This window comes from Pomacea canaliculata, linkage group LG4 (genome assembly GCF_003073045.1).
Source record: "Pomacea canaliculata isolate SZHN2017 linkage group LG4, ASM307304v1, whole genome shotgun sequence".
Classification (NCBI taxonomy): domain Eukaryota; kingdom Metazoa; phylum Mollusca; class Gastropoda; order Architaenioglossa; family Ampullariidae; genus Pomacea; species Pomacea canaliculata.
This window is the reverse complement of record NC_037593.1, coordinates 27405905-27650581: the sequence shown is the minus strand read 5'-3', so window position 1 is coordinate 27650581 and position 244677 is coordinate 27405905. Positions and strand designations below refer to the sequence as shown.

At 40.2% G+C, this 244677-nt stretch overlaps 11 protein-coding genes and 2 non-coding genes across 21 annotated transcripts; 7 read left to right on the top strand and 6 right to left on the bottom strand.

The window, feature by feature from the left end:
• Positions 1–11198: 11198 nt before the first annotated feature.
• On the bottom strand, positions 11199–64387 carry LOC112561151 (T-box transcription factor TBX2-like). Of its 2 annotated transcripts, none has more exons than XM_025233448.1 (6): positions 61578–64387; positions 27830–28112; positions 16322–16468; positions 15883–15959; positions 15211–15371; positions 11199–13573 (listed from the first exon to the last, which is right to left on the bottom strand). In XM_025233448.1, exons 1-6 carry the CDS (start codon positions 61910–61912, stop codon positions 12294–12296), a joined length of 2283 nt encoding a protein of 760 aa, XP_025089233.1. In that variant the 5' UTR covers positions 61913–64387; the 3' UTR covers positions 11199–12293. The 2 variants fall into 2 exon arrangements, with proteins under 2 accessions (XP_025089233.1, XP_025089234.1); XM_025233449.1 differs by having other exon boundaries at positions 27845–28112.
• Positions 64388–101391: 37004 nt separating this feature from the next.
• Positions 101392–120047, bottom strand: LOC112561149 (breast carcinoma-amplified sequence 3-like). 2 transcript variants are annotated; one of them, XM_025233442.1, is made up of 21 exons: positions 119797–120047; positions 119460–119514; positions 118650–118725; positions 117919–118019; positions 116441–116577; positions 115805–115915; positions 115345–115421; positions 114801–114877; positions 114231–114314; positions 113880–114047; positions 113294–113524; positions 112694–112787; positions 112187–112330; positions 111414–111701; positions 110512–110680; positions 109760–109860; positions 109131–109228; positions 108666–108859; positions 108071–108201; positions 107611–107787; positions 101392–103965 (listed from the first exon to the last, which is right to left on the bottom strand). In XM_025233442.1, the coding sequence occupies exons 1-21, from the start codon at positions 119868–119870 to the stop codon at positions 103826–103828; spliced, it is 2727 nt and encodes a 908-aa protein (XP_025089227.1). In that variant the 5' UTR covers positions 119871–120047; the 3' UTR covers positions 101392–103825. The 2 variants fall into 2 exon arrangements, with proteins under 2 accessions (XP_025089227.1, XP_025089228.1); XM_025233443.1 differs by having other exon boundaries at positions 119803–120047.
• Positions 120048–120251: 204 nt separating this feature from the next.
• On the top strand, positions 120252–120325 carry Trnat-agu. Its single transcript has one exon. It is a non-coding gene; the product is annotated as a tRNA-Thr (tRNA).
• A 69-nt stretch (positions 120326–120394) lies between these two features.
• On the top strand, positions 120395–122945 carry LOC112561177 (vitamin K epoxide reductase complex subunit 1-like). 2 transcript variants are annotated; one of them, XR_003098657.1, is made up of 4 exons: positions 120395–121224; positions 121402–121511; positions 121676–122436; positions 122697–122945. XR_003098657.1 is itself a non-coding variant. In XM_025233489.1 (3 exons), exons 1-3 carry the CDS (start codon positions 121019–121021, stop codon positions 121888–121890), a joined length of 531 nt encoding a protein of 176 aa, XP_025089274.1. In that variant the 5' UTR covers positions 120395–121018; the 3' UTR covers positions 121891–122945. The 2 variants fall into 2 exon arrangements, 1 of the variants encoding a protein (XP_025089274.1); XM_025233489.1 differs by having other exon boundaries at positions 121676–122945.
• A 189-nt stretch (positions 122946–123134) lies between these two features.
• Positions 123135–129822, bottom strand: LOC112561169 (general transcription factor IIH subunit 3-like). 3 transcript variants are annotated; one of them, XM_025233479.1, is made up of 12 exons: positions 129755–129822; positions 129032–129117; positions 128577–128683; positions 128217–128371; positions 127489–127551; positions 127161–127219; positions 126829–126903; positions 126081–126134; positions 124832–124900; positions 124195–124330; positions 123764–123800; positions 123135–123458 (listed from the first exon to the last, which is right to left on the bottom strand). In XM_025233479.1, exons 1-12 carry the CDS (start codon positions 129759–129761, stop codon positions 123395–123397), a joined length of 912 nt encoding a protein of 303 aa, XP_025089264.1. In that variant the 5' UTR covers positions 129762–129822; the 3' UTR covers positions 123135–123394. The 3 variants fall into 3 exon arrangements, with proteins under 3 accessions (XP_025089264.1, XP_025089262.1, XP_025089261.1); XM_025233477.1 differs by lacking the exons at positions 123135–123458; positions 123764–123800 and having other exon boundaries at positions 123808–124330; positions 129786–129807; XM_025233476.1 differs by lacking the exons at positions 123135–123458; positions 123764–123800 and having other exon boundaries at positions 123809–124330.
• A 410-nt stretch (positions 129823–130232) lies between these two features.
• Trnat-agu lies at positions 130233–130306 on the top strand. The gene has a single exon. It is a non-coding gene; the product is annotated as a tRNA-Thr (tRNA).
• Positions 130307–136861: 6555 nt separating this feature from the next.
• Positions 136862–138860, top strand: LOC112561182 (cytochrome c oxidase subunit 6A, mitochondrial-like). Its single transcript, XM_025233495.1, has 3 exons — positions 136862–137000; positions 138136–138281; positions 138464–138860. Exons 1-3 carry the CDS (start codon positions 136922–136924, stop codon positions 138542–138544), a joined length of 306 nt encoding a protein of 101 aa, XP_025089280.1. The 5' UTR covers positions 136862–136921; the 3' UTR covers positions 138545–138860.
• A 618-nt stretch (positions 138861–139478) lies between these two features.
• LOC112561172 (epididymal secretory glutathione peroxidase-like) lies at positions 139479–145870 on the bottom strand. Its single transcript, XM_025233485.1, has 3 exons — positions 145560–145870; positions 140887–141128; positions 139479–140137 (listed from the first exon to the last, which is right to left on the bottom strand). The coding sequence occupies exons 1-3, from the start codon at positions 145783–145785 to the stop codon at positions 139850–139852; spliced, it is 756 nt and encodes a 251-aa protein (XP_025089270.1). The 5' UTR covers positions 145786–145870; the 3' UTR covers positions 139479–139849.
• A 468-nt stretch (positions 145871–146338) lies between these two features.
• Positions 146339–150165, top strand: LOC112561181 (cytochrome c oxidase subunit 6A2, mitochondrial-like). Its single transcript, XM_025233494.1, has 3 exons — positions 146339–146491; positions 149451–149596; positions 149943–150165. Exons 1-3 carry the CDS (start codon positions 146413–146415, stop codon positions 150051–150053), a joined length of 336 nt encoding a protein of 111 aa, XP_025089279.1. The 5' UTR covers positions 146339–146412; the 3' UTR covers positions 150054–150165.
• Positions 150166–150520: 355 nt separating this feature from the next.
• On the bottom strand, positions 150521–214543 carry LOC112561147 (helicase domino-like). 4 transcript variants are annotated; one of them, XM_025233436.1, is made up of 53 exons: positions 214354–214543; positions 213332–213506; positions 211247–211450; positions 209392–210191; positions 208394–208493; positions 200866–201049; positions 200497–200638; positions 199992–200177; positions 198204–198344; positions 197598–197775; positions 196571–196650; positions 195848–196027; positions 195528–195669; positions 189114–189227; positions 188619–188752; positions 188291–188383; positions 187712–187889; positions 186015–186151; positions 185781–185891; positions 185323–185574; positions 182527–182663; positions 182122–182308; positions 181677–181880; positions 181338–181434; positions 180184–180323; positions 176947–177136; positions 176690–176803; positions 175632–175772; positions 173789–174037; positions 173320–173402; positions 172453–172769; positions 170444–170646; positions 170034–170203; positions 169488–169684; positions 169247–169361; positions 168703–168894; positions 167756–167938; positions 167319–167402; positions 167047–167175; positions 162018–162053; positions 161079–161235; positions 159967–160202; positions 157928–158155; positions 157360–157638; positions 156684–156860; positions 156116–156205; positions 155689–155908; positions 155240–155370; positions 154204–154299; positions 153921–154077; positions 153442–153534; positions 152598–152908; positions 150521–152250 (listed from the first exon to the last, which is right to left on the bottom strand). In XM_025233436.1, the coding sequence occupies exons 2-53, from the start codon at positions 213492–213494 to the stop codon at positions 151705–151707; spliced, it is 9408 nt and encodes a 3135-aa protein (XP_025089221.1). In that variant the 5' UTR covers positions 213495–213506; positions 214354–214543; the 3' UTR covers positions 150521–151704. The 4 variants fall into 4 exon arrangements, with proteins under 4 accessions (XP_025089221.1, XP_025089223.1, XP_025089222.1 ...); XM_025233438.1 differs by having other exon boundaries at positions 152598–152893; XM_025233437.1 differs by having other exon boundaries at positions 156116–156202.
• A 477-nt stretch (positions 214544–215020) lies between these two features.
• LOC112561158 (nucleolar complex protein 4 homolog B-like) lies at positions 215021–226764 on the top strand. Its single transcript, XM_025233456.1, has 13 exons — positions 215021–215182; positions 215799–215907; positions 218921–219024; positions 219354–219458; positions 220376–220516; positions 221373–221478; positions 221750–221835; positions 222296–222407; positions 223634–223694; positions 224009–224119; positions 224343–224586; positions 225169–225279; positions 226549–226764. Exons 1-13 carry the CDS (start codon positions 215054–215056, stop codon positions 226660–226662), a joined length of 1533 nt encoding a protein of 510 aa, XP_025089241.1. The 5' UTR covers positions 215021–215053; the 3' UTR covers positions 226663–226764.
• Positions 226765–229492: 2728 nt separating this feature from the next.
• LOC112561175 (17-beta-hydroxysteroid dehydrogenase 14-like) lies at positions 229493–234269 on the top strand. Its single transcript, XM_025233487.1, has 7 exons — positions 229493–229746; positions 229892–229971; positions 231262–231351; positions 231542–231643; positions 232268–232382; positions 232514–232692; positions 233723–234269. Exons 1-7 carry the CDS (start codon positions 229734–229736, stop codon positions 233861–233863), a joined length of 720 nt encoding a protein of 239 aa, XP_025089272.1. The 5' UTR covers positions 229493–229733; the 3' UTR covers positions 233864–234269.
• LOC112561157 (F-box/LRR-repeat protein 2-like) lies at positions 232720–244409 on the bottom strand. Its single transcript, XM_025233455.1, has 21 exons — positions 244018–244409; positions 243763–243857; positions 243436–243519; positions 242747–242831; positions 242426–242555; positions 241991–242077; positions 241617–241727; positions 241180–241277; positions 240464–240504; positions 239957–240032; positions 239405–239461; positions 239012–239122; positions 238533–238581; positions 238372–238415; positions 237561–237640; positions 237295–237400; positions 236536–236623; positions 236001–236132; positions 235210–235353; positions 234659–234769; positions 232720–233826 (listed from the first exon to the last, which is right to left on the bottom strand). Exons 1-20 carry the CDS (start codon positions 244222–244224, stop codon positions 234684–234686), a joined length of 1911 nt encoding a protein of 636 aa, XP_025089240.1. The 5' UTR covers positions 244225–244409; the 3' UTR covers positions 232720–233826; positions 234659–234683.
• Positions 244410–244677: the final 268 nt, after the last annotated feature.

The following is a 244677-nucleotide window of genomic DNA, read 5'->3' as shown; positions in this document are numbered from 1 at the left end:
AGACTACAGTCTTACCCTCCAGTCTCTTTCTCTCTCTCACTCACTGTACTGTTTCCCGCAGGATCCTCTTCACAAGTCTTTATGATCGCGAGGCACGGCAATCGTTCAATACTAAAAAAACAAATATTATTTCACCGCAATGGTACACAGACGGATGAGTATTCACAGGAACATTTTACAGCCACAAAAACGAAGCTTAGCCGAGTGAGAAGAAAAAGAAAAGAAATAAAGAAAAGGGGAATGAATGGAGAGAGTGAGTTTGTTTGTTTGTTTGTTTGTTTGTTTGTTTGTTTGTTTGTTTGTTTGTTTGTTTGTTTGTTTGTTTGTTTGTTTGTTTGTTTGTTTTAGGTCTTGAAAAACAGAGTTTGGGGTGGGTGGGATGGGAGTTCACAGAGAACTCTAGCATTTTCGTGTCTAGCTGCTCTTGCCATCACCTGATGATGTTTCTCTACCAATTATCTCTTAAACAGCCGCTATGGGTCTTTAATCTAAACACAGCGTGGAGACTGTGTTTGCCACGAGCTTTGTCTGCTAACACCGGCACGTGACACCCGCCCCTCGTGGCTCCCCCCACAGAACCTCGTGTAGCCTTATCTGCTCGTCCTTTCTTCGCGTCATCACGCGAACGCACTCTGTCTAAGGATCGACTCACGCGCTGCCATGTCTTCAAGCACTGGCAGTCCAACATCGTTATTGTAATGTATGATTGCACAACATTTCTCATGTTAAACAGCAATGACCACTCGGAGACGGGCCTGCATGGTGACAGTGACGTCACGAGAACATCCGTGCAGAGGATTATGGGTGTAGAGCAATATGGGAGACAACTTTGGGGAGAAGATGCGCGTGGCAGCAGCCTCAATTTCTGCAGTCATTTTAGCAGAAGAGAATGTTTGGGTGAGGCAATGGACAGCATGAAGAAGTCGTTTAGGCGAGCATTTGAGGCTTTTCTCAAGAAAATCCGGAAACTCCGGAAAAAGAAGGCGCTCTCTGCGTTGGTGAACTTTTGAAAGTGATCGACTGTCATGAGACCTGTAGCACCACTTCCCTTCCACGAGCAGTTTCAATAATTGCTACCTTTATCCTCATCTCTGCTCATGTAATCAATATGGTCCTCATGACGAAAGAAAAATTGCAGAAGTTTTCCCGCATCGATATGAGTTTTAAAAAAAACTTTTCTTTGACCACGACGCCATTTTGGTGTTGTATATTGCAGGTAGAAAAAACCTAACATATTCTAGTAGTCTAGTCTAGTTCATGCAAGGCAAGCCCTTTCGAAATAATGTCTTGCACAAGGCAATTGATTTGCTCACTTCACTTGAAAATTCAGAATTATATTCTTAGTTCGGTTTTTTTTTTTAAACGTAGTGGTGATTCCGCTTCACTGTGGAACCGAAGGTAGTCGGTTCAGGTTCTGCTCGGTGCTGTTGCAGAAAACATATTCCCTTCCCACCTGTACCTGCGTAGCAAAAATGGGTATCCGATTTATCAGGGGCAGAGCAGGCGGGGAAAGGGAGCGGGATGAGCTCCCTATTTTACACGTTCCGTCGTAGTCACGGTGAGCCACTTACCTTCACTGCGTCTGCGGCGTACAGGTTTTGAGGACGCTATCTTTGTTACTAAAGTCATCTAAAGACTAAACACCCATGATAGTTTACCGTGGATGGAGGAGAGGAAAAAAACGTATGTCTTTATAACATTTTAATTAGCATTAATGACTAATTTTAGTTAAACAGGGGGCGAGAACTCGCCAGCTTATAATGTTAAACTTTCTAACGCAATGTTAAGGTGCCGGCACGAAAAGAGAGGATGAAGGAAGCATAATCATCTGTAGTTTAATACTGCTCGAACGCCCATCTGAAGAAGACTTATAATGAGGCTAAGATATATAGAACCTTAACAGAATCGTGCGAGTGTAGCAACACCTGTTACTAAGGAGATTTGTTAGGTTTTTTTTTCAAGTTTTCTGTCAATACTTTTGTAATGAATTATTGGGGCCATGCCGCGTGTCCTATGCGGGCTGAAAATATGAGAAGACACAGAAAAGTCTATATGCGTGGATAAATAAGGAACCGCCTGCCTGGTTCGCTACAGCTTTTTACAAGAAAACAGGACAAGAAGAATTGATGTTTCCTGTATACGTCCTGGTATCTGTTGATTTGTTGCTTTCTCTTCACTTGTCATGCGGTTTGATGGCGCTGGAGAAAAGATGGATCAGATGAAGGCCACAGGAGGCACAGGTGAGATGCAGGTGAACTTTGACAGAAGCAAAAACAAAGACGACAGGACCGAAGATCATGAAGGTGCATGCACGCTGTAGTCTGACAGAAGACGAAAATATGTTCGGTCCCCGACAGCAGGGCGTCTGCAAGGTGCCATTGTTCGACCGTTTCTATTTCTGACCAAGTTCACTGTTGATGTGTGCCCTGCAACACCATGCGGGTGGCATCATACGGGTGGCATTAGCGCTTTCTGTAGGTGGCAGCAGAGTGCAAGTGCAGGTAGAAAGGAGAAGAAGTCTGTATGAAGAAAGGCCAAATACCGGAAAGATATAAACGACACAAAGCTTCTAAAATAACACTAGAGAGGATGGAGAAGTCTTTAAGGTAGGTTACAAAACCACAGCACAGCATCAAGCCCGTGGCTAAATTTACAAGGAAATTCAAAACAATTTTATAGAAAAAAAGGAAGGTCTGTTGACCAATGGACAGATGAAAATAGAATCGTGCCCTCGGGACACGCAAGACTCGTATTACAAAGGTAAAAGTTGAGATCCGTTTGACGATAAAAACATGGCGTTTCCTTGGCGCCATCCTGTTTGTGACGTCACTGCAAGGAGCGGGTGTCTCCTTTACACCCTACCCGTTTAATTCCCACCTTTTGTTGTCCTCCCTAATTTCATCAGAGTATTTCTGCAAACTACTCGATCCATTTTTACCAGATGAAGCGTTGCAAAATCATCGTGACACCTGACCTCTTGTGTCATTCTTGCCTTTTATTTTTTTTTTCGTTTGTTCGAGGCCTTGTTTGTTTGTTTGTTTTTATGTTTCATTGACGCAGTCCCTTTTATTTATTTTTAATTGATTCATTTTTTTAATAGTTTTTATTTATTTATATTTATTTATTTATTTGGTGTTATTATCTGTGACGAGAAACCTGATGCAAGTGTACTCTCTGGGACGCGAGAGATGTTTACTGAAGCTAGGTATACTTTTAATATCTTGCTTTTATATTCTTAACAAGCCATAACAAAGAACATGACACGAATTCATGTTGTAAGAAACAGAACTTCAAAGCCAAAGGATTAGATTGACGCCTGACGTGGAAACTTCAGGAAAGAAAAGGAAGAAGAGTTGAAATGGAAAAAAGTATAATTTTCTGGGGCAAAGCGGGGATTCAATAGACCCCTATTCAGGCTCACTGTAGGGTTCGACGCAGAAACCTCATTAAAAATAAGTCAAGCTGGTTTGGAAAATGTTTTTTGTGTCGTTTATTTATTTTATTAATTTTTTATTTTATATTTATTTTTTATTTTTATTTATTTATTTATTTGCTCTAAGGTTTTCTCTGCTGCTTTCAATGCAACTACTTTATTAACATTTTCTCGCCACATATTTTTTTATTTACTATAGATAAATCTGACAATTAGACACATTAAAAGTGTGCACACCCTGACAACACCAGTGACAGTAGTGATGGTGTCGACTTACCCTCGCTGAGCAGTGTTCAGTGCAAAGGGTGGATGGACACAGCAATGTGCCTACCCGGTGTTTTCCGCCAAGTCTGGCATCCAAGCCCAGCATTTCATGTGGCACGCAGGGTCCAATTTAAACATCCAGGTGCCAGGTGAAATCTCTTCATCTGATAAGGTGCAAGCGAGGGAAATGGGAATTTCGTTTAAATGATTGATCTGAGGAAGTTAAGCGCGTCCAACAAAACACAACTTACCTTCCATGGGAAATGAGATTTTTTTGACTTTCCTTTTAAAATTCGCAAAGGCAATGTTAAAACTGATTATCTTGATCCCTCTGGCTTCCGGTCAGGGGAGAGAAACGAAGGAGCTGTGTGGTTTGTTTCAGTGATAAAGCTGTCTTTTTGCAATTGTCATGTCTGCGATAACTCACCTCTACAAAGAACTCGTCGCAGAGCGGCGAACCTCTAATGGAACTTTTTCACCTGTCGGGCTTCAGCGAAGCAGTCAGAGAGGCGACAGACATATTTCTTCTCTTGACTTCATGGTATCTTTTTTTTTTTTCATTCGATTTCTCTAAACTTAAAATAGTCTGGCAGTCCCGGTGGTTAGTGGGAAGATAGCAACTGAACTCCGTACACAGTGTGTTTGTTGGTGTGTTTGTTCATAGATAACTAGCCTTGTAATACAAGGGGACCAGTCCAAAAAATAAACAAACAAATCATAAGCATAGATTGTAGCCAGACAGATACATTTATACTCATCAGAAGCAGCCTGGGGTCGGTGTACAGTCGCTTTAGTTACATGCTAAAGTTAATAATATTTTTAAATATTTTAGCTGTCTGCTTGATACTAGCTTTCATCTAGAATAACACTTATAAAACTGACAGACACTGTTGTCTGTGACGTGTACCAAGTGGCTGGGTGACATCACGTGTAAATCGGAAAGTAACGCTGATCTTCGATTAACAGATACATACTATCGGATTAACTGAGCGACAACCACTCCCCTAGTTTTCACTTATCTCCCATTAACCTGTAATACGCTGACCTCCAATTAAAATGAGCGAGGAGCACGAGCTAGGGACGATGCGCGCGCAGCCTGTCTGTACTTTCCTAACAAGTTTCACGGCGCATGCGTGCACCGTTGTCTGCTTGAACGTTGAAATCAGCCTCAAGCCCAACTCCTATCCATCTGACCCTCACTACCCCAAACCTCAACACTATCCGCTGTAAATGTTCGCCTCAACCTAACGAGCTAGAAATCACGATAAACTCAAAATACATCCATGTTAGGAACGTTAGCGATTGTGAAACAATCAAATGTAAACTTTAAAATAATGAATGTATAAAACTGAGATAAGAAGCAATCTCATCACCAAAGGAATTTCTCTTATCAATACTCAACATTATCTGCCTAACTTTAAAGCAACAATTAAACTATATAATTTCCTGATCTGAAACGAATGGATGGGTCAGCTTGAAGCCAGCTATCCATCATAGTTGAACTTGTCACGTGATACTGTCTCAATATTTTGCGAGGGCCTGCCACTGTATTTTCGCATTTTTCAGATACTTGTCAACGTTGAACTTCTTTGATTTCAAAAGCAGGCGTCAATCTGTTGATGTTCACTACTGGTTGATATGACACCATGAGAGGTATGATGGATGGAATGTGTTGCAGCTCGTGGGACGTCTGTCCAGTGATGTTATATCAGTCGTGGAGTCCATCTTGATGGGGGAAAAAGGAAAGTGGCCCGGCAGGTGTTACCGCCTGCTCGCACTCGAACACGAACACCACGCATCCAGTCGTTGCTCAGAACCCAGCCATGCAAGTCCAGCTCGGCAATCTGTCTGACACGAGGCACCCTCCAAAACAAGCAAAACGAGCCAAGAACAATCTTCGTGGTGCAACGAGCCTTGCAAAGAGAAATATCCTGCGCAGAGATTGAAAGGTTTCCGCTCGTGGAGGTCTCGTCGGGGGGAGAGGTGATGGAGGTGGGGGGACAAGGGGTAAGAAGAATGCAAGGATTGCATGATGCCTGGGTAATGTCAGCTCGGCTTGATCCCAGGGTTTATCGATAATGAATGCACAGCACGTCTTGAACCGAGCTGTCGCTGGCGAACGTGTTGGCGACCTGCGTGCACACGGATGACCTGTCGGCGAACGTCTGGACGACCTGCTTGAGAATGTTTGGGCGATCTGCTACGATGGTTCGGGAGAACTGTTTGTGAGAGTCGAGGCCACCTGCGCAGTTTAATCCGTTAAAACTTAAACAGAAGTTTGATGTCACGTGTGCGGGGTGATTCGAAACCCGGTGATTCGAAACCCGGGCGGCGGCTGTGGGAATTCACCACTCCACAATACTTTTATGTCCCCATCCTGACAGAAATGGTAGCTAATGTCTCAGGGAGTAACAATCTTAGTTGATCGCCACCTTCGACCTACTTAGGTTCTGGTAGTCAGAATCGTTGGATTAAAATGTATAATAGTGATACAGTAGTCGACTGACTTGCAACAGTGGTAAGCTCGCAATCCATGGAGACCAGCGCAGTCAACAGAGGACCTGCTATCCAGGTTTTTGGTGACTACATGTAATTTGACCTTCAAGATTTATTTTAAACACAAAAAAAAATATCAGATATGCCAGTGCACTCGGACTTCGAGAACATTCACAAGCAACAGAACGTTCATTCGAGGACACGAGCATCGTTAAGAGTTCAGGTCCAGGACAACCAATTCCAGAATCCTCAGTCAGGCTTCCCGACCTTTAACCTTGCAGTCTCTCCCCTTGAACCGGTTTATTTGCAAGAAAGCGCCAGGAGTAGTCACGCTTCCCTGGGAATCCCGTTAGCAATGTACAGACAACTCATCTTGAAAATGCCTACGAAAAACAAAAAATAGATGAAAAAAAGAAGAAACAGCTTTTCTCCGTGAGTTGTTGCCGTGCTTCTTTTTTTTTTTTCTCTCTCTCCACCAGCAGCAAAGTCAGTTCTGCGAACGCGGCCGCAGACTCGCGTTTGTCTCGCAATTTCACGTGACAAGATGGCGGCGGCAGCCCTGCGAGAGGTGACACGGAAGGTCAAGCCGCATTACGGCACAGCGTTTTAATCCCTCGCTGATCCCTCCATATAATCCTGTGATGTAGCTTGATGTCGCGGTTAATGCCCCGACACTAAGGTGCCTTTGTTTGCCCCAACGTCTACCGACATTCTGTGGCCAGGTGAGCGGCGGTGGGGCCGTGACTCACGCCTTAGAGGCGACTCACACGCTGCAATAAACCGCACTTTGCGGGATTTGCGTCCCTTGCGCAAGGTTTTACCAGATTTGTGCAAAGAGGCTTCGGCGCAGTGTTTGCAAGGATAGGATGCTATTTTAATCCGCGCAAAGTTGGCCTGGCATAACCGAGATTTCACGAGCTTGTAGCTGGTCAGAATGCGGGAATATAGACCCCTTTTGCCTCCAAATTACAACATCAAAATGGTCACGTGATCGGGAGATGGGGGAGGTAGAATTGGTATTTTACTCCCAGCCATCAACTAGGTCATGGCACAGCAGTAAGCTTTCTAAACTCTGACCTGATCAGAGAAATGATGCCTTCAACTGATATCAAAGTAAAATTATCCAAAAATTTTCAAAAATGCTCAACTTCTTCGTCATCAATAGCCGCAAACTGTTATTATGATTATGTTTTTCTTAAGTTTTCTGCCATATTTCTTACACCCATAATTCTCAATACGGGTAATCTTATATACCCTTGTAAGCCAGCTCGGAGTTGTCTTTCTTAAGTCAGAGATGAAAAGCTCTGAGATGTTGCACGAGCGATCCTTGAAAACATCTGCACGTGTGAATCACCCTTTAGTTCGCGCATGCGCCTGGCGGCTTCTCTTTAAAAAGGAAGACAGAAAAAGGGGGCGGCTGTGGGCTCAGAAAAGCTCGAAAAGTACAAACAGACCTCAAGAAAAAGCCGTTCATCATCGTTGTCGTCGTCAGCATCGCTGAGGTGCGTACGTGCTGAAAATATCGTCCGAGAATGTTAGTGATGTTTCTTTTTTCTTTCCTTCACTGTCCTTTTTTTAGTTCTTTTGTGCTTTACTTTTCTTTCCCTTTAATCGTGAAGGTATATACAATATCCCGCTTGCTTTGAGAAAGTGAAAGAAAGGTGAAAATGATAAGTGTGTAATTAGCAAAACCAATGAAGCGAGTGTTTTATCATACTACGAACTGCAAACGATCTCTTGCTGATGCAAGAGAGAGAGAGAGGGAAGGAAGAGAGAGAGAAGGGGTTAACTTTCTATTCCTCAGTTTGTTTGCACTACTTCATCATCCTGTAATAGACCTGACAAAGTTTAAGTCTTAAATTTCCTAGGGTTGACCCTGATGTTTAAAGACTTAGTGACAAGAAAAGTATGACGATCACAAACTAATGTATGTACAGACCTGCGAACACACATGCTCGCATAAAAACACACGATGCACGTACACACGCACGCATGCACACACTCACGCAGGAAGTAAAGAAACCACAAAAGTCTCATTTGGAATAAAATATTCAGCTCACAATGTACAAAAACCAGAATTACAGTTGGTGCGTCAGAGGAATCCATTTTTGTAAATAACAAAAACTACACTCTGCAAAAAAACAAAAACAAAAAAAAATAAAAAAAAAAAGGATGAGAAATGTGTGAAGATAACCAGACGACATACAACATGGACTTGTGGGAAGGTTTGGCAAGCAACGTGTTAGTAGACAAACATCAAGAAGCTTCAGTTTACACAGTCTTCCACACGGTGCGGGTCATCATCTGTAAAAACTATTTACAGTTTACATCCGGGTATTCTCAAGAGGGTACATACACAATTCACAAGATCAAACCACTTGACATCAAGGAAACGCGAACATTTACATGATCTTTCGCAAATATTGTTTATATTTATCAGTAATGAAACTAAAGACTAAGGAACTCTCATAAGCACTGCAGCTGTTTGTCATTTCTTGTGAATTAGGATGCTGTCCAAGATATCACATTTTTAATAGGAAAAAAAAACTTTGAGTATATCCTTACCTTAGTTAGAACACATCTTTGAAAAACACTTCCAGAATAGTTTTAGTCTCATTTTTTAATATATGTACCAAAAGATAAAAAGAGGAAAGAAAGGGCATAACACAGAGACAGGGGGACATTGGCTGTGGGGAAGAAGTGTATAAATTATCAAGCAAAAAGAGGATTGGAGTTGTTTTTCCCATAAAGCCCACGCCCATCATCTACCCTTTCACCTCGGGAGGGAGGAAAAGAAAATCTGTGACAGTCGTCCTTTCCAACAAAAAGAGCGAAGTCGCAAACTTTATTTTGTGACAAATAATTCAGATACTTTTCTTGACTTCCCATCCACACCGTCAAAGACATGGAGGCCCTTGGTCACCTCTCCACCCAAGACCTGTTGGCGGGTATGGGTACCTGACTGATGATGAGGGATGGGAAGGTAAGGAAGGCAGCGAAGGAGAGGAGATGGACACCGCCCTCATATAAAACTGACCAGGAGAAAAACGAGGTCTTCATCTCACTCCCTAAGGATCTGATAAAGGTCATGGGACGACCTTTTCATTTTTACAGTTTCTCAGTATTTATCAGTTAAGACTTTTTCCACTATGTCTGCTCATGTCATAGTTGGTGTATTATGCAGTGAATTTCTGGGTCAAGTCGATTGAAAAACAAACAAGCACACACACACACAAACAAAAGATAAAAGATGAAAAGAAAAACCCACCAGTGATAAGTTTTAAATGTCATAACTCCTCCCCCGTAAAAAAATCCAAACAAACAAACAAACCAGACAAGCACTTGGATATTTTTATGACTAGATATACGAGGACATGTTTATGATAATGAGAGGCTTACTTAATCAGTCCATCCTCTTCCCTCTTCTTCACGACTCTCTCCTTCTTTCTCTCCCCGTCTTTTGCTCACTCATTTCTCTGTTGTCACCTCTCTCTTAACAGGTCACAAGATAGAAGATGATGCAATAAACATGTTGATAAGTATTAGTATACTCTTTTTGTTTCATATAAACACCAAAGCCTAAACAAATTCGATTAGAACATACAAAAATAACAGTAATCGGCGAAAATAAGAAACAATGACAATTTCTGACACTTCTTACAGAAGGTTCCCGAACAAAGATGACAAAGAAAACTGACCTGAACCTGTAAACTCGTGTTAGTCAGACATTTTTCAAGTTTGTAGCAGCTGGCACTTCATTTTAACAATATTTTACACCATAAATATCAATGGCCTTGTTTACTTATAAATTTTATCCGTTCTCGTACTGAGGGTGATTCTGTTCCACTAATCAAACAGCAAAAATGTGTTTCGATGACTGTCTCTCGACCTCTTCCAGTAAAATAAAAACCATTTTGGCATGTTTTTTTAATAATAATTTTCACATATAGACCAAAGACACATGAAATCACATAAACACAATAAATGTTTGGTCCATAAAATAATTTCCAACGTGTGCTGCAAGAAGGGTTGTGGTGGTAGTTGGGGTGAGAGAAGGGAACAACAAGCAAATAATGCGACATAAAAATACTGTTAGAAAACTGGACGAACTCATTATTGTGTTTCACAAAAAAATAATAATAATAATAAATAATGAGCTGGGCGTCACGACAAGAGAAAACAAACTCGGTCACAGGAAAACGTTTTCAAATGAAAAGTCTGAAGTCTTTTAGTCGATTTCCAACTGTGAGACACAAGACACCACGACACCAGGTGTATGTTAATTAAACTTTTGTGAGGGAAAAAACGAGGAAGATAATGTATAAAGAAAGATGCAACACAATCAAATAAAGCAATGATATAGAAGGTATTTGAGAACAGTACAGTTAACATGTCAATGATACATCTTTATGTACAAACAGGAAGAGATAAACTGAACACGTGACATTCGAAGTTGTATTTTTTTAGAGATTGTGGGTCACAGACATCATTTCTGCGCCTCAGTGAAGGACCAACGCCACCTACGTTGGAATTCTTTGCAGACCAACACAGACATGTCCAGCATGCAGCCTGGAAGTGACCTAACCCAGAAGAAAACGACAGATGGAAGAAAAAAAGAATATCTGTTTGAAGGGGGAAAAAAGCCCGAATGGACTATGTGTTGGAATGTAAGAAAAATATGATGATGGAAAAAAAGTTGGAAATAGAAAACGAAGGAAGGAAACTAAAAAAAGGAAAGAAAAAATAAAACAAAGAAATAAAAAAATGAAGAATGAAAAAAGAAAGAAAGGAATAAAGAAAGGAGGAGAAAACAAAGTATAAACAAAAATGAAAAGAAAAAATAAAACAGTAAGAGAAAGGTAAATAAAAAAATGAAATAAAGAAAAAAACATTGAAAAAAAAATAACAACAAAAGAACGAAAAAGAAAGGACAATAACAAAATAAGGAATGAAGAACAAAAGACAGAAAAATGACAAAAAAAAACAAAAAACAAAAAACAAAACAAAAAAACCTAAAAACAACTTCCGAAATAAAATTTTGAAAACAATGATAAAAGTGGAAAGAGGAACAAGCAAACAAACGAATAAAATATAAAATAACAAAGTGAACCAACATGAGAGCTTGAGCAGGGAAGAAGATACAAAAATATTTATACAGATATTCCCTCCACTCAAAATTTCGAGCGTGCATGAAAATTCAGCAACTCCGCTCGTGATGATGTCGTTGCCAGATGATCACTTCATCTGAACGAGGCAAATAAAAAAAATAATTACAACAACAAAATCTTAACTGTTTACTTTTTTCTTAATAATAATAATGACAATAATAATAATATACCATGCAATCTTCCTCTGCAACATCCTTACAAACACCTTCATGAATACTGGCTCGATCTGTTAAAATGTGATACAATATAGGCAGGTGTCTCATAAAGTCAGCAAACATAATATATATATATAATATCATATGTATATCAGATCCTGAGATGTATCCATAAATTATACCTGAAGTTTTTGTCGTCTGTATGAAGACGGTTAAAAACGGTGCATATGACCGCATTCCCCCCGCCAGAAGAGAGGGGGAGAAAAAAAAATAATCCCTGAATTTGTTTTTGAAGCAGGTTTTCAGTTATCACCTTTTCACCAGCAACAGAGAGAATCCGTATGTTTGAAAGTCAGCTGAAAGTCAGGTTTTATTTCAGGTCTTGCACGTGCCAGACCGAGCGAAGTCACAAACAAAAAGGGTCAAAGGTCAAAGTGTTGTTCGCGATGATTCCATTGGGGTAATTTGTTGTTTGGACATCAGGACATCACTGATATGAAACTTTATTGAGTTTACATATTTACATTTCAGTTTTTGTTTCTGTTTTATTTGAGTCCTGAATAAGACTTGTTCATTAAAAATGCGCATTCAGCATAATTATTTTATTATTTTACTCTGGGAGGAGAGCACAAACCGGGAAAAAAAGGATTTTTTTTAATAAAACAAACTGACCTCAGCACACAACAAGGTCTAACGACATGGTTCCTCACAATTTTTTTTTTCAGGAAAGATGGGATCGATCCTCAAAGAGCCTGGAAGCTGATTGGGTGAGGAGAATCACGTGGGGTTGTTCCTTCCGAAGTGTTCCGCATCGGCGCCCGCCCTGTGCGATCTCTGCATGCCACTCAGCATCCGCTCCATGCGCCGCAGTTCCCCGCTGCTAGGGGCGTGCGTGGTCTTGAATCCTCCCGAAGCCAGGCTGGGTGCAGGTTGTGACGACATGGGGTCAGGGCGGTCAGCCAGGCGGGGGTGGAGGCCTAGATGGAGAGGCGAGTGGGGGGACTCGGAGGTCCGGGAGGACGAACAAGGGACAGCTGAAGAGGAAGAAGAAGAGGAGGGAGACGACTGCACGATCGTTGGGCTGCAGAGTTTGGGGGAACCGCGGGCGGAGGGCGAGCAGGACGTGGTGGTGGCGTTGGTGCCGGACGATGACGAGGGGTGAGCGCCGCTCAGACACATGGCGTAGGGGCTGAAGCGACTGGACGCGCTCCTCGGGAAGAAGAGGGGTCCGAAGGGCGAACCGCGACTAGCGGCAGCCGCTGCTGCAGCAGCCGACGCCGCAGCAGCAGCCGCTGCCGCCAGACCCTCCCTGGTGAACCCGAAGGGAGCCAGGCCGTGCTGGAAGAAATGGGGACCCAGCAGGGACAGCTGGCTGCCGAAGATCGACGATGCTGCAGCTGCTTGCCCCAGCTGCGACTGTAGGTGCGCCGTGGCCAGCTGCGTCAGGTCCAGGGGCGACGTGGCGGCCGAGAGGTACTGCAGCGGCAAACCTGAGGTCGTGTGCGCATGCGCGTGAGGACCTGAAAAGGCGCTGAGGTTGCGCGCCACCCCTGCTGTGGCGGGTGACGTGTGTGACAACATGGCGCTGACGGGGAAGGACAGCGGCGGAGCGCTCTTGGGATGCGAGGCGGCGGTGGAAGAGTCTGGAGAGACGCTTCGACAGGTGGGGGACACCCCGCCGCCGTGATCCCCGACAACCTCCTCCTCCTCTTCCTCCAAGATCCCAACCCCTCTGCTACTCGTTCTTTCGTGGGTGCGCGGAGACGAACGCGGAGCCCTCAGAAGCCGCTCCACCGCCTGGTTAACGGGTCTGGTGACGTCATCGCCCTTCTTGCTTTCTGTTGGTCGGCCGTCGCTGTCCCGAGGCCCGTCCGCCTGTCGACTTCCGCCGTGGGACGACCCCTGGCTGTGAGTTTTTTCCTCTTTTATTTGCGGTCCCGCGCTCTGCCCGCACGCGTCATCGGAACCTCCCTTGGCTGCGAGTCTGGCGCTGGTCATGGACAGGTCGTCTGCTTCCGTCTGTTCCACATCGCCTCTGTCGTCAAAGTCATAGGCATCTGAAAAAAAAATAATTGTACTATGAGAGAACTGTAGCATGTTGGCCATGTCTGTATGTGGCAGGTGGGCTTTATCTTTTGAGCCAGACTTTGGCAAACCAGGTGTATAGATGAACTGCTGTCTGTCTGCCGAGACCAACTCTTAGCCTCTTGCGAAGTTCTCCGCTGCTAGTCTCGGCTAGCCTAAACAATGAATGTGACTAAACCGGAAGCTTTGTACACTCCTGCCTCGTTTTAGTAGTTAACTGGAAAAAATCGTCTTCCAGCAGTCCAGTCATACAAGTTAGTAGTCTCACGGTATGAACACGCAAATACCATTCTTTTGTCGAGAAATTTCGAGTAATGCGTGATTTATTTCAAAGGTTGATTAGTTAATATGTACAATCATTACGACCAATGTTTGCCTTAGTTTAAAAGACGGCTCTGTTTTATTATTATTATTTATCAAAATATCTATCTGAGCAATTCCAATTAAGAATGGAATTTTTTACTCTACCTTTTAGAAAATCAGGATTTACCGAGAAAAGGATTGTGAAAAATGTCGCTATCCACTGTATTAAGTCTGGATATAAGAATTTACTTCCAGTGACATCAACTTGAAATTGATTTGCAATCAGTGGAATTAAATGCAGTTAACTGTAATGATGATTGAAATGGCAACAAGCCGTGCAAGCGCGAGACAGGACGTGTACCCGAGACTCCGGAATGCAGTCGGGTGGGAATGAGGGAGGAGGAATAAGTTGTGTCGAGCAAAGAACTTACAAACTTCAGGACAGCAACAGAAAAAGAAAGCAAATACTGTCTACAGATAATCAAAGTGCAGGGAACAGACAAACAATCCCTGGCCTGCTTGTTCAACACACATGTTCGCTAAATAATTGCTTGTACCGATGATAATGACCAAATAAAAGTCAGTTTGGAGGGAAAGAGGAACAAACACGCATGCAGACAAGTAAATGATGGGTATTTATGTCTACATCTGAACATGCACATGTTACACATATGATGAATATAGATAAACAAGCACACCAAGAAACACCTATAATGTGTGTATATATTATATACATTGCGCATATATACTTGTACATACAAATAATACATTATGTATATGTACGGGTGCATATATATATATACAGAGATACGTGCATGTGATGAATATTTACGAGGGGGTGGCTTAGGGTGGGTCAGGGTGGAGTCGGGATAGGAATCAGTGTTTGACCCCAGACCAGTGGCTTAGGCTAGCCCTGTAAACAAATGTCACGTGACGAGGAATATCTACCAGTACACGATGTCATATTGATATTTTAATATACACATGTACATACACTATACACATATACAGTACACGTAGATACATACACAAAATACACATATGCTTGTACACAATCGAGATATAAATGCTCACAGATACATATGCTTATACATGCAAACGGTATTGAATATACAGTGTATGTACTAATAACAGATACAAACTACTTACTAAGAAAAAAAGCCCCCACAGGGCCCCCACAAAGCCCCCACCAAGCCCCCACCAATGTGTTTGTCTCAGAAAGCATCCATTGAGAGGAGAGCAAGATAATCAGTTTTCCCTCCAATGTTGACACACTGCGGGCTGTTGCCAGGGGAACGCAACTCACCATGTTTAGTGTTTTTCCAGTTCTCTCCCTCTTCTTGGTCTACTACGCAGATCTCCATGCTGTCGCAGTCCTCGCCTTCCTCCTCACCGGAAGTTGGTTCTCGAGCATGCGCAGAGACGATTTCTTGATTGTTGGAACTGTTGGTTTGCGACAGCAGCCGTCTGGTGAAGAAATATCAAAATCAGGGTGTATATACTCATCAAAATTGCTGTCTGTCTGTCTGTCTGTCTGTCTGTCTGTCTGTCTGTCTGTCTGTCTGTCTGTCTGTCTGTCTGTCTGTCTGTCTGTCTGTCTGTCTGTCTGTCTGTCTGCTTACATGTCTCAGCTACCCCTCTGCTCTCCTTTTATCCGTGTCATCTTTTTTTCTAAAGTGCAGTGCAGCAAAAAAAAAGAAAATTAAAGTTTCGTGTTACTTTTAAATTGCAGGTCCAGCGGCAAGTTTTAATTGCCTAGTTAAAGCAATTATTTATGATCAATCATTCATAAAAGCCGCATTCATTAGTGACTCGCTCGTAGCTTTTGTTATTAATAATTTTGGGCACGTACACATACGCGGGCGCACGCGCGCGCGCGCGCACACACACACACGTGTTCAATTACAAAATTTTACAGGCTATACACCGCCAGTATTTTCTAACGGACAAAAAACATTCTCAAAGAAAAGCTACTTACTTTTTCTCTCGCTTGCCTCCCCCTGTGTCGCGGAAGCCTTTAGCGAAGGGGTTGTGGTCGATCTTGAGCTGAGTGATCTGAAAGACATCCAGGTCACGTGACAATGATCATCTCTAGTCAGATATCATCACGTGCTGACCAACAGAAAGTCATCTGGCGATGGTCACGACAAGAGGTCAGTTGAAGCTATATTCCCGTCACCAGACAACAAATGTCACGTCCCCATGTCAGACAGTCGCCATCAAAGACCACACTACGTCCAACAGTCAAACAGTCAACTCCATGTTCTACAGTCACCATGACAGTCAGCTTCATGTCCAAAGCCATCAGCTAATCAGAACTGCCAAAACAGTGACAATCATGGGTAATTATGCAGGTAGAGAAAATTATTTTAGTTTATTTTAAATAACTTAATTTCAATAAACAGTTCAAAGTTTACCTTCTCATTCTGGTAAGCTGTGACGGCGATGAACTCTGTCTCCTTGAAGACGAAGGTCCGGAAGGCGCTGTAGGGCAGCTTGAGGATGTCATCGGTTCTCACCAAGTGAAAACGAGGCTGGTACTTGTGCATCGAGTTCAGGATTGTCTGCAGAAGTAGTCATGAAGCAGTTTACAAACACGAAACCACAATTGTGCTGGACCACTGTCTTGAATCACGTGACTAAATTAAACGAGTCTCGCGAGAGACCAAGCGCTTCCGTTTTCCTTTGCGGACAGGCAACGACAGATCTGGAAGAACGTCTACAGACCTCTACCTCTAAATACAAACATTTTCTCTCAACAAATTATTTTCTAATAATTTCTGATGAAAAGAAAGACTGTTTTAACTTTAAAATTCTCTTTAGTCGATTTGCGACTGTGACTCCATGCACAGCTCCATCTTGATTGCAATCCCTCAGTCTCAGAAGCTTTCTGGAAGCCACTGATGACGATACAGCGGCCATGTTTTGCTTGAAGATAACGGCAAGCAACGGCACGATGAGGATCCTACGACGATGTTTCGTGACCCCCCTACCTACCCGTGTTTAATATTATATATTATTGAACGTTATTTCAACAACGACAATAATTATTATTAATATAAAACATTGCTGTGAAAATGTGCTAGCAGTCTTTTTTTTTAAATAACTCATTTAAACATTTGCCAAACATCTCTAACAATATGTGTCGAGTTAACAAGGTCCTTAAGACAAGAGTATTTGTGTGAGATGTCCAACTGACTACAGTTTTCCTGGTTTCCCCGGTAACCACTGCATTCATCTTCGTCAGCGTGCAATTATTCAATGTATTATTACGAAAATAGCACAATCTGCCCAAAACTTCATATTTTTATTTCAACAAGAAAAATAATGCTTTTATCAGATCGTCACATTTAATAAAAATAAAAATTGCGCGACACACGGGGGGCGATTTTCTCCCAATCTTCTTCCAACTACCCTAAAATCCCTCGAGGGGAAAATGAGATTGTTCCAGAAACGCCGCCAATTGACTGGATTTTCAACGACAATTTGCTTCCATTAAGCAAAGAAGAGGGCCGTGTGGGGCGTGGCGGGGCCTCCCCCCCAGCACGAAACTGGTCGTGCACGCGCTAAGCATGTGAAATGGTCGTGCATGGGCGGACAAAAAGAATGAGCTGCAATCAGCCGCGGCTGGCCCGCTAACAAGTGCCAGATTGCCGAAACTGGACCGGTACAGAGAAGGAGAGAGAGAAAGAGAGGAGAAAAGGAGTAAAGAAGCAAGGGAGGAAAAGCTTACGGAACCGTGACCTGGCAGGGGAACTATTTTCGCCTTGGCCAACCGTTTCTGGGGGATGGATCAAAAGTTTGCGGTCTGCTTGGGGTCTGCTTCGACCCCCAGCTGTGGCCTCCGTCACGCTCGGCGTTCAAGCGTGGACGTGGTCACGCCTGGACACACACCCTGTTGTGAAAGTGTGGGCGTGGCATGGGTAAGTGGGCGACCAGACACGGAGATAAACCGTCCTCAAAACTTACCCCGAGATGGCAAGGGTTGGGGTTAAGCTGGCTTTCTCTGTCTGCCTCGTCAATAATTGTATCATCGTTGTCTTCTTTTTTTTTTAAAAAAAAAAAAAACCTTTTAGAATCGTAATTCTCCATCGTGCCCAAGGTTTCGGTTTAAAATGTCTACGGAAAGGGGATGCCACTCTTGTCAAACTAGTAAACTTCAATTGAAGATAGTATTTCCCCAAAATCTGAGTGAACACCCGCTCCACCCTCCACACACACACATTGAGATATACACCACCAAATATCACTATACACATAAAGATAAATAGGACTATACATGGATACGTTAACGTTGTCATGGCTACAACCAATGAGAGATGCAGGATATTAATTAGGTTCCTGCGGACAAATGGAACGTCACGATTTTGACCTCGTGCGCACAGTGACGTTTATCGTACCTACTAAATAAGCTAATTAGCTGCTAAATAATCTTTTAATTTTCTTTTTTTTTTTCTTCTTTCCTGCTCTGTTTTCGATTTTGTTCTTTCTTTCACAATCTCTCTAGTCTCTCTTTTTCTCTTCTCACTCTCTCCTTCGTCTTGTCTTTTGATTTCAAATTTTCAGTCCTTTTGCAAAAGTCAGTCCATTCATCTTTTGTGACTGCCTCAACCTACCCACCATTGCAAAACAGATATTAATCCGAATCACTTCTTGATCAGAACTTTTTTTTAACAAACACAGACCGTATCCTCAACTCCGGAGGTGGAGGGTGAAGGAGTGGGGGCAATGCACATCTTTTCGATCCGGAGGACCGTCCATCCGTCCACCCGTTGTGCAGAAAAATCGACGGGCGGTCGACAGACGAACAATTTCACATCTTCGTTTCGATACGCGGGAACACAAGGCACGCGACAATTTGGAGGCTTGTCGTGGTGACAGTCTCTTGATGATCCCCATCCTGGTCCCCCACTCTTCCGTTACAACAACGGCGCCAGGACAGGATTTAAAAAAATTGCGACCCCCCTTGAAGTTGGTTCTAGTTCCTGCGGCGATAATTGAAGACTACAGCTTTATCAGCGACGAAAGTTCAGAGGCTGAGAGAAAAAGAGAAAAACATGGCAGAGTTGTCCTCTCTCTAAGTGGTGGGTGGTGGCTCGTGCCCGGAAGACGGCGCCGCGTTCGGCGTCCGCGCGGACGCACCTGTTCTGTTCCCGGTGTTCGGCCATGCATGGGCGGCCAAATTCCAGTCGGGCGAGTCGGCTTGTCGCGACATCTAGCGGCGATTGCCGTGCCTCTGGCCCAGCGTTCACGCAAGGGGAGTTAATTAACAAAGCTACTTATGGCGCCGCGGTGCGCTCCCCTCCCCGCTTTCCCTCCCCTTCCTCTCTCTCTCCTCCCCCAGCCTCGTAACCTCCCCTGACATGGCGGCTGGCAGCAAAGCAGGTCTGATGTGTGGCGGAGGCAGGGTGCACGGTTAATCGTGAGATTTGGCCTGGCGCGTGTGATCGATGGCTTTAATAGAGCCGTCATTATGATGAAGAAGTGACGAGAGTGACAAGATGAGGGTCCATTTTAATACCTTGCTCTTTGCCAACCTCTATCATTTCTCCTTCATGGCACGTTCGTACCCTCCCCTTACTGTCTGTCTGTCTGTCTGTCTGTCTGTCTGTCTGTCTGTCTGTCTGTCTGTCTGTCTGTCTGTCTGTCTGTCTGTCTGTCTGGATGGCTGGCTGGCTGGCTGGTTTTACCCCACGTCTCTGTTATAATTTTCTGAGGTATACTATTGTTTTGGGTCTTATTACTATTCCCACGCTTTCAAAACAACTCAAAGGCAGTTTGATAACTTTGCCTCAGACAAGGAATCTGCTCCTGAACTACTCCCCCTCCTCTCAGCTTTTTCTCTCTTGTCAACATTAGACTTATTAATGAAATCTGTAGTAATGATAGATAGCAGAACTAAGCGATAATTTTCATCACCACTTTCAGCTTCTTTGATAGAGAGACCGGAAATCATGACATATACAGCGAGTTTTAATTTTCACTTTTAGATAATCCTGTCTTTTTGTTTTGTTTTTGTTTTTTATTTTGTTTTTGTTTTATTTTGTTTTCGTTTTTTTTTTTTTTTTGTTTTGTTTGTTTTTTTTGCTTTTTTGTTGTTTTTTGTTTGTTTGCTTGCTTGTTTTGGATCGCTGGGTTTGCATAGAGTATCCCTCGAGCATTTGTCATTTGTCAGAGATAAAAAACATATCAAAGAGCGAAATGCCACAATTACTTGTCATAATGAGACTCTTTCACTTAAAGGTTCCTCAAGACTATTGTTTTCCTCTTCAACGTACCACGATCTTGTAACAGCTGCATTAACTCATCCAACTACTTTTCATCCCCTCCCCATCAGCACCAGAAAAAAATGCAATAGAAGCGAAATTTTCACTGATGTTCCTACACATAGTATCCAACTTCCTTCTTTGTTCACTTCTTTCTTATTCTTTCTTTCGCATTGTAAAATAAACTCGTTTCACCTCGAGGTCTACAGCTCGTATTCATCACGAACTACAGGTCACTGCTCTCTCCTGTCTCACATTCCCGGATGCCAAGCAGGTAGAGAGATTATTCATCTCACTGACACTGGTCACTTAGCAAGCCGACCTACATGGTGGTGTACATTCTCTCCCAGTATTTAACAACAATAGATATTTTTTAACAGCTTGGGTTTAAGGACAGCAGTTTGGGTTTGATTACATGTGACCACTCGGAAAACATAAATTAGGGGACACGAACCTGCAGCACCCAGACTTCAGTTCGTCCTTTATTCCTTTTTTTTTTCCAGTTAATTTTACTACTAGACTTTATTTTATTTACTCCGCTTCTACTTTTATTTATTTGGGTCACTAGTATAAACTTTCAGATCATCAAACGACGCAGTTTTTCCCAAGTCTCAGAAGGGTTTCCTTGGGAGGAATGCCAGTCGGCCATGGGGCATCATCCAAAAGAGGCTGGGGATTTCTGGAGGACGAGTTCAGGTGTCTGGTCTTCTAGATTGGATTTTTTTTTTTTTCTGTTCGTGTGTGTGTTTGCGTGGACACGGATGCCTTGTTGTGAGATGGACGAACAAGTTGATGTATGTACAGGTATGCGTCTTCCGTCTTCTCGGCGCCCTTGACACGATACTAATGAGAAAGCACGTGCCACGTCCAAGGGTCATCTCGTGGACCACATTTATTTGGACCGTGGAAAATGGATTTTGCACCTGCTTGTCTAGCAGCTCGTTCCACACGACCTGGACACTCGCGAAGTAGATATTCATAACCAGGTACGACCGACCACCCTGTCTTCCTGTCTCTCTTCCTCCTCCTGACTCCCCATCTTTTCACCATTCCACCTCTCATTTCATCCCTACCCCATAAAATACCGATATTTTCTGTGATTGGCTTCGTAGAGATCAACAAGAACGGACAGGTACTTTGCCATGTCGGTTACCTGTTCAATGAGTTTCATCCACTGACCGATATTGTGTCAACAGGTAGTGACCATACCAGGGATGCAAGACTGCTGTCATCAATGGTCAGAGCCAGTCTGGAACTTCCTTTAAGTTTTATCTAGAGATTTAGAAATTCCTGGAAAAACAATTTTTAGAGATTTATCAATTGCTATCAGTTCTTAGAGTTTGTAACACGGATTTAAGAAAGAAGTTTAATTTTATAAATAGTCATTTGAATATTTTTTTTATAAAGGTGACATTTTAATATAAAAAAACTTGCATTGCTTGTTTACTCTCGTCAAGGGATCAAACAAGTCCCATCCTTGATGAAGGGTTCCAAAGAACTCTGTTTGACCTGGGCACAATTTGTTCAAGTTTTAGACAAACAAAAGAAATCTCTTCTGACGCACCAGACCCTTTCTCCTAAACAGATCCGTGGCATGAACTTTGAACCGCGATGCTATTCTGAACTTCTGAGAGAGCACCATCGAAACTGTGTACCTTGAAGGGAATTCCAGGTTTGACGCTGGTAGAGAACCAGGGGGGACAACAGGAGAGGGGATATTCCTGCCGTGACGACGATTCATGGCAAACCCGTGAACAAGGGGAGAGGATGGCACGTGACAAGTGACAGCCCACAGGTATGAACAGAGTTCTGCCTGAAAACTGAACAGAAGAAAAATGTTTCCCGTTGACCACACACACTCACAATCACGAAACAGGATCTGACCATGGACATGTACAGGTGACCGAGACCAACGCTTAGCCTCTCGCGAAGTTCTCCGCTCGGCGAGCCTAAACAAAGAATGTGACTAAACCGGAAGCTTTGTACACACCTGCCTCGTTTTAGTAGTTAATCTAAAATATAACTAAACCGGAAGATTTGTAGTCTCATGCCTCGTTTTAGTAGCTAACTGGAAAAAAAAATCGTCAGAGGACAATCGTCAAAAAAGTTTCTATGGCTTTCAGTCTACAGGTAACAAGACACGCTCTTCTCTCCTCTCTTCTATTATTATTTCTCAAGCACCTCATCGCCTACTTCTCCATGCGCGAGGTTTTTTAACCCTGGAAAAAAAAAGAAACCACAGTAGTTGCTCCCTTTTCAGCCTCAATTGACTCGGGATGGCGCCTCGGTTTGAAAGAGCTTTTGATTCCACCATCGGCTTTCCACAGTTCAGCTGCATCTGTGTGTGTGTGTGAGTGTTAAGGGTGGGAGCTGTACGTGTGTGTGTGTATTAGGGGTGGGAGCGGTACTTGTGTCTCGTTCAGCCGCCTGTCAGCGGAAATCTCTACTTACTCAGGTAACAGCCTGAGTACTTCCTGACCCCGTCATGGCCGTCGGCCTCCAACAGACCAGAAACAGCCAGTCCCACCACCACCACCACCACCCTACGAGCCCCATCCGCCAACCTGGACCCCTCCGGCGCTTTCGTCACGGGGACAGCCATGACAGTTGAAAGGCGCAGGCTGTCTTGTCTCGTGTCAGGCGAGGTTTCCACGAGAAGTGTCGCACGTCGTCACACACAGAGCTTTTTTTTAACTGCCGCCCTTTAATTCGCCTCCCCCTGCAGTCGACTGTCCTTTTTTTTCAATGTCTGACGAAAAGTCGAGTGGGTTTGCCAATAAAATCTCTTCAAAATCACACGAGTTTGACAAAGTAAGCGATGGAGATGTACTCGTTCCACTCACCCACGGGTGGATGGGTGGCGTGCGTTTAGGGTGGAATAATTATTTCACGGATGCCACTGTTTGTAGAAGAAGAAGAAGAAGCTGCAGAGAACGAAAAAAGACGAAAATGAATATTATGATTTTATTTATTCCTTCAAAGCTTTTTAGCAGCTTCGGATGCTGGCGCAGTGTCTGTACAGTTTCCGGGTCTGGTGGAGAAGCAGCTCAGGCCAGAGTACCCGGGAAAGTCAGGATAGGGGATGGGCTGTGGGGTGACAGGGATAATCTACCCTCGTTAGCCGAACCCCACGAAGCTAGCGCGGTGGGTCCGTCTCGTCGATGGCGCTGTTCGCCGGATGCGGGTCAGAAAAGTGGAGAAAATGTCGAGACCACCTGTCGGCTGCTGACTGTCGTAGCGGTCGCGAATGTTGCGCAACATCTTCTCTTGCTGGTAGTGGAAGAATTATTCCCTGTTGATTCGTTCGTTCGTTCGTTTGACGGAAAAGTGTTTCCACCTGGAGGGGATTTCGAACGATGAGGGGAATAGGAGATGGGAAGGAAACCAAAGTACCCGGGAAAAAAAACCTCGACGACCAGCTCTGTGAATAATTCCTGAGGCTTTTATGTCCCCCATCTCTACACCCGAACACTTCCCTCTCATTCAACCGTTGATGTTCTCAAGCGTGGAGGAGATACGGGGGGTTAAAATATAGTGGATTGAAGGTTATTGGACTGCTGGCAGACGATTTTTTCCAGTTAACTACTAAAACGAGGCATGGACTACAAAGCTTCCGGTTTAGTCACATTCTGTTTAGGCTCGCCAAGACTAACAGCAGATCACTTCGAAAGAGGCTGAGCGTTGGTCTTGGCAGACAGCAGTCCACCTGTACACATCCCTGATCCTCCTGCTTGTATGGTTTTGATGTGTGGAGGGCACACTGTGGCTTGTATGTCGACTCCATTTTTCTTCAGCGTGGAGGACACCATCCCTCGACTGTACAAGTAAATTTGTCCTGTCGTCACCCGATGACAAGAAGACGGAGGACGAAGAAAGCCAGCAAGAAAAAGATTTATTGTTTGATCTGTCAAAAGTTTCTTTTTTTAAACATCATCTATTCTTGTTGACTTTTTTATCTACCGTCCAAGGACCAATCCACAGGCAACTCTCGAATCGTGACGTGGCACGCACTGCACATGCGCACTCCACGACCTCCGCCCCTCTCCATCACACCCCCGTCACGTGACCGTGACGTTTACCTCCCAACCTCTCTCGCAGCAGGCAGCCGCTCTCGTCACTCTCTTCTCTCTCTCTCTCACCTTTCTCGCCCTACAACTTTCCCTTCCACCTGGTTACAGTTCTGCTCATCACCGCGGAGCCTGTCGAGGACCGAGGAGAAACAAGTTCACCGGTAGGGGGCGCTCCGTCTTGGTAGGATTAAGCTAATCCCGCGTGCGACGTTTTCATGGTGAAGGTGGCTTTGAAGCCGAGGGTTCTTGCGAGAGCAAGTCCATTAAAGTGGAACGTCAGGCTTACAGACGTGAAAGTCCACGTTTGGCGGTTCGCACCGGACCGGACGTCTCCAGGTACAAAGATGTAAAGCGAAGGTGCAAGAGGATGTCACCCGGGTACATGAGGTGCTAGAAGGGTGTTGTCTCACACGGATGAGCCCGCGAGTCGTCGCTCTGCAAAATCAGCGGCGCGTGAAGGCGAAAACAAGGAAACTGAAACCACTTGTCAAGGATGAAAGAATTCGTACAAAAGGGCCGTGTGCACCCTTCCAGGCAAAGGGGAGGGGGAGAGGACAGGTGAAGGATGGAGGCTGATGAGCGACAGTCAGTGTCGCGTACCTTCTTCACAAAAGAAGTCGCTTGAAAAAGGGGGAGGGTACGTTTGTGGGAGGGTGGGCTTAAAACACACCTGAGTTTAAGAATTAATTAATGACCCTTAAACCTGAGTCTTATACATTTGGACGCGCTGTCTCACCTGTCATCGCAGATGCCTGCGACTAATGAACATCTCCCCTCGCGACTGCTGCTCGGACAACTTGCAGGTGACAAATTACTGAGAAGGTTCGCACAGTGCACAGAACATATTCACGATGCACGCAGGGCCCAAGGATGAGCTACAGGAGACACAGAAGACAAATGCAGCTGACTGCAGGAGACTCACCCAGCTGCACCAGACAGATGTTATCATTATCAATAGATATTTTGTCAGGAACTGATGCAGAAAGATATTAAATATTTGTAAAACCTTCAGAAGGCCAGATCAGATCCACTGGATAGCTGACCTCGGTAGGGTTCGCCACGCCATGACAGGAACCACAAGTGAAAATTGAAAGAAAAAATTGTCCTGAGAAGTCTGTGAAGCTTCCAATCATTTCCCAGGCCTGGCTGGGAGGGAATGGGGAAAAGTCGGGCAAAAAATGTGCAAAACATGTGCAAAACCCTCGGCTTTCCCCTCGAGAAGTTTTCAAGAAGAAAATACCCTCAAGCCTCATACCCGTCTTTTCTTGTGAAACCCTCCGCCCCACAGGATGTACTTTACATTTATTTTTTTAGTCACTCTACCCAAAGTTCGATTTATGTATTACTATTTATTTTTATAACTTTATCCTCAGGTAAAAATTGGAATATTGTGACAGGTGTGAAGAGTTATGTCACACTGCACCGTGACATTCTGTCCTTCACTCGCAGCCAGCCGTGGAGATGTCTACATCACCCGACATGTCTACACGTCCCCCCGACAGCTGTGAAAGTTGACGATCACAGGATAAGACAAGCTCCGACAAGTGTTCGAGCAGACGACAACAACAGTAACAACAAGGTAGTAGAGATGGGCGTTGTTGGTGTTGAAGCTTTGATGTGCCCTCGACACTGCGCTGGATGTTGGGGTCGAGTTGGCTGAGTGTTCAGTCAGGCGTGGAGCGGTGGCCGAGGTGGCGCAAGGGTAGCGTGATTGTCACAGTAACTGAGCCTAGACCTCGACAGTGGTACATGTCTACGAGGGTTGGAAGTGGAACCTATGTCCGTAAGGATGTGAGCTCTTTCGATTGAGGGTGGGGTAGGACATGGCACCTGGGGTTAGATAATATTTTGCCTTTCCACCATTTCCTGACTTATAGCTTTACAAACCAGTCACTGGAACTATTTCTGTGAGTCAATTCATGAAGCAGTCTCAGGAGCAATGATTTTGTACACGCACACACACACACATACACCCCCCCCCTAACTCTCCCTTTCCCCAGTTCTCTTAGATTAAACGTGGACAATCTTGTCATCTGGAATCAGCTTCATTCTCTTTTTATGGATTTCCCACAACGAGTTTTAATTTATTTTAATCAGCAACCGCCATTTCTTTGTGTGTGCGCCGCGTTGTTCAACAGAATCAAAATCGTGTTCCTAAAAATGCGAAAGGATGCCGTACTCAGAAACAACTTCATCTATTTTATTTTTTTCTTTCCATTTTAAATACTGGTCCGACAAGAGAAACAGGAAGGGGAGGGAACTGAATAAGGCATGCAATAATCACTGAGCCATCACATCGACAGATTAATGCGCGTACGCACGCACGCACACGCACACACACACACACAGAGAGGGAAGAAAGAGGTCAGGTCTGGATGCAAGAAACAGATGGCAACACACAGAGTGATTATAATCAAAATGAAGGACCAGTCCCCGATCAAAGACCGATTAAAGTTTCACAGTTTGAATCATGTGACTTTCTATGGAAGTCGGCGAAAATTTAAGAGATGCTGGAGGCGAAAAACAGCAATGAGAGAATGAATGACAGAAAACTAAATACAATTAACCCTACACTTGGCCACAGCAACAATTCCTATAACCTGCCTGTGTCTCACACGTAGTGAAGTGTCGGCCATAGTGTTCAACTCCTCCAGTTCTCCCTTCTCTTTATCCTCCAGTTATCCTCAGTGTTTATCCTCCAGTTATCCTTGGTGTTTATCCTCAAGATAGTTTTATGCCTGATTGAAAGGCTTTCAACTCGAATAAGTTAACTTCTTGTTGCTTTGTTGTTGTTGTTGTTGTTGTTGTTGTTGTTGTTGTTGTTGTTGTTGTTGTTGTTGTTGTTGTTGTTGTATTCCTTTAAACTTGACGGGGTTAGCCTATCCAGTTTCAACGGTAATATTTCCAGGAATGTTTCTCAAAAACTCACATTTTAAGAAACAGTATTTTGCACTGACCACGGCGGAGTAATTTGATTGAAAAATAAATCGCAACTGGTCAACTTTAAACTATTTTGCTTCTGTGTATAAATATATAAACTCGTTGTCAGCCTGCCGCCACACTTTTGGGGCCAAATGTGTCTGTGTGTGTATGTGTGTGTGTGTATGTTTATTCTAATAAATAGCTAACAAAGATCTCATGACTGATGGGCAATATATTTCTTCTAGCCACTGACATTGACAAATACGTTTATAAATATATCTGTATTTAGAAAACAACATCAGTATTATACTGTGGATCTCGGTTAAGCCTCGGTAACATAGTTTTAAATGAATAATACACTGGCACAAATGCACAGAGAAAGACACACAGAACACACAGTGATAGATAGATAGATAGATAGATAGATAGATAGATAGATAGATAGATAGATAGATAGATAGATAGATAGATAGATAGATAGATAGATAGATAGATAGATAGATAGATAGATAGATAGATAGATAGATAGATAGATAGATAAAAAGCAGAGCTGTCAGCATTCAAATACATTCAAACACAAACAAATAAAAAAGATGAAATTGAGGTTATGGACAAACAGTTTTAAACACTGCAGATGTATAAACTGGGAAAAGCGTTGGTGACTTACAGTAGCCGTACTTACAAATCCGTGCTTGTCCGAGATGTTATTGGTCAGCTTCAGCTTGTGGAATGACACCACCTTCTGCATCCACTGCTCACCCGTGCTGGGCGAGTCCGGGTGGATGTACATGCGCTTGGGCATCTCGGGGTCGGCCTTGCCGGCCACCATCCACTTGCCGTTGTGGAACTTGTAGCGACAGTCGTCGACAGCAACGATGTCCATCAGCAGGATGTACTTGGACTTCTTGTCCAGCCCCGACACCTTCACCTTGAACGGCGGGAACATTCGTCTGGAAATAAACAACGACAAAATAACGGTGAATATTTCATCATTTTGGGTATCAATGCGTGCATTCGGGTTTACGTGTACGTGCATGTCTGTTTTTTTGTGCTGGTCTGCTTCTTCCTTCTTTTCTCAGTCTGATTGTAATAATCTTTCTTTCTTTTTTCCTTCCTTCATTTCTTTCTTTCTTCCCCTCTCTCGCTCCATGCTTCCTTTTGGATGCCAAAAATTCTCTCTTCCTATTCCATGTATTTGAAAGTCTTTGCGTGAGTGATGGAGACAGTTTATGGCGATGTTGTACGCTGTGTACAGACGCTGTACGAGTAGGTAGCACGCCTCACCACGGCGCTAAAACTCTCCGCAACAGCAAATAGTGCCTGGTGGCCAGCGCGCGCTCGACGTGTTGATTAGCACGTGCATAATTGATGGAGCGCGACGCCTTGTTAGCTGGCGGACACGAAAACTTGATCTTCGGCCGGCATTTCCAGAGCAAAAGCTCTCAGATGAAACGATTTCCGGATTTATATTTTATTAACTTCTCTCTCAGAAAAGGGGAGGAAACCTAAATAGGCGAAAGAAGAAAAGAAATAACGCGCTTTTAATCTGAATATTTAAGTGGTTCTTTTTTTGTTTTTTGGTTGGCTTTTTTTTGTTTTTGTTTTGTTTTTTGTTTTTTTGTTTTTTGGGGTTTTTTTTGGTTTTGTTTTGTTTTGTTTTTAGGTTTGATGGGTGGGGTGATAGCTACCCACCTCCGTCCACTTTTTCGTTTTTTTATAATTTTTTTAACGCTAAGGTTTATTCTTTTTTGTAACTAAAATAAACAGCGGTCAGTGTGTTTGCTGTTGCTCTAACTAACGCTTATGGTGGTAATTAATAAAGATAATTTTCAAGATGATGACAGCACAGGAGGTTAGTGCTACTAACAGGATACACAGGATATTAATTACTGATTGGTTATGGAGACATTTTTATTTACAACTGGAGCATACATTCGTAGAGTGACACTAAAATCACCAACAATAATCTTTGATTAGTGGAGTGATGTTATTTTTTTCCAGAAAAAGTATTTGGTACTTTGCATATATGTAATAAATCTCACTACGTCCTAACTACGGGATGTGCGGACAGGAACCCCACACACCACGCTCCGATCTGTCTACGTCAGCAAGACGGCGGTTGTTACCCGGGAAATCCCACTCACATAATCGCTCCATCTCTTACCTGCCTCTCCCCATCAGTTTTATTCTATTTTTTAAAAAAGATATATGTTGTTAAGAAATCCAAATCTGGCCTCCCGTCTTCAAATTAACGGTCCGACGAGAAAGCGGGACAGCAAAGTAAGTTCTCGCACTCTCGCGATAAAGTGGGGACGTCACGTGACAGGGAGGAGGCGCTCCATCAGGTGCCAGAAGCTCGCGCAGGTAAGTGCTTGTGGCGGCGACTAATGTGTGGCGCCTGCATCATTTCTCTTCAGGAGGCAGAAAGAGAAATTTGCATGTGCTGCCCTCCCAGGATACGAGTGGTCTTCGTCTTCCTTTTTTTTTTTCTTTCTTCCACTCTCCAGCATGCACACCTTACACCCCTTCAGAGACTCGCCCATGCGAGAATACAACTCAAATTGCAAGTAATATTATTAGTATTAATATTAATTGTTTTGTCAGGTGTTTTGAGATTTTTCGTGATTTTATGATTGCTCGCAAGCTGCGAGATAAATGCACGCAGAACTAAAAGACAGAGAGAGAGAGAGGAGACAGATAAAGAATAAGAGATAAAGAAAGAAAAATCATTCTCTTCATTAAGATGAATAATATATTTCTGTATCTATGAGATACATTTGCGGACCTATGCTCCTCAAAGATGAAACAAGGAATAAACTACTATGAGATACATTACCAATAGTAAATAAAAGTAAATAAGTGCCAGGCAATCGCAAAATACGTAAATTATATTTCAGGTCGTCCTTTCTATAATTTTTCTTTTTTCGTGGGAAGAGTCTACACGTTGGTGACTTGGCTGCTAATCAATTTTTTTATTTATCAATTACAACATCTGCAACTGTCAATTCTTTAACCGCTTTTGTGTGGAAGGTGATGGAGGTCAACATCTCTCTCATGATTAGATGTTAAAGTGATTTCCTTTTCAGGGCCAATTAAACAGCAATACAAATGTATTTCTGTTCAGAAGAAGGAACCTATTATCGTCGCAGAAAACAATTATCAAGAAACTAAATGTGAGGGAAAACGAACAAAAGGAGAAGAAACCAATAAAATCAAGAAAAACAAATAAAAGGTATGTCAAAGGGAGAAAAAGTAAGTTCTAAAAGGAAAATCAAAGAGGCGGTAAAAAGAAAAAAAATGGATAAAATAGCGAAAGAAATAAACAACAATCCTTATAAACAAGCAATTATTTCAAGACTCAAAGAAGGAAACAAAGAAATGGACAAATAAAGTTATCAATAAAGCTATCCTTCTCCACATTCTCTGTTATTCTCTTTTTCATCCGCCCACGATCTCCACCCACACTTCCCTCATCCTCCTACTCCTCACCACCACCACCACCACCACCACCACCACCACCATCAACACCACCACCGCCACCACCACCTTGTTTTCTTGTTATAATTTCAGCAGACGTAGGATGTCGGCGCGTGCTCAGTGTGATGAAACATCCTGGAGGCAGGTACGATTACAAGTCGACTCCCGTGTGTACTCACAAGGATGAAAATCCATGAAACATCATCTGAGGACAGGATGGTACAAAACGAAGAAAGGTCGATTCGTTGACAGAAAACCGCCGGAAATATGAATCTACAAAGGCTGCTAAAAATCACAAAAATTGACGGTGCCAGTCTGCCAACAGACGGGTGGCAGGCTAGAAAAGTAGCTTCGTTTGTCTCCGGGTGATATCCCATTTGAAATCGGAGAGATTTGATCTTCTCTCTCTCTCCTGCCTTCTTCTTCTTTCCCACTCATACTCTCTGCTCTTCCCCCGACCCGACCGCCCCTCCCTTCCCATGCAATCGAAATTCTTAATTAAGTCATCTTTTTGACGGTTCGATAGGTAAGTCCTTTGTGTTCATACAAATCCAGAGTTTCACGGGTTTCGCTGTTATTGAAAAAATATATTAAAAAAAAAAAGTTCATCTGTTGGTCGTTGGAGGAAAGTAAGGTCTGGAAGTTAAAATATTTCGAAGGGAAAAGTAAATGTCTGTGACACAAGACGGACAATAATGACAAGATATCGTTAGGCTAGTTTGTGTTGTGAGGTTATTGCTAGACATGACCTCTGACCTGGCGGCCCGGTGGCGCAATGGTTAGCACCTTTCGCCAGTACAGTGAGGGTTGGCTATGCTGGGTTCAGTTCTCGTCTCAGGTACCCTGTTTTTTTCTCTGCATGTGGAATACACACATCTGTGACCTACAAGAATTGTATTGTATTATTATTTGTTTTGTATGATAACCAAGATAAAACAAAGATTTCGTGACATAGAGCCGAAGGGTGCACGTGCCTATTATGAGCACGTGCAAGAGCAGGACGCCATTTTTCCGTCGAAGAGTGAAATGAAAGAGGCATGGTGTTGAAACAGAGGCAGTGATTTATTTTCAAACATTTTCCCAAAAATAACTTCGTGTGTTTCAGCACCATTCCTCTTTCATAGGGCGGGTCGAGGTGAGGAAAGTGGAAAGGGTTCTTGCCGGGGGAGAGATAGAGGGTGGAGAAAAGAAACGAGGTAACAAAGCCGTTTACACGTGCATCCGTTAAAAAAAAAAAAAAAAAAAAAAAAAAAACAACAACAACAACAAAGCTCCAAAACACATTAACAAGTTGACTTTCACTTCCTTCCTCCGCTAAATAAAACTCCACCCTCCTCCCTCCTAGGGCGTGTATCTCATCTACCCTGACCGTCTTCAAAAAAAACAAAAATAAAAAAAACAAACAAAAAATGAAAGAAGGGAGGTACTGGGGAACGTGCAAGAACCATTAACGGCTCCGCGCTGGGACTATTTTCTGAGCGTCGCAGCACGCCGCCGCCAAGCGCGGAGGGACGCGGCAGAAGACAATGAAGCACGCGGGACCCAGAAAATGCGTCTTTGGTGTCGCCACCTCCTTGTTAAAACCCTCTCTGTTCTGTCACCTTCACTTCAAAATGTTTTTGTTGTCTTCCTCCGCAACGCCCCCCATCTTGCCGGCGCGGCGAGCGGTAACAATGTTGTAATGTTTCGCTCGACTTTCAACCTTTTCCACTCTCCTCCCATTAGCAGCGGAACCCAACAACACGACGATGAATGGTGTATCTTCGTCTTTCAAGCTTTTTCTATCTCTCACTCCATGCACCACGTTAGTTTTCTAATAAAACCAGGCAAATGATGGCAACAACAAAAATCATATTTTTTTTGAAAGAAAACTTGTAAAAATAAGGATTTAATGAATTCTGTAACTCTGTGTGTAAAAATTGGTATGTTATGTATGTTTATGTATTATGGATGTTTATTTAATGTTACATATGTACTATGTATGTGTATATTTTATTTTGTATTATGCATGTATGTGTTTATGGATAAATTGTGTTTTGTATGCATGTGTATTATGTAAGTTTTATTTGAGCGTCTGTGCGGTTATGTATGTATTCTGTTTATGTTCTGTTCATTATATATGTATTGTGTCATGTTTATGTAGTATTGTGTATGTGTCATGTTTATGAGTATCATGTTTGTTATAAATAAAAGTATGATGTATTGTTTGTTAGGGTTGAATGCATGATTTATTATGTATTATGTATTTTATGTAACTGTTTGTTATAATGGATTAATGTATGTATAAAGTATGTATGTGTACTATGCAGAATATATTGTTTATTATGCGGTATATATTCTGGATTAAATGTATGTATGCATGTATTGTATTATTATTTGTTGTGTATGAATTATTCATCAGCCTTCTTTACTTTATCATGCTGATAACTGCTTGACATTGTCCTTCTCTCACTCTTTCCTTTATTCACCCTTCTCCCATCCCGACATCCCACCCCACCCTGCATGCAGTTTTCATGGTATTCACGAAGGTCGCGTCAGCTGACCAGCCGTGACAACGCTGACGTCACGAAAGGCACGCGCCTCAGGCGGCTTTGAACCCGCGTCTCCGACGAAGGACTGACACGAGTTTTCTCGGCGACTTTTTTACTCCGTTGGCCGCGCGGCAGGAAAAGGGCAAACGGGGATGCCCCCATCCCCCCTTCCCCCAGCCCTCCCCCGGTCTCGCTAGGCTTGTCACAGGGGAGATTAATTAGGACGGTGAAAAAAAGGTGGTCTTTGCGGAAATCAATGTTGCGCACGACAAAGGCAAAGGCTGGGCGACAGTACAGCAGGATGGGCTGTTGTCCTGTCTGCTGCTGAAACTGTCTTCATCCTTTCCTTTGTTCCTCCTTCTCCCCTCAATCTCTCTTTCTCTAATACCACTCTCGCTCCCCTTTCTCGAAAGGATGGATAGTAACAAATCCCTGTTTATTCTCGATATCCTATATACCTGTATATATAATTTAAAGTATATTATGCAAACCTTCAAAAGTGTTTACTCAATATTTCCAAACCCCACAATTTTTCAGCAGATAAACATTTTGACCATCTCTTGACCTTTTCGTTAAACGCCTTCGTCAGCTGACGTCAGAAGGCGGCCACCACTGCGGGGACAAGGGATCGATCAGGACCCCAAACTTTGTGAAAACAGCTTTGGAAAAAAAACAACAACAACAAATTCTCTCCTCGAAATCTTCGAAAATAGTTTCTTTAAATGTAGGAGTGATCAATGTTTCGTGAGGCAACGCAGGGGATGCTGGGAAGACAACATCCACAGCACTGTGTTACAGCGAAGACATGAGGACATGAAGACGACTTGCAACACGTCCACTTGATCAGGGTCCTCGGCCTCGGACATAAATAAATAAATAGTCTTGTTTTTTGTTGCTTCTAACCCTGAATAAGATTGTCTTTGATAAATTCCTTGCTCTACTAACCAGCTCCCTACCCCACATCCCTTGTTCTACCTTAACACCTTCATGAGAGTGTATTTCTACAAAACTTAACCGTTTTCAATAAGGAGCTGAGTAGAAATTTTAAGGTTTTGAGTCTTGACCATCGGAATAACTCACAGCTCAGAATTAATTAAAAAATTTTTTTTAAATATTTCTAAAGTGGAAAAACAATATTAGTGTACTGCGTGCCATCAACACTAAACATCGGGTACTAAATCCTCTGGACACCAGCTACCCTGAAATAAATGTCATCGTCACACACCATGTACCATCAGCACTGCCGTCGACAACATTTCATCAGTACTTCCATTTATTAATCGCCAACAGTCAACATCATCAACATTTACTGTACTAAAGGCTATGGACACTGGTGTGTAACCAAGGCAACAACACTGTGATAATGTCACCAACACTAAAGTCGCGAACTACATGTTATCTACACTAAAGCCGTACACTAAGTGACAGCAACACACCCAGTCACAGTCTGGCTCTCACGTGGCTGCCATGGTAACGGTGTCAGGATTACCTGGGGCTCGCACACAAAAATGAAGAACTGAACTTATCACTCGTGCAGGAGACTGCAGAGAACGTGCTCCCCATAAATCCCACATGTACCCGCTTCTTCCTTTGGCCGATGATTATTCACGACAGGTCGTGCGACATTTATTATCAACCGAGAGTAATTATTTTTCCAACGCAAGAAGGTTTGAATTTTTTTTTTTTTTTTGTGGATTGGGTGGAACTACATCGCATAAATGTTTATCTTCGAGAAAGTTTATATGTTTGTTTGTTATTTTGTTGTTTCTTTGTTTGGGTTTGTTTGGGTTGTTGTTTGGTTGGTTGGTTTGTTATGTTGGTTTATTTTTTGTTTTGCTTTTGTTTTGTTTTGTTTTTTCGGGGTGGGTGGGTGGGAACAACATATCAGGTGAATAGGTTGCCACTTCATCCACTTTCCGAATCCTGAGATAAAAGAATATGTAGTTATTCTGGGAAGCTAAGAATTATTCTCTTTCTCTCTCTCTCTCTCTCTCTCTCTCTCTCTCTCTCTCACACACACACACACTCACACACAACAACAACAGCAACAACAATTATTTGATGGCAAGCAACGTGTCGTCGACTCCATCACGTTTCCTTTTACTGACCGCATCATCATTGTCTTTTTCTTCTTCAACTCATGACTGCCATCTCTTTTATTTTTCACAGATATTATCCTATTTTTTCTTTTCTTTTCGCTGTTTTCGCGTAATCTTCCAAGTTTTGATTTCTTTCCTTTCCCAACCCTTCTATTAACCTACCCACTACACTGTGTTCAGTATTTTTATTTATTTATTGGAGCACGTGATCTGCACACCTACGGACCTTCATCTGGCAGCGCCCTCTGCATAATTGACTAGAGTTAACACTAACGCCACGTCATGTGGTGTGAAGTCGCTCTTCACTGCAACAGTCCTCTTTTTTCTTCTCACGTACATGTCGTCAGGGTGGTCGTCAGATCGGTTGCCCTCTGACACCTTGGGACAAAGAGCGGCGGACACATTTCCAACGCCTTTCGAGGACGACACACTTCACTTCAATTTCCTAAAGAATAATTTGCCTCGCATATCCCGGATGGTTGGTTGCATTCCACAATGACCAACTAAAGCGATTATCATGGATTAGCGACATTGGTTACCACCACCCTGCTAAAGCAGCTTACCCCTACACGTGGCAAATTTCTCACAGTCCATGATCTTCAAATTTATCATCATCATCACCTGGACACATTTTCGTCTACAGAAGCATCCTTCCCAGCACCATTTGAGCTAAAAAAGAAGAAGCCAGGATGACGTAGAGTGTTGGGTGGGGTGGATGTGTGTGAACTCCCCTGTCGCTAATCAAGCGTGACCATGGCCGTGCGCCGCAATCGATCTCGTGTCGCGCCCCACAGGGGACGTGGGGGATAAAATCCCCCCAGCGAGAACCAAAGAGAGGCTATTGATTGGCGTGAACGACGGCCAGCCGGGCCAAGCCCAGTTCGACAAGTCGTGACAGTAGTTCACCCTGCGTGTCTGTCACGGGTGGGCGGTGGTTGAGATTTGTCGTCGCCACGTTTTTGTTCCGCACACGCACGTGCGTGCGAGCGTGCGTATAGAAGTGTGCGAGGTAAGAGAGATTATTACAGGTGTATATGTATGTGTGTGTATGTATGTATGCTTGTGCGTACGCACATAGACAATAGCATACATGATGGAAGTAGGTAGGGAGGATGGTAGATACTAGATACTAGGTGACATCCCCCATCCTTCTATCTGATTCTCTCTTCTCTCTTTCTCTCCTTTTTCTCGCATTCATGTTTACCTTCAGCAGCCCCAAAACACGGAGACTGGCCCACACAAAAGCTGCAGTGACGATACCCGGACAATACACTCCAATCTGAGCAAATTCCTTGCACCCGCTGTGTGCAAATATCAGGCAGCCTTTCATACTTACGTTTTGCGCCTGCTTCCACAAATCGAACGTGCCAAGGGGGAGGGCACTTACAAAAAGTCTACTCTAGGTTGTCTTTGCTTTCCCTCCCTTACGCATTTCTTCTCGCCGAGCGGACTGAATCACAGGGGTCTGAATAAATATCAAATTTTACACACCGTTGGAGACAATAAATGGAAGCCAAGCCGTCGCTTTTTTTTCGTAGAGGTGGTGTTTCTTCTTGGAGGTGTCCCGTATCACGCAATTACGGGTAGTGTACATAATTTTTCCTTAGAATCGATGAGCCACTCACTTTGGTAAATTATGTTGGGACGCCTGCTAGCGGAGTGCCACGAGCGACACAAAGACTGCAACTGCAGCGACGCCGCAAGTCGGAGGCGGAGAATGGGGTGGGGAGGGGAGTGGAGGGAGAGGAGGTCAGGACGTTTCGCAAGTTTCGGGTGGAGGATGTTGTGTTGCGGGAGGAAGCGGGATTTGTTCGTAGGCGAGCGGGTAGTTGTTTGGTCTTCTACTCAGCATCTGCCCGCACCGCACCGGTCGATCCCCCTCATCTCGCAAATTAGATTCCCATTCTGTTCATTGAAACGCTTCGGCATAGTCATCGACGACGACGATGACAAAAATGACGACGACGACGACGACGATGATGATGATGATGATGATGATAAATGATTCTTTATAGTTCGCGCACTCACTGACGCATCAACACCCACTACAATCGTGCTAAGTGCCCCAAACAAAAACAAGTCCACATCTGGGTATCGACCGCTGGCCTGTTGAAGGAGGCTTTGCTGTGTTGACAGTGAAATGTGCGTTCGGCAGTTTGGCGTCGCTGCTGACGGCACTTGGGATGATCAGAGAGCGAGAGGCGTCAGACGTAAGCGGACACGAGTTTTTAATTTACCTGCCGTGTGGGCTTCAGCCCCGCACAGGTGAGACAGCGTACGTGTAGTGGACATTCTCTTCCGCGCTTCTTCTTCTCTCTCATCACTACCATCCCCTAGCCCCTGTGTGTATATGTGTGTGTGCGCGCGCACGCGCCTTTGCAACTCTCCATTCTCCCCCGAGCGACCTCCGCTCTTTTGGTATCTCTTCTTTGACCTCCGTGCATCACTTAGCAACGGAGAGACGCTTAATGACGTCCATTTCGAGTGACATCAAATGTGTGGTTCGTCATTTACCGAAATCACGTCATCGGCACACGCGTTAACTCAGTAAATGACGTCATGCGGCACACGCGTAAACCTTCCATGCACCCATCGTCGGTTGTCGTTCTTTCTCCGCTTTTACTACCTCCCTTCTCCTGTCGCTTTCCTTTGCCTACTCCCTGCATCCTCCTCCTTCACTCACGTAGCCGAAGGAGGAAGACCATTCATCTTCTCCAACTGCGAGTTTCCTGGAGGAAACCACCCTACCTCTCTATATCCATAGTAACGAGTCCTTACCCCTAGGTTATCTTTGTCTTTTAATTTCGATGTGTCATATCAACGAGTTCTTCTCCTTAATCCTTTCGACCTCGACACCTCGTTTAATTTTCTTTGTCATCTTCCACCCTACCCACCACTCTCTGTCTCTACTCTCCCACCTCTCTCTTTTTTTCCTCCCTCTCTCTCTCGGTCACGCCAAGTTTTAAAAAAAAAGTCGGCAAAAAAGCAGACTTCCTGCTCCATTGAATCGCTGATTGATTTTAGAGCTGAGAGTAATCATCTTTGTCATCTGCACTCTGATGATGACAGCTGCTGGAAGGCAGGGAGCCTTAAGTAACTTACTCACAAGGAACACCCCGTAAGGCGATTAGCCGCCCGGCTGTGCATCAGAATTCATCTCCTTTGCGCGCACTCACCCGCTCCTGGCCCCCGCACGCGCGCGTCGTCTGCGGTCAGGGAACTTTCCACCCACCCGACGGCTGCTGCTGCTGCTGCTGTCGCCATCAGCGCTGACAACGACGGAGTCCGCGCGCTGTCCCTCCCCAAGCGCTGAGGGAGATGGTTGAAAATTTATGTGATTTCGCTAATTACGGAGACTTCTGGGTAATTTCTTTTCCCGGCTAGCGGAGCGCTTTGAAATCATTCTCCTTGGAGGGAGACAGAGAAAGCAAAAGAGATGGAGAGAGAGAGAGGAAGGGATGAATGCACTGTATGAACTAGATGCATCTGGGATTTAGCGGACTGTGATGCTGCGCTGTTCTCGATCTTCGTCTTGACAATTGCTCACTTAATGGCCGGTAATGGCTGGGAACAGGTGACTAGCCGGACAACCGTTGGTCTTTTTTGTCGTAAGCTTTCTGGTGAGACGAGGCACAAAGGGGCGGATCACCCAAAGTGGGGCTTGATGAGGGCTGTTAGTGGCGTATTGTGTCGTACAAGAACGAGCTACATTCAGTAGTTTACAAGCCAGTTGGGTCCCACGGGGTATGCAATACATTAACAAGCTGTCTGAGGTCACACCGAGACGGTACGAGGTCAACTGAGGCCAAACAAGGTCAGCCGGTGCATTACTACTTCTTGCCCTATCAGGTATGGTACACACACATATATATACACACACCTGAGATATTAGCATTGTGGAATAACACAAAAACCTCCTTTTACAGGTGTGATAATTCGGGATTTTATTTTAAATAGTATGTGTCAATCATTCAGGGTAGAAATTACAAACGGTCATGAATTAGTCTTGTCAAGGGTAGCCTTAGGGTGGATCATGTGTTTATAGAGGACTAGTGGAGTTTGAACATTATTATGCACAGAAAGAGGTCAACAACACAGACTTTTGTATTGTACAAGGATAAATGCCTCAAGTACTGAGAAAGTTGTGTATGTCAATGTTGTGTATCTGTATACAAACTTGACCTCATGATCTTGGCGTACAATAGTGATGTTTGTAAGGATGTATCTCGAGAAAAAAGGTATTCACGCACTTTTGGGGAAATAGTATCTTAACTCAATCATTCAATTAGAGTTTGGCAACTTATTAGTCATTTAAAGAAATACATCGACATTTTCTACCAGATGTAGGTTAGTAAGTCCCCGTTATTCGGCTGTCTTCCAAGACTTGAACCTTGACTTGTGAAACCCTGATTTATACAAGTTCAAACCCAACCCCTACGCACAATTTCAAATCCAGATTCCCTCAATTTAAAAACAAAAGCTTGCTTATTTATTCTCGTCTGAAGATGGCGTTCCAATTAAGCAATTTTAAAACGAAACCCCACTCACGCAATTTAAAAATGTTCACCCACTTATTCAAATTCAAAGGAAATCACTACTTAAGCGATTTCAAATTCAAATTCCAATTTCACAATTTCAAATCGACACTCAATTACACAGGTTTGAAATCTGTTAACCCTTTTGCACAATTTCAAACTGAAATCGCGTTTATTCGACTTTAAATGAAATCAATGCTTCAGTGTTTACAAACTGAAATATTTTTTTCTACACCAACAAAAATACCCGCAACAGTCTCTAGAAGAAAATATATTTTTGTCTCCTGTGAGAAAACGCAGTCAAGAGAATCTCGTGTGTGTCCCGGTTTTCTTTGCTCCGAGAAATATTATTTAATTCAAATTTACTGTGTCTGTCAATTTTTGTTGTTGAGCAATGTGTCGTGTTTATTGTTTTATGAATTATCCTGGTAAATTATAACATGGTTGTGTGTGAGCCTGGAATAACATTCGCAAATTTCGCGATTTTAACGTTCGCATCCACCGCGATTATCTGCCTTTTGGAGGCGAAAAGCCATTACCAAGGGAGGCAGCCACGTAATTAAAGGGGTGCAAGTCTGCTTGCTAGCCCCTGACGACAGCTAAATGAAGGAGACTCTGGAACTTTCTCGTGCTTCTCTCCACTGTCTCCGTTTCTTGTCACCTGTCACCAGAAGAAATGACCAATCAAGCTGCACTCCTAAGAAAACAGCAAACAAATCCGCTCAGCCTAATTGAGCTGTGAAAGCCCGCCCGCCATATTGTGCCACTCATTTAGCGTCATCCGGCGCGCGCTCACGACTCCTCCCGGAAACGCCCGAAGCAGGCTGAGCGCTGGGAGACTCGGCGATTGTCGAGCTATTCCCGTTTGACACCCACGGACAATGATCCAATTATGGTGGGGCGGAGAAAGGGACAATTATGGGGGAAGAGTTATTGCCCTCCACCAGCTTGAGATGCCAAGCGCCTCCGTGAAGGAGAAGACAAGGCCCGCTACTGTCGCCCGCCGAGGGGAGTGGCCACGTGAGGGCGCTGGCCCTGATGAGAGTTTATGATGGCGGAGTGTCATGTGTAGGCAAGGACGTGGTGTTGGTAACATTTCAACGTGACCTTTTGGTTCAGGTGAACACACCTGGTGAAAAGAGTGGTTAGTGTTGATCTTGATGATTTTTCATTCATTAGCGAGTACAGTTGGAAGGAAGGAAAGACAAATGGAAGAATGCGAGAGAAATATAAAAGAAAAACATTGATGCGAACATTGGTTCGCATTTCCTGTGGTCCACAAGCAGTTTTATAGGGTTCTTTAAATATTTATGTCAGGTACTTGTATGTATACTTCATAACATTTTATTGAAACCTTAGAAGCAAGCGTCGGGATTCATTCACACAAGATCACTCTTGGATAACCCATACTGAGATAATAACTGCTACAACAGTCTATTCTTCCTTCTGTGTATCTTTATTGCATCAGTCTTTCCTTTTTGGTATTTATCTCTATTGCTTGTATGATTGTTTATTTACTTTGTTACTCCCTATTTGTTTATCTCTTTAATTTATTAATCTTCTCACCTACTTAAATTTTCACTTTTTCATTCACTCACAGCCACTGACTTTAAAAAAAATGTGAACTCATCTTCTCGCGATTCATTGTTGATCTGACTTACTCAACAACTTACATAAATGCTTACTTAATTATATAAATACTCGTTTAACCACTTACTGAAATGCTACTTTGAGTTTAAGCACTAATTCACAAAGTTTGACTAAGTAAATAAAGTGAGGAGATTAAGAAAGAGGTTTACTTAGGTCAGCGAGTAAATAAGTAAGCATTTAATGACTTACCCGGATTAAACATATTTAGTAATCTCTGTCTGGAATTAAAATTTTCCAAAAAAAATCACACAAGGGCTATCAGTGTGACATCGGATTAGGTGGAGACTTAAAAGGTTCTTGGAACTAAAACAAACCAAACTTGAGAGACGAGGGAAGACACTGGCAGATGGATCAACCCTTCCCTTCCTCCTCCTCCCAAAAAATCACAACCAAATAAACTTTATTTTCGAGACCAAAACAACAAAACTTTAAAAAAATAAATAAATAAAAACTTGTCTTTCTCTAGAACCGATTCCCATTCATTGGCAGCCAACATGTTTCCGCCAAAGTGTTCCTTGTGGAAATAAATAATATGTACCTTCATTCGATCGAGGTTGTCGGGAAATTGAGTAGGGAGTAGTGGAGTAGTGGTAGTATAGGGAGTTGATGGCGCGGGGAGGGATGAGCATGTTTGAAAGTCGAAAACCCCACACCGCTTGAGGGCGCTATTGTCTTGTGGCAAATCCACACGCAATCCGCTCCATCGACTTCTGCGCGCGCAAATCATCGCCACCTCCCCTTGCCTGCGCTGGCGCGGCGATGTAATGCGCAGTTTGTGGCCCAAATTGCTAGCCTGCGCCATCGACCGCCCGCTTTTCCCCCACGCGCGACCCATGTTTGGTAAATAAGACAGCCGCTCGATAAACAATAAACAAACGCCTCCTGATTCTCTGCGTCCACTCCTTCGGTGAGAGTTGTCGGTCCTGTTCCCGAGTTTCATCACTTTGGTGTCAGTGGTGGTGCTGGTGGTGGAGGTGGTGGTGCTGGTGGTATTGCTGGTGACTTGCGGTAGTTGAAGACGTCGGTGGCAGGAGTTGCGGTGGTCTTTGGTGAATTATCTTTTAAACAATGTAATAAATATTTCTTGTTTGTAAATAAAGAATAACGAGATCAGATGAGCCGGGTATACCTCCCAACAACATTCGTTTCAGACTTGCATCTCCTGCTGCCCGCATGGGTACCACCCGTCGTAGAACCGGGTAGTGCAAGACAAACATCAAAACAAACAAAAATTATTTCGTTGAACTCCACTATATCACTATTATCAACTATCACCGCAATCAACCTTTATTTATTTATTTTTTTTGGTGGGTGGGTTGGAAGAAGGAGGGGCACAGTAAGAAATGTCCCCTATCTGTGTACCCTCTTCCTTCAGACGATCTCCACCCTCTTTCAATTCCTCCCCTAAATCCTAGTCCCTAATTTCTTTCTCCTTGTCTGCCAGTGTTTTCTTGTGAAAAATCTTTTCGTCCTGACGCCAAACCTGTTGTGTATATTTGTCCTGATTGTTGTTTCATGCAAGAGTTGTCTGTCATGCTCACACATTGTTCCCTCCCTCCACATCCTCTGTCCCCACCGCCTCCTCCAACCTTCTCGAACCCGCGTTTATGGAGTTTTCACCTGATTTCCTCCGCATCGACGAGAAGAAAGGAGATGGGAGGGTAGATGCGCATGCTGCTGATGTCAATAATGTGTGTTTGCCGGGAGGGCGGTGACAGAGGCCCGCATGTCTACAAACACCTTGCCGCCAGGTGAGCCAGGTAAGCTGCAGCGGCACCGCAAGCGGACAGACAGACAAAGCAGGTAGACAAGAACAGACCAGAAGACAAACAGCATGAATGAGAGAGCTAGGTACTATGGGAAGGACAGGTGGATGGGTACGCAGGCCGGCCAGGCAGTCCGGACAGACCAACTTTTAGGAAATAAACTCAAGAACAGACTGTTGAAGGACCTTAAAGGGCAGACAGGTAGGCAGGGGAGGGAGGTCTTTGTTTTCTAAGGAAAGGAACTTGGGAGGAGCGGATACGGGTCGGCCGAGTCAGGGAGGAGTTATCGGATGTGCAGGCTCACAGAAGGGATTAGCAGGTGTCATGGTGGGACTGGATAAACACCTCCGAACCGTTACTCAGGTGATCTGCGGGTGATGTCAATCATGGCGCACGTGACTGTGTGTGTGTGTAACAGACAGACAGACAGACAGAGTTATGTAGGAGAAAAAGAATAAGACTTGGCAGGAAACAGTCTTATTCGCGAAAAAGCGTCGCCAGGTAGATCAGATAAAAATTTATTAACACCTTTTTATTTTTACCACGTGCTACTCCGCAATCAAAACACGGAAACTGAAATTAAAGGAGCCGTATGTATTATAATACTTGGCTTTCCCAGTTTCTCTAGTACGCGAGATGATCATAATTCATTTAGTAGATTACAGAATTGATAATAAACTAATGTTATATTCGAAATAATTTCCTAACATCTATAGAAAGCGGATAACATATCGGTTAGAGTACCTGAGAAAGGGCACCCGACTGCCCCGAGAAAAATGATTGCCCTAGCAACCTACTCCTACATCCTAGCGACAGTGAGGTCACATGAGTACATTTAGCTACACTACTAACTTATAATTTTGAAAAAAAAAGTTCCATCTTGGCGTTTAACGCTCAGCCGGTGGCAAACAAAAAAAAATTCTGAAGAAGATTTTGGTGTCAGATCGGTTTCGCAAACATAGAAACTTCAAACAAACAAAACCTTTAAAAAAATTGTGTCCAGACAATCAGCGACCCCCTTAACTGCCTAATCAGCGATTGCAACTTTATCCGACATAAGCTGGTTCATGGTTCAAGGCCACGATGACTCCATAATGAAGGAGGGGAGCGATGGAGCCTGAGAATCTCCGGCCAACATCCATGGCACGACCCGCCTCCAAAGTTCGCTCCCCTGTGAACCCTGTAATTTGAAATTTTACCTGCGGATGGTATGAAAGACCTGCCATCCACTTTTCCCAGAAGGAACCTTAACCGGCGTCTAAACGGGGTTTCCCAGATTGGATACAGAGCCCCCGCTATCAGTTTGTGTCATCAAGCTTTCAAGAGCTTTCTAAAGCGGGTACCCATTGTACTTATTGTTACCAAACATATTACATATAACACAGTTCAAATCGTGTTTTTAAAAAAAAAGCTCTAACCAATACTCTTGTCTTCTACTCCATCAACCTGAAGTGAAATAAAGTTCTATTCGCCATCTCAAAGAAAAAATTTATTCATTTAACCTAGCAAACCTTGGAGTAGACAAGTTCAAACATATATATGCATGTCGACCCTGGATATACTTAAGGTAAGACCTGAACAGGGGGAGGTCAGTCACTTCCAGCGCGAGTTATGGGGACTGGTCGATTCGAGCACGAGACTGATTAATTGATTAATTGATTTAATTAGGAGTGGCTAAAGTGTCGCTTGGACATGTAGCACCAGACGACACGCGCCCATCCAACAAGAGGCAGGAAGTCGACATTGACAACTGCGATTTATTTATTTTGTTTGATTATTTGCTTGTTTATTTACCTTATTATGTCTTGGACAGTCATGAGTCTTTTACTCTAAGGTTTCATATCTCGTTTTTCTCGTAGGTAGGTGGGAAGCTGTTTGTCCTGTAGGATAATTCCCTCTGAGTGGTTTTGAAGATGTCTTTAAACGGTGTTTCAAGTAGCTGAAGATTTGCAAAATTGAATACTGAACATGGGATAATTCTTTATATGGATTTTATTTTTTATTTGACCTGACATGCTGCAAGTTCCCGAGATCAGTAAGAATATGCATCTACTAGGTCTTAAAGTTCTACCATGACCATCTTCTGCTTTCTCGCATTTCAGAATGTCACACATCAAAGTTCGAGGCAGGAGAGTGAGGCGATATTTTTGAACAAAGGTATGAAGAAACGGTTTTATGCGAACCTTGAGATCATGAAATCCCTTCTGTAAAACTAGGTTCTAAAGAAACTTCACGTGCTTCCCTAGTTTCTCTTCGTATGCCCAACAAAAGAGTAGCAACAATCGGTTTGACAAATTAGTCAACCAAACAATCCGCGGCTTTTATCATCAGGCAACGCAATGTTTATACATCGTCTTCTGTCGCTTTTTTTTTTCTTTTCTCTTTTTTTTTTTTTTTTTTTTTTTTGTCACTTGTCCAGATTCCCTGGCACTAGTTTCTCCTTACACCCTAATTTAACTACCTCACTACCATTACCACCTCTCACTTTGTGTGCGCATGTCCTTACTTTGTGTCGTCTGCTCGACCGCGCGTCCTCGATGGCTCTCGTCCTCCCGCTCCCTCTTCTGTTTGTAAGCGCAATTGTGCGGTCATCGACAGCACTTAGATGAACTTCACCTTTAAAAAAAGGGAAAAAAAGACAGGGGAAGGGGAATTGGGATAGCCGGACATGGCGGCCGAAGCAATGTTCAACATCTCGGTGCACCCGATGGCCTCGTCTCAAATCACTGCTTGTCGGAAAAGCGACATCGAACTCGAGCGGCGTTGAGAATCGATAGGCGATGTCACCTTTGTTTCCAACAACTCTACACCTGAGAAATCCTAGCCTAGTTATCAGGAGGTGGTTTGGCGGTGAAGAGCTGTAATTGCTCTAACGCTCGGTGTGACTAATGACAGGGTTGCCGGTCCTCGAGGGCAGCGAGAAATCAAGGAGGACTTTGTGTGGACATCTGATAAACTCGAGAGGCCTCGACAAGTAGATATGACGACAAGCGGATAGAGAGACGAAGTAGGACCCTCTTCTTCTCTTCCTTTCCGCCTATCAACAACCCCTCAAAACCTCGCTAATAAGAAAAACTCCAGACAGGAAGGCGTTGATGTTCTGGGTGAGAAGCTCAGACAAAGAGGTAAGGATGGCATATAATCCACAGACTGACAGCAACGCGCTCACACACACAGAGAGACTAGAAAAAACATACATAACAGCAAAAACAACAAACACACATATACCATACATACAAACTCACATATACTCATTAGAAACCACACATACAAACAGTCTCCCTCTCACGCGTGCAGGCACGCACATATACAAAAGAACTCACGTGTACATGTAGATACAGAGTCTGGATTAGGTGCAGATAGAACTGTAAACAATAGATAAACAAGGAACAAAAAACATTGTCTATATATTTTTCGTTTAACCATGGAGCAACGAGAACGGGAAGTGATGAAAACTAAAATATTCCCTACAATAAATCGTAATTTTTGAGACAAAAGTTCATGAACCCTGGCTGACGGAAAAAATGACCGTTAACCCCGCTGTAGGTAAAATGTTGTAGGATGTGGGTGGATGTGCACAGGACTCTCAGATGCATCAGTTTAAATTGCTCTGGATGCTCTCATGACCCTCAGACCTACTAGCAGGGCGTCAGTCTGACGTGATCTGTAAAAGTTGCCCCTCGTCTGTTTTGTTGGTGCTGTTCACAACCTCCGACATCCAAGGAAATCCCATTCTGTCCCTCCCTTTCTTCTATAAATCTTCAATCCTCTTCTCAGTACATCAGTCCCTTTCTATGTCTCAGTCTCTCCCTCCCCCTCTCCCCCATCTCCACTTCTCCACCCCTGCCCTTATCTCTCGTCATCGGACGCAAACAGATATTGGCATCGGCAGTCTGAGGACAGCGAGGTAAGTGCCAATTTTGTGTCGATTTTCACATTACACTTCGGCAAGTGTTTTCGCTCTCGCCCAGGCCATGGCTGCCCCTATTGGCTTTCGATTATCGACTCCTGCCCGGCAAACCTTCATGCGAAAACACACACACACTCTCGGCACACGCGCTCGTTCTTCTGTAAACGTCAATGGTAAACTTGTGGGTTGGGGAGCGGGTGTGGGGAAAGGGTAAACTTGGTCACGAGAGGCAGGTTTGTATGTATAACGTGTTATTAACGAAAAGAGAAAATCGTTTTTGTTAGCCATGAACGGAAGTTTGTGTGTCGGTCAGTTGAGAGGGAGGGTGAATCGGAATCCATTCCAATCGCTGATTTATTTCTTTTGTCTTTTTCCAGCCATCAGTGTCTCTTTGTTTTACGTACTTCATCCCCCAGCACGTGCAGTCCCACATACACTAAACAGTTAACAGTTTAGTGTGGGGACTGCCCATAATTTTCAGAACACTAAAAGCTAAACAAACGTGGGGGTTAGGGAAGTACAATTTGCTAAAGAAGCTAAATAACTACAGGGTTTATGGAGGTGATAACTTGTATATACTATGTACATCTCAGCACGCACACACTAAGCACGCGAGCCACAGTGCACTAAACACTAAACACTAAACAACCAAGCACCTTAGTTTGAAGACCGCAGTTTTAAAAAAAACCCATTAAGTATCTAAAACAAACTCCACACGCACTTTAGCTGAAGAATTAGAATTCTACAAAAGAACTAAATACTTTAGCTCAGAAAACACAACTCACGTGACACACAGTTGTTCTCAACTAAGGAGTGAAAATACAATGTTAAACTTTTTTTTTTCTTTAACACCAAATATTAACTAGAGAAAAATAAAAATCTTTCTCCAACAGTAAAAATGATGTTTAATCGATTGAACCGCTTGAAGAGCAGAACATCCTTTGTGTGAACTGGAGTCTGGGAGGTGGAGGATAAAAAAAGAAACAAGAATTTATTGAAATAAAGCTCGTCACAAAATTAATTAATAAAACTAATTAATTGATTTATCAATACCTATTTATATAAATAAATTTCAAATGCTAATTCAGGTTCTACTTCTGTTCTTTTCTGACAATCGAATATTTTCAGTATTTTTGTAAACATATGTAGTACATTTTGTTGTTCTTAGCGAAGTCCAAGATATTTTAATGTATATTTTATTATATTTTGAACACGTGTAACAGATTATTTCACATTTATTTCGCATAGTCTAGTGTATTTTAAAGATGTTAAACACAGACTCTTTCTCACTTAATTTCGTTCGAATGCCTCAGAAGACAGCTCGAACAGAATAAGTAGGAATAAGAACTTACATTAATAAATAAAATCTTGTAAATGCTGGGGAAAAATTACTAAAAACGTAACTTAATTCATCTGGGATTTTTTCTTTCAATTTTTTAATTAATGTCTTTAGCAACAACAGCAACCTATCTAGCATGTGAGACCAGAACATGAAAACACAACAGACTTTTTAAAAATGAGTTCTCTGTCTCAGTGGAAGAGAGTGTGGCAGTCCCGAAAATAACTTTATGTCTTACATGACGTTTGCAAAAAAAAAAAAATTGTAAGAACATTGAAAAAGCTTTCAATCAGACATTCACATTAGACAGGCAGACAGACAGGCAGACAGACAGACAGACAGGCAAGCAGGCAGGCAGGTAGGTAGGCAGGAAGACAGGAGGCAGACAGACAGGCGGGGCAGGCAAGCAGACAGACAGACAGACAGGCAGACAGACTGGCAGGCATGCAGAGAGACAGGCAGCAGGCGGGCAGGCAGGTAGGCAGGCAGGCAGACAGACAGACAAGCGTGCAGTTAAAAAAGAAAAGAAAGAAAGACGAGGAATAAAGGAGTACCAAAAGGTAAGGCAGGTGCAGAAGGTCGATTGCTAAAGGTGACAGGTGCCAGGAGATGAGACGTATTGTGAGCTGACCTTTTCACTGTTCACTGAGTCCCACAGCATGATGCCGCTTCGTGCACACTCTCAGTGCGTGTGTGCGTGTGCGCGCGCGCGTGCACACATGCATGCATGCATAAAGAACGTTTGCTCCTACTTTGATCAATCTCGTTCCGGTATGACTTGTATGACCTTTCTACTTATTTCTTCTCCTTCTTCTCTTCCTCCTCCTCGTTTTCTTCTTCAACCTCCTAAAGATATTCACCAGCTTACGCCTCTTCGTCTGTATTGTGTTTCTCCTCCTCTTGACAAAGACACACAAGAGGTCTGTCTGTCTGTCGGCGCCCTTGAAGCCAAAGGCCCTGAAGCCAGAGATCCAACATAATCGATTGCCTCCCTTTAAGTCGGGACACGCTCGCGGCAACAAATCGCAAAAAGTCTCTAAGGTCACGTGAAGACATCACCATCTTCCTCCAGCTACGAGCAGGATGATTTTTTTCTTCCCCACTGCTTCAGTCTGTCTTTATCTCTCACTTCTATTCTCTCTCTCCCTTCCCCTCCCCCCACTTCCGTAAATTGCTCCTCTCTCTCTCACACACACACATTTTACACACCCGGATGTGCACGCACGTGTGTATGTAAATATACTACCCTCCTTAGGACACCCTCTTGAAGTAAGTGTCTCTTATTGCAATATTTTGCCACTCCAAATGCTTTCTTTTACATAACAATAAATTTTGAGAGTTGTACGAGCTTTGGAAAGAGCACGAAGAAGAAAATAAAACTTCTGCCCTCCAGGTCGTCTTATCTGGACTCCACTGCTGAGGTGACAGATTGATGTTTTCGACGACGAAGAAGGAATTATTGTCCCGCTTCCAGACGAGACCGTTTTATCACGTGGACTCCTACGGCAAGTTGTTCAAAAGAATGATGGCGATAAATATTTTCAGGACCTAAAGAGCCTCGGTACGGAACATAACTCCGCGTTGCCTCTCAGGAGGAGAACCACAGACTTCTGTGATCTCTACACTGAAGATTTCCTCCCAGGCACGGGGGGGAGCTCACAGTCCAGGCAAAAAAGAGCGCGAACATGTGTTTACACAACCAGTGCCTGAATATTTTTTATCATTTGTAGACATTATTGCAATGGTCAACGATAGTTTTAATAATCTAGCCTACTTAAAGTATGCATTTAATCAAAGTTTTTGTTCCACATGCTGACATTTTTAGCTTACTATTAGATTTTTCAGGGAGGGCTTTGTGGCTATGAGCTATAAAAAGGAATGGTCTTGGAAATCAACTTTGGAAATCAACTTTGGATGCCATCTAAACGCCAAGTAATTAGTTCACATCATTTCAGACTTGAAGACCACATTATCCCATAATGCCATGTTGACGCTTCTGAAGGAATCTGTAGCGCCATCAAGTTTTTTTTCATTGCAGATTCTGTTAAAGATAACTGGATGTCATTAACTGATTATATTTAAAGATCAAAGTAGAGTAAATTTTTTTTAAAGATTCAGAAATATTGTGCAGACTTTCGTTTGGTAGACTAAAATGATTTATAATAGAATTAGAAATGACTGTAAAAAATATGTATGAACCTGACATGTATACTTTATATATGTTCATTTATATCTGCTTAGTGTGCAAAGATTTAGTTTGCACAACATAAATATTATTTTATTTTTTTACAGAAAGGTTCCAGAACTACAACTACAAGTAGGAGAGCAGAGAAAACAAAAGAAATTTTGTTTAAAGATTTCATTGTTGTGAATAAAGATCATACTTTTGAGATTGAAATTACTAATTTGAACATAAAATAAGAAGAATTCAGGAATAGCTTAGAAGCAGTGAGGCAACAATTGAATAAGACCAATAAGAGGGATGAAAGAGTAAAGGGGACTTTAGAGACTATTCTTGAAGAATCAAAGGAAAGCAGACGGCCTTCTGAACAAGGTCAACGAATTCTTGACAGCCATATTTTCTTTTATCATTTTATAACACTATTAATTGTAGATTACATGTATTTATTGATTCATAAGTAAATATGATTGTAAAAGTTGGAGTTTTTTTTTTTAATTGTTGAATTAGAAATTCTTGTTGCAATTTACATTTCGCTCTCAATAATAGGTAATATTTCCTAGAATTCTCACGAGGACAGGTGTGTGGCCATGAGAAAGAGAGTGTGTGTATGTATGTGTGCGCACATGGCATCAAGCTACATTCAAAACTTATACTTGTCAAACATTCATATATAAGATCATGACCATGTTCCAAAGGAATGTACATACATATATATACATTGTTTAGAGGACGATGGCACCATATCTTTAATCAATGTATAAAATAAATATAACTTCTTCAACACACCTTTTCACTTTAGCCGATAGACTACTTTTATAAATCCCTTTGATACTAAAACTACATGTATGAATACATAAAAGTAGTTCCCACTGCTGACGTCACCAAGCGCTGTTTGCCTGTACCTCTGCCAGTAGTTGAATGCGCGGTTTGTGCAAGTCTGTGAGAAAAACCTCCTCCGAGGTAGATAACTCTAATTGATGCTTAGCAGGCTGGCGTAGGGGAGAGATAACCGAGACACTCCTTCTCAATTCCAACATCTGGGCAACGCGAGAAAGCGCGAGAGGCGGCGAGATGAGAGCGAGGCGCGCAGAGACAAGAGCTTTTCGCAGACGATAACGAGTAGACAGTAGCAGACGACAGGCTTGTTACAATGAGAGATTTCTTTCAACTCTCGTGTTTTCTCGGTCATATTCGGAAAAAACCTGTCTGCCTTTTTGAAACTGTTTTAATCAGGTTATTTGAGCGTCTTCTCTAGTTTCATAATTGTTTTCAAATTTTGGATCTTTAAATTCAGAGAAATTATTGTTCAGTCAATAAACCTGTGACAAATGAAAAGCGACCAACTGTATTAATTAGTCAATAAGGCCGTTGAAGTGAAAATTTTATTTCATTTGTCTGTTACGAAATGATGAAGCATTTTAAGTGATCGTGATTGAGAGCCAAAACGTCTAATAAATTAATAAATAAATAGATAAATAAATTTATGTTTAATAAGATTTCTTCATCACTAAAGGTGGGCACAACAGGACTGTAGTCTACACAAATTAAAGACAGGAAAGCGCACGAGCTGACACCTTAAGGCGCGCGCGCGCACACACACACACAGACACACTTTCTCGTGAGCTTCTGACACAGGTAAGCACAGGTAAGAACTATTTCCGCCTCGTCTCACCGAAGCAAAAGTCAGTATTGATTTCGTTCAGCAACAGTTGTCAAATACTGAGCTTTTTTTTTCTTTCCTTTTGTCGCACAGGTTTTCTACTTTTTTTTTTCATGCCTATAAAGTGGATTACTAAACGCTTGAGGTTCTGCCGTGCAGAAAAACAGTCTTTTAAAAGATAAACATTTCTTATAAACACACTTCGCATGTAATAGGAAAAAAAGGTTTATAAACTGGTCAGTTTGAAAAAAATATATAAAATCTCATCTTCTCGGGAAATGCTGTCAGGGTTCGATGCCACCAAAGGCCCTGGTTCTTTCGCCGCTTTTCGTCATCTCTGGTGTTGCGCTGTTGTTGTGTCACGTGACCTCAACCCCCGACAAATAGCAAACTCTTCCTTCAAGTAGCACAATAAGCAGCCTTGTATAAAATATATAAAATACCCATTTAACCAGTCATTGCAAAGGCGACGTGTAGGAAGCAGGGTATAGGAACCAGAACAGTACCCGCTTCTCTTGCGTCTCTCGGCAGGCAATTAATCTGCCAGCAAAATCGTTTGCCCTTTCCTCGGGTACAGCAAGCTGAGAATCGCTTCGACCCACGATCTCTCTCTCTCACACACTCACACAGGCACACAGGCACACACACACACTTTCTCTCTCTCACACACACATACACATTTCCTCCATCTCTCTCTCTCTGAGCTTCGCCTCCTTAGACCCTGGCCCCATCAATCAAGCCAGGAAATGTATAGCTACATTTAATATTTCTAGTCCTGACTCAGCGAAAAACCGAAATAATGGCAAAGAAAATAAAGTCTCAGACACCACCGTCACCGTCACCACCACCACCTTCAACTCCAACAACGAACTCTTCTTCATTCAGGCAACAAAGCAAGCAGTCGTCTTGTATGTAATGTCTATTGAACCAACGATTCCAAAGATCATGGTAACTGTGTGTGTGTGTGTGCTTTTTTATACTTTTTTGTTATTTTTTTTTTTTCTTTTCGTAAATTTCGTTTTGCGCGTGCATTGTGCTCACGTCACAGCGCAACGGTCTAGGGTTTCCGAAAGAAGGCATGAATAGTGCTCATTAGCAACGATTACGCATTCTCCTTTGCGTGGCTGAGAGGCTGTGAGCGCAGTGCACGCTGGGTAATGCCTTTTGTTCCATGGCTCCAGCTCCGCGCATCGTCGGAAATTCCGCCCTCCCTGTCGCCAGGTGAAAGCCAGGATCTGCAGGTGCCATAAATCTACCTTCGCTGAGGGGAAGAAGGCCCAGGTATTTCTGGAGCACCTGTCTACGTGTATCGACCAACACTTTTGACGGCGTGAGGGGGAAGGTGTGGGTTGGGGGGAAAGAAAGAAGAGGACGCCACCATGGACCAACAGTTCCGTCGAGCGACAGAGAGAGAGTGAGTGGTGCACTGGTACCATTGCGGTGATGGGGAGACTTGGTGACGTGAAGGAGTCCATGATGACACGGCCAGTACCTGAACCTGTGACGTCACATAGCCCCAAAGCTGTTTCGGAAACCTGTGAGGGAAGACAATGTCTTCAAGATGTTGACATTTTCAATGGTCTTAAACCACTTCCGTTTCTTCTTGTCCTCCAATTATTTAGCACATGCAATATTCTGAAACACTCTAGCACAGGGGTCTCAAACACGCGGCCCGCGGGCCGAATGCGGCCCGCGAAAAAACTTTGTGCGGCCCTCGGCCACGTCCGCGGTGTATATGTATGTTGTTCTTGGTGATTAACTCCCGCAGTGAAAATTACCCCCGTTATTAGTGACAGAGACAACGTCAACTTATTTTAATAAACTAAACTGCCTGTGCATGTAATAAACTACACTAAATGTAATTAATAATTATAAAAACTTTATTTTAGCATTTAACTGCAGTGACAGTAGTGTTCGTAAAATTTAATGAAAAAACATTTTCTTTTCGTGGTGCGGCCCGCTGACTGGCTGTTACTTTCCACTGGGGCCCACATGCTAAAATGAGTTTCAGACCCCTGCTCTAGCACCTTTTTTAATTTTTTAAAAAAATTTTTCCCCCGCAAAATCGTCAGCATTCGAGTTCCTACAACGTGGCACAGCAATTTAACTCCTTTGATATTTGTAAAATCTTTAATGATCCAATGCACTTTACTTCCATCGATACCCTGAAGACACCGTCAGCAATATTCAAAAGCAGTCCTCAGCACAAAACGTGGTCTGCTGGAGGTTACTGAAGAAATTACGAAAAAAAATCATACCAGGTATTCCAGGGATTTTTTTTAAAAAAGTACCTGAGAAAACTACGCCCACTGTGCACACATCTATAGCCTTACACCTCCGATAATACCAAGGAAGTCATGACGCCTTCTCCCTGAGGATCCAAGTCAGAAACGGAGGCTTTGCGTGACGAAAGAGAAAAAAAAGCGTTCAACTGTTAAATAAAAGTCGTCCCTGCTACATCTGAGAAGGAATTAACGGACATAGGCTCGTGACAAATGAGGTGGTTGTAGCGAGAGAGGTAACCGAGTGAATGTCAATGTTCTACAAGCGGGCTGTCAACGGCTGTGGAACTTTCTCGATAATGACAGTACACCGGATATACTGTTTCACTAATCACAGTACACTTCACACACTACTTACAGTACATCACATACAGACTATTTTATTAATTACAGTACACTACACACACACTATCTCACTACTGACTGTACATCACATATAAACTATTTCACTAATTACAGAAGGTAACATATAAGATAATCTGTTGTACTTCTTTTCATGTCTATACTGTCCAACAATTTACACTAATTACATCACTTATACTCTCTAATACATGTTGTACTCTTTTTACTGGGGTATACTGTCTTGTTTGTTACAGTACATCAGCTACACTCTCGTACATGTACAGTACATCAACTGTCTCACCTAATACATCGTATTTCTCTTTTTCCGTCGTACAGTTCATCGACTATACTTTCCTACCGGTGTACAGTCTCACCACAAAAAAAAATATTATATTTAACATCCTGCTGAATGTGAACCTACTAAATTTAGATTATGGTTATCATAGAATTGACCATCAGAAGTTATTTTTATTTTTTTTGTTTTTTTATCACCTGAAGATATTGACTTGTCGATCTACTGAGAGTAAACAGGCTTAGCTCGCCTTGAGATGTCGAGCACCACCTAGGTCGTTACAGATACTAAACATGTACACTAGCTGCTAAAAGTCAGAGCTTATAGCTTGCCATTTTGACATTTTGGTGAGCCTCGTGCCACAATAATCGATGACAGGCGGCGTTTCGTTGTTGTTGTTGTTTTTTTCCTCCCTTTGCCTAGCATTCTTAATGCACATGATCGACATCTCAGATACTCTTTGTGACAAGCTTCAGCATACAGGAAACACGATCCCATCCTCCACCTTGTGCTCAAGAACGTGACGCAAATGTGTTGGCGCATGCGCAGTCCATCTTACACAGCCTAGCACACGCGATAGAAGGTATCCGTCGTTTAGGTAGTGAGATCTCATTGTGTAATGCAGACCTCGCACTATAGAGGACAGACCGAGAGACAAGACATTGTAGACTGCAATCTTTAAGGCTGAGGACATTCCCATGAAAACATGAAAGTAAATGTTAGCGATCGTCGCGTATCATCTCCCTCATTTCAAGACTCCGCCTCATATGCTGAGTGTGAGATTGGCAGCCTATCTGCCTCCTCATTGCCTCGTAGGCCGCAATGTGCAGGAATCCACATGCACACCACATTCATGCGTCGTTGGAGGGCGCTCAGCATGTACAAGATTATCAAATACAGTTCCAGACACAACAAACCAGAAAGAAGACCCTAGAAATGAAAACAAACAAATAGCAATCAAGGCAAAGAGTTGGGGGGTCCTATCTGTCAAAAACGTAGCTCCTGTCGCTGATCGTCATGCTCATGGTTTTCGGAGTGATCGACGGTTCAAACCTTAGCTGGCTAAAGGGAGGTTCTTAACTCACTAGTCTTTGATGTCTGGCTTAGTACTGCTTCTTATTGTCAACATAGGACTCTACATTTGAAGAAAAGTTGTGAGAATAATACAACAAGTCAAGAAAAGTCTTGGAGAGGTAGGAAGCACAGAGCTAGAATGTCCTATTCAACCACTGCGAGAAAAATAAACTATTCAGAACAGACCCATTTGAGAACAGTCACAATGCTTTAGTGAGCGACACCATCCGCAAACAGAAGGATTCCAGCAAAGCGTGAAGTGCACAGGTTGAGAGTAGACAAGAGGATGAGTCCTGATTTATGTCAAACCCTGCACAGTCTCCTCCCATATCCTCCTACCGGTTTGTATCAACATGTTTGCTAAAATATAATCTAACATTAAAGTGATATTATACAGTTACAAGGAATGAAGCAATAGCGAAACTATTTCAGTGCAAGGCGCAAATGTAATTAGAATATTAAGGATGACCTCACCATCACACTCATCTGTGAGAATTGTGCTCGTGCAGCCCGGAGTCAGAGGAGTTGTCGCCCCGTCAGGTCACCAAAGGACACGCTGTTGCCAAAAGGCGACCTGTTGACTCTCCGATGTCACGCAAGGACACGCATAGATAGCTATGACCTTGCTGACCTCTTCACGCCACATGAACCACGTGACCAGAGTCAGCGAATGGCTCACCTCCCTCCGCTCTAACTTCAGTTGGAAACGTGTTACGGTCAAAGTATAAATCGTTCGACCAATAAATTTATATAATGCTCGTTGATTGGGAAATATAGTTGGTCACACGCACGCACGCACGCACGCACGCACAGAGTTTAAAGCACAAAGCCTCCACAATCTTTTGGAGTAACGAATGCCAGCTGTAACTAATGTAAAATGGTCGTTTATCAAGAATCATTATTTCAGAGTGGCCACCTCTCGGAAAAGAACCAGTTGTTTAGCTATAATTATGGGTAATCAACAAAACACAAACAACCACACATAGCCCACAGTGACAAAGTAGTTGCTACCACCATCTTCCGACTAACCGACGCCAGAATCAGATTCGTTCTATATAGCCCCTGGGGGTGGATGTAGTCGTTGTGGTGGCGGTGGTGCAGGTAACAGTAATAGTTGTTATCGTCGCTGTCATCACCGTTATGACAGCAGGAGACAGTAGTCTTTCTATGTAAGAGACTAGATTAGTCTCAGCTATGCACATTCACTCAGAGAAAAATTATCAAAACACTTACATCTTTCTGATTGTATAGTGGATTTTGTTGTTGCTTTGTGGTTTGGTTAGTTTTTTGTGGGGGCTGGTATTTATTTTATTTTATTTTTTTTTTTTTTTTGTTTGTTTGGTTTTTCTTAGTTTTTTTTTTTTTTTTTTTTGTTTTGTTCTGTTCTGCTTTTTATTGTTTTATTGTTTGGTGGGAGAGGAAGAGTGGTAAAGATGCGCACAAGATTCTGACTAGTAGATACGATTGATATTTGTTTATCGTTATTGTGAGGATTGTCTTGGATAAGCTGGCTACAGTCTGTAGAAAGAACATCGAGCATTCTGCACACAATCAGCAAATTATAGAGTATCTAATATAATAATAGAGTATCTAGTATATACAGTATCTAACATACTACAGAGCGCGCCACACTTGGAAAGAAAGACATCAGACAAAGCTGACGTTCAAAGAACACTGTGTGACTGCTGACGCCTCTTCTGTTTGTGTTTTGTTTGTGTTTTGTTTGTGTTTTGTTTGTGTTCTGTTTGTGTTTTGTTTGTGTTCTGTTTGTGTTCTGTTTGTGTTCTGTTTGTGTTCTGTTTGTGTTCTGTTTGTTTGTGTTCTGTTTGTGTTCTGTTTGTGTTCATTACTAGCATGGCAGAGAGTCAGTCAGTCAAATGGTCAGAAACATTCTTAGTATTTCCTGTTGCTTTTGAAATAATATTTGTCTTTCCTGGGTCTATTTCCCCGATTATTAAGCCGCAAGCGGATTGTGGGATCACTATTTTCATTAGGAATATTTTCTCGCTTAGTCATGTGTGGGCGCGCGCGCGCGTGTGAGAGAGAGAGAGAAAAGAGTGTCTCCAACAGTCTGTCTACATGTGTGTATAGAATGAGAAATATGATTTACAACTGCCATCGAGAGCAGCATTATCAACAGGTAATTTCTTTGTTGGCGACAGCATGAAATATAAATAAACAGGTTTGTTTCATTTTTATTCGACTCATATCGCGTGCACAAACAACTGTGCACTCACGTGATATAATTATAATTACGTAAAAATAGAGATTTCCTCCCCTGCTCCCCCCGGTCTTACACTTAACGGTCACGCTTCACGCTGCAGGTCAAACATGGACACGCATCTTGCTAATGGATGGTTACGTTTATTTAATTAATTAACGTTTCCACAACCAAATCTGACAGATATTCACTCAATATTTTCTTCCTATCGCAACGAAATGCGATTTGACTGAATTATCTGCCGCTGTCGTAGGCGCCGTCAGCTCCAGACTTTAGAACGCACGCACGCACGCACGCACGCCTGGCTTTGGATACATGTGGGAGAGCGTGATGTTCTTATTTCAACATCCCCGCCTGTTCTTCCTTCCTTCCTTCCATTATCTTTTCTTCCTTCCACTTCCCAGCCACCCACTTTCTACGGGTGAGTGAGTGGGTCAGTGAGTGCGTGCATGTCACCCTCGTGTGCACGTTACAGTTTTAATCCCCTCCAAAGACGGATGGATCGTGGGGAAGGGGAGTCGTTTGTGTGAGCAGACGTCAAACATCGTTCAAAGCAACATGTCACGTGGTTGGTGTTGACAAACCAGTTCCCTTCCGCTCGTCTTCCCATCCCCCCATCTACCTTTTTTCCCCCGCTGTCTAGCTCGCAGGGTTGTCTACCTTAGGTTACTACTTGTCTACTACGGTTGAGTTCTCTGGTTGCCTATTTGTTGCTGTTTGTTTGTTTGTTTGTTTGTTTGTTTGTTTGTTTGGTTGGTTGGTTGGTTGGTTGGTTGGTTGGTTGGTTGGTTGTACGTTTGTTAATTTGTTAGTTTGTTTGTTTGTTTGTTTGTTTTCATTAAGGATAGAGAAACGAGTCCGATGACAAGATTGTTTTTTCGACCTCCCGAACTCCACAACCCCACCCTCCCATTGGAACTTTCCAAAAGATGGATAGATGGTCAGTTCCCACGACAAACGCCTCGTTCCGTTATTTGAAACAAACCGTCAATCGATCAGACGATCGATAAAGAAAGTTCGATGTAAGCTTGGGGACACTCAATGTGCACCTGGCCCTAACTAGTTGTAACCCTGAACCTCTTACCACCTGCCTCCCTGATGAGCTAAACAACAGCTAGTTGATTGTTTGCTGGCTCGGCGCAGATGTTTCACAGCTGGTCGTGGTAAGAGTCAGTGATGGGGGTCACAAGGCAAACAAACATCCCTGACCAGAGCTGTAGCTGCAGTCAGTACCTGACTGTGTGATTGATTACAAAGACAAGAGTGTGTTTTGCAGCTACACACCTTGTTGCCCTCGCTGCTACCCCCATCAGCCTCTCCTCCCTGTAAACAGCGTCTGACTACAGTTTACACCGGCAACGCCTGTGTTTGGCAACTTTGAGAACAAATTTGATTTAAACAGATCAGAACTTCAAATACCTTTAATATTTATTGTTCGGAGGGAGGGGGATGATACCTCACGGAATTGTACTCCCATGTTTGTCAGAACTTGTCGACTCGTTACTTAACCAAACGTTTCCAGAGCTAATGACATCTGACGAGGGTTTTATTTAAAACAAGTTTTATTAAGCGCGAATAACCCTCAGCGTGCAAAACATGTAGTATTCCGTATTTTAAAGAGCTTTGTGGGAAAAGTTTTACAATATTTTAACTCGGTGTTTTCTTTAATTTAAATTTAAGCTTTCTATAGCTTTCTCAATTCTTTACGAGATGCTTTGTAGTGTTTTGTCATTTCCGACTAGTCATTGTTGGTTTGTCATTTCTGATTTTGACAAATGTGGTGGTGGCTTATTGACAGTATTAGTATTTCACACGACCAAAAGAATCTATCCAAAGTGGAGACAAAGTGTAAAATACGATTCTAATCACCATAACATTTAAAAGTTTTAATTTAAAAAATCGATCAATTTATGGAAACTGTGATAGAGGTTAACGGCATTCTATTATACAGAATTCTAAGTAAAATGTCGGAATTCTATTATGTATTTTACTGCAGAATTCATAATAAAGTTTAACGATATATCAGAATTATTTGTGCACTTTACTGCATCATTGATACTGCCTGGCGAAATGTGAAAATTTATTACATATTTTACTCCAGAGACACGGACTGCAAAAGACGACAGAACCAACAGATAGAGGAAATAATATCATATATATTTTACGATAATTACACTGTCTGGTAAATAAATAAACCCATTAATATTTTCACACAAGTAATTAAAAATGTACAGAGTATGGATGTGAAGGTTTCCACCATAATTATTCGATCTCGTACATTAGTTCTTAATATCTTTGACTAAACTAATGAAACTCTCAATTAGACAATTCAGAGCTTCCTAGAGACTTCCTCAACACATCAGTAATGTTGTAATTATGTTCAAGAAAATCATTAATTCACCAACTATATAGCTATGCGAAATTCAAGTAAACAAACCGTCAAAAGTAAGTTCTGCAACAAGCAAATTAAAAATATTCAGTATACTTTTATAAATTTAATTATCAAACCTTCTTGTCTTGTCCTGAGCTCACCCTCCATTACATAAGTACACAAAGGTATTCGAAATAAACTTATTAACGACTGAGAAGAATTATGCTTGTGTCTAGAGAAAAGAGTCAGTGATGTGAGAGCTATCATGATAAGTGTTTGTCTAGCTTATCTACAATTGTCATAATAGTCAGTTTGACACCCAGTCCACCCTCTGTGTCCTGGTCATGTGCGAACAAAACATCTTTTGATCATCGAAGATGACATCTAGTACATCCTGGGTTACACTGAATATCCGAACTAGTCAACCAACCATTTAGTTGTGTGTTTGTATGTTTGTATGTCAGAGAGGTCAGACAGCAACAAAGATGTTGTAATGAGTGTCCAGCCAAGATATGATACCCTGTGTACCAAGATTACTGTTGTGTAGCGGAGGGAAGGTTGGTTCACACTCCATCTCAAATATTGGCTCACACGTGCGTACACACAGACAAGCGCATAGGTGACAGAAAGACCGTCAGACGAGAAAAGAATGAATGAATGCCAAACACGCCAACAACGACTGACCTTCCTGACTTGGTGATGACCATCTCGGACTCCAGCTTGTGGAACCGTTGCCACAGCTCCTTGGCCTCCAGCTCCACCATCGGGTCGTCCTCCACGTCCGGGTCGTTGGCGTCCAAGCCACCCCGTCCGAAAGGACGCGCCATCCCGGGTGGCTGAGCCAGAAAGTCTCCGGGTGCCAGCCCGGAGCGGCCCATGGCACTCTGTAGCTTGGGTAGAAGCGGCGAGGTCAGCCCGTGGGGTGGCAGAGGCAGTCCGGGTAGGTAATGATGCGAAGACAGGAGGGTCCCAACACCATAGTCCGAATGTCGTGGGAACAAGAAAGGTGTGAACGCCATTTCCTGTTGTGAAGTCTTCGCGATAAGCAAATCTGTCGATGTTTTAAAGGTATACTAACACACCTGTCTCACACCTGTCTGACGTCACTGGTACTCATAAAAACTCTCTGTCATGGTCGACATTAACTAGACCGTAGCCGAACATAAACAAAACAGATTTTGGACCAGGAATCGAACTCAACAATAAACCAAAACAATATCAGTAAAGGAGAATGAAGTACGAGCGTTCGTCAGATGCTACTTCACAGACATCAGGGTACTTGCACCCGGCACTCTGGTGAGTACCCTCCTCTCTCAACTGTTGTCGTCTCTTTCATCTACCTTTTCTTTTTTGAGTCCCAGCGTTGTCTTCAGAATTTCGCTGGCTGTGTTAGTGTCACCAGCTTTATCCTTTATTGGTTTGAAAAGTTTTCTTCTATTGTCTTGGGGGGAAAACGTTTGTTTACTGGCCGTTAACCTCAGCGTTTAGTAAATAAATAGTTTTTTTTTTTATCACAATCGTTTCCAGATTTCCCACGGGAAAAAACTACGGGGGAAATCTGAGAAAAATAAAACAAAAAAAGTCACACCCGCTGACCGAGGGAGCAGCGGTATCCTCCCTGCTGTAACCGGGTGGTAGGGTAGGTGGGGGAGAGAGAGAAAGAGATAGAGCGGCCCAGGTAGTCGGGTAGCTGAGCAGCAGTTGTCCAAGTCACTACAAAGCTCGGAGGGATGCTGGTTGAAGACTGAAATGCGGGTACGCGACTCCCATTTCACGCAGGACTGCATGCAGCAATGTCTGTCACGGACGCATACCTTCCTTTGCTGCTGCTGCTGCCGCAGTGCTTTTGCCTCTCGTCGCGATCGCGCCGCAGCGATGCAGTACGCCGACGCATCCGACAGTGACGACTAAAGATGTCGGCACGCACGCAGGCAGGCTGGCTGGCAGGCCTCCTCCTGAACCACAGCAGCGCGAGTAGACACGACGAACCACACACACTCTCCCAAGCCTCGCGCTCCAAGGGGGCCGGCGCGATTGAAGGGCGCGAGGGTAGCGGCTTTGCACGCGTGTTGCGGAAGATGATGAGGCCAGGCGCCTCCTGATTGGTCTTCAGCCGGCGACCAGCGCGAGGCGAGCGCCACGGTGGGAGGAGTTTTTGTCTCGCTGCCACTTCTCTCGACGGTTTTACCTGATGACCGGCGGAGGGCGAAACAAAACTGTTGAGATGCCCGCAGACAAGGGAAGGGAGGAAGGATGGGAAAGGGATGGATTCTACATGAGAATTAGGACGCAGAGAAGGAATAAATAAATAATTAAATAGGTCATCGTAAAGGTCGTGGTCACCGAGACCAAACTCCCAACCACCATTAAAAAGAAATACAGTACTTTTTAAAATATTTGCATCGCTGTAAATAATTATTCATTATATCTGTATTAATAGGAAACATATTACCCAAGATTCCTTATTTCTTCTTGCTGCTGTCCACCGACAGGTCATTGTGTGTGATGCACAAGTCGAGGCGAGCCGTGCTGCCACTCGCCGCGCGTGGCCCCGCCTCTTTTTTGCGCGTGAGGTCTCGGCACGCTGTCATCGCTGGCGGGAAAGTAAACATCCCCCGGCGCTTAGCCCCGCCCACTCGGTTTCGGGGGTTAGTCGGGAGTCGGAAAGTCAGCTTCGCCCATCGCGGCTCGGCTCCCACTTCAAACTGCAGATGACATCATAAAACTGTCTACACGTCATCAGACTCAATAAAGTCGTTAGGGTTCATTACTCACAGCTGCTCTTTAAACAGTGATCATGACAAAGGCGCCAGGCATTAAAGCCCTTCGATCGTGTAAGATGAACTTTCCGCAACAAAAAGATATCCAGAGAAGGGGGAAAAAAAAGAACAAAGAAATGTGGGAGGAAAAGAGCAGTTAGAATGTAGAAATTTGTTTACTGTCTTTAAATCTGTTTAATGAAAAAATGTAGGCCACACTACAGAGGGGAGAGTGACTACAGAGAGTTTTGACTGATAGCCGCGAGTTATAGTATTACAAATATATAATTATGCCCCTAGCTGTTTGTTTTGTTTGTTTTGGTTTGGTTTTGTTGTTGTTTTGTTTGTTTGGTTTTCTTTTTGTTTTTTGTTGGGTTTTTGTTGTTGTTGTTTTTGTTTGTTTGTTTGTTTTTTTGCGTTGACCTGTTGTGAGTTGCGTGCCTGTTATGTGACACACACTTCATTTTGATAAACTTTTCCTTTGTTTGCTGTGTTCTGGTTTTAAACCTACTCCTTCTATTGTCTCATCAACTACCTGTCCTTTATATCTACCGCCATAACGGTTTCTTTGTGCAATTCGTCGGTGATGTCACACAGTCTATACAGTGTTGTCTATCCCCTCTGCTTCGTTGTCATGTACATCATAGCAATATGTGGATACTTTATTCTCTGGACAAGACTATTTGGAGTCTGATTTTTAACTAATTGAATTGATTACTAACTGATCTGCTTTTATCCCCGTTAAATAACGACTGCACCCCTGCGTTTGCCATACTGGACTCTTGTGATAACTTGAATTTATTTGGTGCTCTTCAGTGTTTTGACAACCTATAAAGCACCAGACCGAAGCAATATACATAAGTAAATGGGTCTAACAGCAAAACAATATACTATATATGTATATGTATGTGTACATTTGCACTGCTTCCCTTCCTATGGTTTGTGAGCTTATTATAGTTTTTTCACGAGGCACTGGCAGACCTCCCTATGAGCAGCAAAAACCCGATTCGTACCTTTATGAACTGTTTTATGGCTGGAACAGTGATACAGATAGCAGTCTCTGAAGCCTTGATTACAGTTTTCAAGATTATTATTATCATTATTTGTAAAGCGCCATGAGCTTGCCCACTGGGCTGGGATATGGTGTTTTATGTGAACTATAATATTATTATTAATTCGATTAGAATCCCCGTAAGCTATCTCTCTGAGTGCAACTGTGTTGATGCATTTGAATACTCTGATATTACACTTAATATTGTTTGAATATTTTTATATATTTGCTTATTTCTTTAAAAGGTGTTTGTGTCATAATATATAGTCATCTAATGTCTGTACATTACGTTTGTTACCACTAGCCGACATTATTAAGATGGCGGTCAGCTTATTTCATGCTGGTCCACGGCTTCTCTACTCCCGCGAGCTCTTGCTCTGTCTTCGTTCATCTCCCTCTGTTACCCGGAGTTTTCGGGCGCTGCAAGTGGACATCACACGGCTCCCTCCACTTCGCAGATCAAGAAGGAGAGGACGTAGAGGCGGTGTGTAGCGGAGACTCAAGAAGTTTCGTCTGGACGATCGACGCAGATCTCCACCTCTTCCTTCTATCCTGCTCTCCAATGTCCAGTCGATTCGTGGCAAGATTGATGAGCTTGAGGTGTGGATACACAACTTTCGATTGCACAGGGATACTTGTTTGTTGGCGTTTACGGAAACATGGCTACACGACGGTGATGCTGATCTAGACATCGCCGGCTTCTCTGGCCCGTTTAGATCTGATAGATCTGCTGCAGTTACTGGCAAGGCGCGTGGCGGCGGAGTGTGTTTCTATGTCAACAACAGGTACTGTACAACGGTTATTCTTCGTGAAAAGATGTGTACTTGTGACCTTGAACTTCTCACAATTTCGCTTCGCCCATTTTACATTTTTCATTTGACCTGCAGTTTGGTGGCTGCTGGGATCACCGCGCATTGACCGCATCTTTGTGATGCGGATACTGGTGCGCTATAAAACTACATCATCATCATCATCATCATCTGTATAATTGGTTCATTTCGGAAAATACTACCAACAATAATTTTTGTCGTTGTTGTGTTTGAAAAGGGAAAGTGCTTCCACCTTAAGTCGATTTCGCACTAAAAGTTCACCCAATGAATAATTGTATGGGTGCTGTAATGTGGCTGTACTTTCTGATTAAGGAAATGGTCAGATATATGCTCATAAATTCTGTGGTGATAATTTATTAAAAACTTTAAACTAATAATATTAGTAAATTAAAACTAAAAAAATACTAATAGTAAGATTGAATCATCTATGGAGGTAAAGATAAATAAAACTAACAGGTTTTAGAGAAAAAAATAAACTAATTAAGAAAATTCAACAGTTGACGCCAAGAAGAACTAGTGCGCTCCCTTGGCGTACACCCAGGACATGATGACGTCATTTCCGTTCGTCGAGTGACAGAAGAGGAAGACAAAGGTCACAGTTCAATTTCCGTCTCCAGTGTTGTACTCGACTTGCTGAGAACCAGCGAAGGACACGGGCTATTGGATGCATGTGTGGAATACAGTGAAAGTATTTCTCACCTTCCCCCGATAAAGCACGGACCCTCTAACATCTTTGCAAAAACGAGAGATGTATATAGATACTACTGAATGTACAATAAAATCATAAAATATAATTATATATATGTAATTTTCATTCTAAATTCTAAAAATAATTCTTATTAAACTTTATAGGACAGGGTATTCAGAAAGACTCCGGGGATAGGCACCTACAAGAACCAGGTGTTTGCTCACCTGTGCTTGACCATGGTGTTACAATAAACTGGTATTACCACCTTCCTACCTGTTCTTGCATTTGTCTTCATGCCAATATCTTCCAAAGTTTTCACCTCATAATTTCTAGAATCACAACCGTGGTAACAGCCCTGTCCACTGAATTAAAGTTTCCAGACTTTTCCTCAAACTCATCTTATTTAGATCATCGTGTTTTTTACTTTTTAATGAGAACAAAGTTTTCTTTAAGTACCTTCTCTTTTCCTTTTTTTCCCCCCCTCTCTCTCTCCTTTGTTTTGTTTTTGAAGCAAGTGATTGGCCACCGGAGACGTGTTCGCAAGCGAGTTTATGACCCGGACACAAAACCCTCGTCCTTCTGATCTTGAGCCACATCAAGTCCGGCGTCGATGCGGCTTCAAAGACAACGATGCACAGGTGACGACGTCGCCAACGCATAAAGATTTTTCTACTCCACCGTCACCCGAGCGGCCGCCGGTCGTCGCCCGGTGCTTCCAAAGTCGTGAAAGGTTTGGATGTCCCACGACATCAGCAGCCTCTCAGCCGTAGACGAGTTACCGTTATCATTTTGTCAGGGAGGAGAGGAGGAGGAGTAGTAGTAGGAGGAGTAGTAGTAGTAGTAGGAGGAGGAGGAGGAGGGGGGGAAGGGTGACCTCCACGTGTCGTATGACTACAGCTTGCTCTGACCCCGAAATGGTTACCTGGCTGGACAGGGCTGGCTCAGTGGTTTGCTCTTCTCACGGAGTTTGCAGTGGTTGGTCCATTCTGCCTCAATTCCTTCACCATCTCCTTCGACATAATCTCTTGTCCTCGCCAGTTGTTTTTGTTGTTTTTTTTATTTTTATTTTTATTTATTTTATTTTTTGATTGGAGTAGTGAAATGGCGGGATTGTCTGGAGTTTTTTTTTCAATTTTTTCTTGGTGGATGTGAATGGCTGATTTATGGTTGGAAATGTTCTTTTGCGGAGGACAAGGTCTTGTCTTCTCTCTCTCTCTCTCACCTATATATATATATGCGCCATATACAAACATAACAGCCTCCGTGTTTAACGACATCACAGATGGAAGTGAAGAGTTTCTTGACCACCTGGAGTTTTCTCACTCCCCCTCCCACACCATTTAACTGTCTCGCACCTGATTTCATCTTCTAGGACTTCTATCACAAACACCTCCACAACTGGCAGTCACTCATTCCGTCCCTCACCCTTCAGCCCCTGTTTTGTCTGTCATGCCTACCTCGTGCCTGGCGTGTGGACCTTGACGACAGCAGAGGCCATCTTGACGACGATTGTCTCCTCCTCTTTCGTCTTGTTTAAAAGTCGGCGATAATGGCTGTAGACCTACATTGGTCATCTCATCTTGTCCACTCCAGCTGCAGAATCAAAGGGTTGAGAAATTCACAAAGACGATCTCCTCTTATTTGTCTCAGATAGTACAAAGAAAGATTCCATACAAAGGTACGGACACACACACACAAACACACTCGTTGTTAGTTTATTTCAAGACATCTTTGTCTACCGCCATTTTTTCCAGTTCCTTCTCGTAGCTCAGGCACCGAGACTTGCAGGCCGGCCATAAAACCTCTCCTCTCCGGCTCCATTCCATACAAAGGCGCTTGTCCGGCCACAAAGCCTGCCCGGCGTGCACTCATCTTGGCCGGGAGTAACACCCCGAAGTGCTGTACTTTCGATCTTGCCCGGGCCACGTGGCTGTGTTCAAAGGGAGGCAACCTGGGATAATTGGTGTCTGTTGATTCTCTGGGCGCTGTGCTGCACGTTTATTTCTCGCCTGCCAGGAGTTATGGCCCTTGCCTTGTGCAGTTTGATAACGGAGGATCAAAGGCACTCGGGGCTTGTTGAAGGCTACCCTTCAAGATGCTGCAGTGCTCTTAAAGACAGGCTTTCTGGACCTGTTCCCACCCATGCAGTCGCAAGATTTGTGGCTAGAAAGGGCCGAGAGGGGATGGAGAAGGGAGATTACCCTATCCCACCCCACACATCCCACCCTAGCAAGTCCTGCAACCAGGGAAAAATAATTTGATGAATAATACAAACATGCTGCTTACTGCTTAACTTGATGGTTCAGTGAAATGGCGGATGAGTTGACATATAGATGGAGGTCGACTGATAGGTGGTAAAGGAAAGTAATTATACTTGTAGGTGGCGCTAAAGGTTTTCTGGTGTAGGGATTTAAAATTAACATACACTCGGCGCGTGAAAGTTTAGAGGAGTGAGGGCAAATCATTTACAATTTACATGTAGGTGGTGATCAAAGTTTAGTAACTCCCAGATAAGTTAGAGAGATGGTCACTCATCGGAGGAGCAAGCTACTGCACCTGTAATGTTTATGTTCGTTCTTTCTTTTGTTTTGTTTTTTTCTTTCTTTTTACTTTTGTTTGTTTGTTGTTCGTTTTGTTTGTTGCTTTTGTTTTGTTTTTGTTTTTGTTTTTGGGGAGTGTACTTTGCTCATCTTTGTAAAGGTTTTTTGTTTGTTTTTTCAATTGTTTGTTTTTAAATCTTTTTGTCTTTGATTTAGTCTATTTTTGTCCCTCCGGTTAGCTTTGTTTATTTTTATTTTACCAGTTCATTTCAGGGTTTTTTTTTCGATTTTGTTGTTGTTGCGTTTTGTCTTTTTTATTGTGTTGTTGTTTGTTCTTTTTACATTTGTTTGCTCTTTCGTTTGGAGTTTATTTTGGAGGGGGGAGAGTGTTAGTTTGCTTTATTTTTTTTTTTTTGGGGGGGGTCTTTGTGGACATGTAATACCTCATTTCATGGGTCTTTCCTTTTTCAAGATATGTAGTATTTTATTTCACGGTTCCTTCCCTCCTTGTACTTCTTTCTTTTAAAGGATGTCCCTCAATGCACACCTACTTATCCGCATGTTTACCTCGCTGCTTTCGGTTCGCCCGCTCCTCCCACCCCCAACATCCCCCAATATCCTCCACGCCTGTTTTCGCAGTATTATACTTCAGGTTCCTTAACCCATCCACCCCCTACCCACTGCAACCCTTTGATGTGATCATCTGGCGTCTTAGTCACGATTTTCTCGAATCACAAACTTTAGCCTTCGTGGGAACTGAACTTCCGCTGCCAGATATTACAGTAATATTTGACGTGTCTCAGCTCGCTTTACGACCAACGTGGAGCTGCGGTGAAAGAACGACTGGCATCAAAGAAAGTCTTTACTCTTCCCTTCCGTTCATCCTTCCTTTCTCTGAGGTAAAGAAGAAGAGTTGTTGTTGTTGTTGTTGTTGTTGTTGTTGTTGTTGTTGTTGTTCTTCTTCTTCTTCTTCTTCTTCTTCTTCTTCTTCTTCTTGGTGGTGGTGGTGGTGGTGGTGGTGGTGGTTGTTTAAGGAGAAGGGATGGGTCAGTGCTGCAGCAGGATAATAATCTCCCCTTGCATCAGCTCTAGTTATGCCATATATCTCTCCGGAAGGAAGATTTTTTGGGCAGGTCACCGAGTTTCTCCCTCCTTACTTCTTTCTCCATCCTACTACATTCCCGACTCGTCTAGTCTGTTCGGTGGCGCAGCGGTTAGCACGTAAAACACAAATGTCCTCTCCCTTCCTCCACTCAGCATCGGCTACAACAAAAATCTTCTGGTCAGAAAATTCATAAATGACCCTAGAGCGACACAAAATATTGACAACGAGCACAAACATTTGTACATTGTATCTGCTGGCTTCCAATCCTGTTCTTTCTAACATTTTAAATTGATACGCACGAGCACTCGCACACACACAGTAATACATCAATGAGTGTACGACTACGAACGCACGCACGCACGCACGCACGCACGCACGCAGGCAGTGTCGTCGTTGCCGTGGCTGGAGGAGAGTGGCTAGATGTGGCCATAAACAAGCCAGTGGGGCCAGACGGCGAGGTCCTCCGCAGTGCCGGGTGCGTCATTTCATCATCATTAGCTGGGAAAACTTTCCTCCTGTCTGCCTACCCCACCCACCCCAGCTCCGCCGCGCGCCGCCATGACACTGCACGCGCTGGGCTAAACTGCTGCTGCTGCTGCTGCTGGACGAGCACATCAAGAAACTGCACCACGTACTTGTGCATTTGAAATACTCTCATTGCCATTTTCTTCACTTCTCTCTCTCTCGGCTGGAGCTATACTCTTGAAGCAATAACAATCAATCAAATCAGTCTCTGTGTTCACTTTTCTGTCTTTTATTCTTTCTCTTTGTGTGTCGCTCTCCCTTTCTCTCTCCTCCCTCTTTCTCTCTCCCCACACTCTACTCCAAATGAAGAACAAAAGAAGCTTCTAAACGGTTCCAAATTTGTTTCCTTTGGTATAAAAATCAGATATCCGTAAACACTATTCGTTCATTCATCTTTCTTTTCCTTCGTGTTCTTTACTCCTATATTCGATCATTTGTTCGTTCATTCTTAATTTCGTTTATTTCTGCCGAAGTTGTTCCCTTTTTCATTTTATTTAGCAAACATTTCTTCTTAGTACATTTTTTTTCTTCATCCTTTTCCATTTTTTTAACACCTCAACCTATTTCTTAAAATCACAAACATCTTCTTCCTGTAGCAATATTCGGAAACAACGCACCAAGTTACTAGTGACAAAGGAAAGAAGTGAACAGAGGAGAGGAAAAATGGATGGTAGAAGACGAGCGATAACAAACGACGAGGGTCTTGTACAACATTAGGTTGATAAATCCGTCTCCAGCCCCTCATTTCTAACCCCGACATCGGTCTTGTTCCCCGCTAATCTACAGCTTTGTGAAAATGCTCTTTGCGAGGTGGAGATGGCGAGCGGGCTGGGCAATACTGTCGCCGACAATGAATCACACCACAACACAGGTACAACACAGGTATTGCAGGCGGAGACACCCTACCTGTGGAGGCACGCCATCGCTCTACCTGTGATGAAGCTCGCGCCAGGTAAGTATAACATCTCTCGGACAAAAACAATCCATCTACGTTCATGATGGCGAGATTTCCGCCAAAAACCACGAGAAATGGCGTAGCTGTGCGACATGGCCGTTGTCACTGGTGTCGTCGTCGTTGTCGTCGTTGTCACGACGCCGGAAGGTGCGCCTGGTTGATGACGTCATCGGGGGGGGGGGAATGAAGGATCGGTGGTATGCGCCGCCAGGACAATCACAAAACCAATTTCTCTGAACGAGGCTTCTTGGAGTTGGCAGCCAAGGGCTTGGAGTTGAATCTCGCACAAAGTATCTTTGTGTTCAGGTCCCAGAAAGGTCACTCAGTGCATCCGCATCATTTTTGCGTCAACATGGGCTACATGGGATTTTCAGCTTCCATGAACTATTTCTGGGCTGATTCCGGGCAAGTCTTTCTTCTGAATCCGTCTCAATTCCTGACATTGCTGGCATTTTTATTTTATTTTATTTTTTTATTTATTTATTTTTATATTTTTTTATTATTATTATTATTATTATTATTATTTTGTAAAGCTAACTTTTACTCCTACAATCTCGAAAATGTAGAGAGCTATTTGTGGATACATGTTGTTTGTTTTTTTTTTAAAGTACTCATTGTTATTTTACATATATGTAATTTTTATTGTGAAACATGTATGGAGTTTTAATAAAATTAAATACTGTCTAAAGGATAATTCCACAAACTTTTAGGGAAGACAATGACCTCATGCAGCTTAGAGAAAATAAACAGATGAGGGGCAAGCAGGACGATAAAATTACTCACCCAATGGCCAAGGAATCTTTTCTCTTCTACAACCACCCCACTCATCCCCCGCCACAGTGAATTCTATGAATGTTGGCCGGCGACTTGCTGTGGACAGGTGAAAAAATGAGCTTTTGGAAGGTGGACATGCTTGAAACGAGCAGAGTGCCTGTCCGCAGGTAACAAATGAGCTGCTGATGGTAGAAGGGTTAGTACCTAGTAGTTTCTGCGAAACACGAAAACAATGCGAATATCGAAGAAAGTAATACAGTTCCATGACCTTTGGGCAACGAATTCTCTTGTGGACAAAGAACTTAATGAGGTGTTTAATGTAAGACTAAGAATTGTAAATGTTGCATAATACACTCATGTTCTTCTTCATCAGATAGTATGAGGTTCTCTTTCAAATGAACTCAATGATTTTTGATGCGGATGAAAGCTCTCTCCTGATGCATAACATGATTTATTTATTTATTTATTTATTTATTTATTTATTTATTTATTTATTTATTTGGCCAAAGCACGGTATTTAAAAATCGACTTTTTATCGAATGCAATTCTTTGTTAACGCAAGAAGAAAGCCAAACCCTTCATCAGTGAAATAATTGTAAGGATCGGATGTTCCACGTGACTTGCCCCGTGCACTATCGTTTGTCTTATGTTCTATCATGTTTTCATTACAACAGCCAGTAATAACAACAATGGGCGTTAACTTGGCTTAAATCTCTGTTGTTATTTGTCTAGAAAATTATTATTTTATTGTAAAGTTAATGTCATAATGTCCGCTTTCGCTCATCTATCACTCTATATATTTATTTATAGATAACTCATCAAAGAACATAAATATGAATGTTTTTAATAATATATGTGAATATAGAAAGAGTTAGAAAAGATCGGTCATTGTATATATAAAAAGAGAGCGTTTCTTCACTGAGTAGCAAAGTCAATGGACTTCACTTTTCTTTTTCTTTTTTTTTTAAAATATCTATTTTTGATGTTGTTGTTTTCATTTTTGCTTTGTTTCATCATCATCATCATCATTATGAATGTCTCTCTTCCTTCTTCGATTTTTTTTTTTTTTTTTTTGGTGGTGGTGGTTTATCTCATCCTTCGGCTGACTGCATTCCTCCTTTAGTTCTTCTCCCCACTTGACAACAGTGACAGCCCGATCGCTAAACACCAAATTGTTGAACAACTTCAACTGCCGCCAATCACATCGTTAGCGACATCGTGTCACTTCATTTCTCACGGGGTCGTTAGGACCAAGGGTCATCAGGGACCGTTAAATTCCTGTCCTGCCGGCTGACCGGCCAGTCAGGTCTCAAGAAACATGCTTGTGAAGGATGCACTGTAGGGCTGACCTAGGGGGACAGGATGGGGTAAGGTCTCAAGGGGACAGGTTGGGATTTGGACGAAAACACTTAAGAATAAATGGACTCGGCTGCTAGACATCACTACTAACACACAGCACCTGTGAGCAGTCGTCAGGCCACTGGGTGGGACTACCCTGGGTGACAGGGACGAGAGTCGAGACCAGGGTTAGGACTTTGAGAAAAAAAAAACAACACGCGTGAGACGAGATTCGAAGCCCTGACACTCGCTGCTCACTGATTGTAGAAACTCGATTAGAATTAAATGTCCTTTGACACGGACTGCACGATGAGTTACATCCATCCTGAGCTAATAATCTAAATTTACATTTATTTTATATACACTTAACAAACATCTCCTCATATTAGCAAGTGAGTCAATGAAGACTTTCTATTAAAATATCCACTTTGAATAAAATTCGTTAAGTTGTATTTTTACAATATCAAGCTGTCATCTCAAATTTATTTAGACACTGAAGTGCTACTCTCTACCACCAATCACCTTCCACTATATATCTGCCTCTTATTATTTTTTATATTTATCACTTTGTGTTGCTTTTATTTATTATTCCCTCAAGTATTTACTTAATACTTAGCTGCCCGATGAAGTCGAACATTTTCTTGCTTTCTGTTCTGTAAACAAACAGTTGGGTGTTGGCAAACAACTCAGCATCCCAGTCAGCAGTTAAATAATGTGATCATCTACCATCATTATCTAATTATGTTAAGTCGCAACATATTTAATCAAAAATAATATTTAAGAAGCTGTGTTAGTGGAAATGATACAAGGAATTTTGCACATTTTCTGTCCATGTTTTCTAATATCAGGCGCCATAGAAATATACACAACTGACGGTTTATCTTCTTTATTCTGACTATAAACCAAGGGACAATTGTTATGTTGGATTATTTAGATATCTAAAGGAGAAGCTTAGGTATGATGTCAACAAACACCTGACACTCAAAAAGTAAACTTTACTTTGACATTTCACTTCAAGCGTATCTTTATAGATTGTCCTGTTGATTGTTTACAACTGATTGTTTACAAGACTACTTGAATATGTGTGTCTAAAATCGGAATAAACGTCTGATAGCTTGTTAAAAATACATCAGCTAGAGAGAGAGAAGAGAGCAAAAGACAGACAGGAGAAGGGGTTGGGCTGACAAGATGACAGTGGTGTGTTCACAGTAGAAGTCGGTTGGGAGGGGTGCGGGAGGATAGCTGGGGTGAAGGGTGGTACAATGAGAAGCTGAAAGCTGGACAGGCCCACAGCAGCAACAATTTTAGCTTCGCCCGGTACGGGGGTAAATCAACATTAAGTGTGGCACGACCCGCTGCCCGTCCCCACCGGCGGCCGCTGACATCATCACCGGGTGGCGCTGCGGTGCGACTGCTGTCACTGGCCTGGCAGATGACTGCCAGCTTCATCTCCAGACCTCACCGCCTGGAGTATCCAAGACAAGCAACAACAGCAACTGTTGTTGTTGTTCTTCTTCTTATTATTCTTCTTCTTCTTTCTTGTTTTTGTTGTTGTTTCCTTTTTTTGTTTTTTGTTTGTTTGTTTTTTTGTTGTTGTTGTTGTTGTTGGGTTTTTTTTGTTTTTTTTTTATCTTCTACGCACAACTTACTTCCCTTACGAACTGGACAGGGTGTCTGCAAAATTGTTTGAGAACCACCCGATGACCATGCTAAGGCCGATCGATCGATCGATCGATTGATTGATTGATTCGTCTTCTCTGTAATTATCCAACTGGAATGGTCTCCCTTGCGTATATGGTGTCCGTTTCTTGAACCCTAACGGTCGCTTATCGGTTGATGGCCGAAGCTGCAGAGGTTTCTGACCCCACACCTTACACTGTCTGAGCAGGAAGTGTGTGTGTGTGTGAGAGAGAGAGTGTGAGTGTGTGTGTGTGTGTGTGTGTGTGTGTGTGTGTGTGTGTGTGTGTGTGTGTGTGTGTGTGTGTGTGTGTGTGTGTGTGTGTGTGTGTGTGTGATGTATGTCTCCATCAAATTCATTGAGCTGCTGGCCCCGAGGCTACTCATAGCTAATAATTTCCTCCCTCGCCTGCCTCCCACAAGCAGCCACACACCACGCGCCATCTCGGGTCTGTGCTTCCAAACAGAATCATCCAGGAAAAAGCTTCTTTGTTCTTTTGTTCTGTGTGCAGCTTCAGGCAGGAAAATGAATGAGTACATCTGTTTCTCTGTGCTTCTCATCGCCTACATCAGGGGTGGGCAACTTCTCCGGTCGGCGGGCCGGATATGGGGAAACGAGGTCCTTGGCGGGCCAGATTACTGGATCAATACCTTAATCGCTTGTTTATCTACATATGCAAGGAATAAATCGTGTTTAATGTAAACTCGTAAACTTTAATTTTAAAGAGAGACCCAAACAGTATTTAATGATGTTAACGTAATGTACTTGAATAGCTGCTGAAGTCAATGAGACAGCTGCGGTCGATCACAGTTGTCAACAAGTTGCTTGAACTCTGGCTCATGTCGGACGTAGAAATCCTCAGTAACGACTGCACGTGAACATCAGTTACATTGGAACGCAGACTTGTCTTGTTAATGTTCATGGTCGAAAATGTTTGCTCACAAATGTATGTAGACCCGAACAGAACAAATAGTTTCATGGCCATCTTTCTCAGGTTGGCAAACTTGGACTCATTCAGTGAAGCATAAAATTTGTCAATGCTTTCAGATTGCAATTTCTCTTTCAGGGTAGAGTCACACTGCAGGTCAGTCAATTCCAGCGGTAGACCATCCGGCACCTTTTCAAAGTCAGTTGTAAACGGGGATGACAAGATATCAAACTCAGCATCAAGTTTCTGGAAGTCCGCAAAACGACGAGAAAATTCATTGTCTAGTGTAGATATCATATTGGTGTATTTCTCAGTTGACATCATCTGGGGTGCCATAGTCTCCAGTGTTGGAAAGTGTGTTGTGATATTCTGACAAATTCACCATCACTGAACGATTTGCTGTGCTTGGCAATGTTGTATGCGACCACAAAGCTAGCATGAGTAGCAGCTTTCTGGGCTACTTTGGTTTTTACGAATACATTCTGCTGCTTTACAAGTTTTCTGTCCAGTTCTGTTGCTCTTGTTTGCCGTTCCCCTGCTGATAAAGTCCTGCCATAGCCTGCCATAGCCTGCCATAGCCTGCCATAGTACTGCCATAGCCTGCATGCTTCGTCGCATAATGGCGGCTACCGTTGTACTCTGTCAACACGGCAACACTTTCACTGCACAACAAACATACTGCTTTCTTGCCGACTTCTAAATCTAATTCTAACTGAAAACAAAGAATCAAAAAACAAAGAAAACAAAGAACCAAAATAACTCACAGTCACTATTATTCGACGCAGTAAGCAAGTAATTAGTACATGTAGTGGGAGATTGCGGTAGAATGTGGCCGCGGGCCACATATCATGTACGACCAGAAACAGTCTGCGGGCCAGTCAAAATCCCGTCGCGGGCCGGATCCGGCCCGCGGGCCGTATGTTGCCCACCCCTGGCCTACATCCTTCCTTCCCCTCCATTTGTTTCTTCCGTCCTTAGAATGAGCACTGAATCGGTTAACCCTATTTTATCTAATAGGTGAAATCACACACACACACAATCTCACTCACTTTCACTCTCTCACGTCCAGTCACATACTCATTCACTCATTCATTCAGTCCCTATCGGTGTGGTGATGGTCGGGTGGGTCTGAGGTGGGTCGGGTGGTTGTGATGGTGGTGAAGAGAAGGGGCCTATCATATCATCATGCATTTTCGGCTGCTGCTCACTTTCTGAACAGCCTGTGAATAAATTATTAGTCGCTTTCCTTGTTAATATGGTCCTGGGGGGATGGACTGCCCCTCAAGAGCATCCCAGCCAGTGCCGACCGTTATTCACTGAACCTCGACATGATAAGCGCTCAGTGATTCAGCGCGTGACACCGCACGTGACATTACGCGCGTGGGAAAATACAAAGCAACTAAAGGCAAATCACCCTCTCTGACAAATTAAAAACAACCATCTATTTGAGGACAAGAGATTGCCCAGCTTGCCCAACTTGCCAGTTTCAGTACAAAAGTCACGTGGGTCTAGCTGCTCGGGTGCAAGGGATAGAAAACTGCAGCAGACATGAAGATGGAGGCTGATGACACTTGTGAACTCCTTGGATTCCTAGAATCCAGCATCCTACTTGATGACCGGTCCAAGATTAGGCAATGAGGTTTAGCAGACGAGAGAGTTACTTGCAAGTACTCAACAGACGACAGCTGTTTTCTACACCATGCTTGTCTTCGCAACGAGATTCGCTGGTCCAGGGTAGACTACAACACAAATTCTATTTTAAAAAAATGCACTCGAGCGTAAAAATATTCTAAATATTCTGAGCTCCAAGTTTTGTTGTCAGGATGGCCGTTGCCGATTGGATGTGAGAAGAACCCTGACGTCAGCAGCCTGCGGTGTCGCTGGAGTGAGACAGAGACCTTTTCTTGCCTTTGAGAGAGCGTGTCAAGGGAGATAACTACCCACGTGGCCATTAATATTTTAGATAGATCAGCCAGTGTCCAGCTCAGGTCATTAGCTTGTGACGAGAATTCTTTCCCCTCGAGAATTTTTTTTTCAAAGAACTTCAGCGGTTGCCTTGTGAGAGTCTGAACTGTAACGAATGAGTAAGAAAATAAAGGAAGAATGAAAGAAATGCAAGACTAAGTTTCTTTAACAGAAAATACTAAAAGCAAAAATATTTTAAGGACAGTTTCTCGAAGAAATAGTCACCACTCCTCTGACATCTGATTGAGATAAGTCTTATTTTGCAGGCACAGTCTACCTTCCCAGCGGCCTAAGAACATTTTAAATAAGTATTTCCTGATACATTCAAGCAGCTTACACACCTTTCTCGGGATTAACCAAAAAATCGAATAAAAAAAATTGTAATCCCCAGATATCTTAAAGATAGAAACAAGGTCAAGATTTTAACATTTGATTTCCACGTCTGGACGTCCTTCTGAGCCCTCGTGAAGGTTCGCTTGCATCGTCTTCAAGGTGGAAACGCAAGATGAGGATGTCCGTAGGCCTGCACAAGCTGCTGTCTGCACTAGAACCGACGCAGCGTGGGAGCAGCCGCCTCTTTGATGTGAAGGACAGCGACAATGTGCAGACTTGACGACAGTCATCAGCACTGATTGGCTTTCGTACCTGCCGATGGTCCCAGGAGACCAGCGAGACAAATGGCGTCTGCCGCCAGGGTGCGCGAGCAAAGGGCAGTGCCAGTCACACAGCCACGTGTAGGCTGGCAATCCTCCATGGGCTGTCGAGTCAGTTTATGAAGAAGACAACAACAACTTTAAAAAAGACCTTTGTGTCTTGCTAAAGCTGATGACAGAAAGGTCAGTCTCAAAGGGCAAGAAAACGCAGCCCCGCGCCATTAATTTTTTTTTTAAAAGGGGGAGGAGGGTCTCTGATCGATGGGTCAACCGACAAAATTTGTTCTTATTCCATCGAGATGGAAGTAATATCATTTATTTCTTCTTCAGGTGCTGGGATCGGCCTCAGACCCTAACCCTAACCCCTAACCAAAAACTTTGTTCTATTATTAACGAAACCCCGTCAAAAAAAAAACAAACCACTAAAGAAAAAACAAACAAACAGTATGGTAAACAAGCGTTTCTAAATTTGTTTCTTTAGAACAGCTTTTAAATGTGTTAGAAATATGTTGTACAACTAACCCCAGAGTTCTTGTGCAGCGAGTGTTGCTTTCTTCCCAAACTGTCTGCCACCAGTCAAAGGACAAGATCCGACCATTGGACATCACAAAATTCGGGGAAAGCATTTGTCTTTTTCTTTAACACCTTCTCCAAAGGTGAGCCACCGGACATTAGTGTGGTAGGGCAGTGGTTCTCAAAGTGTGGTCCACGGACCACTAGTGGTCCGTCGGCATAAGTCAGGTGGTCCGCGGCTGACAGTCAGCAAAGTGATGTTTAAAATGATGCATTCCTCGCATTAACATTTTAATCAGAAAGAACGAGGTTTATGTCAACTTACTACTGTACTACTGTACAGAAATACATTTAGTTTTGAATTGTAATAAAGCAAATGCGGCAATTTAAATTTGAAACTCATAGTACAGAGTGATTTTTAGGCCTTGGTGGTCCGCCATATTTTTTACTTAAGTAAAGTGGTCCGCCATATTTTTTACTTAAGTAAAGTGGTCCGCGGTCCGAAATACTTTGAGAACCACTGGATTATATTGTACTACGGTATACAGCCTACACTTATGTTTCTCGGCCCCGCATATGATAGTTCGATAGTTCGGCCTGACCGGCTTTTCCTTTGTGTGGGTTGCCTCCAATTTTGTCTAGTTTAGAGTTAGTGATGCAGTTAAAGTCTCCTGCAAGAATATAAAAAAAAAAAAAAGGTGTACACTCACACTAAAAGTTCAAGGTGTGCCTACAGAACTTCACGAGCACATCCCCTAGACTGCGCCCTAGGTGACAGCCTAGCTTTCCTAAAAGTCCTCGTTTTTGTCTAGTTGAGAATAAGAAGTACTAAAGCTACTGAGGGCAGGGTTGTTTCCCTTGATTATGCTCAGAAAAGATAAGTACCGTTTTAATTACGGTTTTTCTTCTGTTTTCTTAGTGACAAATAAATGTAAAAAATATGGTAAAACATTTTATAAAATATGTGTAATTAGATTTTAAAAACAAATTCTTACAAAACGTGCAGTTTTCTACATTAAAAGCTACTCAAACTGCATGATATGCTGCACAACCCGAATATCACGGAAAGCCAGACTATACTGTTGTGAACGTTAGTGAGAGTCGATATAATAGCTGCCTACTTTTCTCCTCGTCCGTTTACGATCTGTCACGTGCTCCTTTGGAGGACTGAGGATATAAACTGACTGAAGGACGATGTCGTTGAGGCGCTTCTCTTACGGGAAGGCCTGGTGATCTACTCCCCACAAGGGGAAATAACAACTCAATGTCAAATAAGAATAGCGGTAATTATTACGCCTGATGAACTCTTCTCGTGATGACCTTTTGGTTTTTCTAGTGTCGTCTGCTCCATCGCTCTCTTTTATCTCTGAGCTTCTAGCACACTAGTACGATTTCACTTTATACATGAACATATTCATCTATTATTATTTTTAAACATGACCACATGTCGATGTACAGTATATAGTCTACACTTGGGGCTCTCTGCCCCGCAGGGACCCGCGTACTGCCAACTGCCTCTGTATGGTGTAATGACATGTCTATATTTTTTTTTTTTTTGTGTGTGGCAGCATCTCATACCGGAGAAGTGTCTGCATCCTCCAAAAGGCAGAAGATACATTGAAATGAGAAGCAGATGCTTCTGACAGAGCTTTTATAAAACGAACACCAGCCCCAAGAAAGATATCGTTAGTGCTTCTCTTCTTTTGTTTGTCATTTGCTTCCTTCTTTTCTTTTTTTTCTTTTTTTTTTATACAAACAACTCCCAAAAAATCATGATCATGACACGCTTTTGTGATTTGATATCAATTTTGCTTGTTTTATAAGCCCTTTCTATGACAAGAATAGCACATCACCGGTTCGGACCCCTCTGAGGCAAACAGCCTCACGATTAAAAAGTAAGTGTTTAGATTAAAAACTTTTTTCCATCAATAGTTGTTCATGCACCACCATCAATAGCCATCATCATCTTCACATCTGTATGATAACTTCTAACAAAATAACAAAATCTTACTCTCATTCTCTCTCTCTCTCTCACGTCATCCAGGGCCGCCGAGCGCCAGCACAGGCCCAGGATGGATGACCTATCCGGGCCCCTTGTAATTGTAATCGTAAATTATTAAAAGATAATATGCTTACATATAGACCATATGGGGGGCCCCGCGATAGTAGATTATTCAGGTAGGGAACATCTTCGTGATTCTCAAAGTCCTTGTTCTCTGCACACGTGATTTCGACCACATGACCACACTTCTTGAGAAACTCGCTGCCGAAAATGCCCCGTTCTTTTTTTTTTTTTATTTTTTTTTTTTTTTTTTTTTTTTGCAATATTATATTCGACAATAAAACTGACTATTGTTGTCGCCTGCTGGGTTTTGCTCTGTTTGGTAAAAGTGTTTTGCTGCTTCTTCAACTCTTCAACATATGGGACTGACTTTTATCCTGACATCTTGGAAAGTTCACTGTATTCACTGAATCTTTCCTTCCGTCAGTTACTCCCCTCTCTGTTTACATTCCCAGACGTCTTCGTTCAAAAAATAAACAAACATACAATGTAAAGAAATTTTTAATTTTCCTATAAACCCATCTCATCCACACACACATTAGAGGAGGAACAGACGCCTTGTCTCGCATCTTCTCGTCTTTTCTCACGCAGCCGGAGTTTGAAGAAAGAAGGGTTAGTAGTGGGGGGTGTACGGGTGCGAGAGGAAGGCAGTCGACTGTCGGCGAGGTCAATCAACGTTCAAAGCCGCCAAGGGCACGTGCAAATTAAAACTCGGAGAGGAAGCGAGCATCGCCAGGCGGGACCTCCCCTGTAACACGGTAATGCCTCCCCCTGTAACAAGGTAATGCCTTTCGCCACTGGCGCTCCCTGTGAGTTGCGGTTCATTCTGGTCACAATGGCGCCGAATCCGTTGTTCAGGAAATCATTTTGCACTGAAACTGTGGCGGCTGGGGGAGCTTCCGGCGGAGTTGAAAGGGAGATTCCTCGGAGAGGAGACGGGTGCAGACTGGAGTGCGCGCGCCGACAGGACAGCAGCAGCAGGTAGGACGGGGAGAGGAAATGAAGGAATGTGGGCAGCGGTGAGACACGTGCGATCTTCATAGCGAGCGAGAAAGCACGAGAGTGAGGGAGGGGAGATACAAATTTGGGGGTGAGCTTGACAAGGATGTGTGTACATCTACACATGAAAAATCATCTTCCATGTCACCTTGACCATCACCACGATCACATTCACATTCTTAGTCAAATCATCGCTGATGATACCAGTCCTCTTTCAAATTTGAAAATTTTAGAATCAAACATTATCATCTTTACAAGAAAATATTGAGTCGGAAAATGACAAATTCAATATTTCGGTACACAGCAGGAAAATAAGTAGGTACCCGTTTCTTTCAAGAGGAAGAAAATGAAAGTTCTTACCTCTTCGAGCTAGAGAGCTGCTCAAGAGTAATCACTCGTGGTGATGTTCACCGAGGCGTGGTCAAAACACACGATTTTTAAAGCCTTGTCGTTTTTAAGGGTGCTTGGATTGAAAACTGTTTGAAGAGTGAAGGAGGAAATGGTTTCTAGCTTCCAACAGTACCTTCCTCTTCGGAAAAAATGTGCAGATGCAGCAGAGATCAGAAAGATAAAAAAGGTAAAGGTTAATGAGTGCATGAGCCTAACTTCTTTACAGTTTCTAGCATTTTTTTTTTTTTTATTCATTAACTCTGACGCCTTTTCATATCTCGTTAATGTTTGCACCCTTTTCAAACTGCGCGCGAAAGCTGGGTTCAGACTTTTGCTCCTCGACAAAAACAAAATTTATTCGACTCGCTCATGATGGACTAATTTTTTATGTACCCCTTATAAGAACGGGACGATGCCACAGACGAACACATGCATATTGTGAAGCAGCAGACAACTGACAAACTTCTTTCTTCTCTCCACGTTTGGAGCACGTTTGGAAAAAGGTGATCTTGCCTCGTGAAAAAAATGTAACCCTAACCCAGTGTCCAATCAAGACTGTCAAGATGCTGCTTTGTTGGGAGGTATGGCAACAGCTCATCACATGGTGTGGTCTGTTGCTCTAGTTCTCTGTGGTTGCCTTCGACTTGGGTTTGGCCTGACTAAGGACAGGTGGTGAGTGGGACTACATCAGCAACCTGTCTAACCGCTTCCTCACTTCCTGACATTTTCCTCCCTCTGATTGTAGTCCGGCAACTCACCCATAAAGACAGTCGAGTCTGGTGTCTGGTCTATAAAGACAGTGTCACCTGTAGGGTCTGACAACTCAACAATAAATACACTGTCTGTAGTCCGGCGACTGAGTTATCTAGAAAGTTACCTATAGAGACACTGCTCTCTGTCCATAGCACCTGGCGAGGATTTTCAAAACACAAAAACGAATTAAAAAACAGAAAGTCTTCCTCTGAAGATTATCTGGCGCCGACGGACTGACTTCCTGTTTTTTGTTTTTTTGTTGTTGGTTTTTTTTTGGTTGTTTTTTGGGGGTTTTTTTTTTTCTTTGCTCGCTCTCTCTCTCCCCATTTCTTCTCTCCTGTTTCAATTCTTTTCTCTGTTTCGTCTTTCTTTTTGGGACACGGCGAAAATCTGTTGGGACACCAGTTGTTGTGTCAGATTAGCAGCTACTTGATGGTTAAATCAGTTATCTCCCTTCACCAGTCCCTTTCTACCTCCCTTCCCCATACTCCATCTCAAATGAACTTCCAATAAACATATCAGAGCGGCCTGTTTAGAAACTCCATAAATTAAATTCTTCACCTAAAAGTCCTCTTCGTCAGACGCAAGCTGTTTGTTCGAGAAGCTTCTTTCTTAGAGAGTATTCCGGGTGGCAGTCACTGCTTATCTTACCCAGGCCTGGACTGATCGCCATCTCTGATGGATCTCCCTCTTAGCATGGCTCTTGTGTTTGCTCCATGTATGAAATTATTTTTTTTCATTTTTTTTTTCCATTTTATTTCATTAGCTGCAAACCAGGGGGAGGGGATCATTTTTAGCCATGATGTAGATGAAATGTAAATTGAACGCCCACGCACCGAGTGCTTGCGGGTCAATGTAAAAGGTCATGGCAGGGCAGGCTGGGATCATAACCAGGGTTGATTGCCCTCTTGAAGTGAAGTACAATTTCTTCTCGTAGAATTAAAATGTATTTCTCTGCTCGCGTGCAGCTGAAGCCAGCGACAGGTGCAAAAAAAAGCGAGCTTATAATTTCCTGCCAGGTAAGTGGGCGACGCCATGGAGGAAGGCACTCCTCCGAGGTAGGTGTCCCGGAGCTGGCTGCCAGTCAACACGATTCCTTCACAAACAGGATGTTTGTGTTGAGACATCTTGTTGTTTGGTGTTTGTGTCATTATATTGTTTCCTTGACCTTTTCTTTCAATCCTTGGGTACATGAAGGAGAGTGGAGACGTTTGTACAGTTGTGTGCGTGAGGGATTGTGGGGCTGGGTAGATAAATGGTGAGAACACGGGTGACTGGGTACTACAAATGTTGGCATGCTGAGGTGATTTGGGGGGATCTTGGGGGTGAGGAGGTGCTATGATCTTGTTTTCAAGATAGGAACGCTTTCACTCTGCATTCTTTTGATATTATTCCAAATTGTCATCGTTCATTCTTTTAAAACACACCTGCTTAATTTTTTTCAATATATTTTGCGGTGTTTTATGAACAATCGAACCTTGAATAAAAAAATAAATAAAATGATGCTCGACGAAATCCAAAAACACTGACAAACTGCATCACGTGACTAAACAAAGCTTTCTTAAATAACAACTATTTAGTGGTTAATTGTAAAGCAGCCACTTACCTTTTAAATTATTTTGACCTATTTACTTGAGCTATACCGGAGGTAGGAAATGTCGGATTGTTTCTGAGGAACAATCTTTTTAAAAGCGAATTACATTTCTAAATGACATTTGATTGGATTGAAAGATGCTTAAGAAATTGAAGTCGAGCTCAGAGTCAATCAAGACTAATCATGGAGACGCACCAGAAGGTCGGCACGTGCTCAAGAAATACAGGGGAAGGAAACGCGAGTGTGTAAAATGGAGGGAAGCAGGTTGGGGTGAACTAGTTTATAATTTATCGACACCTAATACTGACCTTTGTTTTGAACACAACCTTTCTACCCGAGGAGTTGTATGTGTGGACAGATGGACAATACATGCAATGTCATCTGATCTTTGAATATCGGTAGTAGTGGCGTCGATGGTGATGTTGGCAACCCTGCAATTCCAACGACATTGACAACATCTATAATGTCAGACTTGTTGACAACATAACAACAACAATGTTGGACATCTCGGCAGCATTGGCAGCATCTTTACTACCAGTATTGACAGTATTAACGGCCATAGTGGTTGTATTAGAAATAAAGTTCATTGGGATGCTCGACTTGACCTCTCTGAAGCCGGTGATCGCAGCCTTCGATGCCCAGGGACTCCACGCGATGATGAAGTGAGCAGACCACGTGTTGGTGACGTCAGGGTCAAGCGGTCGCTTTCATGTGGTCCTCCCACCTCCGGGTGCGTGCTCTCAGCCTCCGTGAGCTCGTGCAGGCCGTCGGATAGCGCCAGAGGAGGGGATTGTGGGAATGGCGGCGCGTGGCTGGCCAGGCCGCCAGGCTCCCCGCGGGTGCGGCAGACCCGGGCACAGCAGCCATCAGCCTCAATTTGCGTTCTACGTCACAGACCCCTCCGATCGCCACGGGGAGGGGGAGACAATCTGCGCCTCACACTCCGCGCCTCGCGCCCGCTCGGAATGGAACTCTTCTTTGCCACCGCAAGAGTTGCACGTCCTGCCCGCCAGACGGCGCCTGCAGTACGCCGCGCATGCCGGGAACGAAAGTAAGGGGTGGGAGTAGGAAAGGGAAGGGTGTAGGAGAGTAGGGGGAGGAGACGGGGGTGAGGGGGAGTGTTCTGCCATCTTGTTGACGAGGGGCTTACCAGCACACCGTGGCGATGCGTACGTTTCCAAATTGGAACGGACAGACCAGGGGTTCGTTTCCCCGGGGCCTTACGGCCAACACTTCGCCAGAAATGACCGCTCGCCGGTAGTTGTAACGGCCCCAACGATCCATCAGCCCGGGATACTAATGCGAACCTGGTCAGGCTCTGACTGCCGCCATGCACCAGGTCCGATGCATCTTAAAGGGAAAGGCAAGTGACAATGAAAATGAGGATTAAATGATCGCTGATAACGAACTTAATTGATTCCGGTCTGAATAGTTTGGTTTCAAAAGCAATTGCTTATGGGCAGTCAAGGATAAAACATTGATCTAGGATACTACAAGAGGCTACCATGTCTCGTTGTCGAGTGACGTCACCTTTCAGTTTCTTAAATGAGGTTACTGAAAGGCAGGGGTCAGGGGTCATGGGTCCAGGGAATGTCTTGCGATCTGCAACCCGAGTACAGCCGAGGAAGAGCGGAGCGAAGTGAAGAAGACTAACATGACAACCAATGTCTCTTTCTGTCAAACGGTATCTACTAGGTCAGGCATTAGGACCAACAAAATATGGCGGAGCTGTGTTTTAAACATGATTGTAAGTAAACAGTTCTACTGTTTGTTTAAATCCTCAAATTTCCAACAGAAACATTTCAGAAAGCCAGAATCAATTATTGAAGTCCAGATTACCATTTCACTTGCCTTTTCCTTTAATGCTGGTGAGTCAAGGCGACTTTTAACGCTCGTAAGAACAAGACAAAAGTTCTGAACTACTTACTGTACCAGCTGACAAGCTGTATATACAAGTCCATAGAGCGCATGTTCAACCATTGGTTCCTGAAAGTAGAGACCATCATCATTCTAGAACAAACAGGCTTCCAAAAGTTCAGAAGAACAGAAGACCAAATCGCAAACCTTACACAGGTGATTGAGGACACTTTTCAGAATCGAAATATTTCCATGACAGTCTTTATAGACACGTAAGAAGGTTTCCAGAAGGTGTGGAAAGGTGGGCTGCTGGTGAAGCTCCAGTGGCACCAAGAGCAACATGTCTGACCCAATCCTACATGTACAATGGCCGATGCATGGTGCTGGTGGACGGAATTGTAGCCAGAAGGTACTCCTGGGGCAAGGCGTTCCACAAGAAGGAATTTTCTGTAAATACTCTTCATTAACGGCCTTCTGCCACAACTACCCAAAGGAATACATGCCGCCATTTACACAGATTACCTGGTTCTCTGGTGCTCGCAGGAGTATGGATCAACATCACTGTGCAGGATGCAGCTTGCTCTGGACAAAATCACAACGTGGGCAGACAACCGGTGTGTATCAGTCAACAGACAGAAGACAACAACATCCCTTTTCTCGCCATCTTCTAAACACACGCTGGCAAACTAATGATTGGAGACACGCCATCGAAGTTTGAAGACCAACAGACATATGTATCTCTGAATGACCTTTGACCTAAGGCTGACAAGGAAGCACCATTATACCAGCTACCTTTACCGGAAGTTAACGGACCATCACCTGGTGTCATCCTTCAATGATGTGGAGACGCAGAACCAACCATGGAGCATATCCTACAGGAGTGTAAGCTACTCCAGGAACTGAGGGCAGAGGTCAGGCCGTTGCCGATGACCCTCGACACCAAGCTGTGGGGACTGCAAATAACCGCCACTTTCATCTCGAGAGTTAGCCTGCAAGTGAAACAACAATAGGCAAACTACGACGACGACGACGACAACACAACAACAACAACAACAACAACAACAAAGGTATGGAGAGTAAAGAGGATGGTTCATGCTCGACTCAAACACGACATTGCTCCCTGAAACCACAAACCGGATTTTGGAGAAGTGTAACAGGATACATGTCCTCTGTAAAAGCTCTGCCCTTAATGCATCATTCGTCACCATCGGCCTTTTTCTTTCTTTCTTTCCTCACTTTCCATCTTTCCACGCTTATCTTCTTACCCCTTCTTCTTTTACTTCTTTCAGTGGTTTTTTTTTAAGTTTTCTTTGACTGATTTCAAGCCTTCTTTTTATTGTTCTTATTTCATCTTCCATCTGTCTTTTTTCCCAGTCTTTATTCTTCTGTCTTTCTAACTTTTTTCTTTTCTTTTATCGTACTCCTTAAAAGTCCTTGATTCTGTCTTGTTTTCTGTGGGAAAGGGGGGGGGGGAGGAATTTGGTCTATTTTTGTTTCTGTTTGTTTGTTTACTTGCTTACTTGTGTGATTGTTTGGTTGTTTTGTGTATGGTTTTTGGCATATTTGTTGTTAGTTTTGTTTGGTTGTTTGTTTGTTTGTTTGTTTGTTTGTTTGTTTGGGCGGTTTTTTTTTGTTTGTTGTTAGTTTTGTTGGGGTTATTGGCCTCTTTGTGGTTTTGATTGTTACTTTGGATTTCTATTTTTTGTTTTGTTTGTTTGTTTTTTGTCCTTTTTATTTTATTTGTTTACTTTTGTTTATTTTTTCTCTTTTTATTGTTGCTGTTCTTGTTTTTGATGTTGGGTTACCTTTATGTTCTTTTTGTGCTTCCAGACTGGTCCCCGTCCCCTCATCCTTCCCCCATCAACCATCTCCTCCCACCTCCCCTATCGGTAATCTCGGAAAAACTCTAGTTCTCCATCATAATAACAAGTAACACATGGTAATATCGCTTCTACCTCGTCTCCCCTTCTCATCATCCTGTTATCGAAATAACCGTTAAAGAGAGGAAATTGAGTGCATCCCCCCAGCTCCCAACTGCCCTGAGCTTCGCGAGTATTTGAGGGCGACTGCCGCCATGCTCATCTCGTGATTTGTCAACCAGTTGCCTGGCAATCCTTTTTCTCAGCCCGGCTTCAATTCATTTCGTTAACGAGGAGTCCTTGGACGATGATGCTGTTGTGCTGTCATTATGGCTGTCAACATTGAACCACTCTTGCCTCTTAACTCCCTCAGTGCCAGCTTTAAACACTGCCCGTGGATCCCTAATGAATCATTCGGTTGATGAGTGGGCCTTGCTTGTCATCGGTGCGCTGGTAATGGACGACTGGGCCATCGTCGGTTTTTGTTTTTTCTGTCTACAAAATTAAAAAAAATAAAAAATTGAGGAGAGATGAGGGCTCGCGACAAAATACTAATACTGAAAAAAAGTCGAGCTGAAGTTTGTGAGAAGCGACATCACATCTTGAACTGCGCAACAGATTGAATTGTCTCCACTTCTCGACTGGCTCTCTGTTCAGTGAGATGCTTTCTGTCCTCAGACTTTTTTTTTTTTTTTTTTTTTCCTTCTTTAGTCACTCGCCAGTTGTCTTGCTAAATTGATTGTTTGCTCGTTTACTTCTACTTTCTTTGTCTTATTAAGGACGAGAAGCTGAAGTGTCCAGACATCAAGACGCAAGGTGTTTATCATACACACACGACTAAATAAAAAATAAAAATAAAATAAAAATCTGACTAGTTTCATTAGTTACTATTCATTTGTCTGTCTTCTTCGTTAATAAGTCGCTAGTTTATTGCTATTTTATTTATTTGAGTAGTTGCTAGCTTACGTGTGCTATTTTTGTTTATTTATTAGTTGCTAGTTTATTTGTCCGATAAGTTGATTGTTTACTTGTTTGAAGAGTTGTTAGTTTGCTTGTGTTCTGTTTTAAAAGTTTCATTACTTGCCGTTTCTCGTGTGTAATTAGTTACTAGTTAAATGAGTAATTGATAATTTATGTTTGATTAGTGCCTCATTTACAGTTTGGTCAAACGGAGGAGGAGGGTGCAACCCGCTGCCTTCACGGGTTTCGAACCGGTAGTGTGCACACTTTCGGACTCGGACGGTGAACTACAACGAGTGAGTTATCGGCAATGACTGAAGACAGTGTGTGTGTGTGTGTGTGTGTGTGTGTGTGGTGTGTGTGTGTGTGTGTGTGTGTGTGTGTGTGTGTGTGTGTGTGTGTGTGTGTGTGTGTGTGTGTGTGTGTGTGTGTGTGTGTGTGTGTGTTGTATCTATGCGTGTGTGTGTTGTATCTATGCGTGTGTGTGAGAGAGAGAGTGAGAAATGAGAGAGCTCTCGGACACGATCCGTATTTTTTTTTCAACCATATCGTGAGCATATCAGCAAATAAATTAACACGTCCCATGTTGATGTCAGAAGTCCATGAAACATCGATCACACACACACAGACTGCGAGTGCCGCCATGTTTGGGAGGCGTGTGTAATCATCGTCGCGCCGCCATGCCGACCAACAGGGCGGGGCGTTGCCATGGCGACGACCTGGCAACCCGCATTAGGAAAACAGCGGTGGCGGTCGACGGTGGTGATTTCCTGCAACAGTTGATGTTTGGGCCCGTGATTTCATTAGCCATAATAGGGCGAGGAGGGTAGCAATCACACGGTCCGAGGGGAGACGGGCGAGTCAGGCGAACGGTGCATTACTGCAGATGGAGCACGTGAGGCTGCGGAGTGAGTGAGTGAGTGAGTTAGTGGGTGAGTGAGTGAGTGAGTGAGTGAGTGAGTGAGTGAGTGAGTGAGTGAGTGAGTGAGTGAGTGAGTGAGTGAGTGGGTGAGTGAGTGAGTAAACAACACGACCTGCCAAAACACTGCCATGAGCATTCTCATTATGTACAGTCAGTCCTTGAACAAGAATAAAACTAAAATTAAAACAATAAAAGACTTAAGAAGAACAAAAACTAGAGATATCTAATGTTTAATTTTGTGTTATAATATGTTTTGTGTATATGTATACTATTTAATATTGCATTATTTTATGTGTATTTTACAAGTCAGTGTATGTATTGTACAATTAAAAATAGAATAAACAATCAATATTACAGTAATTATTATTCATTACTATTTTGTTTTATAACTCATACTTTAGAACAATAATTAGAAGTCATAGCTGTTAATATTATTATTCTTTACTATTATTGTTTTGTTGTATAAATCATGCTTTAAAACAGTAATTAGTATTCATAACTGTTGATTTATTATTATTCATTACGATTATTATTTTATTTTATAAATAATAATTTTTTAACAATAATTAGTATTCATGTCTGTTCATATTTATTATTATTCATTACTATTATTATTTTGGTTTATAAATAATAATTTAACAATAATTAGTATTCATTACTGTTAATATTTATTATTATTTTGTTTTATAAATAATAATTTTAACAATAATTAGTATTCATTATTGTTAATATTTTAGTTTTTATTATTGTTGATGACGAAGATGACGAAAGAGTCAGGACAATAAAACAACAGTCGAGTAAAATATGACAGATCGTGATCAAACGGAAGGAGATGATAAGTTTTTGGGTTGTCCCCCCAAGTCCTACTACCACCACCAAACTTCGCACCCCTTCATGTCACCTCCCGAACCCACGTCACCAAATCGATTTCTGTGCACCCGGTCGCCATATCTGGGCATGCGCACACGATGCGGGCTGATTAAACGTGCGCGATTGAGTGAGAGGGTCTAATTGTGCTGCGATTATCCCTGTTCCCTCCTCTTTCGTCTGTCTTTGCACTAAGCGTCGGGAGAAGAATGATACAATAACATCGTAATGAAGTGTTGGAGTGAAGGATGATACAATAACATCAGCCGAGCGCAGTCTCCTCCGACTTCAAAGCGCGATACAAGGGAGAGCACTGCCATAACTCGGGGTGCGTGTTCCATCAACTACGTGATATCCTGTTTCGTGGACCCCACGGCTTGTCTCCCGTTGACCGAGGAACCGGAAGTTGGGATTTTGCGATCATGAGAGGCCAGACCATCGCCCCATCTCATCACGCTCGCTTATTTGGTCTAATCTACTGCGCCGGTTGATGAGGGTGCAAGGTGGGGTGGAGGCGAGTGAGGGTGCCATTAAAGTAGCCTCCCCTTCATTCGTTTCCACGACAGTTGCGCCAGACCTCCGAAGTGGGTCTGGGCGGGAACCTACACGTGCCCTGACCTCAGGACGCGAGGCGTTTGTCATACACACTCGACTAAATAAGACAAAGAAAGAACAAACAGTGGACTGGAACAAGGATTCAATGTTTATCCTAAAGTTTCCTGTCATTTTTTTTTTCAAATTAGAGGCTTCCTTCAGGGTACTTAGCAAACTCCAGGGTTGGCTTGTGAGGCTAACTTTTCCAGTTGTGATTTTATTGTCAACTCTTCCGACTGTGATTTTATTTTCAAGTTCCGATCTCTCGCTTCTGAAGTCCAGCTTAGTTAGTCATGCAAGGCGCGTGCGTCACGAAAGAGTGAAACACTTGTAACCTTAATGCCCTCTGCCCTCTGCCGAGGCTGACAGACTGACCCTTCGTGTCCAGCGACTATTGCATGTTAGGAAGTATCGAATGAAGGGAAAGAAAAAAATGGTGGTTTGGCCAGAAACTCTATCGCTCTCTCCATCCTATTGTATGTCTACCTATTTATCTATCTTCTATATCTCCCTCACAGGATATTTTCTCAAATAACGACGTTGTCAAAATTTTTTTCTGCTTAAAGTATTTATGTCAAATTTGTTCTGTGTAGCCTTTTGGTTTACTGTCAAATGCTATCCGAAACTGAAAAGCTGGTGGATTTACATGAAATTAGAGCTACATGAAATTAAAAAAAAAAACTGCTCTTTCCGCTTTTCCTACATGACACAGTGACAATAATTTTTATATTTAAATCTCATTAGAGTCATCATTTCTGTTGTAAACCACAACTCCGTACAAACGTGTCTTATTTTAATATGAGAACTGTTTTACTTGGGTCTTGTGATGTGTCAGGCTGCACCCACGAAGACAGACTGACTAGTCAGGCAGGTGAGCTAAACCCATTTCCCTAGTATGAAAACGTAGATTTTTAAAATTCAAACTATTTCCTTGCTTTAAATTGTGCCAATATAATCTAACGTGTGAATACTATAATTTTGTCTATTATTATATACTTTTGAATAATACTGGGACTTTAAAAAAAAAAGACTCGCGGAGTTAAAGACCCTGTTCTGTAGTTAGCACTTGCACTCATTATCTCCTGTGTTTTTGTTCCGGATAATGACGCCCTGAGTTTGCTGAACAATAAAGCTCTCAACCGCCGAGAGAAGGGAGGATGGGGTGGAGGGGTAGAGCGGGTGGAAGGGTGAGTAAAACCCTCATGGTGAGACGCGGCGCGCAGGACGCCAAATAACCGGTTCCAGTTTCTAATGACCGGTTCCAGTTTGCTGTAATTGCGTCCAGTTGCCCCAAAAGCAACCTACCCGTTTCATAGTTTGAAGAAAGCAGCATGGGCTGGCGATTATGGGCCCCTGATCCACCCTAGTCAGCAGCAGTGTTGATGAAGCAAGCGAGTGCGAGTTCTCGATCTTCAGAACTCGGAAGGAGGGAGCGGAGGAGGATGCGGGGAGGCGGGTAGGTTGGGGGAGACCGGGGATGGGTGGGTGGGAGAGGTGTAGGAAAGTGCGTGACGCGTACTCAGCCTTGGCCCTGTCATCTCCGTATGGCGGGTGTCGCCATCATCAGAGGCGATAATTACAGGTGAGGGGAGAGAACCTCTGGGACGAGAGCAGGGCTCGAGACAGCTTTGGTGGAGATCACGTGACTCGCTAAAAGTAACACTTGTGTTGAGGTTACCACGCGAGAGCGCGCGTGCTTGTGTATGTGTGTGTGTGAATGTTTGCATTTTTACTTACGTCTGCATTTATGTGTTATATATGTTTATGTCTGTGCATTTATAAACGAGAGAGTGAACATCAGAAACTTATGAGAAAATAATTTCTGTATTTTAAGTTATTTAGATTGTGCATTAGAGAGTGTGCACTGCCGAGCATCTTTTCTAATCAGCTTTTAGCATGGCAATCTTTGATTAAAGGAATTAATTTCTTATACAAGTTACAAATTATTGTCGACTATCTTCAGAAAAAAATAAGAACAAACATACACACACACGCACGCACACATGGCAAGCAGACTCGTTCCCAATCTTCTCAACATACTGCGGTAGTCGGCGGTATCTTGTCTATAAATCTGTTTAACCGTCTGCCACGTCGGGTAGTAACCACCGCATCTCGAGAATTTGTCCCGTCTCCCAGAGATAAAGTTTCACGTGAGCACGGAGCGATTTCCCGTCATTCATCTGAAACATGGCGACAAGCCAGGCCTTTGCGGCAGGTACTTAAGCCGAGAGGAGACCATTTCTCTCTGGTCCTGGTCTGGAACCAGCCCCGAGCTGGAAAATTGGCCGCTTAACCCTCGAGGTGCTAACCGCGGGGGCTTTCAGAGCTTTCCAGAACAGTTTAGTGGGAAAACAAGCGCGCGCACGTGTCCTACTTACATCGAGCATCCGGGACTTAAAGGACTAGTGGAGGGCTAGTTTATTTTTTCAAACGATTGGGTCGAAAGGTCGATAACAAAAATTCAGACTATCATGGATATTGGGATAATTGTAACCTCTCGGTTTTCACCTCTTTTCCTTCATCCGTGAGCGTAGATCACCTGGATGGAAGAGAGACATTCACCACGATATGGAGAAATAATATCCTGCACGGTGCTTTATCCAAACATTAAAAGAAAAATTGCACCCCGCTAATCTTTTAAAGTGAAGAGCAGGAAAAGCTCAGACATTTTTATGATAATTTGGAAAGTACTTTTAAAGTGCTGGTGGGGTTGCGGGAAGGAAAAGGAGGCTCGTGGTCACGTGCGCTGTGGACGTTAAGACGGGTTGTGAACGATCGTCTTCAAGTTGTGTGTGAGGAGGAAGCCAAGACTAAGGTCCTTGCAATCCAGAAGACCAGACCCACTAAAACGTGGACAGAGGTGGGTCGTTTTCGTTAACTAAATGATAACTAAACTAATAGAAGGACAGATCAAGTGGTCTGAAGAGGTCCTCAATTGACCCATAGTTTGAAAAATAAAACAGCAAACAGCGATGACATTTGACTCTCGGGGTGGACTAAGGTGGACTAAAGCTTCAATCGGGGAGAACTAGAGTGAAGAAAAAGGATGAGCAGATAAAGACTACAGCAACGGAACAGGAGAAGAATGAAGAAGAGGAAGATATTCCAACCCGTTTTGTATTGACTGAGTCTGAGCACAGCTCACACGAAAAACGACAAAAGCGCAAGAGGAACGAAACTAAGGAATTAGAGCAATAACAAGAGTACCAAGAACAAAAATAAGAGGAGTTGAACAAGAACAAACTTTTGTTTACAAAGAGAACAAGATGAGTTAATAGAAGAACAAGAGCAGAAAAAAAAGAACAAGGCGTTCAAAATAAGAGCAAGAGGAGCAAAAACAGGAAAAGAGGAGTAAGAACAAGAGAAGTAAGAATAAAGACAAGAGGAGTAAGAACAAGACAAATGTTTAAAGATCAAGAACAAAAGGAGTGAAAATAAGAACACAGGAGTATAAACAAGAACTAGGAGCAAGAACAAATGTAAGATCAAGAAAAGAGTGAGAACAAAAAGCAAGAGGTAAAAGAAGGAAAACACAGGAGTAAGAACAAGAGAACTGAGATCAACAACAAGAACAAAAACAAAAACAAAAAAACTAAAGAAATATAACAATGTCCAAAAAACATTTATAAGATCTTTACAGAAACACTAATAAACCAATGTTGACTTGTCTCTCCTGTATGATCTTGCACACAGGAGGAAGATTCCTTCTGCTTCACAGTTTGTTTATCCCATGGAACACCTTTTGCTGTCCCACCCCCACCCCATAAAGTCCTTCTCGTAAACAAGCTATTTGCACCTACCGATGTGAAAATGTTTTTAACTACCAGATACCTGGCACAAAGATTGTAAACACACGGGTGGAGGGGTAGAGGATGTTCACAGTGGGGTAGAGAGCTGGTGGCCGTAGCTCCCCGTAGCACATTCCTTAATGAACCGAAAATTATATATGCAATTATATATTTTGTAGAAGTACACTCCTAGTACAATTGAAATGATGGTTGTAGCTATAGGCTTGTGGCATGTTCATCAATTAATGAATGTAGCTAAGCCACGTGTTCATGCCCATCGTAGTCCACTTCATTACATTTTAAATGATGAACATATTTTGTCTTAACTTTAATTCTTTTACTTTATCACTTCCTCGACCTCAGATCCTCATGTCCATGCTAGTACATTCCGATTACTAGACTTAAAATGATGAACGTGGACATGTCGAGCTAGAACATTCCACTTGCTACACCTGGAATGATGCGAGGAAAAAGCAGGTGTTCCTCCTCAGACCATTATGTGTTTACCCAGAAGCCCCTTGGGCATTTTTTGTTACGTGAGAACACCTGCACTCCTTAAACTCTAAAAATCTCTATCAGTTGATCAGACATGTGTGAGTGAGTGCGTGTATATGTGTGTCTGTGGGTGCGCATGCGTGCGTGCGTGCGCGCGCATATGCGCAACGTATTTCTTCACGAATGTCTCCTACGGCGTTCTCAACCCACTCTCCTTGCATCTGGCAACCAGCGAAGTTCAGTGCGTTTGTTCATGAAGGTTTTTTTTAATGAAAAAAAAAAATTAAGAAAACACAGGCAACTCGTACATGTACATTATAACCTCGTTTTGAATAGCAGTCAAGCTGGAAAGGCATGGCTGCCTGCCGGCGGGAAAATTGCGGGGAACAACAACCTCATGGACTTGGCGACACTCTCGTCCACCCCGCCATGTTTGTAATCATTTGATATCTGAGCACGACATCAGTACTTATCGCCACAGTCGGTCTTTGTACATAGCAGTCTGGCGATAAGACCATCTTGTTCATCACCAACTTTTTTTTTTTCTCCTTTCTTTTAAAAAAAAAAAAAAAAAACTCGACAGATTCTAGTCATAATTTGTCTCACGGGGTCCCGCGTAGAGGCTGTCACTTTTACCAAACGACTTCATTTGCTTTCCACCATCCACCCCACACACCCCACACTCACCATACCCTCCTTACTCCTCATCACGGCATGACGGGAGGAGGCTGGAATGAGAGGGGTGGGGTCGGGGGGAAACAGAATGCAACGTTCATGGAGAAATCTCATTGTGAAAATGGGTTCGTTTTGGTGGTGGGTTGGGGATGGGGATGGAGGAAGGGAAATACGCATTTTCTCTAACTGTGAATCGCACGGATGTATGTAGACTGGACGGCTGTCTACATTCTCTCACTCACTCTTTCTATTGAAAAGTCGTCAGCAGTTAGAAGTGTGTGATGCGGTGTTTCAGGCATGTCTGATTCGTGGGGAGGACATGCGCGGTAGCGATTCTGGGTAAATTAGATTGAATTTTAGAATTAGACAAAAAATTTGCTTTCAACAGAGGAAAAAGATTTGTTTTCTGTAGAAAAAAAGAGAATGTGCGAATCCACAAGTATAATTCTATCGATGATGGACAGATGGTCAACAGCGCATGACCAAACTACATCAGACGAGTTTGTCGGCCAGGAACTTGCTGGACAGTGTGACTAAATGTGTAAATTAGATACTAAACTGATGCAAATGCATCGATATATTACTTCTAATTTACTAATTAGACTACTCATTTCCTCAGACAAGATATATTATTAAGGGACTTATTCATACCTCTGCATGAATGTTCATAAATTTTTAATACTCAGTCTACAATCTACTATATTTCCCTTGTTTTAAATTTTCTTTCTTGTTTATTGTAATCTAGTTCTGTTATATAAAAGTTAGAGAGAAGTCTTTCGGTGTTCTCACCTCTGGATACACGTTCAAGGGTTAATGCGGAGAATGTTTGTCTGTTCTCAAACGGTCCGGAAACTATCAAATCAAGATTTAGAACGTAACTCATCTTTCTTGACCCGACGACACTGTTTAGGGAAGAGCTGTAAAAGCTGCCACGCTGCAGGTTATAAACTGCCGATAGGGGACGCTCGTGGCAGACGACTGCGCCATCTTGCCAAAGATCTGCCAAAGGGGCATCACTTCTACTCCGTCGGCGACTCGAGTACTATAAACCCACTAGGAGGGGCCGTAAAGCCAATGTCGCTTGGCCTTTAAAACGCCTTCCCGAGGCGCCTTGCGAGTCAAAAGGCTCGCAATCATTCCTGACAAAAATATATTGAGGCTGAAAATCTGTCGTTTATGGTCGCCGCAGACTTGGAGGCTCTCCTCCCCATCCAGACTCATGTTTATGTTTTCAGACCTGCAGGGGCGGCTCGCTTCTCTTGCTGCCGCCGTTTGGCCTCCTCCCGTTAACCTCTTCCCATCCTCCTCCTCCTCCACCACCACCTCCTCTCCACTCAGGACTGCGGCGATCCCCCCCGATAGACACATTGCCATCGTCTGCCAAATGTGAGAATACGAACGTGACACCAGAATGTGAACGTGACACCAGAATGCAAGCGTGACGTCACTCTTCGCACGTTTACGACCCTCGGCATCGCGACTGGCGCGGGCGGTGGGCGGACGTTCTGTTGAAAGAATACCAAGAATGTGTCTCAGAAATTGGTGACATCTTTCAACTGTCAGATGACTCCACGCCCCTCCTCTCCCCCCTCACTCTCTCTTCTTCTCTACGTCAGGGTTAATTCTCTCATCCCTGTCCTAATTCACTTTTCATGTAAACTGCAAAGTTGAGGGAGGGGCTGATGTACCTCCGTGTAGTGACCAGGATGCTGATGTGAATCTGTGTAGTCACGTGTATACGTGGACGGATGTCTGTCTGCCGAGCCCAAGGCGTAGCCTCGTGCGATTTTCTCAGCTATTTGTCTCGGCGAGAAGCATGACTGTGACTAAACCGGAAGCTGTGTATACCCAAGCCTCGAGTCTGGTCTGTATATACACATCTGAACAAAGCTAATCCACTGGCGTTTGTCGTCATTATCTTAAGGATTTTCTAAACCATCTGAGTGTCGAAGAGAACTGTCAGCAACAGCACATTGTGTCCTGGTCTGTTTTCTTCTACGAGGATTGTATCTTTCATCTTCAAAGTCATCTTCTAGATGACGCTATTTTTAGAAACACTACCTTTCGTCACTTCCTGTTTTCTTCGACAAATTCAGGTGTGAACAGGAATATTTCTCGTGCCTCTTCGTCGTAAAATAACACCGAGTGTTTTTGTGATACTTTATGCTTTATTTCAAGAGATTTTTGCTGAGCCTGGAGTTGTCCAATATATTCACAGCACAAAACAAGCGTAGATAACCTGACCTCTAGATGCACAGAGCAGAATATTGTTGAAATATTGTAAAACAAAACTTTCAATGGATATAGAATTAGATTAACTCTAAGTATTGGAATTTTTAAAATACAAATTAAAATTTTAAAATCATTAATGTCTTGCTTTCGAAGTGATCTCGTGGAATCTCGACATAATGTTCCATTTCGGCTTGGATTTTTTTTTTTTTTTTTTTTTTTTTTTTTTGATCATGTTGGTGTTTATAGGCCTCAATCTCTAGATGTGCATATTGGTGTTTATATCTATAGGCAGCCCTCTAAGCAGGTAGCCCTATTGTGCTGATCACAGTCATCGCCCAGCTCCCATACCTGCAAAATCACCACAAGATGGAAAAACTTTCCTGCCGAATAAATTAACGAGCCAGCCATACCATTCTTTTTCGTCAACCGTCAACCGTGTCAGTACCAATCGTTGTTACCTCTTTGTTGTCATCGGCAGCATCTGGTCAATTATTCAAATTAGAATTGATATTACCGAGCCGTGGGCCTTGAAAATATCTGCCTTACACATAGGTGGAACCTAATACTTAGCCTTCCTGTCGGGGCAGACTTCGTCCCTGTTTGGAAAACTCCCCGCATCCAAACAGTCACCGTTAAAAATAAAATTGAAAAGCCTGTTGCATTATTTGTTCGATTGTTGAAGTCGGCGATCAGGCAAAAAACAAAGAAACGACATAAAGAGAGAGAGAGAAAAAAAATCAAAAAAGAAAAATCAAAATCAGAGAAAAAAACACACAAAACACTGTGAGCGGTGATGAAGTCCAAATGAATTATTTCTCCTGAAACCTATCATTGTAGCAGCCTAGGTGGCGTTCTGCTCCGCTCTCTGACCCGCCGTCCGCCACAAAACAATGAGCGTCGCACGTGATCAAAGGACGAGTTGTGCATTTATCGCGCCTGATTACCGCTCACTCACCGCAGCTCCTGGACCTTATCCTGCGCCCGCTCCACGCCCCTCTCGCCGAGGGAAGCGGTCCCCTGAATATATAATTATGCAGCAGCCTGCAAGCCTCTTCACTCACTTTCTGATTACCGCTGGGGGCTTTTCTGACACACAAGCAAACAGCCACGACGGTCGGTGTTGAAATATTGGGGCCGCCAGGGGTGATTATTACTTCTGACACGCTAAGCGCTAGGCAGATAATTGCCCTTGAATCAACTCTTCGCTCTCACAACTGCTTTAGAAAAAAAATCCTTAAAAAAAATAAAAAAATAAAAGAAAGGATAAAAAAGAACAGAATAATAAAAAAACAAAAAGTCAACATGAGAACAGTCTGTTCGGAGAAGGTGCAAAGTTCGGGTTACTGGTTGAGTGCAGTGTGAGGGTGTTGGAGAAAGGTCCTGGCTTCAGGGGACGCCCTTGACTACAGCCTCGGGGCAGAGTCTGGCCAGGTGCACAGTCAGTTTGTAAGTTGTGATAGAACAGAGACTAAGGGGTCCAAGAACAGTTTTGTACCCTCAACTCTCCACATCCGGCGACCTGGACAACGATGGGAAGAGGAAGAATTATTGAGCAATGGATAAACCATGGCTGGCTCGGCTTGAAGCCCTCTGTCCGCCATATTGATACTCTTAATGAGATTCTGTCTCGGCATTAGAAATGCTCTGTAACTGTTTTCGTATTTTTAATAAGTTGTCAACCCAGTGTTTGGCGGGAGCCGAGGATGGCGTGATGACTAAGGAGATTCAATTCCATTTATACCCTGGGTGAGTCTGCAATAAGCGTTGTGCAATAAATTGTTTGGATTGAAGTTCCGAATGGTCTCTTGAATAGAAAAATCAAATCAGAATAATGTGTGCACTTGAAATCTGCTCGCGCTACACGGCTTGTGTGAAAACCTTTCTGCAAAAAATGGTAGCGACAGGGGTTACGAGTGGACTGGTCAGGTAATGAAAGTTCTGTACAACCGTATTCACCCGACTCCTCTTCTCCCTTTTGGTCACCCCGCCAAAATCCCACCCGACACTAAGGGACAAAGCAAAAGAGACAGACAGACAATGCGAGAGAGAGAGAGACTTGTTGAAATAAAAAGTCCAAATAAAAAGCAAAATCCACCACACTGCATGCTTGGCATTTTGTTTTTTATACACACATACACACACGCGAACGTACATACACAGAAATTGTTTATTAACTTTTAACACCGAAGTTTATTGAAATACTCCATGTTAACAAGTAACCCGACATAAAAAAAAAGTACTGTTGTTCCTGTTCTTCGTCTGCCTCAGGGCTCCAGACTTGAAATGGAACAGTAGGAAGAAATCGACTTAGTTATCAAAATAATGACAAAAAATAATACATGCATTTGATGATAAAAGAAACTGTAATGCCCCAAAGATTCAAAAGAAAAAAAAAATCATCACTAAAGCGGAGAGGTTGGTCACTAAATCGATGCTGCGGACGAGAGACCATATTTCCAGAGGACCATGTAACATAATTATTTTCCGAAATGGAAAAAAAAATTCTTCCAGAAAAGAACTGGAATGTTGGGGTCTGCCACGTGCTACAAAAGTCATCACGTGCTAGTTATATAAAAGAAAATCACAGGCTATCGGATATCCTTCTATGGCTGTCTACTTAATATTGTCAAAATGGACATTTGTAAGCGAAAACACGACAGTCCCGAGCCCGTCGCACGTGACCTTACCTTTCCCACCGAGTTGGGCGACACGTGCTCTAATCAGCCCGAAATCAAACCCTGGACCTGTTGCAGCCTTGCACTAACCAAAACCCTAACCCAAACCCTCATTTTATGTATTAAGCCTAAATGTCTACACACACACACACCATATATATCTAGAACAAACAAAACTGAGACCTTTACTTTTAAAATATTATATCTGTAACGAGAACCGAACCAAAGGCTTAAAAAAATTTTGACACTGTTCTAGTCTGGCTTCAAAAGAAAGAAAAAAAAGAGCCATGCACCCCTTGTCTATGAAAGAGTCCATATTTGTATAATTGTCCCTAACTGTATAGGTATTACTAAGTCGCCCAACACGGTTGGAAAAAGAAAGTCGCCTGTCGGACAGCAGGACTTTACATGTCCACTGTTCTCTCTCGTTCTTCTGGAAAATGCCACGTGGTATGTCAGAATTCGACGATATGAGCTTTACCAGTTTACAGCAAAATAAGGAAAAATCTAAGAATACACTGATGAAGGGGATTCTCTCTCTCTCACGCGCATGCACACACACGCCTGACTCGTCTCATCATATGTATCCAAAAGGTCAACAACAATACTTGTAAAGAATAGTATATTCATACATATATATTTAATGCGTAAAGCTGGATGCATAAGCCCCTGATCAACATCTCCTTTTGGTCACCGATGCTTATTTTTTTTCATAATATATATAGTGTGTGCTCGTGCGCGCGTAATGGTGTGTCGCAAGCTGTCGAATGTAACTGCGACCCCGACCCCCACGACCATCCCCCAACACCCTGAAACAGTTGAAATACGGGTGTGTTCAACGAGGAAAAACAGATGGTGCGCACAATGACAAGACATCGGAGAGAAAGAACGCAAACTGACGCACAATTTTTTTAAGTACTATACAGCAAAGTAACTTTTACAAACATTTGTTTTACACATGGGACCACGTGATTAACGCAGCAGATAGAGCTCGGGCTCAGAGAGATCAGCTGTGTATCCCCCACCACACATGATCCAAAACCCTTTTGCGTTGGACAATTCCTAACACAGCATGGCGGCGAAAGCTGATCACAGAACAAACAGTTGTACAAAGCACTGGTAAAGTTGCTCAGAATTCCCCTGCACCCAGTTGCTAACCTTGCTAGAAAGATATCCCAACAATCCATGGGACTCGATCATCCCCCATCCCTTCATCCCCCTGCAATCTCAGTGGCAAGATCACCGCACCTCAGTCCACATCAAAAGAAATTCAGAAAAAAAATGCGAAACTTAGTCCTCGACATACGCAACGCAGACTGGTGTAAACAGCTATTTCCGGTTAATCTGGAAATAAGGCTGGAGTTCACTACCGTCCTGTTCCATCACACCTCACATCACAATACACGGGTCACTCTTATCCGAATCGCTGACGAGAAACTATAAAGCGGAAGCTGTGCGGATTCCAATTTCAAACTGCGGAGAGGCACGGTCCTTAAGAAGACTAGATTGTTTTTCTGTTTTAAAGCAAAACCCGAGAAAGAAATTGACAGCGATAACACCGACACGAAGATGCAAAGTCCTCTTCTGCGAGACTTCACGAGGATTCGCAAGAGTTCGAGACTCTATGCATCTACGCAACGCAGAGTTTTATATATATACATGAAGAGTGGATCAGAGGGAAAAGTCTCCTAGGCAGGCAGATAATACAACTCCGTTACCAATCATCTGCGTAACGAGGATAAGCGAAAAAAAATGGAGGAGAACAACGTTTTGATATCAAATTGTGACGATGAAGGTCGCTCGTCCACGGGGTCAGGTTGTCACCAGTAACCTGGAGGTCGGAGCCAGCAAGCATGTGCCGTGTCAGGTGACATGCGCCAAGGACGTGGGTAGGGAGGTGAGATGAAGTCACCCCAGCAGGTCGGGCGAGCCTTCCGTGACGCTAGGGAAGACGATGTCGATGTCAGACGAGCGATGACCTTGGTTGAGAGCGCTGTTGCTGGAGCCGGAGCTGGTGCTGAGTGTCTCGTTACTCCCGTGAAACACGTCTGCACACATGTACGCATGGACGGACAAACACACAAAGCGAATAATTATCACATAAAAAAAATCATGAAGATTATTACGAGTCACATGTAAGACAGTGTTCAATATTCTGGTAAGATCAAGCAGCAGTTATTACATAATAAATATACATAGCCTAATTTTATAAGAGACGCTTGGTAAACCACCCATCAAAAATACAGTTTTATATACATATACAATACAGGAGCAACTGCGATAGAAAATACAACTGTAAATACAGTAGACTTAAAAAATTGTAAATGCCACAGAAGTAATCAAAAAAGTACAAATTACAACTATAAATACAGCAGTAGTTATAACGGTTATTATGCTAGTAATTATAATTATATAGTCTACATAGCAATTTGATACAATAAAGATTTAAAAAAGGCATGTCAAACACGAGCAGGCCCTGATGACAGCACAAATGTGACCCATTCGACCCCCCCCCCCCAGGGGACCCTCAGTTTGACATGCCTGATTTAAAAATGCAGTCGAAGCTACAATTCTATAACTGCTATTAAATATGCAGCAGTAAGTACAACAACGAACACGCTAGCCAGTGCAGTGAGTAGTAACTCCGTCGTGTAGATCAGCAAGGACTAGAGCCTAGGTTGTTGAGGTGACTGCCATGATGTCACCCACCTTTTTATCATCGATCTACTACAAGTTCAAACCTTCTGTGCACCTCTAAACATCCCACAGTCGCATGTCCGAAAGATAAACTAACGATGCAGAAAAGTAACCCCTCTTTTTTTCCCCCTCCTCGCGGTTGGATCTGGTGCTTTCCGTCGCTCAGGACGATCTGTACTTGAAGGGGTGAGCAGTATAAAGGGAAGCGGTTGCCGACGCCGAACATGACACAGTGATATCAGATAAGTCGGTCCAAACTGCCGTCAACTTGCAGAACAAGAAAAAAATATGCTGACATATCAACCCACCTCAGATTATTTTTTACATGGCTAGAAAGGGTCTGAAAGTGGTGTGTGTGTGAGAGAGAGAGCGTCAACTTGGGACAGATACGGAAAAGGCAAAAATAAAAGCTCTGACTATAAATAAACAGACAGGAGTGACTAGACAGTGATAAAGGCGACGTGTTCATGCCTCCTGTTGGGACAGGTCTGTCCTACAACTGGTCACGCGGGCTTGACCTTTTGGTTGCTCTCACGTGAGACACCCTTGTCAGACTCACGCGGACGCTGAGCGACAAAGTGTCCCACAAGAATGTAGAAAGGGTGGGAGAAGGAGAGTGTAGGAATCTCACCGGCTGTTTTAGGACCGCAAGGCGCAAGGACAAGAAGCGACGAAAGTTGACGGGAGGGGCAGGGCAGGGTAGGGGGTTCAAACATATCTTCGATAAGATCGAGCCCTGGCATCGTCAGTAGACGACGACGACGCCTTTTTTTTAACATTATTATGATGCAGGTAGAGCCCCCTACCAGCAACTCATCAGGCGACAGTGCTTTCCCCGCCTGTCGCACTTCGCACCCGACAACAAAAGCCTACTCAGCGCCAGACCTCTTGTGTCCACAGGCAACTCTAAAGCTTTCTCGCGGACGGGTCGAGGGGAAGTCACCGCGGCCTCTTCTCTTTTGCCGCGTCGCCTCTGCCGCCCCTAATTACCTCCCTTGGCGTGGTCGCCCCGCCCCTGCGTGCCACACGTACCCGCCACCCGGCGACTGCTCAAAGCCTGTCAGCCCCGCCACCCTCTCCACGGAGGCGCCACTTCCACACCCCTGCTTACATAGAAAAAAAAAAAAAAGTAAATTATCGCCGCTGGAGTGGCTTCCTCTTGTCACAACTACTTACCGTGGCGACGACAACGGTCGGTCGCTCGGTCTGCGACTCCCCCGCGACAAAAGTTTTCAATGTTCTAGTGGCCTGCTGGTGCACCAAAACGACATCTTCGGCCGAAGGAATTCGCGAGCCGCATTCTCAGACGTTCGGCGCTACCACCGTTGTCCTGCTCCCCTCCCCGGGCTTTCAACCCTCCAGAGTAGTGTGGTCTCTGGTGCACGCGTGCAACCCACCCTTCCCCCATTACCAGCTGTCGTCTGCTTGCACGCGCCGACGACTGACATCTTTTCTATCCACCCCAGCCTCACACCTCCATGCGCGGCAGTTGCTCTCCGGGCACCGACTGACTCGTAGTCCCAGTCCGCGATGACGTTATGCATGGTGTGTTCCCTTCCTCTACAACATGGCTCGTCAACACTGAGCACCCTACAACACCCCGCCCTCTCCAGCAACAATTATACAGCCATATGAACGTTGCACTCAAAGCTCCCTGTCAAAAGTGTTTTACAATTTTTAAAAAAAATAAAATAAAGCAAGCTCGTCCTTGCTCCAGTTTTCAGGTCATGGCATCGGCTGACGAGGCTGCTTCCTCTTACAAAGCACCGTATGATGTACAAGTCTGTGCTTTCCCCTCAACCCTTCTAGAGAAATGGAGCGTCAATTACCAGAGTTGAAGTGTAAGATAGTTAACAGTTCCTTGAACACCCAGTCCTTAGGATTTTGTTTAAATAGATGATCGTGTAGGACAAATGCACTTCATTTGAACAAAAGGTTGCGAATATATGATGCCACCTAGTTTAGTTAATTACACTATCTTATCAGAAAAATATGTTTGTGTGTGTGAATGTGAAAGAGAGAAAGTGTGTTCTTCCATGTTAGCACATTTCCATTATCTGCTGTTGGATAACCAGTAAATAGCCTTTATACAATGAGGTGCAATAAGTACGTGTAACTAATAAGAGTGCAAAAAACAGAAAACAACAAAATGGAACTAAAATACATGAGCAAAAGTAAAGGTGGGGTTGGGGGTGGTAATGGCATTTGTTGACAAAACGTGATAAAACACAAAAATGAGATTGAAAAAAACTAAAACTTGTGAACAAGGTGCTTTGTGTAAAACTTCAAAAAAAAAAAAAAAATTCTTATAATGATAAAAAACAGAACCAAATAAAGCAATTGGGTGTCTACCCTTTTGAAAATAAGGTTTTTATACCCCAATCATCTTGGCCACAGAGACTTGTGCCACTGCCAGTTGAAAGGTAGGACACATTAAAATCGCCCTCACAGTCACACACAAGCACGTTGCACCCTGTGCCCAAACCATGAGAATGATCTCTCTTGAAACAAAGGTCTAAAGACAAAGCTATCTACCAGTCTTTTTCATGTGTGGGTCATGATTTGTTTCTATAAACACTATATTGTATGGATTTCTGTTTCTCCTCCACAGGCAAAACAAAAAAATGTGTGTGAGAGAAAGAAAAGAAGAGCAACAGAGGACAACAAGCATGAGCTGCATCTCAAACTATTTTTCCATGCTTGCCCAAACTCTGATTTAGTGATTAAGCATTGGCCAATTGAAAACAATAACCTGCAATTCAGGAAGACGCCAAAGACAGACTATATGGTAAAAGGGAGTTAGTTCTGTTTGAAAACCTTTGCCTTTGGTAGGTGTTACCTCCCATGAAAGCTTGCATCTTGTCAGCCTTATCTCTTATCCTTATAGGATTTTGTAACTGAACACTCTCCTACACCCTATTGTTAAATAATTGATAGACCCACAAGCATATACTTAAAATAAAACAATGTGGAGACATCATCAGATTAGAGTTTACCTTCAAGTCGTGTGCTTGTTGGTCCCCCTTCCCCGATAGGGGATTCTGCCATTGCATCAGCTAGCGTCTGCCGAAGTCTGTCATCATCCTCTTCGCTGCTACGTGGATGGCGCATCAAACTGGACTCGGCAAAGCCACACATGACATCGTTCAGATTAGGGGACTGGTCAAAACTGCCTATAGAAATCCAAAACAATTATAAACAATTAAATTATAAATCAATCTAGCTGAAGAAATTAAAAATAACAAAGTACTTCTTTGAAATGATCTATTATTTCTATCTAGAAATGATCCTTTAATTTACTGCCTGTACGTTACATAAGCCAAGGGTACCTACTTTGTGGAAGAAATGGGCAAGATTATATCCTTCTCCAGGGACCTGAAGTAACTGCTGTCTTGAAGAGTGACAACCATCACCACTGCTGAGCCAGCTCACCTGCTTTAGTCAGTGCTTACTCACCTGCTTCAATCAGCAAAGGTGCAGCAGCTGCAGAGCGGCCAGGTGAGGGTGTGTATTCAGACCCTGAAGATCGACGGTAGGCAGGCCGTGCCACTGGCATTGCCATTGGACTGGAACGTGGTGGGTGAAGTCTGTCATAGCAAGTTAGAACATTAGGGCACGATGAATATGATAGGTGAAGTCTGTCATAGCAAGTTAGGCTATAAAATAAGGGTATGCCGAACAGAAACTGGAGAGACCCTGGTTTCGGAGAGTAGAATTTCTGAGAAAAAAAAAAGCAATCTTTTTTCCTAAAGCAGCACCTGCACACAGCACCCTTTTTATACATACCATCACTAAATTCCACAAAAAATATAATATCTGAGAAAGACACCAAAAGTAAAAAATTAGCATGTCCCTGGTTGCCCCTCACATCTACCACATGGCAATTTCAAAGCCTTAACCCATGATACTAAACCTAACCTTTCAAATAACACCAACCCAAACTTTAATGTCCACACACACACACAAACTCCAGTTTCTCTAGGGATAACATGAAAACACACACACATGCATGCACCCATATGCACTCACACAAACACACACCTCTCCCTACCTGAGACTCTCCAGGTCACACTGGTCAGCAATTATGTCCATGGTTGACACCTGGGTCTCAGGTGACTGTGAAAGCAGAGAAGGAGAGGAGGACGACAAGACAGTTGTGTTCTGTGTGTTCTGATATGTCTTAAACACAAACTGTGGGCCCATCCATAACCGGCGATGAGGGCCAGCATGGGTGATTATCTCCACCTAGAAATACAGTATCAAGGATTTAAAGGTCTTAAACAATATATACATTTTTTGCAGTAAAAATTTCTTTGAGTACTTTCCACATGACATAACTATTTGGAGTTTGTGTGCTCCCTGTTCATTGGTAGCTAGAAGGGTCAATTCTACATAGTCATGTCATCTGGTATAGAATGAACAAAACGTCAGCCAATATCTTCTATGAGCATGAAAAAAAATTATTAAAAACAATAAACAACTATTATATGCTTGTGGTTTAGCCATTTGTCCATACCTGTGACAACCAATGTTCATCAATTTCATCTCGACTGCTATGGTCAGAGAGGCTATCCCGAGAGTCATACCGTGTGACCATCGCAGGTTCAGCACCATCTAAGAAAACAAACAACGCATTAAATGTTTACCTGCTCTCAATAATACTCCTTCAAAAATAAAAAATAGCAAAGCAAGAAGACATAAAAAAAAGACAAATCCTCTTTTAAATCTGTTCAGGATAATCCCGATCAAGTTAACAACAGAACAAAATGTCCTAAATTTTTTTTACAAATATAGATAGCCAACAAAAAATGCTGTACATACAGGTTTTTATTAAGCTTCTGTAATGATAAAACTGTAATTTCATAATTTAAAATTAACGTCTGATCCTTGTGAAAGTCAATGCCAAACAGGAAGAAAAATAAAATGTTTGCATTTTTTACATCAGTGCATGTCTCTGCAGCATTAATATTTATTTTCATTTATGATCCCCACAGGGTTAGAGGAGGAGATAAAAACATCAATTTCTCTGCTGCTGTTGTTACTTCTAGTAATACTACTCTCATTATTAACACCGTTTAAAAGGTCTTCTCTGACTTCCTTATCTCTGACCTGCTTAGTTTTGTCTTCTTAAAGGCAATGACTAACCAGCAAGTGGTGTCAGCTGCTGTGTCAAGACTGCATCAGTGGCCTGGATAAGGGGACTGTTCAATGGCAGTGGAGGTTTCACTTCTGGTGATGATTTAGGCCTGAAAAAATTGTCATCTGCTTCTTTTCCAAGTCCAAGAGCGAGTAGAAATGGAGAAAAAAATTCTTATTCTAGTTTATTTATGTTTCATGTGCAGCTACTTCCCCTTGTCACTCTAATGATAACAAAAATATCAGCAACACTCAAGTAAAAAAAAAAAAATTATTGATAAAGTGCATTTCCACAATAAATAATAAACATCAAGCTGCTTAAGGCATCATGATGTCAGAAATTCTCCTTATCTGCACCCCTTTCTAATGCATAGCTAGGCAACATATTCTGTCAGCAAACCTTTACAACTGTAACTGCTATAGCCTCTAAAACTGTATTAAGCTGACAGTACTTCACCACATGGCCATCTCTGAAAGATTTCTGCTCCTGGCTGTTTCTCTTTGAATAATATTTTTGTAAGGATGAAGTGCAGTGGAATATTCTACAGTCTATCCTATTAATTAAGTTTGTAGACACTTTTTTTTAACTCTCTTGACATTCCTTGGAAAACACCAATAATGTACCAAAAAGAATTGGAAAATCGGTAGCCAATATTTATGTAAGTTAAGCCTTAGAAAATGTCAAAAGCATGTAAAAAGCAAAACGTGAAGTGCAATGTCAAAAAATCTGACACTGTCGCCTAAAGACACCTATAACTAACCGGTTAAGTGTCCACTGGAGCTGCCCTGTCACCCCCAAGTCCAGTGCCATGTCTTCATTCACTTTCTCTGTTGCACCTGCTCGTGGGCGAGGCTCCAACAGGTACTGTGTGACTGTGCCATTCTGGCTGACCACAAAGAGGCCTTCTGACCACAACTTCTTACCTCCCTCTACCAGAAGTCAGAACAAGTCATCACACTCTTGATGACAATAATGACAAACCAGAGCGCCTAAATTTAACCCAGCTCGGCTCAACACTCTTAACAAAAACCAACTTACACTTTTACAAAAGAAGGGAAAAAAATAAGCATTTCTTGTTGGTGCTTGATTGTTGACATCTTAATGTGCCTGCATATGCATATGAGTGTGTTTTGGGTAAGGATAAACCTATATACATATCTCAGCGTGTATGTGTGTGCACAGTCAATTTTCTCATGTTTACTATTACCCACTATTGTAATTATTAAATTTCTCTCGTTGATAAATTGCTCAACAAGTCTCCTGATTAATTCTTCAAGTCTTTTAGTGACACTGACAGTGCTACCTTAGTGCACACAAAAATTCACTTAATTTATTTTTTTAAAAGCACAATTAAAAATGATATTATAGGAAAAATAAAAATGAATACTGATCTAACTATGCAAAAATCAACCTTTATTGTCATTTGCACAGGTTTAAAACTGGACTATTCAATTCAGAAATGTTAACCATTTGTGGAACTACATCTCATCATGAATGTGTTTTTTTGTGGGGTTTCTTTGCATTAAAGTTATTGATCTTAGTAGATGAAACAAGTAGTCTGACACGTACCAAAGTACAAGTAGGTGTAAGAATATTTACGACGCATACCAAACGTGTTAAAACTTTATGTCCGAATGAAGGACTTGATAACAGTTAACTTACGCCTGTCCATATTGAGGGAAGATGATGTGATCCATAACCGAGGGGCCGCAAAGCAGGCCGCCACACTGAAAACATTGTCAACTGCTGATGCACTGTGGGGTGGTGACTGAGGTCGTGAACTTGCAGCACTACTGATGCCAGCACCCAGCCCAGCAATCAGGATCTGCTGTTTGATCTGAGACAGTGGGTAGATGGTGGTGGGGTGTGGAAACGGGGGAAGGCGGGGGTTGCCCATGTTGTTGTTCAAAGCATTTTGGCGAATCAGGCTTGGGTAGTGGTCATGGGGACCTGCATAATTACAAGAAAGACTAACTAGATGTACTTAATGCTGGAACTAGTTAGCTAGTCTGAAAACAAACATTTTTACACTCTGAAAAAAAAATCAAAAGTCTAAACCTTTCAATAGTATAAATCCGAATATTTTGAACATCCAAGTAAAATATTTCTGGCACATTATCATTATAACTTAGACAAGTATTAATCTGGTAAGTTTCAAAATTTACTTAAGATATTTTTGTAAGCATTTAAAAGAAATAGTAATATAATAAACATGATCTCTCTCAGGATATCTCACATACTTAGCAAAATAAACATTCAAAGAAGAGAAGAAAAAGGAAGTAAAGGAGAATGGGGAACTGGGGGTGTAAGGTAGCTCGTCTACATGAGTTTTAAGAGGATCATGAACAATCAAAAACAAGTACACAAGTCCTACACAAAATAAAATACTTTCCATCCTGCTACTACCACCCACATTAACACAGGTGACCTCTGACCTGAAGATCCTGGACTGCTAGAAAGAACCGGTGACTGGCGACCAGCTGCTCCTTGATCCAGTTCATCCAAACCTGCACTTTTATGGAAGCGGCTTGCGCGATTTACTACTCTGGCCTGACAGTGAGTTCGTACTGTGACAGGTCCTGTGTAAGGAAAGGCATTCAAAGTAAAATGTATGGACTGTAATAAGCCATAACTAGAAACAATACCTCTAGGCAGAGAAGCTAGCATATGAGTTTAATCTCAAACATGATACCCTTCTTTTCATAAAGATTACCATTCTCTACATTCAAACACGTGTGTAGCTAAAACACATAAGAGATTCTATTAAAACTCTGGTCAGAAGAACAGTTTAGGTCCATGCAATTTTAATAGGCACAAAATTCAATTTACTGATTTAAGTCTGTATAGTTCATTGACCTTTTGTAACATGCAAGGAAAGATGAGAACAGTTTAGTCTTTGTTCATTAGGTGTCATAAAGAAAACTGAACATCATTCATTTCACCTCCATAAGGTGTAATGGGAAAAACGTGGGTTGTTCCACGGTGTGTGCTCACAGCAACCCAGCGGCTATCATTTGTAAAAGTCACATCCATGACCTGCAAATAAAAAGTACTTTTAAAGTGATGGCTAATTAATAAGGATTTCATACTATTGTCACTTTTACTCTCATTGCCTAAATGAGATACCTTTATCAGCAATATTTTATTACAAAAGCTGGTTTTAAAATGCCAATTCCAATGTGCACAGATTAATGAACTCTCTACTGGTGGGAAAAGATGATAATTTCTTATGTGGTAAAAACACACAAGGATTGGTATTCTGATGCGAAAAACAACAATTTGTCACAGGTTGTGAAAACACTTGGAAGTGCCAGGAAAAAACTCCTTCAAATGCATACATCAACTCTGCCAAACATCTTTCTACACCATCTTCATTGCAGTTATTAAATATTACGACTTGTTGATAAACGTTAATTAAAAAGAAGTAATTTGTAAGTATATTTTTATCTAAAACTTGTAATGTATTTACCATGTATGAATACATTTTTTTTTAAATTATGTGCCACTGCCGTACACATGCCGCCACATAATCAATAACATACCTTAGCAGTGGTATCTCCTCTATGCAGGGTGTACAAGTGATGCACAGCTCCAAGAGAAGAACTACATGGATGTGCCATCAACCGAAACACGTGAAAATTATGCCCCAGCTTGCATGCTGTCAGTAACAGAGTGCTACTCGGGTCAAAGGCCATGGCAGCCACAGGCTCATTTGCATGGGCATGGAAATGGGCAATAAGGCCTTCTATTTCTGGGTCTTCACTCACACTAAACTGTCAACAGAAATAGGCATTCCTAAAATATCGAAAGAACTTGTAACACCTAAGCACTGTGTACTGTGACTTTACTGAACCCATCTTAGGCATCAATGATTCAAGCCTCTGTTTCATCATTCCTATAGAATGTTGTCCTAACACTTGAAAGTATCAATGATAATGTGAAAAAACAACTAACACAGAAAATAACTATAGTAGCAATTGTCATAGCAGTGCAGCAAACATGAAAGTCAAAAAAAACAAACAAAAAGCTGAGGACCAACATGATTGCAATGATTTGATGATAATTACAAGGACAATCGAATGACTGAAAGTTATTATGAGCAAAAGAGAGTTAGAACATGGTCCTTACATGATCAGTGGATACTGTTTTAAGATCCACAACAGAGACAATGCCGGGGCGATAACCATTCTCATCTGGAGGAGCCAGCTCCTGCTTTTTAGGACTCTGCGCAGGTTTTGATCCAGTCACACTGTGAACCATGGCCTCTCCAAACATTGTCAGCCCTTTAAAAGCACCCTGCAGATAAGGTTGTTTCTTTAAAGAATGTTACAATTAGTACAGAGATTATATTGCAGGAGAATAGAAGAAAATTGAACACAGTAGGAATAAAACCAAAGCATTACAATTATTTCCTGTAATATGATGAAGAAAATCGTAATGGAGAAAAACAGACTATGAAAACAAGTTATTAGTACATACTTTGGCTGCACTAATGACTGTGGCGGCATAAGACTGGGACCCATCCCCTGACATCCCACCGCTTGACTGATGCACAGGTACTAGCTGCAAACAATAGCACTCATAGTTTTTGCAGATTCCAAAGCATATTTAGCCAATACAAATTTTGCCACTATACATTAATCATTTGTCTTTAATATGCTTTAATATGACCAAAAACCTCACAGGAGGGATTGTCTTTATTAGTAACAAATGTTTCTGATCCCTTTTGGGTTGAGCAAAACTATTTTCATACATACACAAAAATTACAATATTATTTCTCAACTTTTTTGTTTTGTCTTGTACCATGACTATTAAGTAAATTGAAAACTATTGCTTAAGTGGCATCAACTATAGATGAATTAGAGCTTTTAAGTGGATGATAACTGTGTTTTCCCGCTTCTTCATTAATTTATACACAATAATCTAGCTAAAAAAAGACTAGTGAAATGTAAAGTAAATCTTTACTAAATAATAAAAGTTAGTATGAGATTGCACATTTTGTTTCCCTTGTTTGCTGCACTTATAGCTGGTATACCTTTGACACATACCCGTTTGTCAGCATATGCCAGCCAGCGGGAGCCAAGAGCAATTGGATTTACATTGATTCCCGGACATGGGTAACAACCTTAAACACAACAAAATTTAGTGTATTTTTCTCTTTATTCTTTAGTAAATTTTATGTAACAAAATGCCAACATTACTGTAGTGCAATCTACTTTTCCGATATGGCTTATTTCAAAAGCAAAGAAAAGAATTCTTACGATTGGGTTTCCAGATTAGACTAAGGTATGCTAGTCTGAGAAAAACATCTACAAGCCCCCTAAAAGTAAAATTGGAGTTTTATATATATATACAAGACACAATTGTGACAAGCTTATTGTTTTGTATGCAGCACACTGGTGAGCTACTGTGGAGAAACACCCTTCCCTATCCTACCAGCAAATGTAAGAGGAAAAAAACTTGAAAGGCCATGAAGAGAGAAGGAAGACAAGAAAAGAAAAGGATTAATTCTTCACAGTTCAAGAATACTGCTTCACAGCCAAATGGATGTGTTTTTTAATTATCTATGTAAAGTATTAAGTCAACTCTAACCATTGATCTGAAAAAGCTGCTTCAGACGACAGGCATCAAAGACTGCCAGCTTCTCTTGAAAAACCATAACCAGATACCTGATGGAGAAAGGAACTTTGAAACTATAAGATCTGCTTTAATGTGATGCAAATTAAAAATCTGCTATACACAATCTTACAGCAAGTGGTTCAGATCTTTGCCTATTTTTTCATATTATATCTATTAAGACACTGTATTTTTTTTCACTTTGATTATTGTCAATCCTCTGTGGTGTGATCAGATCCATAGACAACTGTAAGATGTCAACAACTATTTCACTTTATATGAGTGCAACCTTAACATACACAATTCTTTTATTTTATATCAGAAGATGAACAATGTGTTATAGGTCTTTTACAAGATTATGCGTTAAAAATATGCCAAACATCTATCCATGTGACCAAAACTGCAAACAGTTACTGAAGACCACTTGAAAACTCACCTTTTATTTGCCTCTATAGAATGGACTTGAAGTGTTTTGAATGACACACTGTGAACCTCATCTCCTGATCGCAGGGACACAAACTTGACGCAGCAAAATGGTTGACCAGCACTGTATTGGCACCAGTTTTAAAACAAATATTTCACACAGCCAAACAACCCAAGATGGGATTAGAATCTACAATTATCTGACATAAATGCTAGAAATTTTAGGTAAGTAACATTGAATCTGAACTGAGGCTCTCAAGGTGAGGAAATTTTTCTGGCAGAAAAGCCAACAAACATTTCTATGCACAGAAAGATGTTAAAATCGTGATGTCATGTTAGTACACAAATATGCTTAATTAACATACGGTCCCACCTCTCCCGCTGGATGAAAATTTGACTATTTAATTGTCTCCATGTACAATCCTAGTGTCTGTGCTGAAGACTTCTTTCTGTGCATGGTGATGTCTATAGCCATGTTTCTCAAGAGCATAAGAAAAGATATTCACCTAGATTTGGAGACATCATAACATGCACGGAACTGCACTTGCCCAGCCATTAGAAAACAACTTTGCATCACAAAAGATGTTTAAACTTAGTAAGGAAGAAAAAATGGACCAGATGCTTAATGAAGAAAAGTTAATGCTCTCACCTAGATGAGTCACATACTGCAACAAGTGGTCGTTTCCCTGTGAATGCATCCACATCAGGGGCTGGTGTTGGCAACATCTTCAGCACACAGATAGGGCCCTGGCGAAGTGAAAGTACCTCCATTGCTTCTCCTTGGTACTGAAAAAGCCATCACTGATAAAAATTGGTCAATGAAAAGACAGCCCAAAAAAATAAACAGGTTTCAAAATGGGTTGTGAGTTTCAATGACAAAACATTTACTATTGGTATTCCAAAGTAGTATCTCTACTTTAAGCCTGAGTTTCAACAGCAAGTTATTTCCCTAGATTTACAGAGAAATAAAATAAAAGCACACTTTTATTTGCAATATTCTAAAAAAAAGGGTGAAATAATTTTTTCTTTAGGTTTCGGAATTTTCTTTTTTCATTTTGTCATCGATTTGTTTTCATTTTACTTTGTGAATGTATCCCTTCTTTGGATGTGAAGCCAGATAATAGAATCATAACACATCTCCTCTATTAGTATAATCAAATTGCAATATCTCTTTTGGTGTTCTATGTTTATTCGAAATGCAGCTTCTGTAGAAAATCACACCAAACCTTTTTTTACATTGTTTTACTATTTGTGGACTTCTGGAAATTATTTAATATTGCATTGTCACTAGAAATGAGTACTGGTGAAAATTTCAAACCTCTAGGACTAATAGGATATGGGTGAAACACTGACCATAAAATTCCAATCAGACAGACAAGCATAATGAGTTAAATAAAAGTGTGTAATAAAAAGTAGCCTACATGGGGTGAGTAAAGGTAGGTCTTTTCTAGTTTCATGTATGAATGCCGTCTTGTGTCTGATGTCTTTAAAGTAAGGTGACCAGACGTTTCGGGGGCGAAAGCGGGACACGTGCCGATGATGGTGTCGTCACCGTCAAAAAACGCCGAAAAAAGTGATTTTTAAAGACAATCAGGACATTTGATGTACTTGCCAGAAAGCCAGAAAGCGGGACATTGGGCGTCCCGCCCGATATTCAGGCGGGACACGAGGTCCAAATCGGGACTGTCCCGCCTAAAGCAGGACGTCTGGTCACCTTATTTAAAGAGTTGCATCATTTTCAAAAAAGAAAAAAACTGTTTGATAAATTCCTGACATTCTGATATCCTAACTTTAGTACTACCACTGTTTGACTGTTTTCACAAACATTTTAGTTTTATTGGGGTTTTTTTAGAAACTAGTGCAAACATCCAAGGGAAGGAACTATTGCATGCAAAAGCAGAATCAAGTCTACAGAGTTACGTTTCATGAAATACTTTACTGAAGAAAAAAACATTTGTTTTACATTATTTTACTACTTGTGGACTGCTGGAAATGATTTAATATTGCATTTTCGCCAGAAATGAGTAACTGGTGAAAATTTAAGACCTCTAAAATGGGTGAAAATCGACTATAAAATTCCAACCAGACAGACAAACATTGTGAGTTAAATAAAAGTAAAAAGCTTACTGTGATGTGCCAGATCTGCACACCATTGCTATATCCAAGCACCACAAGTATAGGGAACCCAGTATGGTCAGATATGCTCAGGTTGGGGTTACTGCAAATATCTGTAGAGGAGCCAAGAAACAATAAAATATCTGACTCATCCTCGCATTTCTTTCTTTCTTTGAATAATTTTATAAACAGTTACCACCTAAACAATGACAACAAAATATTAGACACAAATATGAAGTCCGATAAATAGACTGCATTGTTCAGATTACTTTACACAAAAACCATTGTTATTTGACACTTGCAGACAATTGCATTACGCACAAGTTAAATAAGAAACATTAAGCATACCTACTCACTTCAAGTAATTTCTTTATGGATCAACCTAAATACAGTTACTAAGCATGTAGTAAGACTAGGAGCAAGGAGCTGCAATAGAAAGTACTAAACGATAGTACATGAACCTCTTTTTTTTCGGCATTTTTTTTAAAAATCACTTTTGACAAGATGAAGAAACGTTCTAAAGGATATGAACAATGTCTCTTTCTTTTTTGTAGTTTAGCAATTGAAAGGTTTCTTTGGTTTGAAAAAATTGAGATACAAAGACTATTTTTAAACCAGAAAATGTGAGTCATGTCTAAGACATGATATACATATATAACACAAATATACCTTCATTTATATAACAAGGTACTGAAAAACTACAAATTATGGAAGGAAACTACTGCTTAGATTTGGACTCTTACCATTTACATCGCACTTCTCAAACTTTACCCATAGCACTTTTTCTCTCTCTTCAGTCTTGGGTCCACTGCTGTATGCCTGCATAAGAAGACACATCTGTCTTTAAAACTTAATGGCCATCAGTCTCTGTGGGTGTGCATGTGGAAATATAAAAATGCTTTGCCAGGTTTGCCTCTTTAAACTTGTACAGAATCTATAATGAGTAATTCACAGGCAACAGCAGGGTGCATGTTCTGCATCACTGCATTTAACATATATAAGGAAATTTTCAGGCTGCATGTTCTTTGAAAGAAAATGTCTGCTACCCAAAACAGCTTACTTTTTGTTTTTGGTCACAGCTTATGGAATGCCTTACCTTTGTTATTTTACACAGTCTAAGCCTGCAATCTTTCAAAAAGACTAAAAAGGTTGAAAAGAACAGATTCTTCTCATGAATACGATTTGTCAGCAGTTTTTCCTTCCTTCCCTTTTCTTTAGTCCTTATGTTCACATACTTTTCCACTTTCATTTCTTTATTTTGTTAATGATTTATTCTTTAGTCATCACTGTTATGTGCTAGGCGCTTCCACTGTCAAGGAGCAGCATTTTTAAATTAACAATTAGTAGTAGTAGTAGCCTAGACCATAACAATGAGTCAAATATGTTTGCCTCAACATATAAATCTCTTAATGAATTAGCTACTAATTATAATAGTAGTTGTCAAAGAATTTCAAGGCACTGAACTTGCCTCCACACAGAAATGGGTTCTTCAAATTCAATTATTAATAATAATCATCATAAAACCATATGCTTTCATTATCCATTTTACATACCTGCGGGACAACATCCGAAAAAAAATCGACAACACTTTCAACCACCGACTTATCACTGAAAGGAAAAAGCAAAGCATAGTAATACATGTATAGATTTTATATTAAAATCAACATTAAATCACAATGTCAGTCACTTGTTTTCATGGGGAAATAATATTACGATGATAAATGTCAAATCATACACAATTAACACTGATAAAGCAGCTGTGTACTTGAAATATTATGCTATTCATGAACGTGTCTAACGGCTTTAAAATTTAGAGGAACAGCAAGCACGGATACAATGAAAAATTAAACCTGAAAGAACCCCTCAATAGGGATGGTAACATAACATTACCTGTACCTGTATGGCTGAGGTCTCACGATGCAGCAATTATATTTCACAGCTTTACGTGGCGATTCAGCCGCCATCTTATTATATGTCAGCACAATATTTATTTACATTTGCCATATACTTTTTAATGTTAGTATCATAGCAACAGCTAAAGGATAATGTACAATAAAGCATTAATTTCCTAGCGCTCCATTTCGTACTATGACGTACTGTTGTTTAGGTCCACAAACTTTTCCATGAAGAGTGTTCACAGGGGCTATCACTCTTGGATGATCTACTGAGTGTACACGAGATGTCTGCTGGTGCCCGTTACCTAGAAAGTCACTAGCTAAAAGATGCAAAATTCTTTCAGCATATGTAATGTTTGTGCAAGCTGTGTTTAAAAATAATAGGGATATGGCTACTGCAAAGTTAAAACATTTTCTATATAAATGTAAAAGCTGAGAGGATTTCCAACCGGCTCTATAGCTCAGTTGGTTAGAGCGTCTGCCTAGTAAGCAGAAGGTCGAGGGTTCGAATCCCCCTGGAGCCTGCAGTGTGATCAATTTTTGTCTTTTTGGTTCCACAAAAATCCTATATTTATACTATACTTCAATGTTATGCATGAGGTCATTTATATCTTTAACTGATCAGTCGGACACGAAGATATATGGCACGAATGAGTGCATCTGTCTGAAACCTAAATGAAAATGTCTGGCGGATGAGAATAGATTATGATATATCATATAGTTGTGGGTTTATATCGAATTACCAAGGACGGGATATTAGTTCCTGATCTAGCTGCCTCGAATTGCCTTCTGGACTAAATGAACTGTTATCTTTTTCCTCGTGCTTTTTTTTCGATTGATAAAGTACATATACTGTTACTCATGTTGCTAAGAAATGTCATTTGAGGTCGTAACGTCACACTAAAATAACCTGAGACGATAGAAACAATCCTGTTATCTATGTGTAGGTTTTAGAATTTAGAATTTTATTAAATTATCTTATATATTCAGTGTCTGTAAATACGCACTTCTCATGCAAATGTTTGCTGTGTGATTTGGTTTTGAGTGTGGTTAGGTTAAACACAGCAGTGATAAGAAAGGCGTATTCCTCTGACACTGGGACAGAAGTAATATTTGTTTCGCGCAATGAACCAAATAAAAAAACAATAACAAAGAAAAGGAAGTCAAAGACTAGTTTGTGGAAGGGAAGCTACTCTTATCATGCCATTACAGGAAACATGGCACCACAGCCGATGAGGGAGGGTACAGCGTCGAAACGAGTACTTCTTTGGTCCAAAAGAGGGACGCTAAGTTTATGTACCCTAGGAATAGTCGTGAGTGTTTACGCCTTATACGTCGAAATAATTGCAGAACGTGTAGAAGGTTACACAGCACTTTGTGACATCGGTCACCGAATGAGTTGTTCGCGGGTTCTGACATCCAGGTTCGGCTGCTTTTTGTTTTGTAATTTTAGTATGTTAAATGCATGCGGTATATTAAATTTCAATCTAAAAGATCATTCTCTTTAAAAAAAAAAAAAAAACTTTGGCAAAAATTCAAAACGGTTACACTTCACAATGCTCATAATTTTGATCCAGATTGTTGAAACACTATTTTACAGATGGGGTAGAGGATTCGGATTAGTAGATAAAGTACTCTCAAAGGACAGCATTCTGAATCAGCCTAACAGCATTTATGGTCTCGCATTTTATTTTTTTCAAGCAACCCTTGGTAAGTATCCTTTATTCTGTCGTCATTGTTATTAATGTGTAAATGTTTGATGTGCTTGTATGTGCATGAAAGAGAACATGGAAGAGTAGTTTTTAAAAAATTAGTCTTGACATCTAAATGAAAATATTAGTGCAGATTATCATGGTTTTAAAATTTGTTTTCAGCATTCAACTCAACATTTTCTGGCTCTGTGGTGCAGCTAGTGGCAGCATTTTTAGCAAATTTGGGCTCCATCTACCTTGGATACATCTTATTCGCCATCATACAAGATATTTGCATTATATGTATAGCCACATACATTCTGAACTTTTTTCTTCTAATTTGCAGCATAGTTAAAGTTAAAAGTGCTTATTCAGCACATGCAAAGAAATTGAGATAATAATGGTTTATTTAAGTTCATGATCAAATGTGAGCATCTCTCATACCTCTATCTATAAATATTGTCCCTTTGTCTTCAGCTCATAAGTGTTTAATTGACTAAATTTTGAGTTCTTGGTGAAAATGTCTTATGGAATTAGGCTAATAAAAATGTATGCTTCTGATCTTTTTATCAATTTATGTGCTTTTCATAAATGAAAATGAATCCTTTGGTTGTGAAGCTAAAGCTGCAAACCAAGCAAAACTACTACAGTAGTCCTTTAATTTTGCAGTCAAATTGTTCATGAACCCACATCCCTCTATACAGGTTCAAAACCTGTACATTTGAGACCCATGTATATAAAAGTGCCTTTGCACTAACCCCAGAAAATAGTATATGATGATGAACTAAAGATGCTTTATTCTCTCAGACAGACATTGAGAATGCAGTTTAAACTGAAGACATTTTAGAAAAAATTAGGAAGCAACAACAGTATGTTGACATCTGAAATAGGTGAAAGGAAGACCGCCACAAATTTGCAAAGTACAGAGAAAGCTGCAGGGACAGGTATATTCTTCTGCTTTCGTATTCAAGGTTATGAATGCCAGCTCATATAACTTGTAACATATATCTATTTACATTTATACCTCTTACTGTACATGTTTAAAATTAGAATATGTGTATTTCCTTACGAGTCAGTCATGAGCTATGATCCGCCCTTTTAACTCATCAAGCAGTAAAATTATATTTTTGTGTACAGAACATCCGAGTCATTTCTATTTCTTGTTGCAAGCTGTCACTCAGAACTGTCATTTTAATTCCTGCAGCAGGATTTGGTATATAGTTTGCATGAAGCAAGCATACAGCTACTTGGAGATGTTTCCATCCTGTTTGCACATACCTGATAAGTATTTTTTTTTTTTATATCTTCCATATATTAAATAAAAAGTAAGAGTAATGTTTCTTCAACATTTTTATTTTGATCTCTTCAGCTGTAAAGCTCTGGGGAATTCCTGAAGATCTGTTTGCAGTCCATAAGACAATAAAACTGCAAAAATATTGTGGTGGTTGGTAACCAGGGCTTCTGCTTACGCAAAAAATTGCGTACAGTACGCATTGAAAGTTTGGAGGACCCCTTCAGTTTTCGTCAATGGGGTCCCCTTCAAATTTTGGCGAAGAACAGGGACCCCTTAAAAATCTGAAGAAGGGGTCCCTGGGACCCCAAAGAATTTAGCCTTAGCGGAAGCCCTGGGTAACTTAAAAAAAAAAAAGCAAATAACATGATGGATCGGAGGGTCTTTGCAATTCACATTATTCCTATCTATATATTGAGCTAGTTTCTTAAAACAACAACATTTGATCGATTATCAGCATTTCACTCACAAAAAAATCCATTCAAAGTGGAAGACCTGTGCATTCTGTTTAAATCCTGTAGTCTAGGCACTTTTGCTCTGATTTTACGTTTTTACACACACACACACACTCTATTTCCTTCTCTCTCACACACACACCACTTGATATATTTTCAGCTAGACTTTTTCCCTTTCTTCTTGACAAGTTTTGGAGGTCCCATTATCTTGAAAGTGGTCCTGCACAAGAAACAATTTTGTTTCTAATGTACATTTAAGCAATCACAAAAAATATATTTCAAGAACTGAATAAAGTGATGTCTGTTAAAATATAAAGTGTTGTATGAATAGTTAGATTACCCACATAACGGATTATTTGGCCTGTTTGCCAAATTACTATTATCACCACCTATAAAATCTGCAACAGTTCTGCTTTGCCCAATGCTCTAGCCTATCCTTAAAAATATCAAAGTCTTATTTTAAATTTAACTTTTTTTCCTCTGCTGTATTTTGTTTCTGATTTGGTTTTCATCATATGTACTTACTGACATGTAGAACAGATAGGACTGAACATGCAGAACACTGCAAGAGATCATGATTATTTAATTAATATACTGTACTTGCTTATGGAAAGAACTCTCATACAAATGAATAATTTGTATTTATACTAATAACGCTATTGTTGCCACATGAAGTGTCTCAGTCTTTTTATTCCTTCAATTTTTGTTGCTTAAGCGCTTTTTTGTTGTTAGGATGTAGTGTGGGAGGGTGGATGTTTTCAGTAAACATGGGAAAGAGAATGCATCTCCAGAACACTAAAGGGAGCCAGATCAAGATCACAAACCTAAAAAGAAGCAAACCCATATAACAGCATATAGCCATTTAGCAACATAACTTGTGCTCTTGGAGCAGCACACATTTAAAGCATTTATATAACAAATACTTTTTAAAGATTTAAATGGAAAGTATAATTCACCTGAAAGGCAAACTGAACAGACATAGCCAACATCAATAAGTGTGCGATGGCAGAAACAAGCAGCTCTGTAATCCACTTGGGCCCGAGGAGGCAATGTCAGCTTTCCACGTGTTGATGGGTCCGTTAGAAATAACCACTGTCCATAAACAATGTGTCTCACTTCAATAGCCATGTCTCAAGAGCCTGTCATAACTGCTGTATATTTTGTATACAAGCACAATGTCCAATACCAGAATTGAACATGCATACAGGCAAAACTTGCTACTGTACAAACTTCAACATATTTAACAAATTTAATTATAACTGGCAGCATGCACACTTACATAAACAAAGGATGTTTTTGCTTGTACAGCACCATATACAAGTTTGCAAGTCACCTTAAAATGTGCATGTGCATGTAAAGGTATGAATATGTTTACATCACCAAACATTATTTAAATCGATACCTCTTCTCTTACTTTCAGGGTTTCTTTAACAGGTAACACACTTTTCTTTTTTTTTTAAAACAAAGGTTAATTTTGAAAGGAAGCTGATAAACATAAGAAGAAAGAAAACATTGAGTACCTAGAAACTTTTGTCTTCTGCCATCTTAAAAAAAAATATGTATATAACTTGAATTGTGTAGTTCCCTTCCTACCTGTAAATACTGTAATAAGCCAGCTTCTTGAGGAACCTTCAGGTAAATTCCACCTGTGATATCACAGGCCTGCCAGTAAACAAGTAAAATAGACTGTTAACCAGACCAAGCATTCAGCAAAAAATTCAAACAAATAGCAATTAAAATTTAAATAAAATCAACTTTTAGCAGAAATGCAAGTTCAAACTCGATTATCATGATGTAATATCTACACATTAAACTCTCTACTCTTATGGTAATAGTTTTAAGTATGCATACTGGAAGTCCTCGACTTACGACATTGTTCCGTTCCTACGTCATGTCGTAAACCGATTTTCACTGTAAGTTGGAACATGCGTACATACTGTATGTAAATAACATACTGTAAGCACTTATCCTATCCTAACACAATAATTATCAAAAAAACATATAAAATACGTTTAATAATGAAAAGAAACACGAAGCTGTCGTTATGACGTTTACGACGCAAAACCACTTAGGTCAAAACAAGGCTTTATACAGTAAACGGGAGATGTGTTGTAACCACGAAACACCGTAACTCGGGGCTGATGTAACCCGAGGACTGTCTGTATATTTTTTCTAAGTTACTGGGAGTTTAACAAATTCTTTTCAGTAAGCTGAAAATTTATTTTCTGCCATTTAACATAATTTACACACTACATTTACAATAAAGCTATTACATTAAATTTGTCTTTGATTGTCTTCATCTGCTTTTAATTACTGTACTTCAATATCAGTATCAATACATAGTTTATACTATAGCAAGGGGTATAGTATTGCACTTTTAACAGTCACTCTCAAACAACCAGAAACTACATTTACCCAGACTCTCACAATGTGTTTCCTGGTTAACTTAGAGTCTACTGTGTATGGCAGCTGTCTTAAGAATGTATAATGACATTTGTTATTTTTTTATTGAAACTTGTGTTGAGGTGCATATTACTCTAGACAGATAAAGACTCAAATTATCTTGGCTAAAAAACAATTCACAGATGTACCAATACTTTGTACAAAGTAAAGGTCAAGTAATAAAATACCTGCTGTATGTTTTATATACATGCTTGTTTAATTGTGCTGAAAAATCTTGTTGCTAGAACTTTGTATTCAAGCATACATACAACAGGAAAAAGAAGATGCAACAGTTCAAGCATGCATTCATATGTTTTTCATGAACATCATTGTTCTCTCCCCTAAGCCCACCAGCATTGCTCTCCAAAGTTCGCATACAAAACAAAAAAAATAAACTCACCTGTTGCAGCAGACCAGAGTCATTCTCAAGTACACATGCATCTATCACAACATTCTGAAATCAAACAATAAATGTTAGAATGCAACTGATATATCAAAAAGACAAATTATTATGCATTATTCCTATTTGTCAATTTTAAAAACTATGTAAATAAAATTGGCTAGTCCTTTTACTTACAGCCACATACTTAACCCTTTTTTCAAATCTAGGGTACAGTATGTATATATTAACTGCTACAGTGCCTAACAGTTTATACAACAGAACACTAAAAGCTATTATAATCATGCTGACTCTGAAAATAAGATTTACCACCTGATTTTTACAGCTTATCTATTTCACTAAATTATGCAAGGACTGTTGTGTAAGTTCCATATGTTTACAAATGCAAAATCCATAACACCAGTTCATTCAGAAACCTAAGTTAACCGTAATGTTGCCCAAATGGTCAAAACTGACAGCAAATAAATACAAGATATGTCTGACTGAACTGAATCTCGGAGGCAAACAAGGTATTCAGCACTGCAAAGATAAAGTTTACTAGAAAAATGAGGATATTCTGCCACATTTTTACAATGTCTATGGGAGTTAAATTTAATGAAAAGCCACTGCAAGGATGTCGGAAAAAACCTTGGAAGAGGTGGGGATATCTGGCAATGAGAGTCACCTGTTAACATGAACTTATGCTGAATGACATTCTGTCACAAAGCAATGAATCACTAAATGGATAAACCAAAAGTTTAAACTGTACCTGTTTTTGAGCAGTAAAGACAGCATTCATAAAATTCATGTACTGAGAAGGATTGTCTTCTGCTCCTTTTAGGACCTGGAATTAAATCAATGTTATAAATGATCTACAGGGCTGTTTATAAGAGATGCTGTTAAATGACTAGCAAATTGATATACTGGAGTTTCGGGTTTTTGTTTGTTTTTGGGTTTTTTTACTTTAAATTAACAATAATGTGCAACAAGTCCCTTTCATCACCTTCCAATCACTGTATGTGAGGTGCAGGTGCCTCTCCTGTATGACATCTATCCAACAAAATGAAAAAAAAGCCCACACAAAATTACACAACCACTAACCAATATTCTTGAAGACAGTTTTTCTCCCATGGGACATTCTTTTTCAAGACTGTTAATATCTGCTGCGAGTTAGGGAACATTCAGTGCTGATATATTAGAAATAATTTCATGACTTTTTTTTAACATACAATAACACAGTTCTTCATTCATTTTTGAAAAAAGCAAACGCACATACACCCACACACCTACAGAATTATCACCACCACTTAAGATAGTCTCAATTACTTCACAGATAATACCATTTTTTCTAATTCAATAGTATGCCAATTTGAAACCCTGAGTACAATATGCCTTTGCAAATAACTAAATTGCTATTTAACAAGGATAAAACAAAGTGCCATGCACAAGGCTCCTGCAATTATACAGTCTGGTGCCACCTCTCCCTCAAGGTCTGAAACAAATGTAAGTTTTTCTTAAGTTTTAAATAGCAAACAATTGCTCTTTTCCTCCTTTATTATTTGACTTTTATTGAACGGGAAAAAATAAAGCTGCTTTTATTTCAGAAAAAGTAATTAATGATGATGCCTTTTTTTTTTTTTTTTTTTGCTGCATAACCCTTAGCAAATTAGAATAAGAATATATTACAACGATAATAAATATAATCATTGTTTAGAGCATGCTGGAAAATGTTACATAAATCACAGTAAAAATGCTAAGAAAAAAAAATTTATAACTTCATCTTTGCACCCTTGTGTCTAAGCCCATTATATTTTGTAAGCAAAATTTAAATTCCATTGCACACCATTTTATGGACACGAAAGAAGAATCACTATCAGTGTATTAGCTCTCAACACAGATAATAATTCTGTATATGTGATTAGGGAATATAAGGGCTTAGTTTTCACTTATGTCTTTTTAACAAATTCAACAAACGCATGTGATGGTTTTAGTAGTTTACTTATTAACTGTCACACAAATTGAAGTAACTTAAGACATATGTTTTTAATCTTTAATCAAATGCATGAAACAAAGTCTGTTTTATATGCTTAGAATGTCACTTATCTTCTGTATAAAAACACAAAATATCTTTTACTTTACACCATGATTACAACATACTTTGTGAGATGAGATATTTGATTTCTCGCCGGACAACCTCGTCTACTTGTGAGAACACCTCATACTTTCCGTCATGTTTAGCACTGGTAGTGGCCATGGCATCCCCTCCTCCCTCAGAACTAATGTCTTTTTTTCGTGATGGGTATAGAAAGTGACTAAGAAAAGAGCATAACATTTTATTAATTAATGGTGTTGCCTATGAGTGACAGACCAGCAGTCTTTGTTTGTGTGTGTGTGTGCGCGCATAGATGTGTGAAGGCCTTTTGATATTTACATGTGTAAGAAATATGTTAAATTAACTAACATTCACAATTATTACATTTGGGACTATACAGCTATAGGATATATAGCATAAAATACCTTCTGTCTGTGTGGGTGGCAATGACTGCCAGTTTGTTCATGTGAGACAGCATTAAATGAGAATTAGCAAATACAAGTGCTGTATCCACACATTCACAGAGTTGCAACTGAAACAAAAGGACAGAGATAAAAGCCATAACAAAAAAAAAAAGAAACCAGAAAAAAACTAAACATGGCTTCTGAGGCTTTTAGTTACAAGCGTGAATGTGAATGATATATATATATGTGGGTGTGACTGTGTATGTTTATTTGTTTAAAGTAAATATACAAATAACATGAACTTTGTAATAAAATTATTCTGAAAATATCTGCAGTTTAAAATTCAAATCTTACAATGTTTACAAAGGATATAAATTGTGCATTAACCTAGGTTTCAAGAAGTTTACGAGCCTATGCTCCTTGAGGAGTAACAAGAAATAAACTAAACTCAGGTAAAAAGTGATGGAAATGGATACCTGGTTGTCTTCAATTTCAGTTCGCTGGCCCCACCAGACAGGATTTACATCAATTACCAAAACCAACAAGGAGCTTAGTGCCTGTTCTGCAGTAAAAACAATTTTAATATATTTCAATATTCACTTCCCTGCTTAAATAAAAAGTTCATATGGACTGTGGTTACTTGCAAACGTTTTTGAATTTCTCGTAAGTATTAACGCACAAGACCGACAGGGTGCCTGTATTCTTTATGTCTAAATATTCTGACCCGCTTTGTGGTATTTACTAACCTAGCTGTATGGATTTTATGAAACAGTAAGAGTGCAGTAAACATGCACAAAATTTTACAAGCGTGTTTGTTATCTGTTTGTGATTAATACAAATAACAGCATCAATACGTGTGGTTTGACTGTTTATCTGATCAAGTGTAAACAAACCGCTGTGTATTTATATTACGATTCAGTCTCACAGTTTGTCGTTATTTTAATAGCGATTGTCATCATTTAATTTTATATTAAACATGCCCAAAATATGTTATTTATAACACTGATAATGTAGATGCTGAAACTATTTTAATGCAATTAAGCAATATTATGCTGCGTCCAGATCAGCAAACTATTAAATAGCGGTTTTATTTTGCCTTGATTATACCTTTTTATATATTGTTATTTGAATAGATGTTTAAGTGATTCATTATAATGCATTGTAATACGGCTTCAAATTATGGAATTTTTTATGTATACCTGACATTATCCATCAGTTATTAATAGCTACCCATAAAACATAAGCATGTCTTGGTGTTCAATCGGCGTTCATATAAAGACCGGATGTACAAGAGCTACCTCCCTTGGTCTAAACCTCTTTTATGTCTGATGTACATGAATGTGTATGCAGAGACTATAAATAAAATAGTGTCTAATACGAGTCAGTGTCTCTTCTTGATATTGCACTTTGTCAACATTTTATGTTCAAAATCTCTTAAGGCATTCAAAGACGAATACATTATCTTGAATATCATGCAATATTTTCGGTATTAAAAGAAAAACTAAGGTTTCGTAGATTTTACAATGTGTTTTAAATTTGCGGTTATTTATGCACAATTAAAAAGAAACATTTAAGATATGTGATGAAATACTGACAATTTCTTTCATGTCAAAGAAAAAGAAAGGACTGCTTTTGTGCACATTTGATTTCCTTATAGCTCCGCCTCAGTTACCCAGAGGCTCCATAGCTCAGTTGGTTAGAGCGTCTGCCTAGTAAGCAGAAGGTCGAGGGTTCGAATCCCTCTGGAGCCTGTTTCTAAGTGGTAATATTTTTTCTGCTACTTACAAAAGTCCTCTGGAGCCTGTTTCTAAGTGGTAATATTTTTTCTGCTACTTACAAAAGTCCTCTATTTGTACATATTCAAATTTTCTCTCTTGTTACTTTGATGAACTTACTTATTTTAGTAACGTGGTGTTTCAATTTCATTTTCTTAGCTCCAGAGCTAGATGTAAAAAAAGCTACGCCTACAAATGTAAGAAATGATGTTCACGGCGTCTTAACGTCAGACCACGAACTTGTGTTACTGGACTGCTGGCAGACGATTTTTTTTCCCCAGCTAACTACTAGAACGAGGTAATTGTGTAAAGAGCTTCCGGTTTATTCACATTTCAGATTAACTACTAAAACGAGGCACGAGACTACAAAGCTTCCGGTTTAGTCACATTCTTTGTTTAGGCACGCCAAGACTAACAGCGAAGAACTTCGCAAGCGGGTAAGTGTTGGTCTTAGCAGACAGACAGCAATCCACCTATACACACACATCCATGGTCAGACGACGTTCACAGCCGTTACTGCGGAGGGGATGTAAAGGTGTCTCGAAGTACCTATGAAATGAGGTGATAATGCCTCGGCGGTAGTTTTGCAAGAAGCACGAACTTGCATCATTACATCTCTGTGCCTTCCAGTGCTATTGCATCTTGCCTGTCTTTGGTCTAGCCTCTAAATAGGAGATTTAGTCATGTTGTCGTGTTGTTTGTTGTCACACAGCTTTTAGTCATCAGACTTACCTTGAAGTAGGTGTACATTTCGAGCTCCTCTTCGCCATTGAGCGCATTATGTCAAGGTGAAATGGAAGGAATGAAAGCCCGTATCCAAGTATCTTGAGGGTACTTTTCTTCTGGTATGGCAAGCGCTAGGGTCTTCTTGATTGTATCGCTGTGTTCATCCTTGGCTGTGAAATGGTGAATTGTTATAAAATTGTGCTATTATCGAGGCGCTTAACCCATATTCGCTTATTTTATATTTCCATAAATCAACAGCTCTAGTTTTCCGAGCTAATCTGAAGATTTCCGTCATATGACCATGAAAATTGCACATTTTCTCATAATCGGCTTGACATTAACAGAATTCAAACGCTTGGTTATTAGCGAAATCTTTCATTTGATCAAACATTTATTTATTAAAACGTACAAATGTAGCCGAAAGTAATACGGAAACTTAACCCTCCGTACTTTATTGTTACACTACAACGACGATCGCCTGTCTCTAGTGGGATCAATTTTCTAACAAATTGACAGCACTTCTAGTACTAAACATACTTCAAAACATGAAATAAATGGTGAACTTAACAACTATTTTAAAACAAAACGGTGTAATTAATGAAATGACGAACATCCTGCCAAAAAACTTTACACTGATCTCACTCAATTTTGTTGTCAACTATGATAACTACTGGTAGTCGAGCACAATCCCATTGTACTGTTGTTGGGGGTTTTTTTTTCACAGAGGCTCTTGACGTGGGATAGTTATTTTCTGAATAACCGACATAATAGTTTTATATTTTAAATATTTCAAAATTTTTTGATACCAACATTAATCCAGTGTGCCCATAACAAATATGCTATTCAGACTTTTCACATGGTAGTGTACTTCCAAGCCGCTTTGTGATATTTGTTGTGCATCTAACAATAAAATAAACCGCGATTTTTGAGAGGAAAAACAGAGCAAATACTATTTTTAGTTGAAATATTGATGTTTAAGTTGCAAGAACAAAAATATATGTGCTGAAAAGTTAGGATATTTTCACAAGAGTGTGTCACAACAACAGCTTGCTCAGTTAGAAGTGCCTATAAGCAGTTGACTGTTTATGCAGCACCCAGATCGGGTATTCTGCTAGCGTGCATAAACAATCTGAAGAATTGATTTTTACCTCGCACATAAACTAAGACGAATTTCGGAGCAGGATGTGTGGTCTGTCACGTGGTGGTTAGGGTGGTGTCCCTAACACGCTTGAGGGAGGCAGCTCTCCGCAATTTTTGTACTTTCAATTTGTTGTGCTTTAGGTGCACATTGTATAGGCCAGTGTATAGGCAATGCAAGCTGAATAAACTATTTTCTGTACTAAAGAATAGGAATTCTACGAACATTAATTATAACAACCCCGACGTTTTGGATGATCATGCGAAGAGCATGACGTGCACACGCTCTCACACGCTCACACGCGCGCACACACACACACAGTGTTTGGCCATGACAGACCCTCAAAAGGAAACTAAAAGAGAAGAAGCCAAAATAATCAAAAAAAATTAAAAAAACCAAACCAACACCTGCTTTGTATTATTGCATCCCTTAGATGCGATTGTTTCAGTGTGTTGATTGATACACGTATTTCGCGGGTCTGCTGGGCTCGGGACACAGATGATCAGAACTGTCAAAAAGAGAGGGAGGGATGAACAGAGCTGTTAACAGAAAAGCTCATTACACGGGACAGGTCACATGACAGCCCCATCGTTTCCATAAGCAGTTCATGTACTAGAATGTTAAATAATTAGTCGGTTGCAAATTTCTTTTAAAGAATGGGTAAATCTGAGTGCAAGACACTTTCTTACTAATCTGGGTGAATACCCGATTTCGTTCTCAGCATACATGTCTACAAATCAGCACATGTACACGTCATTCACAGAATGAATGACGTCACGTTTGAAAAACAGTTACACTTGATTAACATATGGTCCTAGCTCTTCCCCTGGCGATGGCCTTCACAGGGTAAACGTATGTATGTACAATCCTGACGTCTGGATTGTTGACCTTGACCTGTACTTGGTGATGATCGTAAGCATGTATCTCGAGAACGGAATGGAGTATTTATCCTGATTTCTGGAAACAGTACCTTGCAGTAAGCTTGACGCAATCAGATAGGGAAAAAAATCCAACCCTACTAGTACTTTAACCACTGCCCCACTGCCCATCCCTCTGTCAATAAAGTATGGTCGGATGTCGAATGACAGGCAAGCAGGGCTCCAGGTGCCAGCAATATTTCGCACTCACTGAGTATTCTGTGTCCAAAATCCAAATCCTCCACTTTGCCTGCCACCAGGACGCGTGCAAAAGAAACCACGCAGTCACATTCTATTTAAAGGTGAAGGTCGCGTAATCATCTGTAATATCAACTGCCTGCTCCATCTGTCATTATGTTGACAGGCACTGCCGCACGTTTCTGATCGAAAATATTGTTAGTGCCGCAAAAGCGATGCCCTACCAATGTTGACTGGGCCGGCAGGAATTCTCTGAAATAAGCCTTTACAATGCTAACATGTCACATAAACGGCATCTTAGCTCTCAATACGTTTAGTCGTTCGTTTGGCTGCAATGCTACAGGAAAGCTTAGTGCAGCCCCATTTGGACCAGTATTCTGTCTGTAGCATCCGCAGGATTCAAAACGGCCCAGCAACAAATGTTGGCAGCGAAGACAACCCCCGCTGAACGAGCATATGTCACTATATCGCCATGTCCCCAGGGGTCGATACAGAGTTAACAGCAAATAATAGCAATGGATCGGATTCTCACTTGTAGCAAATATATAATATGTGAACCAGCCTTGTATCCAAGAGTGAACTACAGTGGAACCTCGGTTAACGAACTTAATCCGTTCTGGAAAACTGTTCGTTATCCGAAATGTTCGTTATCCGAAACAATTTTTTCCATAAGAAATAAAGGAAATAGATTTAATTGGTTCCCAGCCCCTGTTGACTCGCTAATATTTGAAAGTTGCAGGCTATATAGGTATTTGTTTTAATGAGAACAGCTATAATGCAATATAAATGAAGTTAAACATAAAAACATTAACGAAAGCATTTAAACATCAGAACACTTGCCGTTTTGACGGCGTGGATGGAAGCAGGTGTGGGGAGGAAGGGTGGAATTACTGCTTTGATTCCCCCTCCATGAACACGTGACATTATAAAATCGGGGGTAACCTTTTTCTGTAGCTTTGAGGTTAAAGTAAAAAACTTGTCCAGTGTCTGTTGCTTCTGCCTTTTTTGTAAAACTCTTCGGTAAGACGACATCACATATCCGACAGACGCATGCCACCTTCATACTTTGAAATCATTTCCTTTTTCAATTCATTTGTTGGCCGCTTCCTTGTCATTACCTCACTACTATTAATTGCTCTTAATCTTCTTTGGAATCATGATTGAGGATTGTCTTACTAAAATAAAGCATAATAATCACTAAATAAGAAGGATGCGCATAGATAAGGAACGACCGATCGTAACTTTGTCTCGAGCGCGAATGATGACATGATGGTTGGTCACGTGTGGTTCACTTGGCTGTTCGTTATCCGAAATTTTGTTCGCTATCCGAGACAAACTTTTAACGAAATTTTTGTTCGTTAACCGAAATATTCGCTATCCGAGGCGTTCGCTAACCGAGGTTCCACTGTACTTAGAAAGCTTTTGGTTAGATACTTGACCCTATTGTAGTCTAGACCCTATAGTGACTGGGAGCCTGAGGACAGTAACCTATTACTTTGTCTGGGATATATTGTTGCTAGAAACATGGGGTGGACAAAAGAATTAGAGAGCAGACAGGTTTGGGAGACAGTTATGTGACAGTTATGTGAGACGATACAGTCGGACCTCGATAAGTCGACCTTCCCTAAGTCGAAAACCTCCCTATATCGAATTAATTGTTAGTTCCCGGCCAAATTCCATAAGACCAATGTATTTTAGATCTCCTTAACTCGAAGATTTTTTTGGCTTCCAAACTCCGTTAGTCGAATTTTGAGTCATCACCAATCACACGCAACTATGTCTCAAACTGTTCCAAATTATGTTCCAAACTGTCTCAAGAACGACGCTTAACCCCACTTTCCTTTCATCTTTGTCAGTCTCTTATCGGGACGAGCACTGAATAGAGTTGGTGTCGGTGTGGTTTTTCCCGTGCGGTACTTGCCGCGGAAATGGCAAGTGGTAAGGTTAAGCCTGAAAAAAATTGTCCTGATTAACCTGCGCCTATTACGCCATTTTCCCTAACTCGAAAACTCCGAAAGTCAATTTTTTTTTTCGGGTCCCTTTGAGTTCGACTTATCGAGGTCCAACTGTATTACAAATCTCACTGTTCATCTCGGTTTGTAAGATTACAAAAACCACTATAACCACTAAAATAACACACATAAAGCAGGTTAAATAAGGCTGTATTTGTTTTGTGATGCGACCTTTTAACGGTGAACAAGAAAGGACGAGTACCAAAAGACTTTGGGATGTTTTTAAAGTTGGCTGCTTAAAAACTGTTTATTTTATAATGTCTGATGACACCTGTCATCACATACCGCAGTCCACGCCGAACCCACCTGGCATGTTTACAGGTTCTTTCATCGTGGCTTTACCCCACCCCTTCTGAAAATTTCGCATCCCTTATCACTGCTTCAAAGTGTCAAAACATGTTATTTTCCGACTTTATTTTTTTGTGGTGTAGTATGCGCAGTTCAAACGTCCAGAAACACAAGCTTGCATGTTTGTAAACAAAAATTACAGATTAAACTATCTCACGCTCCGTTCTGATATAGTTACTCAAGGATACGACAAAAAGCACAGGAAAGATATGTCAAGTTGCCGATGTTTTTCTTATTCTCTCACTATCTACATTCAAACGATAGATTACGGAGCATTTTTCCTGTTAAATCTGATATTTCTACCCCGATAAAATCCGATAGGGATTTCTCCTTTCCGATTTCCATAAAAAAAAAACGGACAACAGATAAAAATGAACTGCAAACCCGCATTAGGATATAACTCGTGGAACAGAAGATGGCGTACGTGACAAGAACAATAAATAAGCGGTATACACTTCATAAGCGTAAAAATAAATGATCGATTCATTGCTATTTCCAGCCCCAGTCTCCTTCTGACAATAAGAATCATCAATTCTCTGTCATTATTTTTAATACAATTAAACGTGCTTTAAATAATCCTCTCGTTCTCTAAATCTTTGAAATAGAACAGCATTTTTGTTAATGTAAGCATGGTTCCAGATGATGAATGTGTACGCATCCGTAAATTCAAGCCTGACAGTGATCTTTATTTAATCTCAAGATCTATTTGCCGATTAAGATTAAATTTATTACTTTGTTGTGAACTAGAAGGATAGGGGGTTAGGTGTTCATTTTTTCTTTTTCTTTTTTTTTTTTTAATCTACCATGGGACCTTACGAGATGCTTGCGTTTCATACATTCACAACCTTGAATTCAGTCCGATATTAATATAATAATTATCATGCATAATAATAAGCCTGCATTGAGAAAATATTCATCTGCCTTAAGGAAAGTTTAAATATGATCAAGATAACTTTCTTTGAATAAGAATTAAATCTAATTTCTGCAGTCTTGAGCGTGATGACGGCATACTTCGATTGATTAATTTCGATGCTATTTATCGATTAGTGATCGTTTGAGTTCTCAGAACAACCTTGTCTAGATGGGATGATCTGTAAGTAAAGTGGTCTTATTAGTTTCATCGTTATCGTGAAAAGCATCGAGTTTATTATTGTATGATGTATTTCCACGGATCGTTCGGGTCACTTCGTGACGATTCTAGTTCCGGTCATATGACTTCCGCTAAGGGACGGAATTGCTATCGAAACGCATAATGGCGTCAAGGCTAACGGCTGGAATTGCTCGTCGCTTTTTCGCTGTACAAGGACCCTCTGCACAAGCTGGGGTACATGGTACGAGTTATGACGAGAAGCTAATTTTTTTTTTTAAATATGTAAGATCTTGTAGTTATTCCATGTAGATTAGAATATTCATTACTGTTTCAGTTGCAATTCGTACGCGACCAGTTTGTCCTTGGAAGGGTTTTCTACTTTATACTCAAAAACTGACAGCGATTATTGAGGAATGTGAAATTGGAATAATTGCGGATCATTACTGAATTTCTTCTTTTTACTTAAAATAATCCTGAAAAATTCATGTCTGTTTTTATTTTATTTATAAATTTGAACTATTAAACCGTGAGAAGAACAAAGCAATGGGAAATGACAATTCTGAATATCCTTTCACCATTGCCTTTTCCGTCCACAGGGCAGCCGAACGATCATATTTTATTTTCAGTTTACTCTTTTATTGTTTTGTGTTTGCATGTGCTCAGAAGGAGTGTGTTGCGAGTAAATAAATGAAAAAGTGCTTTGAACAATGCATAAATTAAAAATGTGCAGGACCAAAAATGTTCACATAAATGCCTTTAACTTTGACCCATTACAAAGGGACAAGGAATTCCAGATATGTTGGCTGAAAAAGTCTAGGTACATATGGCAGACATTTTTTTCTACTTGAACTGTTATGATTTGTCTTATCATAGTGTTATACATGAAGTAGCTCAGTATGTCCTTAGAATTCATCAGTTTATTAGCATTGTGTGAGTAGCAGAGCTTTGTGACTGAGAAATGATTTTTTATCTACAATTCGTGACCTCAGGTGTTAGAAATGTTTGCCAAATTGTTATTGTTGTATGGTGTATGTTTTACCTGACTTTACCATGCTTCTGGAAAACTGTTCTTAATTAGTTTATCATTACATGTTGCTGTCAGTGTTCTTGAAATTGAGTAGAATTCGAACCCATTTAATTTAGGGTCATTGTTCAACTAAGGCAATTAGATTCAAATTCTGAGTCTATTAAAGTTGTATATAAATCTGTCTTGAACATTGATTTTAAACTATTCCATAGTCATTAAGATGTATACAGAACAAATGATAAAATCAAGTTGCAACACTGTTAGTGCCCAAGCATAAAAATTCTGGAGCTGAAGGAATGAAGTTTAAGGATCATCTTAAACAATCAACTACTGTTTATGTGTCGAATAGGTGGAACCAAGAAATGGAAGATGATATCACTTCTCGTAGCACTTCCTGGTGTTGCTGTCGGCTACATCAATGCTTTCGTCCTACATTGTAGCCACCCTGAGCGCCCAGAGTTTGTGCCTTATCCTTATCTCCGTATGCGCACGAAGGTACGAGATACAGGTCTTGTCAACAGGCCACAGTGTCAGTCAATGGCAACACTTAAGAAGAATCAAACTAGAGAAAGTGTATAACAAACACGTGTGGGTGTTGAGAAATAATTTTAATGGATTTGAATGTTTCAGCATTTGGTTCTTGCTTGCACTGACTGGCAATTTCTTTTGTAATGCAGAAATTTCCCTGGGGTGATGGAAACCACTCTCTCTTCCACAATCCTCACCTGAACGCTCTACCCGACGGCTACGAAAATTAACACTAGATAACTGACGAATGATGAGCATAGCTGAGGCCATGTCTGCACAACAGACATGTTGGTACTAACTGTTATGAGCTAGACTAGCACAAAACTGAATAGTCAGTAAGTTTCACCTTTAATCACTTTTATTTTCCATTAAACAGATACATCTCGCAGCGATATTAAACTTTCATGCACTTATATATTTTAGTAACGTGATGTTTCAATTTCGTTTCCTTAGCTCGGGAGCAAGATGTAAAAAAAAAAAACGCCAGACTTTTGCTTATTATGCTACTATTGTAAATAAAGATTTGTCATTCGTCTCTCTCACACACATTTTATGAGACTGATGTCTCATTTTATGAGAGGATGGTTTTTCTCGTCCCTGGATTTTTGTCCTGTTGTCTTGTGCTTTTTTGTTGCGCCAAATACCTTTTACTAGCGATACTTTTATGACTGCACAAAGTCATTTTCACCTTTAAACCACATTCCACTAAAGATTTCGGCAGTCTATTTTCTGGGCTATCTCGTGCAAGGTTTTTATCCCTTCCCCCTTCTCTCTCTCTCTCTGGATTACTTGTCTCCATTCCTCTGCAATTATAACTTAACCTTTTTGCTTCTGTTCACTAGACCACGCAGTTTCCATATTTTTTCATCCTCAGGGCTTGTGCTTTGTCGCTACATTTTCCGCTACCTGTTACAACATTGGATGTGTGCGTGTACACAGTGTCACCTGCATTTTCCCCAGAAGCCTGTTTATTGTCTCTTGATCCGTGGAGTTTTCTCGAGTGCGTCGTGACAACTCATACTTCCTCGGTTCCAGAATTAGCGACCTTGTGCTCCTATTATTATTTTGTAAAGCGGTCTGAGCCTGCCTTTACGGTGGGGAAAGGCACTAAAATAAGTCAGAGCATAAAGAAGAATGAATGTATATTGAACACAAACGAGAAAATATTTCCAGCAGTGCCATTTTTATTGAACAACATACACATGAACTTAATAAAATCGGAAAATTCGAGGAGGTTTCTGTGCATCTTCGGTCCACCACTTGCAGTCTGCGACAGACGTCCTAACGGTCTGAATGCACAAAGACCCTTAGGACGCACGTCACATCAGTAACGACAGCCTGATAACAGTTTCCGGAAGTTACATCATTAATGACAGGAGTGGTGAATAGAAGGTGGAAGCAACCTTTCTCACGCCGGAAAAAAAGCTTACAAGATCCCAGGTTACAGATGTATTGTCACCATCATTACTGCCTTAATAATTCTGCGTTTCGGATTTACATGGAAATGACAATTTTAAAAGAAAATACATGTTCTTTCAATGTCTACGTTTCTTCCCAGCCTCTCTCTTGTTGGTCCGAGTGGCCACCTTTTCCTCCAGCTCAGTCAACAGATGGGCCACGTTAGCGCTTGTACTGCCGATAACGTCAGCGATGAGCTCGACCAGGTCGTTGGGCTCTACGTCAGGCATGAATCGGAGGAGAGGCACACCATGCGAGCTCACCAAAATTTTCTCGAAGTTCCAGGAAATGTCTGTGGGCGTAAGCGGCTCCCAGAACGTCTCCGTGCGAGAGTAGATTGTGTGTGTCGGAGCGGGGCATCTTTCCTAACGAAAACAAACACAAGAGGTAAAACGGTTGATATGAATACGCAACATTGACAGACAGAAGGACTGAGGGAGATAACAGATGGACACAGGTAGGAAAGAGTGTCATATCTTTATTTTTTGTTTTATTTTAAAATACCCTTCTGCATTGCATTGTGTGATTCAACGCTTTCTTTTAGGCCACGGCTTCCGAACACGATCTGTAGTGGACAGAATTGCAATAAAGGATACATTTTGCTATCTGTGCCATTGGTTCTTCTATGGGCAAAATAATTCCCTGAATCGGAGACATAGGTGTCAGGAGAGCGACACCTACATATGCAAGAAACGACGTTTACGGCGTCTATACGTCAGACGACGTTCACAACCGTAACTGCGGAGGGGATGTAAAGGTGTCACGAAGTACCTATGGAATGAGGTAATAAGGTCTCGGCGGTAGTTTTGCAACGGAAGCACGAACTTGCATCATTACCTCTCTGTGCCTTCCAGTGCTATTGCATCTTGCCTGTCTTTGGTGTAGCCTCTAAATATTCCTTGTGGATGTAGCTATACTAAACCTAGACCAAATTTTGAGGTGAATTTGTACGTCTGGTCGAGAGCAACTAAACCATCCGTCATAGGCTGTTGTGACAAGAAGAAACCAACGTTGTTATTATTATTATAGTCACCGCTCTTCTGTTAGCTAGCTGATTTAGTCATGTTGTCATGCTGAAGTTTGCTGTTACACAGCTTTTGGTCATCACACTTACCTTGAAGTAGGTGTACATTTCGAGCTCCTCTTCGCCATTGACGTCAGAGCGCATGGTGATGTCAAAGTGTGGAATGAAGCCGGAGCCAGGGCGCACGTGCTTGAGGCCGTTGAGCAGCTCCGTTTTATTGGCGGCGGGTTCCTGGTGGCCGAACTGATTACACGGAACGGCCAACACTCGGAACTCGTCTCGGGAAAATTTGCTTGTGAGTGCATTCAGCTGCAAGTACTGGTGCGTGAACCCTGCACACATGCGCATACGTCAACACACACGCACGCGCGCGCGCACACACACACACACAAGCATGCATTGAATCAATTCTAACACAATTGTAACTCCTAAGTTTTGGTTCTTGACATCCATCGGGTCATCTAAGCGTAAACAAAATTATTTTGCTCTCCAGCCGGACGGGGAGGAAAGAAAAAGGAGAGAGAAAGTACGTGTATCCACATATATGCATGCACACGATTAAATACTCAAAAACAAAATTAAAATTGCTGAGCTTGGACAATCCAGTCCAGCGTCTGACGCGCACGCCGACGGCGATAATTCTGAAGACGTCTTCACCTTTGTCGCCCAAATTTCTCTAATTCTCTACTCGTCTGCTCCTCCAATTCTTCTTGCGCTGAAAAGTACTTTTAGACAAGTTTCATCTTTTGTCAGTTGGTGTCCTGTATACGATGGAATCACACCTTGCTGGAAGGCTTCTTTGATTAAAAAAAAAAAAAATAGGGCTCACTATAATGTGGAGATAATGAAGTATTGATTAGGGATTCTGTGGGTCCCTCCCCCGACCACAAACACACACACCCAAGAAATGTCAGAATAACTGTTAAAAGTGCTTTTGTCGATTAGTCTTTACTTCCCCCAACCCGATCGACTATCTGTCAGCACGAAATAGTTATAATTCTTAAAGCCTGAGGGTAATGCATAAAGCCGAAGAGGCGAGAGTGAGAGTAACTAATAGTAGGTATTCGAGCTAATCTTGAATCAATATTAAGCGCAAAGCACACAAACAGATAGGTTTTTCCCCATCCCGTTTTCAGTTGCTGTTAACTTATTTTTGTCACTCTTGGATGCCAGCGCTCGAGGTTGTCATGAGGCAGAAAATTACTATCTGGACTGATGGAGGTAATTGTCTGGTGGTTGGGGTGGTCTCTGCAAAGCCTTAATGATGGACTCTCTTAATAGAGACTGACCTTGTTTTCGTCCTGCCTGTCCTCAGCCCCAAGTTTTGCCCTTCTGTAAGCCGGCTCACTGTCTTCAATACACAGTGTGAGGGTATCCACTACAGTCCCGTTCTTAGGCAATTAATATTTTGCAGTGCTGCTGTCAGTCAGCTTATGTATTTGGTTATTGTTGGGAGTTTGCAGCATAGACAGGGCATCTGTTAGGAACACCACCTATGAGTCTGAAGCTGCTTTGCTGCTGTTACTGTTGGCTGCACAGATCAGGGCTTCAATTTCGCCTCTGAAGTTGGTGCAAAGACAGCATGTTGGTATGGTTACTGTCTGCCTGTGTCCATCAGGGTACTGGATGTATACCCCAGCTCTTTATTTCGGATGGCGTTTGTCGCTGACCCATCAGGGTAAGCCCGTATCCAAGTTTCTTGAGGGAACTTTTCTTTTGGTATGGCAAGCGCTAGGGTCTTCTTGATTGCATCACTGCGTTCGTCCTTTTCACACTGCGTTCAAACTTTTCACATCCGATTTTAGCGGACATTTTGAATCGAAAGTCGCCAGGTATCAAAGTAAAGCTTATTCTTTCTCCTAAAGGAGCTAGAATAAGCTTCAATTAATAAACTTTAGCAAGCTTTACTCTCACGCGTGGGAATCAAACACGAAATTGGAATAATGCCTGACTACACGCATGGCCAACTTCTGATGCCGCGGGTCGAAACTCGCTTTGGTAGTGTACTTCCAAGCCGCTTTGTGATATTTGCTGTGCATCTAACCATAAAATAAACCACGCCTTTTGACATGAAAAACAGAACAAATACTAGTTTTAGTTTCAATATTGATGTTTAAAATGCAAGAACAAAATTGTATGTGTTGAAAAGTTAGGAAATTTTCACAAGAGTGTGTCACAACAACAGCTTGCTCAGTTAGAAGTGCCTATAAACAGTTGACTGTTTATGCAGCACCCAGATCGGGTATTCTGCTAGCGTGCATAAACAATCTGAAGAATTGATTTTTACCTCGCACATAAACTAAGACGTATTTCGGAGCAGGATGTGTGGTCTGTCACGTGGTGGTTAGGGTGGTGTCCCTAACAGGCTTGAGGGAGGCAGCAAGATCCAATCCTTCCACTATCAACGACAGTTCAAATGGATTTTAGTCTTTCCTTTGTTTGTCATTTATTTGCTGACATATATTGGACTGTGTCCATATGTATGTTTTGCACATTTTTTTTAAGCTTTACTCTTGTAAAATATATTGAGCTACATTTATCTGATAAGTCTGGAAATGTACTATATATATATATTCTCTTGATTACTATTAATAATAATCGAAAAATAAGGACCATTCACTTTAGTGTATCACAGCCCCGGAGATAACTTCTGCAAAAATAATGTTGATCTCAGTGCATGATGTCCTCAAAACATGTTTTTATTTCCACAGACTCTACATGTAACACTAGACAGCGATACGTTTGCCTGTGCCTGGAATTTATGCAGTGTATCTGACTTTTCTTATCTCTTCCTTCCCCTCCAGGAAGAAACAATAGCAACTTGGCGGTTGGCTCGTTTTGTTTGGTTTTGAATGCACTGTTGGAAAGTAATTCTGAAGGAGTGTACAAGAAACTACCAAGTTTTCAATAACGCATTGCAAGCTGAATAAACTATTCTCTGTACTAAAGAACAGGAATTCTACGAACATTAATTATAACAGCCCCAACGTTTTGAATGATCATGCAAAGAGCATGACGTGCGCGCGCGAGCGTACACACACACACAGTGTTTGGCCACAACAGACCCTCAAAAGGAAACTAAAAGAAAAGTCAAAAAAAAAAAAAAACCAACAACAACAACCAACACCTGCTTTGTATTATCGTACCCCTTAGGTGCGATTGTTTCAGTGTGTTGATTGATACACGTATTTCGCGGGTCTGCTGGGCTCGGGACACAGATGATCAGAACTGTGAAAAAGAGAGGGAGATATGATCAGAGGCTGTTAACAGCAAAGCTCATTACACCCTGACAGCCCCATCGTTTCCATAAGCAGTTCATGTACTAGAATGTTAAATGACTAGTCGGTTGCAAATCTCTTTTAGAGAATGGGTAAATCTTAGAGCAAGACACTTTCTCGCATCTCGAGAACGGAAAGGAGTATTTATCCTGATTTCTGGAAACAGTACTTTGCAGTAAACTTGACGCAATCAGATAGGGTAAAAATCCAACCCTACTAGTACTTTAACCACTGCCTCCTGCCCCCCACTCTCTCTCTCTGTATCAATAAAGTGTGCGAAGTATTTTTCGGATGTCGAATGACAGGCAAGCAGGGCTCCAGGTGCCAGCAATATTTCGCACTCACTGAGTATTCTGTGTCCAAAATCCAAATCCTCCACTTTGCCTGCCACCAGGACGCGTGCAAAAGAAACCACGCAGTCACATTCTATTTAAAGGTGAAGGTCGCGTAATCATCTGTAATATCAACTGCCTGCTCCACATGTCATTATGTTGACAGGCACTGCCGCACGTTTCTGATCGAAAATATTGTTAGTGAATTTTTCTTCCGGGAACGTATTGACTGCTCGTACCGCAAAAGCGAGGCCCTACCAATGTTGACTGGGCCGGCAGGAATTCTCTGAAATAATCCTATATAATGCTAACATATCACATAAACGGCATCTTAGCTCTCAATACGTTTAGTCGTTGGTTTGGCTGCAATGCTGCAGGAAAGCTTAGTGCAGCCCCATTTGGACAAGTATTCCGTCTGTAGCATCCGCAGGATTCAAAATGGCCCAGTAACAAATGTTGGCAGCGAAGACAAAAAGAGTACAGACTGCAGATCATGACTATAAACTATCTCACGCTCCGTTCTGATACAGTTACTCAAGGATACGAAAAAGCACAGGAAAGATATGTCAAGTTGCCGATGTTTTTCTTATTCTAACACTATCTACATTCAAACGATAGATTACGCAACACTTTTCCTGTAAAATCTTATATTTCTACCCCGATAAAATCCGACAGGGATTTCTCATTTCCGATCTCCATTAAAAAAAAAAATACGGACAACAGCTAAAAATGAACTGCCAACCCACATTAGGATATAACTCGTGGAACAGAAGATGACGTAAGTGTCAATTAGAACAATAAAAAAAAAATGCGATACTTCATAAGCGTAAAAATAAATGATCGATTCTTTGTCATTTCCAGCGCCAATCTCCTTCTGACTAAGAACAGTCAGTTCTCTGTCATCATTTTTAATATAGAGAAACGTGCGTTAAATAATCCTCTCATTACCTCAATCTTCGCAATGGAATAACATTTTTGTACACTGTAAGCATGGAGCCAGATGATGAATGTGTACGCATCCGTAAATTCAAGCCTGACTTTATTTAATCTCAAGATCTATTTGCCGACTAAAATGAAACTTATTACTTTGTTGCGACTTTCGATAGATTGAATTTGCATTCTACATCATTCTGTGCCTGGTGCTTGGTCTTACCTCAGAAAGTGGCCACGTTCACAATAAGAGCAACTTTTGAGGAAATGTATGAACCCAGCGAATCCCGCGGCTTCGATAGTTTTTCATCGTCATCTACTAGGCGAGGGATTCTGAAGTTGTAGATGTTCTTGCTGTTTGTCTGATCGCATATGGTGTAGAATTCTCCTGCCCAAGCGGTGCACGCCAAACACCATAGAAGCAAGGCATCGAGATGTGTTCCCGCCATGGTGGCGGTGTGTCGAATGAGAAGTAACGACAGCAGTGCCACTTCGCGTCGTCTGCTTGTTAGTGCGCAATCTTCGGTGATTACCACGCGCTGTTGAATATGCAAATAAGGCCGTGCACACTGCGAACTCGAAGGATAGGGGGTTAGGTGTTCGGGGTTGTTGTTTTTTTTTTATCTACCAGCGGACTTCACGTAATGCTTGCATTTAGTACATTCACAGCCTTGAATTTAGTCCCATATTGATATAGTAATAACCCTGCATTGAAAAAATATCCATCTGCCTTAAGGAAAGTTTAAATATGATCAAGATAACTTTTCTTTGAAGAAGAATTAAATCTGATTTCTGCAGTCTTGAACGTGATCGTTGACACTGCATGAACGCATACTTCGATTTATTAATTTCGATGCTATTTATCGATTAGTGATCGTTTGAGTTCTCAGAACAACCTTGTCTAGATGAGATGCTCTGTAAGTAAAGTGGTCTTATAAGTCTCATCGTTATCGTGAAACGCATAGAGTTTAATATTCTATGACGTACGTAAACGGTTTGTTCGGGTTACTTCGTGACGATTCTAGTTCCGGTCATATGATTTCCGCTAAGGGACGGAATCGCTATCGGTACGCATAATGGCGTCAAGACTCGCGACTGGAATTGCTCGTCGCTTTTTCGCTGTACACGGACCCTCTGCAACAGCTGGGGAACATGGTACGAGTTATGACGAGAAGCTAATTGTGTTGTTTTTTTTAAATATATAAGAACGTGTAGTTATTCCATGTAGATTCGAATATCCGTGACTGTTTCAGTTGCAATTCGTACGTGACCAGTTTGTCCTTGGCGTGGTTTTCTACTTGATAATCAAAGTGACTTAGTGATTATTGAGGAATGTGAAGTTACAATAATTGCGGATCATTACTGAATATCTTCGTTTTACTTAAAATAATTCTGAAAAATTCATGTCAGGCTTTATTTTATTTATGAATGTGAAGTGTTATGAGAAGAACAACACAATGGGAAAAGACAACTCTGAATATCCTTTCACCATTGCCTTTTCCGTCCACAGGGCAGCGAATGATCATATCTTATTTTCAGTTTACTCTTTTATTGTTTTGTGTTTGCATGCGAGAGACGAAGAGAATTTTTTTTAATAGGAAGAAGGGGGAAAAGAGTTTGTAAAACAGAACCTTATTTAAAACTGAGAACTAGATAGTTGCGTGAAAGATCGTTTTAAAGCGACGATTGATGTTAAATTATTGTGTAAATGATTGCAAACAATTCCTGTAATTTATAGTTGCATAAAGTCTTGTTAATTTTACGCTTTTAAAACATATCAACAGGCACAGTCAGTCATCCTAATGACAGAAATGTCATGCCTATCAGTCAACAGAATATTGTGTTCAAACTCACATTCCTATTAATGTGTTAAAACAAAAACAGTAACAACTTCTTTCTTAAAGTAATTGTTTTTGTTAAACGTATACCATCTGGAGAGATACAATAGATACAAGAAATGACATCAACAGATGTGATTTATTACAGAAGCCATACTTTGTTGAAGATGGAACTCCAGCAAAAATATCTCGTATCACTAATGTTATTAAACTGCTGTTGTTATGAAGCTATATACAATTACTGTTGGTAAGGTAAATGGTACTATCAAAGATGGTAACTTCTGTCTACATCTGTCGCCTTTTCCAGGCATTTCCTTCCTCTCACCATTTCATGTGCTCAGAAGGAGTGTGTTGCGAGTAAATAAATGAAAAAGTGCTTTGAACAATTTATAAATAAAAAATATGAACAATTAAAAATGTTGACATAAATGCCTTAAACTTTGACCCATTACAAAGGGACAAGGAATTCCAGATATGTTGGCTGAAAAAGACTAGGTACATATGGTAGACATTTTTTCTACATGCACTGTTATGATCGTCTTATTGACAGTGTTATAAATACAGTAGCTCAGTATGTCCTTATAAGTCAGCAGTTTATTAGCATTGTGTGAGTAGCAGAGCTTTGTGACTGTTTGAGAAATGATTTTTTTTTATCTACAATTGGTGACTGTAGGTGTTAGAGATGTTTGGTTGATTTTTGCCAAATTCTCATTGTTGTATGGTGTGTGTTTTACCTGACTTTACCATGCTTCTGGAAAACTGTTTTTAATTAGATTTATCATTGCATGTTGCTTTCAGTGTTCTTGAAATTTAGTAGATTTCGCATCTATTTAATTTAGGGTCATTCTTCAACTAAGGCAATTAGCTTCAAATTCTGAGTCTATTAAAGTTGTAGTATATAAATCTGTCTTGAACATTGATTTTAAACTATTCCATAGTCATTATGATGTATACCAGGGATGGAGAACCTTTTTCAGTCCGAGTGCCAATTATTTCAATTTCAAAGCAATAAAAATTGCTGCGTGCTAAGTCGGTCTACTTAATGACGCCGCTATAGAAACGAAGTGCTACAGCCAGTAACCAGTAAGTTTGCTGCGCGGAAAAAATAAAGCTGTTTAGTATAAAATTATAAATTATAAAATAATGATTTGTCTTGTTCAAAATTTATTATGCGCTATGGCGCTTAATAAAAGTAATATGAAAAAATTATGTGGAATATGATCCAACATCACTTCTTTAATATTATTTACAGTTTTCTGAAAAAAATTGAAGGCTATTACGATAATTTGAAATTTTAAAAAATCCGTCAGCGTCGTCGCATGCCGCACAAAATCGTTTCCAGGGTTCCCAGGGACAGGGATGGTGCCAAGTAAGGACCTTATAAGGACCTTTCATGCATTCGTAAGGACCTAAGTGACAGTCATCAATGCTTAAGTTTTTCTCTTGTGTGGTCGGAAAGATGTATTATTTATGAATCTGTGGTCTTCTCTATGTTCTCAAATACATGTATTTCTAGTAATAAATAATCAAAGAGTTAATTTTGATGCCTGTCTGCCATATTTAGATTAGATAACTTAAAAAGTGTCCTTAGCGCGCTGATAACATACACCGTTAATGTTCCAAGTTTTCTAGAAATCTCAGTAATAATAATTGCAAAACCTGAAAGCCATTCTTTGGTGTAATACAAAAGTCAGTTCATGTCTCTCTCTCGCACACACACTCTAGAGGGAAGAGAGAGAAATAGAGCTATGCACAGTAGTACTAGAAGATCAAGGTTCAAGAAAGAGTAAGTTTCTAAAGACCTTTTGAAAAAAAGAGTGTTTTTTTGCGAATACGGAAGGGCAACTAGTGTTGTACAGATGTGTAGACCAAACATGCGGCGAAAAATTGTCGGTATTTTGCGCCAAAGTCGACTCCGAAAATAAATTTGTGGTAATATTTTATCGATATAAGGACTTGTAAGGGTCACAGAGAAAATGTAAGGACCTGTGTGAGAATTTGTAAGGACCACATGGCAAATATAAGGACTTATAAGGCCTTACGGCAAAAATTCAATATGTAAGGACTTATAAGGACCTTGTAAGGACCTGGGAACCCTGGTTTCGCGTGCCACCTTGGGCACGCATGCCATAGGTTCGCCATCCCTGATGTATACAGAACAAATGATGAAATCAAGTTGCAACACTGTTAGTGCCCAAACATAAAAATTCTGGAGTTGAAGGAATGAAGTTTAAGGATCATCTTAAACAATCAACTGCTGTCTATGTGTCGAATAGGTGGAACCAAGAGATGGAAGATGTTAACGTTTCTTGTAGCACTTCCTGGTGTTGCTGTCTGCTACATCAATGCTTTCGTCCTACATGGTAGCCACCCTGAGCGCCCAGAGTTTGTGCCTTATCCTCATCTCCGTTTACGCACGAAGGTAGGAGATACTGGTCTTGTCAACATAAACAGAAATGTATTCGAAAAGCGTACTGACAGTGCTTATCTTTCTGTATTTCTTGAAATGTGTGGTCAAATACAAAACATGGCACATTCATCTTTTTGTTTTACTAGATTTGGTGAAGGCTTTTAGGGGCATTTAAATCTAGGAGTTTTTGCTTTAGGCCACAATGTTTTCTTCAGTCAATGGCAACACTTAAGAAGAATCATACTAGAGAAAGTGTATAACAAACAAGCGTGGGTGTTGAGAAATAATGTTAATGGATTTGGATATTTCAGCATTTGTTTCTTGCTTGCACTGACTGGCAATTTCTTTTGTAATGCAGAAATTTCCCTGGGGTGATGGAAACCACTCTCTCTTCCACAATCCTCACCTGAATGCTCTACCCGACGGCTACGAAGATGAACACGAGCACGAGATAACTGACGACGAATGATGAGCATAGCTGAGACCATGTCTGCACAACAGACATGCTGTCATGATTCATAGTTGGACAGTTATGATTTTGTGAACTTGTAATAAATACCAATAAACCGTTTCCTCATCTTTTTGAATGTTATACATCTTTCATGGGACACCATCCAAGAGTTTTCCAGCATATCCTAAATGTTTTGCCTGATTGCAGATGCATACACAATGATATATCTACCAAATAATATTTCTTGAAAGCACTGCTTTTGATATATAAACTGCTGAGGGATTTTGTTTTTGAAAAATTTGCATTTTCAAAATCTTCAGTTCTATCCAACATGAAGATAAAAAAGCATGAAAGTAACTTGTCACCCACCCCACCCTAGCTGAAACACTTGACTCCATAAATCAGCACCCTATCCTGTTTAAAAAAAAAAAAATTAAACTTTACAGGTGAGAGCTAGACTAGTACGACACTGAATAGTCAATAAGTTTCACCTTTAATCACTTTTATTTTCCATTGAGCAGATACATCATCTCTCAGCAATATGAAACTTTCATTCACAATATCTACAAATGCTATCAGAATAACAAAAGAAAAATGTATTTCTTTGAGGAAAGAAAAGCTTTGTGAAAAGCACTTCTACAAACCATTAACTGAGCAGTTATACCGCGTGAAACCATCAAGTCTCAAACCTATTGTATGTGTTACAATTTGTGGTATTCAACATGCAATACGCATCCAGTTCAGATATTTAAAATGCTACATGCAGAACCAGTTGAGCAGCCACATAATAGCTCTGCTAACAAAAAATCACATATGACTATTGGTCTTTTCAAAGTACTGATGAATTTTTCTGATACTTATGATGGCAACCAGTTCTGGCAGACTATCTTGGTCTCATAATTTTCTACTCCTGACATTTCGTTACACATCTTTGAAAGTCTGGTATAAAATCTTTCACAAGCAACCCTTGTGGGGAACACCACACCAAGATAAAAAATAAGGACAATCCTACCAACAATGATCACTGCTTAATGAGTAAATAAAAATGTGCTACAGACTGTAAACATTTAACTTTAAAAAAAAAAAAAAAAGAGGGTGGGAGTAAAATAGTGCTTCTTGATGCTGCTTGCCACTTGCACTTTGTGGCCACTGTGACACAAAACCACCAACACCACCTGGGCAACCCTAAATGGCCACCCTACACAAAAGAAACATCAACACTTGTGCAACCTTTCAAAATTTAGGTTTCTGCAGTCACTTTTTTCTTAAAACCTCGAGTCTATTAAATAGTTTTATGTAAACAGATTTTCATTCTGTATCCTATGCTCACTATGTTATGGGTCATTTATTGGCATTTTGAAAATGCCTTTGGTAAACAGCGTCAGCATTCAGAAGCTATTCTGAAGAATACCTGATGCTCTGCTGCACTGGAATGCAGTCGTCATCATTATTGTTGTTCAAGCATGCTTGCTTTCTGGTAGAAGCTTTCATGGAATTACAGTTTACAGTGCTGCTGCATAAGCAACAACCAAGAGCAAGCATTTCAGAGATGGAGGGTGGCTCTAGACCATAGGCATAGAAGAAACAGGAGCCCCCTGCACATTCTGTAGACGCTGAAGAGCAGCATGTTCAACCCATGCATCTGAATTTTTGTTTACATACCCTCACATCAGTGTTTTGGAGGGTTACGAGAGCGCATGGCATAAGGAGCTTTCTGCAGCTGCTGCTGTTGCTGAGCTGTGAGCTGCTGCGATGGTGTCTGGGTGACAACTGTGGCAACAGGACCTGGTGAAGACACAGCCTGCGCAGTCATAACAGGTGTTGTCAACTGCTGTTGTGGCTGCACTATGCTTGATGCTGTCTGCTGAGTCTGTGGTAAGGTCACCGACGAAACCACCACTGTGGCCGAAGGAGAGATGGTTGCAGTGTTGGCACTGATGACTCTGTGCTGACCTGGTGTAAGTACTGTCTGCTGCTGGGACAGCTGAGCAGATGTCAGCTGCAGAGGTTGTGTGACAAGGCTCTGTGAGATGGTGGCTATCTTAGAAGATGAAGATGACTGTTGTTGTGATGCATCCATTGTTGATAAAGCTGCTGTTTTCACCACTGCAGTTTGAGACACTGGTACCACACCAGCCATATTGATGGTGGCAACAGTGGGAGCATGGTGGACATTTGGGTTGGTGCCAGATGAACTGGGTGTAGCTGGTGCTACCTGCACAACAATAAAAATCCTCTAAAGTAACAGACTTTTTGAATTTAGAAAGAACCCTCTCAAGGTATTTTAATATCTTTAAATGCTTTGTAATTTATTTGGGGTTTTTTTGTTTTGAAACCTACATAAAAAGTATACATTGAGGAAAAAATGCATAAAAGGCGCATATAAAAATGACTTTAATCCATGGGCTGGTTAAATTTTATCAGAAAACCAACCTTGTATTTTATCGGTTGTAGATAATATTTAAAATATATTTGGCACTAAAATTTGTTAAGACACTCCTGATGAAAAAAAAAAATCTCACATGAAGGCATCATAGAGAGATATTGTTAACATGCCCTTACCTGTGTCACGGTGATGGGTGTCCCAGTTGCAGCAGACAAGGTCTGGATGTGAGATGTGTGAGGCACTGTAGTTAGCGATACCTTGGCAACCACTGGTGCTAGAGTCTGGCCCTGTGCACCAGCAGTGATGATGGTTGGCTGAGACGTGTGTGCTGAGATGATCTGTTGTTGCTGTTGCTGCTGCTGCTTAACTATCTGGTGTATTATCTGCTCTGTAGCTGCTGCCGTCAATGTATTCAGTTTTCCCTGAGGGGGCAGCAGGAGGGGTATTTGGGCTCGAGTCTGGCCCGTGAGAGCTGCCAGAGAGGTTACTATGAGAGGACAATGTTTTGGGTCATCACTCAGCATTTTATGTTTGAAACCATGAAAAATAAGCCAAGTTACAGATGAACTTGGGTTTAAAAAAAGTACTTCTTGGTGAAATCTGAAGTTATAACTACCACAAAAACATGAAAAATGTTTTGGTGAAAGTATAACCGTCATTTTTAACCACCAGCTTAAAGGAGAATTTTTTAATTAAGACATTACCATAAACTTGAGAAAATAACTCCCTTTCAAGCACATTTACATGTGTACGGAATGAGGTCAGATAAAGATTTTTTTTAAAATAAAAACATGCTCATGTCAATTAAGTTTGCAGTTAGCTCTACCCTGGCAACATATTCATATCCATGTCCTGCAATAGTATTAACATTTTGATGTACTGATGCTTAAAGGATTACACTTTGATTTAATGCTACCAACATAATTTAAACCACATAAACATTCTGCTCACAAAAGACATAAACAGAGATCTCGCCATGTTCAACCCAGTTTTATCCTTTATGCTCCTTCACTTTCTCACCTGTCACTTTCTGGTGTTGCTGAACAGGTACACCTTTCCGCTGGTGTAGAAGCTGCATGCGCTGCAACTGATTAACAGTCACGCTGCGTGGCGCTGTGTGACCAAAAAACTGTATTTTACTTGTCTGATCAATTTCTGAACTGGGTGAGGTTTGCATTTCTTGGAACCTTTTTTTTTTCTTTATTTAAGACAGACTTCAACAACCAAGCAACACTTCTGTCTTTATTTTTACTTTTCAGGTGTTTTATATATTTGTTCACTTTATCTTTTTCTTCTTTTTTTATTTTTTTGTTTTTTGCTGCGCAATGAGCATTCTTCTGAATGGATACCTGCGCATTACAAATAGACATCATCATCATCCTTGCCTTAACTAGGACAGAACATAAATGACTCAACTCGTTGAGATAAAAAAAATATCTCTGACAAGTTTACATAATAATGTGTGCACCCACACCTAAGGAAATTTTTTAAAAACTCACACAGGCCAGTCTTTTGTTGACTCTGTCCCATGCTCACGTTGATGCTGACTGGGATGGGTACAGGGGAAGTGCCTGCCGGAGCAGAAACTGACTTCACAACGGCAACAGGTGGGGTGCCTCCAGGCTGTCCAACTGCCTGTACCTGGCTCTGTAGGATCTGGTTAACATAAGCTATAAATTAATACATGCAGATAGATGCAATTTTTGTGAAATTTTTTTTATAGTATCCAGACTTGTCTCCCTCTTTTCTGCTGAAAACAAAACGAATAGAAACAAAAAATACCTGCTGCCCGCCCTGTAGATGCTTTTGTTGAAGCCGAGGCTTATGCACATCTTCTGCTCCCTTAGCTGGCATACGAAGGAGACCTTGTTTCTGAGTCTTACAAACAAAGGGCAAAAGCACATCAACACAGCCTAACAAAGTTACTATCACACTATACGCATATTGTACAGCTGTCATTACTATATATTACTATATTCACCCTGGTGAATATATTACAGAGATGCAGCCTCAGTCTGCATTCCTAGCGACCAGTGTTATGAGGAAGATTGTGCTACCTGACCATTTACAGACTTTTTTCTATATTTTTACCCCTATTCTCTTTTTAAGAAAAACAGCAGAAATTCTAAATTCTTTCTATGTCCCTAAAATTAGTGTTAAATTAATAAACAGATAAAAGGACACCATCTACTAAGCCAATGTATTTGTTAGACTTTCTTATGCATATATTGCTGCTGTCATGAGATGAAAACTGCCCCTACATGTCCTCATTGTACATTTATGTGCCATTGAAAAGAGGGCAAAGTTTGGTGGCTGGGGTGGACAAACTCTAATGAGTTTGCACAAAATGGTTTTTGTCATGCATGTTTGTTCGTCTGGACAGATACATGTGAAGGATATTACATGCATCTAGAGTGTGAATGAAGGCCCCTCTCAACTGGTAGCACAATCTTCCTCATAACACTGGTCGCTAGAAATGCTGACTGAGGCTGCATCTCTGTAATGTATTCACCAGGGTAGATGAGCTATAGTAATGACAGCTATACGATATGCGTATAGTGTGATTGTCTGGAGAGATACATGTGAAGGATATTACATGCACCTAGAGTGTGAATGAAGACTCTCAACCGGTACAGGTGAAGAAACAGGTATATGTGAAAAAAGACACCTCTCAACAGGTACAGATCAATGTAATTAAAGTGTGAATGAAGACACCTCTTAACATGTACAGGTCAATGATATGCATTATGTCCAATCTCCCATCTGGTAAGACAACATGAAGACAAGTTAAAAACAAATAACTTCAAAATATACACACAGTAAAACTGAGTTTCTGAGCACGAATCTGCTGAGCTTGGGTTGCAGCAACAGGGTTCTGAGAACGCATGATAGGGTGCAGCAAGTTAATTTGTTGTGGTGTGAAGCCCTTTGCTACCAGCTGCTGGTGTACTGTGAGCAACAAAGATTAAAAAAAGAAAAGAAATTTTTAGTATATCAACCCTTATAAATGCTTGCTTTCCCAAGTAAGAAGATTTGATATCAATCACTTACTAACCCGTACCCTGACTAACAAAACAAGGTTTATTTTGTATACAGATGCAAACATAATCCTCCTCCTTTAATAACAAATGACATATATAGATCTACCCAGAACTATCTTACCCTTACTAACAAATAGCATGTATAAATCTATTCTTGCATAGCAGATGGAGCTTGTATAAATCTCACCAGAGTATCTGCCAACACAGAAGAATTTCTAGCCCTTACCGAGAGCTGACGTGCTTGCCATTGCAGTCATCTTTTGAGTCGGTGCTAGCTGAGCTGTCAGATTAGCTGATGGCGATGCAATGGGTTGCTGCAGAGTGGTTCCTCGGGCCTGTGCCGGGGCTGTGACCTGACCTGCAGCAACATTCCCTGTGACCGTCGTTATTTCGTGCACAGCCACGGCTCTCTGACCCCGCACACCAGCAATGCTTCCAGTCACCGCCTGTGATTATATTCAAAGGATCACAGTAGCAGTTATTCAGCTTTTTGAAGAAAATTACAAAACAAAATATTCCTTTATAACTAGAAAAGTTGGTTTGAAGTTGGCACTTGTAAATCATGTTGAATTGAACAAGACCTTTCTTCTCACATCTGTGCACTAGAACAATTCTACCCTTACTTTTGTAACAGTGATGATAAAAATACCCACCAACATGCTCCCAGTGGTGGCCAGTGTTCTGGCAATAGACACTGCAGTCAGCCCCTGACCCATGGCTACTTTAGGTGTTGCAGCTGTCTGCTGCAACAAAGCAAGAATAGAATGACAGTTCTCTCACTTGTACTGACTTTAACAAAGAGCTTTGATATAAAAGGATCTGATGATGTCAAACATGGTAAATGCTAAAAATGTTTGCTAAAAAGATTTTCCTATTAAGAAAGCAGATAACTCAGTTAAAACGCCAGTATTTGAGGTCAGAAGCCTACACAGCCAGTTTGTATCTATTTGGGACTACACAATTCCCAGTTGAGCCAGCTATTGGACTAACCTAGATAACACATAAAAGGGATTGAGGAAGAAAGGCGAAGGGAAAGAAGACAGCCACCACACTCATAAAAACTGACCCTTATCCAGCACAGTCTAAAACACCTCACTTCAGACTGAAAGGTTAGGAGACTTCTTTCATCTATTTTTTTTTTCTTTCTTTATTGTATCAAACTTTCTACCACAGATTTTCAGTTCAGATCTTCTGAAGACCACAGCGTTCAAAGGCACTCACAATAATAGATGGTGCAGATACCAGTGAATGAAGTTGCTGGCCAGTAACAGCTTGTGCAACAGTTGGGGCTGTTGCTGCAACACCTGTTAAACCTTGCTGCTGTTGCTGCTGCTGTTGTTGCTGCTGCTGCTGTTGTTGCTGAGTTCGCTGTGCTGCAGCTTGCTCTGCTGCAGCTGCCTGTAACAGGATGAAGTAAATTAGGTCAAATGACACAGAACATTCTATTCTTTTTCAAACAGAAAATGAATTCTACAACCTTCATGCACTATTTATGATTATGCAATTCATAAATCAGGTATGGTTTTTGTTTTTTGTGTGAATTTGTGCATTAAAATCCTTCTGTGAAAAATTACCGGCTAACGCTTGACATCCTAAGAGATTTCCAAGGAAAGAGAATTAAGTCTTGAAGTTTGTATATGTGATACACAAAATGTAAGCATATTGGAAAAAAATTTATGAAATGTACTGAGCTCTTAAAAGTTGTAACTTTTCAATTATAGCTTCTTTCATCAAATCGTCTATTTAAAAAAGTATGTAAGATGTAAAATTTATGCAATAAATCTTAAAAAATATACTGGAAACTGCAAAGGCTCATCATTTATTATTTTTAACGTACTGTATGTTTCTTAAATTATACATAAAAAAAGTTGTGACATTTGACAAAAAATCCACTTACTGCTGCCTGTTTTTTTTCCCGTGCAATGCGCTCAGCTCGAATGGCTGCAACCTGCATAGCATTGAGCGGCTGATCGTAGTTTATGTTATGATCTTGTAAGACTGCAGCATGTTTAGGATTCTTGAGAGTTGGGTTGTTCAGCGTCTGCCGCATGGTGGCAGGCCGCCTGCTGGCCATGCTCTTGACAGAGTCAAATCGTAAGGAATAGAGTAACGAGATGGAGCTGTTGCCATCCTGTGAATACAGCTGCGATGTCTTCATTGGCCGATTGTTCTTAGTCTGCACATAGCATTGTAAATGATTTAAATGATTCACAATGGCAACAAAATTGTAATACAATTTGATGTTGGTTGGAGAAATCAATATTAATCAATACAAAATATGACATATAAATAATATGTTATAATTGAAAGGTCAAATTTTAAAAACCTAAGGACTGTGCCCCTCTTGAATTAAATATTTACAGTGTAATGCAGAAGTTCAGTCTTCAAGAAATCTGACCAAATATAGCTATCAGCTCACCAAACCACCACTAAAAATGGGGGAAAAAACACTCCTTAAAGTGAACCTTGTAGATTCCTTTGGTCTTCTTCTGTTTACGAGGACTGACGTCATACAAGATTCGACCCTCTTCGCGAGGAATGATGACATTCTCATAGCGTGCCTTGCACTGTTTGACAGAACGGTAGACACGGCTGCAAGAGTTGACTACATCAGCCACCAGGTCCCAGTTGGGGATGTGAGCAGGTGAAACAACTGTGAGGTTGAGTGGCAAGTTGAGTAAAGTCTGTACAGCCTGTGACGAAAGAGACAATTTCTGTTAGCAAGCAAGTTAAACAGAAATTGTAAAAGGACTGCAGCATAACATCTGTTAGAGACTAGCATGTCATCTCAGCAGCACGAAACACTACGGATTTAATCGCTAGACCCCACCTTATAGTCTGCATAGGAGACACCACAATAGCCAGAGTTGTTAGTTTGTCATCTCAGCCTCAGGTGATAAGCTGTGTTACAAACATTACTAATAATTACTCTATTGGATAAAGGATGATGAGCATGCTATAGCAATACTACTATTTACTGTATTACATAAGCATGACAAACATGCCATACCTTTTATTCTACTGACCCGAGCATCATAAGTATGCTAGAAGAACATCCCAATCACTGCCCATGACCTCCAGTCATGTGTCAGGCAAGGGAAAAACCTATCTCCTTTATTTTTTCAATTAATTTTAATGACTTGAAAACACATCTGTAAGTGGTCTCTGAAAACAAACTGGCACCAATCTTACTCCTCAAGAAACTGATGTGCTCTTCTAATTATTCTTATTGCTGTATGCAGATGATACTGTTATTTGTTCTGAAACATCAGAAAACCTACAGCAAGGTTTAGACAGCATGAAAAAATACTGCCAAGTGGAACGTGACAATTAACCCAAACAAAAATCTAAAAGAGTTATAATTTCTAAAGGTAAAATAAGAAACCAACATTTATATATAATGGTAAGAAATTTGAAACAGTAGATTATTGGCCTGAAACTAAATTATAATAAAAAATTTCTTTAATCACAAAAAGATTTATATGACAGAACTTCAAGAGTCACGTTTGCTCTACATTAAAAATGTAAACAGCCACAACTACCACTAGATATACAACTTGATATGTTTGACAAAATTGTTCTTCCAGTGCTTACGGTTGTGAAATATGGGCACCAGGAATTAGTGATATTTGTGCTAAACTACAGTTAAGATTCTACAAAATAATTCTCAAAGTAAGAAAGTCTACCTATCTTGTAAAGTGCTTCCCTGTTAGTCTTCTTATTAAAAGTAGAATGCTCAGTTTCTGGTTTAAATTGATTAATGCAAATAACTGCAATAAACTATCAAGTGTTGTACATAATATCTACTTAATTGTAAAAACTTTGCTGACCAACGTAAAAATAATTTACCACCTTACTATACTTACAATTCTAATGCTAATAAGTTCCATTCGTTATTTACTTCAAGAAATAAAAAGACTCTCACTAGATTAGCTTGATTCGTAAAGTTATTACTGAGGGCAGTGACATAGAAGAATTAATGTGAGCGAGAAAGATTATATATATATGAGGATATGAGCGAGTATGTGCATGCATGTGACTTAGGTAAGAATGATAAGGACAGACACACTATATGACAAAAGTTTATATGCTTATGTGCTTTGATTTATTTGATTACACATGCTAATATACATTTGAGGGCTAGAATAAGTGATGCATAAAATTAGTTTTTAATGTATTAGTCATTAAAACTGACCAGTGATATGTGTATGCGTGTATAGGTATGGGTGGGCGATATTGTATATAAAGATAGAAATGAGTGTAAATATCTATATTTTTAAAAATATCTTAATACCCCTTAGATGGTGACAGATTAGTGAAGAATCTCTGCACAGTTTATGAGAAAGTCTCAACTTGTGTTTCTCTCCTCTGGCTGCCATTTATTAACCTAAACACGTACTTTCGAGACTGCTGAATGATTCTGTAAACTAAATCTGCCTTTGTCAGGCACACACACTGACAACTTTGCACTCTCTTCGTTTATAAGCTCATGCAACCTACCAACCTGCAAAAGTGCCCAGTCTTCATGTATCAGCCACTCCGGATGTCCCTCAGACTGCTCTGTTACTGGTTTGCAGGGTGGCATCTGGGCAGCAGGACGGAAAGGCTGTTTCATGAGACCTGCTTTCAGTTTCTGCATCTTAAGCTCTCTGCGCATCTTCAACAATGCTGCTGTGGGACGGTCAAAGAGGGAGCGTGGAACTCGAGGTGCTTCTTCCTTCCTCTGTTTCTGCTTACGAGCTGTTTTGCACAGATAAAAGAAAGAAAAAAACTATACCATAAATACACTCTCTGAATATCAAAATCAACTCTGTATATCTCAGATCTACACTCAATATACCACAAACCAGCTCTGAATACCACTCTCTCCAAATTGTTCCATCCAAATGTAAGTAGCTATATTCACATACATGTTTACAATCCAAAAGAAATTCTGCATGGAGTTCCTATGCAATAAAATGTAAAATACAGTAAAAGACTTGCTAGAATCCATCAAAAGTGGGTCAGTGGGAAAATCAACTTGTCAGATTCATTCAATGAACCATGACTTCAAAGACCTACAAATAAAGGTTCATTTGTGTAATATACTGAAAAGAAAATAAAAGCTTCTAAAATCATACACTGCTTTTCTTCATTATCTTTGCTTTTGCTTTGTCATGCTTACCGATTCCACCAAGGATTCCCTAGGCTGAAGATTTATAGGGGAACTAACTCTCCAAGTAAGAGCCATTGTGTATACACACGTATCATGGTAGACAAAGATACTCTCTCAAAATGCATTGAATATATTTTTTTTAAACATGATTTCTGCAAAAGGTTGCAATAGACCAAAAACAGTCAGTCACAAAAATCTTATTCTTCAACACACAATTTCTGCAAAAAGGTATCCATTTAGAGATGTTTATTGTCAAAATGTCTCTGCAGATTCAAAACTATACATGCAACCATTTGGTCTACAGCGAGGCGGAGGCAGCTGGCATAACATGGTCCCAACTGGAACAGCACGCCCAGAACCAGATCTGATGGCGAGGTGTAGTTGCAGCCCTATGCTCCACTGGGGGTTAATAGAAACAAGAAGACAAGAAGAAGATGCAACAATGACACTAAGGTACTCACTTGTAATAGTCTCCACTCTGGGTTTCTTATGATCTTTACGAGCATATACAGGAGGAAGTTGGGATTCAGCCATAACTGTTGGCTCATGCAAGAAAAGCAAGGTCTGATCCATGTAAATGTCATTGTCATCTTGTGGTGGGGTTGGTGGTGCCCAAATCTGCACAAACATGTGGCAAACATCAAGTGCATAATTTATGGCATAATTTACGAACCTAAGCATGGCTTTCACAATCATTTTGTCTTGTAATTTACTGCATAAATCTTGGCAGTGACTAGCTGTTTTGAGAACTGGTGTCTTTGGATTTCCACAGGAGGGCTCCAAGTAACGGTTGCACCTGCTCAAAAGTATGGTGTGTTAAACAGACATGGATTTTGTTAGTCTATTATGTGCCATCAAATCCAGTTTTTCATTACTGTATTCCATTTTAAATAAGAGGCATGGTCCCCTGATCACGCTGATGACATGTTAACCTATCTAAAGAGACTGAAAGTACATCCTTGTGCAGGTAATGCCGCTTTACACGTCAGCCATCTTGGACTATGTTTCATATGCAATGGTAGGCAAACTACTTTTCAGACAGCCACAAATTCTGAGCAGAAATAATTCAGAACTAATTCAAAGATACTGATATTTCATTCAAGCCCAACTTGTTGAGTTTTTTCCATTTGCAGATCTATTCAGGCATTAAGCTTCACTTGATATTAAAAAAATCAAACTGCATTAGTCATCAACAGCTGAACAAATCCTCACCGCAAACACACATTTACTTACTTGTGGCATTTAAAATTTCTGAACCAAGATAAAAAGATGTGAGCTCTAGGATGTGTGGCACTCGCAAAACTAGAAGCGTAAATTATTAGTTCAGTTTTTCACTTTATACTTCCTTTCAGAAACATGAGTTACCTGTACACGTAAGATAATACTGATATTTAACTTACTGGCATCTCTGAACCATCCAGACTGGAGACAAAGACCTGAAGGACATAAGCAAAAGAATTGTTAGTCTTAGTCACAGGTAAGCACCAGCAACTGTTCCCTTACAAAACCCAAGCTATCATACTAGCAACATTTACATGACTATGCTTCAGACCTCCATACCATGAATGTGGTTGCCATGATAACTGCTACCCACTGGGTAGAAAGAACGGCTAGATTGGCTAAAATGTTTCAGGAGGGAGTTTATAGAAATATAAGCTTTCACACAGTGGCTAACAACACTTATTCATTACTTCAAGATTTCATCTTTTCTTTTGTCAGCAAAATTTATCAAACATGAAATATGTGAATGTTACTTGTCATTTTCTTTCATGATGCTGCTCACCATTTGAATTAGAAAGCCTTCAATGACAATGCTATTTTTTTACCTTTCGTGTACTGGTAAATACAAGCACACAAAATCACTTTTGTTGTGTTGCTAATTACTTTTTACCAAATCCTTTGGATGCAATGTGTTTAAGAATAAAATAAGCAACAAATCTGTATGACACAAACATAAATTTCAAGGCTCACACATCCGTGCCAATCTCATACAACATCCACAATAGATGTATTATAAGACTGGTTTGTGCATTTAACATTCTCAGGCAGAAATTTTTTGATTCAACAGAAGTCTACATCTGTATCAACAAAATAGCTTTTAACTTCAACTTTCAATTTCTTTAGGTTACCTGTGTTTTTATTCTTGAGTATTCATGCTACTGTGCTTTTTTAATACTGTTAAAACGTTACTTCCTTTTTCAAAACAAACCTCTTCACACAATTTATAGCTGACAAGTATACCACAAAATGATAAAGATTTTTTTCCCCAGCTTTCATCACAAACTGGAGGTTACATTAAAAGACCACCACCTGTCTACTACAATGGAATCCTGGAGGTGGGCTCACCAAGATTCAAATATATTGCAGATGAAAAAAAGCTTAATGGCTTTTCCGCTCATACACATTCATGCAAGCATGCGAGTTAAACAAATGTCAGTTTTCATCTGCACAAATCTGCAACAGCAACTTTGTATCTCATTTCTGGCAATGTGCAGCTTGCAGAAACCAAGGTAATGGTGCCATGGACATGATGTTCTTCTCTAACTGCAAATACTTCTATAGGTCAGTTTTGTTCAAAATGGACTCCCTAGAGAATAATTCATTTGTGAAAAGGGAACAAGTAAGAACCATGTGCTTCTTCTGTCTTTTCGAGACTAAATTCTTTTTTTTAAATGATCTGCAGGGAACATGCCATGGGTTCTGAACACTGCAAGGCACACCACCAGAAATGAGATGCAGTCTGCTGAGAAATCTTTGACCTTTTTCTAGCCTGCCTGTCAAGGACATGAGAGCATTTTTGGCTAGGATGTGAGAACTAGGATGTAGACACCACAACCTTGACTCTGCATTGAACCCGGAGTCAAACCTCTTCCAGGACTGCACATTCACCACAGAAATGAGATACAAACACATCTTGTTGTTGGTTTTGATATAAAATTTTATTATTTGGATTTTTCTCTTTTAGTAGAAAACAGCATTGCATACATTACTCTAGCACGGGCAAACATATCTTACAAAAATGTTCATTTTCGCATGCAAGCATTTCATTATGTATAAGTATCATTTACAAGCTTTTACAATGAAACAAACATGTTTCATAAAAGCATTCAAATCTGTAACACAATGCCACCATTCCTCTCAAGTCCTAATTTGAATCAGTTACTTTCTCTGGAATGGGAGAGAAAGGTATATTTTTCTTGGAGTACCAAAATATTCTGGAATCCGAGACCCCTCCCCCAAGAAAATGAGCAAACACCAAGTGTGACTTTGCATAATGCAAGTACGATCCTTTCATTGTCTCTTAATGATATATATATACACACACATGTATATGATGCACATTTAAACCTGAGAGATTCTTTGTTCAAGCTCACATTTTAACACAAGTCACCCACAAATTGGGCAGATCAAGCACACAACCTTGTTACATACTAACACATGCAAGTTGCTGAGGGCAGCCACTTCAATTGTGATCACAAATTACCCCCCAATTACCCCATCTACTTTAAAAAAAAAAAGAAAAAGAAAAAAAAGTAGCAACTACAGTGCACCTTTCAAGACAAACTGGGTTAAGAAAAAAAAATAGTAAGATGGTTTCCAGCTTGTTGCAAAACATACTTGGCAAAAGAGCCCTCAATGTTAAACTCAACGAGGTTTTTTCAACAATCATCCCTCAAATCCAAATGAAACTATCAGGCCATGCAAGTAATCATTTTCTGTGACATGGGAGGGAAAAGGGAAAGAGTAATGGTAAAAACTAAGTCACAGCAGTCTTCTAAAAGGACTTGGGCAAACATCTGATATACAACTTTCTAGGTAATTGCTATGCATTAACACCATCATAGCCCTTTCTTTTCAGCAATATCTGCTAGGCAAATCCATGTGCAATGAAGCTAACATAATTTTGAACACCTCTTGGCATACAGTGAAAGACAAATGGCAGGCTTTCTAAATGAGCCAGAATGCCAGACATCCCCAACATTCACCTTCAACCCGACACAATAGTTCTTGTGTGCACACATTCAGTGCAGTGACAATGCGCACCACCCAACCCACTTCGTTATCAACACAAATCGCAACTAGAGCTTCAAGGAGCAACATGTGTAAGCACGTGCCTTTACTTATCATTTTAAGCCGATGGCCTTGATATACAAGCCCACAGCCAACTCTCTTTGCCAGGATGCCTTTATTTAGTCACTGGCAACCTTTAATAACAGCATTCAACCCCAAGCCATGTAACACAGGTGAACAATACTGCAATGTCTACTTTCTTTGGAGTTTGTGTCCTAATAAGTCTCAATGACAAGAAACTAAAACCTATCAAATACAGTTCCCATCAATTATTTGGATTTACCATACTTACTTCTGTCAAACGCTCCAGCGAGTAAACCCTTGTCATGTTTGTCTCCACACAGCATTTAACACCAACGCTAACCATCCACCCCTCAAAACCATCCATGTCTTCTCTTTCTGCACAGAATCTGGTCTTTCCATGCACTTAATTTATCAACTCGTCCATTCCTACTGATTGCTTCCCTTTGGGGAAAGGCAAACTAAGCCTCCATCAAAAGGAGTATTGACTCAAGCATCGCCTTTCACAGGTTAAAGCTAACATCTCACCCCAATCCAATTTCTTTGCTTACTCAGGCAAGTGTGCACGTAGCCCTACTGCATCCATTCTGCCAAGAGTGAGCAACGCATCGAACTGCCATCTGGAAAGGGCCTGCAAGCTTTCTGCCCATCTGATATTTTCCATGGGCCTCATGACATGGTCATGTGGTTTATCACACTCCAAGCACTGCAACTGTGAGCCTAACCATTGCCCTTCTTCTGTCCTATCACAGAACTGTTCACGTCCTGCGGTGCTGGTGCTGGTGCTGGTGCTGCTGCTGGAGGGGTCTGGGCAGGTATGGATACTGGGACACAAGACTGAACCGGTGTTCGCATTCTGGGTGTGATGAGGACAAAGCTCTGGGGCGATCGGACCTGTCCCAAGTTTGCTGTCTGGATGATCTGACCCCCACGCAAAGTTACTGCCCCTTGACCACTCACAATAGGAATCTGCACTCCTGACCCTGCTGCCTTCACAAAATTAACCCCAACAGGCATGCTGGCTACTCCTACTCCTCGTAATGTTACAGGTGCTGACAAGCTTGGTCCTAGCTGAACTGTTCTCACCCCTGGGGCAGCCACCACCTGAGTCTGGGTAGCTATTCGTGGAGTAAGAATGGTCCTGTTTGCTACAGAATGCAAGTTAGTGGCCAGCAAAGCACGGGTTCCAATGCCTGCCTGTCCAGCGGTGGAGACAAGCACAGTAGGAGCAGCAGCCTGTTGTGCTCCAATGAGAGAAGTACTCAGCTGCCCAAGCACAGCTGTGGATCCATCAGGCATACGCAAGATAGAACCAGACAGTCCTGCAGCACTGACCAAGTGCTGCGTTGGTGCAGATGTAAGCACTCGGGTCCCAGTTAGGGATAGTGGTGAAGCAACTGCACTTCCCGAAATACTGGGTCGGACACGTGCAGTGCTTACCAGCTGTACTGTAGGTGGTCTAGGTTGGGTGGCTGCTAAAGCCACCACAGAGCCCGTGGGAGAGATCAGCTGAACAACACTAGGTGTCTGGGACACGACAGCAGGAAAAGACTGCTGTTGGGTGGCACTTGTAACCCCCTGGATGACCTGATTACCTGACACTGCCACTGGGGAATGAAGGGAGGCCCGACGAGTACGAATGACCAAGTTTGGGTTGGACCATGGTGGGGGTACATTGCTGTCTTTAGCAGGAAGGATTGGATTGGTGACAGTGGCTGGGGATTTGATGCGTGGTGGAGAGCCACCAACTCCACTTGCAGGTGATGGCAAGGAAGACATGGCAGGGACATTCAGCACAGTCCGTGGAGGAGACGACTGGGCTCTAGACTGTTCAACAAGCCTAGGCCTGCCTCTGCCCCTCCCAGTCCCTCCACCTCTACCCACTTTTCCCCGGCCAGCCCCCCCACCCCTCCTTTTTCTTCCTGTCTCCACTACTTTGACATCATGTGGAGTCAGGTCACCATTCTGTTGAGAGACTGGCATCACCTTCCCCCCACCTACATTACCTCTTCTGCCTCGCCCAACTGATGGCTTTCTCCCAACAGATGGTGAAATGGGACTACCATTGTCAGGTAGCTCTGCAACCTCATTCTCCACTTTCACTCTGACCTTAACTGGTCGTCCTCTGACACTAACCTTGTTAACCGAGGAATTTTTACACTCACTATCACCCCCATTTGATAATGGTTTCCTCCCTACCCTCTTTCCAGCTATCTTTATTTTCTTAGCCACAGTCTTGGGTGGCTTTCCTCCAAGTAAGCTAGAATTAGCAGCCATCATGCGTATTGGGGGACGACCAGGCCCACGTTTCAGAGGTTTGTCTAGGTGGCGCTTCACCTGAGCATCATCACGAAGATAAGTGTAGAGCATCTCATCATCCTCTAGTTCTGCTCGTCGCTCCTCCTCTTCTTTTAATGCTTTTAGACGAGCCAGCTCCCAGTCTTTCTTTGAGTTTTCTATGTCTTCCTGTAAACACACAACCACAAAAGCAATGTTTAACAAATGCACCTATTTCTAGGAAAAGTATACTTTACTGTGAGACTCGATGGGGTAAAAAAAACCTATATAATGTTCGTGCGCAGGGCCAGCACCTTGAAGTTCACACTGACCTCAGCCATCTTGAGTTCCTCAGCAACTTCATCCTCCATCTGGGCTTCCATCAGTGCCACAGCATAACGCTCAATTGGGCTCAGCTGAAATATTGCATCACAGATAAAAATTAGCTTTACTAAAATATTGAATAAGAGCAAATGAAAATGGTGCTAATTCTGTGCCTCTGCTGTGATGCATCCTGACAAGCAATTAAATCAAATAACAAAAAATCTTAATCTTAAGAAGAAAAAGATCCATCCCTGTATCTGCCCCATACAAAGTTCATAAAACAGAACAGGTAAACTTCTGCCCCCAAAATTTATAAAGCAGAATGGGTAAAACTTTATACAATTCAACAAGGGTTTGTTGCCTGCTACTCACAAAACTATGTACTCTACCCACCCATCTGCTAGCATACCCTTGCTACAATCATAGTGTCTCTCGCTGTACCCACCTCCTTATCCAACATGGCCAGCTCCATCTCTGCTCTTGACACATCCTCCTCTTCTTTGCGGCGCTCAGCTTCTCTTTCATCCCATGGTATTGTCTCATCAAACTCTGCAAGCTCTGCTTTCTGTTCTGCACGAACTAGAGTTGCTGCCATGGCATCCGTCTCGTCTTCCGCTTTACACAGAGCCTGCAGAAACATGCACCACACTCTTTACTTTTTATACATGTAAAATAGTGCTCTTGATGTGTAACATCCATTGTCTGTCTTTATACAGTGTTCTTTCAACACCTGGTGATTTTAAATCGTGTCCATGCCACTAATCTTCATTGTGACCAAAATTTGTTTCTTTTATTCTCATGAATTTTGTTTAACAAGTTTTTTTTAAACAGGTGTAATGAAGCAAAACTGCAGACTTTTTCCCCAAATTTTCTTTTGCATTTTCGGAACCTGTGAAAGCATAAACTGATTTATTACATATGGCAATTTACATAAAAGTTTACAAAAATATTTGCTATGGTCAAACCGACCCATTCTTTGTTAAATGATGATACACAAAAAACTCAAGTTTCCCTTTTACTTCAGCCAGGTTAATTTTTATAAAAAAAATTTCCCTCAGATCAAAACAAAAAATAGCACAAGGCTGTGCTGACTGTATAAATCTCGTGCTTCAAACTGAAATTATGTAATATGATGTATCTAAATTTCTCAGAACATGAACTAAACAAATCCTAGATTCTTGATTCTTCTGTCCTTTTCATAAAGAATGCTGTAACTTATTAGCATTTTGAAAATCGCCAAGACATTTAGTTACAAAAAAAGCAAGCATCTAATTTCTCAGCTGACAATAAGTCTTCCACAAACATGTACATGTAAATGATTTCCAACTTGGATTATCCAGCCTGTGCTGTGTCATCACCATACAAATAAAAGAGTTCCACCAAAAAACTGACCTGCTCAAACATATTCAAGAGATTAGGATCTTGTTTGGCAAGTCCTTTCTTAACTCCTGTTTCTTGCTCTTGTTCTCCTTCCTCGGTGGCCTTTTCCCTATCTGCGATTGGCTCTAGTTCTTCAAGTACTTGCTTCTTCTCTGCCAGTAACTGGAGGCCTGATGGCTGGGCAAACAGGTCCTTAATGGTTTGCTGTAACAGATGGCACTGTTTAACCTCCGTTCCTTTTAATGCACAGGTCATTTTGATTCCCGTCTGTTTTTAAATAGTCAGCTCTATGTGAGAACTACAGAACAATTGTTTATCAAGCTTCAGTATGACCTGCATGCTCAAATATATACCTATATTTTAAGCAACCTCCTAGCTTTTCCCAACAACTCACGAAATAAAATTTGAAGAAAAACAAACAACTTAACTGTAAAAAATACTTTTTAAAAATCTAACTCAATGAACCAAACACAAACAGTTATCAAAATCTATCAACTGCTGCTGCAAATAAGTATTTAAAAGTAGCAGGACAAATGGTCTGTTATCAAAGACTCACTTCTTTAAAGAAGGCAGTGGTGAAGTTACCACCTTCAATGGCTAGGTCACCAAGAAGGCGTTTCTGATTTGCCTTTTTCAGAATGTTCTCCTCCACAGTCATCTGACTTATCAGCCTGTCCAATGTATATATGAATAATTTTAGAACTTACATTTATGCATAAGCGCGCTCGCACACACACATAGATGCAGTTATTTAATGTACACGCAACAAAAGTTAAGTAGCATGCAGTCTGCCTCACCTATATATATGGACATCTCTGGTCTGACCAATCCGATGGCAGCGGTCCTGAGCTTGAGCATCCATGGTAGGATTCCAGTCACTGTCATAGAAAATGACCGTGTCGGCACCCGTCAAATTTACACCAATGCCACCCGAGCGTGTGGACAGGATGAAACAGAAGATGCGTTGGTCAGCATTGAAGCGGTCCATAAGAGCCTGCATGAACCAAAATTTGTTGTAATAATCCTATTTAAAAAATGATTAGAACGAATTTTTTTCATTCTAGGGGAAAAGCCCAAGCATGTGATGCCAAAAGTAAAGTGTTTTACATAATCTGTAAACAAGGCTGTTATTAAAAACGTGACATATCCTTGAAGGAAAGGACCAACAGTTAATAACCAGCCTACAAGAAATTTTCATTCACCAACTCTTGCAGTATGCCACTAAATAAAATCAACTCATTAAATACCACTGCAGGTTCTTTGGCAATCAATGGTCACCACAACAAAATCAAGCTATTAGTAACACCACTGCAGGCAGTGGTCACAACAAAATCCATCTTTACCTGTCTTTGTTCTACCCGCGTTGTGCCATCAAGCCGGAGGTAGCGGTGTCCATGGTGATTAAGGAAGGCCTCAAGGACATCTAACATTTTTGTCATCTGAGTGAAGATTAGAACACGATGATTTCCTCGCTTTAACTGCCTTAGTAACACATCCAGGGTCTGAAGCTTGCCTGAAATACAAAACTACACATATACTCAACGCTGTTAAACACTATGCAGTTCAGGGCATTTATACAAACTTTTTTTGTTCTTTAGTGAGCTATTCAAAAGATTTCCACTGTTTGTGAAAATGAACAGGATAAAAATTATTTATCTGACCATCGTAATTTATTCAGAAACCTCCCAACAATGACTCTTTTGAACCAACCCACCAAGGATCCATTCAATAACAAAACATTTAAAATACACACCGCAGTCATACTGGATCAAGCGCAACTCAGGAAACTGTATTGTCATGTGCATTTGGATGGAATTAAGTTGTGAAAGAACTGGGTTCAACTCCTCTTTCACTCTGCAGGCCAATTCTTCATCGTGGACATGTTGTGATGGGCTGGGGTGTGATACCCTCATTGAGGGACCAGGTGATATCACAGACGGGGTTACAAAAACAAACCTGCAAAAAATGTATGCAGAATTAACCTTAAACGTTTTGTACACTAATCTTACCTTTTAGACCATGCAATGCAACAAATAAAAACTAAAATGGTGAACTTTCACAATCTAGTGGAAAAGAAAGGGCTTGACCTGAGGTGTGGGACATGCATATAAAGACCTTCTTTACTGCTTCCTGATGAGTACACATATACAGAAGGTCACAGGAGGTGCCAACCACTCTAGTGGATAGGAATCAAAGCTTGCATCTTTTTGGTTGGGATGAACAGGACTGGGATGAAATGAATGTTCTAGAAACATATTTCAGCCCACAATTACATGGTCTGAGTAAGGACTGCTCATTTGCTAGATCTTCATAAAAGGCTGACAACTTAGTAGTGTAATCAAACAGCTGAACTAATTTTTGAGTACATTTATGACATGCATAAATTGATGTATGCTAGTATGTACTGTATTGTATGTCTTTTCTAAATTTCTTGCACCCTGCATGTAAGAACAAACAGCCGTCATCAAACTAATGAATTTTGATGTCCTTTATACTATATATCATATCATTTTTTTAAAACTTCTATGGCAGCATTTTAATGGCAGTTATGCACCAGGCACTATCCATCTACACAGTTTTATAGAAAGTAAATTGCTATTGTAATGAGGCTGAGGTTAAAGGCAAAGGTGGAGAGCTTGCTTACACACCGCCTTTATTCACTGAAGGGCGGTGAAAAAGTGTGCGTGTGTGTAGTCATTTTGTCCACAAAAAAAATAAATAAATAAAAAACCCAAGAAGCTCACAGCCCTTGAGGATTTAGAACTGTATAATATACATTATTGCAAAACACATGATGGAGAAATATGTAGAATATATGTAAAACAAACTGTGTATGAAAAATATAGAAATGCAGATACTTTATTTTCCCTGTTCTCTTTGAGGTTGGTAATTTTTATCCTTTAAAGTTTAAATTATTCTGAATTTGAAAACTAGTTAACACCTGAAAAATTCACATAAAAATATATGGTTTTGATTACCAATAAAACTGCATATCATTTCTTTACATAGCCATTTACATCTTGGTATACTATTGTATTATCTCTTTTGTACAGCCAGGTTTTGTTCTTAACAAAAGAGATCGATTGACTTTAAAGGACAACATGAGGGCAACATTTTTTTCCTTCATAATCGAGTTCATTAACACAAAAAAGAAATTCCTAAAATATGAGTACATAATTAGGCTTAGTTTTCAAGATATAAGCCTTCAAACATTAGTATTCTCACTTGCCACTAGGTGAGCAGAAGAAAATTACACTCACATGCTGGAGAAAGTAGTATTTGTAACAGTGTGGCTCAGTTTCTCAAATCTATGCATGTCTTTTAGTCAAATGAATAAACATCACTTAAGTTCTCATGTTCAAGAAGTGACCTTTTACTCAAAAAAATGAAACCTGATTTTTATTTAAAACTGTGACTGAAGTGTTTTTTTACCAGAAATTGTAGTTGGCTTCAACAGCTAATGCTTTGGTATTTTGCAAAGAATAAATGTGCTGCTTCACAGGCTGTTTTGACTAGTTAGTGCCTGCCTCACTTGGAAAGTAAAAATTAATGGAATGTATCATATCTTAAGGATATTTCACTACTTTATTTACATAAAACATGAACTGCAATGGAACACAGAATGAACTGAAATCAGGTGCAAACAGGTTGGAACATGTGTTTATAAATAAACATCCATTTGAGAGAGTGACCATTTAAAGCTCTCACTATCCTACGATAATCTAAATTCTAAGCTTGCCAAAGTCAATGCACACTACTCACCTGTCCAACATTTCCTTCAGCTCATCCAGATACTGGACAGGTGTGTGGATCATGTCAGCTAAATGTGTTGTCTCGTGCCAATAGTACTGAGGCAGGTGGCGGTTATGATCTGCAGCAGCACACTGGCAGCTGGCATTTCCCTGATATACCCAGTGTCCAGGCCGGTACTGCTGCCTGCCAAGGTCAGTAGTTAATCTCAAGGCTTGCTGGACATCTGGTCCATATACCGGCATCACAGAACAATGTTGGGTGTTTATTTTGGCAAGACGGCGAAGTTTTTCAGCACGACGTTGTTGGCGTCTCTCATGAATGCACTCCTAAGAAGAAAACCACAATGCCTTCCATTAATATGGTCACAGCAGTGCTGTAACTTTTGTAACTTTGCAAGAAATGAAATCTTGATCTCCCATCAAAATACACCTTCAAAATCTATGCAAATGAAACAGCCATTCACTCCTTTTTTCTTTTATAACAACTAATGAATAAATCCATCCCTTTGACAATAAATCTAGAATATGATTTTATTATTATTATTTCTGGAAAAAACACTTGGATTGACCCTGATGTTAACTTCCAACATGACTGAAAGCATCAGAGATTTTAAGAACTTCATGGTCATAGCAATAAATCACCCCAAAAACAGTGATATCTTAGTTGCATACCTAGAGGCATTTGGAAAAAAAACCAAAAAACATCTGGTACTTATATACTCACTCTTAACTTTTAACATAGGGTATTTGTAAATATTCATTACAAGGTTAACAATTTTTTCACTTCTATGAAGCATGTATTATAATCAGACATTTCACTAAAAAGCACAGCTGACTACCCCCAATATAATGAACCAATGAACACACACAAACATACCAAATACAGAGGTGATCGTTTGACCAGGGCTGGTGCACTGCTGGAAGCATGTGTCCTGCTTGACAACTGATTACCTAAACCAGCTAAACAAAAAGTTTCTTAACTAAATAATCAACATACCATAAAAACTTAGTTTTCTGAACCTGTTTCTGTGGCAGAATGAATTACAAAAGCTTTTTGACGAACACTGGTTTTCTAAATCAATTTGTTCCATATACATGGAAATGGAGACTTCACAGTTGTGCCAATGTCTGGAAGAAAGTTTCAGCAAATACACTTACGCAAACAAAATTCCAAAATTTTATTAATATTCTGATGATTATTACATCATCATTCAAATAAACAATCAAGTTTACATGCAATGTAAGTGAAACAGTGCTTAGTGAAAAAGTCCTTAGATCATCTTTGGGGGCAGTTTACAAACAAATTTTTCTCACAAGAAAGCTGACACATGATTATAAACACTCACCCATGGAGCTAACAGAACTTGATACAAGAGATCCAGTAACACTTGAGGTTGTGCTTATGACAACAGACGATGATGCAGCTACCATTGGAGATACTCGCATCACTGGCTTACTTAGGGGAGATGATGAGACTACAGCTGAGGGTATGCATGAGGATTGGGCAGGAACTGTTTTAATCTGTCCACTTGTTGTTGTCATTAGAACAACCGACGATGTGGCAGCTACTGTGGTTGGAACTGTTGGACCATTCACTATTGACAGAGCAAATAATACTTGCCTTAAAAACCCTTAAGTACTCTTATGAACTTATAATACTTTCAGACTGGTGCTACAGCAAAGCAGGGCTTCTGCTTACGCAAAAAATTGCGTACAGTACGCATTAAAAGTTCGGAGGACCCCTTTAATTTTCGTCAATGGGGTCCCCTTCAAATTTGGGCAAAGAACAGGAACCCCTTAAAAATCTGAAGGGGTCCCTGGGACCCCAAAGAATTTAGCCTTAGCAGAATCCTTGCTTTATGTTAAAAAACTGTGCACTTGGTATGGTACAAGTGATACAGCCAAATTAGTATATGAACTATCACGGAACTTTACCACTGTCATGCACCCTTTTCTCAGCTAAAAACTAAATTAAGTTAGTAGCCTGAGTTAAAAAAAAGAAAGGAAAAAACATAAAAAACAAAACTTGTCTTTGGTTTAAATAAACACAGCATAATATAGGATTTTAGTTTTTTTGGGGGAATATGGGGTCAGTGGGTGGACATGAGGTCGGAACAATTATATTATCATGAACCTGTCTTTTAAACTTGTGAACAGAATTGGATGCTGCTACAATAGGAGAGTCAAAAAAAGAATTTTACTTTCTTTGAGTTCTTGAAGCTGGCAGCAAATTCACTTTCCATCTTTATGATGAAATGTAAACATTCTGAGTACGTCTGAAGCATTGATTTATCAGTGGTTAACAGCCAAAATATTTTTAGCTTTTAAGCAACTTCATATATCTTCTAATTTCCAGCAGAAGACTCTCAAGACTTCTTTTATCCATTAAATACATTTTCTACTTTGTTTTGAAAACCGAAATTCAGCGCAAAGACAAATGCAACAAATTCACATGTAAGAGAAATAAAAGACGTTTACCGCTTGGATACACCAACCACCAGAAACCAGTGGTATCACACTGTTTGAAAATGGGCAACATTGCCGTGATAATAAAGCAAAAACTGTCCACTCGTAAAAGGTAAAGGGATAAATTTTGCCCCTAAAGTCTCTGTCCATGTCTGTGTTTAGATGCTCACTGATCAGATTATGTGTTAAAACAAATCTATGTGGACCAAAGTTTCCCAACATGGAACAGGTCCTCTAGTCACAGGTTTCACCTGACAGGTACATGACTGTACTTGAGTGTCTAGCAATTTTAGTTTCAGCTGCAAGCATGCACATAAATACTAAAGCACAATTTAGCCTAATGGTTTTCTGATCACTCAATTTAAAAAAAAATTATTTATATAAATTTATGTTTACATTCTATGTTTATATCTTTATGGTAAAATCCATACTGTTTGTGCAATCATGAGTTTACAGATGAGTAATAATCATCTAAAAATAATGGCTTTTAAAAGATAAGGGAAAAAGTTTTAACAACAAATTTTTCTAATTAAAAAAATGCATATAGAATTCTCTTTGGCTTTACTTGTAAATCTTTTGTCTGTGTGTTAAGGTTGAAGTAAGCGTTATTAGACACTTAAGACTGACACATACTTAAAACCAACAGAACTTTAGTATAAATCTCCAGTCCCAAACTTGAGCACCAACAATCCAAAAGAAGGAGACATGATAAAGAATCACTACCTGTGCATGATGCTGTTGTGGTGACTGAAGTGGTCTGCAGCGGAAGCAGAGAGGATATTGGCAGTGAGGTGGCACTGGCAGAAGTAGCAGCAGCAATAAATTGCTGGCCTTGAGATGTTTGCACCAGTTGTATCAGGCCAGCTGCATAAGAGAAACTCTTGTTAAAAACTGACATCCTAACACCAGTAGCCAACAAACAACGCTTAGTTTACATCCACCACAATAAGCACATGACTACTGAGCAACTCAAATCTTTGTCATTTCTACTCTTCTTTTTGTGACAGTAAAAACAGAAAAGAATCTAAAAACACACAGCTCTACCTATTTAACTGACATGTCAATAACATCATAATTTTAGAATGTGGATGTTTTACACCTTCCTTTGATACTCTTCCTATCTGTGCTGCTCAGCCGCGGCTGGTGTTTTTTTTTTTACCTGTTAGCAGGATCATGTCAAAAAACATGTCACGTGTAAATATGTAAGGAACAAAACTGTTGGTACATTTAGGAATTGTTCTATGGATTACTTTCCTGAGATAGCTAAATAAAAGTTAACCAATCAGGTGTTTAGCATATCTAAGAAGGCAGTGATTGAGTGCCATGTTTGTAAAGTTTGACTATTATTCAATTTAACATGGATTTGTATTTTAGCAACTGAAAATAACAAGAAAATTTAAAAAATCAAATGTTTAATCTTATTAAACATGTTTGTTTGGCACCTTATGTATATTTGTATCTATTGTGTACATTTTTTTATTTCAACCTTTTTCGTATACTTCCTGCTTTTAGTTCTAAACCCGTTTGGTTACCATCTTTCAAAAACCTTAATTCTTAAAAGTCTCACCAGGTAAATGCATAATTAATGCTGTGTCACCAAGGGTTGTCTTTATTAAACACTACTGGTCAAGTAGTCAATTGCAGGAATGTGATGTGACCCAAAGGAGTGAATAACCTTTTCTGTAGTAATCAAATCATATTGTGAATTGTAACACTTCTGTGTCCATTATGCAGAAAAGTAAGGCATATTCAAAAAAAAAAAAAAAAAGAATCTGGAAAACCTGGAAGCTGTCCTGTTGGGATCATGAGCCGTGTGCCCTGCTCTGTCTGTTGAATCTGCACTGTGATTGGCTGAGAAGTTAAAACAGCTGGAGGGGTTGCAGAAGGAGCAGCACCTGGCCGATAAAAGACTTTTTGATTACAAAGGGCTAAAATGCAACTTGACAAAAGTTACACACAAAAGCATCCCTTAATATCTATTTTCTGGTCAAGAAAAATTATCAGCTTAGTTTCTTCTTCATTTCACAAATAAACTCACCATGAAGCTGTTGTGGTACCACCTTCGCTTGAAAGGTGGGATGCAGGGAAGAAGACACATTTGGACTTGCTGCGGCAGCAGTAGTAACAGCAGTAAGAGTGGCTGAAGTCTGGCCCACAGAAGAAAGAATTATGGCAGTACCTCTTGCTTGGCTGTTTAGCAGCAAAGTCTGCCCTCCAGAAGTTCGCACCTACAAAACAATATTTTAAAGAATTGTTCTCCAAGCAACACCAGGAATAATTTACTCCCCATATTTTCATAAAGCACAGTTTTGCAGCTTCATCATGTATAAAATGACATTATGTATACATCTCAAAAAGTTGTAATGCACATAATTAGTAGCTGAAGTTTTCATCAAAGCATCTGATGTATTCACTCACTAAGCATCCTTTACCAACTCATAAACAAATGAATTAATAACTGAATACCTTATTCAAATTATGAAAAATTTGAATTTAGAAAGGGAAGTAATCATGTTTTTAGATAACTTATTTGTAAAGTAAATTGCTTTAGACCACTAAAGCAACAATTTCAAACAAAGATGTGTCCCCAAGTCTGTTAGATGGTAAGAATTAAATCAAACTTTGTCAGTACAAGGCAGTCGAAGACAGAAATGTTTGCTCACAATCACTACACACCTACAAACTTAAGCATCTCTCTATTTTTTTTTTTTAGGCCCTTCACCCCTCCTGGGGCATAGGCCATCGACGACAGTCTTAACTGTTTTCGATGCTTTGGTAGCAAGGATTGTTTTTACGAGGTGGGGGTGCTGGCCCCACGCCCAACCCTCCTCCTTTATCAGCCGGGCTTGGGACCGTCCTTGGCGGAGGGCAGCCAGCCCTGCAAACAGATGCCACGTGCAGAGAAAGAACAGCATGCCCGAGACGAGAAATGAACTCAGGGCAGCCAACCTTCACTGTATTGGTGACAGGCGCTAACAGCGCTAACCTCTCTATACATACATACAAATGTAACGTGCAGGCATGTACATGACATTCAATACACACACACCCTCTCACACATACAAACGAACATCTTGAGAATAGTTTTAGGATGATAGTGGCTGATGTCATGAAGGACCTCTGGTAGACAGTTTTAGCTCATGTGGCACTTAATACCATGCTCGATGGCAACAGCTGAAAGCTGGGATAGAGAGGGTCTGTTCGGAATGAAGTGATATTATATGCCATCTTTCTGACTGCATGGTCAGAAAGTGGCAGCTGTGATGTACCAATAATTTTATATGCCTGGTTGATGACTGGGCAGCCTTGCCTTGTTTGTGAGGAGGTGGGGGGATTGGTATTTTAAGCGGAGCCAGCAACGAAGGCTATATCATGGCAAGGTAGCCAGCCCTGTAAACAGATGCCACTTGCAGAGAAAGAACAATGTGCCCAAGACGATAGCTGAACCCAGGACAGCCTCCTTCACTGTATTGGTGACAGGCATAAACTGTCAAGCCACCGGACTGCCCTATGAGGAGGTAACCATACCAGGCGGTGATGTTAAACATGAGAATACAGTGATACCTCGGTTCTCGAACGCCTTGACTTTCGACCAAATCGGTATTCGACCAGGAAATTCGAGAAAATTTTGTCTTGGAATCCGAACAAATATTTGGAACTCGAACATCCGAACGTCCGAGATGAGCCGAGTTGAGCCGAATGGCGTTCATTCGGCCCAGCGCGCCTTGCTTGCGTCATCAGTGTGAGTGCAGAGGAGAAAAAAACAGCAAACAATTATTGACAAATTCTTCCGTGAAGAAATCAGACAAGTAACTGCAGAGCAAGATTCTGATTCTCCTCAGCAAAAGATACAGAGAACAGAAACACCCGAAAAGCAGTTACCCTCTGTTTTTATTGAAGAGGACTCCCCTTCAAAACAATAACCATTCCCCTTCCCTCCTCCCTCCACATTCATTCCCTCCTGCCATAAAGTTTGGTACAGGTACAGTAAATGAAACACAATTTACTGTACTGTACAGTACATTGTATTTATTTTTTTGTTTTAATAAATACACGTTTATTTCTTATTTTTTGTTGAGACTCATGTTTTTCTACATATTATATACAAATTAGGCCAGTAAATAGGCATTTTCTGGGGCTTGGAACGAATTAATCCAGTTTCCATTATTTCCTATGGGTTTCATTGCTTCGGTTCTCGAACAATTTGGTTCTCGACCGTCCTCCCGGAACGAATTATGTTCGAGAACCGAGGTATCACTGTACTCTTGTAACAGTTTCCAGTGCTGACAATGAAGCTGCAGAGTTTCCTCAAATGGTGTAGTCTTTGCTGGGCCTTTTTGTAAACTTGGTGCACGTGATCACTAAAGGTGAGCTTTCCGTCTATCACTGTACCAAGGTACTTAAAACTATCAGCCAGCCCTCTGCACTTGCTATCCTTTTATTTAAACTTGTGAGGAGAGAGGGATAGTGCCATCTCTTTCATCATGTGCTCTCCCTAAGGCCATCTTCTCTGATTTTTTTTCAACGTTCTGTTCCAGAAAGCTGCGGTCAAACCAGTCCTCCAGTTCCCCCGTGCAGGCCAGGTACTGCTTATCTTTGAGGCAGGCCACACGGCCCATGCCATCTGTGTACTTTACATGCCAAAGAATAGCATTGTTAATGGTGATCTCATTTGTCCGTACAAAGAATAGGATGGGGGAAACCTCACATCTCATACGGGGTAACTATCTTGAGGATCTGCTCATCTGACAGAATCATTCCATTCATTGAGAAATAGACCCTTTCAGAGGAGCCAGACCCTACAGTACCTGTCGGTGGAACTCTGAGACCCACCATCTGTGGTTGATCCTTCAGAAATGATCTTATCTGTTTACATCCAGATATAGTAGGCACTTAAGAATGTGTGGCTGGACCGTGCTAAACGCGCTTGAAAAATCCACGAACAGGACCCGAAAATAAGTGGCAGAGGTGTCCAGTGTGTTGCATCTAAAAGAGTGAAAAAGAGTGAAAGTGGCATCAGACATCCCACTACATGGCTTGTAGGAGAACTGCAGAGGATCCAGTAATCAGCCAAGGCAGAGATTATCAAGCTGCCTGCAACTCTCTCCAACAGGTGTGAGAGCCACAGGGAAAAAATCTTTCAAGCCTGTAGCATAATACTTCTTTGGAAACTATATGAAAACATGATTACAGACAATCCTAGTGCATTTTCTATAAGACTATCTGTTTTGCACCTACCATATGCAAAACATTTTGAAAATGGCAAAACGCTCACCTGAGACAGTGGCACAGAGGTTGTAGGGAGCACGCAAGCTGGGGAAACAACTGCAGCATTCACAGATGGACTTGCACTTAGCACAGAAACACAGCTGCTAACTGTAGTCTTGCTTGTGTCAGGCTTGATGCGTGTGGTGCCTTCAAAAGCAAGAACACTTTCTTGCAGGTAGCAGGAAAAAAATTGCTTAACAGTAAAAGGCAATTACTGTGTAACAGTATCCAACATTTTAAAATCTTGCAGCACAATATAGCACTGCAGTACTGTCAGAAGTGAAAGAAAAGGTTCTGATAGGACACCACATTTTAAGTGTACTGGTATTACTGTCTTCTAGGTCAGTGGTTCTCAAAGTGTGGCCCGTAAGTCAGGTGGTCCGCGGCTGACAGTCAGCAAAGTGATGCTTAAAGTAATGCATTCCTCACATTAACATTTTAATTACAAAGAACGAGGTAGGTGGTTTTATGTCAACTTATTACTATACTACTGTCACAAAAGAACATTTAGTTTTGAATTGTAATGAAACAAATGCGGCAAAATAAATTTGAAATTCATAGTAAAGAGTGATTTTTAGGCCCTGGTGGTCCGCCATATTTTTTACTTAAGTAAAGTGGTCCGCGGTCCGAAATACTTTGAGAACCACTGTTCTAGGTGATTAACATACAGTTTGTGTGCATTCAATAGCACAGTAGTGCCTCCCTATACTTGCGGCCTTAACAGCTTTTACTTATTTTCTTTTTGTATCATGCTATGTCAAAAAATGCTTTGCTCAACCATCAGCATAAGTCACAAGTAAATAACTTCTTTCCAAACTCACATCAGTCTATATACTTTGTTCCTAGCAGTTTCTGAACAGGTAAACCATTTTTTTTCCTTTAATTTCTCAAAAACCTCTTTTCGTTCATCACAATTCTATGTTGCCTCTGTTCATTAGAGAACAAGGACAGGGTCTGAAGCATAAATGTAGTCCCTAATAGTTGAGTTTTTTAATCATTCACAGGCTAAACACATGTCGAATAAAATTATCAGGACTGGCCAATACTCGGTAAGACACTTAACAGAATGCAAAATGTACGAGATTTTGTTGTCTCATATGGAAAATAAAATCTTGACTATAGCAATAAATCCTACTGTGCCAGTTTTAGCGAAGAACTTACTAGCATTTTGTGTCAGCAGTGATGTTTTGCCTGTCTCCATGGACAACCCAGGCTGAAGGTGATGTAGAGATGAGATAGGTGATGCACGCCCTGAGGTCTTTAAATAGAAAATAAAATAAATCATTATCAAGTTTATTCAAATCGCAAGTCTAATAAAAACTTGCATATTAAGGAGTCTAATGCTTCTTACATTAGTTTAGTTCATTCCTTGTTGCTCCTCTGAGGAGAATAGGGCTGCGCTCATTACATAACAGCGAGGAATCTCTTGAATAATGAGCTAAAGTAATAAATAAATATGGCCAATTCTTTTTAAATAGATGACTAACATGTAGTGCTGACCTGCAAAGCTGCCGAGGAGATGGACTGGAAGACAGTGGATTTCAACTGGCCACAACGAGGTCTGGGTGGTGGGTCAGGTTGGGAATCAATCTCTTCTATCAGATTTCCTGGCACACAGAGCTGTTTCACACGATGTGAAACAAAAGCAGGCAGGTCTCGCTCCATTTCTGCCAGGCAGGGGAACATAACCCTCATATTCACATGCTGCAAAAACAAATTTAAGATGTAATTATTTTTTCAACAGCCACCATCAGGAGTTTGATGTACTGACAAAATAACCACTCACTTTCCACTGCCTTTTTTAAAAAATCTGGCTATTCTTGTCTTACAAGTAAAGCAAATGCAAAAGAAACAGCAGAAGCCTTGCCAGAAGATAACTATAATCTATTGGATACAAAAACAAGGCATAAATATGTTGCAGCGTAAAGATCTTTCATTGTTTCACCTTGAAAGGATCAAACTCCAAAGCACGAGCAGCAAGAGAGGAAGTGTGGAAGATTATGCCTTCCATTTGAAAAGGGGATATGATTGGCCGGGGATCAAAAAGGTTGGGATGGTTGCAAACTTTGCGCAGCTGCATCAAGATGTTGATGACACTCATGTAATGGCCAGCAGCAAGAGTTTCTCTAGTCCTGTAAATCATTTCACCAGGTAATGATGTGAAAAACACAAATAATCTTTATAAGCGCAGTAAAAGGTATTAATTACAAGTTGATTATTCTCTTCATCTCAAATGTTTCATTATGAGATAATTGTAGCAAATATTTTCCAGGAGAAAATCTTTTCTTATCATGATTAAATTTTTAATATGTGAAAGATGTGGGATTCAAAAACAAAAAATGTAGCTTACTTTGTTTGTGACATAAAGTCATCATAGAGAAAGCGCTGTCGCTTTGACAACGGACACATGATTACGTGTTCATACTTCTTCGGCATCTGCTTCTCTACCTCATTCTTCAAGCGACGCAAGAGAAATGGGCGCAACACCTGAAAACACTTTCTGATTTTAACATTTCTGTTCTGTAGAGACTTTTGTGCTATTTACAACTAACATAGTTACAGATATCCCAATCTAAGTCACGTCAATCATAGCTAAGAAGTGGGATTTTGGTCCAACTTTCCACGCTTAATGACTGGGAAGTCTAACAATTTATACACCTTGTGTTATATGGTTTATGCATCACATTTTATAAACGTGATGCAAATTACTATCAAAGAAAAGTTATAGCAAAATTGGTAAGTGTGGCAAAAAACACAGTATTGTATTAAATATGCTTTGTGATTCAGATGTGAACTATAAACCACAAATATTATGTAATAAACCAAACGAAAGAAAGGCTTAATGGTCCAGTAAATTCTTCTCAGCAGAAAAATATCTAAGCTTAGCTTATTTACTTCACAATGCCACTAGGCCAACACAGATGATTTATCATCAAAGAGCTTGCTCAACATGCAATGCTGCTCTGATGCTACCTTCTCTCCCTCTATTTCTATCTCCATGTGGCCTTAATTCAAGATCACTCAATTAACTATGAATTTGTGTTGTAATATTGCGACAGACTTTTAAAAAAAGGCATTTAACATGAAGGCCTCATTCAAGTCATCAAACCACTGTATATAACTCAAAAAGAGCAGCACTGCTGGATAACCAAATCAGAGCTTAGTTTTGCACTTAACAGGTTGCATACCTTAAGGGTGCCCCCTATCATAGTTGCTTTTTAATATCTTCTTGAAGAACGTGTGAAACCCTCCAAAACCATCTCACTTCCATTTCCATTGTTGAAAGGCTGATTTGCAACATATGCTTTGCAGAAAACACAGACCCGTTAGCAGGTAATAAAAAAGATCCTACCAGCACGCTGAAAGTTCGAATGCACAGGGAATGGAGACCAGCATTAACGAGCAAAAGCTGTGATCACTGGCATCAGAAAACCAGAAATTCACATAACAGTGTACATAAAGCTTGAAGTAAGCAGCTTCAAGCACTTGGAAGCCACACACTCTCCAAAGACAGCAGTTCCATGACAGATATCTGCATCAGGATTACAACAACCGTGGTGATGGCTAAGATAGATAGGATATGGCAGTCATAACATCAGGTTCACTACCAAGTAAAAGCCATGCAAATTCCTAGTAGTACCAATCCTGCTCTATAGATGCAACACTGGACGCTTCTTGCTACAACAGAATCAAGGCATTTGAGAGCAAGTTCCTGAGGAGGCTGATCCGGATCTCTTAAAGCAGGGGTCTCAAACTCATATTAGCATGTGGGCCGCAGTGGAAAGTAACAGCCAGTCAGCGGGCCGCACCACGAAAACAAAATGTTTTTTCATTAAATTTTACGAACACTACTGTCACTGCAGTTAAATGCTAAAATAAAGTTTTTATAATTATTAATTACATTTAGTGTAGTTTATTACATGCACAGGCAGTTTAGTTTATTAAAATAAGTTGACGTTGTCTCTGTCACTAATAACGGGGGTAATTTTCACTGCGGGAGTTAATCACCAAGCACAACATACATATACACCGCGGACGTGGCCGAGGGCCGCACAAAAATGTTTCGCGGGCCGCATTCGGCCCGCGGGCCGCGTGTTTGAGACCCCTGTCTTAAAGAGAACGTAGAACCAACAACTTTGTACGAAGTACGGTTTCCACAATCATAGAACCTCTACTTGCAACAGTCAAGCTTGTCTTCTTTTGCCAAGTGACCTAGCATGACACCTTGTTGAAAACTATCATTCAAGGCACTTGGCAGGGTAGTTGACGCCATGGTGACCAGAGGAAGAACTGGCCTACAAATGTCAAAAGACTGGATTTGGTCATCCTAGACCTGCTTACCACGGCCTAAAATAGGCAAGAGTGGAGTGGCAGGTGCTGTCTCATTTATCTATGTGCTCCCACCAACATGAGCAAGGACAAATGAATGACAACTGCAATATTTCCTTTTAACAATTACTAATTTGAATATATTGTCTAAAATTAACCACAAATATCTGCTCCCACGCATCATATGGCAAACCCAATAACAACAAAAGTTGGACCAGCAGTTTTTTGTCTGTTACAGGACATGCTGATTCAATGGTGCACATCATTTTTCTAATGAACAGCAGGCACATTTTTGCGTTCTTGTTTTTGCTGGATTTGTTGTTACAAAAATATACAACTGTGAATACTTTACCCATACATAACTCTCTCACAATCTTAATAGCAGTGCTCATCAAGAACTGGAAAAGATAAGTCTTTTAACACAACTGGTATGCAAATGTCTCGGACAAATGTAGCCTTATAACCCAAAAAAGAGTCATCAGGGGATCAAGTCCAACATTAGTTTTTGAGGTTCAGTCTGATGCACAACATAGCAAAAAAATCATGCAACAGTGCTAACCTCATTTACACCACACTCCACAATCAATGAATATAGATCTTTTATCAACAAAGAACTTACTGCCTCAATGTTACTCTTATTAATATTACTTATTAGTAGTATATTTTTTTAATGAAACTGCACTCTTGTTCCACACAGTGTTTAAATTAAAGCTCTCTTTAAAAAAAGCATTTTACTAGCAAATGGAAACTTTTTTTTACTAACATTTAGTTCATGGTTATACTACAAAAAATAAATTACTTTTTATTTTTAACCCACCTTGTGAAGACGCTTGATAAGGCTTTCGTTATATTCCTGGCTGCCTTCAATCATGCCAGTGAGAGGGTTAGAAAACCATTCCTTAAAGTCTCTGTGAGACTGGAACACATTAGGCATCAGAAAGTGCATCAAAGACCACAACTCCATCAAGCTATTTTGAAGTGGTGTTCCCGTTAGCAGAAGGCGACGTTGGCTCTGGAAGTTAAGGAGCATTTGCCATCGCTGGGATTTGAAATTTTTTATATTCTGTGCCTGCAAAAAGAAAATTATTTACCAAGGGTTAATCTATTAATATTCTCCAAATTCTAGCAACATACAAAAATATGCTGGAACAAAGTACTCTTGGTCACATAAAAAACCTGTACTCTGAAAATCTAATATTTAGCTGCAATAAACACAATGCAACATGAAATCTTAAGCATGAATGAATACCCACAACTGCACCTGGTCCTACTCACCTCATCAAGAATAAGGTATTTCCACTTCTTGCGTCGAAAGGCCTGATGATCTTGGACCACAAGTTTGTAGGAGGTGATGCAAACATGAAATGCATTAGTTTTAGTCCACCCCTGTATGTGTAAAAAAAAAAATCAATTACAAGATACAAAATATAAAATAATCCCATCAATGGCTAGCTCTAGCGCAGAGGTGTGGAGCCTAACCTTATTTTATTAAAACGATAAAACTTGTACCTGTCGTTTAAGCTTGCGTTCTTTCAGGGTACCATAATAAGTAAGTATCTTGAAGGCTGGGCACCATTTCTTAAGCTCCATTTCCCAGTTAAGCATCACACTTGTTGGTACCACAATGAGATGTGGGCCCCAGATAGCTGCCCAAAACATCAGTTCAAACATCAATCTTAAAGTTGTTTCTTTATTGATCAACAAGAAGAGAAAAATAAATACACAAAGAGGGATGTCCAGTGTGTTAACCATCATTCGTCTTATCTGAAAATAAATCTTTATGTGTGGCCTTGGTCATTTGATCAATTAGCTTTAACCAAGACTTCTTTAGCCTACCCATTTGCTGGTTTACCTAACAACACTGCAGATTATAAAAATACATACAGTCTCCTGATGTTTATACCCACATTATGAATTTACAATGGCCATGCTTATTTAAGAGGTTGTAATATGGAAGGTTTTAATAAGGAAGGCTTACTGTATCAATATCAGCCATATAATATTCATATCAGGATATCCTTTCATCGTCCTTAAGTTTATATATCTCTTAATGAAACTGCACATTCTGATAATAAAATGCACCATGCATCTTAGCAGTAACTTATGTCAAATCTAGTATTGTCAGCATCTTCATTCTCATATTGAGAACCATAAGCTTTTTATCCTCCCTTTTAGCTTTGTTTCCTGGCTTCAGACTTGGCATCATGATTACAGTAACTTAAATGTGGTTTCACTTTGCAAACGTGCTTATTCCTTGTAATGTTCATAATCAGAATATTAACTAAAGCTTGAAATTTTTAGTCCGCATAACTGTATTTACTGAAACTTCCACTCTATACCTCACACTGATGCTACTATGAACTCCCAATTTCCATGTAAAAGGGAATGGCTCGGGAAAACAAACTACGAAAAAGCTTTTATAATTTGTTTTTCCAGAAAAATAGGTTAAGAAAAACTCTACAAATATCTGTCATAAAACAGGTATATTCTGCATGTATTTTGGGGTGGAGATTAAAACAAAAGAATTTGTGGACTAAATAGAAATTAGTCTGTTGCAACCCTGCCTTTCATGATCTGAACCTTTAAAAATCATAAATATTCAAACAGATAAAAGATTTCACAATCAAATATTTTTTCCTAATTGCCAGGAATAGTTGTTATTTTCAAAATCCCATCATGATATCATTTCAGTAAGTAGTATTTTGCTATGCAGTCGCTGCAGTTCATCTTGCAACTTCTGAAAATATCTTTCTCTTGAGGTCACAATAAAATGCTATCACTAGGAGGTATGAACCAATCAGATCACATCGTTTCAGTTTTTTTTACCAGAAACTACCAAAGAAAGAAAACTTGAAAACAGCTTTGAGACTACAGCTTAGACCTTTTACTTTAGAGAGTTAGAGGAGAGAACACCAATTTCAATGATATACAATGTCAGGCTATAAAATCATTACATGCATAATAAAGACAAAAAAGAACCATTTTTGGTATTGGCATAAAACTTATGAAAGAAAAAACTGGAGAGGGTAAGTGTAAAAAATGGGGGTTATGGTTAGCATCAAAGCTATGTATTTTTGTTTTTTAAAAAAATTATCTAATATGCATGATGAAAATAACTACAATATGTAAAATACATTTTAAAAATCAACATAGCTTTTGCTTTTGTATCAAACTCATGATTCAACTGACCACTCAAGATTGCTGACCTTTTTCACATGCCAGATGAGCCAGAAGGGCAATAGTCTGAATGGTTTTGCCCAGACCCATCTCATCAGCCAGGATTCCGTTCAGCCTTTTATCATGCATGGTGGCCAGCCAATCCAAGCCTACATGTTGATACTCTCGCAAACTGTGCTTGAGAATTGGAGGTACTTTAGTCTTTACCTGTTTCAAACAGTCCAAATTACCAGCTTTTTTCTCTGCATAAATATGCTACTTATAATCTGCAAAAATACGCCAGTTCCAGTTTTCCTACTATTCATAAACCAGTGCTCTAGAAGAGACAGCAACAGCAAACATGCAACAAGTAAATCTTTTAAAGAAATCTCATAGAAAGTAAAATTAAAAGATGACTTTCAAATAAGTTATGCATGTTAACTTCACTCCTTAAAAAAAAAAAAAAAAAGTTCATACATTTAATTTGATCCAATAGCAGCTACAGAGAGTCCTATTGGCTATCACAATTTAGCCTGAAAAGATATTTGTAAAAAGTAAATGTGCCAGGTGTACAGCATACAACTGAGAGAAATGGGGGGGTGGTGAGGTGGGGTAGAAGCAAGACTTACTTCTGTTGTTTCAAGCGTGTAGCCCTTGGGCTGCAAACTGAGTGCCTGAGCAGCGATATCCGTGATTTCATCCCTGCCTTCTTTTTCACAAACCTGTGCAATCATTTAGTTCCAGTATGAAAATAAACAGACAAAGGAGAACTGTGACGAGTGTAAACGATAAATAGCATCTACTATACATCTGCAACTGACCGCATTTATGCTTATGAGGCAAGACGGGATAACCAGGTTTATGCTTATGAGGCAAGACGGGATAACCAGGAATATTAAAATAGGGTTATTTATACACAAACCATTCTAACAGGATCTCACAGAAGCTAATACAAACTTTGATGTCAGCTGTGGTTTCACCCTGATCTCCTGAAGGTTTCATCAGAGCTTCCAACCCAGGTCCTTCAAGTTGAATTTCCTCCTGATCACCAGCAGCCTCTTCCTCTGATGACTCTGTCTCTATTTCAATGTCTGTTTTCCCAATACACCACATTTGTTACAAACTAAATGCCATGCAAAGTATAGACTTAGCAAATAAAACTTACCACTAACAGAAATTAAATGTTAAACGATAGATAAAATTGTATTTTTTGATAGCATCACATCTTAAAAAATGAAAACATGAAATAACACAAGATGTTAACTCATGATATTTCGTCAAACTAAAAACATCAATGTATTAGTATTAAGTAGGCAGGCATTTCATAAGGCTTCCTTAAGAAATTAATAGGAGCATAAAGACCTTTTAAGCTTTCGAATGACTGCACGACCCCTTCATCTCCCCCGAGAATAGTGAAACCTTTAAATATAAGAATGGCACTTGAATACTCACCATCAGAGTCACTTTCTTCCTCGTCTTCATCCGATGAGCTCCCCATGGGCATTTCAAAATCACTGTCATAAGCACCTGCATACTTTGCAGCCAAGTCTTCAATAGACATCTCACCTGAAAACATCAACCGCGCATTAAAACCGCTGTTTTAATCAATATTGAGAATAAAAGCCCACGATGATCTTGAAATATTAGCACATTGCTCTAAGAATAACTAATTCAAAGCTTCTCATAGTTGAAAAGCAAAGATGCCATCTGAAGATCTCCATTAACTAAGGTTTGCCCTCTGGCCATGGCTGTGCACCTTCTGCTGTCGTTGATGCTGGCCTGTTTTTTTAATCCACTAATCACAATTTTAGCAAAGAAATGTGAAGCAGAGTATGCATGGTTCCCATCTGGCAGAAGAAAGCTATAACATTAAGAAAATTTGCCAAGGGAAACCGTTAACTATACTGTGCTGGAAATCTGAAAACAAAAGGTCTGCAAAGGTGGTTTTAAGGTCTCACAGCATATCAAAAAAAAAAATAATAAGCCAGTCACTTTACAACAAGTGAAAGTGACACAATTTTTACATAATAGTACATTAGATTAGGAATCACAACCACAATACTGCCACATATGCAAAAGTATGTATTTTTTCCTCTGACAGATTACTAAAATCCTTTATGTTTTTTTAAATTAATTGTAATTTGCTGGTCTGAAAACACCTACCAAATTTTACCTGGAGGAGATCAAAAAAAATCCTTGTATTTCATAAATGATAAACACTAAATGTGCTATTTATAGAACAAAATATGTTGGTCAAATGACTCGTCGATAATAGGTAATAATCATATTCATCGGTGTTATGATTTAAGAATGTATGTCTCCAGTTAAGGTAACTGAACACTTCACATGTATCAGTATCCAGTGCATAAAATGGATTGCTTTCCTGTCCGAGACATCTAGCACCTGAATACAACAAAAATATCAAACAGGTGACTCTAGTCTCGTTGGACTAGAAGAATGATAGGAGGAGAACAACTCTGTTTCTAAAAACCAATACCTTTAGGCAAAATGATGTCAAAACTAAAGTCTCCAAATCCCTCTCTAAAATTCTGGAAAAAAAACCTCTTCAAATTAATGCATTCAGCATTAGAGCCAGTTTTCCTCAGTGGTGTGTTGTAAAGTATTGACCTGACGATCACATTATTACTCGAAAACTTAATGAGGTGAGTCAATACAAACTTTGTAATCTTTTGAGTTGTTGACTAAAGGTAAATTACTTGGGAATAGTTGATTAGTGGTAGTGCAATTTAAAGTGGAACAATTTTAAGGGCTGCACTTTCCTGTCTAGGTGCTTTTTCTTTTTTATATGGGTGTGTTTTTCACATATTGATGTGATGGGTCTTGCTGGCTTTGAAAATGTGGGCAATTGTAAAAAGACTGTTGTGTCCATGTTCTATTAACAGCCAAAATCTGAACCTGATAAAAAAATCTTCAAAGGCCTTCTACACTTATGATTTTAGCGAAAATCTTTCAGGGGAATTATAATCTAAATGTCTGTTAATGTACATTAATTATTTGGCGATGAAAGTTTTTCATATATATATTTTTTAAAATATGGTTTATGTTGGTGTTTTCTATCTGGTCAAAAGTAACTGTTGACTTTCACGCAACACACCAAAAGAATGCAATATTAGTACAAAGTATCAATTTATATATATAATGCACAAAAAACCAAATGGCTAATCTCACATAAAGAATAAGCCATAACACATGTCTCCAGAAAAGGTAACCGAACACTTCAGAATACTACAGAAATTCAAACAGGTGACTCTAGTCTCGTTGGACCTACAGAGACATGATCACATTATCGCTGCGAGAGCAACTCTACTTTCCTTAAAAACATATGCATCAGCCTCTATGCAAGTTGAGGTCAAAACCATAGTCTTGAAGCACCTTTGCAAACTTTTATGTAATTTTATTGTTTAGTATTTATACCAACATAAAAAACAACAACAACAAAAAAAACCACCCTGGTATACAACACAAGTACAAAATTATCCATTTATATCACAAGGTACACATTTCTTCGCTTGCCAATTCCCATGTTATGTAAAGAAAGGAAGGGAGAAAAACAACTTCAAGAAAGCACTCAAGCACTGTTTCAAAGCTTCTCATAGCTAAAAGAGAAATGGTACTTCTCACAGCTCTATCAACTAAGAATTAATCTCTGGCCAGGGCCACCATACAGCCACACGGTCATCTTCAGCTGTCATTGATGCTGGCCAGTTACAGCATAAGCTGACTGCTTACAAAGGCAGTAAATAATCATGTCTCCACAAAAGGTAACTGAACACTTCATAAATATCAGTGTCCAGTGCATAGAATGGATTGATTTTCTCTACGAGACATTTAGCACCCGAATACTACAGAAATTCAAACAGGTGACTCTAGTCTCGTTGGACCTACAGAGACATGATCACATTATCGCTGCAAGAGCAACTCATGCTTTCCTTAAAAACATATGCATCAGCCTCCGTGCAAGTTGAGGTCAAAACCATAGTCTTGAAGCACCTTTGCAAACTTTTATGTAATTTTATTGTTTAGTATTTATACCAACGTAAAGAACAACAAATAAAAACACCCTGGTATACAACACAAGTACAAAATTATCCATTTATATCACAAGGTACACATTTCTTCGCTTGCCAATTCCCATGTTATGTAAAGAAAGGAAGGGAGAAAAACAACTTCAAGAAAGCACTCAAGCACTGTTTCAAAGCTTCTCATAGCTAAAAGAGAAATGGTACTTCTCACAGCTCTATCAACTAAGAATTAATCTCTGGCCAGGGCCACCATACAGCCACACGGTCATCTTCAGCTGTCATTGATGCTGGCCAGTTACAGCATAAGCTGACTGCTTACAAAGGCAGTAAATAATCATGTCTCCACAAAAGGTAACTGAACACTTCATAAATATCAGTGTCCAGTGCATAGAATGGATTGATTTTCTCTACGAGACATTTAGCACCCGAATACTACAGAAATTCAAACAGGTGACTCTAGTCTCGTTGGACCTACAGAGATATGATCACATTATCGCTGCGAGAGCAACTCTACTTTCCTTAAAAACATATGCATCAGCCTCCGTGCAAGTTGAGGTCAAAACCATAGTCTTGAAGCACCATTGCAAACTTTTATATAATTTTATTGTTTAGTATTTATACCAACATAAAAAACAACAACAAAAAAAAAACCACCCTGGTATACAACACAAGTACAAAATTATCCATTTATATCACAAGGTACACATATCTTCGCTTGCCAATTCCCATGTTATGTAAAGAAAGGAAGAAAAAAAAACAACTTCAAGAAAGCACTCAAGCACTGTTTCAAAGCTTCTCATAGCTAAAAGAGAAATGGTACTTCTCACAGCTCTATCAACTAAGAATTAATCTCTGGCCAGGGCCACCATACAGCCACACTGTCATCTTCAGCCGTCATTGATGCTGGCCAGTTACAGCATAAGCTGACTGCTTACAAAGGCAGTAAATAATCATTTTAAAGGTAAGACAACTTAGGCTACATATACACTAAGTATCAGAAAATAAACTGGATGCATGTCTCCACAAAAGGTAACTGAACACTTCATAAATATCAGTGTCCAGTGCATAGAATGGATTGATTTTCTCTACGAGACATTTAGCACCCGAATACTACAGAAATTCAAACAGGTGACTCTAGTCTCGTTGGACCTACAGAGACATGATCACATTATCGCTGCGAGAGCAACTCATGCTTTCCTTAAAAACATATGCATCAGCCTCCGTGCAAGTTGAGGTCAAAACCATAGTCTTGAAGCACCTTTGCAAACTTTTATGTAATTTTATTGTTTAGTATTTATACCAACGTAAAGAACAACAAATAAAAACACCCTGGTATACAACACAAGTACAAAATTATCCATTTATATCACAAGGTACACATTTCTTCGCTTGCCAATTCCCATGTTATGTAAAGAAAGGAAGAGAAAAAAACAACTTCAAGAAAGCACTCAAGCACTGTTTCAAAGCTTCTCATAGCTAAAAGAGAAATGGTACTTCTCACAGCTCTATCAACTAAGAATTAATCTCTGGCCAGGGCCACCATACAGCCACACGGTCATCTTCAGCCGTCATTGATGCTGGCCAGTTACAGCATAAGCTGACTGCTTACAAAGGCAGTAAATAATCATTTTTAAAGGTAAGACAACTTAGGCTACATATACACTAAGTATCAGAAAATAAACTGGAATGCATGTCTCCACAAAAGGTAACTGAACACTTCATAAATATCAGTGTCCAGTGCATAGAATGGATTGATTTTCTCTACGAGACATTTAGCACCCGAATACTACAGAAATTCAAACAGGTGACTCTAGTCTCGTTGGACCTACAGAGACATGATCACATTATCGCTGCGAGAGCAACTCATGCTTTCCTTAAAAACATATGCATCAGCCTCTATGCAAGTTGAGGTCAAAACCATAGTCTTGAAGCACCTTTGCAAACTTTTATATAATTTTATTGTTTAGTATTTATACCAACATAAAAAACAACAACAACAAAAAAAACACCCTGGTATACAACACAAGTACAAAATTATCCATTTATATCACAAGGTACACATTTCTTCGCTTGCCAATTCCCATGTTATGTAAAGAAAGGAAGAAAAAAAAACAACTTCAAGAAAGCACTCAAGCACTGTTTCAAAGCTTCTCATAGCTAAAAGAGAAATGGTACTTCTCACAGCTCTATCAATTAAGAATTAATCTCTGGCCAGGGCCACCATACAGCCACACGGTCATCTTCAGCCGTCATTGATGCTGGCCAGTTACAGCATAAGCTGACTGCTTACAAAGGCAGTAAATAATCATTTTTAAAGGTAAGACAACTTAGGCTACATATACACTAAGTATCAGAAAATAAACTGGAATGCATGTCTCCACAAAAGGTAACTGAACACTTCATAAATATCAGTGTCCAGTGCATAGAATGGATTGATTTTCTCTACGAGACATTTAGCACCCGAATACTACAGAAATTCAAACAGGTGACTCTAGTCTCGTTGGACCTACAGAGATATGATCACATTATCGCTGCGAGAGCAACTCTACTTTCCTTAAAAACATATGCATCAGCCTCCGTGCAAGTTGAGGTCAAAACCATAGTCTTGAAGCACCTTTGCAAACTTCTAGGGGGAAAACTTGATTCTTCAAATAAATATATTAAGCACTAGAGCCTGAGACAAGTTTTACTCTGGGGGGCAGAGGTCGAGGTGAGGGGTGTACAAGCCCATTAGTAACAGAAGTAGGGAGTATGACATGAATCTGAACTTTTAAAACTCTTAGAAAATGTTTAAAATACAGTTGCTTTAATCTTACTATAATCATATGGTGGTGTATATATAATTTTATTTTTTAGTATTCATACCAATGTAATAAAAACAAAAACAACAAAAAAACACCCTGGTATACAACACAAGTACAAAATTATCCATTTATATCACAAGGTACACGTCTTCGCTTGCCAATTCCCAAGTAAAGAAAGAAAAAAAACTTGTCTTGAAGCACCTTTGCAAACTTTTATATAATTTTATTGTTTAGTATTTATACCAACATAAAAAACAACAACAAAAAAACATCCGGGTATACAACACAAGTACAAAATTATCCATTTATATCACAAGGTACACATTTCTTCGCTTGCCAATTCCCATGTTATGTAAAGAAAGGAAGAAAAAAAAACTTCAAGAAAGCACTCAAGCACTGTTTCAAAGCTTCTCATAGCTAAAAGAGAAATGGTACTTCTCACAGCTCTATCAATTAAGAATTAATCTCTGGCCAGGGCCACCATACAGCCACACTGTCATCTTCAGCTGTCATTGATGCTGGCCAGTTACAGCATAAGCTGTTTACAAAGGCAACCTTTAGCTACCGCACTCCAACATTTAGCAACACAAAAAGAAACAAAACAAAATATAACATTAATTTGGAGCAGAACGTAAGAACACTGCTCCTGATCTTGAAGCTAACAGAAATTTATGAACAAAAAAACCACGTCAGCAGATCTCTCTGTTGCTAGGACAATAACAACAGCAAAGATTAGTGTTTCATACCTAAAAAAAACAACCAAACCCATCAAAATATACAAGCTACTAGCTGTTGAAGCAAATGCCTTATACATAGAGCAAAAGGCACACCCAAGATTGGAAGCCAAGACACACACTGGTACAATATGGATGACAAGTACTTTACTGTTGCACCACCACCTCTTTGACAAATTGAAGAACACAAAGCTCTAGGTTGTGCCTTAATAAAATACATGTGCGTAAACTTATCCTTCCACATAAAAATCTGAAAGCTGTTTAATAAAATCCATGTGTTCTTACCTTCAGCTTGCAGATCATCAAGTTCATTACTGTAATCATGTTTTTCATGCTTTTCCTGCTCTGCAATGGTGTCTTCATTGTCCTCAGCATCAGTTTCATTGCCTGCAAATTCTTCATCACTACCATTTTCTTTTCCTTTTTCCTGCAAAGAAAAATTAATATTCTTTAGTCAATAATCTTTTAAAAAAAAAACAACAAAGAAAAACAGCTGATTTTTTAAAATCAAATAAAACTTAAGCTTTTTTTTTTTTTAAAGAAAAAGGAAGGGGACGGAAGGCAGAAGACTCATTTTATTGTATTAGTCTTTTCTAACAACATACCTCTTCCACTTCTTCTTCAGTGTCATCCACAGAACTTCCTTGTTCATCATCAGCTTCGCTTTCATTACTTGGTAATGGGGCTGGGGCATCCAGCACCTCCTGAGGTAATGTTTTAAAAAGTTCCTCCAGTGGCAGTTCTCCAGCCTTTAGCAGGTCCTCCAGCTCCTGCTGTCGCTCTTCCTGTTTAACATTGTAGCTTATTATAACCAGTTACAATAATTGTATATTTCTATCCTTAATGTCAAATCTTGCAAGTCCAGGTTAAGTACATTTCTTGTCAATCCTTATAACAGGATAACCTGCAGCAGCATATTACTGTAGAATCCACCTGTGAAAATGTTACCAAAATAAATTGTCACCTGGAAAATAGCACTGCAATTTACCGAGAAAGAACATCTATTCTGTATTTTGCAGTGTTTCATGGGCAGCTGTCTGTGATATATCCATTCAAAAGTATGCATTTAGCACCTGTAATCAATCCATGAGACTTCAGGCATGGAAAGGAAGTGCTGTTATTTTAGTGTGCTCAAATCCCTTTGTTTCAACATTAGTCTCTACCAACATGAATCAGGGCATCCTAAATTTGGCAACCATTTTTTGTAATTGAAAGTAATATAGTGCAACGAATGGTGTCTTTTTGCATTCAATTTTGTCTTTAAACGTGAACATCTTATAAAGAACAGAAACATATTTATGACAAAACACATCCCAGCAGTACCTTACCTCATTTAATTCAGATTCATTCTCTTCTTTTTCAATGGTTTCCTCATCATCACTTGTGTTTGTGTGAGGCTCAAAATCTTCTGAAATCACAGCAAATTTACAAATGATTAGGTTTGTAAGGCAAGTCTGTGGAAAGAATGCTGATTTCGACATACAACAAATTGGGCTTAATGTGATTGTTGTGTGCATAACCTAAGCTCAAACAAGAACCCTTTCAGTATCAGCTTAAAAAAAAAAAATCGGTAATGGTAGATGTGAAAAGTAAATTTATTTAGCATTAAAGCACATTTCAACAAAAATTTAATGTTATATCTAATTTGACCAGGTTACTCCAAAACAACAATCTTATTAAAATGCTCATCATCTTAAAGGCAGATATCCCACAAAAGGGAGAGAATTGTAAACACTAAACTGTTACCTCTTTTAAAAAGCACAAATCCATATCACCAACAGAAGCCTACATTTTCCTAACACACAAGCAGCAAGCAAGCAGTGCATTCCATAAAATGTAAGAATCTATGTCTCAGAAATTAACTATGGAGCAACATTACCCCAAAGGTGCTAGGTGATGAGAGAAAAATAGCAGGCATATTTCCCACTTAAGGTAACTAAGCATCTCGCATGCATAAGTGTCCAGGGCATAGAATGGGTAGCTTTACTCTACAAGATCTCTAGCATCTGAATTGGTATCAAACAGATGATTATGGTCTCGATATCTTTCAGACCAACATAACCATTTCAAGTGAAATTGTGTCATTTCCTGCATCATGTCTTCATGCTTCTTGTAGACATCTCTTTTTAAGGGGAATAAAGGGCTTTAAAAAAAAAAAAAAAAAAGGATCCTACAAAAATTATATTCACTTAATTTGAAATCTGACCATACATGTTGATGATAATTTTTAATAGATCTAAATCAGTATATTTTCAGGGGAAAAAAATCACTTGCATTAGAAGTTATTTTATAGCATTATGAGTGATTACTACTCAAGAACTCATGAAACCAGTAAGGTAATAAAAGCCAACTGACCAGCGTCACTTGAGTGACAAGGTGAAGATGGCAAAGATCCACTAGCAGAACCACCTTGAAGACCTTGTGTCAGCCAGGAAGAGTACTTTTCTGTTTGATCAACAATGAAGTTTAAATGCAGATCTAGAGCTTTTTTCTTCTTTTCCTCAAGCCGTGTCTGCTGCTTGTACTGCACCACCTGTCACAAAAGCAAACAATTTTTCAAAGTAAAATTCTATTCTAAATATAAACTTTTCTCAGCTGCAATTAAATATCAGTTGAATGTAGTGACGGCCACATAGTTTCTTTATTACTTCTATCCTAAATCAGGTTATGACTCAAAATCCAATCCTGCAAAAGTGTCCTCCTTAAAACATTACAAACTACTACTCTAAAGCAGACATAGTGGTTATGAAGAATAATAATTGCTATCTGAGCAGAATTGTAAGATTCAATCTATGCAAAAGATAATATCAGTAATTTACGTGACCAATTACAAAATCAATTTGACAAATATTAATGATTAAGGTGTACAACAGAACTGCACAAAAGCATAGTTGAATAGATGAAATTCCTCTCAAGACAATCATAAAACACAATCATGTTTAGAACACAAAGTACTCTTACCTTCTCAATATTTGTCCAAAACTCACGAACCATCTTTGCCATGTGTGAGGCAATTTTTTTTAACTTAACAGCTTCCTCCTTTTCAGCACGTAATTCTTTCTGCTCCTGGTCCTTGAAGTAGTTGGCTACCATGCGAGCCAACTGGAAAATGAAAAATCTTCACTGTCATGTAGCCCTCGTTCATGCAACTAGCAATATCACCAATCTTATTAATTCCATAGGTTGTTTTTTACATACAGAAAAAGGTTAAAAAAAACCATAAAGACCAAGATAAATCTTACACAAGGACATGCTTACATAACGAAGGTTACAGCCAATGCAAGAGAAAGGACCATGTGTAGTCATAAACTATCTGCCTCGCCTCTCTATGACCATAAATTCACAGGACTACCTTAACTTTTTTTAATCACTAACGTACATTACTAAGCTAAATCATTCATTTTTAAGCATCTTCTCAGTTCTTTTAACAGTTCGAGTTTATTACTCTAAATCCAAACATCAGAAAAGCTATAAACTGTCTTCCCCAAAACGTACCATTTCTCTCAAAAAGACATGATGGTTATGAGGAAAATTTGCTATCTGGACAGAGTTTAAGACTTAATCCACACCGGAGAAAATCTCGGTAACTATCCAGGCAGAAGCACAGAAAGAATTCCTCCTTTTGATCTGACAAAAAGATGGCAGGTCAACTTTGTATATGGAAGGCTGACTTCACAGAGCCTGTATATTTATGTCTATGCCTGTTGTGTGCAAGCAATAGTGTTTAAACAAATGCATTTTCTTTCCAACAAGGACAGTTGTACTAAAAAACTTCCTGTGTTTGTATTCTTTATTCAAACACTAACCCTGCATTTTCATCATCAGTCACAGCAACTTTCAGTAACCCGACAGTATAAAGTTGTCCTTTGCCACCTTCTACCCCAACATTTTTGTCTGGTATTTGGCAAACACCCACAATTAAACATTTCGATTGGTAGTTTTTGAATATTTATACCTATTAACCTATGATAAAGACAACCATCTGTGATACACATTTTATTAGAATATATATATTAGAATTTAGATATTACTATTTTCTTGCCATTTTTGCTTGCTGAGCAGAAATCCATGTCCAATTGAAAACCAGCAACCATCACAAACATGGTGCTATACAGGGCTTCTGCTTACGCAAAAAATTGCGTACAGTACGCATTAAAAGTTCGGAGAACCCCTTCAATTTTCGTCAATGGGGTCCCCTTCAAATTTGGGCGAAGAACAGGGACCCCTTAAAAATCTGAAGAAGGGGTCCCTGGGACCCCAAAGATTTTAGCCTTTGCAGAAGCCCTGCTATATCAATAGCGGGGAAAAGTTTTTAGTGCAGGCCAGTCTAAAAATTCTAAGCTATGCGGGGGGCTGGTAAAATAACAAAACCAATGTCAGATGACTCTTATTTATTCATTTACCTACACATAGCACATTTTTTTTTATGGTACCCTGCTTGCAAAAAGTTTGTGTTCACGTATAAAATAAAAAACTGAACATTATTATTTGCTGCCAGAACAACAACAAAAACTTTTACAGATTTTAATAAACAATTCTGACCATGTGGCATTGTTTACATGCTTAACATAGATTGACTCGTAGCACATTATTCACAAGCAGAAGCAATATTTTGCAAAAGTTTTATTTACTTCAAACTTTCACATATTTTATTTATCTATCATGCCAATTAGTATGAAAAATTCAGAGAGACAAACTATTTAGGTCTCCACAAGACAGCTATAAAATCTCAAGAAATAAATTAATTACTTTTCTCGCTGCAGCCTTTTTCCACTTGCGTTCTTGAACAAAATCTGCCGCCAGCCATGTCATTTCCTCTAGTAAGTAGTCCCAGTGTGCCTTTTGCCGAGGAGGTTCTTGAACTCGCGGTAATCGTCTCGATGACCACAACCCTTCTTTACGCAGCTCTGCAACTCTCTGCATTACTTGGGCCTCCTGTACATATGAGTACATCATTTAGTACTCATTACATTTTTTCTTACAATCATTTTACAACTGTTTGTAAACCAAATTTTCATAAAGAAGAAATGACCAAAAGGTGTAGATCACAAGTACAGGAAATGTATCACTACCAATCCTGATCCTCTCTCACTAGTACTATGATGAGAGGATGTAAGGCTGGAATTGTTCTAGCCACTGTGTAATTGAGAACACATCAGACATATCCTCAGAATGAGTCAGTGGCAAAAGGGAGAATATCACATCACATACTCTTGACAATGCACACCATCACTTTTCTCTCAAGTAGCCTTACCTGTTTAGCCCGCTCAACAATGACCTCCTGTGAGCTACCTGAAATCTGGTCATAAACTAAAGATAGTGGCTGTGGCCGCACACCAGGCTGCGGGCCTGGAGATGGTGGTGGAGACTGTTGCTGCTTTGAAGGCGATAGCGGACTGTGTGAAAAGAAATAAAACCTGCTCTAGGCTGGAGGAACAATTCAAGATCTTTTCTTCAAATGGAAAACCAAATCACCAGGCTCACTACAGCTGATTTGCATAGCAAAATATAATCTCAGTAGAAGTTAACCAGTTTGAACAGTTGTATCATGACACATACAAGTACTGTCCCATTGCATAAATATTACAATTCCTTTATCTTTGATGTCATTTCAAATACTCACCCCTTCAACAAACTTCCAGCTTTGGTGTCACATGTGCGGAACAGCTGCAATTGTAACTGTGATGTGCTGGCTGGACTTGTGGACAACAAACTGGATGTGATGGCTTGGGGAAGTGTTGTTGATGTTGATGAACTGGCTCCAGACCCTCCTCCAGCAATGGCTGCCTGTGCTGTGGGTGCATTAACTGCAGCCAATCAAAATCCAGGTTTTAAGGATGCTTCTTTCTTAAATACATAATACCTTCAGACTGTTCAAGACCTAAACCTGAGTAATGTCCAGAGTGTGAACTTGGACTGTGTAATCACTTTTTCTGTCAAAAATGAAATTTCCACTAATCAACACGTGCTCATCAGAACAGATAGACAGTGATGCATTCTTCTTACTAATGGGTTTGTAATAATGCCCCACTATCATACATGCAAGTGTCTTTCTCCACCCCACTACTTCACTTCCAAAATTTCAAATGGCAACACATAACACTTATTACTTCTCCTTAAAGCGAACTAAGAAAACCTATGTATTACATAAAAAAATCTGATTCCAAATTGTCCTAAACCACTAGTATTGCATGCAAAGAATGTTTTCCTTTTGCAAGAATCTTTGGAGCATCACATAGCATCAACACAACAAAAAGCATGGCAATCAGGGTTGGGGTGGAGGCCAAGAACCACAATAGGTACAAACTGTGTTTCAAGTTTGGTGAAGAGGTTGTGAACATTGCGGCTCTTTGATTTTCATAGTGTTGGATCCTATTTTGTAAACAGTTGGATTGAAATGTTTTGAAATGTTTGGCTCCCCCAAAACTGTTTGAGTACAAGCTGGACAACATGAAATGGTACTCTATAAAAAAGCACAAAGTCACATAACAATGTCTTGCGCAAATAAAGTACTTTTTAGTCCAGCATGCAAGGGCCTAAGGGTAAGGAGTAAAAGGTTCAAGGGGAGGCTGCAGATAACACTAAGATCTGAAAAAGACGTAACATTGCAGCAAGCAGAAAGTATGCAAGAAAACCATGAAAGCTAGTTGCTACATTTATATTCAGGAAACAAATAGCACAAGAAAATGGCTGAAGGCACATTGGCAGTGACAATACCAGGGTTAAGGGTGCAGATATCGGACCGACACACCAGTCTGTTTCTACTTTTCTTGGGAAGCCTATAAATCAGAAACATCATGATACTCAAGGCAGTTTTCATGTCCTCTGACTCAATGAAGCATAAAATCAAAAAGCATGCTGCCGACAAATTTTGTTTCACAAGATCACACAATATAGAACCTTTTCATATTCTTGGAAACCTAAAAGCATTAGTCTCCCCACTAACTGAAGCCATAAGACATTTTCTCCCTTACTGCCAGATCCTGCCATACAACTGTGGTGCAACATGAAATAAAAGGCAGTAAATTACTTATGTTTCTATAAAAAGAAAGTCTCAGAAAAACCAAAAAATTTGTATTTAAAGAAAACCTTATACCTTTAAAAATAGGGAGTAAGGACTAAAGAGTATCAAACACCACATTCACAATATAAAAGTCTACACAAATTCAAACACAGTGTCAAATTTCTTGTCACAAAAATATTTCCTACCTCTCTTTGCCATGGTAATGCAAGGGTTTGTAACAGAGGGAGAGAGAACCTTGCAATGCAAACTAGATTAAAATGCAAGACTATTTCTTGGCCACCTGTGTCACTGGCCATGATACAGCACCGATCAGCTAAACCAAGCAAACAAGGGTCAGCTGCACTCCAGTCTCACCTACACAGCCCCAACCACCTCTGATAGCTGTTGGAAACAATCATCTATACCTGCTCCATTTGCATTGCAATTGAACGACAGTAAAAATTCTCACTCTGGTTGCTAGTTGTCCATGAAACAAAGTTTCTGGAAAACAAACTGACAGCTTTAGCACCTGCCCCAGAAAACTAATTTGATAAATTCTGCTTTCTGAAATGTTTGATATTGCTCAATACGGAAGTGAGTGATGAGTCATCATCTAGTGAAGTATCTCTAATTTACTAAATAAAAGAAAATGTACTAAGCACTAAACGGCAACATATGCAACATATGAAATCAAATTCTTATAAATGAGATCGGATATCTTTTTAAATTGAGATTTGCTTGTCTTCCCCGCATGACAGTGGTAAAGTTCCGTGATAGTTCATATACTAGTTTGGCTGGATCACTTGTACCATACCAAGTGCACAGTTTTTTAACATAAAGCAGGGCTTCTGCTAAGGCTAAATTCTTTGGGGTCCCAGGGACCCCTTCTTCAGATTTTTAAGGGGCCCCTGTTCTTCGCCCAAATTTGAAGGGGACCCCATTGACGAAAATTGAAGGGGTCCTCCGAACTTTTAATGTGTACTGTACGCAATTTTTTGCATAAGCGGAAGCCCTGATAAAGAACATTTCAATTCCTTAAATGAAAGACATTATTGAAACTAAAGTTTAAGAAAGTGCAGAAATATAACCCAAGAGGTTTTTTAGTATTAAAAATAGGATTTACAAAATCTCTGCTATGGGTGGTTTTCACGTGACGTCATCAGTTTTTGAGAGCTGCTTCAGCGGCCATTTTTCCTCCCCTCTTAAAGCAGTGGTTACTGAAGCTTGCTGGCAACTGATCGGTTATCATGGTCGTCTGCGGTATAAAAGGATGCGGAAACAAGCCCTGCAGTAAACGAAATGTTCCTCTAGATGTATCTTTTCATAAGATACCCAAAATTATTTTGAACCAAGGCGACGAAACAAGAATTCTTACAGAAGAACGACGTCGTCTGTGGAAGGCAGCCGTTTACCGAAAGGATATTACAACAGAAGAGAAGTGGAACAAAATACTTATCTGTTCGAAACACTTTGTTGGCGGTAAGAAACCAGACGCTTTCCAAATTGCTAAAGTATTTAACGTTGTTCTGCATGTTGTACACATTGTGATAAATATTTTCTTCATTGTAGGTTGGTGACAGTTCACGTGATTTGAGTGAACATCAAAACAAGACTTGAATTATGCATGACCACGACTAATAAACTATAGCTATAGAGAGAGAGGATAAAAAATGTTATTTCTACTCCATTATTTGTCTTTTTAGACGTGTATTTGGTTTATTTTGTTTCAGTGCTGATTCTTATTATTTTTTGGTAGTTAATATCACAAAGATGTAATTCATGGGTTGTTTTATTCTTGTGTCTAGGAAAGCCAGCATATGTGAATTTCCGGAACAGCCCTTCGTGGCTTCCCACTCTACACTTGGGACATGAGCGATCAAGTACTTGCTCAGAAGCTGAGACTTCAAAAAACAGGTATTTGAGGCTTGTGTCTCGCAAAAGAAGTAATGCATCTGTCCCTACTCTACATACTGCAAGCAAGAAGCGAAAATCAATCAGCAGTGAGACAAGCCAGGAAGAAAAATTATGTGAAAGTGATTTTGGTTGCTCAAGTGCTTGCGAAGAAAGTTTACATGTGACATAGAAGATTCCTGTTCAAATGATAAGAACACTCAAACAGATTTTGGTTGCTCAAGTGCTTGCAAAGAAAGTTTACATGGTGGCATAGAAGATTCATGTTCAAATGATCAGAACACTCAAACAGATTTGACTGGACTAAATATGGATGCAATCATGCAGGACTCTGAGACCAGACTTCTTGATTCAGTTAAAAACAGACAACATTGTTCTATTTATGAAAGACAGGTGTATGTTGAAGATGAAGCTAAAGTTCCATTCTACACAGGACTTCCTTCATTGGCAGTAATGGACCTTATTTTCAGAACGGTAGAGCCATACATGTCTAATCAAACACAGTCACTGTCCAAAGAGCAAGAGTTTTTGCTGTGTTTAATTAAGATCAGACTGAACTACCAATTCCAGGATATAGGGTATCAGCTGAAAGTATCCGTGTCAACTGTGCAAAGGAGTTTTCATAGAACTCTTGATGTACTTGTAGCACGGTTGTCTTTTTTGTTGCACTGGCCTTCAAGAGAAGCTCTGAAACTGTCTATGCCTATGTGCTTTAGAGAAAACTTTAAAGATAAAGTTGCTGTTATTGTTGACTGTTTTGAACTTGAAGCACAGAAACCATCGGGCCAAACCAATCAGATCCAAGTTTATTCCAACTATAAAAAATATCATTCTGCCAAATATCTGATTGGGATCACGCCACAAGGTTCAATCAGCTACATTTCAGATGCATTTGGTGGCAGGGCTTCAGACAAACACATCATTGAAAATACTTCTTTGTTGTCCAACTTGTTACAGGAGATATAATTATGGCCGACAGAGGTTTCAACATTGAAGATGAAGTTCTTTTTTATCAAGCTAAATTAATAATTCCAGATTTTACCCATGGGAAAAAGCAACTTCACCCACTACAAGTTGAAAATTCGAGAAAAATAGCCTCTGTACGAATTCATGTTGAGAGAGTTATAAGCTTTGTTCGCAGAAAGTTTGGAATTTTGCAGTCTAAAGTGCCTATTGACCTGATGGCAACAAAGCCTGGTGATGATAATCCAGTCATAGACAAAATAGTTCGGCTTTGTTGCTGCATTGTAAATTTACATAAATCCATAGTGCCTATTGAGTAGCTATAGTGCAATTTTTAGTTTGAAATCAGCATTTATTTTCAGAATGCATGCTTGCAATCTGTATATGTTTACATTACCAGAGAAGTTATTCTCAGATATAAAATGCACAATTACCTTACTGTACTTCTTGTTCTTTCGCACTTTATTTATAATAGCATGATGATATCCAACTGATCAGATAAGTTACTTGGTAAGTTGATGTGAAACAGTGTGAAGAATATAGAATTTGTTCCTTGCCGAGATGTCATGCTTTGTATGTTGTTGATCAAAATATTTGCTGTTGACAGAATATTGTTAATATGTTTTGCTTATTAGCAGGATACTCAAACATGTATAATTGAATCAAATGTTATTGTCATTTGATTGCAAATGCCATTTGTTTGCTCAGAAGCTAATTCAGAGCAATATTGATGCCAGAGCTTCTTTGTGGATTTCAGATTACCTAACCAATAGTTCTTCTTAGTAATCCATATCAGTGATGTTATTTAGATTGGGATTTTGATATGTTCCTTCTCTTAGCCTGTAATGATTTTTTATGTAAAGTTATGTTCTGTCAGCAGACACAAAAGTTTTCTGGAAAGGATTAATAAATATGTATTTGAATGTGCAAAAGTTTATAAAACAATAAAGACAATTATTTACAACACCTTGATATTGTCTCTACGTCCAACATATATAATTTTATGTGTCACTATGTACTGTTAGTATTTAATATTATACATATACATTTATTGCAACATTTGTCTCTTCAATTATCATGTTGTATGAAGTCTGTAGAAAATATAAACTTCATCATTTCCTGCAGTGGTGACAGAGCCATGTTTTTTTTGGGTACACGCTTCAGTTTAATACATTCAAGGTGAAACCACTGCTTGTATGGACAGTTTCACTAATGCAGTGAATCATGGGTCGTCCGTCATCAGCTCCCCACACACACAGAACTTCTTTTGTGCAGATGATGTTGGCAAGTTAAATGTTGCCAAAGACTTTCTCTTAGTTGAGAAAATAGTGTGCCAGGATCTCGGGCATGACACATTCCTTGTGAAACATTGCAGCCTGCAGAGATTTTTCCTCCCAGAATTCCTGATCAGGAAAATTCTTATTTTGAGGAGCAGTAGGTGCGGTGACCAGACAACAAAGTCACAATAACTTTGTTTGGCGATGTGCATCTGGCACTGTACATGGAAATAGTACGCATGTTTTCTCCTGGAGTCCTACTGGCTGCCGATCATTGTCCAGTTTCAAAAAGTCTAGGTCTTGGTGTGTAGCGTCTTTTGATTTCAGTCTGGCAGGACACTTAATTTCTACACATCCAGCACCACAGCACTCACATGATATCATGGCATCTGGTGAGGCCCAAAACAGGATACTCAGGGTTCATGTGGAGCCCTGACTCAATCATAATAAAAGAACGATGTTCCCTTTCATTTTGCTGAGGTATTCCTGCTTGGCCTTTTCTTCATGCTCAATCCCCCATTTTAGAGCCAAGACAGTGAGTTTTAATAGTGTGCAAGAGTTCGGTGCACTTGGTAAATGTGTTTGACGAAAGGAAGAGCCATTGTTATAGTGACTGTGTTTTCATAGGGTTTTTATTTTATTTTTTTTTTTTATCAATAAACATAGACAGAATCGTATAGGCAAAATCGTTTTGTTTATTTGAGTGAAAGAGCACGCAATTGTCCGACTCCGCTGGTGTGCTCGAGAGACGCTAGCGGTGTCGTGACACACGCCGATATAGAGCCGCTGAAGAAACGCGAAGCGTTAGGGAAGGAAGATGGCGGACAGTGCCTCGTTGCTAACGTGTGTATCACGTGAGTGAAAACGACCCATTGGCATATTTTTTTTCTGAAATTGCTTATGCAAAGCATAAAGTAGGCAGAGATTCTTTTGCAAAACTCAACACAATAGATGCATGTATTTGTGGATTGGTGCTTAAATTAAAGCCTCTGGATGGCTAGGACATTAAAAGATGTTCTTTCAAACAAAATTTCACCGTTGCTTTTTTGCAGATTAGCAGTTCTTGTGTCAAACCTCAAGCAAAGAAATCATCTGAACTGTGCATAATGATACCCTTTACAGCAAACCATTTACGTCACAATCCATGCAACAATACCTACACAACATCAACTGAAGTAAACATTATTCCTGGTTAGCGCCTTCCTGAGGTTGTGGTTTAAGCCACAAGGCAGACATTTTTTGACAAGATTCTGCAGTGCACTCTTCATGCGATTAAGACATTACTTTGCATGCCAGTCACCTGAACGATCTTTCAAAGCCCAGTTTGTTATGCAGCCAACATTCTCCACAATTTCATCAAAATGCAAGCTTGTGAAGAACCAACAACCATAGACACAAAACAAGTTAAGCTAATGCACGCGCATGAGGGATGAAGAGGGGGAAAAACACTCTGCCCTCAAACACAATGGCAACCTAATAAAGAGACAAGCCTGCTGCTGACAGGACCTGCTCTTGAAGCCAAATTAGTTGAACCAAGCCATCAAGAAAATACAAAACTGAAGTAAGAAACTGCAGCTCACCCAAGCCAGGTGTTCAAATGTTAATTTCTACCAAATCAAACAGTAGATAGAACTGGGTGAAGAAACTGAACAAAGTGGAAAAAATAAAATCAGATGCTATCCAACATGGTAGTGAGCACACAGTCAGCCTAAGTTTGAGCTGATGGACGCTGCGATCTGGGGCTATATACATGGAAAAAAAAAAAACAGTGTTTGCTACACACGGCAGCCATCCAAGCAGCACGGAGATTGGAAGCAGGCGGAGAGAAAAAAATGGGGGAGTACCCTTGACGTAGGCTGAGAGCTGTCTGAGGAAAAGTTGAAGGGCTGGCGATTCCGAGGCACAAGAGGGGGCCGGGACGTGGGCCTGGGCCTGGAACGGGGTGTGTGTGGAGGTGTTAGTGCGATGGGAAGCAGGGACAGGGAGGGCGTTACTACCTTGCTGGTACAGAGCGGACACCTTGGGCGGCAGTGTTGTAGATATTGCCACTGGTGTTGCCAGTGGCACGTTGCTTCCAGGATTAGTCAGCACTTTCACCTGTGAAAGTTTGAAGTAAAACATATAAAATTTTAATCAATGGTTTTATGCAAAATTAATTCTAAGACATTCTTGCCAAGAATAAAAGTACTCCTTGCAAGTCAAATATTTCCGTGGAAACAAGGTAACATCCACTGAATGTTGGAATTGTTTGTCATTTCTTACTAGGGACCTGTGAGGGCAGGTACCAACTCCAGCAACATACATCATCTTGAACTTAGTCTGATCAAAATGCTAGTAATCAAGGAATAATTATAGCATCAAAACTAAATTATTTTATTTCAAAACTTTAATTTTTTTAAAAGACATCTAAACAATTTTGTGTTGAAGTAACCAAATCTGCTGTTATCTAAATTTGCCACCCCAAAGCTATTACCTTCTGAAGCCCACATCAGACCTTAAAATGACACGATAGCTTTTTAAAAAAATTATCTAAAATTTTGAAAACTGAGGTCAATATATGACACCAGCCATATAATGTGCTGAATTTAAGCAAAGGAGCTCTGATAGTCATGGCAGGTGGTTACGGTATAGTCCTCTAACCTCTAGGTTGTAATGAGGGGATAAAGCATTGACCTGGGACACTCCCTATCTCTACTCCTTCCTTACCTTACTTGATGCTTTTAAGTACCCACTCCATAGCCCAGTCAACTGGGAGAATCATAATACATCAATAATAGTGAAATTTATGAAGTATATTTTCCCTCATGATGCACTTTACAATTTGAATATATCATATATGTATCAAAACTGCTAGTGTGTATGCCTCTGGGCTCAGACACAATTACTACAACCAATAAACCCAACAAAATGTACAAGTTTCTGGCAAAAAAAAACAAACAAAAAAAAAAACAAAAAAAAAAACACCCAAACAAACAAACAAAGAACAAAAACATACCTCTGAGTTGATCTCTTTCACTTGTAGCACATCTTCATCATCATCACTATCAAGGTTTCCAGACTTCAAAAAACTCACAAGTTGTGGAGTGGGCCGCTTTTTCCACACAAGGTAGTCCATTAGGTTCCCTCCATTTTGAAGAAAAAACATCTCAGTGAGGTTCTCAAAGTAACTGCATTTGATTTCTCGCATGTCTTTCAGTTTGAGATCTATTAACAGCTTTCGCTGGCTGGCTATCTCTGGAGTGGATGCAGGCTTCTCTTCCACTCGCAGTTTTTTCCTCGGTGGAGGAGCTGAAACAGGTCGGACAGACATACACTGGCTTGTTCCAGTGGAATGTGTATCAGACAGCGAGCGAGGTGCCTGCGCTGCAGCCACATTGGTGGATGACGGACCTATAGCTGCAGTCGAGGTTCCTGAGGCTGCAGTGGTGGTAACTGCAGTCAGAGCTGAACGATGCTGTGCATGGGAAAAACCTTGTTGCTGATTAAGGTTCATGGTGAGCAAGCTGTGCTGTAGATTGGAATGTGACAGGGTGGAAGCCACTGAAGGCACACTACCCCGCACTGGGTTCTGACCATGGTGATGGATGGTTCCCCCGGTGGCAGACACACTGCTAGAGGTGGAGACTGCCTGCGAGGAGGCAGAAGAGAGAGGGTAAGAAAGCGGACGAGTCAGGCATGGGCGTTGATCTGTGGATGCAGTAGGAGTGGCAGAATCTGCAGTCAGCAATGCAATTGGTTGTCGAGAAGCCTGCTGTAGCACCTGCTGCAGCTCTTGGGCACTTAATCCCACTACACCTGTAATAATACAAACATTTCCCTACATAAATACAGCCACTTAAAAGCTTTTCTTGTAAAATCATCTTTCAATTGGTCTTAAAAGTCAAACTTTTACCATCCAGCAGGAAAGAATGGGTTCGATCCAGGGTACTTGTCAGGCCAGATGGAAACAATTATTACAGAATGACAATCAGAGTCGACAGCATTGTTTATGCCCCTTACCTCCCTCCTTAGGGTCAAACCATTCTTCACCACCAGGAGCTATTTTGACTTTGGGTCAAACCATTCTTCACCACCAGGAGCTATTTTGACTTTAAGTGCAAAATGCATATAACTGCCATAATAAACTTTGGACAATTTACTTACATTCCAAAAACAATGATTACATGACTGTCACTAAAAGTGCTTTATATGCTAGAAGTTAAACTTATGTTTCCACCATGGATGATCCACCACACAAGAACCTGTATGACTTTCTGATCTTTCACATTAGCATCAGCACCTTTGGTCATTTCACATACACTAAATGTATTCTTTTGTTATAATCTTTGCCACTGCACTTATTTCAAATGTCAAATTCTTCATGCGATACATCATAAAACAACAGGGCACACCTCTACCAAAAACACACCTCACATTGTTTTTCCATTCACGGAAAGAGATAACAGTTTTTACTAGGACTGAAAATGTTACAGCCGAGCAGACAACACAGCCACAGTACAAAGAAAGATACAACTGTTACAACCTTATCCTTACATTGTAAAGATTATCATTTTTGAAAAAGCACTCTCACCATAAGCACTGGTTACATACAGGGTAATCTCTCAAAGCTCAATATGTTGCATATTGCTGAAACCACCGTTCTTTCCCCAAACATCCAAGCATAAGCTTTTAGGCCATTTCCAAGTTTTTAAGTCACCCTTCTTAGCACTGTTGATGGTTATTGGCTGTTCCGAAGTTTTGGGTTACAAATTTGTAACTGTACTATAGTGTTGCTTAAACAATGTCATCAAGTTGCTGGTAAGGCTTAATGTTTTAAGAAACAATCATGTTTGCAATCAGAAAATTCTTACCGGGGGCACTAAGCTGACGTTGTAAAACATTGAAGGTGGGAAGCTGCACTGTGTTGGAAGAAAGAGAAGGAGAAAGTAGGCGTGAAACAGCCTGTGATGATACCACAACAGCTTGTGAGGATGCTTGCCTAGGTGCTGTGGTCTGAGATGAAAGGGTAAATGCAGGACTGGTGACTGCAGGTTGCTGGCCAGCTCCTAGCACTCCTGTCATATAAAAATGAAAACAATGATGCTCTGCAAATTAAAAATAAATAATAATCACATTTATACAACACCTATCTCCACCATCAGCAAACACAAAGCCCTCCACACAAACGAGCACACCTTTTAGAGAAGGCATCAAATGCACCTTCATGAACAAACACACAGACACAATGCGCAGCAGAATATAAAGTTGATTAAGAGAGCACTACAGAAGTTCTCTAGAATGCCATATGGAATGAAAGATAAGTAGCCAGAAGTTGCTCCCAGAAGGCACAATGCATTAGAAAAACTTCTCTAGACAACAAATGTTTCAATCCACACCTCAGTTCCAGTCACAGATCTAATAGGTAGAAATCTTTCTTTTTAATTAATTTCACAATATATTCTCAACTCTTGTGCTGCAAATCTATTTAACACTGGCTGGTGCCATGAAAATAAACCTTTTAATCAAAATAATTGTAACTGACAACACTTTGGAGAGCACATTTTAAATGATGTAAATGCAACCATTTGATTTTTCTTGCAACAATTAGAGCTAAGACTGAAAGAAAGTAAATGAATGAAGCTGTCAGATAGTCATGATTTTAGGTCACGTAAAAAAAAAAAAAAAAATCACACCTCACACATTCCAGAACAGAGAAGAGCGGCGCCACAAACATCACAGATAAGTAAAAACATACTAAAACTCTGACAGAGATCCATTGACAAAACAAAACGACAGCAAGCTAGTCCCCTCCAGCCAGTTAGGTGAAGGGACACCACTCTATAATAATCATCATATTGTCAATTAAGGCAATTGTAGTTACAAATCTACATCAAAATGAGTATGGTTCCAGACAACAGACATTCTGCTTTCTAACAAAATATCAAACTTGTTTCCTTGGTCGCCAAGAAAAATAATTCGCTGAAAATAATCATGAATGGACCGAATAGCTTCCACCTCTACTTATCTACTCATTCTTGCACAGTGGTAATCTTTGTAAAACTGCAGTTAAGTGGAATGTGTGCTGTGTATGGTTATTTGCTTCTTCATAATTAAAAAGATGTATAGTAGTAACCATTCACAAATAGGCAAATCTATGACATACTACTAAACATAAGTACAAGAGGGGTTAACATTTTCTATCTGGGAAACGCTCATTGCAAGATACTACTTCCCCAAATCTGGGTAAATACACCTAATCCACTTATGGCATATGCTTACAAAAATCACTATGCAGAAAAAAAGGTCAAAATCGTAAGGTAATAGTAGAACTAATATTAATTCCCACTGGCTGAGGCCCTCACAAAGTAAATGTATCACATTACTCCAAACATCTGTTCTTAACCTCTTCCTGTGATCACCAATCATCATAGGGGTTTATTCTTAAAAAATAGTATCTTGCATCAATCTTAACTCATTTACCCAAACAGAAAAAACATTGTACAAGGCTATAGCAAATGGAGAGGTGAAAACATTTATTGACATATCTATTTTCATAAGTGACCATAACAGATCTGATTTTCGTTCTGTGCATGGGTGAGATTGTTGGTTTTTAAATCCTGTAATTAGCAGATCTATTGTATTATATTTTTAGCAAAATTTTAGAAAAAAAAAACCCTAAACAGTAGTTTGAAAAAGTAACCCACAGAATGATCTTCAAACTTGTCAAGTTATGTTCAAGGAATGAATAAAAATCTTACCCTTTTGCAAAAGATTTATATTTTCAACATTTAACAATGGGAAAAAAATGATTTAAAAAAAATTCTATTATTATAGCAAATAAGGGAAAAGAAGTGAACTTGCTCCTACACACAACAAAAATCTGCAATAAATCTATTTAGGTATGAAATTTACCATATAGCACTAGGACAGCACTACATATCCACTTCAGAACTTACCAACAGCGGTAGGGGTATGGCCATTTGCAGCAGATGCAGCTAGTCTCCCAGCAACACGCAACTGGCCTACCACAGTTGCTGCCTGTGTAGTAGAGGTGGACACTGATGCAGGCATTGATGCCCCACCTCCCTCCTGCCATTGTCCACCTTCCCCTCGCTGCATTCTGCTCGAGGCCTGTCAATTATAAATTTAAATACATGTATTAAAAGTTTCCTTATGTTAGAATAGTGATGTACACGTTATCTTTAATTATTATCAATAAACCCCCTTTAAGTTTATGCTTTATTTCTATCTTAACCTCCATAGAGATAATAGTAGAGCACGCATTGGGCTGCGAAGCTTAAACTTATCATCCACTTGTATTCTTGGGTACCAAATGGAGACGGTGTACTGTGACTGGTTTACTGATGCTCATGTGGCAAGTTTAATTCTGACCAACAAGTTTTCAAAAAGCTTAACTGCAAACAAAAATATGAAATTGTTTGTTTTTTGCTACACGTGAAAGGTAACAACGCAGTCAATGCCCACAGCAAAAGAGTGTTGACTATTTTATGTCATCACTTTTTCAGAGACCGAAATTTGATATTAGTGTACTGCTCCTCATGATCACAGTTGAAGTTAGTTGATTGCTGTTTATTCGAACCCTTGCTTCGAAGTTAATTACGCCATAAACTAAAGACGTACAAACGATGTTGTGCCCTTGATGTAATACTAGTAACACTTTTTTACATTACACGTGACGATTCGCTTGTGCATTACTTCGTGTTTCAGTTTTTCAATTTAATTTCAATCATAAAAGCTACTAACCATATCTTAATCGCTTCAATAACTAAAAAAGACGACCCTCGACACTTGTTAATAGCCATGGCAAATAACAGATTTTTCCCACCCTCTAATCACAAAACACTATCATCTGAAAGCGCATGGCGCGAAGACGCGTGCTTCATCCCATTCCACTGGGCAAGCGCAATGAATGACTTGCACGACGGCCATTTTGAAATTTCTTAGCATAGACACTTACCTGAATTTTTATAACTTTCTCTTTATATAGCCATCCATCATGGTCAAAAAACCCACTTCCAACCGTATCAGCACTTTAGCTGAACATTTTTACCCAATGCGCAGACTAGGTCAGAAAATAAAGACATAAAATCAAGTGAAATTGTTGCTGTACACGTCAGTATACTCTCAGCGGATGGACACTTTACAGAGAATACGCATGCGTAGTAAGAGAAAATTGAACCAAAGCACTATGACAATCTTTTCCTCATTGGTTGAATATTTTAAGATAGTCAACATAAAGCTCGAAATATTTTGCGTATTTTACTAAAGTCTGATAATTTTAATCGGCAAAAAGTGTAATTTCTTTGTGTTTAATATAGTAGTCATCTCTATTTACTGATCTCAAGTTACATTACCACTTATTCCTGAAAAACTATGCGATTGCAGGCGCTATCAATGCGGAATAACACTAAGTAAATAGGCATGTGCGCTTTGCGAAATTTAGTATTATCATGAATATATTTCGATTAAAGCTAGACAAATCATATTTCTCGGAGAGGAAATTTGTTTTAGGACATACATATTTACTTCTTCTCAGGAAAGTCTTCAATATTTGTTGGCAATTTATTTTTTACTGTAGCGCACGAATCCAACAGTGGCCTTTATATGATAGCATTATAAAAGGCTCTCTCATTGGTTACTGTGGAACGCTTAACATCATGAACCCGAAAGCATGTGCAAGTAAACCAGCGAAAGAGAAAATTGCCGAAATTAAACGTAAAGCAAAAGAATGTATCGGCAGCAGGAAAGGAGCCAATAACATTATCGATTTGTTCTGTTTTAGTCAGGTAATTCCAGAGTTATATTGCAGATCAAATACCCAAAGTATCAAGATTTATAGTGTTAGAAACTGGAAGCATCAGCCACATTAATATAGAACTACAGTTATTTAGTTGAATTGTTGATAAAATATGAATAATCTTGTCGAATTCTAATATTACGCTCATAACTGGAAATCTGTTTGAGCCAGTTTTGTTTCACTTCTTAAATCACACTAAAGACAAGTTTCTATAAAATCAAACCGTATATGATTTTGGGGTATAGGTTTGTGTATGGATAGGAAAGTGGGTAGATGATTTTATTTGTGAGAAAAATGGTTGCACAGAGCAATATTTTATTTGGCAGTGGAGAGAATTAAAAACAGGGTTATGTAAACGCGTGAATGGTCGAGTGGTTTGGATATGTTTTCAGACTTTTTTTGGTTTCATTTGGGGAATTGAGAATTGTATGTATCATACCAAACTGTCAGAAATAGCTGTGGCTAACAGTTATAATTCAAATAATTTAGATGCCGCTTACAGTGACCTTTTCATGGCTTCTGAGACAGATTATAGATTTAAATTAAATGGACATTGCACACTGCAAGTTTTCTATTTAGCTTGTACATTTTACATTAACTTTCAGGATGATGATCTATCAGTTGCTGTTGCTGCCCTCAGAGGACTGCAGCAAGTTTTTGTGCATTACCTTACATCAAAAGAGATGTATGGAGAACACGAAAGAGAACAGCCAGGTCAGTATCTATGAAGTCTTAAAAAATACCAACCTGTAGTAGGACTTCAGGTAACAGAGTGGTTTAATATGAATATATCTTATATATTTGTAAAATTCAGTGTTACAGTAAACAAGATTTTTAAGTAACCCATTGGCTGCCAGACGCTAATGAGGAACTTGAACATGCCTGTGCCATGGAACTTTGATGATTTTTTTTGTTTGTCATTATTTTTAAATCTGGAGCTCGGGAAATGCATGCAAAGCATATAAAACCCATACAATTCATAGACAGACCTGATTTTTCTAATAAGCGAGACCAATAAAATCCAAGAAATAAGATTCTTTGGATTCTTATTTTATTCATTTTTTTTTTTATAGAAAAACCAACTAAGTGTCACTCAATCAAATACTTAGTGGAATTCTTGACTTCAAAACTGTGTTACTTTTGTGGATTTCATTCAGAAAGTGAAAAACACAGCCTGGATAAAGTTCAGGGTTTACTGTTTGTTGAAAACCTCAACTTATTTCTCACAAAAATGTTGCCGTCTTCACTAACACCTGTCATGAGAAACCTGAAGTAGATTCATCTCAATGGTTCATGTAGTTCATTCACGTCACAAGCACTGTCATTTAAAAAACAATCTCAACATTCATACACAAAAGCTTGTTCTCCACATTCTGCTGCTCTGAATTCCCTTGCCAGGGCTTTGTGCTGTGCTTTGAAATATTCTATTTCCAGTAGGCAAGCTTGTTTTGATAAATGCAGGGTACCACACACAGCCCAATTTGGATGGACACTTAGAGCTGCTGAACGTAGAGACCCAATGCTGACCCTTATTGCTGCATCGCACGGAAGTTTTCATTTCCTATTTCTTGGTATCAGGCACATTTGAGGGAAAGTGTTTCTGAGTCAACTGAGCAATGTCTTCTGTCTCACTATTGTCTTCGAAACTTTCTTCTTATTTTGTCCGATATCATTCCAGCACTCGCATTGTTTGCAGTGACTATTTACGGTTGGAAAGCTCTAGAGCAGGGGTGTCAAACTCAATTGCCCAGCGGGCCAAATCTCACATCGCACACAAGGTGGCGGGCAGAAGGTTATTATTTAAGCCCGATAACTTTTTATTGAACACTAAAAAAATGAACTTTTTGTTATTAATTTTGTGTAAACAAAATCATACAAACCAAGGCTTAGCAGTTTTTCTTTTTAATTTATTTTGTCAGAAGTGGACGTTTCACATCTTTTCTTGACAGCAAGTTTGTTTATGTTTGGAGTAAGTTTCTGTGTTGTGGCGATTCTCAGGATGGACTGCAAGTGTACATCAGTAAGACGACTCCTGTGTGATGTTTTGTTGATCTTCATCACAGACAAAAGTTGCTCACACAAATATCTGCTGCCAAACATGCTCAAGATTCGAGCAGCATGTAGACGAAGCTGGGGCATCGTTTGTGGGAGGGAATGAGTGAACTGTGCAGACCCCACAGAGTTGTACTTTGCCTTCAGTCACTCATTCCACTTTCTTTAGCTTCTGTTCTGCATTCAGGCTTTTCAACTTGTCCTGATGTTTAGTCTCGTAATGCCGTCTCAGATTGTATTCTTTGGTCACAGCTATTGTATCTCCACAAAGTAGACACACTGGTTTACCTCTGATATTAGTAAACTTGTATTCAGTCTCCCATTGGCTTTGAAAGATTCTGTTTTCAAAATCAACTTTTCTCTTGGCCATTTTAACGGCTAGCTTTAATTTAAAATTTGATTGGTATTGAAATTACAAAAATCCCTTCACTACACAGTGTAATGTTCTCGATCTTCATTAAGTAAATTAACATTAAGTAAAAGTCTTTAAAGTCACAACACGTGCTTAGCTCTGATCATCTGCCTTTGTTCCCCGACAGATGGCGCACCAATACCTACGACTAGCGTTAAGTTCGCACACTACACACAGCTTTCAATTAATTCTAATAAACAATCGCGTGCTCTGCTCAGTACTGTTTGCTATGACATGTGATGTTATTGAATCAGTATATGTATGTAAAAGAAGATATAATTAGGCAAAAAAGACACAAATCATCAAAACACAAGCAGCAATTATTTCTACACCGTGGCTTGCTATTTATACTCGGATACTCATCTCTTTGGCGGCAGTCATTTACTCTTGACGACGCAGGAACTGGACAGTCAGTAGTCCACGTGTTTAATTCAGTTCACAAGTATCATGCACAGTTTGCACATATAATTCTAGTTGGTAGGTATATATATATTCCCCTGTCCTTGGAGAAGCTATACTCCCACCAACTTGATCTCCACAAGTTTGCTTCTCACAACTTAACGTCTCATCGAGACAACTTCCGCTCGCCAGCTTGCACATTCAGACAGTGATGAGTTTCTGTTAGTCTTTTGCTGAGCTGCCTCATCATACACGTGGGTTTCCCCTGGTCACCCTTTGATCTCGGACCGATTCAGGGAAGTTAACAGGTACTAAAAATCTTCGACCCGTGGCCCGTGTTTAGGCCAGGGTGTCCCGTGTCACAGGTCAGATTTATGGGCCCCGCCTTGACCATCCCTTCAGGTCACTAACAGTAGCGGTGCACTGTTGGTGGTCTGTACAAACTTCACTAAACTCATCCCATCTCTTGCTGTCCTTGACAGGAACTTTTCTGTTTTTTGCCTTCTACTTGTCGCCGGGCCATTAACAATGATTTACTAAAATTCATTCGCGGGCCAGGTAAAATTTCCTGGCGGGCCGGATGTGGCCCGCGGGCCGGGTGTTTGACACCCCTGCTCTAGAGGGTTTGTCGGTCTTTTTCCAGCTCAATAAAATGCCGATCAAACCAAGCATGGCATCAGAGTCGATGCTATAAATAGAGGAATCCCATATTTGCCTACCGTTACACACCCATCACTCTGGTCTCTCTTTTAAAAAATAGAACATGCCACCAACTGAATAGTCAGTCAGTGGGCACACTTAACGTAACAAATATTCAGTGGGAAGCAGCCAAAGGATTAAATTTGTTTTTTTATGACATTGCAGAGCTTAGCAAAGAAGAGCAATATGTCTTCTGGCTTCAAGATCAGTACAATGCAGCACAAGAAATTTTTCTTGAGAAGTTGAACAGTAACAATGTAAAATTGCAGGTGGGTAGTTTTTTCTTTTCAGTATTTACTGTAATGTTTGAAAGCAATTCAAAATGTGTTGTTTGTATGTAAAGCATATGTTGACAGGACTGTATGATCATACCATTTTTTCAAAAGCAAAGAAATGTTTGACAGTTGAAACTAATGCAATCTAAACAGATGAAAATAGCTCTTCCTTCCAAATTATGACAACTTCATTAACAACATTTGAGTTGCAGACTGTATATAGCTAATAATCTTTATTGGCTCCTAGTAATTATAAACGGACTAAAGAAGTTGTTTTTGTAATGTATTTAAAGCTATTAATATTATTATTTTATTTTCTAAAGGAATTAGCACTTGTGGCACTTACCAAATTTGTGGAACTGGAAGGAAAAGATCCTCTTCATAAAGTTCCACCTCAAGATTTTTTCTTTCCCTGGAAACTTTATCATGTAAGAAGTTTGTGTAAGTGAGCGAAGTGTAAATATTACATTATATTTACAGTTTAAATGTTAATTTTGTTTTGGGTTTTTTTAGGATGAGTTCTGGCATTTTCATGTATGCAAACATAATCAATTTAAAAGACAATTACCTGAAACATAGCTCAGTGTTGGTGCTGATGTGCCAGGGATTTGTGATATATGTGCAGATAAAAAAAATGCTTTCTTCTTATGAATTAATTTAGAGTGAGTTTCAGAAAAGATGATTTTACATTTAACGGTGAAGTAAATGTCAGCAACAGGAAAACAGTGTGAAACTGAAATGAATAGTTTCTATGTAGTCTGGGTGTGTGTACTCGTATATGCGTAGGGAGAGCAGATTTTGGGTTTGTTGTTTTGGGGTTTTTTGTTTTGTGTTTTGTTTTGTTTTTTTGCAGCGGTATAAAAAGTAGTGTGTGTAGGGGCAAATGCCAGTGTGTAATTAGTTGTTGTTGAGAAAATTAGATGTCCCTTGGCAGAGAATTCTGGCCTCAATTCTTATTTTTATCAATTTAGTAGTCACTGAAGTTGCAAATGCAAAATATATGTACAAGGATTTAGCAGTTTATGGATCTGGGTTGGAAGGTGGTGGGTGCATTGCTGTGCATGGATGGGAGAAGGGCTTCCTGGTAAAAGCAAGGTGGGTGGAAAAGTGGGATGGCAGAGGAAGAGAAGGGGTTAGGATAGGTGTGGGAAGACGGGGCTTAAACTTCTGGTAAGACTAGGCTAGCAGTTTTGATTTAAAGCCATGTTGATGTTATTTTGTTGTTTGGGAATATGTTATCCAGTTCGTGCTCTTTGTTTGTTGATATGAATATAGAATTTGGATGTCTTGTCAGTTCTTTGTGGTGGATCCTTCTAAAGGCCTTTGTCAAATCTGTGCTTTGCAGGAGATTGTGGGAAAGTTGCTATCATCCACACATAGCATGGACGCACTTATCATGCGGCTGTGTGAAATCACAGATCATGATGATGCTCGCTACTTTTTGTTGAAGGCACTGAGACAGCAACTGAGTCAAAGGCCAGCAGAGGTATCATTGCAGACAGTTGTTTGCATATTTTCACAAATCTTCTATAGCTGTAAAGCTTTTTTTTCCCACTCCTGCACAAGCATAACAGAATAAAAACCAACATCACAGAAAAAGAAACCAGACAGTGTCAGGACAGCAGATTTTACTGATATCATTTAAGTAAAATTTGTTTCATGCATATGCCCAGTTAATATTTATTCCAGTATGACAGATGTCTCACAAGCTTACTTGTGACTTGTATCACCTAAAGCAAGTCAGTTGTAATTTAATGTTTGAAAGTGAACACCGTCATTGCATAAAAGTGCAAAAACTGTCTATATGAGGCAGGTAAAAGACTTCATTTCATCCCCAAAGTCCCTACAAAGCCGGCCCTAGGTTCAGCACATTGTATGTTTAGCTGTACCATTTGTCCTATACTTGGGAGGTGACTGCATTTTTATCAGTGGTCAAGCCTACAGTATGTTGATCATTTGAACCTTAAAGGAAAGAAATGGACATGCTGAACAGAGCAGTTATTCAAACAATCCTTTGGAAGAATGTAAAGAATGTTAAATTATTCATAATTAAGCATGAAAAACCAAAAATTTTCTTAAATTTTTATTTTTGTGCATCAACAATATAAATAGCCAGGAGACTGATCTTTTAGAAATGTTTTCAACCTCTGGTAAAGTACTGTACAGAAGAATTTGGATCTTAATCAAAAAATGAGGGATAGCTTCACGTAGGGTCCGAATTCTTACCTGAACCATGTTTTATTCGTACTACTCATGAAGAATGTTACTTTGGTTGTCAGAGTTTTATAGTCTTTAATGTTGTAGAGATTCTTTTATAGTGGCAAAATGGCTTTTTATTGTAGGACAGAACTGAGGTCTTCTTGAACAATATGATGTGCCTGCTGGAGAATTTGGAATTTCCAGCTGATCAAGATGCTCAACTTAAAAATTTTTGGACAAAGTCCCAAGGTAGTGTGATTTGTGGAACCCTTTTTAAAACTATTCTTGAAATCAAAAGGACAGAAGCATTTAGAAAGAAAACGGGCATTTTTTTCCATTTAATTGAACAAGTTTAATCATAGTGCTTAAAACAGATCCATGTTTGTTAATAATGAGAAAAATCTCTTGCAAAATCTGTTATGGGGGAAGGAATAAAACTTTTGTATCAAAATGGCATGAGTCTTTTGTAACTGAAACACAGCTACAAACATTTTCTTGCATGTTATTTCATTCTCAACAGAAGACGATGTCCAGCATAAAGTCTCTTCCCTGAAAGAACATAAAAAGCTTCTGACTGCAGTTTGGATGAAGTTTTTAAAGTCTGAGGTTGGCTTTTGTTTAAATGCTACATAATTACTGTACTATAACTTGTCTTAGTTCCTTAGTTTTGATTTTGGGGTGGTGTGGTGGTGGGGTAGGGTGTGTGATGATAACGGACGGGTACATTTGTCATGGTCCATATGGGTCAGGAAAAACTTGAAAAGTCAGCATATTTTGAAAAATGATTTCAAGTCCCTGAAAGGGTCAGTATTTGAAGAAATTCATTAAAATTCAGGGGAAAGTTGGGATAAAGTCAAAGATTTTTACTAAAAATATAATGTCTAGTTTTATTATGAAATAAATCTGACCTAAGACAGAACACTATGAAAATCCATATGATCAGGAATTAGTACTTGGTTTCCAAAAACCCTAATGTTTATATGAATGTTTTCAATTTTAAGATTTTTTTTTTTTATCGGTCTCAAATATTATTGTAACCAAAATATTTTTTCATTAACTTTCACAGCTGTCTCCAGGCTTGTATCGTCGAGTGCTGACCAAGCTGGATGAAAAAGTGATTCCTCACTTATCTAGCCCTTTGGTGTTGAGTGATTTTCTTACAGAGTCTTACAAAATAGGTATTTAGGTTTTTCGTCTTAAGCTTTCTGGCATTTGTCAACTGTTGTTTATGTATGTTGATATTTACCACCTTAATGGGCAACACAACCGCTCGGCAAAAATCGCAGGAAATAGAGCATAAAGTATCACAACAACAGAGTAGGACACAGTGTGCTGTTGCTAAAAGTTCTCCTCGACACTAAGATGAAGTTATTGAAGATAATGGTTATAAACACCAGTGGATTAAATTTGTCCAGAGATCTTAATTATACAGATCTCTGCTTTGTTCAAACATACCATGCAAACTTCATCCCCACACAGTACTGAAGAATTTGCTCTAAATGTTTCAAAAGCAATCGTTATGCAGTCACTTATACAGTGCAGGCTGAAAGCTAGGGACATTAGTGGTGGTGATATAGATGTACAGTGACTGCCTCACACCACTTATTGTCTTGTCAGGAAAGCCAGTAGAGCATACAGTAAGTACTGTCAACTAAGATGTAGCACTCAGAAGCAACAGTCCTTGTACGCTTTTTGCTTGCAACTTTCAACATGCTCGGAGATGCTGGAGTAAGAAAAAAGCTGGAAGCAATAAGCAAAGAGTGACCACTAGGGCAGCCTGCTCTGTGTGCTCCTCACCTCACTTTCCAGTTCAAACCATTTTTTTTCCTGCCCTAAGGCAGAAGCTCAGCCTTGAATTCTTAGCGAAATGCTTAGATGGCAGCAAGGTGTCCAGTCTCAGGCCAGCGACTGATCATTGTTCTTGACCAGACAGGCATCTCCTTTATCCTAAGGTTTAGTTAATTGGCTTCCTTTCAGCCACAGTCTCTTTTTCTTTGTCCCTGCTATCATGTCTCTCATGCCATCCAGTGACAATCATTAAGTGCTTGTCACCAATTGAGAGATAGTTGGCTTTTTGGGGTTCAGATCTCATCTTAGGATACCTTGTTCTTTCTATACATGTGGCAGATGTTTACTATGCTGGCTACTTGGCCTTGATGTAGTCTTAGTTTCTCACAAAAACAACTTTTCCTGTGGCTATGTTACACATTTGCACTTTGTTGTTGGTTTTCACCTTCAGATGAATAGCAGTTAAGGCTAACAAATGGTAACAATTACGTATATGTGCCATACAGTGTACTTGATCTGACTCATTTTTAATGTTGCCCCGTAGAATACTGCTGGTATCAGAAATGAGAACATCAGCCATGTCATTTCTCACTTTTTTTTTCCCTTCTTTCCACAGGTGGTGCTATTAGTCTCTTGGCTTTGAACGGTCTCTTCATACTCATTCACAATTACAACTTGTGAGTTTATTTTGAGCATGCTGTTAATATTTGGACATATTTTTGTAAAATTTTGTTGACAGCAGAATGAGTAAATGAATATCGGTATTAGATCCCTTACCAGCAATGATAGTGGGCTCAAAGCAGTAGATTTCAGATTTTTAACATTTTTCTCTCGCAGAATAGAATGCTTTCAGAGTATGAAGCCTGGATGTCAGTCAGCAATTTTTTTAAACTTTATTTTTGCTAAACTTAGCTATTTCTTGTCTTACACTTTCCAAATTAAACACAGCAAGGATTTGTTCTGTTATTGTCTTTATTTTCACATTTTACAGGGATTATCCAGATTTTTATCGAAAGTTATACTCTTTGTTGGAGCCGCAAGTGTATCATGTAAAGTATACAGCACGCTTCTTTCACCTTCTAGATTTGTTCCTGTCTTCCACGTAAGTTGCTCAGTTTATTCTTTATCAAGTATCAGCAAGAACTTTTTTAGATGTAAAAAGAATTACATACAGTTACAGATGCCAACAAACTTGAGAATTTCAGAGTATTATTAATAAAAACAAAAAAATTGCAGAACAAACATTTTTGAGTTGATGTAATTTTTAAATTTTTGATATTTCAGTGGTAAATGAAAACATAAATGTTGTGTTGTTCTTATTTCAGTCATCTTCCTGCTTACCTGGTTGCTTCGTTCATCAAACGATTGTCTCGCCTAGCTCTCCGAGCGCCATCTGCAGGTGCCAGACTCAGCATAGTCTTGGTTCGAAATTTGATTGTGCGGCATCCAAACTGTTCAGTCCTTCTGCATAATCCTGCCTGCACTGAGCCTCTTGCTGACCCTTTCATAGAAGATGAGAGTGACCCAGCAAAAACACATGCCCTTGAAAGCAGCCTTTGGGAAATACAAGTAAGTTCATGTCTTCTTCTTTCTTTTGATTTGATTTTCCTTCTAACCACAGTTTATGCAAGAAATATACAGCTTAAAATAATTTTTAAGATTTTCATATACACATTTATTTAAGTAATTGGCAGTAATGAAAAGTTGTGAATGAGTTCAAAACATGAAATGGTTGCCAAAATTGTTTGACACCAACTTATTCTTGCTCTCTCCTCTCTCTAACACACACACACACACAGAAAAAAAATGAGAGAGCCTGGAAATTCTACAAGTCATCCACTGAACGTTAGGTTTGTGTGGCAACTTTCAGAGAAGTCTTAATTCAATTTCAATCCGTAACGCCTATGAAAATATAAAATCTATACAATGAAAATGTGTGCATTGTGGAAATGGCTTTCACTGCTTTCTCTTCATCGTGGTCTTGTCGTAATAATTTCATAAAATATGCAGTAAGGCAGTTTGGGGGTTTTTTTCTTTCTTTTTCGTATGATGTTAATATGGCTTATTTCAAATTAAGGATATCTTTGTGGCAATGGTTGTCTTTACTTATTTCAAGTGTGTGAGGGAATTAACTTACACTATTTGTTACAGACATTGCAGAACCATTTTAGTCCAGAAGTTGCTCTTGCAGCAAGAGAAATTAGCAAACCAGCAAACCAGGAAAAGGAACTTTCGTCATTTCTTGGTTGCACTTCTGAAGAGGTGAGTTCTTACTTTAAAGAGCTTTACTTCCACTGTTCCAAAATGATGGATGTATGTGCTTCTTAGCTCCTTTCTTGGCTCAAACTATTTGTTTCCTTCACTGTGATATGGCCTTAGCTACTGGTATGGCGTAAAACACAAACATTTATTTCCTTCCCTACATGGGAAGTTTGGCCTTTATGCACTGGTAAGTGGGGAAGTGGATAGCCGAGTGGTTAGAGCACTGCCATCCAAACAGAGAGACATGCTTGTTTGATATCCGGCTAGCGCAGCAAACTTTCCCCAGTCAACTCACCTGGTGGTAATGAATACCTGACTCAGTAGAGGGGAGGGAAGGTAAGGCAGCCAGGGAGAGGAGACAGGCACTGCCCTCACGTAAAGCTGGCCTTGAGAAACGTGGGGTCTCTAACACTTTACTTTCCGGCAACCTGAAAAGGTTAGGGGAATGACCTTTACTGCTGGTAATTTTGGACTGTCAAAAGAGAATGCATGAAATAAAACAGTGTTTAATAAATATTAAAGGACTAGTGATGCGCACATTCCCCCCCTCCCCCTGTAGCTGGGTAAAACTTACTACAGCTTTTGCTAAAATCTGGTTGAACACTGCTCACTATCGTCATCCTCCTCCCCTCCCCCTTTTCCATTTTCAAGTTCCTGCCTGCAAGCATCATGCGCGAAAAGAGGTGAAAACCATAATATACTTGTTCACCGAAATAACTAATTATGATCCCCTTTTTTCCATTGGCCAAGGCCTTCGTAAATATTCCCATGTTGCAATTCTGATGCCTGTGGTGTTAAATCATAATTATACAGTGCTGTTATATAGCACTTTTTTCAGTACCAAAGCACTTAACACACAAGCACTGTTTGGGGTAAGCATCAAATGCAATTCTATGCATAAATATCAACAAACACAGCACACACACAAAGAGGATTTGAGGAAACTAAAATATTTGGAGAAAGCTATTGATCGTTAGCGCTGACACAGTTGTCACATCCAATGACAGGTATGTTGGAGCTGAAATTTAAAACCCACAGTTACTGATTTTCATGGTTGTGGTGACAGGCACTTGTCACCAACCATACCTAATGTTTACCTCTTTTTTTATATATATGTCATGTGATGTTTGAGTCAATGGATCGTTATAAAGAGTATACATGTATTCACATATTGGCTGTTGTTTGTTGAAAATATCAGAAGATATCTATGCAGTGGCCTTGAGCTTTTCTGTAGCTGGTGTCTTACCTCTTTTGTGTGTGTTTGTGCAGATGATGGAGATAGAAGTGAAGAAGAAGCAGCAGAATGTAGTGATGGCCAGTGAGTGCCCGGTGGGACTGTATGGACGTAAACATACTGTCATGAAAGAACTCTTTATTTTTTGATAATTGACAAAAGTGCTAGCATGTGCACACAGTGTCTGCACTTCAGTGAATGTATAGTTGATGGTTGAGACAAGAAAGGACAGTAAACATTGTGTATAGTAATTCTGCTTTGTTTTGTTTTGGGGTGTTTGATAAATAAGGGAGGCCTGTACCCAATGTGTGACTTCACATTGAAGTTCAGCTCCGTTTCAGAGTTAAAAATCTGTTTCTCTGTACCATCCAGCCAGTTGTGTGAAAAGGGATCACGCTGTGTGGGTTTAGTTGGTTTTTTTTTTTGGTTTTTTTTTAAGATTTGTCATTTTCCATTGTCAAGAACAGTTCTTCAAACTTTTTTAATAGTGGCTTTTTAAAATAAGAGGAATTTGTAAATATTCACCTTTAAAAATGGAAATGAGTAGTTCTAATTATAAACATAGACCTTAAAGCAAAAATTGAGGATTTTGCATTGGGCTACACACTAAAGATTATTAAAATTGAAAAAAAGTACTGTACTATCGACTCTAAGGTTTATCAAATAAACACTGATCCTCTACAACTCCAAATGTATACACAGAAACACACGAAGTTGAAAAAAAAATGGATATTGTTAAGTCCTCAGCGCATCAGTATGCTTTCCCTGTTGAGAAAATAACAAAAGTATCCAGCAAAATAATTGAAGTTGTAAAGTGCATTTCTTCGTGTGGTTGCGGTTTAAAGGCAGACAAGTTCATTTATTTTCATTTACTTTCTTGTCATTTAAGCCGTGCATGATGGTGCTTTGATTAGCATTAATTAGGGTTGGGTTTTTTTGGGGGTGGGTGGGGTTTAGTTTTTTTAGCCCTATATATTTTGCGGGGTTTTCTGGGGTGGAGGGGGTATCTGCCTTTCGCTGCGATCGGGTTGGGCGAACCACGCATGACAAAGCACATTTTCTGGGTACTCGCTGGTTGAAATTCGGTGGGGAAAATAATTCCGAGACACCGAGTACACAAGCTTCTCGTGGATGACACCAACTGGGGCCGTGTGGCCGGCTCACTTGAAACTTGCCGTGATCTTGCAAGCTACTGTCGAGGGCGGGAAGTGGAACAATGTGCGAACTAAAGTTCTGTTTATATAAACTTCTGCTGGAGTTTTTGTATTATGGGTTTGTCAACAAGAGGTGAACTGGGGCGGTGCAGTAACCAGCCAACATGTTTCCCAGAGTAGACGATCTCTCCGGGCCCCTTGTAATTAAAATCGTAAACTATTTTCCCATAGGCTTACCATTCGATTATCAATATCTACATTTCATTCAGTAATCTACATCTACATCGATCACTGAGTTGTTTACGTGTGAGTGGTTATATAGTAAATGAGAAAGAATGACATTAAACTGATTAAAGGATCAAAGTTGTAATATATATACCCCGCTCCATGGGAAAAAAATTCCCCGAGTAAGGAATATTACGTCGATCTTTAAAACAAAAGGAAAAAGAAGAAGAAAAAATACAGTGACCAGGGCCGGGCCTTCTTCACATCCGCGGGTACACCAGAACCGCCATGCACGGACCATATCGGTACACTGCAAATCATTATTGAAAAGTCCATCGAATGGCAGTCGCCACTGTACATGACATTTGTGGATTTTGAGAAGGTGACTCTGTAGACAAGGAAACCATCTGAAAGCTGATGCAGCACTACGGATTTCCCCCAAAGTTCATTGCCATCATCCAGCAGCTGTATAATGACTCGACTCGCCAGGTGATCCACAATGGGAAGTTGATTGATTCCAGTGAGGCAAGGTTGTATGCTCTTTCTGGTCGTCATAGACTGGATCGTGAGAAGAACAACCTCTAACAGTATCACGTCGGGCGTTCAGTGGGCCTTCGCCAGGCAGCTTGAGGATTTATTAGTTATTAGTAGTATTATTAATGTTCTTTCAGTACACAGCCACAAACAAAAAGGTCTCCTCTAGACCCCAATCAGATGTTTCGCTATTCTTTTCATAGAAGCAGAGCAAACTTTTCGCACACCTGATTAGGAAAAGGCGGATTATGGCGAGGGAGGGGAAAATTGGTGTTTTACGCCGTGCCAGCAACTGAGGCTATATTACGGCAAGGCGGTCAGCCCTGTAAACAGATGCCACGTGCAGAGAAAGAACAGCGTGCCCGAGACGACAAATGAACTCAGGGCAGCCAACCTTCACTGTATTGGTGACAGGCGCTAACCGTTGCGCCATCGGACCGCTCTGAATTATGGCGACTCAGAGAGGTGCCAGGTGGGCTGGGATATTACATGTTACAAAAGTGTTAACAAAGTGTAAAGTGTAGCAAAACTATAGCTTGATCTAATACAGCAGGCTAATTTTAGAAGATAATTGTAGTATGATCCGTGAATGATGTTATAAATATAAAAATGGGTTTCCCAATCCTCTATGGCAGGGGTAAGGAAAGATAAAGAAGCAAACCCCCTGATTTCAGGGGGAAAGTGTCGCATCCCCTCCCCAACACCTCCACAGATCATCCACCACAATTGATAACAGCCCGAGAATCGAGAAATATAATTATTGCCTCTACGCTACGGGCTATGGCTGTAGTACAAAAACTAGTAAGCTCCAGGTGAGAGCGCACCCTGCCCAGGACGATCTCGAATCCTTGTTTAATTAATCTTACAGGAGGAAATACAAACTGTGGTCTTTGGTATCTATATTGGACATACACAAAATGGGTGCCCGTAGCGAAGGGGAGGCATTTTCCGGCCTTCCTCTCCTCGCTCTGTTCTTTAAAATTTGCTGAATCATCATGACAAGCAACTTTCAGCAAATCAAATGTGGCAATCCTGGCATGAAGTGTTTAGTTCTGCTTTCTTCGTCCTCTCAAACAAGGTCACCCACTATACCCTGGTGTCGACAGCTGCATGGTGCCCCAGTTTAGTCGCGTGGCTTTTCTATCACAGCGCACTTATATAAGATGCTGCATGCTTACACTTCCGACTGAAGGCCACCCGACCAAAGCTGCAGTGTAAGCTTCTGCACGATAAAACAGTTTCTTGTGCTGATAGTAAATTAAGAGTTAGACGATCTTTTGAACACTCTGTCGGAATCCAGCTGCGTCATGGCGTTTGCAGGTGAGGAAACTGCCTTTGATATGTTTGATAACTCGCGGTGATAGCAGCTGCAAAGGGTGTGCACGTAGGGTCAAAGGTGAGGGTAACAACAAAGCTGTTGCGCCGCTTTCTTTTTATTTATTTTTTGGTCACCCGCGTATTGCAGGTCGTCGAGTGCTGGTCGCTGGTGGAGCTGGGAATGTGGGCAGCGGTGCGGTTGTTGCGCTGCTAAAAGAAGGTGCAAAGGTAAGGTTATGTGTTTTGCGCTTTTTTTTTTTTGTTTGTTTGTTTGTTTTTGGGGGTTTCTTTGACCAAGACTAAATGGAGGGTCTGCTTCAGGAGAACCATGGATGTGTACAGGTGGATTGCTGTCTGTCTGCCTCTGCCAAGACCAACGCTTAGCCTATTGCAGACCTGGGCAAAGGCCGGCCCGCGGGCCCGCCTCCTGTCTCTGACCGGCCCGCCCGCCAGTATATATACTATATATACAGTACTGGGTAAAACTTTAACTATATATTAGTCCGGCCCTCTAAAACCATCCCAATTTTTCATGCGGCCCCTTGGCAAAATTAGTTGCCCACCCCTGGCCTATTGCAAAGTGATCCGCTGTTAGTCTCGGCGAACCTAAACAAAGATAATGCTTAAACCGGAAGCTTTAAATACCTCGTTTTAGGAATCTGAATAAACCGGAAGCTTTATACACAACTGCCTCGTTTAAGTAGTTAACTAGGAATCGTCTGTCACCAGTCCAGTAATACAAGTTCGTGGGAGAACGGTCCGTTCTTTGATTAATTCATGTCCCTTGACCGGTACTATATGTCGAACAATTATTCAGAACTGATTGCATTAGGTGGAGAGAGAGAAAAAACTTGTTAGATGCAGCAGCCAACATGGCTCACCATTCTCTTTGGGTGAACGGTTTTCTGAAACAATGGCAGCAGACAGCAGTGAGAATCGGTTGTCGAGGGTTCTGACCAGTGCATTTTTCTTATAAAAGGTCCATGTTTGCTGAGTCAGTTTTATAACATCTATTGTTATGTGTATATCTGTATCTGCTTGAGCACTAGACAAATACAGACCATTTGTCCATCCTAAAAACATTTTGCAGGAGTACTCCCATTATTTTGGAAGGTGGTATAATATAAATGAATATTGTTCATATGTTTTACTCTAGGATCATATCTTCATTTTAATGTTTATTTCACCTGTTATAGGATGTTTCAGTCATGGGACCCCAAAAATAAAATTCTCCTATTCAAATTTTGAACTTGAGCTTAGACTCTCCATGGGATACCAAAGAGGGAAATTTGTATAATTTTCTCTCTAGCAAAACAATTCATTTTATAATTATAGGATGTGTTCTATAGCTATACAGTGTATTCTGTAATTACAGAAATTATACAAATTTCCCTTTTGGCACCTGTACTTCTGTCTGTGTGAGAGAGACATGGCAGTTGTCAGTACCATGATGTTTATTCACTTTTATTGGTGTTTTCCTGATTGTGACATGGTTTATGTATGTTTTTATTATACTAGGTCCTTGTGGCATCCAGATCAGCAGCCAAGTTTGAAGAGCTTAAACAAAAAACACCTGACAATGTGAGGTCCAACCTGTCCCTCATACAGGTATGCTGTGATTGCTTTTGTATGACCTTTACATTGGATCCAGAATTCAGCCTGGTAAAACATGAGTCATTTGATTATTCCAGCTGTTTCTTTAGTGTTTTCTGTTTGGTATGAGGCACTAATTAACTCAGTTGCTTCATCACAAATATTTCTTTAAAAAGCTGTTGAAAAGATAATTTCATTGATTCAGGCAGATGTCTCCACGGAGGAGGGAACAAAGACCATCTTTGACAAGGCAACTAAAGATGGCAGGATTCAACATGTGGTTGCCAGTATTGGTGGCTTTTGGATGGTAAGGACATTTCATTAGCTACTTTTTCTCTATTCTCAAAATGTCTTTTTATCAAAAACTGTTAAGTCATTTGTCCTCAACTATCCCTAAATTGTCCAGTTACCTTTAGTAGCTGTTCAGTTTACTGCTAAAATCTCAACACTTCTGTTCATTCTGGTAAATGAGCAATGGTACATTGCCCAAGAAATATTGGGAAATGTGGGACTTAATAGGTGAGACTGGCCTGGCACATACAGAGGTTTGAAAGGATTTAAATCATCCAGCTGCCTTTTTGACTGTCTAGCAGTCTCCAACAGGAGTGGATTAATTTGAGTACTTTTCATTCTGGTGAACTGAAGGTAAGACAATAGCCTTCCCTATACCTTTCAGTTTGAAGCAGAACATCTTCCATGACATTTCCATGGAAGTACTAACCAACAAAATGCCAAAATCATTAGGTGGAAACCTTGCAAGGAAAGGTTGAATAGCAACCTTGATTGAATAGCATAACTCTTTCTATACAGTTTGCACCTGCAAATGTGAATGGCTTCATAGCTACAGCTCAATTGCGTCAACACTCATATTGAATAAGTTCATAAAGTTTGTTCCCACAGCAATGATAAATACATTTTTTGTTGGTGGCAGAAAGGGAGATTAGAAGATCAGACACTGGAAGAGTTCAATGACCGAATTAAGGAAGCAGTTACTGGACACTTTCTGCTCTTTCGTATCTTTGCGCCATATCTGGAGAAACGTGAAGGTTGGTCGGTCATATACCTTTATATATATATAAATTGTAATGAAATCAGCCAGTTGTTAGATAACAGTTAAAGAATATATGGTGCCCTCTAGCGATCACGTGTACTTAAGCACAATACACTTTGTTGACAGGAAGCACATACACCATTCTTACAGGGAATGCTGGATTGAAGTACATTCATCCCAACACATCACTGCTGTGTGTGGGATCTGGGGCTGTCAATGGGCTGTCTGTTGCAGCTTTAGCAGAAAATAAAGATCGTCAACTGACAGTCAACGACTTTCGGATTCACTGCCTTGTTCATCCTAAGGTCACTCTTTTTACCTTTAAAACACAGTAAATTTTGACTGGTATATTTTGCATACCCATCTTAAATAAAAATTTTGAGATCCAAATACCAACCATATACAATTAATATACTGTCATATGGTGGAAAACTGACAGGAATGCTAGCTGCCAGAATACAGGAAGAATGCATAGGAATGAAAATTACTATATTTTTCTTTAACAAAGCTCTAACATAACTAGCAATAATGACATTTGTAAAATGAAAAAGCTCAAAGTTGAAAAAAAAAGAAGAAAACAAATCAATAACAGGAAGAAAAAAACCCAGTAACTTCCAAATCATAAGAAACGATAGAATTCACAGCAGTTCTCCTGGGCTTGAAGTTATGCATTAGGCAAATCAAACTGAAAGTCTTTAATTTTCTTCAGAAATAAACAACAGATGATATTCCTCTACTTCAGAGTGAGTATGCTGTCAACTTCTAATGTGGCAACATCTAGAAGACCAACCTGAATGGTTTGTGTTTTTGCAGATATTGGTAGATATAGGCGATATAAACCTAACTTGTAAATTTCAGCTTGCAAAACCTATCCATTAATTATCCGAAAGCAAACTATGCAATTCGCACCTGCGATCAATGAGCACCACTAATGGTGTACTACATCATGCCAGTGTACCATTCCCAAAGTTGCCAGCAGTCAACACCAAAGAGAGAGAGAGAATGAGCGACCGTTTGGACTACTTGGACGTTAAAAGAAATGCAGACTGTCAGCGTCGGAATGATTTGAACTGTTGCTCATTCTCTCTCTCTGCTTGGTGTTGACTGCAGGCCACCTTATTAATGGTGTACCAACGTGATGTAGTACCCTGTTGTCAGCGCTTATTGATCACAGGTGCGAATCATACCAGATAATTAACAAATGGGTTTTGAAGGCTGAAATTTACAGGTTAGTTTTATATTGCCTATTTCTGCTGATAGGTGAAAAAAATGCAAACTGTACAGGTTGGTCTTTCATCTTCATTGAGATGTAAAAATGTATGTCCATTCTTTCAGCCCGATGATCCTAAGACAAGTGATGACTACAACCTGGGTAATGATTTGGTTGGCTCTGCAATTGCTGCTGTGGTGAAGGCTGGAGTACGTGGCCAGGTAGATGTCTACAACAGAAAAGATGTTAAGGCTCTTATCAAATAAGATAAGATTTTATTACTCTGAGAGGGCAATTAGAAGTAGTTCTGGAAATATAACAACATTGATAAAATGGGTATAGGGTAATTGTGACCAGTTCAAGGTCATGAGCACACATTCTTTCTTGAAGAATCAACTTATTTCTGTACTTTTGTTGATGTAGAAACAGATGCCTCCACCACATGCCTTATCAGTTTGTGGCAGATCTATCTGATAAACTATCCCCAGTATTTTTTTTTAAGACTAATGCTGTTCTTATCTTCACTGTAGTAACTCTTTATGATAATATGTCCATTACTAATCTTTACTGCAACAGGGCTAGGTTATTCTCTAAAATAACAAACATCAAGTGTTTTCAGTTTTCTGTATTTTCTCAAGAATAAAGGAAATAAAACTTACTTTGATGATTTAATATTTTCACATTTCTGTGCGCTAAGTAATATAGTAATGACAAAGATTTGAATGCTTGTAGGAAAACTATCTTAAAAGAATAGCTCACACAGGAAAAACAATAATTAAGGTAGTGCAAAAGGCAGTCTCACACACAAACACACTACGCTTTATTATTTATATATAAAACATAGGAGTAGTCACATAGTCTAGTAATAAGCTCCTATCGATATAACAAGTAAGAACTTTGTCCAAATACAAAAAAATTGTAACTGTCTCTTGTAGTACACAAAGCTGTGTTACCATTTCCTATCATACACCCAAATGATCGCTGGCATTCACAGTTTGCTGTGTACATATAAGTTTCATAATAGTTGTATGCAAACACGTGATCCAACAAGTACACAGTACCTTTTTTTCCTCCAACTATGTTTTCTTATGACCGATCCCAACGCTCCATGTTCAAAGCATCGTCTGTTTCCAAGAAGTCATCATAATCATCAAAGTCTCCCTCACCATAGTCTGTCAAAAAAAAAAAAATTACACAGTTATAAAGGGCAGTCATCCTAGAAGGCTGCATGTCATGTAGAAGTACCTCCAACTGCAAGATTTGCTGCTTGTTACGAAGAGTTGACTTAAAAACAGAAGTATTTAAGAAGTTGTCTTAACTCATTATCTTGCCAACCCTTAGTTATCATCATGTACCCTCTTTTATGTTCCACCCTCACCTCTCATCCAAAGTTTGTGTTGTTGGTGAGATAAAAAAGATATACTTGTGTTCCAAAGCTTTGCAAGTGATCTTAAAATAAAGCCCAAGCAGGAAACAAAATACACCGAAAAAAGATTTGTCATATTACCAGTGGTGGCACTGTTATTGCTTTTATGATGTGTTAGTGTGAATTCAGCACTGTCAAACAAGTAAACTCTAGATCAACAACACATGTTCATTGCAAGCAACCTACCAAATTCAGGCCTGTCCTGCAGCTCTTCATCCACCTCAGGAAGCCATATTACTTCACTTGGATGTAGACGATCATTGGACAGATTTATCGTCTGAATGGTTAACCAAGCGGCTAGTTGGATGTTGTCCAGCTCAATGCTTGTGCCTAAAAATACCATTTTTGGTTGTAAAATTTCTTTCTAAAGTACATACCAGATAATATGGCTGTGGAGATCACACAACTAGCTACCTTTAATTCCAGCTGTCCATTCCCAATTGATCAAAAATTACCAATAAACAGGAGGCACACCAACCTAACCAACTCATCACACATCCTAACCCCTCTAGCTACTGAATTCATCCCTCCAGTTTTTTGCTGGAACTGTGAAGAGACATTGGAGAAGTGGGAGCAAACTAGTGGTCATATCTGGTAAACACTCGAAAAAAAATTTTACTACCAAAGAGGTCCACCAGCACTCAAGAAAACAAAACAGAACAAAACAAAACAAAAAAAAAAACAAAACAAAACAAGAAACTTCTGCCAGAATAAAGGTCACACCAGACTCTTTAGAAACATAATTGGGAAGTGTTTGGAATGTCATACCCAGGTGGATGAAGTGCTGTATTGGTTCCATCGGTATAAATGAATATGCAAACATACACACCCATTTTCAAAAGCATACATTTACAGCCAGTGACCTGTAGCACACAGTTCTAAACATGTCAATCACAACCTGGCAACCCACAAAAGAACATGTCCACAGGCAGGTATATGCATGGGTGTGAGTATTATAGATACTCCAAACAACTTGCCTCCAACATATAGCTCTACGCATTGTCGATCACAATCTGCCAAATGAGCTAGCCCTCTGGCTGACACTTGCAAGTTGCCACTGAGGTCCATGTAAGTCAGCTTTAATAAATGCTCAAGAGCAAAAGCAACACCTGTGAACATAAAATGTGTTGTTGGAATATATAAATATATTAGAAGCAACAGCACAACAAAAAAAAATACTTGCAGCAATAATACTACCATCACTACAAGAAACAGTAAGAAAGGGAACACAGTTTGCAATAAATAATTATAGTTGAGAAGATAATGAATATAAAAGTAATGAGGGTAGACAAAATGATGAAAATCAAAAGAAGCATACTTCTCAATAATACTAATAATGTGTTCTTAGTAAATAAATGTGCACACATGTATACATACAAAGATATATTCACAGTGCTAGATTTAAATCCTTGGTTATCATCTTTATAGTGATAAAAAGGACACAAATTCTATAACCATGCTACAGTCATCATGATCTACATGTAATCTTTGTTGTGAAACCATGAAGCTAACCTTTATCTGTTATTCCAGTGCAAGCCCGCACAACCAGTTTTTCTAGTTTACCCTTTAAAGCCAACTTGTAGAGAGTCTGGTCCGTAATCTTTAAAAAAAAAAAAAGAGCTAGTTTAATTAAAATGATAGGATCAAGCTTAGCTCACAGAACAAGTATTCGCTCATGGCAGAACAAAGTATGATAGACTTGCTCTAGCACAAAGATGGGAACAGTATTGAGGTTGTATTTTTGTCTCCCACCTCCACCCTTAACATCCTGCCCATCAGATCAGCAACATAGGCTAATCTGACTGTAAAATTACTTTTAAATTAATGTGTGTAAAACCCCACCTATCACATCAGCAGCACATATTAAAGGCCGTGTCAAATTATTTTCATCAATTAATGTGTGTAGAAAGCAGTACGAATTCACTTCACCTTCCTTTGCTGTTAACAGCAGATCTAAAGTTTACTGAATGTGTGTGTCACAGTGACAGTCCTTTCCCTCAATAAGCTCAACAATACTGTACTTACATATTCTCTACAAATGCCTGAATACACAATGCCTATTTCTTGTATAAAAAAAAAAAAAGACCTTTAACATGAGTAACATGAGCAGAATCTTTCCTCTCAAAAACAAAAATAAAAAACAGGATGCTGAATGCTCTGTATTCAGATTTTTATTTATGCTGTTGTTTTCATGACATTCTGTTCCTTATAACTGAATGCAAAAATGCACGCACTTATTATATGTAATAAGTCTTGAAAGCTTGGCCTTACCTTGTCATGATATCCAATATCCAGGATAGTCAGATGCTCAAGATCGGCCAAGTGTTCAGTGCTTGTATCATCAATATCACGACGACTTCCACTAATATTCAAGTTTCTTTGGAAAAAAATCCATTTAAATTACTATAATCAAAACTTTCAGCTCATTTTTCCAGCGTTTAAAAGAAATCACATGTATAATGACATTCCAATATAAAATGGCAGCTTGGATACAGATCTCAAATGATAAAAAAAAGAAATATTTCCATTTCACTTACTTTAGTTTTGGACATCCTTTAATTATGGCCATTAATGCCACATTTGTCAAAAGGTCATTGAAGTCCATTTGTAGCTCTTCCTGTGGGAACAGAGGAATTCTTGGCCATGATGCTCACATCATCTCAGAAAGAGAACGCAAGCATTTTTACCAGCAGAAAAAAAAACAGTATAATTTATTAAATAGTATGTCCTTATCTGTACTTGAGCATATGATAGAGATCATTTTGGCAAATGATAAACAGGACATAAAATACAAAAAATCGGCTATAAAAACTGAAAACATCTAGAAAGATATTTGCAGGAAGATTTGTGAACTTGTCTAGAGATTTCTCTCACAGAAATAAAAGGCAAACAGACAGCTGGACTCACGAGCAGTTAGCATAATCTTATGTAACAGTGAAATGTAGCATATGCTCAAGATGACCACTCAAGAAGCCACACTGGCAAAATTAAATGTAAGCAGTTCCATTGCCACTGTTTGTCTGCAGAGTCCTTTGTTCTTTCTGTGTATCAAACTAATGGTAGAGCACAGCTGACATGGTTTCAAAGCAGAGAGATGTCACATTATACTAGGAGTATCTTGTAGTTAGTATGTACAAAATGAAGAAATTTGACAGAAAAAAAGTCCAGGACGATGATGAAGACCACAACAAAAGGTTCAGGTCAGACCATAGATACTAAAAGTAAATTTAACTCATTATACAAAAGGCAGAGAGCTAGCTTCCTTGTCAGTAAGTCAAAGGGTCATCACTCACCTCACACATGATAAATCATCCTACAAATATGCAAAAATCCTTCAAATATGCTTACCAGATTGTGTAAATTTCCTAAGTCTTCCCATACAGTCTCTGTAACTGAATTTAAAACACCTTCATCAAAGGCTCACCATTCAACTCTCAACATCATTAAAGCATCGAAAATCTATTTCACCACAGCTACTAGGATCTATATAATGTGACAAATGAACTCACTTTTAGGAAACCTCCCTCCAACTTGTAAAACACGAAGACTGGGCATTCCCTATAACAACAACAACAAAAGAGTGGAATGTTGTGCGTTGATGGCATTCTTATGGTAGGAGAGTGTGTGTAGAAACAGCAAAAGTGAAAATGAATTCATAATTCAACATTTTTGTTGATGACACATTATACTGTCTTATGAACTGTTACGATGTTTATACAAACTAGTACAATGTGCAATGATGGTCTGCATTTGAAAAGCAAGAAAACAAAGTTTCAGTGTACATGGGGCAACATAATCCTTAACAAAGGGAGAGAAAATCTGGCTCATGATCATGATGAATATTTAAAAAAAAAAGATGTCTTTGGCTTCCTTAGCATTAATCGAGGTTCATCATTTTTACATAAAATTTTGATCCAAGTAACATGCCTAGGGTTAATCCCATCAAAGAGGTTAAAAATCATGACCAATAAACACAAACAGAGCATACATTTGCTACAGCTGAAATGGCTTCGTTGCTCAGCTGCACGCATGACTGAATCTGCAGCACCTCAATTTTGGGACACAGACGGCTGAGCTCCACAACTCCATAGTCTGTCAGCTGTTCAAATTATGCAAATTCCTAGATATTTAAAGCTGTAGAGAGCAATGTAATGCAAAAGAAAAATCTTCAAGCATGAGCAAATCTCAACAAGCTTAAGCCTAAAACAAGCTAAAATGATAGACCTCTTAATCTTTACAAGCGAAGAAGAAATGGGATAAAACTACAGTGATATGAATTGTGCAAATGTGTATTGTAAATACTGAAACACATCCCTGCCTACACAGAATATTTTAAAATTCTTCTGTTACATACTTAGATGATGATTAATGAAATACACACATGGAGACAGTCGTTAAGTACCACCACTTGAAGGTTATTCCCAACCATGTGGAAACACTGTTAAAAGTATAAACAAAGTATTATTATTGCAAGCTGCCAAAGCATATTTCATGGAGCTAGCAATGTCGCAATAGTGATCCAGTAATGCACAGAAACAAAGCCTCAAGACTTCAATGGAACACAAAACTTAACAGAGTTCACAACGCCATATTAGGTGAAAACAGATCTATAGAACCAAAACCTTGAATACTTTTCTTTAATTATTTTTAAAAATGGTAATGGCAAACTTTTGGTTGTTGGAGAATAAGGTGTGTCTCTTGTCAGTTTTGTTTGAGAGGGTGGTGCATTCCCCCCAACTCTTGTTGACGTCTTTCCACACCCTCTATGCAGTCAGGTACCCCTTTAGCATCTAGGTGAAGTGGAGGACATACGCTGCACCAAACTGGTATCTAACCTGTTAGCGTCAACCCTCTGGCCAGTTCTCTAACCACTCAGATATCTGATCTCCCTCATCAAAGTCAATAAGAAGGGGGAAAAAAACCTGTTCCTTACCTTCCCTGTAATGCCAAGGTGTCCTGCAATGTCAAAGTGTTCCAGCAGCTTGCAGTTGTGAAATAAATACCACAATCTGTCACATTTTGTTGTGAAATAAATACCACAATCTGTTACATTTTGTTCAGAATTTTGCAGATTTAGTTGCAACATATGGTAAACATCATAACTTTTTAATTACTGCTCAAGCCAACTGAACATCTGGGAAACTGACTTCTTTTCCCAGTTCTTCTTTTCTAACAAATCTGAACTATATTTAATACTTTCGTTAACCTGATCATCATTCTTAATTTTTTCTACCGCGCATTGAGAAAAGAATACATATGAATATGTGTATTATTTTGAGAATTTAATTTGTTGAGTAGCAGTGAGAGCATAGTGTGGCTTTTCATAAAGCCAGTAAAGACTGATCCTACTCGTTCTACCTAAAAAAGAAGGAAAAAGGCACCAACTGTTTTTGTTAACAAAAACAAACAAACAAACCCAAACACTTAAGCCAATCCTTACCCTTTTTCTGAAAGACGGTTGCATTCCCGAAGCCTAATCACCTGTAAAGATACATCTGTATTTACATCTTGATACTTTGCAATAAATGTCACTTGGGGATGTAGCATATCCTGATCATTAAGCAACACAGCAAATGCAATGACTCCGTCATACTGGAGGTGTCTTTGGTTTCTGCTTATAGGTAAAATTAAACATTCCATAGCACAGTGACTGTAGGGCCAGGAATCTACTGTTTACAGTCTACAGCACAGAGAAAAAAGAACCCAACCCTTTCCTTCTGCTTTCATTTTCCTGATAAATCAGGTAACCATATGGTAAGTAGGCAGGAGGAGTTTTCCAGTCACATGCCCAGACCAAGAGAAAAAAATCAAGGAATGATACAGCTACAGCATCAACAAACCTTCTCTACAAACAGCAGATATGAAACCTTCCCTCATTCTTTGCACTACATAATAAATAAATGTTCAGGTGTGCAGAATATAAAGAATGTATTCTGCTTTTGACTGCAGCAGCTGCTTCCATAGGACTAAATATATAGTTCTTTTTATTCAATGTATGGCTACACACAACATGTACAAATTTTTCAAAATAACCGCAAGTCCAGCTGTTGGTTAGCAGCAAACACTTATGCCTTTTTTGGTATTTCAGAATATCATATCAGGACTGATTTATGTTTCCTTCCTCATTAGACAAAAAAGGACAAGAATTTCACTAACTTTGAGATGTGGCACTTTAGAGGAAAATCTCTGCATGGCTTTATTGGAAACTCGCAAACGAGATATGTTCAAATCTTTCAATGCCGAGCAATGTTGACCTGTTACAAAAACAAAACAAAAACTAATGGCATGCATATTCTGCCTTCAATAATGACTGAAAATATAACTTATTACCTGGTTTAAACTATGCTTCTCAAAGAAAGAAAGAAAACATCCAGTTAATGACTTGAATCTACACAAGTTTAAATCCCTGATAAACACATCTGAGGAGCTGACTAAAATACTAGGTTAAGGAACTGATTTCATTGCTTGATCCTTCGTGCTTGCAATTTTAGCATTATATCTTGCAATAGGCTCACAACTGATTCACTCTATAGAGCTCTTGTCATAGTGGTTAGTAACAATGAGAAAGGAAGTTAAAATTTGGCCATTCTCACCAATCACATCCAATGCACTGTCAGTTAAGAGACTAGAGCTTGAAGAAATATCAAGTGTGCATAGATCTCCACATCGTGCCAGCAAAGACTTCAGGATTTTGTCTGTCATAGCTGAAGAAAAAGCAAAACCAAAAGTAAATGTCACAACTTGGAACAGTTTAGACATTTTATTATTAAATTATTAAGGTAAGCTACCCAGTCAAATGAGTCCTAGAGTATTCAAAATATTTTATGCTACAAATAGGCAGCCCTGGAGGAGACCAAATTCTGGCTAAATCAAATTAAGAATCTTAATTAATTTGATTGTCTGAAAAAATGACACAAAATATGAAAATATAACAAACTGTACCTTTTTATTATTTGCAATGACTTACGAGACTGAAAGCTAAAAATTCCAAAAGAGTTGAAATAAGTCTTTGTTCGCCAAAACTGCAAAGCCAAATCTTGAAATCTTTTACACACTGGAATAGAAAAAAACAAAAACAAAAAAACAGCAATACTTTAATAGAGGTGGAACTATATAAAGACTTAAAGATTATGACTTGTCTGATCTGAAACAAATATATAGTGGGAAAAGAATCATCTTCTTTCACAATGTGCAAATCTGGCAAACCTTCTAACTCATATCAAAATCAGATTTCACAATGAAATATTATTTGTTGAAAGAAAAACCTGTTTATTTTCAAAAAGGACCAACATAGCAATAATAACCCACTGTCGATAAAAAGTTTAAAAAAAAATACTCAGTAGATCAGTAAGAACTGTCACGAATTAAACAGTTCAGACTCAACGTCCAATTATTATTTTACCTCGTTCCAAACGGATGACTTCCCTTACACTGAGGTAAGAAAATATCTTTTTCCACAATTCATCCAGTAACATGTCTGTGTAGCAGCTTTCATGCTCTCTTATTTGGTCTGTAGACTGTGTACTAGGATTCTGTGCAAACGAAAACATGGGAAAAATATAAGGTGGAATATATCTTCTGTAGATGAGAGTATGCATGCAAGAAAATCCCAATTCCAATGTTTCATATCACTGTACATTTATATGACAAACAGCACTTGAGATAATAGATTTTCTCTGACTCACACTTTTAGAAGACATTCATTTTCTTAGACTTGTCTCACCTCACAAAGATCTCCAACATTCCTAGTGAAGAATGAATTGGCTTTCTTCTGTTTTCGATCCGATGAATAATTCACTCGCAGTATTCTGTGACAGTAAACAATAGTTGAAGATTTTGGGATAATGTATAGTTCATTCTTCTACATATCATTAACAAATGCAAAATTTTTTGTAGTTTGTGTTCTGTTTGCTACTGACCAGATAGGGTGAGCAAGAATACCACAAGGCCCTGCCTCTGATGGGGGCCCCTGCTCTAACAAGTGCACCGTTGGGATGAAACAATCCGTAATTTTTTATTGGCCTGCTAAGTATGCTGCTAAGTAACATATTCTTAAGTTTAAAGACCAAACTTTCACCATCCAGCAGGAAAGAGATTTCTGACCCAGTGGAGGGAGGTGAGGGTACTTGTCAGGTCAGATGGAAGCAATTAGTGAAGCATGACTATGACACCCAGCACTGCCTGCATTATTCCTCACCTCTTTGGACTGAATCATTTTTTCCTGTCCTGAGGTGGAAGTTCAGCCTTTAAGTATTACCAGAGCAAGATATAAAGTGAATTATTTTTATTTATATAACTCACACTAAAGTAATACTTTGTAAAAGAAATTCACTTACAATTTCGATTATGAAAGGATATGGGATATTAATGAAACAGGAGAAAAAGAAGGACTGTTTACTGTTCATTTCTCACCTGTCATGCAACAACAGCTCACTGTGGTCTGCTTCTAAACATGTAGAGGCACCTTCTACACTGTCAAACTCGACAAATCCAATCCTTCAACAATACCAGCAAATAACACAAAAAATGAAATTTATATCAACTACTTTAAGCATATGGAAAGATAATTTATAAATACTAGCATATTTATCACCATGATTTAGTGATTACAATAAAGCATCTATTAACATTACAGCTGTTTATTATTTTCACCTATAACACTATTTTATAATGCTGATGGCTAATGCAAATACAAGAATTGATTTTATTCTGCATGCTAATCCTATTTAACGTAATTACCCTTTGGATTTCCTCTTGATATGATCATGAACTATATGCACGTAGGAAACTTTCCCAAACTTTGAGAAAAAGTCTTTCACATCTTTCCACGTTTCCTGAAAAAAAAAAGTTTGAATCTGTACACGCACGCATGCTTGGCTGATTTATTTGTGAAAATAAGCATGTGGTTATTGCTGAATCTTAATCAGTGGGGCATTTAGTACAAGTGCTGTGTTGGGCTTAAATCGTTGTTATTCACACGTAAAATATAGTTACTCTGTAACCAATATTTCCAACAAAAAGAGTGCGACTGTTGCGATCTTCCTCAGACGATGTCTGCCTCCCTGGTATCACTGAATCGCTCATCATACGATCGATTTCTTCAGCGCTGGATCCATCAACAGCCATAAACTCGCTACTGTCTAGCTTTTCTAATTGCTGATTGAGAGTTCTATCAGGTTCTAACATACATAGCTGGTCCATATTTTCTATTTCTCGTAAAATTATAATGCTTGTGTATCGACAGTTAGCTGTTTTACAGTCGCTGGACACAAACGAGCATAACCCACGGACTAACGGTCTAAATTAATTCGTGAAGAAATAAAGTGAGGATAAGAGATATATGAGAGGCGTAGGTAACTCCCCATGACAATTTTCAGACATTCTAGTAGTTTCCCTTGGATCTTTGACATATGAACGTAAATACCCGTTCATGGTTTCAAGGAAAGATATTTTTACAAAGCTAGAATTGTGATATATGTACAAGATATCAGTGTATGTCAGGATAAAAGAGGCGGATGTTGTTTTTTTTTTTATTTTTTACTTTCTCTCCCCACCTCTTTCCTCTCGTATGCACACATGCACGAACACTGAACCGTGTCGGGTGAGTGCATGCATGGTTGGTCAGGAGGTGAGGGTCACGAGACGGTAACCATG

Bases quoted from the DNA above. Each gene is read 5' to 3' on its own strand.
- LOC112561158 (XM_025233456.1), top strand. From the start codon at position 215,054: ATGAACCCGAAAGCATGTGCAAGTAAACCAGCGAAAGAGAAAATTGCC. The intron at 221,479-221,749 runs GTAGTGTGATTT...CATTCTCAACAG, and splicing joins TTTTTGGACAAAGTCCCAAG to AAGACGATGTCCAGCATAAA. The intron at 222,408-223,633 runs GTATTTAGGTTT...TTCTTTCCACAG, and splicing joins TACAGAGTCTTACAAAATAG to GTGGTGCTATTAGTCTCTTG.
- LOC112561177 (XM_025233489.1), top strand. From the start codon at position 121,019: ATGGCACCACAGCCGATGAGGGAGGGTACAGCGTCGAAACGAGTACTT. The intron at 121,225-121,401 runs GTTCGGCTGCTT...ACTATTTTACAG, and splicing joins TCGCGGGTTCTGACATCCAG to ATGGGGTAGAGGATTCGGAT. The intron at 121,512-121,675 runs GTAAGTATCCTT...ATTTGTTTTCAG, and splicing joins TTTTTTTCAAGCAACCCTTG to CATTCAACTCAACATTTTCT.
- LOC112561151 (XM_025233448.1), bottom strand. From the start codon at position 61,912: ATGGCGTTCACACCTTTCTTGTTCCCACGACATTCGGACTATGGTGTT. The intron at 16,469-27,829 runs GTAAGTCACCAA...CTACTTCTGCAG, and splicing joins GATTTGTAAGTACGGCTACT to ACAATCCTGAACTCGATGCA. The intron at 15,960-16,321 runs GTAAACTTTGAA...GATGTCTTTCAG, and splicing joins CAGCTTACCAGAATGAGAAG to ATCACTCAGCTCAAGATCGA.
- LOC112561175 (XM_025233487.1), top strand. The intron at 229,972-231,261 runs GTAAGGTTATGT...TTATTATACTAG, and splicing joins TGCTAAAAGAAGGTGCAAAG to GTCCTTGTGGCATCCAGATC. The intron at 231,352-231,541 runs GTATGCTGTGAT...TCATTGATTCAG, and splicing joins CCAACCTGTCCCTCATACAG to GCAGATGTCTCCACGGAGGA.
- LOC112561147 (XM_025233436.1), bottom strand. From the start codon at position 213,494: ATGCAGCGAGGGGAAGGTGGACAATGGCAGGAGGGAGGTGGGGCATCA. The intron at 200,178-200,496 runs GTAAGGCTACTT...TCATATGTACAG, and splicing joins TTGTTGAGCGGGCTAAACAG to GAGGCCCAAGTAATGCAGAG. The intron at 157,639-157,927 runs GTTCACTTTAAG...TGCTATGTGCAG, and splicing joins AGACCAAAGGAATCTACAAG to ACTAAGAACAATCGGCCAAT.
- LOC112561157 (XM_025233455.1), bottom strand. From the start codon at position 244,224: ATGGACCAGCTATGTATGTTAGAACCTGATAGAACTCTCAATCAGCAA. The intron at 237,641-238,371 runs GTAAGCATATTT...CTGTTCCCACAG, and splicing joins TAGGAAATTTACACAATCTG to GAAGAGCTACAAATGGACTT. The intron at 237,401-237,560 runs GTAAGTGAAATG...TTTTTTCCAAAG, and splicing joins AAAGGATGTCCAAAACTAAA to AAACTTGAATATTAGTGGAA.
- LOC112561169 (XM_025233476.1), bottom strand. The intron at 128,684-129,031 runs GTATCCATTTCC...CTTTTGTTTCAG, and splicing joins CTGAAATTGAAGACAACCAG to TTGCAACTCTGTGAATGTGT. The intron at 127,220-127,488 runs TTATCCTTGTTA...AACTCGCAGCAG, and splicing joins CTTGTGCATGGCACTTTGTT to ATATTAACAGTCTTGAAAAA.
- LOC112561182 (XM_025233495.1), top strand. From the start codon at position 136,922: ATGGCGTCAAGGCTAACGGCTGGAATTGCTCGTCGCTTTTTCGCTGTA. The intron at 137,001-138,135 runs GTACGAGTTATG...TGTGTCGAATAG, and splicing joins TGCACAAGCTGGGGTACATG to GTGGAACCAAGAAATGGAAG. The intron at 138,282-138,463 runs GTACGAGATACA...TTTGTAATGCAG, and splicing joins ATCTCCGTATGCGCACGAAG to AAATTTCCCTGGGGTGATGG.
- LOC112561149 (XM_025233442.1), bottom strand. From the start codon at position 119,870: ATGGCGGCTGAATCGCCACGTAAAGCTGTGAAATATAATTGCTGCATC. The intron at 116,578-117,918 runs GTAAGCTTTTTA...TGGCTTTTTCAG, and splicing joins TGCAGATCTGGCACATCACA to TACCAAGGAGAAGCAATGGA. The intron at 108,860-109,130 runs GTATGGACAAAT...CTGTATTTCTAG, and splicing joins ATGAACATTGGTTGTCACAG to GTGGAGATAATCACCCATGC.
- LOC112561181 (XM_025233494.1), top strand. From the start codon at position 146,413: ATGGCGTCAAGACTCGCGACTGGAATTGCTCGTCGCTTTTTCGCTGTA. The intron at 146,492-149,450 runs GTACGAGTTATG...TGTGTCGAATAG, and splicing joins TGCAACAGCTGGGGAACATG to GTGGAACCAAGAGATGGAAG. The intron at 149,597-149,942 runs GTAGGAGATACT...TTTGTAATGCAG, and splicing joins ATCTCCGTTTACGCACGAAG to AAATTTCCCTGGGGTGATGG.